Here is a 204,203-nt window from a genome sequence, read left to right as displayed (position 1 = left end):
TGGCTTTTTATCACCAATGCTTTACAGCTGCTATTCTAAGACTTGGTATGAGTGACGGATCACAGATGTTAACTTTACACACCGGGACTCAGTTCATAACTTTAGGATACAAAGGTGTATTTTAAAACCTGGATGGTGCAGTTGGTTAGGTGTCTTAGACTCCTGGTTTTGGCTCAGGTCCTAATCTCAGGGTTGTGAGATTGAGCCTCTGCTATGTCAGGATCTCCCTCTCCAAAATGTCTCATTAGTGGTCTGGAGTGGGATCTAGGGGGGTGATCCTGAAACCATTTGAAGCCCTACTACAATTGTGGATCAAAGGCAGTCATTTGTTTCAAAAGAGGTTCAAGATTACTTTGGCTCCCTGAGGAAACAAATGATCTAAATGAATAATTTGTGATCAATAAAGGGCAGGCTCTCTGGTGCTAATAAGAAATCCAATACTGCTCAAGGATAAGTAATTTATAGGTGGGCAACCAGCTGAAAGGTTAATTGGCTAACTGTGGCAGAAATGAAACCTGAGGGCTTGCGTGATTATTTTACTCAGGCCCAGACCCCGCTACAGTGCCCCGGAAGCATTTGGACAAGCCTAGAGCGTAATACGGAAGGTCTTCAGGCCAAATTCCACACAAACCTTAAAAGTGATCTGCAGGGGGCGCCTGGGTGGCTCAGTGGGTTAAGCCTCTGCCTTCAGCTCCTGTCATGATCTCAGGGTCCTGGGATTGGGCCCTATAGCGGTCTCTGCTCAGCGGGGATCCTGCTTTCCCCCGTCTCTCTCTGCCTGCCTCTCTGTCTACTTGTGACCTCTGTCAAATACATAAATAAATCTTAAAAAAAAAAAGTGATCTGCAGTGCTGGGTGCTGTGGTGTTAGCCGCGGTTGGGAAAGACAAGGACCATTCTTCGTCCCTGTCCGCAGTGGCTCTCAGTACCAAATACCAACAGGCTGCACCTCTTTCTGGAAAGCAGCTCTAAATACTAGAAAGATAGACTTCAACCTGTAAATGTCCATTCCCTGATTTATACAGCCTTATTCTTCAACATCTTTGTGGTCAATTTTCTTTTTAAAGATTTTATTTTTATGTAATCTCTACACAAAACATGGGGCATGAATTTACAACCCTGAGATCAAGCGTCACATGTTCTACTGACTAAGCCAGCCGGGTGCTCCTTTGTGATCAATACTCCAAAGCAATCACATTTACTTAAGCTATATTGCTGGTAAAACCCTTTTAATAGAGGTTTTTGCACTTGGGCTATCCATTTCCTCACCTACTGCGTAGGTGAGAGCAAGAGGGATATAGTGTGCAAAAAATATTTTGGAGGTATAAAACAGCTAAGGTTTCATTTAACTTCTCTGAAAGTCTGTCATTTAATAAAAATGTGGCATGTATTAGTCAACTACAGTCACAATACAGTCATTATAGATTTCCCCTTCTGTGTTCATCCCGCCGAACACAAAACAGAGCAGTATGTCAGTCTGACTTTCCTCATGTGAGTCACCACCTTCGGTCACTCCTTTGTTGGTGGAATCCCCTTTCTCAGTATCATAGTTTAGAGTGACAGAATTTGAATCTTCTTTCTCAGAAGTACACCTCACTGGCCACGGAATGACACACATGGAATGATCCAGTCGTCCAGGGGGTAGAAAAGTATCAAATTTAAGCAAGGTCCAATGCTGCTTTTCTATGTTAGAGAAAAGACAAACATACAAAAGCTCTGTTAAGAAATTTCCAGAAATGCTCAGTGATTTGCTATATCAGCCCTAACAGAAATAGGAAGCAACAGAAAGATCTAGGGCAGGGGGCCTGGGTGGCTCAGTTGGTTGAGCGACTGCCTTTGGCTCAGGTCATGATCCTGGAGTCATAGGATCGAGTCCCACATCAGGCTTCCTGCTCAGCAGGGAGTCTGCTTCTCCCGCTGACCTCTTTCCTCTCATGCTCTCTCTCTCAAATAAATAAATAAAATCTTTAAAAGAAAGAAAGAAAGAAAGAAGTATCTAGGGCTCCTGGATGGTGCAGTTGGTTAGGTGTCTTAGACTCCTGGTTTTGGCTCAGGTCCTAATCTCAGGGTTGTGAGATTGAGCCCCATGTCCGACTCTGCGCTCAGTGTAGAATGGGCTTGCGATAATCCCTCTGCATCTGCCGCTCCCCTTCATGCTGTCTCTCTCTCTCTCTAAACTAAATAAATCTTAAAACAAAAAACAAAAAGCTAATGGCTGCTGCTTTAATGATGTCATTCCCTGAAGTTTGGCCTTTGTTCCTTTGGATTTATGTGGAGAGAAAAAACAAAGCACCTTGATACTTTCAAAGAATGATCACATTTGCTTAAACATTTGTTTAAAGACCCACAGTGAACACCTGCTCACCTATGTGATACTGGTACATTGTATCCAACGCTCCTGTAGGAGTCATCCCTCCAAAGATATACAGGTGTTTCCCCACGGCCACAGCTGAGTGGGCAGCACAGCCTGTGGGAGGTACCCCAGTGGGACTTAGCTTCTGCCACTGCATGTCACCTGCCAAGAGAAAGCAAGTGGGTACAACATGACCTAGAAGATGGATTCCACCTTACCTGTCAGACTCCAGCAGTGTGCAAACTGATCCACTCAGCACTCTGAGAGGTAATACAGCAAGGTTTAATGGGCGCAGAAATTACTTGAGGGAGCTTCAAATTCTGTTTGGGTGTCCAGGGAGGGAGGAGGAGCTCAGTACTCTCCAGTTTTAGCAAGTATCTCAGATGATTCTGACATAAGTGGTCTTTGGAGCATACCGAATAACAGGATATTATCTTTGGTGAGTGTCACTACTTACTAATTTGGAGCCCAGAAGGAGTCAAGTTCTACGTGTGTGCACGTTTCAAATACTAGCACTTCCTTAGAAAGCAAATTTGGGAATGCTGGCTAGGCACTTTAAACATTTTGCTTGCTCACAACAGCCCTCTGAAAATGCCTACTCTCTTTTTACTGGTGAAAAAACAGAATCAAAGATGGAGACACTTGTCCAAGACCTTACAGCTAGCAAGAGGCACAGCTAGAATGTGTGTCTACTCAGGTCTGATGCTAGAACCTGTGTTCTCAACACTGTAGCGTGCTGCCTCAAGCACTTGCTCCCAACCTATTTTGGCAAGGATATTTGCATCTTTTCAAGCAGGCATTGAAATGAGGCACGATATTATTGCATTTTAGGTTTACAGAATTACCATGGTAGGAAAGAAGAGAAATAGCCAGGAAGCAGTTCCTCAGCACAAGGGAGTAGGACTTTCTTTTTTAAAATACACATTAAGGGGCACCTGGGTGGCTCAGTGGATTAAAGCCTCTGTCTTCAGCTCAGGTCATGATCCCAGGGTCCTGGGATTAAGCCCCAAATCGGGCTCTCTGCTGAGCAGGGAGCCTGCTTCCTCTTCTCTCTCTGCCTGTTTCTCTGCCTACTTGTGACCTCTGCCTGTCAAATAAATAAATAAAATCTTTAAAAATAAAATAAAATACACATTAAAACCCCCATTGAGGGGTGCCCGGGTGGCCCAGTCAGTTAAGTATCTGCCTTTGGCTCAGGTCATGATCCCAGGGACCTGGAATCAAGTCCCATGTCTGGTTCCCTACTCAGCAGGGAGCCTGTATCTCCCTCTCTGTCTGCCATCCTCTCCACCCCCCCGACTCGTTCTCTCTCTCTCTGTCAAATAAATAAAGTCTTAAAAAACAAATAATTTAAAAATAAAGCCTCAGTCGACCACTGCAAGGAACACCTCTGTGAAGATATTTTTCCATCTGTCAATTCAAGGCAGGGGCCCAGCATCTCAGAGTTGGAAGAGAGAATCACCCAGCCTAACCAGAACAAGAATCCCAACCAGTGTCACCCAGTCTCGGATGTCACCAACCTAGAGAATCCTTTATTGGGCAAGATAGCCCAAAACACTGCATAGCAGTTCTCCTGCCTTCTGCCCACTGTTCTAATTCTTGTATTCTACAGTAACACAAAAGATGTTCATTTGTTTGTCCATCCAAGGCATGCACTCATCACCCTCAATCTTCCAGACACTGTGTTAAGTGCTGGAAATATACTGGGGAACAAAAGAGACAAAGCCCCTGCCCTAAAGAAGCTCATGGTCTGAAAGAATGACCCAGAATAAGTCCAGGATCTCTAGGACACATCAGCCCTTCAGACCCCTAGAGACAATTCTCATGTTCTCCTTAATTTCTTCTATTTCTCGTGTGTGTGTGTGTCTGTGTGTCTGTTTAAGATTTATTTAAGAAGGAAAGAGAGAGGGAGAGCACAGAGGGAGAAGCAGACTTCCCTCCTTGAGCAGGGAGCCCAATGTGGGACTCGATCCCAGGATCCAGAGATCATGCATGACCTGACCCAAAGGCAGATGCTTAATTGACTGAGCCACCTAGGGGCTCCCTCTTCCTGGTGTTTTTAACTATTTAGCATGGCTACCTCTAGACACATTCGAAGTTGTCCATGCCCCTCATGGGCACAGGGTTAATGGTTAATGCCAGCCAGGGAATCCAGTCAGGGAATACAAAGAATAATGAATTTTAATGAAGGACCAGGGTTGTTGGAAGCATAAGAGATAATTCATGGCTGGGTACATAGCAAGTACTCAGAAAGGGATTGCTTTCCTTGGTTTTATTATTATTATTATTATTATTATTATTAAAGATTTTATTTATTTATTTGACAGAGAGAGAGATCACAAATAGGCAGAGAGACAGACAGAGAGAGAGATGAGGAGAAGCAGGCTCCCTGCCAAGCAGAGAGCCCTATGCGGGACTCGATCCCAGGCCCCTGGGATCATGACCTGAGCCGAAGGTAGAGGCTTAACCCACTGAGCCACCCAGGCGCCCCAGTTTTATTATTTATTATTATTCCAGCCACAATTGACAGAAATCTAGCCAAGATTCTGCTAGCTGGCCGGTTACCCACACTTAAGGGCAGCGCTATATTCTATCAAAGCATATTTTATTTAATTTTAAGAAGACAAACCCCCATGCACTCTACCCTACTTACTTATATCAATGCAATGGAGATCATCATAGAATCTGTCCCCAGCCAAGCCTCCATGGATGAAGAGCTTTGTCCCTGCGGCCACCATCACATGACCATGCCGGGGGGATGGAGGTTTTCCAAGTGTTTCTGGCTGTGACCAGGTCATAGTGTCTAGAAAAGTAAATTCACGGACATCAGATGAAAAAGCTAGGAAGAAGAAGCTTCACTTCCCAGCAAAGAGACCTTGGGGTCATTCACTCCAACATGCCAACCCAAACCAGGCCTCCCTCCTTCCACAGCCCATACAGCCTCTGCCTGAACACTTCCGGGGCTAGAGAATTCACTACCTAACATGCCTGCCCCTTCTACTGGGCATTGGGAAACTATTCTTTGCTTTGGCCTGGAACTGCTCCAGAGTTCAAAAGAATGAGACTGTTTCTTCCACGACAGGCCTTAACAGTGTATCTTTGACTGATTTGCTGGAAGCATGGGGGTAAAAAAAGACTACTTTCAAACGTAGCAGGGCCTGCTAAAGGGTCGGTATAGAGTAGGAGTCAGAACACGAGGTATGGAATTAAGACTGGCTCATTTCATTGAACAACTTCGTGGCCTTTTACCAGCGAATTCCCTAAGCTCTAGTTTTCACGGTTGTAAAATGGGGGTAAGCATACTACAGCTCTCAGGGTTAAAGTATGGATTAAATGAGATGATGTACATAAGGCATAGGCTTAGAGGAATTACTCAGTGCGTGAGAGTTTGTGTTAGAATTGCTATGGGAGGCATGTCTAAAGGTTGTGCATGGAGCCCCACTGTTTGAACGAATACAGTTTGAAATAATCTGAAAAAGGTTTATGCACAAACACATTCATCATAGCATTATTTTTAAGAGGGGAGAACTGAAAATAGCTTCAGTGACTCAACAGGTGAATGACTGTTATTACCACAGTCATGACAGAACAGTATGTATTTATTAAAAATGTTGAAGACTAGGGCACGTGGCTGGCTCAGTCAGTAGAGCAGGAGACTCTTAATCTCAGAATCAGTTCAAGGCCAACCCTGGGTGTGGAGCCTACTTAAAACAAACAAAAAGGGACACCTGGGTGACTTAGTGGGTTAAAGCCTCTGCCTTCAGCTCAGGTCATGATCCCTAGGTCCTGGGATCAAGCCCCAGGATGGCTGCTTCCTCCTCTCTCTCTGCCTGCCTCTCTGCCTACTTGTGATCTCTGTCTGTCAAATAAATAAATAAAATCTTAAAAACAAACAAATAAATAAAAATAGTGAAAACCTCCCAATCACAGGGAAAGTACTTAAATGAAAAATATAGGATATAAATATTACATGTAGAATTATCTCTGCTATTTTTAAATTTTATTTATTTTTATTAAGTAGACTCTACGCCCAACCAGTCCCATGCTCTAGTGACTAAGCCAGCCAGGTGCCCCATATCTGCTGTTTAAAAAAAGAAAAAAAAAGGGGGCACCTGGGTGGCTCAGTGGGTTAAAGCCTCTGCCTTCGGCTCAGGTCTTGATCCCAGAGTCCTGGGATCGAGCCCCACATCGGGCTCTCTGCTTCCTCCTCTCTCTCTGCCTGCCTCTCTGCCTACTTATGATCTCTGTCTGTCAAATAATAAATAAACAAAATCTTTAAAAAAAAAAAAGACTGTAAACACACTGAGAAGTGAATAATTTGGGAGTGACAGTATTTTATATATACAACTACATATAAAGCATACATATATATGTACATTTTTTCCTCAATCCTTAGAGTTTCGTGTATTCAAAACCAACATTAGTTAAAAACTTTAGAAACTTCCTTAAAAGATTTGCAAAGACAAAAGTCATACTGTGAGGTGTCTTCATTATTCCAATTTTACTTTGGAAGTTTGAAATTTTGCTTATTCCATCTTCTCAAAAAAGGCTGCGTCTCTCTTGAAAAACACACATGAAAATTATTTTGGTCATGTTATTTGTAAATTGTTATTCATCAATGCCTACTAGTAAGAGGAAGAAATGTAAATAGATGCTCCTTATGCAAAAATCTGGCAAGAGGTCTCATAATTCCAAATGTTTACATCTTTTTCACCCAGGAACTCCACTCTTAAGCATCTACTAAATGTTGGTAACATACACAAAAGTTAATGTATATGTTCGCTGTCGGACTGTCAGCAAAAAGTCAATCAGTAGGAAAATGAATGCAGAGCCTACCCACAGGATAGGCTCTGCAAGGAAACTGGTATTGACTTAGAAAACATCCATGTGTGTGATTAAATGAAGGGATCACCACAGTTCATCTTCCTGAGGTGCTTCCTGAAGTACGCCAGCCACTGTGCTATGCACCATATCACATTATCTCATTTAATCTTCCCAGCTCTTTTTAGTAGGCCCTATTGCTATCTCTATTTACAGATCAGTAAACTAAGACCTAGAGAGATTGACTGGTCAGAAGTAATATAGGAAGTGTCTGTCAGGTCTGGTCCTGAGTCCAGGTTCAGCAGCCTCAAAAACGCATGCTTTCACCTATGGAGGTTGAGCCTCACCCCTGCAAACGTAAGCCGCAGAAATGTATTTATAATCTGATCCCATGTATGTGTTCCAAGGTTTCTGTATCATTTCAAAATTCGCAGAAGAGTCATAAATGTCCATTTACCCACATATATATGATTTATAAATGCATAGGCAAGTCTAGGAGGACACATCAGGAACTGCTATGAGTGTTTCCCTCTGTTTGGGGAGTAGAAAGGAAAAGGCTAAAGAGGAAACTTTTGGGTTTTTTTGCTTTATAAATTACACTGTTTAAATATTTTAAATTGACCATTTATACCTTTTTAAATGCACATGTTGCTGTGGGAGCAAGATATTAGGTAAGGGACACGTCAAAGACATCTAGAAGTGAAACGTCGGACAAAGTGTCATTTTCTAATCTCTGCCTCCTACATCAGGTAAGCCGTAGGCTGGGGTGGCTCTGACCTGGTAAGTGGCAGCCCTAGGGTGCCCGCCAGTCCATACTTGCGTCAAACACATGCAGCTTCACATCCTGCACGGGCTGGGCGCCTCTCTCTCCGCCCCCAAAGACATACAGCTGGTTTCCAATGGCCGCAGAGGATGTGTGGAATGTTCTTGGGGAGGGCAGAGGACTGGTCACCTCGGGCACGGTCCAAGTCCTCGTTTCTGGTCCAGAGAGAAAAGGTAGGCACCTAAAATATCCAGGCTGATGGACCTCATATCTTGACTCTGAGGCTAGGCACAGTTACCTTCCACACCCCCAACCCCAAGGTGGACAGCAGAAGTCTAGGCAGGGTTCTCGTGCCAAGGAAATCAAGGAGGGGTCATAGGGGATACTGAGAATTTTCTCAGATAGAGTCAAATCCCCCAAGACTGAAAATTAAGAATGAGGTCAATTTGGTTTTGGAGATCTTCCTTCAAACATCCTCTCTGATTGCTCTTCTCCTTTACTGACTACCCTGGGCCCATTCAGAACAGCCCAACACCTGCTAAAATTCTCCCCATTAGTGGCTAGAACTAAATCTGCCAAATTTCCCAGACTATGTGGCCATTAAAAGAAAATAGATAAAGCAATCACAGTGTCAGTAGTAATAATAATAGCTCCTTCTAAATAGTCTGTACCAAGTAAATATTAGTTTCTCCATTTTACAGATAAGGGAATTGAAGCAGAGACAGATGAAGTCATTTGTTTAAAGTGACATGGCTAGGGCGCCTGGCTGCCTCAGTCAGTGGAGTGTGCAACTCTTGATCTTGGGGTTGTAAATATAAGACGCACATTAGATGTGGAGGTTTACTTAAAAAATAAAATCTACAATAAAATAAAATAAAGTGACATAGCTAATAAATGTCTGAGTTAGGATTCAGATTCCATTCAGTACCACCAAGATCAATGTATTTTCCACTCTTCTGACTTGAGAATAAAATTAAACCATCTGTGGGACGCCTGGGTGGCTCAGTTGGTTAGGCAGCTGCCTTCGGCTCAGGTCATGATCCCAGCATCCTGGGATCGAGTCCCACATCGGGCTCCTTGCTGGGCTGGGAGCCAGCTTCTCCCTCTGCCTCTGCCTGCCATTCTGTCTGCCTGTGCTCACTCTCTCCCTCTCTCTCTCTGATTAAAAAAAAAAAAAAATTAAACCATCTGGGGGAGGTCCAAAGAAGCCTCTCTCTTTTTAGAATGCAGCATGAGTTTTATAGAAACAGATGCATTAATTGAGCACCTTCCTTGTGCAGAAACCTTGTCCTTAGCATTTTTTTTTAAATTTTATTTATTTATTTGACACACAGAGAAAGATCACAAGTAGGCAGAGAGGCAGGCAGAGAGAGAGAGGGAAGCAGGCTCCCCACTGAGCAGAGAGCCCGATGCGGGACTCGATCCCAGGACCCTGAGATCATAACCTGAGCCAAAGGCAGAGGCTTAACCCACTGAGCCACCCAGGTGCCCTGTCCTTAGCATTTTGTCTGTCATCACCACTCAATTCTAGAAGGTGGATGGAAAGCAGCCTCATTTTGTAGGCGATGGAACTGAAGCTCAGAAAATTTAAACCCTTCCCCCCAGGTCAGAGCACTTGTGAGTAGCAGAGCAGAGGTTTGAACTCAGATCTGTCAAAAGTCCCACACTCGTGCCACCACAACACCCCAGGAATGATTTCTTGCCTAGGAAATTCTATGCCTTTTGTAAGGGTCTTTTTTGTTGTTTTTTAAAGATTTTTATTTGAGAGAGAACCAGTGGGGAGATGGGGCAGAGAGAGAGGAGAAGCAGGTTCCCCGCTGAGCAGGGAGCCTGACATGCAGCTCGATCCCAGGACCCTGAGATCATGACCTGAGCCAAATACAGATGCTCAACTGACAGAAACACCTAGGTGCCCCTGGAAAGGTCTTCATTCAGCATCCAGAGTGCCACAGGTAGCATCTGTAATATGTATGGAACTCAAACACAAACCTGGAGATGAAACAAGTCTCAGCCTCTATCCAAAGCAAAATGTAATTATCTCGAGAGTTATGGATCTTGGAGAGCTTTTGGATCTTAGGGGGAGTTAGAAGGTACACATCCTCTGGGATCAGAAAATCCTGGGATTGTGTTGCTCCCACATCAAAACACCAGCACAAATAACCACAAAGGACTCCTAAGCCTTTCAACAGACTGGACTTAGTAACAAAATAGCTAATGACTCACATTTTTCATATTTTGGGGGCATCGTGTCAACTTATATTTTCTAGAAGAGGAAAGGGATCGGGTAGAAAATCAACTCCTCTGACAGAAGCTTTCTAAATTCTCCTTATTTTATTCAAATGGATGCCATCATTGAAAATCAAAAGGCCAGGGATCCAGATTCCATCTGCTAAACCATAGCTACATCAATCAAAACAACTACCCAGCATTAATTGTGTGCCAGATACTGAGTGAATTTATATCCTAGCCAAACTTAACAAGGTAAGAACTATGACTATCCCAATGGAACAGAAGACCATCTGTTTGCAAACAAGCATCTTATTGAGAGCACTGGGCAAGAGTGGACTGTCGTGTGAAAAATGTCCAGGTTGCTCATTGTTAACAAAACGCATATTTAAATAATTAGATAAAAGTCTGTTGCCTATTGAATCAGCAGTGTTTAAAAATGATAAATTCAAGAGCGCCTGGGTGGCTCAGTGGGCTGGCCTCTGCCTCCAGCTCGGGTCATGATCTCAGGGTCCTGGAATCGAGCCCCACATTGGACTCTCTGCTCAGCGGGGAATCTGCTTCCCCCCTCCCCCCCTGCCTCTCTGCCTACTTGTGATCTCCATCTGTCAAATAAATAAATAAAATCTTTTTTAAATAAAAAGATAAATTCAGGGGTGCCTGGCTGGCTCACTGGCAGAATGTCCAACTCTTGATCTCAGGATTATGAATTTAAGCCCCACACTAGGCACAGAGATTACTTAAAAACAAAATCCTGGGGCGCCTGGATGGCTCAGTTGGTTAAGCAACCAACTCTTGATTTCAACTCAGATCTTGAGCTCATGGTTGTGAGTTTAAGCCTCAGGGCTATGAGTTCAAGCCCATGTGAGTTTAATCCCCATGTTCAAGGCCCAGGTTGTGAGTTCAAGTCCCACGAAAAATAAATAAATAAAATCTTAAAAATAAAAGATAATTTCAATGCCAGTCAGGAGTGAAAATGCACTATTAATCAGAGCTGGAGAGAGCAGCAGTTAGAAAACTCTGGACATCAAGTCGGTAGCATGGATCAAAAGCCTTTAAGTTCACAGTGTTTTACTTTGGTCTTTTTTATTCTGGGCATGAATTCTTTTTTTTTTTTTTTTTAAGATTTTATTTATTTATTTGACAGACAGAGATCACTAGTAGGCAGAGAAGCAGGCAGAGAGAGAGGAGGAAGCAGGCTCCTCACCAAGCAGAGAGCCCGATGTGGGGTTCGATCCCAGAACCCCGGGATCATGACCTGAGCCGAAGGCAGAGGCTTTAACCCACTGAGCCACCCAGGTGCACCCTGGGCATGAATTCTAAGCAAATAATTGTCAATCACTTCTGAACAAAGATGTTCACACCTTGTTATTTACAATGGTAAAAATCTGAAAACAAACTAAGTTATAGTATTGTCCCAAAATGGAGGATCATGCAGCCATTAAAAGTGATGTTAAAACAAAGTTAATAGGAAATTATTTATACAGTAACTATGAAATGAAAAGGAAAAAGGCACCCTAGTGTAGAATTGAATTAGTATGAACTCAGGCTTACAAAAATGCAGAGAAATAAAAGAAAGGAAGCACACAGAGAGGTTATCAGTACCCTGAATGTCATAGGATCGTGGATGTCTTCTGTCCACTTTACACTTTTTTCAAATATTTTACAATGAATTATGTTTATTAAAACAACCCAAAAATTTTAACTACAATTTTTTTAAAACTACAATTTTTAACAAAAAGACAAGTCCACCTCCCCTGGGAAGTTCAGGAACATTCTCTCAGAAGAGATGTTCCTTAACTGTTTTGTCTGTGATAAAACTGCCAGTGAGGCTGGGCAGGAACTTTGCACTATTTGGCTAAAAGAAACATAAAAGGAGGATCTAGGTCAGGGTTTCTTAACTTTGGCACTATTGGCATTTGAGTCTAGATAACTTGCCATAATGGGATGCTGTCCTGTGGATTACAGGATGGATAGCAGCATCTCTGGCTTCTGCCCACTAGATGCCAGTAGCAACCCCCCACACCGCGAGCTTGATCACCAAAAATGTGTCCAGACTTGGCCAAGTGTTCCCTGGGGGACATAGTCACCCCCATTTGAGACCCCCTGATCTAGGTGACAGGTTCTAGGCTGGCTCAGTCACTGACTCCCTGGTGACTTTAGGAAACTCACTTCCCCTTGACCTGGTTGTCCCCTTGGCTGCGCTGTTCTCGGAAGTTTCTTTCAGTTTTGGCTTTTAAGAAGTTGATGGTTGTACATGGTATGAGGCAGGGGAGGGGGGATGTAATTCTGTTATTTTCAGATTCTGCTAGATGTTAAAATTCCTATTTTCAGGCACCTGGGTGGCTCAGTCAGTTAAGTGTCTACGTTCAGCTCAGGTCATGGTCCCAGGGTCCTGGGATTGAGCTCTGCATCAGGCTCTCTGCTCAGCGGGGAGTCTGTTTCTCCCTCTCTCTCTAGCCCTCACCCCCGCTGATGCTCTCTCACTTTCTCTCTCAAATAAATAAGTAAAATATTTAAGAAAATAAATTAAAAAAATGAAAATTCCTATTTTCTAAGAGGTAAGCAAAGTTAAATGAATTATTCAGGACAATCCAAATGAGTTTTGCTCCAGGAAATGGAATTGGAATTACTTCTTTATTTAGGTAAATAAAAATAACTTTTGGCCACTTACCAGAATTCAGAACTTGCAGGCAATTGCGATTTCCTGACCGGTCAGCACCTCCAAACACCCAGATGGTATGAGGTGCACAAGAGGGAATGAAGCTGGCATGCTCGTAACGGGGCAAGAGGCCCTCCACAGCGGCCAAATCCCACCGGTATGTTCCTAGAAGACATTTCACTCAGCCCCAGCGTTGGAGCTGCCAACTGCTTCTATTAATTGGCAGACTTGAGAGAGGGGGAAATGGTCAAAAGCGTAAGTGAACAATCATCACGTCACTTGCAGGAGAATATGGTCAAATTCTAAAAAGTCCTATAATAGAAACTTCAGGGGTAATCTGCCTAGTCCAGAAACCCTTCTCTAGGGAAACTGTCCCCATTCTACCAACCATCAGGGTGGAGATCCCAGAAGACCTGTTTGTATTACAAAACCTTGACTTTCTGGCTTCAACTGATTGGTTCAAAGGTAGTCACTTGACCCAAAATGGGTCATTCAGAACCTCCCTCCAGAGAAGCTGGAATTCAAACAGATTTCTGAATTTCTTCTATCATGTGTGGAGAAAGAGCTAAAGTCGAAGTCCAGAGAAGAGAAAAGAAACATCAACATAAAGAAGTAGATCCCCGGGGCGCCTGGGTGGCTCAGTGGGTTGGGCTGCTGCCTTCGGCTCAGGTCATGATCTCAGGGTCCTGGGATCGAGTCCCGCATCGGGCTCTCTGCTCAGCAGGAAGCCTGCTTCCCTCTCTCTCTCTCTCTCTCTGCCTGCCTTTCTGCCTACTTGTGATCTCTCTCTGTCAAATAAATAGATAAAATCTTAAAAAAAAAAAAAAAAAAAAAAAGTAGATCCCCCAGAGAGAGTCAGGGAGACAGCAGATGGTTTTTGACGGCTTTCCAATTCCTTTTTCTGCTCTCTCCTGAGGATGGGCTGTATTTCCTATGTTTAGATTCTTCCTTATTTTTCTGCCAGTTTAAGAGAATTTCTGTTACCTTCAACTAAACGATTTCTGGCTAAAACAAGTTCACAACTGCCAAGGGGAGTCCCCATTTTACAGGGCACTGAAGCCCAGATGGTTCAGACAGCTTAGCCAGGGTCACAAAGCTAGTACTAAGTCCCACCAAAAATGTTTGTGATCTAAACAGTGAGTTTTTTGAGGGCAGGAAGAGATTTCACTTGCCTTTGATTTCCTAGTGCCCGGTGTAATTCAGATGGCTATGCAGGAGGGAAGGTGGCACATTGGGGGATGAGAACCCCCCTGAGAGGGGGCATCTCTACTGTTGTCATGTAGACATGCAGGGCTACTGATGTCAGATCTCCCAAAATTATCAGAAGCCAAGCCATTTCCATTTTCATATGTAGACCTTTGCACATTTGGTTGGTGAACAACTGAGATCAAAATAACAGCCATGTGACATGGACCTAACAAACTTGTATGTGGGCCACTGGTTTTCTTCTGCCTATTGCGTGTAGCCCGGAGTGGCTACCATTCATTCCTTGTTCATTCATTCATTCATTCATCCATCCATTCATCCATCCACCCAAATACTTAAAAAGTACCTACTCTGGGGGGCCTGAGTGGCTCAGTCAGTTAAGTGTCTGACTCTTGATTTTGGCTCAGGTCATGATCTCAGGGACAGGAGACCCAGCCTCAAGTGGGGTTCTGCGCTCAGAGCATGGAGCCTGTTTAAAGAATCTCTCCCTGTCCCTCTCTCTCTGTACCCACTGCCATTTGTGCCCTCACTCACTCTCTAACAACAACAACAACAAATTAATTTTTTAAAAAGCACCTACTCTGTGCCAGGCACCAGGACAGTGGCTTGGGATACAATGATGGATAATATAACTATGTTCCTTGTTTTCAAGGAACTTATACTCTTGTGGGGAAGACAGACAAAAAACCAATCACATGGGATAAGAGCTGTGAAGGGGGAGAAGAATGGGAAAGCACAGAATACTATGGACATACAGAAGGTGGACTGACAAACTGTGATTTATATTAAGAAATACAGATGTGATCTTTGTCAGTTCCAGGCACAGGGCTCTTAAGACCCTTGGAATTTCCGAAACTATAAGATTGTAAAGGTGTCTTACATAACAAGTGCCTGGGTTTACGTTTATGAGGTGACTTCTGGAAAGCCCTAACAATAGGGGCTGGTTGTCAAGGGAACTAACCATATGATTAGAAGTTTGGAACTTTCGGGACACCTGGGTGGCTCAGTTGGTTAAGCAGCTGCCTTCAGCTCAGGTCATGATCCCAGCGTCCTGGGATCGAGTCCCACTCACATTGGGCTGCTTGCTTGGCAGGGAGACTGCTTCTCCCTATGCCTCTGCCTGCCACTCTGTCTGCTTGTGCTCACTCTCGCTCCTCTCTCTCTGACAAACAAATAAAATCTTTAAAAAAAAAAAAAAAAAAGAAGAAGTTTGGAACTTTCAGCCCCAGCCTCCCACCCCGACCTCTAGGAACGGTAGAGGGGATAGAGGTTGAATCAATCACCAGTGGCCAGTAATTGAATCAATCATGCCTGTGTAAAGAAGCCTCCAGAAAAACCCGGAAGAAGGGGTTTGGAGAGCATCCAGGTTGGTAAACACAAGGAGTTGCTGGGAGACCATGCACCTGTAGAGCATCTTGAAGCTCCGTGCCCTTCCCCCGTTCCTTGCCCTATGCATCTCTTCCATCTGGCTGTAGCTGAGTTATATCCTTTTATAATAAACCAGTGATCCAGTAAGCAAACGATTTTCCCAAGTTCTGTGAGACACTCTAGCAAACTAATGGAACCCGAGGAGGGGATCATGGGAATCTCTGATTTAAAGTTGGTAGGTCAGAAGCACAGGCAGCAACATGAACTTACAGTTAGTATCTGGAGTGGGGAAGGGGTGAGAGAGTCATATAGGACTGGGCCCTTCACCTGTGGGATCTGAAGTTAAGTCCAGGTGGATCGTGTCAGAACTGAACCGCGTTGTGGGATACTCAGCAGGTGTTGCAGAATTGCTTCATGTGGGGGAGGATCCCCAGATATTTGGGGGCCAGCAATGATACTAGTGTTAAGAGGAGAGATACAAGTAGCAATGCCTAAGCTAGTCCAGAAGCAGCAGGGAAATCTTCCTGATGGAAGTGATAGTTAATCTGAGATCTTAAAGATGAACAGTTGCTACATGATAGGGAAATGGAAGAGCCTTCCAAGCAGAGGAAACAATATGTGCAAAGCCTTGGGGACCAGAGATTTAGACACGTCCAAGGAACTAGAGGATACTCAGTGTAGCAAATGCGGGTTTGGGAGAGCCAAGAAATGAGCTGGGAAAAGCTTGAAACATGGGAGGGACATGGTCAGATTTGTATTTTAGACAGTACTCTCTGGCTACGTAAAGAAAATGCACTGTAAAGGGGTAAACTTGGAAGCAGGGAGACTAGAGAAGAGGCTGTTGGAACGTTTAGTGGAGAAATAATAATGCTCGGACTGCAGTAGTAGTATGGGAAATGGACAGACACGGATGAAGATAGAGACACTTGAGACTTGGTGATTAACTGGATATGTGGACGGAAGACGAGGTAGATCCATCTATGTCTCGCAGAGGACTATTTGTTTGGTGAAGGAATGGTTGAATGTTCAGGGCTCTAAACAGACACTGTGTACCCCCCACCCCCCCCCCATAAAAGAAGCTACTGGTTGGGTGGATGTGTTCCAGAGATCTGCTGAGACCTTAGGGAGTTCTCAGGGATGTTCATTTCCTTACAGGACATCCCTGCTCTCTAGTTGGAACTGGTGTCCTGACAAATGCTCTGGTCATGGCCAGTGTAGCACAAGCTCTGCTCTTTGGCTACAGGACACCCGCTCCACAGGTGCTGGTCTTACCCAGGTCCAAGATGTGCACATCTGAGAAGCTCCTGTGTGGATCTGCTCCCCCAACAATGAAGACCTTCCCACTCTTGGCGTCACCAACTGAAGGTAAATAAGAACAGCTGTGGCCAACCCGAGCACAGGGGCTCTCTCCAGGTGGGGTCAAGGTGTACCTGCCAAAGGGAGGATGTATTCAGGAGACCTGGGCAGCAGCATGTTTTTTCTACTCCAATGAAATAGTCCCCCAGGAAGAGGGCTCTTACACACACACACACACACACACACACACACACACTTTAAGTTGCATCCAGCAAAGTGGTATTTCCCTGATTAATCATAGTACCTTGCATTTGCACATAACATTTGGCTTTTCAGTTTTGTCACTACTTCATCTCACGTTAGCCTAATGGGGGTGCCCTGGACTAGTAACTGTCCCCACTGGGTAGACAGGGAAACTGACAGCCAGAAAAGTTCAGTGGTGTGTCCAGGCATGAAATGGGAGTCGTGAGCATGATGTGTGAATTCAGGCAGACTGGGTTCAAGCCCCAGGTCAGATGCTTTTGAGAAGTGTGACCCTTCGGAAGTCATTTAACCTTTCTAAACCCTCCTTAGTTTCCTCATTTGTAAAATGAGGACGGCAATAGTTCTTTCCTGGGAAGAGGTAAGATGAGGTCTTGTAACCAGTATAGGGAGGATCTCAATGAATGATGGCCAGAGCTTCCGGTGCACTCACATAGGAACCTACAGCCCTAGCTCTTTAGCCACAAGCCCTCGATGCATTGTCAAGTAATATCCTCCAGAATGTGCTGATTTTAAGAGCTTTCCCAGACTATTCATAAAGCTTGGCCTGATAGAAGCCAGAGCTAGGACTCTCAAAAAAACCAAATACAGGACCCATCCATCTCATTCTCAAAAGTTATTCTTAACATGACTGTAAAAACATACTTCAAACTTCCTGGTTGGAAAAGAAAATTCTGCAGCTGTTTCTCGGGCCCTGTCTCATTTGACCTCTCTGGCATCTGATGGTCCTGATTCTTCCCTCCTTCTCGTACCTTCTCCTTACCTGGTTCTCCACATCTCTTCTTTTTGTTCTCTACCCATCTTTCTGACTGCTCTTTTGTTTTTGTGCTCTGAATCCTTCCCCACCAGCTGTTTCCTGAGGCTTAGTACCCCTGGATTCTCTTCACTTCTCAATCTCCATTTGCTGACCTTATCAAGTTCATCAGCACTGATGGTCTCAGTTACCACCAACCTTTATATTCATCAGTGATTTCCAAGTTTCCATTTCTTTTCCAGATCTCTCTTCTGATAACCAGACTCACACCTCCTATTATTACCTGAATGATTCCCAACAATGTATCATGCCCGCGGCTAACTTCCTGACAGCCCTGGTTTCCCTTAATCTGCACAAAACCCCTTGAGGACAGTACTATTTTTTTGGTTAAGATTTTATTTATTTATTTATTTGTCAAAGAGAGAGAGAGAGCACAAGCAGGCAAAGGGGCAGGCAGAGGCAGAGAGAGAAGCAGGCTTCCTGCTGAGCTAAGAACCCGATGTGGGACTCGATCCCAGAACCCTGGGATCATGACCTGAGCAGAAGGCAGCGGCTTAACCGGCTGAGGCAACCATGGTGGAGGACAGTACCATTATCATCATCTGCCTTTTACAGCTGAGGGCCCAAGACATTGAAAGATGAAATAACTTATCCAAGAGTACACAGCCACCTAGATGCCTGGTGAATAAGACAAAAAATTTCTGTCTTCAGAGCCCTTATGGATTAGTTGGGAAGAGAAACATTAAATGGATAAATTCACAAATATCCATTTTATTTTATTTTATTTTTTATTTTTTTAAATATTTTATTTATTTATTTGACAGAGAGAAATCACAAGTAGTCGGAGAGGCAGGCAGAGAGAGAGAGAGGGAAGCAGGCTCCCTGCTGAGCAGAGAGCCCGATGCGGGACTCGATCCCAGGACCCTGAGATCATGACCTGAGCCGAAGGCAGCGGCTTAACCCACTGAGCCACCCAGGTGCCCTATCCATTTTATTTTAATTGTGCTATAAAAGAGTACAAGGGATATATTGTATGACAACACGTCATAAGAGGGCCTTAATCTGTATAAGGAGAGGTGGGAGAAGGAGGTGGTCGGAGAAGGCTTCCTGAAGAAGCGCCATTTGAACTGAGAAATGAGTAGAAGTTAGCTGGACAAAGAGAGGGATGAAAGATGGAGGGAAAGAGTGACCCAGGTAGAGACCAGTATCAGAGTTTGCAGTGCGAGGCGTGTTAAAGAAGAGAAAGAGAACAAAGGATGAGTTAGGGTACTTGAGATTGGAAAGACAGGCAGGGACAGATCATGCAAGGTCCAATGGGCCATTTGAAGGACTCTGGTTTTTATCTTAAGATCAAAGAGGCACAAGGGGGGGACGCCTGGGTGGCTCAGTTGGTTAAGCAGCTGCCTTCGGCTCAGGTCATGATCCCAGTGTCCTGGGATCGAGTCCCACATCGGGCCTTGCTCAGCAGGGAGCCTGCTTCTCCCTCAGCCTCTGCCTGCCATTCTGTCTGCCTGTGCTCGCTCTCTCCCCCACTCTCTCTCTGATAAATAAATAAAATCTTTAAAAAAAAAATTTCCTTAAAAAAAAAAAAAAAGGCACAAGGGGTGCCTGGGTGGCTCAGTGGGTTAAGCATCTGCCTTCGACCTGGGGCATGATCTCAGGATCCCGGGGTTGAGCGCTGCCTTGGGCTGCCCGCTCAGTAGGGAGTGTGCTTCTTCTTCTGCCCCTCCCTGCTGGTGCATTCACACTCTTGTCTCTCTCAAATGAATGAATAAAATTCTTTTTTTTTTTAAACTTTAACTTTTTTTTTTTTTTTAAGATTTTATTCATTTATTGGGGCGCCTGGGTGGCTCAGTGGGTTAAGCCACTGCCTTCGGCTCAGGTCATGATCTCAGGGTCCTGGGATCAAGTCCCGCATCGGGCTCTCTGCTCAGCAGGGAGCCTGCTTCCCTCTCTCTCTCTCTCTCTGCCTGCCTATCCATCTACTTGTGATTTCTCTCTGTCAAATAAATAAATAAAATCTTTAAAAAAAAAAAAAAAAGATTTTATTCATTTATTTGACAGACAGAGACCACTAGTAGGCAGAGAGGCAGGCAGAGACAGGAAGGGAAGCAGGCTTCCTGCTGAGCAGAGAGCCCAATGCAGGACTCGATCCTAGGACGCTAGGATCATAACCTGAGCTGAAGGCAGAGGTTTTAACCCACTGAGCCATCCAGGAGCCCCAGTGAATAAAATTCTTTAAAAAAAAAAAAAAGAGAGAGAGAGAGAGATCAGAGAGAGGCATGAAGGGTTTTAAACCAGGGAATGCCAGGATCAGATGTATGTTGGCTTTGGAGTAAGAGTGGACACTGGTAAGCCAAACCAGAAGCAAAGTCCTACAAAGCACTGCCTCCCCCCTACAGCCTTCTGTGAGCCCTGCTTCAGTGCTGACCACATTTCCTCACCATCACCTGCTCAGGGCAGCCCCCACAATGCGGAGACTATTCCCCTCTGTACCTTCAGCACCTACACGGCAGCTGCCCCTGTCGGGCCAGAGTTAGCTGTATAAAGGGTTGGTTGAACCAGCAGCCGAGAAACAGTAAGGCCGGTTTAATCCAAATCCTCTTCCCTGAAAATCTGAAAAGTGAGTCACAGCTTGAAGCAAGACACGGTGTTGGAGCTGAGGCTGCCAGATGGTCAGTGCCTTACTCTTCCTAGAAAATGGATTTTAATAAAATCAACATCTGCTCTGCAATAATTATTGCCCCACTATCTTTCCTCTGAAGACCTTTCCAGACAGTTTGAGTCTAATTACCAGCAACTACAGACAGTTTCATCTCTCCCCTTTTTCATAGATGATCAAATATGAAAGTAAACAACTTAAAATGAAACAAAAACTCTTGTTTTTCTCTGTCTGAATCCTTCCTTACAGACCATGTTGCTTTCCTGGGCTTGTCTCCAGGCTCCAAGACTGGCAGCAGCTTCATGGTATCCTCTGCATAAGAAAGAAAGGCACTTTTTAGACATTTTAAATTATCTTCCACCTAAAACACAGAACAGGGCGCCTGGGTGGCTCAGTGGGTTAAAGCCTCTGCCTTCGGCTCAGGTCATGATCTCAGGGTCCTGGGATCAAGTCCCGCATCAGGTTCTCTGCTCAGCAGAGAGCCTGCTTCCTCCTCTCACTCTCTCTGCCGGCCTCTCTGCCTACTTGTGATCTCTGTCAAATAAACAAATAAAATCTTTAAAAACAAAAACACAGAACAAATCGGGTCAGTTTCTTCCTTAAAAACTTTCCTTTTGGGCGCCTGGGTGGCTCAGTGGGTTAAGCCGCTGCCTTCGGCTCAGGTCATGATCTCAGGGTCCTGGGATCGAGTCCCACATCGGGCTCTCTGCTCAGCAGGGGCCTGCTTCCTTCCCTTCCCCTCTCTCTGCCTGCCTCTCTGCCTACTGTGATCTCTCTCTGTCAAATAAATAAATAAAATCTTTAAAAAAAAAAAAAAACTTTCCTTTGGGGGCGTCTGGTTTGCTCAGTGGTTTAAGCCTCTGCCTTCAGCTCGGGTCATGATCTCAGCATCCTGGGATGGAGCCCCATATCGGGCTCTCTGCTCAGCAGGGAGCCTGCTTCCTCCTCTTTCTCTGTCTGCCTCTCTGCCTACTTGTGATCTCTCTCTGTCAAATAAATAAATAAATAAATCTTAAAAAAAAAAAAACCCAAAACAAAAAAACTTTCCTTTTGATGTGCCAATTCCTAGGGCCTGATTAATTTGAATAAGCATTACCAACACTTTGATATAAAGTTATATTTGGGAGGCAAATATAATACAACTTTATTAACACAATTATACAAGGTTTTTGGTTAAAGTTTTCTGTGTATCTGTGATTTTCATGGAGAAGGGGCATATACAAAATTTGCAGGGGGACACTTGGGTGGGTCAGTTGGTTTAGTGTCTGCCTTCAGCTCAGGTCATGATCCCAGGATCATGGGATTGAGCCCTGCATTGGGCTCTCTGCTTAGTGGGGAGCCTGCTTCTCCCTCTACCTACTGTTCCCCCTCCTTGTGTGCTTCTCCCTCTTCCTGCTGGTCCCCCTACTGGTGTATTCACTCTCTGTCAAGTAAGTAAAATCTTAGAAAAAATTTTTTTCAGGGCCCATAAAATATTCACACTCATCAAAAGATAAAATATTTTGTTTTATTTATTTTTTTAAGGTTTATTTCTTTTAATAATCTCAACACCATACACAGGACTCGAACTCACAATCCGGAGATCAAGAGTCACGTGTTCTTCCAACTGAGCCAGCGAGGCACTCCAAAAGATAAAATATTTTCTTTTATTTATATTTTAAAGAATTATTTATTTGGGGAGGGGAGCAGAGGAAGAGGGAGAAGTCCCAAGCCAACTCAGCGTGTAACCTGAAGGTGGGGGACTGGATCCCATCACTCCAGAGATCACTACCCCAGCTGGAAACCAAGAGTTGGAGGCTTAATGGACTATACCACCCAGACACCCCCCAAAAAAATATTTTAAAAGGCTGGGAAATACTGAACTCTGGGATAAATCCTGGCCTCAGCATGGATTTCAAAGCCTTCTGGACTCAACCTTCTTCTCAGGAACCCAGCGCCACACTTCTTGCTATAGTGAGCTATTCTTGTTGTATTTGTTGTTTCTAACATGGCAGGCCCTTTCATATCTTGTATCATTTTTTAAAAGATTTTATTTATTTATTTGACAGGGAGAGAGATCACAAGTAGGCAGAGAGGCAGGCAGAGAGAAAGAGGGGGAAGCAGGCTCCCTGCTGAGCAGACAGCCGGATTTTTTTGGGGGGGTGGAATGCAGGGCTCCATCCCAGGACCCTGAGATCATGACCTGAGCAGAAGGAAGAGGCTTAACCCACTTAGCCACCCAGGCGCCCCCATATCTTGTATCTTGTGCTACCTCCCCTACCTGAAATGTCTTGTCAACTAGGAAAATCCCAAGGAACCTCCAAAGCTCAGTTCAAACGTACCCCCCCTTCTCAGTGTAAACTTCCCTGATTTGTTGCTTTCCATTTACATCCTCAAGTTACTTCCTTCTCCCTCTGCAAGGTTATCCAGCCACCATCATTGCAGGGATCACCCTGAAAGTAATTATCTATTTAAAGGTCTCTAGTTTAGATTCTGCACTGAATTCCAACAGAACTGGGCCTCTCAGATTCAACCAGAGAACCTACCAATGGGCTCGGCTTAGAGTAGAACTGAGGGATGAGTGAAGAAGGAAAATAGATGAGATTCCTGGGAGATAAATGGATAAATTCAACCTTTGGCCTAAGCCCCTGGCCACGGTCCGCAAGACCCAGTGGTGAAAACTTCGAATGGGCGGGGACTTCCTACAGCCACCCCTGCCAGTCCCATCCCCCAGTCACCATCCCCGCGTGGCAGCGATAGAGGACAGGACTCTGGATCGAGAGAGCACAGGCTGGTTCCTTTCCGTCATTGTCGCCGGGCCGGAGTCCGATCGCACCCTCCCCAGGGCTCTCCACCCGGCCCGGGCCCACTACTCTAAAGGATGGGACCGCCCCCGCCCAGGATAGCTTGAGACCCACCGCCCGGAGAATCCCAGACCCTGACCGCATTACCTGCGGCAGCTAAGGACGGTCCCGGGTGTGGCTCCGCCCTCAATGTGGGCGGGGACTACAACTTCGCCCCTCCCCCAGACCCGGAAGAGCCCAGCGGCCAACCGCTCTCCTGCTCTCGGCTCCCAGGACCCCGCCTCCAGGGCGCGTCCTTGTGAACCGTACCAGGAGAACTCCTCCTCGCCCTCCCCGAGTGTCGACTTGGCCGAGCGAGTCTCGGGAACTGAACTGGCTGGCCGTCCCTGGGGCGTTCCTCCCCGGCAGTGTAAATAAGCCAGGGCTACTTGGAAACGATTTACAAGCGAACTGCCGGGGGGTGCTGGGCATCCACTTGGACGACCCAAATTCCTTTGACAGCAGGGCTAGGATGTTTTAAGTTACAGCGGCTGCTGGAAACGGTTTTTGAAAGGGAGAGTTAAAAAGATGCTTTTCTAGGTGTGAAATCTCCCTGCGTGGTCCTTAGGCCACTTCAACCTTTGGTGCCTTAAACAGCCGACTCCATAATTAGCGTTAGTGACTAAGGCAGGCACTATGCCGAACCAAATGTGGCCTCTGGACTCCTGGAGTTTACAAACTAACAGAGAGACAGAAAAACAAGTAACTAGGTACATGTGCAAAAAGTGCAAGGAATACAAAGTTCATCAATGAGAGTATTCTTGGGGAAGTTACTTTTCTCTGGGCCTCAGTGCCACCCATCTGGGAAAATGGAGCTATTAAGATTTCTGTCACAAGGTTATGGGGCAGAATACATGAGCTAATGAATACAAAGGGCTCAGTGCCCAGTTCCCCGCCGAAGGCAGCAGCTTAACCCACTGAGCCACCCAGGCGCCCCGCCTTTTTTTTTTTTTTAAGATTTATTTATTTACTTGCCAGAGATCACAAGTAGGCAGAGAGGCAGGCAGAGACAGAGAGAAGGGGAAGCAGGCTCCCCGCTGAGCAGAGAGCCCCAAGCGGGGCTCAATCCTAGGACCCTGGGATCATGACCTGAGCCAAAGGCAGAGGCTTTAACCCACTGAGCCACCCAGGTGTCCTGAGTGTAATGCTATTCTTAGCTATAAATGAAGTTTAGACACCAGTCCTGTCTGCTCATTTGCTTTACCTCCGGTCTCCATAACATAGTTCCCCTGCAGCTTTCCTGAAAAATGGATCCATGGCTCACCTATGTCTATGTTCCAGGAGCCCCACAATCATTTAGGAAGACTGAAACCAGTTGCTGTGTTCTAGGAAATAGAAGAAAAGCTAAGGAAAGAGACCACAGGAGCTCTTCAAGAGTAGAGCTATGGTACCCTAGTGGGAACTAGACTGACATGCTTGGGTTCAAATCCAGGCTCCAGCACTTACCATGTGACCCTGACATTTGGCAAGTCCACTAACTTCTCTGAGCCCCACTTTCCTCATCTCTAAAATGGGGATGGTAATATCTCGAATACCAATTCTTGAAATTATAACAGGAATTTATTGACAAAGTGGAATTTGAGGTCTGCGGCTCTTCTCACAGCTCAAATATCCTGATTCAAACACCTGAAGTCTTCGTGAGTTCCCATATTAATGGAAAAATCTCCACTGCTGTCTGCCACAGAGGATTTTTAGGAATATTCAGTAATTCTGGGGGCAACTGGGTGGCTCAGTCCGTTAAACATCTGCCTTTGGCTCAGGACACGATCCCGGGGTCTTGAAAGGGACCATTGTGTCAGGCTCCCTTCTCAGCAGGGAGCCTGCTTCTCCCTCTTCTCCCCACTTGTGCTCCCTCTTGTTATCTTTGTCCCTCTCTCTCAAATAAATAAAATCTTAAACAAACAAACAAACAAACAAAAGAGTAGTCAGTAATTCAGTAATTTTGCTCTCCTAAAGGAAAGAAAACGAGGACTAGATTGGCTCTGCCACATGTTCATGCACGTCTAGATGGAGATTTTTGCTCAGAGCTGCAGAATGCTCTGATGCATCCTGTGTCTTTTGGCTAGCTCCATTTCAGGGTGCCAAACTGGAGTTGCGCATAAGAAAAACCAGAAAAGGTTTGTGGGCAAAGTAGCGACCACTTTTCTTTGTGAGACCTACGCTTTATACTAGAAATCACATTCAGAAATTGCTGGAAGGAACTTTTGAGATCTGTTTTTAAAATGGAAATGGAGGCCCAGAGAATTTAAACTGATTAGCCTACATAAGTGGCAGAACCAGGAGCCTAGATTTCCTCCTTTGCCAAAGGAAAACTAAGAATACATTCCAGTGAGCAAGTTCTGTACATTTTCCAAAATAAATGACCAATGTGTCTATCTCCTAAGAGATCACCCAACACTCTGAAGGATGCGTCCCTTATTTCTCTCTGCTGTGTGTATCAAGAGTGAGGTTTACTGAATGGGGTGGGGCTACAGGGGGGAGTTTACCACATGATTTGGTAATGTGAGAACTGTCACCTGTGATACTATCCACTTTCATTAGCTACCTGTTCACTGACTTATCAGCAAGGAAAGCAATGTTGCTGATGTCATCTCCCTTTCAACCCATATTATAATTTGTAAAGAATGGTCATGTCCATCTCCTTACTTGCCTTACTTCCCAGTTCTGAGAAGGTATCTTAAGTAGGATTAATTTCCACTTACTTAGGTTCAAAGCTAAAAAGTGAATTGCCAGCTTTCTAAAGAGGATGGTATTAATAATTTTAAAAAGTCAAAAACAATAGCATCTTTTCCTCATTTGGAATTCTTTCTCCAAGAAATTCTGGACATGTCGGGGCGCCTGGGTGGCTCAGTGGGTTAAAGCCTCTGCCTTCAGCTCAGGTCATGATCCCAGGGTCCTGGGATGGAGCCCCGCATCAGACTCTCTGCTCAGCAGGGAGCCTGCTTCCTCCTCTCTCTCTTCCTGCCTCTCTGCCCACTTGTGATCTCTGCCTGTCAAATAAATAAATAAAATCTTTAAAAAAAAAAATTCTGGACATGTCACCTTACACTTTTTCCCTTTTTTTTTTTTTTTTAAAGATTTTATTTATTTATTTGACAGTGAGAAATCACAAGTAGACGGAGAGGCTCCCTGCCAAGCAGAGACCCCGATGCGGGACTTGATCCCAGGACCCTGAGATCATGACCTGAGCCGAAGGCAGCGGCTTAACCACTGAGCCACCCAGGCGCCCCCACTTTTTCCCTCTTAAAATCTTAAATGTTACCTCTTCAGAAAGGCCCTTCCTATCCACATAATACTAAGAGCTAACATTCATGTTGCACTCACTCTGTACGTAGTATCATTAAGCCCTTTCTATATACCACTAACTGTACTAAACCTTAGTACAAGCCTATAAGGTGTTATTCTTATCTTCTGCATACAATATGATGACAGTTATTATCTCCATGTAGAAGCTGAGAAAACTAGAGTACAGAAAGGATAAATAACTTTGCCAAAGTCACACTATGAGTAATAGAGCCTGGAACTGAACTTTGGCCAGCTGGTAATACACTTTATAATCTCTCTCTACTATATTGCCAACCTAAAGTAGGCCTCTTCCACTCCATTTTTCTTACAGCACCCTTCTTTCCCTTTTAGGCATGAATCACACTTTGCAATTAGGATTTGCTCATTTATATTTATTCTGTTTGTCTTTGTCAGACTGTAAGCTCCATGAGGGCAAGGATCATATCTGTCTCATTCATGTTGTAAGTGCTATATAAATATTTGTTGAACAAATGAAGAAATATGTGCTGTGGATGTCATTAATTCTGCGGCAAACTTTTAAAAATTAATTTTAGGCGTGCCTGACTGGCTCAGTCTATAGAGCATTTGACTCTCAATCTTTGGGTTGTGGGTTCAAGCCCAATGGCGGGTGTAGAGATGACTTAAAAATAAAATCTTCAGGGGCACCTGGGTGGCTCAGTCATTAAGCATCTGCCTTTGGTTCAGGTCATGATCCCGGGGTCCTGGGATGGAGCCCTGCATTGGCTCCCTGCTCAGTGGGAAGCCTGTTTCTTCCTCTCTCAGTCCTTCTGCTTGTGTTCCCTCTCTTGCTGCCTCTCTCTTTCTGTCAAATAAATGAATAAAATTTAAAATAAAATAAAATAAAATCTGGGTGGCTCGGTCAATTGGGTGTCTGCCTTCAAGTCAGGTCATGATCTCAGGACCTTGGGATCAAGCTCCGTATCAGGCTCCCTACTCAGTGGGGAGCCTGCTTCTCCCTCTTCCTCTGTAGCTCCCCCTCCTTGGTCTCTCTCTCTCTGTTAAATAAATAAATAAAAATCTTTAAAAAAATGTTAAAAATCTTCAAATAAAATTAAAAAAAATTAATTTTGGAGGTGCTTGGGTGGCTCAGTCAGCTGAGAGTCTGACTCTTGATTTCTGCCACGGTTGTGATCTCAGGGTCGTGAGATTGAAATTTTAAATATTTTATTTATTTAGTTATTCATTTATTATTTGTTCATTATTTATTATTTACTATCATTTATTTCTATATTATTCATTTGTTTATTATTTAGAGATTTTATTTTAAAGTAATCTCCACACCCAATATGGGGCTTGAACTCACAACCCTAAGATCAAGAGTCCCATGTTCCACTGGGACCATGTTCCCAGGGTCCTAGCCAACCCCCCCCAACTCCCCCTACCCCGACAAAATACACTTTAAAGTAAGAGGATGCAGGGGCACCTGGATGGCTCAGTGGGTTGAACCGCTGCCTTCGGCTCAGGTCATGATCTTGGGGTCCTGGGATCAAGCCCCGCATCGGGCTCTCTGCTCAGCAGGGAGCCTGCTTCCTCCTCTCTCTATGCCTGCTTGTGATCTCTCTCTGTCAAATAAATAGATAAATTCTTAAAAAAAAAAAAAAAGACTCATCTAAAAAATAAATAAATAAATAAAGTAAGAGGATGCAGGCCAGGGCCATTTGAACAACAAATATTACTGAGCACTTGCTACTACTGGATTATTCAAGTCTCCTAACTGGTCTCTCATCTGCAGCCGTCCTAATACAGTCAGAGAGATCTAATGAGTTTTAAAATGAGTTTTGCATGTTACTCCTCTGCTCAAAACCCTGCAGTAACTCCCCATTAGATTAAAAGTAAAAACGTTCTTTTCTCTCATCCCTTCTCCTCTTGCTTCAACCGCACTAATCTTGCCATTTTCAATATTCCATCTAGATATGCTTCCCTCTCCAGGCCTCTTGTGTTAGCCTCTTCCTTCTGATTGTCCTCAAGCATCTGAATGGCTAACTCCCGTACCTCTTTATTGGTTCTTAGAAATGCATCACACCATCTCCCTTACACTGTGGTCTTTCTTCCTTCTCTCTAGCACTTATCACTTCCTAATATGCTCTACAGTTATTATTTTATGTTCTGCCTCCTCTTCTAGAATGTAGTTACAGATTGAGGATAGAGATCTTTGGTTATTTTTCTTTCTAAATATCCTAAGTGCCTACAGTGGCATATAATTGGTGTTCAATAAATAGCTGCTAAAAGAACTACTGTTGAAGTTATACTTAGTGCCAAGTCCTGTTTTTCTGTTTTGTTTTTTTCATTTGTTTTTGTTTTTCTTCACTGACGGTAGAACAAGAGACTCCCTGTGCTCATGAGACTCACACCGAAGCATATTTAAACCAGGTAGACCTATGTTCGGGTCTCTGTTCCCCTGCCTAGTCCCTGTGAGTTATGGTTCAAGTTACTTAACCTCTCTGAACTTTGCTTTCCTATTAATTGTTATGAGGATTAAACGGAAAAACAGCATTTATATAGCATTTAGCCCAAGAAACCCGTAATGAGTGTTTCCCTCCCCTCCAGGGCTGCAAGACTGGTATCCCCATGTCTCTGCTACAGGTTTAGGCAAGGTTTTCACAAGGACTTTCAAAAGGTACAAATAGGTTAACTACGCCCAGGCTTACCCAATTTTTAACTGAAGAAGTCTGGTGAGAGGATGCTTAAAAGCGTCTAAGTGAGAAACTAAGGAATGGCTAGGGTCATCTCCTTTTTTTTTTTTTAAATCAGAAAAGCCTCGGTGGACCCATTGAAGTTAAAGTATAAAGGAAGGGAAGGGGAGAAAAAGTGGGGCTAACTGGCCACAACTGCAAACTACAAATCCCAGTACTCCCCGCGGCAGAAAACTACGGGTCCCAGCCAGATTCATCGTCTGGACCCGGGGTGCCTCCAGGGACCCGCAGCCTGGTTCGGCTGGAGAGAGCGTGGGGCGTGCGGAGTCAGCGGGGAGAATCGGCTCAAATTTTACGCCGCTGCGCAGACGCCTCTCACGGGCCGGACGTGACGTAGGAAGAGTTCCGGCTTCGGCCTCCGCCGCTGCCGCCGCCGCCGCTACTAGAGCCGCCGCTGCTGCCGCCGACGCCGTCGGGGCTTGTTATTTCTAAAATGGCGCCCCTAGACTTGGACAAGTATGTGGAGATAGCGCGGCTGTGCAAGTACCTACCGGAGAACGACCTGAAGGTGAGCCCGGCCGGGGCGGGAGCGCTGCTTGCGGGGCTCGCCCCTTCCGGCAGTGGGGCGCCCGCCGGCCCGCCCTTCCTCTCTCCGCGGGACCCCCGCCAGCATCCCGCCCCGTCCGGTCCTGGCGGTGGGCCTAACGCGGGGCGAAGCGACCCGGTTCGACCTGGCGTTACGCGGAGAGCGGGGGGAGCCCGAGTCCCCCGAATGCTGTCCCGGTTCCCTCCGTGAGGATCCCGAGGGATGTCGCGGCCTCTGTCCCAGGGTTGCCCCTCCTGGCCTTCGGGCCACCCCAGGCTCTAAGCCCTGACAGCTTTGCGTGGAGGACTCCTCTCCGCTCACCCCGACCCGGGTCTCCTGGAGGCCGACCGAGGCCCAGCGGACAGTGCCCTCGGAGTGGGGTCATCCCCCAGAGGTGGTGACAGGAGCGCGCGGGGTGGCCGGCGTCTGACAGGAGATGCCGCCAGCTCCCGGAACGCGGCCCGGCTGCGTTTGGGTCCCTGCGGAAAGGGAAGACGGTGGGCCAGAGCGGTCTGGTAGGGATGTCAGAGAACGTCAGGTCGTCCCTCTTTCCGTACCCCTCGTCCCAGCCGCTTGTTGCGAGCGTTGGTTTAGTTCTGTTAATTCAGATAGGAACCCATTTTCCAGTGCGTTGTTGAGCTAACGTCAGTGGATAAAGTCGTAGGCCCTCAATACAAAAACTTTATGCCTCTTAAGTTGTTTCCTCGTAATCCCTTCTTTTATTTTATTTTATTTTTCAAAGATATTATTTATTTTATTTGAGAGAGAATGAAAGAGAAAGCACGAGGGGGAAGGGTCAGAGGGAGTAGCAGGCTACGCGCCAAGCAGGGACTCTAGAACCGTCGCTTAACCAACTGAGCCACCCATGCACCCCTCTTAAGTCCTTCTTAACTGAAGATTTCCTTTCTTGGTTTCCCAAAGGAGATGAGTTGTTCCTTGCTATTACCTAGCATGTGGGGGTAGAGGAATGAACGTTAAGAGAGAAGGAATGTAAGTTTTTGGTATGTTGCTTTTCTGAGAAGTGTTTTCATGCACAACGTTTAGGTGTCTGACAGTGTTCAGCGGTCAGTGCTAGTGCCTGTTTTACTTGTTCAGTTAACTTTGATTTACTGTGTGGTAAGTGGGTAAGCTGTTGATATTTTTTTCCCTCTAGTCTGTGGATGGAAAACAATTTATTTTTGTAAATTCTTTTTCAAGGAAGGGATTACTGTTTGTTTTTTTTTTTCTTTTGCTCTGTTCATACAGGAAGTTGCTATTTAACATCAGTCAACAAGTATGCAAAATGTCTAAGGTCACACCAGCTCTTATGGATGTAACTTAATTGTACTTAGATGTTAATTATATATGCTGTATGGTAGGGGAGTCATTCTTGCACATTTTCCTCTTTTTAATAAGATACTTTGATTAAAATGAGGACAAAGCCAATACTAGCAGTGTAGCTTTTATTTATGCCCATCTGAGTCCTTCTGACATTAGTTTTGTTTATATGCACCGAGGATACAGCGAACATTGGGACCTAATTCATGGAAAACTAATCAGATGTCTTTTGGCGGCATTGTTCAATAGATCAAGTTGATTTTCTCATATCAGTGATTTGATGTGAAACTTTCTGTTTTTTAGCACAAGTAAAGCTGTCTTGAGCTTTGTGTTAATGAATAAAATGTTGCTTATTATTATAGTGTGTCTTGATATTAACTTGAGATTGGTTATATGATTTGGAAGATAATCAGTTGGATTGGATTTTCTTTAGACCTCTTAGTTTGATAAACATTGGATTTTCTTCCCACCTTAAGGAAATAGAGGTATTAAACCATTTCATTTCCCTTTGCAACACTGTTGGGCTGTATGTAGTGTATATCTGTTTCTTTTTTTCCCCCTAAATAAGTATTTATTTATTTTTATTAACATATAATGTATTATTTGGTTCAGGGGTACAGGTCTGTGAATCATCAGTCTTACATAATTCACAGCACTCACCATAGCACATACCCTCCCCAATGTCCATAACCAGCCACCCTGTTCCACCCTCCCAACCCTTAGTTTGTCTCCCTCCCCAGTGCCATCTAGTTTCATTTTTTCCCTTCCTGCCCCCCATGAGCCCCCCATCCTGCCTCTCAAATTCTTCTCATCAGAGAGATCATATGGTAGTTGTCTTTCTCTGATTGACTTATTTTGCTTAGCATAATACCCTCTAGTTCATCCCCATTGTTGCAAATGGCAGTATTTGATTTTTGATGGCTGCATAGTATTCCGTTGTTGGAGATCTGTTTTGTTTTGTTTTTCCAAAGATTTCATTTATTTATTTGACAGAGAGAGACCGTGAGAGAGGGAACGCAAGCAGGGGGAGTGGGAGAGGGAGAAGCAGGCTCCCCGTTAAGCAGGGAACCTGTCGTGGGGCTTGATCCCAGGACTCTGGGATCATGACCCGAGCTGAAGGCAGAGGCTTTAACCCACTGAGCCACCCAGGCGCCCCCTATATCTGTTTGTTTGTTTGTTTCTTTTTTTTTTTTCTTTTTCTTTTTTTTTTTTTTTTAAAGATTTTATTTATTTTATTTGACAGACAGAGATTACAATTAGGCAGAGAGGCAGGCAGAGAGAGAGAGAGGAGGAAGCAGGCTCCCTGCTTAGCAGAGAGCCCGATGCGGGACTCGATCCCAGGACCCCGAGATCACGACCTGAGCCGAAGGCAGCGGCCCAACCCACTGAGCCACCCAGGCACCCCTGTTTGTTTCTTTTTTTTAAAGAGTTTTGTTTATTTATTTGACAGGCAGAGATCACAAGTAGGCAGAGAGGCAGGCAGAGAGAGAGGGAAGCAGGCTCCCTGCTGAGCAGAAAGCCCGATGTGGGACTCGATCCCAGGACCCTGGGATCATGACCTGAGCCGAAGGCAGAGGCTTTAACCCACTGAGCCACCCAGGCGCCCCCCACCTATATCTGTTTCTTAATAAACCTTTTTTTTTTTTTTTCCAGTCTTCTGGACAGGTAGTGGGCAAAAAGCAATTCTGATTTTTCCTCTTTAAGTAGAGGCTTTTCTTTGTCTTGGAAATGGTTTTATCAGATGAATTTAGTTGTGCTCTTCATGTCTGGTGTATTTTTAAAGAAATTTAATTTTGTTTCTACTTCTTGGCATAAAATAGAAACTAAAATTAGACAAGCCAAGAAAGTATTCCAGGAGCACCTTTTCTGAAGATTTTAGAGCCAAAATAAAAGATTAGAGGAAGAAAATTCATTGGAGCCCCTTAATGGTCATTATGGAAAAGATTTGTTCTGGTAGAAAAGATGATAGCAATATACCTGTGTTTTTAATTTGAGTAGAAGTTGGAGGTACTAAGTAATATGAGTGCATAGGGTGTTCTACATCTAATTTTGATTTCTCTATATCTAAATTGGAAGTGGTCAGATCATTAGTACTGGATTGAATCTGCATAAATGTTTGGTAGGAATAAAGATGAAATATATGAAAGTGAGTGGGCCAAAACATAACCTTTCTAAAAATGAGCTCAGTGGTTCTCATCCACAGTAAAGATTTTAGAGAGGATCATAGGAGATAGAAATTCCTTATCATTCCTTCCAAGTGGAAGAATGAATGATAAAAGGCAGGTGTATTGAATACTTAAGAATTTCAGTGGGGGAAGGGTTCTATAACTTGGGGATTGTTCAATCTCTTGGACAGTTCTTTTTTTTTTTTTTCTTGGACAGTTCTTAAAGGTGACATGTAGGTAAAGAAATTGCACAAGGAATTGTGCAGTTCCATAATAACCACTTTTATGAATTAATAGTTTATGTAGTCTTTTTGGAACTCACTTTTATGTTTAGTCTGAGCCATTTCTGGGTTCTTCATATAAGGCTACTTGCACAGCAAAGTTGCATCTTGCTTGAAATGCCTCCATAAAGCTTCAAAAAATTCTCCTTTGCTTTTTTCCTGAGATTTAGTTTTTTTTTTTTTTTTAAAGATTTTATTTATTTATCTGTCAGAGAGAGAGAGTGAGCGAGAGCGAGCATAGGCAGACAGAATGGCAGGCAGAGTCAGAGGGAGAAGCAGGCTCCCTGCGGAGGGCAAGGAGCCCGATGTGGGACTCGATCCCAGGACCCTGGGATCATGACCTGAGCCGAAGGCAGCTGCTTAACCAACTGAGCCACCCAGGCGTCCCTTTCCTGAGATTTAGTAAATAGCTTTTTATACATCCTCATTCCAGACTCTATCTGATTTTATAGATCCTCATCATACATAGTAGTCTTTATCCTTCCAGACTTGGAATCCTTTAGTCTAGTCTAGTCACTCACCTTAGTAGTGCTTGTTGCATTGATCATTCTGTTTACCCAGATTGTTTGTTTTTTGTTGTATCTTTTTCAGGTACCCTAGGGAAAACTGAAGACAATGTGACAGTAAGGGACATACTGTGGCATTGTATAGGCTAGAAGAGTGTTGTCAGTGTTTTCAGGACCCTTTCTGATAAAACCTTGCATTTTGTTTGTCTTTCAGGCAACAGAATCACATTCCTCTATGTCTTACAAAATAGTCTACAACAGTGCTGTCTGGTAGAAATAAAGTGCTCAGAAAAATGAACCTTCAATGGCCACATTTTTAAAAAATAGAATAGAACAGTTGAAATTTAATAATATTTTATTTAACCCAATTGCAACTTGTATCAATATAAAATTATTAATGTAATATTTTCCCCTTTTTTGGGGTACTGTGTGAAATGTGTATATTTTACATTTATGACACATCCCAGTTTGGACTAGCCATATTTCAGGGGCTCAGCAGTTACATGTGGCTGTAGGTGTTTTGTTGGAAGGTGCACATCTCTAACAACTCACTAGTCCCTTTCTAGAATTTCAGAGTTAAGAGAGAATCAGAGTTCTTCTAGTTCCATGCCCTTCTTACTTTATTGAGGGTATACTGAGCTTCTTGGAGTGTATGATCTGCCTGAGGTCGTGCACCTAACCAATGAATTAAGTTGGAAAACTTCTTGTGCAGACTCTGTCTGATAAAGTTATTAGCTGTTTTTTTTTGAAGGATGACAAATAGCTTGCTTTTCTAGGCATATCTTCCACTCATGACTTTTCTTTCTACCTTCCATTCTAAGTACATTGGACGGTTCCCTTCTGACAACACTCCCTGTGCTTTTCTCTGTTTGTTTCTGCTCAGTCTGTTTCTATCACCTAGTTTTTTTTTTTTTTAAATACTTACATAACACAAATTGTAAATCATTTAATACTCTGTGAGTTGGGTACTAATATTTGCCCCATTTTATAGATAAGTTACTGAAGCACAGTCGGATTATAAGTATCTTTCTATAGTTATACAGTTAGTAAGTGAAGAAGCTGGGATTCAAACCTAGGTAGTCTGGATCCAAGATTTATGTCTGTAACTATCATTTCTGTTTTTTCTATACAGTACCCTCAATGTCCCTTTAGACTTATGCCTCAGATGCCACTTTCTCCATGCAGGGCTCCTGGATTCCCCAGTCAGAATTATTAGCAATGATTAGAATGTACTTAGCTGCTTACAGTTTTTAGAGTACCTTCATGTCCATACTGTTATTTACATAATACTTTTGTAAGGCAGAACAAATGCAGTGCAGGTCTTGAGGTTTATGTGGGTTTTGCCACAGTGACTCAATGGGAGTATATACCTGCATTATTTGCTATTAAAAATTTCCACTTTTGGGGCATCTAGGTGGTTCAGTTGGTTACACATCCGACTCTTTTTTTAAAAAATATTTTATTTATTTATTTGACAGACAGAGATCACAAGTAGGCAGAGAGGCAGGCAGAGAGAAAGGAGGAAGCAGACTCCCCATGGAGCAGAGAGCCTGACATGGGGCTCAATCCCAGGACTCTGGGATCATGACCTGAGCCGAAGGCAGAGGCTTTAACCCACTGAGCCACCTAGGCACCCCTAAACATCCAACTCTTGATCTCAGCTCAGGTCTTGATCTCAGCGTGGTGAGTTCAATCCCCAGGTTGGGCTCCATGCTAGGCTTGGAGCCTACTTTAAAAAAAAAAAAAAAATTCCCACTTTTTTTTTCCCCTATACTGACCTTTGTCCCATAACTCCATTTACCTTATTGCTCCATTTTACCCTTCTCTGTTGTATGATAGCAAATATGTCTGTATCCACATTAGATTACAAGCTTCTAGAAGGCCAGGATCATATTTGTTTATTTTTGTGTTCTCCATAGTCTTAGAACACTGTCTTGTAGGTGATAGACAAACAGTTAAGGTTTGTTGAATCTCATTGTATACTGTTCTACAACAGACATTTTTCAGATGTCTCCTTGTGTCAAGTACTGTTCCCTGTGGGTGCTAGAGATAGAATCCGATACTTCCCTATGAGGGGCTCTCAATATAGTAAAGGAGATAGAGAGGTAAACAAATGATTGTTGCGTGGTATGTTAGGTGCTATAATAGAGGGCTCTTCAGGATATTGGGGAACGTATTCAAAGCAGCATCTAACTGGAACTGGGACGATTTCAGCAAGGAGGAGCAGTGAGAGGGTAAGAGTGTGTTCGGGTAGACAAAACAGGAAGGAAAAGGATTTGCTAGCAGAACAAATCCCATATGCGATGGTACAGCTTAATTTGAAAGAATATGGCTGATTCAGGGAACTTGAAGTAGTTTAGTGTGGCTGGAGGTGGTGCTGGGAAGGCCGGGAGAGGCCAAATCGTGGAAGACTAGACAAACTTCGATTTTTATCTTTCAGGTAGTATATAGAGAGATGCTGAAATACTTTTATATTTTAGGGAAAAACAAATCATACTGTGACTTTGGGGTGTTGTTTAAATGTACCTACTTGAGTGCCTGGGTGGCTCAGTGGGTTAAGCATCTGCCTTCAGCTTGGGTCGTGATCTCAGGGTCCTGGGATCAGGACCCATGTTGGGCTCCTGGCTTGGTGGGGAGTCTGCTTCTGTCTCTTCCTTTTCCCCTTCCCCCACTTGTGCACTCTCTCTCTCAAACAAATAAAATAAAATCTTAAAAAAATGTAGCTAACTAAAAAGAAAAGTAGATTCAAAGAAAACTATTACAGGGATACACTGTTGTATGTGGTAGGAATATGACAAAAATCATAAAGATGGTATCTGCGTAAAGTTTTGGAAACACTGCCATAGACAGAGGAGTGCTCTTGAGAAATTTTTAAGGAGGACTGTGATAGTAGATTTTAGAAATATGGTTCTGGCAGCATTTGTGGACCATGGTTTGGAATGGGCAAAAATGTCATAGAAGCAGTAGGGCAGGTGACATGGGAATTTAAAGTAGGGCAGTGACAAATGATTGCAGTGTTTAAAAGGAGATGGGGACTCCTGGCTGGCTCAGTTAGGAAAGCATGCCTCTGGATCTCTGGGTTATGAGTTCAAGTACCACACTGGGTGTACAGTTTTACTAAAACACACACACACCCACACATACCCAAAACTTTACAAGTAGATGGAGAAGGTGTACTAGGACCTGTTGACGTGTTAGGTCTAGGTTATGAGGAAGAGAGAGGAGTTCAGTGTAATCTGTTTCTGGCATAGATTACTTAGTAAATACTGTAGCTAAATTAAAGAATGCAAGGGAGTTTGGTTTGGGCTGTACTGAGTTTGAGATGCTGCCAAGTGAAGATATTGAGGTAGAGATGTCCAGATTATCTGTTGGATTCACAAGCTGGTTAGGTAACAAATACTTTTTTTTTTTTTTAAAGATTTTATTTATTTTATTTGACAGAGAGAGAGATCACAGGTAGGCAGAGAGGCAGGCAGAGACAGAGGGGGAAGCAGGCTCCCTGCTGAGCAGAGGGCCCGATGCGGGGCTCGATCCCAGGACACCGAGATCATGACCTGAGCCAAAGGCAGCGGCTTAATCCACTGAGCCACCCAGGCTCCCCAATACTTTTTGATTGTCAAATGTGCTCTAGACGCCAGTAGCTCTAATAGTAGTAAACTCAGAAGAAAGGTCTATACCATTGATTCTCAGCTGGGGTGATTTTGCCTCTGAGAAGATCCTTGGCAGTGCCTGGAGACAGTTTTGATAGTCACAGCCAGGGAGTTGCTATGGGTGTGTAGTGGGTATAGAGGCCAGGGGTGCTAAACATCCTGTAACAGATTGGACAGCAGCCCCCCACAAGAAAGAATTATTGGTAGTGCCATGGCTGAGAAACTCTGGCTTAGACTAAAGATACGGATGTTTTCTTCTAGATTGCAAGGGTGTGAATATTATTATCATCTTGGATTCCAGCTTCTTATTCCCAGTGATTTGTATTATAGTAGAAATTCTATACAAAGTCTATGTAAAAAATACTTTTAGATAGATTTTTATTTATTAAACCAAGAGATTTTATGAATACTAGTATGTCAAAGTAAATAAAGGAAATGGTATGTTTTAGCTAGCAGGGTCAGCTAAACAAAGAATCACAAAAATTTAAAACTCGGTGAATTTGAGGAGCAGGAGGGGACACAGAGACAGGAGCAGAGAATAGAATGGAACCCTGAGTATCTTGAAGAAAAGGTAGAGAAGGGAAATGGGGTCTTCTAAGACCCTTCTAAGAAGGGTCTTATTTGTTCAAGAATTAGGAACTAATTGGGCATTATGGGGAGAGATGGGTATAGTTTGCCTTAAAGTTGGGTAAGATTGAGAATCTTGCCTCAAGATTGATGATTTTGGAGCAGTAAGAGAAACCACGCTTCTTACCAACTAAGCAGTAGAACAAAGCTGTGAAGGGCTTTGGAATAGAGGACCATGTGTCTTCTCTCATGGCAAGGTTAGGCTCTTTGAGGCCAGTGTGTGTGTAGTTGGCTGACTTATATAGAATTTGCATTTGAGATTTCGTGGACTTATTTTTGTGTGTGCTTGGTTTGGATGTGTAAGCTACTGCTGAACTGGAGAGATGAGAGGCAATATCTTTGGCTTAGAGACTCGACTCTCTAAATCTTCATTTGGGACTGCAGACATGGCAGTGACAGGAGACAGTTGTTACTTAAGGTAGTGTGCGTGGTCTCAGATTGAAGATGCTGCTTAAGTAGTTTACATGTGTTCCCTAGACACTTAACCAGCTTTTGAGATTGGCAAGGTTTCACAGTAACGTTCTTGAGTTTATGGTGTACTGTTACTTTGAGGTCAACACTGGGGGATATGGGCCGGTCAGCAGGGGTGACTTGCAGTTCAAGGGATATTATGGGCTAGGAAAGCCAGACATAAGTGGGTGCAAATTCTAGCACATTCGCATATGGGAATCATGGAGTCCCTTGGGAATCTGTGCTGTGATTAGTTTCAAAAACGTTAATTTGTTCCAGAAAGGATATAGAGTGGTTTACAAAGGTGTATTCAATATAGCAAGATAAATTACATACAGAATAAGTAAGAAAAATGAGACAAAGAGAGTGTAAAGATAGAATACCAAGATGGAGCGGTAAAAGAATTGTATGTAAGATAGAAGCTGTGATGGCCAGATTACTTCTTTGAGATTAAGCCCTGAGCTTTCAGGGAGTCTACTGAAAGATAGAAACTAATCAGCTAAAAAATTCACCAAGTCTAAAAGGTAACAAACACAAGCTGCTCAGGAAATCACATGTATCCATGATAGAGGGAGCAGAGATGTTCCTCCCCTGGGTCCTCCTTGAAGATGACTGTATAACAACAGCACCCTGTGCATCTTATTTATTGTCTACACGATGACAAGCTCTGTTCCCACAATGCCCCTTACCACAGGTGGATGGCACGACATTAAAGTGTAATTTGGGGAAAAAGCAGTTGGGAAAGGAGGGCAGTATAATGCAGGGTGATGACAGGTCTCCCTGAAGGACAGTTTGGCTTATTTCAGGGTGGAGTTTATAGTAGGTTGGCTTCTTTCTTTTCTTTTCTTTCTTTCTTTTTTTTTTTTTTTAAGATTTTATTTATTCATTTGACATAGAGAGGGAGAGAGAGAGAGAGAAAAGAGAGCATGCACAAGCAGGGAGAGGAGTAGGGAGAGGCAGGTTCCCTGCTCTGTGGGAGCTCAATCCCAGGACCCTGGGATCATGACCCAAGCCAAAGTCAGATGCTTAACCTACTGAGCCACCCAGGTGCTCCTAAGATTTTATTTTTAAGTAATCTCTCTGCCCGTTTTGGGTCTTGAATTTAGAACCCTGAGATCAAGAGTCACATGCTCTACCAGCTGAACCAGCCAGGTGCCCCTATTTATTTATTTTTTAATTTTTTAATTAAGAAATTTGGGGGGGACCCTGGTTGGCTTAGTCATAAAGTGTCTGCTTTCAGCTCAAGTCATGATCCCAGGGTCCTGAGATCGAGCTCCGCATTGGGGGTCCCTGCTCAGCGGGAACCCTGCTTGCTGCTCCCTGTCTCACTCCCCCTGTTGTGTTTCCTCTCTCGCTGTGTTTCTCTCTGTCAAATAAATAAATAAAATTAAAAAAAAAATTTTTTTTTTTTAAAGTAAGGTCTTTGCCCAATGTGGGGCTTGAACTCAGGACCCTGAGATTAAGGAGTCACATGCTCTACATACAGAGCCAGCGAGGCACCCCTAAAATCAACTTTTTTTTTTAAGATTTTATTTATTCATTTAACACAGAGAGATCACAAGTAGGCAGAGAGGGAGGCAGAGAGAGAGAGAGGAGGAAGCAGGCTCCCCGCGGAGCAGAGAACCCGATACGGGACTTGATTCCAGGACCCCGAGATCATGACCTGAGCTGAAGGCAGCGGCTTAACCCACTGAGCCACCCAGGTGCCCTAAAATCAACTTTTTTTTTTTTTTTAAGATTTTATTTATTTATTTGACAGAGAGAAATCACAAGTAGTTGGAGAGGCAGGCAGAGAGAGAGAGAGGAGGAAGCAGGCTCCCCGCGGAGCAGAGAGCCCGATGCGGGACTCGATCCCAGGACCCTGAGATCATGACCTGAGCCGAAGGCAGCGGCTTAACCCACAGGCGCCCTAAAATCAACTTTTAAAGAGGTGCGTGAGTGGCTCAGTTTTTTAAGTGTCCGATTCTTGATTTTGGCTCCTGTCATAATCTTGGGGTCATGAGATTAAGCCCTGCATTAGGTTCTGTGCACTCAGCACGGAGTTTGCTTGAGATTTTTTATGTCACTTCCTCTGCCCCTCTGCTCTGCTCTCTTTCTCTAAATTAAAAAAAAAAAAAAAAACTTTTTAAAAATTAAGAAAGATTAACTCTTAAAAGTGTACAGTTCAGTGGGTTTTAGAATATTTAGAGTTGTGCAACTATCATCATAATCAGTGTTTGAACATTTTTTTTTACCCCAAAGAGAAATTCCGTAACTGTTAGCAGGAGCTCCCTTGTTCCCCCTTATCCTAAGCCTGAGGCATAGGCAATCACTAATCTACTTTCTATGTCTATGGATTTGCCCATACTGAGTGTTCTAAGTTGAATTATATAGCATGTGGCCTTTCGTGACTGGTATAACGTTCTCAAGCCTCATCTACTTTGTAGCATGTACCATTACTTCATTTTGTTCTTTGGTTCAGTGATATTCCATTGTATGGATGTACCACATTTTGTTAATCCATTCACCTGTGGATGGACACTTGGGTTGTTTCTACTTTTTGGCTATTGTGAATAATACTGTAATAATATTGGTGTAAAGGTATCTGTTTGAGTCCCTGATTTCAATTTCTTTTGGCTCTATACGTAGGTGTGGTAGTCCTGGGCATGTGCTAATTCTCTTTAGCGTTTTGAAGAACTGCCAGACTGTTCTCCATAGAGGCTATCCCATTTTATATTCCTATCAGCAATGTGTGAGGATTCCTGTTCTTGCTAGCACTTGCTGTATTTCATTTTTATTTTTATTTATTTATTAAGATTTTATTTATTTATTTGACAGGGAGAGAGAGACATAGAGAGGGAACACAAGCAGGGGGAGTGGGAGAGGGAGAAGCTGGCTTCCCACTGAGCAGGGAGCCTGACATGGGACTCCATCCCAGGACCCCAGAATCATGACCTGAGCCAAAGGCAGATGCCCAATGAGTGAGCCACCCAGGTGCCCCTATATTTCATTTTTTAAAACTTGTGGTCACCCCAGTGTGTGTGAAGTGTTATCCCATTGTGGTTTTGATTTACATTTATTTCCCTAATGACTAATGATACTAAACATTTTTTAATGTGTTTATTGGCTATTTGTATATTTTCTTGGGAAATATGCCTGTTAAGTCTTTTGCCCATTTTTTAATTTTTTTAGAGTTATTTATTTGAGAGAGAGAGTGAGTGTGTATGGATGAGGGGAGGGGCAGAGGGATAGGGAGAGAGAAAATCCTAAGGAGACTATTTTCTTCCACAAAGAATAAATGTTTTTCATGCTTTTTTAAAAAGTAAAAGAAACAGGGATGCCTGCGTGGCTGAGTTGGTTAAACGGCTGCCTTTGGCTCGGGTCATGATCTTAGGGACCTGGGATCGAGTCCCACATCAGGGTCCTTGCTCAGTGGGGAGCCTGCTTCTTCCTTTACCTCTGCCTGCCGCTTCCCTGCTTGTGCTCACTCTCTTTGACAAATAAATAAAATCTTGAAAAATAATAATTAAAAAGTAAAAGAAACAAAGATGAAAGTGGAATTCCTTTGGTTTGACATCTCCAGCAGCTGCTATTGTGTGTAGGCTTGGTGTATATCCTTCTTGGTCATTTTTTATAATTCAGTGTACACATATATGTAATAGGCTGAGTATATAACCCTGTGTGTGTATGTATAAAACTCTACCAGAGCACTTTGCATGCACTCTCTTATTTAATCCTTAGAATCTCCAGGTATGTATCTCTATTTTGTGGATGAGGAAACTAAGACAGAGAAAGATCAAGTAACTTGCTCAGGGATATACAGCTGAGGTAACAGTAAACTAAGTAATAGGTAAGAGGTAGAGCTGATATTTGACCTCTTATCTTTTTGGACTTAGAAGGCTGTGCTCTTAACCTCTGAATTATACCATGGTATTAATTGGTATGCTCTGTTTCTTAGCGTATAAAATATTCTGGGAATGGTACTTGTTGATTAGGAATAAAAAAGTATTCCCTCTCAGCTCCACTCTGTTTCTCCAAAATTTGACCTTTTAGGAGCATTGAACATAGTTGATTACTCCTCATTTTCTTTTTTGCCCATGCCTCTTGATCACTCCTCTTTTTTTTTTTTTAAAGATTTTATTTATTTATTTGAGAGAGTGAGAGAGAGCATGAGTGGGGTTAGGGGCAGAGGGAGAAGAGCTTCCCTGCAGAGCAGGGAGCCTGACACAGGGCTCTATCCCAGGACTCTGGGATCAGGACTTGAGCCAAAGGCAGATGCTTAACTGACTGAGCCATCTAGGTGCCCTGATCACATCTCTTTTGAAACATTTTCTTCACTGGACTTCCAGGATACCACATGCTCATGGTTGCTTTTCTGTCTCACCAAGCTATCTCTTTTGCTTGTTCTTCCTCTTTTCCCTAACTTCTAAATATTGATGTATCTTACAGATCATTTCTTGATCTTAATTCGTTCCTTTCTTTGTAGATACCACTATAGTTATCTCTTCTAGTCTCATGTATGTATATATGTATGTATGTGTGTGTGTATGTATATCCTGACAGTCTCTAAATTGGTCTATCTGGCTCAGACCCTTTTCCTTGAATTTGGGACTCATTTGATCACTTATTTACAGCACATACGGGGCTCTTAGAAGTCGGGTAGGCATCTGAGACTTACTGTGTCAAAATCAGATTCTGACAGCCAAACAGTGAAAATCACCCAAATGGGTAGCAACTAGTGAATGGATAAGTAAAATGTGATAGATACATACAGTGGAATATTATTTATTTAGAAAAAAGAACAAAGTAATAAAATGTTTCAATACAGAAAAGCATTTTCATTACATATAACAAAAATCATTATATTAAGTGAAAGAAACCAGTCACAAAAGGCCATATATGCATATGTCCAGAGTGGACAAAGCCATAGAGACTAAGTAAATAAGTGATTGCCTACGGCTGTGGCGTGAGTTATAGGAGGAGACTACCAATGCATACATAGCTTTTTGAGGGATGATCAAAGTGTTCTTTTTTTTTATTATTATTAATTTGTAGCTTTGAGGCATTTTATTATAAAAAACTGACATTCATGTACATAAACAATAAACTTAAAATTCATCACATATTTATTTCATCACATATTTATTTCACTTTTGAGCTTGGCCTTCTAGTAAATCTTTAGCTTTATTGATTTTGGCTGCTACGTAAGGAGATTCTCCCTTGTCTGGGTGATTTAAAAACACAATTCATCAGTGAGCAACTCTTATTTATTCCTTTATTGGCAGTAGTATGCCTAGTATTTTTTTTTAAGTTTTTAAAAAAATTTATTTATTTGACAGGCAGAGATCACAAGTAGGCAGAGAGGCAGGCAGAGAGAGAGGAGGAAGCAGGCTCACTGCCAAGCAGAGAGCCCGATGTGGGTCTCTATCCCAGGACCTGGGATCATGACCTGAGCCAAAGGCAGAGGCTTTAACCCACTGAGCCACTTAGGCACCCCATAGTATGCCTAGTATTAATGCTGCTTCTTGTTTTGTCATTTTGGGTTCCAATCCACTTCTGTAAGCCACCACTGAAGGCAGATTTTGGTAGACATTGAAAAACTTGTTTGACTTGAGGCTCCATGTTTCATGGTTTGCAAAACATAATATCCTGCAAATCCTACAGCAACAATGGTCAGTCCAGCTGCTATCATTGTACTGGCCATGGCTCTGGCTCAGTTCCCTTCCTTCACCAAGAGCAGGGTTCATCCCAGCTCAAAGACCTCAGCCACCAATTCCTACGCCTCTACCAGGCAGTGATACAGCCGCCACCAGCAAGCACTGAAAATTTTCTAATATTAATTATGATGATGGTTTCTGAAAATCAAGCATGTGAAGAAAACAACTGAATCTTGCACTTTATTATTTTTTTAAAAGAACTAAAATCAAAACCATCTGCTTATGCAAGAAATCATTGATAAGCTGGACTTCATTAAAATTAAAAACTTTTGCTCTGTAAACGTAAGAATAAGGAAGAATGTAAGAATAATGTAGGAATAAGAATAAGGAAGAATGTAAGGATAAGGAATGTCAAGAATAAGGAAAATTTTAGAATAAGAATAAGGAGAATAAGAAGACAAGCCACACACTGGAAAAAATGTTTGCAAAAGACGTATGTGATAGGGACTTTTATCCATAATATGCAAAGAACTCTTAAAAATCAGCAATAAGGGGGCGCCTGGGTGGCTCAGTGGGTTAAAGCCTCTGCCTTCGGCTCAGGTCATGATCCCAGGGTTCTGGGATCGAGCCCCACATCAGGCTCTCTGCTCAACAGGGAGCCTGCTTCCTCCCCTCTCTCTGCCTGCTTCTCTGCCTGCTTGTGATCTCCGTCTGTCAAATAAATAAATAAAATCTTTAAAAAAAAAAAAATCAGCAATAAGAAAACAAACTGCTTCTTTAAGAAATGGGCCAAAGACCTGAGCGGACACCTCACTGAAGAAGATCAACACGTGGCGAGCCTATGAAAAGGTGCTCCTCATCATACATCACTAGGGAAATAAATGCAAATTAAAACAATGTTATAAACAGCCAGAATTCGGAACACTCATATCACCAAATGTTCCCAAAGTTGGGGAGCAAAAGGAGCTCTCATTCATGCTTGATGGGAATGCAAAATACAAAGTACAGCCACTTTGGAAGATTGTTTGGCAGTTTCTTGCCAAGCTCTTAGTATACAGTCTAGTAGTCATGCTCCTTGTTGTTTACCAAAATTAATTGAAAACTTGTGTTCATCCAAAAACCTATTCATGGATGTTTACGGGAGCATTATTCATAACTGCTAAAATTGGGAACCAACCAACTTGTCCTTCAGTAGGTGAATGGATAAATAAACTGGTACATCAAGACAATGGACTATTATTTAGCACTAAAAAGAAAAGAGCTATCAAGCCATTAAAAAACATGAAAGGACCTTAAGTGGTTATCTTTAAGTGAAAGAAGTGAATCTGAAGAGTCTACTTGTATATGATTTAAACTATATGACCTTCTGGAAAAGGCAAAACTATGATGACAGTAATAAGATCACTGGTTTCCAGGGTTTGGGGGAGGGAAGGATGCATAGATAAAGCACAGAGGATTTTTAGGGCAGTGAAACTATTCTGTATGGTACTATAATTCTGTATACATGTCATTATACATTTGTCCAAACCCACAGAATGTACAACACCACAGGTGAACCCTAACTGAAACTATAGACTCCACATAATACTGATGGATCAGTGTAGTTCATCAGTAACAAGTGTACCACTCTGATGGGGAATGTTGATAGTGGGAGAGGCTGTATGTATGTATGTATGTGTTCGTGAGCAGCACATAAATGGGAATTCCCTGTATCTTCTCAATTTTACTGTGAACCCAAAACTGCTCTATTTCTTTTTTTTTTTTTTTTAAGATTTTATTTATTTCTTTGACAGAGATCACAAGCAGGCAGAGAGGGCAGGCAGAGAGAGAGAAGGGGGAAGCAGGCTCCCCGCTGAGCAGAGAGCCCGATGTGGGGCTCAGTCCCAGGACCCTGGGATCATGACCTGAGCTGAAGGCAGAGGCTTTAACCCACTGAGCCACCCAGGCGCCCCCCAAAACTGCTCTAAAAAATATAAATTCTAAGAGAAAATTACAGTAAGAAAGTCTTTCCTTAGAGTCTTAACTATCAATAATGACTATTAACACCCTTGCAGATACTTAAGCCAAAATAATTTTTTAAAGGTTATTTATTGGGGCGCTAGGGTGGTTCAGTTGCCTCTGACTTTGGCTCAGGTCATGATCCCAGTGTCCTGGGAATGAGCCCCATGTGGGGCTCTCTGCTCAGCAGGGGGCCTGCTTCTTCCTCTCTTTCTGCCTGCCTCTCTGCTTGCTTATGTGCGTGCTCTCTCTTTCTGTCCCAGGCAAATACATTAAAATCTTTATTTTAGGATTGAGGATTGATTTATTTCTGGTGTGAGAGAGTGCACACCAGTGGGGGGAGGAGCAGAGGGAGAGAATCTTCAAGCAGACTCCCTATTGAGCACAAAGCCCAACGTAGGCTTAATCTCTCTACCCCTGAGATCCTGACCTGAGCCAAAACCAAGAACTGGACGCTTAACTGCCACCCAGGCACCCCTTAAGCCAAAAACATTGAGTCACCCTTGATTCCTTTCTTTCAATGCTTTCTTTCCAATTGTTCTCAAATCTAGTGGATGCTGCATTCAGAAAACATCTGGAATCTGTTCACTTGTGGCCAGTTCCTACTTTTATGATGCTGATCAAAGCCAGTATTAACTTTTACCTAGATTATTTGTAGAAGCTCTCATAAGTGATGTTCCTGCTTCTGCCTTTATCTCTTTCCAATCCCTAAATTCATTACAGCCCATAAAAATAGCGGATGTAAGATCATAATCACTCCTCCGCTTAGGGCCTCCCAATGGCTTCCTGTTAAAAGCCAGGTCCTTATATTTACCCCCAAGGACCTAAAAATGTTTTGTGGTGCTCTCCTGTTTTTTTTTTTTTTCTTTTTTTTAAATTCAATCCACTAAGCACTCCAGCTTTGATGTTTCTCAGACAACAAGCATGCTTTCATCTAAGCAGTTTGTACTTACTGTTCTCACTGGCTGCAGTGCTGTTCCCCCAAAACCTTACCTTTTTCTGATTTTTGCTCAAAAGTCACTTTATCAGTAAGGCTTCTGTGCTCACCTTATTTAAGATACCAGTACCACCTCCCGCCTCTGCCACTATTTACTCTTGTTACAGTGCTTCCTTTTTCTCCATTCCTCTTGCCACTATCTGAAAAAGTAGTATGAACATATATTTTATTTATTTATTTTCTCTACCTCTCCTCATTAGAGCGTAAGCCTCTGGAGAGCAGGTCTTTTAGTCTGTTTGGTCATTACTATTTATTTACTTTGTTTCTAGAATTACTGGTATCATACTAGGCTCTCAATAAAAACTTGTTGTGTTGAACAACTAAATATTCAAGATAGTATAGTGAAAAAAGGTAGGTAACCTGGATTCCAGATCTGTTGTTACTAAGATTAAGTAGTTTAGTGACTGAGTACTTGTGGGTCTCAGTCTTACCATCTGGGTCAAGTGAAAGATTTGACATAGGTGGTTTTTAATGAAGTGAGATAATAGAAATATATGTATTGGTTCTGCCCCCAGTTCCTAGCACAGAAACCCTTATAGTTTCTTGGGTAATAGGAGTGCCTTGTTCTAAAGGGATGGCTCTGGGTCAGCTCCCCGATGGCTCCTGGGTATAGGCTAATCACTGGAAAAACCAAATCATGATTAGAAGCTTGGCATTTTCAGGGGCACCTGGGTGGCTCAGTGGGTTAAAGCCTCTGCCTTTGGCTCAGGTCATGATCCCAGGGTCCTGGGATCGAGCCCCGCATTGGGCTCTCTGCTCAGCGGGGAGCCTGCTTTCTCTTCTCTCTCTCTGCCTGCCTCTCTGCCTACTTGTGATCTCTCTGTCAAATAAGTAAATAAAAAAATCTTAAAAAAAAAAAAAAAGAAACTTGGCATTTTCAGTCCTGTCCCCAATTGTTTTCAAATAGGAGAAGGGCTGAAAATGGGGTTAATAGTGGGAGCTTCCATAAAATCTCTGAAATATGGGGTTCAGAGAGCTTCCGTCTGAATGTTCATTTGTATCCTTTGTCATGTTCTTTTTTTTTTTTTTTAAGATTTTATTTATTTATTTGCCTACTTGTGATCTCTGTCTGTCAGAGAGGCAGACAAGAGAGAGGAAGGGAAGCAGGCTCCCAGCGGAGCAGAGAGCCCGATGCAATGTGGGGCTTGATCCCAGGTCCCTGGGATCATGACCTGAGCCAAAGGCAGAGGCTTTAACCCACTAAGCCACCCAGGTGCCCCCTTTGTCATGTTCTTTAATAAACTGGTAAATACATAGATGTTTTCCTGAGTTCTGTGAGCTGCTCTAGCAAATTAGACCCAAGGAGGAGGCCTTTGTAACCTGCATAACCTTTGATCTATATAGCTGGTTGGTTAGAAGCCTAGGTGATAACTTGAGCTTTTAACTGATACCTGGAGAGAGAGAGAAAATGTGTGTGTGTGTGTGTGTGTGTGTGTGTGTGTGTGTGTGTGTTTGGTGGGGGGAGGTGGCGCAGCCTGCTTGTGGGATATGATGTTATCTCTGTGTGGATAGTGTCAGAATTGAGTTAAATTGTTGGACAACCAGCTGCTGTCACAAAGAATTGCTTGTTGTGGGGAAAAAACCTCTACACATTTGGTGACCAGAAATGTGAGTGTTTTGAGTGACTAGAAGCACACACTAGGGAAGAACTGGGTTTTTCCCTCCATAGGAAAGAAAAACTGAATTTTTTTCTTCTACAAATGTAAACCAGAATTTTTAAACTGAAGCAACCTTGAGAAAGCATCTTTCATTATAAAGTTAAGGCTTTCAGTTCAGAAACATTGTTTCACTCACTGGTATCTGTTCCTATTATGGATTATTGGCAGGACTAAGTCTTGTTTGGTGAAGCGTTTGAGTGTTGTGGGAAATTCAGCACAAGAAGGAGCTAGCTGCTCAGGGGCCCTAAGCTAGAAGTAGACTCCAGGCCAGAAGAAATATCTTGCCTTTGAGGTTCTATTTGAAGATGAGGAACTTATCCTAGGAATAAGAATAAACCATTTTATTTTGAAAAATTCCAAGCAGCTCTATTTCCCCTCATTTTCTTTTGAGGGGCTTCCACTACCCACCCCCTATTCCCCCGGGATCATCTGTCATTGTGAGTTTTCTCTTGTGCTTGGCTCTATGTAAAGTAGCTGTTGCTGTTAAAAGTGTGTCTCTTATATGTTTAGTTAAACTGTAGCATTTATATTTTTATTTTTTTAGATTTTATTTTCTAAAGTAATCTCTACACCCAATGTGAGGCTCAAACTTATAACCCCAGGTTTGAGAGTTGCGTGCTCTACCAACTGAGCCAGCCAGATGTCCCTAGAATTTAGATTTCTTCACTTTTTCTTAAGGCTTTGAGAGAGAGATAGAGAGTGAAAGAGCATGTGTGCATGTGTTGGGAAGGAGCAGAGGGGAGAGGGACAAGCAGACTCCGTACTGAGCATGGAGTATGGAGCCTGACTCGGGGCTTGGGGCTTGATCTCATAACCTTGAGATCACGACCTGAGGTGAAACCAAGAGTTGGAGGCTCAACCAACTTAAATTTCTTAATAATTTCATTATGCTTGTGTAGTTGGTTGGTTGGTTGGTTGTTTTAAGTAAGCTCTCCATCCAATGTAGGGCTTAAACTCATAATGCTGATGAACTAGCAAGGTACCCCTTTTTAATTAATTAATTTTTATTTTTTAATGTTTTTAATGCTTGCATAGTTCAGTTTCTCTTTTCTTAGCAGACCTACCATAAAAGCAAGTAGGGCCTCTGACTATACTATAAATTGGTCTCAGATGGAAGGTAGGTTCTCCCCCAGTTCTCCATGCTTAGCAAGACTATACACTTCCTTCTCCACTGCTCTGTCGTGAGAATCATTTTCCTTCTATGAAATCTTTTTTTTTTAAAGATTTTATTTATTTATTTGACAGAGATCACAAGCAGGCAGAGAGAGAAAGAGAGGAGGAAGCAGGCTCCCCGCCGAGCAGAGAGCCCCATGTGGGGCTTGATCCCAGGATGCTGGGATCATGACTTGAGCCAAAGGCAGAGGCTTTAACCCACTGAGCCACCCAGGCGCCCCATCTATGAAATCTTTTGATATGAGTGTTGTCAGAGAACAAATACTTTTAAATACAAACAGTTCTTTTTAAAAAGTTGGGTGACTCCTCAATTTTAGGTTTACATTTTGTAATTATTTAATTTTAATCTTTTAATTTTAAGATAACTATTTGTAATTGTAAAAAGTAATACTGAGAGATCCCACATACCCTTCACTTAGTTTTCCCTAGTAGTAAGGTCGTATAGAACTATAAGATATTGTTGTTGATACAACCCATGATCTTGTTCAGATTTCTCGTTTTACTTGTACTCTGTGTGTGTGTGTGTGTGTATGTGTATGTGTGTGTGTGTTTATTTCTCTGAGATTTTATTACATATGTAGTTTAAAAAAATTTTTTTTTAATTTTAAGATTTTATTTATTTATTTGACAGGGAGACAGAGAGAGAAAGCACAAGCAGGGGTAGTGGGAGAGGGAGAAGCAGGCTCCCTGCCAAGCAGAGAGGCTGACTTGGGGCTCGATCCTAGAACCCTGTGATCATGACCTGAGCCGAAGGCAGACACTAAATGACTGAGCCACCCAGGCACCCCTATTACATCTGTAGTTTTAAGTATCCAACACCATATTTAATATACTTCCATTACCACAAGGATTCCTCATTTTGTCCTTTCATAACCATACCCACTTCCTTTCTGCTGCTCCTAATTTCTGAACCCCTGATGACCACTAAGCTGATCTCCATTTCTATAAATTTGTTATTTTAAGCGTGTTATATAAATGGAATCATATAGTATGTAATCTTTTGGGATAGGTTTTTTTTCTCACTCAGCATGTATCTCTTGAGATTCATCCAGGTGTCAATAGTTTCTTGTTATTACTGAATAGTATTCCATGGAATAGATACAGCACAACTTGTTTAACTCTTCACTTGTTGAAGGATACTGATTTATTTCCAGTTTCTGGCTATTATAAATTAAGCTTTGAACATAAATTTTCATTGGTGAGTCCAGTTGCTAGGTCGTATGGTAAATACATGGTTTGCAACTTGCTGTATTTACTTATTTTTTTAAAAGATTCATTAGTTCATTTAAGTGGTGGGGGGAAGAGGGCAGAGGGAGAAGGAGAGAGAAATCCAGGCAGACTCCTTGCTGAGTGTGGAGCCTGCTGCAGAGCCTGATCTCCCAACCCTGAGATCATGACAAAACCAAGAGTCCAGGGGTCTCCTGACTGTGCCACCCTGATGCTCCTCCAATTTACTTTAAAAATTAGTAGATAAAAATCTTTTCTTGTTAAAATTATTTACTCTTACATTTGTTTGGTGAAAAGTATCATTTTACAGTTTCTTTAAAGCTGTTTTCTAGAACCTATTGTCTGTAGCCAGGGAATTTGCGTTTGGAGTAGCCATTATATCATCCTTGGGCATTATGAGATGAAGGTAGAAGCTGACAAATCAAAGCACAGAATCCTTAAAGGGTAGTTTTCCTTTCTTATGAATAATATGTGTATTAGTTCTTGTCCTTTTTGCATTTGATCTTTAGTTTTAATGTTGTAGTAAAAGGTTGAATTATATTTTCTCTTCTTACAGCGGCTATGTGACTATGTTTGTGACCTCCTCTTAGAAGAGTCAAATGTCCAGCCAGTATCAACACCAGTAACAGTGTGTGGAGACATACACGGACAGGTAAAATTTCATGAACAGATTTTTAGCTTTTGTACTGTCCATAGTCCACGTGTGTTTCCACTTATGTGCAAAAATGCCACAAGAAAAACAAGAAACAAACACAGTTCATTTGATAGATTGGCCTGTCTGTGTGACACTAATGATTCCTGGTTACTGTTACAGTGAGTAAAAGCAGTGGTCAAATTACTCATGGAGTTTGTTGAAATTATACTTGCAAAGTGGATAGAATGCAACATTATTGCTCTGGGAAGCGTTGTGGACAGCTCACAGTGACTGTGATTAATAGGACGTGCTTTGGTTTTAGGTGCTAATTTTCTATTCTATTCACTCAGGTCAAATTTTATTGAAAATGTATCATTTCCTTAGTGGGAATGAGAATAATATAGGTTCAGAAGGATAAAATTATTGGTGCATGGTTTTATCTTGGGGTCCTGGGATCCACTCTCTGCTCAGCAGGGGGCCTGCTTCCCTCCCCCACCCCCCCTTTCTCTCTGCCTGCCTCTCTGCCTGCTTGTGATCTCTCTCTCTGTGTCAAATAAATAAATAGACCAGTAAATAAGTAAATAAATAAATCTTTAAGTTTTAGAGATTTAATAATTTTATTTTCAAGTGTAAAATACAACTGTATAGGTGTTTTAGTTGTAGTTGGTTAATATGTTATAGTAAATTCCTTTAATTCAAAGTCTTAGAAAAGCTTAAGTTTTCTTTAGGAATTAGGGTTAAGATAATCTAGCTGATTGAGTTTACCACATGTACAGTTTGTCAATTACCAATTTACAGTGAAATAGAATATGATGAAATACACAGTCCTTTTTTTTACTGATTATTGAGAAGACACTCCATAGCTAAAGAGCCTGAGGGTATAAATCTCTAAAATAGAGTGTGGGAAAGTAGGTTGATGTGATGTTGTGAAGTGTCATGTAAATTCATTTGAAAAAAATTCTTATCTACTTGTTTGCTTATTTTTTTTTAAAGATTTTATTTATTTATTTGACAGAGAGATCACAGCGAGAGAGGGAACAGAAGCAGAGGGAGTGGGAGAGGGAGGAGCAGGCTTCCTGCTGAGCGGATGATAGCCCCAGTGTGGGGCTCAATCCCAGGACAGTGGGATCAGGCCCTGAGCGGAAGGCAGACACTTAACGACTGAGCCACCCAGGCGCCCTCTATTTCCTTATTTTTTATTCTCTTAAAATAGATACTGAGTATGGGGTGGGGTGGTTAGGTTAGCTTATTAACAACTGATCAGTTATTTTAAATTCTCAAGTGATGGGGCACCTGGCTGACTCTGTTGGTAGAGTATGTGACTCTTTTTTTTTTTTTTTTTTTTTTAAAGATTTTATTTATTTACTTGAGAGAGAGACAGTGAGAGAGAGCATGAATGAGGAGAAGGTCAGAGAGAGAAGCAGACTCCCCATGGAGCTGGGAGTCCGATGCGGGACTCGATCCCGGGACTCCAGGATCATGACCCGAGCCGAAGGCAGTCGTCCAACCAACTGAGCCACCCAGGCGTCCCGAGTATGTGACTCTTGATCTTGGGGTCATGAGTTCGAGCCCCACGCTGGGTGTAGAGATTATTTTAAAAATTCTAGGTGATAAAATGAAAGAAATTTGAGAGAGAAGGCCTGTAACATTAATGATCTGGGAATGACTTTACTGGTAATTGTGAGATTTATTTTAGTGCTTTTTTTAGACTTGAGATCTGTGTGCTTGGCAGTTTTGCTTACACTTTATTTCTTCTTAAAAGTGTCAGTATTTGAGGTCTTCTTAATTACATACTTCTTTACACATTTTGCTCTCAGTTTTATTATTTAACTCCTTTGCGGGAATTTGTAATCAGCATATATTGCCTTTCTTTTGTAGTTTTATGACCTTTGTGAACTATTCAGAACTGGAGGTCAGGTTCCTGACACAAACTACATATTTATGGTATGTAAACTCCAATGATATCACATACTTACTTAAAATGGAAAGGATCTGACTTATTACAATAAATTACATAACAGTTTCACTTTCATGTGACATTCACTATTTAATTTTATGAAAAGGTGATGCTGTACTTTTTTACATTTTGCCATTTGTCCAGATGAAAGTAATTGCCTTAGTAAATTGGGATATGCATAGGACTGGGTTGTAGCCCGAGTAATGGTTGGCAGAAAAATAGTCCAGAACCACCCAACTTTTTAAGGCACAAATCTTCAATTTACTCTTATTTTATCACACCTTTTTTTGAGAATTTATTTTCATCTGTTACCATTCTGTGGATTGATGAATATGTACACATACACATTTGCTATTTAAGGGAGATATTTGCTTACTTTGCTTTTGGAATGTAATGTTACTGTTGAATTTTTCCTAAATCCTATCATTTTCCTTCCTTTTAAAGGTTTCTGGGTCACTTTCCTGTTCTTTTAGCTGTTTTCCTATTGATCTAACATTGTTCCAACTAAAACATTAATGGGAAGTATAAATAGTATGGCTTTACAAGCAGTTGTTAGATGCACAGCTGAACCTAGAACACTGTTTTAATTACCGTATCTGCTTTTACAAGAACACTATCTCTTCAGATTGGGGTTGTGAGTTTGAGCCCCATGTTGCGTATAGAGATTACTTAAATAAATAAATATTTTAAAATAATAGAGTGGTTTTTGAAATTTATTTTAAAATTTTATTTATTTTAAAATTTTTGATTCACATATGACCTTTTAGCAACATCTGCTAATGTAGGTAATAGAGAATTGGAAAAATGGTGGTTTTGTAGGGAAGATCCTTGAGAGACTTGCACAGCAGATTCCTGTAGGCCTCCTGAATCATAAGACAAGCACATTTAGTAGAGACTGCTCGTTTACTTTGATTTGAGTTTTTTTGTTAAAACCTAGTGTCCAAGTAATTCAACATGTGACTCTTCGTTTTTGTTACTTTTGACTGTGTCTCTCGGTTTGTACATTTAGGTGTAATTTTAAAAAATATTATTGCTATTATATTGTTTCTAACTTTAAGTTTTTACTTTACAGGGTGATTTTGTAGACAGAGGTTACTATAGTTTGGAGACCTTCACTTACCTTCTTGCACTAAAGGCTAAATGGCCTGATCGTATTACACTTTTGCGAGGAAATCATGAGAGTAGACAGATAACACAGGTGTATGGATTTTATGGTAAGACTTTCTGTTTCTCTGATTCTGAATATTGTTTTACTTTCCTCTTTGGGAGAAAAGCCATGCAAGTCATACATGTGTTTTACAGTAAAATTAGAAATACAGATCATCGTTTTCCACTTTCTCAACCGGGCACTCTTCCCTCTTCCCCCAGTCAGTTGAGAACCTTACCATGGAGTGAGAACTATTTTTAACTTTTTAGTGTACATTGTCCTAGATCATTGCCTCCAAGTGTAGTCCTCCGTTTACCTCAAATGAATCATTAGGAGTGCTTGTTTAAAAGGTACATTGCCAGGACCCCACTGAAAACCTTTTGTGGTGGGAATCCTAGAATCTGCTGAATGTGAATGTTCTATGCTTCAAAGTTTGAGAGTGTGTGTGTGTGTGTGTGTGTGTGTGTAAACATATTTGTGTGTTTTTTCCACTTAATGCCACCAGCCTTTCTTCACTTCAGTGATGTTGTTTTTATAGCTGCATTGCGTTACACTGTATGGATGTATTATAATTGATTAAACCTGTATCTTTACCATTGGACATTGATATTGTTTGTTTGTTTTAAAGATTTTATTTATTTGACAGACAGAGATCACAAGTAGGCAGAGAGGCAGGCAGTGGGGGTGGGGGGAGGCAGGCTCCCTGCTTAGCAGAGAGCCCAGTGTGGGGCTTGATCCCAGGACCCTGGGATCATGACCTGAGCCGAAGGCAGAGGCTTTAACCCACTGAGCCACCCAGGCGTCCCTGGAATTGTTTTTAAGGTGCTCTTATACACATCGCTGAATGAATATTCTTTTTACATGTGTTTAATATTGTATGTGTATAATATATATAATTACGTATGTATGTATATGTGTATATTTCTTATCTATCTGCTCCATCCAGAGAATGCTAGAACCTGAGGGGTCAGAAATGGAACTTAACGTTTAAAAGCAAAATATCTGCTTCTTTCAAACTTTTATATGGTTGAAAGTTTTTAAAAATGTGGTAAGAAAAGAAAAATGAGGTCAGAGTGGTGTTGGAAAAATTGGACAGCCACATGCAGAAGAATGAAACTGGACCATTTCCTTACACCACACACAAAAGTAGACTCCAAATGGATGAAAGACCTCACTGTGAGACAGGAGTCCATCAAAATCCTTGAGGACAACACAGGCAGCAACCTCTTCGACCTCAGCTGCAGCAACTTCTTCCTAGAAACATTGCCAAAGGCAAGGGAAGCAAGGGCAAAAATGAACTATTGGGACTTCATCAAGATCAAAAGCTTTTGCGCAGCAAAGGAAACAGTCAACAAAACCAAAATACAACTGACAGAATGGGAGAAGATATTTCAAATGACATATCAGATAAAGGGCTAGTATCCAAAATCTATAAAGAACTTATCAAACTCAACACCCAAAGAACAAATAATCCAGTCAAGAAATGGGCAGAGGACATGAACAGACATTTCTGCAGAGAAGACATCTGGATGGCCAACAGACACATGAAAAGTGCTCAACGTCACTTGGAATCAGGGAAATACAAATCAAAACCACAGTGAGATACCACCTCACACCAGTCAGAATGGCTAAAATTAACAAGTCAGGAAACAACAGATGTTGGCGAGGACACAGAGAAAGGGGAACCCTCCTACACTGTTGGTGGAAATGCAAGCTGGTGCAGCCATTCTGGAAAACAGTATGGAGGTTCCTTAAAAAGTTGAAAATAGAGCTACCTAACGATCCAGCAATCACACTACTGGGTATTTAAAGATACAAATGTAGTGATCTGAAGGGGCACGTGCATCTGAATGTTTATAGCAGCAATGTCCACAGTAGCCAAACTATGGAAAGAACATAGATGTCCATCAACAGATGGACAATTATCATATGATATCTCTGATATGAGGAATTTGAGAGGCAGAGCGGAGGGTTGTGGGACGTAGGGAGGGAAAAAATGAAATAGGATGCGATCAGGAAGGAGAAAAACTGTAAGAGATTCTTAATCTCACAAAACAAACTGAGGGTCTCTGGGGAGTGGGGCGTAGGGATACGGTGGCTGGGTTATGGGCATTGGGGAGGATATATTCTATGGTGAGTGCTGTGAAATGTGTAAGCCTGATGATTCACAGACTTGAACCCTTGGGGCAAATAATACATTATATGTTAATACAAAAAACTTTTTTAAAAAATGAGGTTAGGAAGCTCTTTGAAGGAGATGGCAGAACTGTTGAGATTATTAACATGAATTTTCCTTAAGCCTAATTGAGGCAGATATTGAGATATTTGGAAATATTAATTTCATAACCCTTTATTTTTATTTTTTTAGATTTTATTTATTTGACAGAGAACATAAGTAGGCAGAGAGGCAGGTAGAGGGAAAGAGGGAGAGGAAGGGAAGCAGGCTCCTTGCCAAGGAGAGAGCCCAATGCGGGGCTCAGTCCCAGCACCCTGGGATCATGACCTGAGCTGAAGGCAGAGGCTTTAACCCACTGAGCCATCCAGGTGCCCCAGCCCTTTAGTTTTAGATCTTATATTTTGGATTCTTCTCTGTCATAACAAAGATAAGGTAAGCTCTCTCTCTCTTTCTCTCTCTTTTTTTTTTTTTTTGTAAGCCATTATCAATTACTAAACTGAGAAATTTTTATCATTTATGATTTATTTATATATTTAAAGATTTTATTTATTTGACACAGAGAGAGAGAGAGAGAGAGACAGCGAGAGAAGGAACATAAGTGGGGGCAGTGGGAAAGGAAGAAGCAGGCTTCCTGATAAGCAGAGAGCCCGATGAGAGGCTCTATTCCAGGACCCTGGGATCAGGACCCGAGCCCAAGGCAGCCGCTTAATGACTGACCCACCCAGGCACCCTGATAATTTATGATTTATGTAACTTTGTTTATAGTAATTGAAAAGTTAGATGGCTAATATTTGTTTCTTTTTTACAAGTTACTTCTGATTTTCACTCACAAAATACCAAGTATCATTTAAAATAAATGTTTTTGATTTTTTTTGGTAAGATTTTATTTAGTTATTTGACAGAGAGAAATCACAAGTAGGCAGAGAGGCAGGTGGGGGGGGGGGGAAGCAGGCTCCCTGCCGAGCAGAGAGCCCGATTCAGGACTCGATCCCAGGACCCTGAGATCATGACCTGAGCCGAAGGCAGAGGCCTAACCCATTGAGCCACCCAGGCTCCTGAAGTTTTTTATTCTTTTGCAAAATAGTCAGTAGTTTGGATAGTACAATACTGTGGTGTTAACTTAGTTAAGATTGAGATTAAGGGGCACCTGGATGGCTCAGTGGGTTAAGCCTCTGCCTTCGGCTCAGGTCATGATCCCAGGGTCCTGGTATCGAGTCCCATATCAGGCTCTCTGCTCGGCAGGGAGCCTGCTTCCCACCCCCCACCTCTGTATGTCTCTCTCGTGATTTTTCTCTCTCTCTGTCAGATAAAGAAATAGAATCATCACAAAAAAATTAACAAAAAAAGATTAAGATTAAGATAAAGTTGAGATTAATATTATATTATTAATATTATAATTACATCCCAAAATTTGACCCACATTTATCAATGTAGGACAAAGGGATAAAGGGGGAGAGGAAAGAGGACTTTTTATTTTTAATTTTAATTTTTTAAAGATTTTATTTATTTGTCAGAGACAGAGCACAAGCAGAGGGAGTGGTAGATAGAGGGAAAAGCAGGCTCCCCACTGACAAAGGAACCCTATGCGGGACTTGATCCCAGGACCCTGGGATCATGACCTGAGCCAAAGGCAGATGCTGACCTGAGCCAAAGGCAGATGCTTTCCTGAGTGAGCCACAGAGGCATCCAAAAGAGGACGTTTTAATCAAGATACCTTGACTGAAGAAAATGACAACAGTACAACATCTAGGATTGAATTCTCTTGTTCTCAAGCTGTGCTGGTCTGTTATTTTGTTTAATAAAAGGAAGACCACTAGCTTCTCAGGCGGGAGATAATTTTAGTTATCATGGAAGTTAACATTGATTTTAAAGTAGTAAAAAAGTCCATATATAGCTATTAACTATATTGAGCATTCAGTTCACACTGATAGACACATACTGATCAATTATTGTGAACCAAACGCTTTGCATTTGTATAAAGATGAAGAAGACAAGATTCTTGCCTGCAAGCTCAGCCCAACGTTAGTGCTCTCATGACAGGTTTACTTAAGGATCCTGCTTCACACATAGAGGTAATTTAGAAAATCATGAGGCTTCACCATACCCCATAGTCTTCTGTAGTATTTTCAATTGTACTTACAGCAATAGTGATGTGTCAGGTTTTGTTTTTTTTTTAACTAAGGAAGAAGTCAAACGGAACTTCCATGATATTAATGGAAGAAGAGCCCTATATCCTATTAACTGTTGTAGACAACAGAGAAATTGTTCAGCTGGGAATATTTCAGAACCTGATTGGCGGTCTGTCTCCAGTGATGACTGCAGGTGTGCTTCCTGGAGTTCAAGTATTTCATAGTGCAATTTGCAGAAAATCTTAAAAGAGACAACTTAGGCCTGAGAAATGTTGAGATAGGCATCTCCAATGCTCCTATAATTAAGGGTCCTCTGATTTGTTTGATCATCCTACTAGAGTAAGGTGGTCACATTAAATAAATTACTCTGACAGAATTGTTCAGTATGAATAAATAATAAGCCAAAGCATTTGTTTTGGGTTGTATGAATTTAATAGTTAGCTCTTTCTGATCATAGCATTTTGATCAATAACTTGAGCTGCTTTCTAGGGGCACTTCTGGAATGAAAAGCAGGACCACATGCTTAGATTAGTTGAACACAAGTCTTCTTCATGGCTCTACGTGGAAGACCTACCAGGTTATAGCTTGCCATCCTAGTTTAATTTAAACTTCTTTAGTATTGGGTGCATTCTTCATTTTTATTGGCAGCTTTAGAACTTCACACTAATGAGAAACTCTTCTGTTTATTTCACAGATGAGTGCCAAACCAAATATGGAAATGCTAATGCCTGGAGATACTGTACCAAAGTTTTCGACATGCTCACAGTAGCAGCTGTAAGTTTATGTAAATCTTTGTAAAACCTCAAGTATTTTCCTGTCAGTAACCCTTTGCATACTCTTATCCAATTGCCATCTCAGTTATATTGACATCATTAACACTCATTGATGAATTTAGATATGACTGAGTTTATCATTATGCTTTCAACTCTGTTATCCTTTTTGCTAGTTAATAGATGAGCAGATTTTGTGTGTTCATGGTGGTTTATCTCCTGATATCAAAACACTGGATCAAATTCGAACCATTGAACGGAATCAGGAAATTCCTCATAAAGGAGCATTTTGTGATCTGGTTTGGTCAGATCCTGAAGATGTGGATACTTGGGCCATCAGTCCCCGAGGAGCAGGTTGGCTTTTTGGCGCAAAGGTCACAAATGAGGTAAAGCCAATATTTTTGAAAAATGGCTTGTTGGTTGCTAATGGACTACTTAAAGAACTATGGTGACTATAGATAACAACCTTCTTTTTCTCATCTAATTCATCATCTATGTCTTTCCTTACTGGTTAGATGAGATGACATAATGAAAGCACCTCCTTCAGTATCCGTCTGCTAATACGTATAAAATAGATGTTTCTTTCTTTTTTCTTTTTTTTCAAATATTGCAATTAATTATTATAATAGCAAGGGCAAGATAGGTCATATACATATATGTGTGTGTGTATGTATATATATGTATATATATATAAAAATTTTTTTTTAAAGATTTTATTTATTTATTTGACAGAGAGAGATCATAAGTAGGCAGAGGGGCAGGCAGCGAGAGAGGAGGAAGCAGGCTCCCTGCTGAGCGGAGAGTCTGATGTGGGGCTCGATCCCAGGACCCTGAGATCATGACCTGAGCCGAAGGCAGTGGCTTAACCCACTGAGCCACCCAGGCGCCCCTATAAATTTTTAAAAAGATTTATTTACTTATTTGTCAGAGAGAGCAAGAGCAAGAGAGGGAGCACAAGCAGGGAGAATAGCAGGCAGAGGCAGAAGTAGGCTCCCTGCTGAGCAAGGAGCCCAGTGTAGGTAGGACTTAGTCCCAGGACCCTGGGATCATGACCTGCTGAAGGCAGAGGCTCAGCTGACTGAGCTACCAAGGCATCCCTGTATATAAAAATTTTTAATATATATTTTCAATTTAGATTAATTGATATAAAGCAGTGTATTAGTTTTAGATGCACAACATGATGATTTGATAGATATAGCTATATCTATCTATGTATCTATATATAGCGAAAGTCCAACTTTTGAAGTTCAGCTGTTTTGTTTTGTTTTTTTTTTTAAGATTTTATTTTTCTTTATTTGTCAGAGAGCGAGCGTACAGGCAGGCAGAGTGGCAGGCAGAGGCAGAGGGAGAAGCAAGCTCCCTGCTGAGCAAGGAGCCTGATGTGCCAGGACACCAGGATCACCACCCAAGCTGAAGGCAAATGCTTAACTGACTGAGCCACCCAAGCATCCCTCAGCTGTTTTTAATTTAAAAACAAACACACACAGGGGCGCCTGGGTGGCTCAGTGGGTTAAGCCGCTGTCTTCGGCTCAGGTCATGATCTCAGGGTCCTGGGATCGAGTCCCGCATCGGGCTCTCTGCTTGGCAGGGAGCCTGCTTCCTCCTCTCTCTCTCTGCCTGCCTCTGTGCCTCTATGCCTACTTGTGATCTCTGTCAAATAAATAAATAAAATCTTTAAAAAACACACACACACACACACACACACACACACACACACATTATATATGGACATAGGGATGAGTTTATATTGGGAAGTAATCCAGCACAAAGGAATTAGAGAGTTAGGTTCAACATAATTTAGGTTAATTATTTATGTGCTCTGACCCTCTGTTTCCTTAAGTTACAAAAGAAGAATAAATCTCAGAATTCTTATAAGAACCATACTAAACCCTCAGTAAATGATAAATATGGATAGCAACATATTTTTCCATTATCCTATAAAAACTTTATTTCATATCTAATACTGCTTACAGAACACTTCCAAAAATTTCTTTTTTTTTTTTTTTTAAAATTTCAGATTTTATTTATTTATTTGACAGACAGAGATCACAAGCAGGCAGAGAGGCAGGCAGAGAGAGAGGAGGTAGCAGGCTCCCTGCTGAGCAGAGAGCCTGCTGCGGGGCTCAATCCCAGATCACTGGGATCATGACCTAAGCTGAAGGCAGAGGCCTTAACCCACTGAGCCACCCAGGCACTCCTCTTCCAGAAATTTCTAATAAATTATGTGACTGTGTGATTTCTATAACTTAAGTCAAAGCAGCTCTGTACTTTTGGAAGTAGGGGGATGACCAGTAGAGTAGGTTCTATAATCATGAGAACTTTAGTAGTAAAAGGATTTATCTTTTTTATTTATTTATTTGTTTGTTTATTTTAGAGGGGGAAGGGGTTGGGCAAGGGGAGAGAGAATCTTAAGCAGGCTCCACTGTCCAGTGTGGAGCCATACGAGGGCCTTGATCTCACAACCCTGAAATCATTACCTGAGCCAAAACCAAGAGTTGGGTGCTTAACTGACTGAGCTACCCAGGCACCCCTATACTTTATGTAAATCTTATTTTCGTGTGTGTGTGTGCATAAAATATATAGCATGATTTTTCTTAAGTGTGCTAGATACTTAACAAAACCTTTCTAAATTGCAGTTTGTTCATATCAACAACTTAAAACTCATCTGCAGAGCACACCAACTAGTGCACGAAGGCTATAAATTTATGTTTGATGAGAAGCTTGTAACAGTATGGTCTGCTCCTAATTACTGCTATCGTTGTGGAAATATTGCTTCGATCATGGTCTTCAAAGATGTAAATACAAGAGAACCAAAGTTATTCCGGGCAGTTCCAGATTCAGAACGTGTTATTCCTCCCAGAACAACGACGCCGTATTTCCTTTGAGGCCTTCGCCCATCCTGCTGACCCATTTTTCCTCCCTCTTCTTACCCCAACTTTCGTGTATTACCCTCTACAATATACTTTTTATCGAGCACTTTGCTGCTGAAATGCTGCCTCTTGCCTTTTTTTTTTTTTTTAATTTTAAATTATCTAAATTTATTGTTTGTTCTGGTGTCTATAGCAATGTTTTTCTATCAGTTTTCTCCCCCATCCCATCCCCACCTTGGACTCATTTGAGAAGACTTGAGAAATGTCTTAATACTCTCACACTGCTGCATGTAGCTCTTGCTTATTTACTGGTCTGGGGGAAACAGGATGTGTTTCCTCTTTTTTTAAAAAGCCAATTGACAGAACAGACTACCCCGAAATGCTCCTCCTTTTGTATCATTCAGGCTTTTGTTTTAGTTTGGTAAGTTTTAAGAAATTTCAGCAGCAAAGTTGTTATTCAGTGGGCACGATGGACTGCAAATGCCTCGAGTTATGTATACCTGTCCCAGCTGTAAACTTCATTGTCCTTTGTTGGATGATATTTTAAATGGATATAAAATAAATTGGTCTAAAGGGCTGCCCTCCTTGTTGTGTTTTTAAATTTTAGTTAAAACTGCTATAGCTTATGACTTTGTACAGTAAGATAATTGTATTGATCTTTTTTCAGATTCCTTGTATTTTTTAATAAAGTAATCTTAAATAAAACCCAGATAGGTTAAAGTGTTAGAAATTTTAAACAGCTTACATTGTTAGTTTAAAGTTATTCTCCCCCCCCACCCCCCAAATCAGAGTTTTTGACCCTTTGGTTATTGAGTTTAAAACTTCAACTGAAATTCAGTACTATTTATTTAAAAAAATAAAAATCACTAAACTGTGCCTAAAGAACATAACTGCCATATTAATGTTTTGGTTTATATTCTCTATAGTAATAGAAAAACATTTAATACTTGTAATGCTGATGTGTTCATTTGATACCAGTTAAGTAGAATGTGATCGATCCAGTTTACAATCTATCATGAGTATCATTAAGTAAAATCTGTGTACTTTTCGATAGGAATCATTCTCCTCTTGCTGTAACACTTGACCTTAACTTTTAGAAAGTGTTCATTTTTTAACTGCAACTGGAAAGGTTGAAAAGTCAGGACTCTTGTATTTGTGAACTGTAATTTGAAGCAAATTTTAAAAAGTGTAGAAAGAAACAAATTGTCCTATTTTGTAAAGGTCTGTGATACCGTGTTTCGGCTTTGTGTAAGTAATTTGAATATCCAAAGGGTGTGATGATCAGTTCTTTATATGCAACTGTCCACTTAATAAGGACAAGTGTTCCAGTGTCTATTATGACTGTGGTCATAAATGATGTTGGAATTCACTATTTTGTGAAATAGTTGGTATCCCTTTACTACTATAATTAATTTTTGTCATTCCAGGAAATCTTTGTGAAGCCAGCCAATTAATAAAGCACTTTAGTATCTGTTCAGGTAGTTTTGAAAACCAACTTTTCCCCTTCAGGATAAGAACTTCCAGGTTACCTAAAAATGCAATAAAAATCTTTATAGTCTAAGCTTCTTGGCACATAATTTTTCATCAGGGTTTTTCTTTTATTAAATGAGCACAATAATATTTTGATTTTTATTTTCTGCAACCACCTAGCTCCTTGTTTAGTTTTTAATTGTATAGCTATTATGAAAGAAGTGGCTAAGACATTTGCTGCACACACTTGAACTGTTGGGTCAGTAGCTTTGTGTTACTGCCCTGACCCCAGTGTAATTCAGGGGGAAAGGTATTTTTTATCTTACAGGGATATGTAGCTATGTATTTTACTAATTGTGAAACACTGGAAATTAATGATGCAGACAACTTGGTGTGGTCTTGAACAGCTCTCTGCAGTGTTTTTTTCTGTTACCATAAATTGTATTTAAGTGCTTGCTCTCCTCTGCTTTTAAGTTGTACCAATAAAATCGGTAACCTCAGCCCTCCCTTCCCATTTGACACTCCTTAGCTTAGAACGATGTAGTTGTTTTAGTTATCCCTGTAATGTGACCTTTATTTTTAAGTCATGGTGTACTGCATTTGTTTGTCACTAGTTGGGCATGTGCCAATAATATTCTGTCCATTCCTTAACTGCCATCTCTATTTTGTCTGATTTTTTTTTTTCTCTTCAGCTGAGTAATGGCTTTTTTGCATGAAAAGAATAGTTTTTACTATTAGACATGTAAAGGGAAGAGAGAGTGAATGTATTGGACTTTGTAAGCCTAAAAGGAACATTTGGATCCCTCTACTAAATAAGGGCTATGTACGATATAGAGTAATCATGTAGTGGAAGATACTTGGAAGTCATAGATTTGTAGGCAGGAGGCTCTGTTACTCCCTGTATGTAGGCTGAATGTAAAATCCTTTATGTTGTATTAATGGGGGTAATAACTATTTTTATTTGCTGATGATAATACTTGGTTTCTAATAAAGTGTCCTAGGCTCTAGTGAGAACTGTCTACTTTTAATTGCCAATTACTCCCTTTCCCTTTTCCTGATATGCTCTTGGCTAGCTTTTTATAGGTTAATGCTTTTTCCTGAAATATCTCACTACTTTAAATGTGTTCATTTGGGTGTGATCCTAAAAAGTCTGGATCAAGAGCACATCTGATATGCAACCTGCATCAGCTCCTGTTCCATCTGGATGACCAGAACTGTTGGAAGATTGTGACGTCTTAAACCCTGGGTTTTGCTTTTGAAATAAGGTTTGAAATATTGTTCATTGCATTCAGATTGGTGTGTTTCTGCTTTGTAAGCCCAACACCAGGTTTTGAAAATGCCTGTATTGCGAAAGCAAATCTGAACTCTTTCTGAGCCTCTTTCGTTGTCAGAAATAGAATTGCTTTCCATCAGCCTCCAGAAAATTGTGTATCTGGAGTTGAAGAGATTTAACAGCACGGATCCAGATTTTTAAATGTAATTGTTTTTAAATGCTAATGTTTGTAAAGCACCTTCAGTTCCTTGGATGAAAGGTGCTATATTCTCTCAGTGTAAATTAATAAAAAGATTGTAGGAAGTTTGTCAGAAACTTTTATCTAATGCATAGTCTGTAGCCTGTCCCGACAAGTTAGCATTTTATATAACACAATTTAAATTAAAAAATGCTTATTCCTTCACTTGGTTGCTTGACTAGTAAACAGAAGTGAAACTTTCTCTTGTTCTGCATTTGACTTTGAGCTAAGTGTTCTAGTTCTTTAAAGGCAAGTTTCATTGTTATGTCCTGGACCCAGTGCCCAGAACCATGCATCATGAGATCATCCCAACCCTTTCAATTATATGTGTACAGTGCGCCTTCATGCTGATGAATATACAGTAGTAAAACACCAAAAAGCATTTGGAAATTCCCCTGGTGTGGTGCCAGACACAGTAGCTGCCGGGGGGAATGTTTGTTCCTTATTCTCCTCCTCTTAATTTTCTATTTCCTTATCAGTCAGTTGGTGATTGCCTTTCTTACCCTCATGAGAGATTATGCTGGCTTGGATCACTCAAATATTTCCTTTATTCAAATTGCATGAAATTTATGAGGAATTTTTTGTGTGTATCAACAAGAATACTTGCTACATAAGTATATTCCACTAAATCCCTAGACACCCACTATTGTTCTCAGCACTCTGTTTTTGTGTATAAATGGGAATGAGATCTAAAAGAGTGCATGGAGGCATTATGGAATAGTGTATAGAATATAGGCTCTGGGATCAGATCTTAGGTAAAAAACCCAGCTCTGCCAGGCAGTAATAGCTAACTTAGGTAAGTGCCGTATGTGCCCTATTTTGTCTTTACCTTTGCCATGGTTCTATGACTGTATTACCTGTCCCCACCTCCCACCCCCTGTCCCCCTTCAGATGAAGGAACAGATTTAGGATAGGTAACTTTGCCAAGGTTGCATAGGAGAGCTGGAACTTGAACCTCTTTAGGGCATATGAGAATACATCTTAAACCCTCTTAAGCCATCTTACGCAGTATTGGTTATTGTAGCTGTGTGACACTGTGTGAATTGGGTTCTCTGGATCTTAAAATTCTGTGTCTAAAATAGAGAGTACCATACAGAGTTGATCTCAGGATTAAAAATAGCACATATAAAGTACCCAGTCCCTGGCCCAAAGCTGCCATTTATTGAGGGCTCATTCTAATATATCATTTTAATTAAATGTAGGTGGGAAGTAAGAATAATTTAAGGTAATATATAATTGCTGATACAGTGTAGCTTATGAAAGTACAACAAATTTGGAGAAGAAAGTGATCTAGAATGGAGTAATTGGGAAAGCTTAAAAGAAGTTTGAATTAAATGTGAACAAGAATGGTGGGATGTACATTTCTTATTTAGTAAAAACACAGAAGCAGAGATTATTAGAACTTGCATATGACATGAAGATAGGACTTGAGGGTGCCCCTTGGGAAGGTTTAAGAAATGAATGCACAGCTCTATTGGCAGAACCAGTTATCAGGAGTTGGCCAGTTATGAAAGATCTTGAAAACCACACAGAATTTTAATCCCTGTTTTTAAGAAATGTAATAAGTGATATTTCAAAATTAGTCTTCTAGTGAGTTGATGGCCCTTCCCACCAGGACTCCCATTCCACCTGCCACACTCTTGTCTGACAAATTATTCTGTCCCCCCTTTTCTGATTTGGTTGAGATCAAGGCTGTTCACAGTTTGGTGATTTGGGGATTACATAAAATGTTAATTATGGGAACCAACAGACGTTCAACAACATTTTTTCCCTTGTCAAAGCCATTTAAGAACCCCCGGTACAATTTGTCATCATTATTTCATAGAAGGAATGTCATTTTTAACATGAAAGATGTAAAAAGAGCCATCTCATAATAAAAGTCCTTTCTGTCAAATAAATTCGGTTTTGTGAAAAACTAGTATCCTAATTTCTGCCATTTGTGAGGGCTAGTGAGAGATTTGTCCTCAGTGTGCTGATGTGATCTACTCTAGGTTGTCACATTATTGATGCATAAAAACATTTTCTAATAAAAAGGTAATAGCAAAAGAAAGTTTGGTGCCTCCTCCCAGTTTCAAATAGATGCCAAGGATCTACCAAAAACAAACACCTGTTCATGTGGAATGTGGAGAGGCTGTAGAATACATTAAAGGAAGAATTTTATATGTTAATGAGCTGTGTCTTCAAGGATGGCCCTATTAAAGTATAAGAGGAACAATAACTTACACTGTGCCTATGTGCTGAAAGTATTGCGTATTTAGGTCTGTCAACAATAAAAATGCAGTGAAATTTATTTTTAAATTGATTAACTGGCATTTAATTTACGATCATCTGCAGTATCACAGGATGGTTAGCACACACTCGAGGATCAATTCTACTTAGTCCTTCCAAAATGGAACACACTGCTTTTAGTTATGGCATCAATTCTGTTTGCAGTGATGATTTTTCTTTCATGGCAATTTTTTTCTTGCTTTCTTGGAAAGCTTGCCCACAAGCTTGTGATCTTTTCTTCAGAGAACTGAGCATCTGAAACATGCTTTATTTTGGTAGATTCTTGCAGTTTTCTTGCTGGATCCTCTATCAAGGGTATCTGTGAGCTGTGAGACCGTTTCAGCATGATGTAGAGTCAGGGACCGCATCGAGGTGGTTCAAAATGAAGCTCCTTCTGGAGAGTTACCGCACTGTTGCACCTGCCAGAGTTTGGGAAATTGCAGTGCTTGGCTCTTGGTCTTGGCGTGGTGCAGTGTTGGGGGGCGCCAGCAGGTGTGTGGAATGCAGGACGCAGAGCCAGGAGAACCTGCCGGCAGGTGTCTGGCGCCTGAGATGCAGTTTCTACTTTCCAGCGCACGGTGGCGCTTGGGTCTCCCCTGCCCTACTAGCAATCTCTAAGGCACCTCCGCCGCCACCTGCAGTCTCAACCAAACCTAGGTGGCGGGATGTGACGGCCTGCGCGTCCAATCGACTGCTAGGCTTTCGGCCACACTACAGCTCTAGCCAATGGGAGTCGGGGAGAGGCGCGGTGGAGGCGGGCCCCGCGGCATGCCAGGCAGAGGCGCGAGGCCCTCCTCCCGCCTCTCCGCCTACTCCAGCCTCCGCCGCCTCAGCTTCCCGAGCGAGCCCTGCGGCCGCCGGAGCAGCTCCCGCGGCGGAGCAGGAGCCGGATGGTCAGAGGAGCCCGGCAGCCCCAGCAGCCGCGGAGTCGCCTGGCCCCCAGGTGGGGCGGGAGCTGGGTCGAGGTCGGGGTTGGGGATGGGGTGGGGGCGCGGGAGCGGGCCCAGGGGCCGTGAAGCATTCGGGGCTCCAAGACGGGAGGGGCGGGGGGTTCAGGCTGAGTGGGGGGGGGGGCCTCGGGGGCGTCCAGGGACGCGGGAGTGGGCTGGGCGGCGATCGCATCCTCGAGGCCGGACGTGAGGGGCGTGTGAGGGAAGGGACGCCGAGGGGTGAGGCTGGGGGCGCCGGACCGGGAGGGGCAGGGTGCGCGCGCCCCGTGGACGGGCCGTGGAATGCGGGGGGCGCGGGGCCTGGAGGGGCGGGGCTCGGAGGGGCAGTGCACGCTCGGGAGGGGGTGGGCACGGGAAAGGGGAGGTCGGAGGGGCTTGCGGGGGTGACGAGGCAGACAATGAGTAGGTGGAGGTGGGTGGTTTTGGGGAGTGGGGCTGTGACGAATAGGAGCTGAGGATGGAGTGAGGGACTAGCAGGGAGTGCAGGGTTTGGGCAGAGCAGACATTGGGGGAACCGTGAGTCCCAGGGTTGCATGGTCTTGGTAAATAGGGGAAACAGAGCATCAGGCGTTTGTAAGGTCAGGTATGAGCTTAGCGAGCCTATGGTCCTAGAGGGTGGTACACTGAGTTTTCGACTGGCACAGTAGGACCAGGAGATGTGTTCTTGTATGTTACTTTTAGTTATCATCTTATTTGTTTGGTTTGTAGACTGACTGGCACAGTGGAGAAACCACCTCGAAAACGGAAAAGCAGGTAAGTCAAAATGCCTTTCTGTGTTGCTTCGTGTTTTTCCATTTGCTTAGCTACACCTATGCCGTACTGCATAGTTACATATTGTTAGTAGATGAAGTTTTTTATTTAGCTTCTTTTGTAATGAATATAACTACATGCAAGATTTTTCAGTTGAGGAGTTCAAAGTAATACCTGTACCGTGTGTGTGTGTGTGTGTGTGTGTGTAAGATTATATGGGAAAGAGACGTGGGTAATTGAGAAATCCTAGTTTTTTACGTTAGCTATAATATCAACTTCTCCACCAATTTTGTTTAAAAAGCTAGTATTTGGCGGAGGGGGGTTGGCGGCGCCTGGGTGACTCAGTTGGTGCAACATGAGACTCTTTTGATCTCAGGGTTGTGAGTTCGAGCCCCAGGTGGGGTGCAGAGATTACTTAAAAATAAGATCTTAGAAACAAAACAAAACTAATTTGGGGGCACCTGGTTGGCTTCCTTGGTAGAGTGTGCGACTCTTGATCTCAGGGTGGTGAGTTTGAGCCCCACATTGGGCATAGAGCTTGCTTTCAAAAATAATTAAAATATATTAAAAAACTAATGCTTACTTAATGTCTCCTGTGTGCCCAGTACCATGTGCAAGTGCTTTATATGTATCATCTTCTGCAATCTTGAAACTCCCCAAGGAAGTATGTACTGTTACCACAATTTTGCAGAAGAGGAAACTGAGGCCCAAATCACTCATCTAATAAATAATGGAGCCCACATCTGAATCCAGGCAATCTGACTCCAGAGCTTGGGCTCTTAACCATTATACTGTAATGCCTCTAATAAAAATACAATTGAAAATAGATTTCCTTACTGCTTGTTCTTTTATCATCATACTTAGTACATAGAGTCTAATAAAAAATCAGGGCATAGGGAAATAGAAACAGAGAGTGTACTTAGTCTGCAAACAAGTGAATTACTCCTTGAGTGATGATGAAGAGCATCTGTCTATCCCACAGACATCTTTGGGTGCATTTCACATGTCAGATACTATGTAGCAATTATGAGGAGGTTTCTTTTGCACAGAGGTAGGCAGTGGTCTAGAAAGAAAGTAAGTTACAGTAGTGAGGATGTGACCAGTAGGGCTACTGTCTTAGTTAATACTTGGCAAGTTACTGATGTTAGCATGCAGAATACCTAAACAGTAAGTAGATATGAAATGCTGATGACAGAAATGATACCAGCCAAAGGTCCTTTGTCATTCTGGATCTGTACTGTTCAATATGGTAGCCATATATGGCCATAAAGCACTTGAAATGTGGCTGGCATGGCTGAGGAACTGAATTTTGAATTTTATTAATTGTAATTAATTTAAGTTCAAAGACTGGTATTTGACTGGAAAATGTTCAAGTATGTTTGGAAAAATTTGGGTATGTGAATCTACTTTTTCATCTACAAGTTTTATGAAATTTATATACACATCAAATATTCCCAGTGAAAATTTAATGTCCAAAACAAGTATATTCTAAGTAAAAATACACATCAGATTTCCAATTGGTATAAAAAAAAGAATGTAAAATTTTTTATTACTAGTTTTTTTTTTTAATATTTTATTTATTTATTTGACAGAGATTACAAGTAGGCAGAGAGGCAGGCAGAGAGAGAGAGAGAAGGAAGCAGGCTCCCTGCTGAGCAGAGAGCCTGATGCGGGACTCGATCCCAGGACCCTGAGATCATGACCTGAGCCGAAGGCAGTGGCTTAACCCACTGAGCCGCCCAGGCGCCCCGAAGTTTTTGTATTGATTATATGAAGAAATCGTATTTTAGATATATTAAATTAAAAGTATTACTAAGATTATTTTCACTTTTTTTCTTTTTACTTTTCTAACATGGTTATTCAAAAATTAAAAATAATACATATGGCTTACATTACATGGTTTTTTTGGACCGATTTTAACTCTCATTACCCCACTAACCCTCTCTTGCTGTGGCCTGACTGCATTCTCTACGTCAAATCTGTAATTCACTCATCATGCTGTGCAAGTTGATCTTGTAATTCTTCTGCTTCAATCCTTCTGTGGTTCCCCATTGCTTATTGAACGTAATTCAGACTTTTTAGCCTAATGATACAAAGAGACTACCTTTGGGGTATCTGGGTGGCCCAGTGGTTGAGCATCCAGCTCTTGATTTCAGCTTGTGTCATCATCTCAGGGTCATGGGATGGAGCCCGTACGTCGGGCTCTGTGCTGAGCATGGCACTTGCTTGGAATTCTCACTTTCCTTCTCCCTCTGCCCCCTCCCTTTGTGCCCCCCGCCGAGAGACTGCCTTTATTTCACTTCTGCCTGTCTTCCCAGCGACAGTTTAATACTGCAGCCATGGAAATTCTCAATAATGGACCTCTCAGATGTCTAATATTAAATGACTTAACTTTCTGGTGAATCCTGTATGATGAGTAAATTGCTGCATGTAACTTTGTGTTCTGTTTGCTGTTCTCAGAACTTATGTTCTCTCTTTGCTTCGGGTTTTTGCACATGATTTCTCTCTCTCTCTCAAATACTTTCTCCTTGTTCCTTGGCAAGCTCCCTCCTTTAAGACTCTTAGCTTAAATGTCACATCGTGGGGCGCCTGGGTGGCTCAGTGGGTTAAGCCGCTGCCTTCGGCTCAGGTCATGATCCCAGGGTCCTGGGATCGAGCCCCGCATCGGGCTCTCTGCTCGGCCGGGAGCCTGCTTCCTTCTCTCTCTCTCTGCCTGCCTCTTTGCCTGCTTCTGATCTCTCTCTGTCAAATAAATAAATAAAATCTTAAAAAAAAAAATGTCACATCGTGTGTGTGGACTTCCCCACCCTCTCCTTCACCTTATCTGCTCCTGGGTTAACTTGTATATATGCCTAGGTATAATGGTTGGGCTGCATTGGAATCCTAACGCTGTCACAGACAATTGTGAGATCATATGTGAGTTAATGAACTGAGCCTCAGTTCCCTCAGCTGTATGCAGAAATAATAAGAATTCAACCCTGGGACACCCAGCTGGCTTAGTTGGTAGAGCAGGCAACTCTTGATCTCAGAGGTGTGAGTTCAAGCCCCATGTTGGGTATAGTGCTTACTTAAAAAAAATATATAAAAACAAGCTAGTCTCCCTGCTTGGTGGGAGCCCGCTTCTCCGTTTCCCTCTTCCACTCCCCCTGCTTATGCTCTCTCTCTTTCTCTCTCAAATAAATAAATAAAATCTTTTAAAAGAATTTTAAAAAGAATAATTTAAAAGAAGAAGTCCAACCCTTACAGGGTTGTAAAGTGCTTAGTATATATAGTGCCTGGCACATAGAAAGTACACACTTAATTTTATGTTAAAAAAGCAGCCATCAAATTCTGTTTATTTCTTGCCTCTTTTTTAAGTGTATAAGGCTAAAGGATTAGAAATAAGGTATTAAGGCAAAGAAAAAATGAGAAAAGAATAATAAACCAGGGATGCCTGGGTGACTCAGTCATTAAGCATTTGCCTTCGGCTTGGATCATGATCTCAGGGTCCTAGGATCGAGCCCCACATCAGGCTCCCTGCTCGGCGGGAAGCTTGCTTCTCACTCTCCTACTCCCCCTGCATTTGTTCCCTGTCTCGCTGTGTCTCTCTCTGTCAAATAAATAAATAAAATCTTAAATTAATAATAATAATAATAATAAACAACCTGTGGCAAAGTTAGTATATATACTAGAAAACACAGTATAGTTACTAAAGATGGGTTCCATTTTTGGCTCTGAGTTTTCTCAAACAAAGCAAAGAAGAAAATAAAGCTCAACTTCCAGATTCATGGTGTTTATAAAATCAAACGTGTGTGTGTGTGTTTTAAGATTTTATTTATTTATTTGAGAGAGGGAGGGTGAGAGCAGGAGTTGGGGGGTGGGGGTGGGCAGAGGTAGAAGCAGGCTCCCTGTATACTGAGCAGGGAGTCCCATGTGGGTCTCCATCCCAGGACCCTGAGATTGTGACCTGAGCTGAAGGCAGATGCTTTACTGACTGGGCCACCCAGGTGCCTCCAAACACATGTTGTTTAAGAGAAGTACAACTTTTTTTGATTGTTAGATCTCTCTCTCTCTCTCTCTCTTTTTTTTTTTTTTAAAGATTTTATTTGACAGAGAGAGAGAGAGCGCACACCAAGCAGAGGGAGTGGCAGTCAGGGGGAGAGGGAGAAACAGGCTCTCTGCTCAGCAGGGGCTCGACCCCAAGACCCTGAGATCATGACCTGAGCTAAAGGCAGATGCTTAACTGATGGAGCAGCCTAGGTGCCCCCTTGATCATTAGATCTGTGAAAATTTTTATCACTGGTCTTCATGGTGGGGACCCTGTGGTTTTGTGAGGGGGACAATCCCAGTAATAAACATAGTAGTGAGTTTTTAAAGATTTCTTCTTATAATTCTTCTCAATCCAGGTTCATGTAATGCCAGTGAACATTGTCCGAAGACCCAGATTAGTGTATAAGTATACAGTTCACTGACGGCTTGGCTTGGTTCGGAGCTAACAGGGATGACAAGTTGCAGGGTTGTTTATTCCCAGCATCTAGACTGGTGCCTGACACATAGAAAATAGTTGCTTGAATTATTGAACGAATGTGTCCTTAAATACTCCTCAATGAATATTTATTATTTTAATTAAAAAATTTTGGGGGGGCATCTGGGTGGCTCAGCCGTTAAGCGTCTGCCTTCGGCTCAGGTCATGATCCCAGGGTCCTGGGATCGAGCCCCACATCCGCTCCCTCCTCAGCAGGAAGCCTGCTTCTCCCTCTCCCACTCTCCCTGCTTGTGTTCCCTCTGTTGCTGTATTTCTCTCTATCAAATAAAACTTAAAAAAAAGAAAATAATTTTGTTTTACTTTCTGTTTTTTTTTTTTAAGTTTTTGTTTGTTTGTTTGTTTTTTATTTTTTATTTTTTATTTTTTTTTTTTTTTTTTTTAAATTTTATTTATTTATTTGAGAGACAGAGATCACAAGTAGGCAGAGAGGCAGGCAGAGGGAGAGAGGAGGAAGCAGACTCCCTGAGGAGAAGAGAGCCTGATGTGGGGCTCGATCCCAGGAACCTGGGCTCATGACCTGAGCCGAAGGCAGCGGCGTAATCCACTGAGCCACCCAGGCGCCCCTGTTTTTTATTTTTTAAGTAATCTCTCCACCCAGCCTGGGGCTCGAATTTACAGTCCCAAGATTAAGAGTCACATGCTCTTCTCACTGAGCCAACCAGGTGCCTCTGAAACTATTTTCTTAATAATACTGAGACTTTACTTCCTTTTTTTGCTATTACTCACTTTGATTCACCATGGAGTTGTCTGAGGCTACAGTTAAGAGTGATTTCAGGAGGGGTGCCTGGGTGGCTCAGTGGGTTAAGCCTCTGCCTCTGGCTCAGGTCATGGTCTCAGGGTCCTGGGATCGAGCTGCTCAGTGGGGAGCCTGCTTCACCCTCTCTCTCTGCTTGCCTCTCTGCCTACTAGTGATCTCTCTCTCTCTGTCAAATAAATAAATAAAATCTTAAAAAAAAAACAAAAAGAGTGATTTCAGGAGCACCTGGGTAGCTCAGTGGGTTAAGCCTCTGCCTTCAGCTCAGGTCATGATCCCAGTGTCTTGGGATCGAGCCCCGCATCCGGCGGTCTGCTCCGCAAAGAGCCTGTTTCCTTCGCTCTCTCTCTCTGCCTGCCTCTCTGCCTACTTGTGATCTCTGTCTGTCAAATAAATAAATAAAATCTTTAAAAAAACCAAAAAGAGTGATTTCACTTCTGCTCTGAGGGCTAATGGAATTTGTGCTTCTGTATTACTGTGTTTAAAATTTTTCTTTTACAATCTAATATAAATATTGATGGATATACTCACAAAGATAGTTTTCAAGAGTTGTAAAGGGGCTCCTGCGACTAACAAGTTTGAGAGCTGTATGAGAGAATATATTGTAAGAAAGATTAAATTATCCTTCACTGTCAATTCTCGGGATGCTCCTTTCTTTTTTTAAATAAAGGTTTTATTTATTTGACACAGAGAGAGCTCATAAGTAGGCAGAGAGACAGGCAGAGAAAGAGGGGGAAGCAGGCTCCCAGCTGAGCAGAGAACCTGATGCGGATTCAGTTCCAGGACCCTGAGATCATGACCTGAGCTGAAGGCAAAGGCTTAACCCACTGAGCCACCCAGGTGCTCCTTGGGATGCTCCTTTAACAATAGGTCCTTCATTGAGGCTCCTTTCCTTCCTTTGGGTGTTTTGACACTTTAAAAAGAGTCCAGAATTGCTGCCTCTGGGAGCCCCCAGCTTGGACTTCCTGAATATTATTTCTTTCCTTTTTTTTTTTTTTTAAGATTTATTTATTTATTTATTTGACAGACAAATCGCAAGTAGGCAGCGAGGCAGGCAGAGAGAGAGAGGAGAAAGCAAGCTCCCCAAGGAGCGGAGAGCCCGATATGGGGCTCGATCCCAGGACCCTGGGATCACGACCTGAGCTGAAGGCAGAGACTTTAAACCACTGAGCCACCCAGGTGCCCCTGAATATTATTTCTTGTAACAACATTTTCTTAAGCATCAGGCAGCAGTGATTTTAGGCTTCTATTCTTAGTCAAGAGTCTTGAGAGCATGTATTTTGCCTGTCTGATTAGGTCAGACCCCAATCAAGTCAGGATTTGGACCTGAGCAGACAGGCAACATACATCTCTGGAGAGGTTCTGTGTGCAAGACCATGATTTTCCTCAGAAAACAGTTCTTGAATTGCTCTAAAAATAGAAAACAAAATGACTAGTTAAGGCCCTAAAGATGGATTGTAAAGAAGGGATGTAATGATCATAGCCAGAAATTTTTTTTTTTTTAAAGATTTTATTTGTTTACTTGACAGAGAGAGATCACAAGTAGGCAGAGAGGCAGGCAGAGAGAGAGAGAGAGGAGGAAGCAGGCTCCCCGCCGAGCAGAGAGCCCGATGCGGGACTCGATCCCAGGACCCTGAGACCATGACCCGAGCCGAAGGCAGCGGCCTAACCCACTGAGCCACCCAGGTGCCCCTTAGCCAGAAATTTTTTATAGTTGTTATTATCAGTTGCATACTGTGGCCATAAAAATTCTCAGTATCAAATAGAATGACTTCCTGATGAACACTTCAAGATGAATTAATTGTTGAATTTGGTCTTAAGCATCCCTTTGAGTTGGCCGGCTTTGTAGAGTTGTTGACTGTTGCCCTATATATCCTATTACAGTTGGGAAAACGGTTGCCAAAAGTATCATTTTTATTTTATGGTAGTTGCTGTTAAGTCATTTTTTTTGATAGACATTAGTTAGTGGCTGAATTATTTTTTTCCTTACGTTTTAATTTAAATTCCACTTAGTTAACATATAGTGTAATATTAGTTCCACGGATAGAATTTAGTGATTCAGTACTTACATACAGTACCCGGTGCTCTTCCCAAGGGGACTCCTTAATCCCCATCACCTACTAAACCCAGCATTCCCCAACCCTGCACTCATTCCCTGCTGTGCACTTCCCCTCCTCCTGTTATCTTTTTTTTTTTTTTTAAGATTTTATTTATTTATTTGACAGACGAGATCATAAGTAGGCAGAGAGGCAGGCAGAAGAGAGGAGGAAGCAGGCTCCCTGCTGAGCAGAGAGCACGATGTGGGTGGGGCACGATCCCAGGACCCTGAGATCATAACCTGAGCCGAAAGCAGAGGCTTAACCCACTGAGCCACCCAGGTGCCCCACTCCCATTATCTTTTGAGATAACACACCTAGTACACACCAAACTATAATCATGTTTAAGAAGAACTAAGAGAATTTGAGATTAGCATTTTATACCCTACTCTTATTAATTTCTCCTGTATTTTTTTCCTCACTAAAACTTTTATTCCTTTATCTTAGTCCATCTTTGTACCCCTGGCACTGAGGGGGTTCTCAATAAAACCACAGTGAACCAATAAATGAGTTGGTAGCAAGAGGGAGTTCATGTATGTTGGGGCTTTAGTGCTCCAAAATGCTGTGGCACTATTTAAGGACCCTGATAAAGTGTACTAGACTAAAAGGAGTTTTAAGATTAGGCAATTTGATCTCTGTGTTGTTTTGGAAGTTCTGAAGACTTCAACATGTCTGCTTATAACATTTGGATCCTGAGTTTGAGCATCCTCTCAGATCCTATCAGGAATAAGACCCATTTGCTTGGATAGGATTCACGCTGATTAAAGCTTTACCGTGTGATTTGGGGGCTTTTTTTAGTGATGCGTTTAAAGCCAAGAGATCTAAGCATTTTGATGGTATATGCAATTTGTCTGAATTACATTTGAATTCTAAAACCATTTAAGTGCTCTCTAGTCCTGGATACCAGGCATATAGACACGAGTGAGATTTGGCCCTTGCTTGGGTAAAACTCACGTAGTAGTGGAGAAGGCAGACCCAAACAATGGGCAATGTAATGACTTTGTATGTACACGAAGGATTTATGGTAATTCTGGATACTGGCGGTGAGGGCACTTTGCACAGACATCTCATCCAGGCCCTGGAGGTTTTGGGGAGGTTACTTTGGTGGTAGTGTGGTTATTGAAATGACAGAGTAGACCTTGGATGGACTGACTAATGATGAGGTCTTAAGTGAGCTGAATTCAGGACCCGAACCAGGTATCAGGTATGGAAAGAAAGGTGTTTTTAATAATTTGGGCTGTGATGTCAGTTTTTAGAGATTAAGCAGTGGTTCTCAAAAAAGGGCAAGTGGTTCTCAAAAAGAGGCAGTTTTGCCTCCTGGGGGGCATTTGGCAATGTCTGGAGATATTCTTGGTTGTTACAAGTAGGGGCATCTAGTGGGTGAGGCCAGAAATGCTGCTGGACACCCTACAGTGTTCCCTATAGAGTGGCCTCTAACATCGAAGAATTATTCAGCTCAAATTGTCGATGATGGGAAGTCGAGAAATCCTGGACTACAGTCAAATTCCAGCTCTTCCAAATACTGCCCTTGGGCTCCAGAACAAAGTAGATTCAATCTGTGAACCTGTTTGCCCTTTTGCAAAAAGCAGGTGTTGACAGTACTTCTCTTGGAGGATTATTCCCTCTTCTAATAGCATATAAATTGTGGGAGTACAGGGACTTTTGTCTATTTAAAAAAATAGATTCATTAGGTACTGGGTGGCTCAGTGGGTTAAAGCCTCTGCCTTCGGCTCAGGTCATGATCCCAGGGTCCTGGGATCGAGCCCCGCATCAGGCTCTCTGCTCAGCTGGGAGCCTGCTTCCTCCTCTTTCTCTGCCTGCCTCTCTGCCTACTTGTGATCTCTGTCAAATAAATAAATAAATAAAATCTTAAAAAAAAAAATAAGATTCATTGAAGTGATGAATGTAAAGTACATTATAACAGTGACCTGACATGCATTAAATACTTAATAAATGATACCTGTGACTGTCATTAGTTTAAATATTCTTATTTTGTCCTTCCTTTTAGTCTTTTATTTTATTTATTTATTTATTTATTTATTTATTTTAAAGAGTTATTTATTTATTTATTTGAGAGAGAGACAGTGAGAGAGCATGAGCGAGGAGGTCAGAGAGAGAAGCAGACTCCCCGTGGAGCTGGGAGCCTGATGTGGGACTCGATTCCGGGACTCCAGGATCATGACTTGAGCCAAAGGCAGTCGTCCAACCAACTGAGCCACCCACGCGTCCCTAGTCTTTTATTTTTTAAAATCCTTCTAGTCTTTTTAAAAAACACGTTGACTGAGGTTATTATTAGTGCAAAAAAGTGCACTAATTTTAAGTATGCAATTTGATGAATTTTGACAAATGTATACAGTTGTGTAGCCACCCACTGTAATTATGATCTTGAACATCGGCATTACTATCCTCCCCACCCCCACATTTGCTCATGTTGCCTTGTAGCCATGATTCTGGAAACCACTGGTCTTTTTATCCTATTACTTATAGTTATGTTTTTTCTAGAATCTCATATAAGTAAATCATTCATTAGTTAGTCCTCAGTGTCTTGCTTCTTCCTTGGCATAAAGCTGTTGAGATTCATCCATGTTCTTATTTATAACTGTAGTTAATTTATTCTTATTGCTGAGGACCAGTGTATATATGTTTTTACATTGTATGATTTTTACCATAATTTGTTTATGCATTTGCCAGTTGATAGACATTGGCTTGTTTCTGGTTTTTGGCTAGTATAAACGCATCTATTAATGAACATTTGAGTTAAGTCTTTGGGCAGATAGGTTTTCATTTCTCTTAAGTAGATAGATGCCTATGAGTGGACTTGCTGGGTCTTATGGTAAATGTATGCTTAACTCTTTAAGAAATTGCCAGACTGGGGTCGCCTGGGTGGCTCAGTGGGGTAAGCCTCTGCCTTCAGCTCAGGTCATGATCTCAGGGTCCTGGGATCGAGCCCTGCATTGGGTTGTCTGCTTGGCAGGGAGCCTGCTTCCCCCTCCCCCTCTGCCTGCCTTTCTGCCTACTTGTGATCTCTCTCTGTGTCAAATAAATAAGTAAAATCTTAAAAAAAAAAAGGATATTGCCAGACTGTTCTCCAAAGTGTCTGTACCATTTTGCATGCCTGCCAGCAGTGTTTGGGATTCCACATGCTTCCTGTCCTCGCCAATATTTGGTATTGCCATTCTTTTTCTTTTAAAAAGCTTTATTAAGGTATAATGGCATGCAGTAAGCCACACATACTTGAGGGGCACAATTTGATAAGTTTTGACACATGTGTATACCCTTGAAACCATCACCATTGTTTGCCATTCTGGGGGTGTATAGTGATATATATCCTTCTGTTTCTAATTTCCCTTTCCATACTGATCGATCTTGTTGAGCATCTTTTAATGTATTTATTTGCCATTCATAAAACTTCTTTTGTGGGTTTTCTTTTCATACCTTTTGTCCATTTTTTATCAGTTGTTTGTCTATGTATACAGTTATAAGGTTTCTTTATTCTGGAAACAAATGTTTTGCAAGTATTTTCCTCCAGTCTGTGGCTTGCCTTTTCCTTTTCTTCACAATAGTTTTAGTTTGAATAATAGGTTGGATGGCAACGCTTTTAATCGAGACAGCAGAGACAGGAACAAATTTGGAAGGGTAAGATTATGAGTTTATTTTGACTATATGGAGTGTAAAGTGCTTCAGAGCCCCCCATCTCTCACCAGGCAGGTAGAAACATGGATCTGGAGCTGAGAAGGGAGTAGGGCTTTCGATACAGAGCTGGAAGCCATCAGTAAATAGTTTTCCAAGTTATGCAAATGAAGTAAGTAACTGAGGACCATCTTGAGTAGAAAGTAAAGAAGAACAGAGCATTTTAATAGCTTGGTGGACACTGGGGAGGGTATATGATATGGTGAGTATTGTGAAATGTGTAAACCTGACGATTCACAGACCTGTACCCCTGGGGCAAATAATACATTATATGTTAATAAAAATAATTAATAAAAAAATAAATAATAAAAAAAAAATTTTGGTGTGGAAATAGACCAGACTATGTTCTGTTTTTTGCATGTTCTGTCTTTGCAGTATTATCTGTCCATTGCAGTCTTTCTGTGTGTAGTCATCAAACAAGTAATTATCTCTGGGAGATAGATCTCCATACTCTTTGGTGAGGAACCGATTCTTGAGTTAGTTGTATTGAAAACCAGGTAAACATTTTCCAATTTACGCTGAAACACAGGAACATCCTCTGCTTAGAGAGTTTGTGTAGGACACTGTTTGCCTTACTAACGTCCCTACAGAAATGCAGTGGATTTGGTAAAGATGTTTCTTACAGCATGTGTCGGTGAAAACCTAGGACATATCAAAATTCAGTTCTGCAAAAACAGATTTTACAGGGCCCAGGATAATATGGTCCACGTGGTAAGCATTTTCATGGTAATATTTTGCTCAAGATAAAACCTAGACTGGCTCAAGAAGTGATTTTTTTAAGGGTGTTAAAAAATGAGCCCAAAGATTCATTGGGACTAATTCAAGGGCTTCTGGGAGGTGGGAGTAGGCAGAAGGAGGTGAAACAGGCCAGCTTCCAAGGCTCCACGCTGACTTTTATGTATGTATGTCCGTATGCGTAGATGTCTGTATGTGTATTTTTAATGTGGAAAATTTCGAATACAAAATTAGAATGCTACAGTGAACTTAAATTGTTCATCCAGCTTCAATAATTATCAGTTGAATCCTGTTTCGTTTATATATCCTCCTACTCTACCTGAAGCATATGCCACACATGGTATTCTTCTCTAAATATGGTAGTAATGCGTCGTTGAAAGATAAGGACTCTTTTAAAACACATTACCACAGTACCATCAACAATAACTTAGTGTTCCCCTAGTATCATCAAATATCTGTCTTTTCAGTGTTCAGATTTCCACATCTGGCTAATCATTTTTTTAAAATGTCTGTCTGGGGGCACCTGGGTGGCTCAGTGGGTTAAGCCTCTGCCTTCGGCTCAGGTAGTGATCTCAGGGTCCTGGGATCGAGGCCTGCATCGGGCTCTCTGCTCAGCGGAGAGCCTGCTTCCCCCTACCCCTCTGCCTGCCTCTCTGCCTACTTGTGATCTCTCTGTCTGTCAAAAAAAGAAATAAAATCTTTTAAAAAAGTAAAAATAAGATGTCTGTGTGTCTGGAGTGTGTGGGTGGCTCAGTCATTTAAGCATCCGACTCTTCATTTTGATTTGGGTGGTGATTGCAGGGTGATGAGATTGAGCCCCATGTTAGGCTCTGGCTCAGTGGGGAGTCGGCTTGAGATTCTCTCTCTCCTTTCGCAAAAGATCTTTTTTTTTTTTTTTTTTTTTAAGATTTTATTTATTTACTTGAGAGAGAGACAGTGAGAGAGAGCATGAGCGAGGAGAAGGTCAGAGAGCGAAGCAGACTCCCCATGAGCTGGGAGCCCGATGTGGGACTCGATCCCGGGACTCCGGGATCATGACCTGAGCCGAAGGCAGTCGTCCAACCAACTGAGCCACCCAGGCGTCCCTCGCAAAAGATCTTTTTAAAAAAAAATAAGTAGGGTGCCTGAGTGGCTCAGTGGGTTAAGCCGCTCGCTGCCTTCGGCTCAGGTCATGATCTCAGGGTCCTGGGATTGAGTCCCATATCGGGCTCTCTGCTCAGCGGGGAGCCTGCTTCCCTCTCTCTCTCTCTGTCTGCCTATCTACTTGTGATCTCTCTCTGTCAAATAAATAAATAAAATCTTAAAAAAAAAATAAGTAAAAGTACAGTGTCTGTTCAAATCAGGATCCAGGTCAGGTTCATAGCTTGCAGTATGTTGAATAGATCTCAAGTTCTTTTAAGTCTGTAGTTTCCCCCATACTATTTATTTGTTGAAGGAAGTATGTTTGTTACTAAGAGTGTCCCACGGTCTGTGATGCTTGGGTGGCTCAGTCAGTTAAGCGTCTGCCTTTGGCTCAGGTCATTATCCCATGGTCCTGGGATCAAGTCCTGCATCAGGCTCCTTGCTTGGCGGGGAGCATGCTTCTCCCTCTGCCTCTACCTGCCACTCCCCCTGCATGTGCTGTCTTTCCCTCTCTTTCTCTGACAAATAAATAAATATTTTTTAAAAGAGTTTCCCACAGTCTGAATTTTTAATTTCTGAAAAAGTTGAGGTATGATTTATGTACAATAAAATTTACCTATTTTAGCGTATGGATTTTGACAAATACATAGAGTTGTTTACTTACCACTATAGTCATGGTCTCTAACAGTTCCATCATTTCCCCAAATTCCCTTCTGTCCCCACTGACCTCTTGACAGCCAATGAACAGTCTTTCCACAGTCTGGATTTTGCTGGTTCTCTCCATCCCCATGGTATCATTTAGCATGTTTCTCTATTCCTTGTGTGTCTTATAAAATAGTAGTTACAGCTAGTTCTAGATATTTGATGATTGAAGACCTATTTTTTTATTTTTTTGGAGGGAACACTTCATAGGAATGGTGTGTACTTCCATCAAGTCTTCTCATTTTTTGATGTTAGGAACCCATAGTAATCAGTGTCCATGTTTATAATTTTATTTGGGGTTATAGATGGTGACGTTCTGGTTCTGTCATTTCTTTGTTATTAGCTAGAATATTTATATAAAGAGAAGTTTCCCTGTTGACTCGAACATTTACTTTTTTTTATTTTTGCAATTAACATACAGTTAAATTGTTTTTTTATGTTTGCAGTTCCATGAACTTTGAACACGTGTAGATTCATGTGACCACCACTATATTCAGGGTACAAAACACTGCAGTTACCTCAAAAAACTCTCTTGTGCAATTCTGTTGCAGTCATCTCCTTGCATCCCTGCTCCCTGGCAGCTGATCTGTTCTCCTTCCGTTCATTGACTTCCTTGGTTTTCCTTAAGTGTGGCGTGTAAAAGGAAAAGCAGAATAAATGCTCCTTTGTCCCCCACGTTTTTTTCCTTACCATATTTCAGTATGAGTTGGATTCCTAGTGTACTCCAAAGACAGCTGGCTTTCTTTCTTTTTTGGTTTATGAAAAGTATTATCAAGTCATGGATTTAAACATATTTGATGCATTTCGGTCCATTATGGTTATTTTTCTTATTGATGTTCACATTGACCTAGCTTTGCCCAATGGAAGCCTCTTTAAATTGGCTCCTCGGTCTTTTTGACACAACTCCAGGGAACTTTGCTAGCTTCCTTGCTTCCTACTTAGACAAGGTATTCTAGGCCCATCTTGTAGTTTCCTCCTCTGACCTAGAATTGACCATTCTCCAAACAGACCTGTTTCTTCTGGCATCACTTTGCTTCTAACTATCTTTTCATATCCTGAGACTCTATTTGAAAGAAAGGACTACACAACCTAAAAGTAGTTTGAAAGCAGCAAATCTAGAGGAATGGATTATATATTATGTGTTTCAATAATCCTTCATAAATGTAGTTTTTTAATTTAGGTTTGTGATAAAAGTTGAGTAGCACACAGTTGGGAGTTATATTTTAGGTTAAGATCCTGAAATATGGGTAATCTGTAATGCTGAGTATGGCTGAATCTATTGAGAGATCAAGTGACCAGGCGGTAGAATTGATTTTTTCTTTTTTATGGAAATTGTGTATTTCTAACCTAAATGAATGGCTTTCCCACAAGACCAGGATTTTTCTGAGTTGGGGGGACGGGGATGGGAATCCCAGGCAGAAACACCATCCCCAGCTAAACACCAATTGCTGAATGTTCTATATATTCTTTAGGAGAGCATAGCCTGGAAAAAATTGTGGGTAATACAATTTTTATTTTATTTATTTATTTGACAGAGAGAGAGAGAGAGAGAGAGAGAGAACATAAGTAGGCAGAGCATCAGACAGAGGGAGAGGAAGAAGCAGGCTGGGAGCCCAATGTGGGGCTCGATCCCAGGACCCTGAGATCCTGACCTGAACCAGAGGCAGCTGCTTAACCGACTGAGCCACGCAGGTACCCCCCAAACCTTGATGTTTTGATGGAGCAATCTATTTAGAACTTTCTTTGAAACTACCAAGAGTAGGGACGCTTGGGTGCCTCGGTTGGTTCAGCATTCGCCTTTGGCTCAGGTCATGATCTCAGAGTCCTGGGATCTAGTTCCTCATCAGGCTCCTTGCTCAGTGGGGAGCCTGCCTCTCCCTCTGCCTATTGTTCCTGTTCTTGTGCCCAATTTCTCTCTCTCTCTCTCTGGCAAATAAATAAATAAAATCTTAAAAAAGAAAAGAAACAACCAGGATTAACGAGTTGTAAAAGAGGTCCATAAATTGGTTAATTAGTTGACTGTATAGTAGGGCTATGAATTTTTTTAAAGATTTTATTTATTTATTCAAGGGGGGATGGCACACAAGCAGGGGGAGGAGCAGAGGGGAGGGAAGAGAGACAAGCAGACTTTGCACTGAGCTCAGAGCCCAGTGGGGCTCGATCCCACAACCTTGGGATCATCACCTGAGCCCAAACCAAGAGTTGGATGCTCAACCAACTGAGCCACCAAGGTGCCCCAGTAGGTATGAATTTTATTTCACGAAATCAGGTAACCAGGAAATGTTACAATATTTTAATTCTTTTGTATGAAATTAAATCCAGCCTTGGGACACATGCCCCTCCCACCCCAATCCACCAAACTGATGAAAAATTCGGTCTTAGTGATTAAGAATGGGCATCCACCCCTCTTCCGGGTTGTAGAAGAATCTCAGAGCCAGGCAAAGGGTGAAAGGTAATTTTCAGTCCATAATGGCTGTGACTGGTAGGAATGTTGTCTGAACGAGTATGGTTCCTTGAGGTTTGGTGGCTCTAACAGTTATGGCCAACTTTAGGCACACAAATTTTTGCTAGCTATGGGGATTCCAGGGTAGAAGTTTTGGCTTTCTTAGGTACAACACACATCCATTTCTTTCCAAGGACCTGTCATTTATCTGGAGCACTGCTAGAAGTGGGGTTGCAGGCCCTGTCTTATTGTGGGTCCTGAAGAAGTCCTTCCTCTTACTAGATAATTCACTCATTTTTTAAAAAAGTATTTTTAATGTATTCATTAGAGAGAACACAAGCAGGGGGTGAGGCAGAGAGAGAGAAAGAGAGAGAGAGAGAGAGAGAGAGAGAGAAGCAGGCTCCCTGCCGAGCAGGGAGCCCATCTCTGGGCTCAATCCCAGGACCTGGGGATCATGACCTGAGCCCAAGGCACACGCTTAACCATCTGAGCCATGCAGGCGCCCCAGATCACTCCTTTTTTCTTCTCGTTTCTACCTTGCTGCCCTCAAAGGTACTGTCCTTCCACGCTTCCCTCAGCGCCATCTCCTCAAGGAGCTCACATTTTCAGAAAACAAACACAAACCTCCCTTGAGGCTAGGACTGTCTTGGAGACTGGGGAATACAGTGAGAATAAAACATCACTGATGCCTTAATAGCTATGCAGCTACTTTTTTTTCTTCATTGATTCTTTTAGTCCCTGTCGTGGTTTTAAAGATCTGTCTACAAATTCTTTGGTTCTCCTTTCTTTAAAAGATGGAGCTTAATTCTCCTCCCCTCGACTGTGGGCTGGACTTCTGACTCCCTTCTAGTAGCTGGAAAACAGTGGAAGCAATGAGACCTCACATCCCAGATGAGGTTGTCAGGAGACTTCAGCCTGTCTCGGGCGTACTCTTTCCCTCTCTCTCTCAAATCACTTGCTGTAAGGAAGACTAGCTGCCATGATGCGAGGCAGCCCTGGACAGACGAGAGCCACTTGCTGTGTTGTGAAGACAGGCAGCCGATGGTGAGGGCCACATGGTAAGGAAGAAAGCCTGCCAGCGACCACGTGAGTGAGTTTGGAAGGGGATCCTGCATTAGTTGAGCCTTGAGATGACTCCAGCCCTGGCCAACAGCTTGACTTACTATCCTGGCTTCACAAGGGCTGAGTTATATAAGCCTGTGATTTTGGGGGCTGGGGGACTATCTCCTTTCTTTCAACACTGGCTCTGTTGTACCCAAGGGATGAGTCTCTGGCTAAGCTTTCTCTCCTGGGTAGGTCTCTCAGGGGCACTGGGATGTGTGTGTGTGTGTGTGTGTGTGTGTGTGTGTGTTTTGGAAGCAGCTATCTTTTGATTAACAGCACTGCAGGACAACTGACTTTCAGGCAGTGATGTGTGCCTGTGGTAATAGCCGAATCTTCAACCATTTGCTTTCCTCTTCAGAGTCTTTGCTCTGTCCCTGGTCTTTCGTCCCACAGATTAAGAGTTAGTCCACGCTCATGTTCACTCTTATTAAGGCAAGAGCCAAAAGGTCGTTGCGCAGTGAAATTCAGTTTTCCTTTGCCTGGTATCTGTCACTAGGTTTTGAACTTTTTTTCAACCCCTTTCTTGGGTGATGGATAATTTTATGTATCAACTCCACTGGTGCCTAGACATTTGGTCAAACATTATTCTGTGTGTGTATCAGGATGTTTGTGGATGAGAGTAACATTAGAATTGGTAGACTGAGTAAAGTAGATTAACCTTCCCAATTGGGTGGGCCTCATCTAATCACTTGAAGACCTGAAAAGAAGAAAAAGTCTGAATAAGAGTGAACTAACTCCTCCTGCTAGACTGATTGAATTGGGACATCAGTCTTCTCTTGCTTTGGATTTGAGCTGAAGCCTTGCTCTTCTTGGGTCTCCATCCTGCTGGCTCTTAGCCTGGAACTTAAACCATAAGCTCTCAGCAGGCTTTCGTACTCCCCAAATAGAATCATACCGTTGGCTCTCCTGGGTCTCCAGTTTGTTGACTGCAGATCTTGGGACTTTTTGGCCTCCATAATTGTATAATCCAATTTTTTATTATCTATCTATCTAGACACACACACACACACACACACACACACACCCTGTTGGTTCTGTTTCTCAGAAGAACTGACTAATACATAAGCCTCATCTTTTTTGTAGCCTTATTTTGTTTCATCACTGGCTTGTCCAAGTGCTCCTAAATTTGTCATAGCTTCTGCATAATTAGCTGTGGGTTCTCTTCATGGACACACTCTACCATGAAATGGGCGTCTTCACCATGAGCTAAATAAAAGGAGAAATGCTTGTGTTTTCATAAACTTGGCAGCTCTTTTGGAAACATGTCACACTAAAGCTAGGCATCATTCTTTATATTCTTGTTTTGCAGTGGGTTTCTTTCTCCCAAGCTCTCTCCATATACTCCCATGGGCCTCAGAAGCACATGTGCCTATTGGGCAGGATCCTGGGAATTCTTCCTGGATAGAGGAGCCCATAGTGAAGGTGCTCACATATGGTTTTCCAAAAACCTGCAAAGTGGCAGTCAGAACTTTTAAAGTTTTATTTACTTGTTTATTTATTTATTTTCAAGTAGAATCCACACTCTACATGGGGCTTGAGCTTAGCAATCCTCAGATCAAGAGTTATGTCGTCTTCTGACTATGCTAGCCAGGTGCCCCAGAATTTATAAATTACTGTGATAATTCCAAACTATAGCATTATCTACCTATTTTTAGAGGACAGTTGCCCCCCCCCAAACAAAAAGACTTTAGATTTAGAACAGTTACCATTAGCCTGTCTTTCTAACAGTAGACAAGCAAGTCGTTTATCTATTGTGGTGACTCCCAGCTGGTGGTAATGAAATTGTCATCAGTAAGAGATTTCTTACTTGTTTTAAAAAGTAGGAATATGTATCTATATTGTCTGAAACCAGTTTTACATTATTGAGATGCACGTTTGGAAGAAGGGGAATGTGGGACAGCTGGGTGGCTCAGTCAGTTGGGCATCTGCCTTCAGCTCAGGTTGTGATCTCAGCGTCTTGGGATGGCCCAGCATCAGGCTCATTGCCCAGGAGGGAGTCTGCTTCTCCCTCTCCCTGCCGCTCCACCTGCTTGTTCTCACTCTCTCTCTGACAAATAAATAAATAAAATCTTAAAACAAATGAAAGTAAAAGAAGGGGAATGCTTTTAGTAATTTATAAGAGAATTACAAAATCTGTACTGGGAAAGATTTGTTACTGAATACAGTAGTAAGCAGAGTAGGAGAAATCCTACTGTTAACATACCGGAAAAGGAAGTTCTTTGAAATTCCTCAGTCTCCATCTTTTCAAATATGGTTTACTTACATGTTCATCAGTAGCTGACGTGGAGGCATGCCTGGCTGGCTCAGTCTTTAGGCTTCTGCCTCAGGTCATGATCCTAGGGTCCTGGGATCAAGCCCCGAGTCAGGGTACCTGCTCTGTGGGAGGCCTGCTTCTCCTTTTCCCATTTCCTCTGCTTGTGTTCCCTCCCTGGCTATCTTTCCCTCTGTCAAATAAATAAAATCTTTTAAAAAAAATAGCTGACATGTATTTCAGTGTTTCCTAAGAATTTTATCCAAATCAATGTCTCATGTACCTGCTATTACATATCTTATCTGCCTTTGTGACATATGACATTTAGTAAGAAGAGTTCGTGAGTTCAAGATATTTCTCTCATTATTGATTTTTCTTAATAACCAGTAACTGGGGCCCCTGGGTGGCTCAGCTGGTTAAGCGTCTGCCTTCAGCTCAGGTCATGATCCCAGGGTGCTAGGATAGAGCCCTGTGTCGGGCTCCCTGCTCAGCGGGAGAGTCTCCTTCTCTCTCTCCCTCTTACCCCCCCCCCCCGCCCATGCTCTCTCTCTCTCTCTCACTTGTTCTTTTTGTCTTTCTCAAAAAAAAAAAAAGATAACAAATCTACAATTGTCATATAGATGGCCACAAAATTCTTTTAGTTTTAAAAAGAGGTTCTGAAAATGTTGGAAACCACTGGACTAGATACCTTTGGAGCTATTTCTAGCTCTGATATGTGGAAAAGGAACTGTGGCTTAAGGAGGGAGTGTATGTTAGGATGTGTGTGAAGAGTATCGCAGAGCATGCTGGTGAAATCCACAGGGCTTTGGCTGGTTTCTAGTCATTCCTTTTTTTTTCCCCCCTACATACCCCAGGGGTTTGATTCATCTTTTTTCTAAGAGTCATTTGGTAATCTGTTGTTCTCTCTGCCCATAAAGCCTTCTCTGAAAGAGCATGCAGGTGCCTCAGCTTTCCCTTACTTTGTTAGCTCTGAAAGCATTTGATGATTTTTCAATTTCAAGGGTTTTTACTGCCAGTAACAATAGAGAATGAAATGAATGAATAAAATCATATGCATTTTAGAACTTAGAATTTTATTAAAAATAAGAGGTTCCCCTAAACTTCATTGAAGAATAAATGAGTAGAACTCAATTTTCTAGTAGTTGCTGGAATAAAGGCAATAAACTAAGTGATGTCCGAAGTTTCTTCCAACTCAAACATCTTTAATTTTCAGAGAGAAATTACTCACTTTCCCTCATTTTGTCACGGTCTTATTCTGGGAAGTACATAACCATCTTTTCTTCTCTTCTCTATCGTTAGGCCCTGAAGATAATCACTTATAGGCCATTGAATTCATTTTATCACAGAGGAGGAGAAGCTCCAGGTTATTGTTTTTAGTCTCTCCCTCTTTTTTTTTTTTTTTTTTTTAAGATTTTATTTATTTGACCCAAAGAGGGAGAGTACAAGCAGGGGGAGTGGCAGACAGAGAGGAAGGGAGAAGCAGGCTTCCCACTGAGCAGGCAGCCTGACTCAGGGCTCCATCCCAGGACTCTGAGATCATGACCTGAGCCAAAGGCAGGCGCTTAACCGACTGAGCCACCCAGGCCCCCTGTTGCCTTTTTTTTTTCTTTTTTAAAATTTTTATTTATTTATTTTTAAAAGATTTTATTTATTTTATTTATTTGACAGAGATCACAAGTAGGCAGAGAGGCAGACAGAGAAACAGAGGGAAGCAGGCTCCCCGCTGAGCAGAGAGCCCAATGTGGGGCTTGATCCATGACCTGAGCCGAAGGCAGAGGCTTTAACCCACTGAGCCACCCAGGTGCCATACCTGTTGCTTTTTGCAGGAAAAGTCTACTTAATAAAATCCCCAATAAACACTATTAACAACAACAGAAAAAACCCCAACACTATTAACAAAAAATCAACTTTGATATAAACTGACACATAACCTTCCATTATTGTAATAGCTTGTGTTTCCTAAAGATACCAGCAATGCCAGGTTCATTCTGCATTTCTCCTCACATTGTGACCTTGACACTTGTCCCACACGCTGTTGAAGTTTGTGTCCCTATCCCTTAACCACAGCTGGCCTTTGTAACTGTCTCCATCAAAAGAGCATGGCTCAGGCAAAACTGTGCAACTCATGGGGCTAGGTCATAGAAATGCCATGTGCTTCTACCTTCCTCTCTTGGGTTACTTACTTTCGGAACCAAGTTCCCAAGCTGTGCTATGAGGGCTCAAGTGAGACTCCGTGTGGGAGAAATTAAAGCTCCTGGCCCTCAGCCCCAGCTGAGCTCCCAGCTGACAACTAGCCTCAGCTTGCCAGCTGTGTGAGTGAGCCATCCTAAAAGCGGATCCTAATCCTCCAGATCCCCATCATACAGCCCCAGTGGTGCCCGTGTAGAGAAGAGCTGTCCCTGCCAAGCCCTACCCAGCTGCAGATTCACAAATACAAGTGAAGACGGTTGTTTCAAGCCACCAAGTTATACAGCAGAGGATGACTGAATTGGCCTTCCGTTCTGCCAGAGCTTAGAGAAGAGAACCTTCTATGTATTAAAGTGCTTCATTGTAGAAACAAAACCTATTTCCACCTTCAGGAGTGTTGTTAGCATCATAAAAGAAGAAAAAGAGATTCCGTGTCCTCTTCCCTTAGAGATTTTTTTATCTCCTAGGCTTTCATTTTATGTATTTATTAAATTATGGGTCTTTTTAATTAAAGAATACTGCAGAATTGCAAATGGTGGAAGTACTACCCCCGCCCAGATAACTCCATTCTTAAGTACTTCTAATATGGAATGTCGTGTGCATGTTAATAATGGGCAGTGACTTTGGAATCATTCAGGCGAGGTACGGGACCTTGGATAGCAACATCCTCTCTGTAACTGTTTCTTCTCTGCAATGGTATCTACTTTAGATGGTTGTTGTAAGTCTTCCGTGCTATATACATATGAAGTGTTTACATAGTGCCTGTCACACAATCTTGGCTCTTCAGTACTACTGCTAGTCACTATTACTATTACTGGCATTTTTACTTTTAGACAAGGGAGGGGAAGGATAACCAGCAGGAAGATTGCAGTCTGAAATGATGGAGTGAATATTCCTGAGAAGAAGTTAGGGACAGAGGGATGTTGGGAAGTCTAAAGCGACTAAAGAATGAATAAGCATGTTTGAGATTTTTTTTTTTTTAAAGATTTTATTTATTTATTTGACAGAGAGAGATCACAAGTAGGCAGAGAGGCAGACAGAGAGAGGAGGAAGCAGGCTCCCCACTGAGCAGAGAGCCTGATGCGGGACTCGATCCCAGGACCCTGAGATCATGACCTGAGCTGAAGGCAGCGGCCCAACCCACTGAGCCACCCAGGCGCCCCAGCATGTTTGAGATTTTTATAAGGCTTAAAATTGCAGTTACGAGGTGAAGACCTGAGGGACTCCTTTGGGAAAAAAAGATTAAGGAGAAGGTGATGAAGAAATTTCAGAATCAGGTTGGGCTGGTGCCAGTTTTTGGACTTCTTGGTGATGGTTGGCATTTACTGATCTATTAGCCAGCGATTTCTCATACATATTACCTGTTGTCACCAGTTCATTTTTTAACAAGCCCTTTACATTTATTAATGAATACTTTAATGCAACAAATGTTTGGATCCTAAGTATTCGGTTCAACTATTTGTTTCCATCAGTTCTTAATTGTTTAGTGTTCAGGCTGGTCACAGAGTAGAGTCAATGACCTAAATGGGAGGAGGGGACTGAGGGAAGATAACTTAATTCCCAGGGTGCTCGTTGGTCCTTATTAGCAGGTCAGGTTAATGTTTGTTACTTTGTTAGAAGACAAAGGATGAATACCCAACTTTTGTATCAACATGGACAGGAGTGGAAGAGATTATGCTGTGTGAAATAAGTCAAGCAGAGGAGAGTCAATTATCATATGGTTTCACTTATTTGTGGAGCATAAGGAATAACATGGAGGACATTGGGAGATGGAGAGGAGAAGGGAGTTGGGGAAAATTGAAGAGGGAGATGAACCATGAGAGACTGTGGACTCTGAAAAACAAACTGAGGTTTTTGGATAGGAGAGGAGGGGGGGTTGGGTGAGCCTGGTGGTGGGTATTAAGGCAGGCACATATTGCATGGAGCACTGGGTGTGGTGCATAAGCAATGAATTCTGGAACACTGAAAAGAAATAAAATAAAATAAAAATCTGAGGAAAACTTAAAAGGATATAATGACAACACACACATAATGTGAAAGATGGGGTCTCTTCTATACGCCATCTGAAATCATGTATTTTGTAATTGACCAATTAAATAAGTGAAGGGCTGATAGCCCAAAACTGGAAGTACAGAAGGGCTCTGCTTATAAGTGGTTCATCTGTAGATTGTATGTATATGGACTTGAATGAATAACAACCTCACACTCTTCCTTACCCCTGCAAAAATACATACATAAATAAATAAACAGCAAAAAAAAAAAAAAAAAAAAAAGAAAGAAAAGACAAAAAAAGACAAATGGCAATTGTTCCCATTTACAAATAGAGAAACTGGGGCTCAGGAGAGTAAAGTGATTTACCTAGAGTAACACAGCTAGGAAGTAGCTCAAGCAAGACAAAACTCAGTTTTTCTGTCTCTGTGATATTTTTGCAGTTACAGAGTGAAATAATGACATTGGCATTTTGGAGATAATGTCCTATGAGGGTTTTATTAAAGTCCTATAAGTAAAAGGAAAACAGTTCTTGAAGTGTATGTCTTCTAGTTTCAGATGCTTCAAATTTCCTCAAGCTGTTAAAACTATTATTTTTAATTTTTTCATTTTCTATAATTGACATAGTGTAGTTTATCAGATATTCCTCTCCAATGGCTAAGGTGATTAGGTAAAATTAGTTGTTTGGGAGAACCTAGTGCAATTTTACCTTTAAACATCTAAGAAAATAAAGAGCCTTAAGAATGAAAAGAATCTGTTTCCAGACAGCATATGCTGTTATAAGTCTCTTAGATAAAAGATTTAAAGGTAGAAATGATGTAAGTGATGTTACTTAATTTTCCTGGATAACAAACAACCTTGTGCTCAAGACTAGATGATGGATAAGTAATTTGAAATGTTACAAAGTAGAGAGGTACCTGGGTGGCTCAGTTGGTTAAGCTTCTTTTTTTTAAAAGATTTTATTTATTTATTTATTTATTTATTTGGGAGAGAGAGAGAGAGAATGAGCAGGGTGTAGGGGTAGAGGGAGAGGGACAAGCAGACTCCCTCCTGAGCAGGGATCTGGATGTGGGGCTCCATCCTGGGACCCTGAGATCATTATCTGAGCTTAGAGTAGACGCTTAACCAACTGAGTCCTATTACTATTTTTTTAAAGTAAACTCTACCCCCAAGATGGGGCTCAAACTCAGTACCCTGAGATCAATGGTCACATGTTCTACCTACTGAGGCAGCCAGGTGCCCCAACATTTTTTTAGGTAGAGAGGGAGAGTGGGGAGGGAGCAGGCTCAGTCCCAGGACCCTGAGATCATGACCTGAGCTGAAAGCAGAGGCTTTAACCCACTGAGCCACCCTGGTGCCCCTCTTCATCTCTTTTTTTAAAGATTCAGTTCATAGGACACCTGGGTGGCTCAGTTGGTTGGGCTTCTGCCTTTGGCTCAGGTCATGATCCCGAGGTCTTGGGATCGAGCCCTGCATTGGGCTCCTTGCTTGGCGAGGAGCCTGCTTTTCCCTCTCCCTCTGCTGCTTGTTCTCTCTCTCTCTCTCATCATAAATAAATAAAATCTCTAAAGAAAATAAAGATTTTATTCATTAGAGAGAGAGAGAGTATGTGTACAAGCATGACCGGAGGGGGAGGGCAGAACAGAGGGAGAGGGAGAGGCAGGGAGCGTGATGCGGGCGGGACTGGAATCCAAGCCTGGGAGATCAGGACCTGAGCTGCAGTCAGATGCCCAACTGACTGAGCCACCCAGGTGCCCTGGATTTTTTCTTTTTTAATACTTTGTGTTAGGGGTGCTGGGGTGGCTCTGTGGGTTAAGCCTCTGCCTTTGGCTCGGGTCGTGGTCCCGGGTTCCTGGGATCAGGCCCAACATCGGGCTCTCTGCTCAGCGGGGAGCCTGCTTCCCCCTCTCTCTCTGCCTGCCTCTCTGCCTACTTGTGCTTTCTCTCTGTCAAATAAATAAAAATAAAATCTTAAAAAAAAAAACCAACAACTTTGTGTTATGTCCCAGCATTACCTTTTTTTTTTTTTCCTGCAATTGTTCTAGTTTGGCCTGTGGGTACTCTTCAGTTTGTTGCTGTGTCCCTTTGACGTACTCCTATCATTTTGGGTTAAAAAAATTTTTTTTTTATTTTGATGCTTCCTTGCTCTTTGGCACAAGATGCTCCAGGGTCATGATGTGTATTTCTTGCCTCAGTCATAGAATCAGACATTTCTCCAAGGAACCCTGTTTGCTTCTATTGGAGCATGGTATTAAAAACCAAAATCTGGGGTCACATGACTGGCTCAGTTGGTAGAACATGCGGCTTATGATCTCAGGGTCATGAGTTCAAGCCCCATGTTGGGCATGGAGCCTACTCAAAGGAAAAAAAAAAAGTCAAAATCTAGGTTCTGAGTATGCTTGTTCCTATTAGGGAACAATGTGGTATTAATAAGCATTCTTCTGATGACTAATGAAGTCATGTATCTTTATACATGTTTACTGGGTTTTGTATGTCCTGTTTTTCATGTGACAAGCCTGTTCAAGAATTTTATTCAGTGGCTGAGCTATAGTTATGACAGAGACTGTATGGCCTACAAAGCCTAAAATATTTACTATTTAGCCCTTTACAGAAAAAGGTTGCTTTACACTTATAGTTATGATAGCTGTTTTAATGTCAGTTCTGGGTTGGTTTTGATTGGTTGATTTTTCTCATTATCACTGGTCATATTTTCCTGTTCCTCTGAATACCTAGTAATATTTGTTTGGATGCCAGACATTGTGGAGGGACTGGAGTTTTGTTTGATTTTAGGGTTTTTTTTCCTCCTTATATATTTCTGGAGATTTTTTCTGGTATGCAGTTAAATTATATAGAAATATTTTGATCCTTTTGGGTTTTGGTTTTAAGTTTTGTTGGGTGGGGCCAAAGCAACAGCGCTTTCAGTTCTAGGACTTAACATTCTTTACTTGTGGCAAGACTTTGTGGAATACTCTACCAGGAAATTACAAGGTTTTCTAAGTCTGGCTGATGGGAATAGGTGCTATTGTTGGCTTTGTAAACTCTAGGCACTGTTCCGTCAATTACTCTTGGATGATTTTTTCCTTCTGTGTTTGATAGTTTTCTTGGATGCATGGGCCAGTGTGTACTCAGTGGAACACTTTTTAGAGGGACTCCCCACAAATCTCTAGTATTTTCTCTCTGTTTAGCTTTTTCGTCTAGAGTATTCTACTCTGAACTCTAGCAACCTTCATCCTCCTGGACTCCAGCTCCATCTTCTCAATTTAGGACATTCCTTGGGCTCTGCCTGGGCTCCTCTTCCCTGTGCCACACCCAGGAAATGCTAAGCGGTAAGCCGGGGCAATTGTAGGATTCACTTTTTTGTCCTCAGAGATGACTGGTTTTTTTTGTTGCCTGATGTACAGTTACCTGAAAAACTAGTCTGTTGTCTAAACTATTTTGTCTGCGTTCTTTTGGTTGTTTAATGTAAGGGGGTCAGTCTGGTCCTGGTTACTTTATCTTGACTAGAAGCAGAAGTCTTTGAGATCTTTTTAAAAATCCTGAATGGGTGTTTAATCTCATCAGATGTTACTTCTCTGTCTGTCGAGATGATCATGTGATTTTTTTTTCTTCTCTTTTTTTTCTGGTACTGTGTGTTGAATTACATTGATTTTTTTCCCTAATGTTAAATCAAGCTCTCATTTTTGGGATAAACTATTTTGTCATGATGCATTATCTTTTTTATATATTATTATATATACTTTAGAGGAACTAGTATATTTTTTAGAGTTTTTGCATCTGAATTTACATTCATATACTGCCCTTCTTCAGATTTTGACATCAAGGCTATCCTGGTTCATAAGGTGGGTTGGGAAACATTCCTTCCTTTTCTCTAGAAAATGTTTGTTAATATTGGTGCTTTTTCTCCATAAATGGTTAGAAAAATCCTCTGGTAAAGCCATGTGGTGATTTCATTAGGGAAACTGCTTATTAACAGTTTATTTCTTTAATAGGCTATTTATTTAATAGACACAGGACCATTCAGATTTTTTATTTGTTTGCGTTTGAGTTTTTGTCAGCTGATTTTCTAAGAAGAAAAATGATCTGCTCAAGGTCATAGATCTAATAATGAATAAATCTTCCAAGCCTGTGCTTTTCCAGACTTTGTCATACCAGCATAATCTATACTTTTAAATTTGTATACTTTTATCTTCTACTGTAGATTATAAACTAGCAGGCAAGTTCTATCTCTGATAAAATTTAGTATCACTGGAGGATTAGGGCCAAATAGATATTTAAATTAAATTGAAGCACACTTGGGGTTTGTATTGAGATTTTAAAAGGAGAGACCTTGATTTAAGTAGCCATTTCACTACTTCATTTGAACTCTTTCAGTCTCTAAAAGGTACATTTTACCTCTTTGGTAGTGGATTGTTGTTGGTTAGAACACACATTGAAGGAAAAGGTGGGAGTAGTATAGTTCTTACACTTTAGAAGTAACATTCGTACTGTTGCATTTATTTTTCTAGATTTTGGTTTTATTTTTATTTCCTAAAACCTAGTAGGGTAAGTTATCTGTCTGTAATTCTAGGGCAATTAAAAGAAAAAAAAAAACAAAAAACCTCTAGTTCAGAATATCACTTACCGGGGCGCCTGGGTGGCTCAGTGGGTTAAGCCGCTGCCTTCAGCTCAGGTCATGATCTCAGGGTCCTGGGATCGAGTCCCACATCGGGCTCTCTGCTCAGCAGGGAGCCTGCTTCCTCCTCTCTCTCTCTGCCTGCCTCTCTGCCTACTTGTGATCTCTCTCTTTCAAATAAAAAAAAAAAAGAATATGACTTACCAAAGCCATTTTTAAATATCTGTTCAAGAGAGATTGTAACTAAGATTCTATTATCAGGGAAGATTCAGTGAATATGTAACATTTCAATACCATAAATTGTGTCCATCTTGTTACAGTAGACTTAGTCTAAGATTCACATGTTGGGGAAGAATGTGAGTTTGAGTGGAGAGGGTTCAGTTGAAGGTCTGTTTCTATAAAGTATGTAGTCCATTGCCAAAAGAAATATTACCTAGCAGCAATTTACATGTGCCAAGAAAGGCCAGGAAAGTCTTGTATTAGAAATTGTACAGGGGAGCTGTCAGACTAGATCCCTGAGGATGTCAGGCAGGAAATAAAGCTTACAGTGCTAAAAATTTTTACTGGATAGCTGGGCAATTGGAAATAAATATTCCAATGCTTGTATTTTTTATCATGCTTTTATGTTGACTAGGCAGTTGAGAATTACAATTAGGTAATTTAAACTGTTTAAAAAATTAAAACCAAACAAAGATTTTTCTAAGATTATATTAAGTATTATTTTCTGTCTTTTTCCTGCGTAGTGTTTTATCCTGAGATTAGGTTTGGAAATGTATTGGGAGAGGGCCTTTAAGTTCTTAGGAATAAAATACAGTAAATAAACAATTTCCTTTTCAATGCCCAAAGTGGAAATACAGAAAATGTAAATAAGTAATTGTGCCAAAGTATTTATCTGTGGTTCTTTTTATTTCTAGAATACATTTCCCTTTTCTACTGTACACATTCAGATATATTTATAGAAATTTCAAGCTTAAGGGACTTTTATTTTTTTTTTTTTCGACAGAGAGAGATCACAAGTAGGCAGAGAGACAGGCAGAGAGAGAGAGAGAGAAGCAGGCTCCCTGCTGAGCAGAGAGCCCGATGCGGGACTCGATCCCAGGACCCTGAGATCAAGACCTAAGCCGAAGGCAGCGGCTTAACCCACTGAGCCACCCAGGTGCCCAAGGGACTTTTTTTTTTTTAAGATTTTAATTTATTTGAGAGAGAGAGAGGCAAGGGGAGAAGTAGGCTCTCTGCTCAGCAGGGAGCCCAATGTGAGACTTGATCCCAGAACCCTGGGATCACTACCTGAGTCTCAGGCAGATGCTTAACCAACTGAGCCAACCAGATACCCCTAGCTTTAAGGGACTTTTAAGGTAGGTACAGTTGAAATATGAGTAACTTGCCCAGTGTCATGAAGGAGGGTAAGAACACTTGTTGCACTTGGGGAAATGGAGTCTGGTTTACTAAGTTACTTGAAATTTCAAATATATGGTGATGACCTTGCTTTTCTCGCCACCTCATGGCTTCTAAATGTTGGTGTATCAGCTTTTGGTTCACTACCAGCAAAGGAAAAACTGTCAAAGCGGGGCACCTGGGTGGCTCAGTGGATTAAGCTCAGGTCATGATCTCAGGGTCCTGGGATCCAGCCCTGCATCGGGCTCTCTGCTCAGTGGGGAGCCTGCTTCCCCCTCTCTCTTTGTCTGCCTCTCTGCCTACTTGTGATCTCTCTGTCAAATGAATGTAAAATTAAAAACAAAACAAAACAAAAACTGTCAAAGCTCTTTGAAAACCATTATTATTCAGAAAACAAAAACAGTATTGACAGTTTAAATCAAATAAGAGTAGTTTTAGGTTCTCTAAATTGAGAGAAGGTTATTTAAGAAATTATAAGTTTTCTAGGCTGCTTCTACTTAACATGCTCTCTTCCATTATGAGTGCCCCTTGACATTCACAGATAGGTTTTAAACTAATGTTAGGAAACACTACAAGGGATAGAGATGGTCCTGTGATTTCAGTTTAGGAGGTCTTTGTGTGTGATTTAAAATGTTTTCTAGGGCAGGACTGAAAATCCGTCTGGTTCACTTCTGGGCCATAGAATGTTGATAATAATTATTGTAAAAATGCATACAGTTTATAACAACATTAAAGAACTTTCTGAAGACAAAAAATGTGCCACTTAATGTGAGAAAAATTTCTTCTTACAGTGAAGTTTTTTATTCATTTTTATTTTGTTAAAATTTTTTAAAAAGATTTTATTTATTTATTTGACAGAGAGAGATCACAAGTAGGCAGAGAGGCAGGCAGAGAGAGAGGGGGAAGCAGACTCCCCACTAAGCAGAGAGCCCGATGCAGGACTTGACCCCAGGACCCTGGGACCATAACCTGAGCCGAACTCAGTGGCTTTAACTCACTGAGCCACCCAGGCGCCCCTATTTTGTTAAATTTTTTATTAAGTAGGCTCCACACTGGGCTTGGAACCCAGTATGTGGCTTGAACTCATGACCCAGAGATCAAGACCTGGGCTGAGATCAAGAGGTGGGCGTTTAACCAACTGAACCACCCAGGTGCCCCCAGAGAAGTATTATTTTGGGCTCAGACTGCAGCTGCATTATAGCCCATCCAGCAGAGGCAGCATCAAATCACAGTTAAGAGCTCCAGCTTTGCGCCTTGCTCTGGACTGTCCAGCAGGTTCCCTCACTTGCGTATGTCTCATTTTCTTTGACTGTAAAGTACTGTGTCCTTCATGTACTTTGTTTTGAGGATTACATGAATACTTGTGAATTGCTTAGAATAGTGCTTCCCATGGTAAGTACTCTGCAGATGTTAGCTCTTATTATTACTGTCATAACATGCGAAGCTCTTAGAATCTGGCTTAGTCAGTATTCAGTAAATGTTAGCTCTTACTGTTCTTAGGAGGTTTTAGTCAGTATGTATTAGGCTTTAGGTTCTTGAAGTAAATTCAGCGGTTTAAACTAGCCTTTTCCAAAGTGTAAAGCTGTAATTCAGTATTCTGCAAACCACTCTCACAGTGGTAAGTATTTTCTTCCCTTTCTTAGTCTTTTATAAAATACTTTACCCGTCCCTGATCTCTGGAGACAACCCAGAAGTCCCATCTAGTCAGCACTGGGCTGAAGGTCTTGACTGTTGTGATCGTCTCTGTGTCAGACCTGATGTAGTCTCCGCGTTGCTTTCTGACTGTGGTTCTCTCTGAGCTCATCCCCCACTCGCAGTGCTGAGGGCTGGGGCAGGGACGGGATGACGGCAGGAGACAGTCCCCTTCTCCTCGTCTTCTGTCTTCCTTCCCTCACCTTTTCATCCCTTTGTCTCCCTTGTCCTTTCCTTCCCTTTTGCTTCCGCATTTGCTATTTCCGGCACTGTTTTAAGTTTTGATGGGAAATCTCTCTTCTACTCATTTTCTTTTCTTGGGTCAATCATTTTCCTTTTAAGCTTACCCTTTTGTATTTTATCTTTGAGTTCTTAGTTCATGGAGTTCATTTTTTTCTTCTTTTCTTCTCTTTTTATTTTTATTTTTTTAAAGATTTTATTTTATTTATTTGACAGAGAGAAATCACAAGTAGATGGAGAGGCAGGCAGAGAGAGAGAGAGAGGGAAGCAGGCTCCCTGCCGAGCAGAGAGCCCGATGTGGGGCCTGATCCCAGGACCCCGGGACCACGACCCGAGCCAGAGGCAGAGGCTTAACCCACTGAGCCACCCAGGCGCCCTCTCTCTTTTTTAAAGATTTTATTTTATTCATTTGTCAGAGGGAGACACAGCTAGAGAGGGAACACAAGCAGGGGGAGTGGGAGAGGGAGAAGCAGGCTTCCAGCTGGGCAGGGAGCCCAATGTGGGGCTCGATCCCAGGACCCTGGGATCATGACCTGAATTGAAGGAAGACGCTTAATGACTGAGCCACCAGGCGCCTCAAGTTCATTCTTCTCTTAATTTTCTTGATTTACTCCACGAATGAGAAGAAATGTACGTGGGTTATGTACTTTTCATCTGTATGTTGAATATTACATTTCTTAGCCTATTTTTATATTTTACATAATTTTGTATTGGTCTCAAATGTAACATTCCACTCTTTTAATAGATTAAAATTCTGTTTCTGTCACTTGCTACTTTTTAGACTTTCTGCATTTTATTTTATCATTTGAGACTTAATTTTCTTATTTTTAAAAGGTACTTCATAAGATCTTCTTCCCAATGTTATTATAAATTTAGATTAACTTGCTTAAAAATGATGCAATTCCATATGCATTTACATTTCTTCTGACATTAAAAAAGCAGAAAAGGTTAAGGCTAAAAATAAAAAGAGTGATAGAGAACAGAATAGCTGATCAGAGATTTAATAAAATTTTGATGATAGAAACTTGATAGAGGAAAAAGTAACTGACATAGTAGGACAGAGAAATGTTATTACCCTTTAGGTAATATCTTTAGGACCTGAAGATGTGGTGCCCGTAAGAAGCACACTAATTCTCTCCACAAATTTCTCAAGTGGCACCAGGTACTTCAGAGGTGGGAGTGAGACATTGAACTGAAAATGGGGCATTGGTTCAAAGTCTCTTGACTGAAATGTTGAATCTCCAGGGCCGCTGCCTTATACTGTGCAGCCAGACAACTACCTGCCCTCCACCCCTCTAATATTCAGAAATCAAATGTGACCAGGGGTGGGGGCCTCTGAATTGGAGAGATTTCAGGCTGGAGTGACACATGGGATGGGAAATGGGGACTAGCTGTATAGCGAACAGTGGACCTACAACCTCTCACTTCATCTCCAAATATACTGTGGCTCCTGACCACTGGGACCAGATTTGTGTGGCTAATTCAGGAGATCGAAGGGTTGTTTTTTAGAGAAACTGAAGAAGACTCAAAGAAAATACTTTCTCATACTGACATTTAAGGCTCTCTAATGAAAGAGCTATTTCCTGTAGGGAAGCTCTCTGATTGAAAACACTGTCTATACACCAGGGATGCCATTCGCATCTTTCAGGGCCTCGTTCTTAAATAGTAACAGACAATTACTAAGGATCATGAGACAGGAAAAAACCTTCAACCTGAACAACAGAGTCCAAAGTGAACACATTGCATGGAAGGATCTGGTGGAAATAGAGGTAGGGTAGGGCTCAGAGTAAAGATATGAAATGAAAAAATAATGGGGCACCTAGACAGTTGGTTAAGTGTCCAACTCTTGGTTTTAGGTCAGGTTGTGGTCTTGGGGTCCTGGAGTCAAGCCCCGTTTTGGGGCTTTCTCATAGAGAAAAGGACTTACAAAATGAGAACTGGATTCTTTGAAGAAGGAATGATTTAGAAATGAAAAAACTTTTGGATATACGTAACTGTGGCAGCTCAAATTAAAACAAATCAGAACCAAATATTTTTTAAAAAATGGTTAGAACCAAGTGAAGTTGAAGAAATCTCCCAGAAACTAGAAGGAAAAGACGGTGTAGAAAGTAAGAGAAAAACGGCTTTTTGAAGAAGACATGGTTGTGGCTACAGTGGAGCTTCGTCAGTCCTGCTTCTGCTCCTGACTCCTCAGCTGTTCATTCTTCTTGAGGAACAAGTTGGTCAGGAAACCATGCCATGGCCATGGCTTTTAGATTACTTATTTGTTTATATTTTAGGATTTATTTATTTTAGAGAGAATGTGTGCAAGCAGTGGGGAGGGGCAGAGAGAAAGGGAGAATCCCAAGCAGACTCACCACTGAGGTGGTGCTCAACCCAACGACCCCACGGTCATGACCCCAGCCAAAATCAAGAGCTGGATGCCCAGCCAACTGTGCAACCCAGGCACCCCATGTCCATGGCTTTAAAAAACGCCTGAAGGACACCCATGGAACCACAGGTTGTGACTCACTGAATTAGAATGACTCTAACCAGCCATAGCATAAAACCTTTGAGGCAGTTGTGTGCCGATTTGATCAGAGGTACGAAGGAAAAGAATCTCAGGGTGCAAAGATCAGTTCAGATGCCTGTCAAGACTGAGAAGCACGACCAGGAAAACTCCTTGTGGTGACTATTCTAAGACGTGGGATCATTTTCAGATGAGGACCCAGAAGGAATGCGTTGATTGGCACTATCCTTCTGAGGTGGTTATGTAGATGACTTCCCTTGGTATTGAGCCAGGAGTTCAGGTTGAAGTCGCTGTTGCACTTGTTTGATTCAACCCTTTTAATAAATTGATTATCAGTTGTTAGAAGAAAAGAAAGAAGAGATGAGACACTTACAAAGTTAATTGAGGAGGTCCAATGACAGACTAATGGATACTGAAAAGACAGCCCACAGAATGTTGGGAATTGATTTGCAATCATATATCTGATAAGGGACTTCAACCCAGAATGTAAAAAAACCAAACCAAACCAAACAACCCCTCAACTATACAAAAGCAAATAACTCAATTTATAAATGACCAAAGGATCTGAATAGACATTTCTCTAAGGAAGATACATAAATGGCCAATAAGCTTATGAGAAGTTGCTCAACATCATTATTTATTAGGGAATGCAGATCAAAACAACAATGAGATACTGCATCATGCCCATGGCCGTGATTTGTAATAAAAGAGAAAGACAGTTTCAAGTGTTGATGAGGACATGAAGAACCCTCATTACATTGCAGGTGGGACTGTAAAATGATGTATTCACTTTAGCAAACAGTTTGGTAATTCTGTAAAAAGTTGAGAGCAAAGAGTTACCACATGACCCAGCAATTCCATTTCTATGTATACACTCAACAAAATGAAAACATATGTTCATGCAAAAACTTGTACAGATTTTCAAGGCAGTGTTAGTCATAATAGCCAAAAAAGTGGAAACAACCCAATTGTTTATCGCCTGATATTTGGGCAAATGTGGTGTGGTATATCCATACAGTCAACTACTATGCAGTCATAAAAGAAATTAACTACTGATACATGCTTCACCATTGATCAATCTTCAAAAGAAACATGATGTTGGGATTGAGTCCCCGCATTGGGCTTTCTGCTCAGCAGGGAGCCTGCTTCCCCCTCTCTCTCTGCCTGCCTCTGCCTACTTGTGATCTCTCTGTCAAATAAATAAATAAAATCTTAAAAAAAAAAAAAAAGGAAACATGATGTTAAGTAAAGGAAGCCAGTCACAAAAGTCCACGTACTATATGATTCCATTTAAATGAAATACCCCATAGAGGCAAATCCATGTAGACAAAAGAGATTAATGGTTGCCAGGGTAGGCGGAAATGGGGAGTGACTGGATGGATATGAGATTTCTTTTTGGGGTGATGAAAATGTTCTGGAATTAGATAGTGGTGATTGATGTAGAATTTTTGGGAACATACTAAAAACCCCTGAGTTACACACTTTTTTTTTTTTTTTTTAAGATTATTAAGCTTATTTACTTAGAGCAAGTGAGAGAGAGAGAGCACAAGCTAGTGGGGAGGGGCATAGGAGAAAGAGAAGGAGAAACAGACTCCCAGCTGAGCAGGGAGCCCAGTGATGAGGAGGGAGCCTGAGGGAGCTGACACGGGACTCAGTTCCAGGACTTTGGGATCATGAGCTGAACTGAAGGCAGGTGCTTAACCAACTGAGCCACTCAGGTGCCCCTGAGGTACACACTTGAAAGAGGTTATACACTTTATGGCATGTGAGTTGTATCTCAACTAAGCTGTTATTTAAAAATCCTGTGTGTTATGAATGGCTTACTCTAATGACTAATAAGAGATTATTTTGTGATAAAATATGAATTGGAATCATAAAGTAATTAACCACCTCCAGATTGGGTGATGACTGAGAAACAGTTGAGAAAAAATATTGCATGAGTCTCCAGCAGACACCAAGTAAAACTTGGGACTTATGTGGTAGCTACTGTATAGCCAAACACAGGGTAATATTTTTGTTGTTTAGGCTAAATTTTGGGAGGTATGACATCTTGGTATAAACTTGAAAGTGATTGTTAGTTTGAAATGTGTATTTTATTCTTGTAACAGGTTTATACTTAGGCAGGTTAAAACGATTGTAGGGGTACCTGGGTGGCTCAGTGGATTAAAGCCTCTGCCTTTAGCTCAGGTCATGATCTCAGGGTCCTGGGATCGAGCCCTGCATCGGGCTCTCGGCTCAGAAGGGAGCCTGCTTCCCCCACTCCCCACTCTGTTTGCCTGCCTCTCTGCTCACTTGTGATCTCTCTCTCTCTGTGTCAGATAAATAAATAAAATCTTAAAAAAAAGAAAACAATGATTGTAAAACTAGAAGGTGACAAAGTAGAAACTGTCCCTTTAGTTCCAGTTCATTGTCAAATTCTTCACCAAACCCATAGAACTGTTTTGGCCATAAATGGCCTCCCTTGTTGCCTAGATAGTAGATGCTCTCTTTTGGGAAACAACATGAATTACTTTCAAAAAAGTGTTTGGTGGTTTTGCCAGATTGGTTTAGGTCAGTATTTTCATCTTATACTTGTCATTTGCTGTTTTTGATGAATATCTGTTTTAAAAAATAATTGAGCCATGACCTGGGTTTTTAGAAGTGTACCAACGGTACTATGGTAATTTTATACAAACATTTCCCTGGCTTTATCAGCTTTCATTTATTGCTAGTCTGTGCTAGATTTTAATGTGATAATGGAGGTCAGAAGTTATACTCATGTGATTATCCACTCTGCAATTTCCTTTAATCATTTAAAAACAGATGTAATTTTGCAGTGTGATTTGACCCAAGAGGTTATGTTATTTGAAGTAATACTAAAGCCCTCCTAACTTTGTGAAGATGGATGCTCAGCTGGTTCATTCGGGAAAGCATTTCACAAAGGGCCAATTAAACATTTGTGTCAGCTCTAGTTGGTAGCTTCTTCGAGATAATTATCTTAAAGCAATTTTAGCTTTATGTTGTAACAAATAGTGCAAAGAATTTCTGTAAAGTATACTGCTAGAAACTTCATTTTGCAGCATTTGTGAATTTTTTGTTTGTTTTTCATTTAATGTGTTGAGAGCTGGCAAAGACGATCTGACAGGCAGAATTAGAAATCTTTTGGGGGTGGTGGTGACGTGTTTGGATTCCAAAGCCTAGAGCCTAGAGGAAGTGATGGCAAGAGTAGAACTGTAAACCTCAAAATGCCAGTAACTTCAGATGCATTCAAGACTTTTCTCCCTAAGATTTGGAGTTAACTCTTTGAAAGTAGTTACACCCAGGTGATGCGTGTACCTCATACTAGAGATTCTGTTGTTTTTCCAGTTACTTCCGCCAGATGGATTTTAATACATACGGAAGAATATGATGTCAAGTCTTTTGTACTTTAGATTAGAATGATTTTGTCCTCTTGTCTGCCTGAAGAGCCCATTGGAATCTCTCCTTAGTGACCAGCTTTATTTTTTTCATTGTATTTTCTAAGTGTCCATTTCTACTTACGGTAATAATCCTGGTAGGATGCATATTACCAGCTGTATATGAAGGTGTAGCTATATGGAGCATAAAATTAGACATGCTTCCTGCCTTTGGCTCACAATCTAAATTTAGTAGGCGAGAATCTCCTTTCCTAGATGTCATTAAAAATAGAAGATACCCATCTGTCTGGAATGGTTTAGATACAATTCTGCCTACAGGCTTGGAGATGAACTATATAATGATGACTCTCTTTTAGTCCTAGAATTCTTGGAAAAATATCTTCTTTAATACAGAGGCCAAGAGTGTACACAGCTTACAGTTTTGACCTTAAATGATCCTGTAAGTTTGTGAAAATCAGGAAGATCTAAGAGAATTAAACTTTGAGGAGAAATGTAAAAGATAAGATGAAACAGTAGCACTTGGTTAAGAAAATTGGCTCTGAAGTGAAAACCAGTTATGATCTGATACTTAGGATTTGCTAGCTATAAGAGAACTACCGAACTCCTCTGAGATTGTAACTTCATTTATAATGTTGAAATAGTGAGGCTTACTTCATAGAGTTGTTGAGTACGTTAAATTAGTTTGTAAAGTGCTTTCTTCAGTGTCTGGTGTGCATAAGGTATTTTTTTGGTGGTAGTTATTATTGTTTATTGTAATAAACAAATTCTGATCCCCCCCCCCAAATTCTGCTATCTTGCTCTTAACAGATCTTACTTTGGAACTCAGAATATAATGGGGTCAGAGATAAACAGAGAATTCCTAGGCATTTTTGGAGTGATGGAAATCATTTATAGGAGTACTGAAAGTCACCCCCCAAGGACTGCTTACATTTTGGGGTGACAGAAGACACAGGGAAATAGAGAACACTACCAATGAGGTGAGAAGACAACCGGGAGAGTGTGTCACATAATTCAAGACATAGGCTTCTCCCCAGGGCACAGATTTTCTTCAGAAGTTAATAAAAAATAATAATAATAATAAACAAAACACAAAAACCAAAGTCCACAATAAAACAAACAAAAAGGAAAAAGTTTATTCAAAATATTGTCAACCATAGGTGATGGCAGGTAATGACCAAACCCTGGGGGAACCACCTAACTGGGCAAATGGGAGGTCTTGGTCTTTGAGAGAATAGAGAAATGGCTGTAGACCCAGATTTTATTGGGCGGAAAAATCAATGTGAGGTGAAGAAAAGTAGAGGCCCTAAGTACAAGATGGACTCTTATGAAAATTTAGTTGTATAGAGGAGAGGGATAAACTTAAGAGGGTTGAGAAAGGGTTTGGGTTTGTTTGTTTTGTTTAGGAAAGAAAAAAAATGAGCATGTTTGGAGGCTCAAGGAGAAATTAGACATATTATCCAGTGGGTAATTGCCGGACAGGTTCTGGTATGAGGTGAGTGGGAATGGAATCCAGTGCACAGGAGAGGCTGAGGGGGCAGCTGCTGTTTTGTAGATGAAGAAGAAAGGAGGAAAACAAAGGTTTGAGCTGGGAGGGGACAGCAAGGAAATTTGTTCAATGGCTTCTATTTAAGTGGGGAAGTGGTTAGTGAATTTAGTGAGATAGTAACAGACCAGTAATCTTCAACTGTGGGTGATTTTTGCCTCCTAGGGGATATTTGGCAATGTCTGGAGACATTTTTGATTGTCATAAGTTGGGGAATGTACTTGGAGCATCTAGTGTGTAGAGGACAGGGATGCTGTTGAATGATTTACAGTGCACACAGCAGCTTCCCACCGCAAAGAGCAGTCTGGTCCCCAGTGCTAATAGTGCTGCCCTTGACCTCGATCAGATCATTCCTGCAACGTGATCTTCAACAAAAGCCAAACAGCTTGAATAATGGCTTCACATATCCTTTCTTAGAAAGTCACAGTACATATTTTTGAGGTCTGAAAAATCCTCAGGAGAAAATCTAAACTGTTTAACCAACTGACTTGTTTCTCTTTGTTTTGTGACAACCTTAACACTGAGAAATGCATATAGGAAAAGATGGTACTTTTGATTTCTTGGCTGTATTTTCATCCTTGTATATAAAGCTCATAGCGCAGAAGCTGGCATTTAGTAAACCGTCAATAACTGATAGCTGCTATTATTACACTTGTCTCCCCTCCAGCTGTGAAATCCTGGACCACTTCTGACATTTGTTACAAGTTGCAGTTTTAAGGTTCATGGAGTCAGTGTGCAAGAGACAAGAGATACCTTTCAGACCTATACAATGCACAAATCTTACATTAGAGTGTGGTGGTTCCCCACAGACTTAAACTGAGAACTACTACATTACCCAACACCTAGTTCTGCTTCTGAGTATATACCCAAAGGAATGGAAAGCAGGGACTTGAGCACATATGTGTACGCATACTCATGTTAGTAGCATTACTCACGATAGCCAAAATGGGAAACAATCCAAATGTCCACCCTTGGATGAATGGGTGGACAAAACGTGTTTTATATATATGTATCTATGTATAAATACACACACACACACAATGTAATATTGTTCGACTGTAAAAGGAGTGAAATTCTGGCACGTTACAAGGATGAACTGTGGAGACATTAACTTAAGTGAAATAAGCCAGACACAAAAGGACACATATTGTCTGCTTCCACTTATTTGAGGCAGCTAGAGTAGCCACATTCATAGCGACAGCAAGTAAAACAGTGATTTCCAGGGTCTCAAAAGGGGGAATAGATTGGGTACAGAGTTACAGTTTGGGAAGATGAAAAATCCTGGACATGGGTGGTGATGATTGTACAGCAGTGTGAATGTACTTAATGCCACTGACCTGTAGATATGCTTAAAAATCGTTAAAATGGTGAATTTTATTCCACGAGTATTTTACCTCCCCCTGCCCCCATCTCACATTAGAATACTTAGCAATCACCACAGAGCAGTCAGGATGCTCCCTGGTGGTTTAGTGGTTAGGATTTGGCCTCTTACCAAGCAGTCAGGAACTTTACTTTTGTTTTTTATAGAACTTCACAAGGGTTAGCAGAGACCAGTTTTAAACCATTGATACCATTCTAATGAGATAGTTAGAATAGACATAAACAACAACAAAAAGTTCATTTATTATATCAGTGATTAATATAAATTTAACACTTCTACCTGACAGGCACATAATTTTCTCATGGGTGGTACTACTCCAGACCATTTCAATGTTTAGGTCCAGGGTAACTGAAAATTCTTATGTTTTATTCAAATAAAAGGTACATACTTGTTCAGAGAGGGAAAAAAAAGTGATTCTTTTTATAATTCTGTAGGAATGACATCATGGTTAGTTTAATTTGGGGGAGTATCTGCATATATATTTTCTCCCACGTTTTTATATATATTCTTAAAGGATGTTAAAAATATAGCTAGCAATATCAGAAAGAACCCTCATGGAAATGCAGCCACTTCTCTGCATCTCAAGAAAATCCCCTACAAGTAAATCTGTTATTAAAAATTGTCTAAGGGATGCCTGGGTGGCTCAGTCAGTTAAGGAACTGCCTTCACCTCAGGTCATGATCCCAGGGTCCTGGGATTGAGCCCCACATTGGGCCCCCTGCTCAGCTGGAAGCCTGCTTCTCCTTTTCCCTCTGCCGCTCCCCCTGCTTATACTCTCTGGCGCTCTCTCCCTCTCTGTCAAATAAATAAATAAATAAAATCTTTAAAAATTGTCTAAAAATGTTTACATCAAATGCAAGCAACATGGGGGCACACTTATCTAGGGTAATGTTGTTGATTTCTTTAATCTGTGATTTTGCCAATCAAGCAGAAATGGAAAAAGGAGCGAGAGTTTTGATATCGTGGATGTACTTGCTGATTAAGAGATAAGTGCACATACACACAAACCCAGGAATTATCTTCCTTCTGCTAAAACAACAACAAAACCCTCAGATCTCCAGTGCTAGCCTGTGTAATTGCTTTCGGCATAATAGCTATTACCTCTGACAGACTGAAAGTTTAATAACTAGATTGGAGATTTCCCTTTGCAGTGCACAAATAGGAAAAACACCACCATAGAAGTTCTGTCTCACATCTGACCCTCCTCTGTTTCTTAATTTACCAGCAGTGCAAGTGCATCTCTCTACATGCCTCATTTTAACATTCTTAAATTACGTTACAGATTATTGGCCCACCAGAGTTTTTGATATGTTAACATTGAACAGTTCCAAATGAATATAAAACAATTTTGTCATTCATAGGAGTTTGTCTTTTAAAGGCTTCTGTTTGATTTAATGCACCAGTATCGTCAGTTTGTGGAAAATGAATGTTACATTGCTTTATTAAATCTCTTTTACACTTGTAATCCAGTAAGAGATCGTTTTTAAGATTACATTTTCTTTTTTTTTTTTTTAAGATTTATTTTATTTATTTATTTTAAAAAAGATTTTATTTACTTATTTGACAGAGAAAGACACAGCGAGAGAGGGAACACAAGCAGGGGGAGTGGGAGAGAGAGAAGCAGGCTCCCCACCGAGCAGGGAGTCTGATGCGGGGCTCAACCCTAGGACCCTGGGGCCATGACCTGAGCCGAAGGCAGACGCTTAATGACTGAACCCCCAGGTGCCCCTTATTTATTTATTTTAGAGAGAGACAGCATACGCACACAGGGGAAGGGGCAGAAGGAGAGGATCTCAAGCAGACTCCGTGCTGAGTGTGGAGCCCCATGCAGGCTCGATCTCAGACCCCGAGATGATGACCTGAGCTGAAGTCAAGAGTCAGAGCCTCAGCTGACTGAGCCACCCAAGCGCCCCTACTGTTATGTTTTCAATTATGTTCTAAGTGTGTTGATAATCTTAAATAATGGTGGTATTGAAATACAGAAATTTTCTATTGCTTGTTGACTGTTATTTTAATTCTTGGAGACTCATGAAACATCTGTAAATAAACTCTTCTTCCTTGAAATATAGGCATAATTCGAGCAACATATCCTTTTTAAATATCCAAAATATACACACATATATATTTTTTAAAGATTTTATTTATTCACTTGAGAGAGAGCATGAGAGGAGAGAGGTCTGCGGGAGAAGCAGACTCCTGCCGAGCAGGGAGCCTGATGTGGGACTCGATCCTGCGACTCCAGGGTCCTGACCTGAACCGAAGGCAGTCAGTCAACCAACCGAGCCACCCAGCATCCCCCCCAAATATATTTTGTCATTAACGAAAGGATATTCCTTGGAAACACCAAACTTCAAATAGCATTAGACTAATAATACACAAACACGTCATTTAATTCTCCTTTATCTTCTGCCTGCCTCCTTAAATCACAAGACTCTAAAGAAGAACATCCTAATTTTTTACATGAGTTTTATGTATATCTTAAATATATTTAGAGTTATATGTTTTGGTGTTAATGTACTGAAAGTTATATATACACATAAAATATATTAATTTTCTTTAGACCTTTAACCCCTTCCAGGAGTTTAAAGATGTAGGGTAAAGAAGATATAATTTACCTATTGTTTAAAAAGATTTATTTATTTATTTGAGGGAGAGATTGTATGAGTGGGGGGTGCACAGAGGGAGAGGAAGAGAAATCCCAAGCAGACTTAGTACTGAGCACAGAGCCTGACTCAGGTCTTGATCCCACAACCCTAACCAAAACCAAGATTCAGATGCTCAACCAACTGAGCTGCCTGCCTGTCCCTAATTTATCTATTTTTAGTAAATTCTGCCTTGCTTCTTTTTGGTGTTCCTAGAAGTCGATGTGTATATAATCTTTTTTCTTGTTGATGAACAGAACTCTAGGTATGAGTCAATGAAGTTTCTCGTTTTTATAAATTTCTTCTTCACTGCTCTCCTTTAATAAATAAATAAATAAAATTTCTATACCCAATGTGGGGCTCGAACGCATGATCCCAAGATCAGGAGTCACATGCTTCTCTGACAGAGCCACCCAGGTGCTGGCTCAAAATGTTTTTAATATCAAAATATTTTTGATATCAAAACTGTTTTTGGTGTTTATTTGGACTTTAAGTTATAGGCAGCCATATACCTGAAAAATATTGAAGTGTGTATATATATATATATATATATCCTATAACCATGGAATATGAATCGTTTTGTTTTTTTTAATCAATTAACATACAGTGTATTACTACTTTCAGAGGTAGAGTTTAATGATTCATTAGTCGCATATAACACTTAGTGCTTATTACATCTCATGCCCTCCTTAATGCACGTCACCCAGTTACCCCACCCACCTCCCCTCCAACAACCCTCAGTTTGTTTCCTATAGTTAAGAGTCTCTTATGCTTTGTCTCTCTGATTTCATCTTATTTTGTTTTTCCCTCCCTTCCCCTATGCTCCTCTGTTTTGTTTCTTAAATTCCACAGGTCCATGAACCATTTTAAGTGAAAAAGGTGAGGTGCATGGTTTACCTTATAATTCCATTTTTATTTAAAAGAGTCACAGTATATTTGATTTTGCAGAGGACAAGGTTTGGCAAGGTGTACAGGTGTTAACTGTGATGAACCCTGGGGAATGGCATGATACTCACTGGATATATCCACAATGACTACTGTCTCAGGTTTGGGGCCCCAGAAACAGAACATCAGATGGGATTTCACAGGGAAGTGACTTACTAGGAAGAGTTTCAGGGAAACTTGCTAGGGAGTGAAGAAGTGGGTCTGGGAAGAGAGAAAAAGGCTAGAGGCCGACAAGGATATAGCAAGGATCAAGCAAAACCTCAAGGAGGCTTCGGCTCAGCTCTGCAGGGGAGTTCTGGAGCTTATTCCTAACAGGTGTCACAATCAAGGGCAGAATGAAAAGGTAGAGCCTTTGTCCTCCTAACCCTAACCCTTGAGGACCACCGCTCATGAGGAAGGATGTGTAAATGGCCAGATGTCCTGGCGGTCTGCGGGCGGTCTCCATCGGGAGACCTGCAGATGCTGACCTGGCGAGGGAGAGCACAGGGTTGGGGACAGAGGCAGCCAGAGCACAGACAGCAGTGGGAGCTGTCACCAAGCTGTAGAGGTTTTGGTATTTTCTCAGGTCATAATCAAGTTTGGGAAGTGTGAGGCTGGTGTGGTGTCTCCACGGGGGTCTGGGCTCCTTGTATTTGGTTGCGCTGTTACAGGTTATTGCCCACATGTGCATGGTCCGAGATACTCAGTATTACGTCCACGTTTCCTTGCAAAAAAAGGGGAAGGTCAGAGGGAAAAGGGCACATTAACTCCTCTAAAGACAAGTTCTGGAAATGCACATCACTTCAGCTCAGATCTCACTGGCCATAACTTAGTTATATGGCCACACCTGGAGGCATGGAAGAATGGATTTTACTGGTTAGCCGTAGGCCTAGTTAAAAATAGAGGACTCTCATTATGTAACCATTTCTGCAGGAGAAAAGGCGTATCATAGGATGATCTGTTACAGAGATGTTAGTTTTCCACTTTATAAGGATGAAGTTTATTGGTTTGTTTGTTTCTTAGTTTTAACAAGCATGCTCCAGGTCAGGGTCTTCTGGAAGCAGAATTTGAGGTCGAGTTTAGGGTATAGGATGTTGAGAAGTGCTGTTGTGTTTAGTACCTGTGGGAGGGATGGGAAAGAGACAGAATCTGGCAGAAGTTGAGGTACAGCTCTGTTCTGAACAACCGTCCAAGCTGACTCTCTAGAGAGCCTAGAGCCGAAGTGGCCTTTCAGAGTTGTCCTGGAGTAGTTGGGCTGAAATGGCTGTATCATTATACCCTTCTCTCCATCAGTCACTGGATGGAGGCCGCTTTGGGGGGAGCATGACCTTGGGAAAGGCAGCTCTGCATGATCCCTGAAGGGGTGGCAGCATTCCCAGCAAACAGGACACCATGTCCTTCTTTGAAGGGAGATCTAGGAGACACATACTTCTATCACAACCTGTGTGTGTGTGTGTGTGTGTGTGTGTGTGTGAAAGTAATTAATGCATGTTTATAGATCCATTTATTTTTTTAAAGATTTTATTTATTTATTTATTTGACACAGAGAGAGAGAGAGAGATCACGAGTAGGCAGAGAGGCAGGCAGAGAGAAAGGAGGAAGCAGGCTCCCCGCCGAGCAGAAAGCCTGATGTGGGGCCCCATCCCAGGACGCCGAGATCATGACCTGAGCCGAAGGCAGAAGCTTAACCCACTGAGCCACCCAGGCGCCCCTATTTATTTATTTATTTTGAAAGAGAGTGTGTGCAAGCGAGAGGAGAGGGAGAGGGAGAGAGAGAAACTTAAGCACACTCTGTGCTGAGCATTGAGCCCTCCACAGGGCTTGATTTCACAACCCATGAGATCATGACCTGAGCCAAAACCAAGAGTCAGATGCAGGATGTCTGGGTGGCTCAGTTGGTTAAGGGTCTGCCTTCAGCTCAGGTCATGATCCCGGGGTCTTGGGATCGAGTCCTGACTTGCGCTCCTTGCTTGGCGGGGCATCTGCTTCTTGCTCTGCTTGACACTCTCCCTGCTTCTGCTCTCTCTCTCTCTCTCTGCAAAAGAAAAACAGAAAAGCCTTAAAAAAGAAAAGAGGTATGATGCTTAAATGACTGAGCCACGCGGGCAGCCCAATATCCATTTATTTTTTATTTTTTAAGTTTTTGTTATTGAAGTATAGTTGACATACAGCATTTATTAGTTTCAGGTGTATAGCATGGTGATTGGAGAATTATGTACATTACCCAGTGCTAGCCACAATAAGTGTAGTTTTTAAAATAAACTTTTTAAAAAGATTTTATTTATTTATTTATTTGACAGACAGAGATCACAAGTAGGCAGAGAGGCAGGCAGAGAGAGAGGAGGAAGCAGGCTCCCTGCTGAGCAGAGAGCCTGACACGGGGCTCAATCCCAGAACCCTGGGATCACGACCTGAGCCAAAGGCAGAGGCTTAACCCACTGAGCCACCCAGGCACCCCTAAAATAAATTTTTTTTAAAGATTTTATTTATTTATTTGACAGAGAGAGATCACAAGCAGACGGCAAGGCAGGCAGAGAGAGAGATAGAATGAAGCAGGCTCCCCGCTGAGCAGAGAGCCCGACGCGGGGCTCAATTCCAGGACCCCGAGATCATGACCCGAGCCGAAGGCAGCGGCTCAACCCACTGAGCCACCCAGGCGCCCCTCCTAAAATAAATTTTTATAAAAATAAAAGCTAGGGGAACCTCGGTGGCACAGTCAGCTAAACATACAACTCTTGCTTTCAGCTTAGGTCATGATCTCAATGTTATGAGCTCCATCCCAGCATCAGACTCTGTGCTCAGGGCAGAGTTGGCTTGAGATTCTCTCTCCCTCTTTCCTTCCCGCTCATGCTCTCTCTCTCCCTCAAATAAATAAATTAGTTTAAAAAAAAAAAAGTAAAATTTGCTTAGTAATTTCTTCCACAAGAGTTTGTTGAACAGCTCTTAGGTGCCAGACTCTGTTGCAGGCACTGGAGATAGGGAAGTGGAAAAACAAAAGTCCCTACCCTTGTGGAGTTTATGTTGTGACTGAACATAGAATATATATAAATAAGCAAATGTATGATGTATCAGATGGTGATAATAACTTTGAAGAAAAATAATGTACTATAAGGAAGGGTCTTTCTGTTTTATATAGACTGGTCAGAGAAGTCTTCTCTAATAAGGCAATTTGGCCAGAGACAAGAGTGAGATGGTAGAACTAGACACACTGGTATTTTGAGGATGAGCATTACCAGCTGAGACTACAGTACATGCCAGGGTGACCCTGTGCAGGAGTGTATAGTGTACTGGCATGTTTGGTAATGTAAATGGTATTTAGAATTTTTGCTTTTTAATTATACCCATTTGGGGAAGGCAAAACTCAGTGAGTGGCAGGTCTTTAAAAGGGAATGGGTGTGGGGAGGGGAGACATGGCATTGTTCCAGGGAAGGTTCTTGGTTGAGAATTATAGCCCCTAACTCCAGCCAAGTTAAGCAGAAAAGGAATTTATTGGAAGGTTGTCAAGTACCTCAGAGCACTGATGGAAATATTGGTTTAATGGTTTAAAAAGCAGGCAGGAACCAAGGGAATCAGAAGATCTAGAATTACTGCCAAGGTCATACCCCTGGAAGACCTTGGTTAAGGATGTCTGGTTAAGGAAGCGGTTGCAGTCTGAATGTTTGTGTTCCCCCCAGTTTCATGTATTGAAATCCAAACTTCCAGAGGTAATGGTCTTACTAGGTAGGGCCTTTGGGGCGTGTTTTAAGTTAGGAGGGTGGAACCTCATGGGATTAGTGTCTTATAAAAAGCTCCCGAGAGCTTGTTTTGAACCATTGGGCACCATGTGAGGGCACAAGTCTGTGAGCCAGAAGAGAGCCCCTGCCTGAATGTGCTGCCAGTCTGATCTCAGACTTCTTGCCTCCAGAACTGGGAGAAGTCAGTTTCTGTGTTAATCGCTACCTAGTCTGTGGCTATTTTGTTAGAGCAGCTTGAACAGACCAAGACCTATGCTGTTGCTGCTGTTTTGGAACCCCAGTGTTGTATCTGGAGGAGGTCTGACTTCTGAACTCATTTCTTATTTGACTCACTGGATCTATCTCAAAGACCTTTAAAAACATTACTCTCGGGGCGCCTGGGTGGCTCAGTGGGTTAAGCCGCTGCCTTCTGCTCGGGTCATGATCCCAGGGTCCTGGGATCGAGCCCCGCATGGGGCTCTCTGCTCGGCAGGGAGCCTGGTTCCTCCTCTCTCTCTGCCTGCCTCTCTGCCTGCTTGTCATCTCTCTCTGTCAAATAAATAAATAAAAATAAAAATAAATCTTAAAAAAAAAAAACATTACTCTTGATGCTATGTCAGGAATGAAGTGAGGGGTTCAGGAGCAGATGCGGGAAGAACTAGTCATGAGGCTCGAGCGTAGATGACATTAAGTTAGGGAGATGATGTTAACAGGGAGATGAAAAGAACGGATGGATTCATGGAACAGGCCATTAGGTTGCCACTAAAATACTTGTCTTGGAAAAATTCTTCTTCTATTTTTTCTTCTTCCTCCTCTTCTTTCTCTTCCACTCCCTCCTCTTCTGTTTCTTTTCCTCCTTTTGAAATCTAAACCTTTCTAGAGGCCTTGTTGTAATCTTGCTTGCACAGGGCAGTATAGCTTATCTGGCTTAAATTTCATAGAATCTTACAGCGTTCATCATTTGTTCATTGAAAAAATATTTCTTTTACTTTTTAAAAGATTTTATTTATTTATTTGACAGATCACAAGTAGGCAGAGAGGCAGGCAGAGAGATGGGAGGGAAGCAGGCTTTCTGCTGAGCAGAGCACCCGACACGGGGCTCAGTCCCAGGACCCTGAGATCATGACCCAAACCCAAGGCTGAGGCTTATTAACCCACTGAGCCATCCAGGAGCCCCTGAAAAAATATTTCTGTGCTCCTACTGTGTGGACTGTAGTGCTAAAGAAGGTTGCTAGTTGTGGCCATTCCAAATTGAGTTCAACTTTAGACACTCAGAAATGGCTCGTTTCTTCCAGGGAAGTTCATGATTGGTGACTTAGACCACCATTTTCTAATGTGGATAGATTAGAAAACACACGTGGTGTGGATAATTTGAAAACACATGATCTCCCTTCATCTGAAGCCCCCAGAACTGATTAGTCCCTTATTTTAGTCTTTTACATATCAGTTATTTGAAACAGGCCACATAACATGTCCATTATTTTAAAAAGTAATGAGAAAGTGGTATCTTTTTTTACCCTCTTTAGACAGTGATTTTCAGATAGAACCAATCATCAGAAATGACTAAAATAGTTGGAAAAAAAAAAAAATAGAGAATCCCAGCCCTCCTGAATCGTATCTGGAAGTAGATCTCAGAAATCTTTATTTAAAGAATGAACATTCAAGGATAATCAGCCAGGTTTGGGAACTATAGCTTTATGTTATTGAGACTAGCTTTGGTCTTTACAATGAGACTTAATTAAATTCTTCTTGCTTAAGTGGAAGGATCCATAATAAATAACTGTTTGGTTTTCTCAGCTTGATTTTAAAATATGGCGTTTGTCTCATCTTTGAGATTGGTTTCATAAGATTATAGCTAGTTTTCTTGGGAGGTGATAGAGGTGGATTCCATTAATTTTTCTCTTACCCTTTGGCTGTTTTGTAACTGTACAGTATTTATTTCATCTCTAAAAATAAAAGAAACTTAATCTCTATTTTAAGAATATAGCCCACTAAACTTCAGCTTCAAGCCAGTTTGTGTCAAAAACAGTGTTTTTAAAAAAGATTTTATTTATTTATTTGAGAGAGATAAAGAGATATCACAAGTAGGCAGAGGAGGGGGAAGCAGGCTCCCCGCTGAGCAGAGCGCTGATGTGTGGCTCTATCCCAGGATCCCAGGACCCGGAGATCATGACCTGAGCTAAAGGCAGAGGCTTAACCCACTGAGCCATCCAGGCACCCTCAAAAACAGCTTCTTAAGCTTGATGTGCATACATATTGCCTGGAGAGCTTGTTAAAATGCAGATTCTGATTTAGTAGGTCTGGGGTGATGCTCACGTGGCTGGTCTGCACATCTCATTTGAGTTGTAAGAGGCTAAATGACAATTGTATTATCCTGTGAGCTTTCATCTTTGTATGAGTTACTCTGCTTTGGGGCATGCCTTGGGACTGTTTAGTTTGACCAAAGGTTGAGTAGTATATTTTAAGGAGATTGGATTATATAACGTTTATTGCTTTTTCCCATAATCTTGAAGGTTGTAGTACTATATATAGTCTTAAGATTTTAGTTTCAGGCTTTGAAACTGAATAAAGGAAGTATCAGAAGCAGTATTTTTTTTTTTTTAAATTGAATCATTAAATCGGCAGCAGCAAAATTGGTTTATATACCTGAGGTAGTCTGAACTACAAGTAGAGTATTATTAAGTGAACTAAGAATAAGAAAGAAAATTGTAGAAAAGAAAAAGAAAAGATAGTTAAAAATTAGTAGTAGATATGCAGGATATACCTAAGGATTGGGGAATTTATATTTTGCAGACTTGAGACTGCTTTGGAGAAGATACGCATTAGGGCAGTGGGTTCTTAGAGGGGATTTTTACCTCCAGGGACACAGTTGATAATACCTGGAGATACTTTTAGTTGTTACGATAGTAGGTGGTTGTATTTCTACTAGTATCAGCAGGGAGAGGCCAGGGATGGTGCTAGATACCCAGTAGTGCTCAGGACAAGGAATCACTTGGGCTAAAATGTCAGTAGTTCCAAGACTGAGAAACCTTATGTTGGAAAAGTTTCACAAGTACTTTATTTTTTAATTAAAAATAATACAGAAAATAATCATTCATATTCCCACCGATCAAATTCAACTGTTGTTAACATTTTGTGATATTGGATGTTAGCCTTTCTGTTTAAGAAATTTCACTCCAGGAGCAGCTGGGTGGCTCAGTCGGTTGGGCTTCTGCCTTCAGCTCAGGTCATGATCCTAGGATCTTGGGTGCAGGGCCCACATCGGGCTCCTTGCTCAGTGGGGAGCCTGCTTCTCCCCCTCTCTCTGCCTGCCACTCCCCTTGCTTGTGCTCTCTCTGTCAAATAAATAAATAAAATCTTAAAAAAAAGAAAAAAGAAATATCACTCTAGGGGTGTCTCGGTGGTGCAGTTGGTTAAGCATCTGACTCTTTGTTTCAGCTCAGATCATGATTATCTTGGAGTCATGAGGTGGAGACCCACATTGGGCTCTGTGCTCACTGCAAAGTCTGTGTGAAATTCTCTCTTCCTCCCTCTGCCCCTCCCACTTATGGTCTCTCTCTCTCTCTCTCTCTGTCTCTCAAATAAATAACTCTTTAAAAAAAGAAATATAAGCCCATTATTTTTGGGAAAACAACATTATTATTTTGAATTTAAGTTATGTAAAAAGTTCAAGTATGAAAGTAATGAAGCTATCCCAGATCTCACCACCCAGACATAAGCATCGTAAACAGTAGCTGAACATTATCCCAGATGTCTTTCCATGCATAGGTATAGCTAGAAGAATAGAGAGAAGTGCTTTCATAACCATACTTATGTGAATCAAACCATACTTTACCTGAATCAAAAATAACCTTTTCCTATGAAAAATTTTAAACCCAGAGAAAATTAGGTGAATTATTATTTTTTTTTTTTTTAAGATTTTATTTATTTATTTGTGAGAGAGAGAGAGTGAGAGCGAGCACAGGCAGACAGAGTGGAAAGCAGAGTCAGAGGGAGAAGCAGGCTCCCTGCAGAGCAAGGAGCCCGATATGGGACTCGATCCCAGGACGCTGGGATCATGACCTGAGCCGAAGGCAGCTGCTTAACCAACTGAGCCACCCAGGCGTCCCGAAAATTAGGTGAATTATTAACCCCTGTGTACTCATCACTGAGCTTCAACAATCGTAAATACAGAGCCAATCTGCCTTTATCTGTATCTGTACCTACTCACCTGACACGGAGTATTTTGAAGCAAATCTCAGATATCCCATTGCTTCGTCTGTAAGCATTTCGGTGCCTGTCTGTCAAGCTGAGGTCTCTTTCTTTGAGCTTTTAATCTTACACATGCAAGTAACAGTTTCTCTGATTGATTCATTCTTTCCCTCCTTCTCCCCTCTTTTTCTCTCTTTCTCCCTTGAATTATGTTTTCTTCCCAATGGAAGCGTTTTGGGGTTTTTTTCCGACTGAGAGTGCACAGAATGCAACGGCAAGAACAGTAATTGCACAAAGCACGGGAAATGGGGACTGCAGAGCAAACAAAGCTGTTTGCCGCAAATACTTCCTGCGAGTTTTGTTTTCTTTCTAGAACGTTGGGGCGCCTGGGTGGCTCAGTGGGTTAAAGCCTCTGCCTTCGGCTCATATTATGATCTCAGGGACCTGGGATCAAGCCCCACATCGGGCTCTCTGCTCGGTGGAGAGCCTGCTTCCCCCTCTCTCTGCCTGCCTCTCTGCCTACTTGTGATCTCTGTCTGTCAAATTAAAAAAAAAAAAAATTCTGGGGCGCCTGGGTGGCTCAGTGGGTTAAGCCGCTGCCTTTGGCTCAGGTCATGATCTCAGGGTCCTGGGATCGAGTCTCGCATCGGGCTCTCTGCTCAGCAGGGAGCCTGCTTCCTTCTCTCTCTCTGCCTGTCTCTCTGCCTACTTGTGATTTCTCTCTGTCAAATAAATAAATGGAAAATCTTTAAAAAAAAAAATTCTTAGACTGTCTACATCTATTTGGCAGTACCATGTAACATAGTGTATTTCTCTTTACTGTGTTCATTTTTCCATCTATCCATCTTTTCCAATATTTCTTTGAGATACCTTCCTGCTTTGGTGTATTTGCTTATAGCAGTGGCCTTTGGCAACTATTAGTGGAAAGTACCTGCAGGAACTGGGGCTTAGCTTCTTGAGGGCAAGGAGTCTTACCATCTCTCTGGCTGATATGATAGCTTCACTGTATCTTCAGTGTTTGTGGGATGGTTGTTATTAATCTCGAGAGGATTGTGTCAATATTGGGTTAATATATTAATGAAAACCACTTATTTAGAACAAAACATAGTCTAACATATGTGCAAACAGGAGAATATAATTGGGATGCTAACATTTGGTACCTGTATCTATGGGTGGTCTCCATACAAAGAGATGAAGCAGGGAATTCTGCTCCCTGGTCACATCCTGTGGTTTCTTCTGAGACTTACAGGGTGACCACATGTCCTGGTTTGCCTGATACAGTCTCAGTTTCCAACAGTCTTGATGTAATTATTCATAGTAGCCCTTTTCAGAACTGTCCCAGTTTAGATGGTAAATTAATAGTACTCCTACTTTTAATCCTACCTCTTTAATGTGTGCCACGCTTTTCCCCAAACACTTTACATACATTCTCACTTAATTTTCGTGATAACACTAAGAAGCAGATCCTATTATTATCCCCATCTTACATATGGGTAAGTTGGGGCACAAAGCGGTCAAATAGCTTGGCTGAGACCACAAGGCTCTGTTCAGATTTTAGGTGGCGAAGCCAGGATTTGAGTCCCGGCAGTTTGGTGCGGGCGCTCTCCACTCTGCTGTGTCACACCTCTGCTGGTCCCAAACAGATCTTTGTAGAAGACCTGCTGACCTCCTGGTGACTAATCGGCATATTTGTGGATCAGAAGACTGTGGGAATTTACATGATTTCCTTATCTTCACAAGGTATTTGTAGCCCCCTTACGTCCCACCATGCCGATGCGATTATAGATGTCTTTCTTTGAGGATTGAACGTGAGCCTTTTTTCATCCTCTTAAGGGCAACTACTTGGCATTCCCTTCCAGATGCTCAGGGAGATGCGGAGTCGCAGCTTCCACAGATCATCCGTCACTTTTCCTTCCTGTCGACCATCTTTGGTCTTTTTAGTCCACACACGCAGTGTCTCCAGATCTGCAGCCGTGCCTGCCCTTCGCTGCCTTGATGACCAGTTCATATTTTGGACTTCGTGGCCCTTGCTTGGGGTGCTTGGAGGAAAGATGGAGACAGCGACTGCTTTCAAGGAGCTTACAGTCTAGCAAGGGGATGGGGACCGTGCAGGAATGTCCATGACGTGAGGCAGCTGAGCTGTGTGGGGAACGTAATTTAGAGTTCGGGGCAAAACAAAGCATTTCTGACGGGGTTGATCCAGAAAAGTTTTGTGAGGGTGGATACACTTAAATCAGTTTAATGACCTCCAAATAGGCCACCAAAGGACTACTTTCTTGTGCTAAGGACAGGGCTTGCATTTGCCAAGAGTAGAGGCCTGACAGAAGAATAAGATGGCATTAACCCAGACGAGGGGGGACTCCAGTTGGTCTGACACTGGGTGCCCGCATGAGGAATCCTCAGTCAGCAGGACTGCTCTGTTCTTCTGATCGCATCGTCATTGTCACGGCACATAGTGACCCTCTGGGTGGGTTATAAGCAGCAGAAACAGATGAAACTCCGCAGCAGCAAAACATTTTATTTTTTTTAATTTGGGCTATTGATTTATTTGAATTCTTTTAGCCTTTTTAGTTTAAAGTCTTTTGATAGACACAAGGTCTTTTTCCCTAATAAAAACGTCTACTTCTCATGCAGTTGACCCTTGAAAAATATGCGGTTAGGGGGCACCCACTCCATGCACAGTTGAAAATCCATGTGTACCTTTTGACTCCCCAAAACTTAACTAATAATAACCTATTGTTGACTTGAAGCCTTACCAGTAACATAAACAGTTGATTAAAGTGTATTTCATATGTTATATGTATTATATACAATATTATTACAATAAAGGAAGCTAGAGAAAAGAAAATGTTATTAAGAAAAGTGTAAGGAAAATACATTTACAATACGGTGCTTATTTAGAAAAATATGTTTGTATATGTGGACTCACACAGTTCAAACCCATGTTGTTGAAGGGTCAGATGTCTTTGGATTTACCTTTTTACTTTTCTTTTTGAAATTTTGTTTTTAACTAATATGTACACCCAACATGGGGCTCAAATTTACAACCCAGAGATCTAGAATCACATGGTCTACCAACTGAGCGAGCCAGGCACCCCTTACTTTTTTACTTGATTATCTTAATAAGAAAAACTGAATACATTTAATTAGAGCTTATTTCAGTAGCTGGTGAGATAGGGAAGTGTTCATTATCCTCGCTTAAAAATGAGGAAATTGAAGTTAGGTTACACAGTAAGCTATGTGACTTGGCTGAAAATGTTGGAGTTTGGACTTGTACTTAGGTTGAAGCTTCAGAATGCAGATCCACTATAAATCACATGGTCTTATTTAATTTATTAGGTTAAAAATATTTTTATTCACCATTCAGATAAAAAGCAACAATGAAAGTTGGGATTATCTCACATTTTAACCCCTTTTTTAATGGATGGCATTATAGAATCTAGTTCAGCATAATTAGTCTGTTTCTTTTTCTGAGTCAGCACTGCTTTGGTGATTGTCTATCCCATAAATTCGACTGAAAGGGAAATCCTGTAGAGGCTGCAGGTGGCCTACATGGTACCCCTATGCAAATTAGCAGAAGGCAGTCTCTCTTGCTGGGTAGGCCAGTCAGAAGAAGGCATCCCTCTTTGGGGCACGTTCAGCCCACATCAGGGTGCTGGCCTTGGGAAATAAGTGTCTGGATTTTTTTTTTTTTTAAAGATTTTATTTATTTATTTGACAGAGATCACAAGTAGGCAGAGAGGCAGGCAGAGAGAGAGAGAGAGGAGGAAGCAGGCTCCCTGCCGAGCAGAGAGCCCGACTCGGGGCTCGATCCCAGGACCCTGGGATCATGACCTGAGCCGAAGGCAGAGGCTTTAACCCACTGAGCCACCCAGGTGCCCCGTGTCTGGATTTTCATCTCTCCCGTGGCTCTCAAAACCCAGCAGCCAAGAATCCTGTTTCTATCAGTTGATGAAGAGCTGAGGTTTCTTCAGTGTCGTGCGCATAGACAGCACCCATTGTTCTTACCCTGCATACTGCACGGATACCTCCCTCAGTGGCTGTCCTTGTCCAGTCCGCCTGGAACCCCAGCCTCCCTGCTCCCGGGCTGCTCCCTCCTTCACTTCATCCAGGACTCCGCTTGAAGCTTCCCTTTTCAAATGTCCGTTCACCTGCTCAAACTGAACTATTACAATACCCCACTCACGCTGTCCTTCCTGCTCTGTTTTCTTCATAGTACTTCTCACTTGGAGTATTCAATTCATTTGTTTTTTTTTTTTTTTTTAAAGATTTTATTCATTTATTTGACAGAGAGAAATCACAAGTAGATAGAGAGGCAGGCAGAGAGAGAGAGAGGGAAGCAGGCTCCCCGCTGAGCAGAGAGCCCGATGCAGGACTCTATCCCAGGACCCTGAGATCATGACCTGAGCCGAAGGCAGCGGCTTAACCCACTGAGCCACCCAGGCGCCCTAATTCATTTGTATTTTATTCTGTTTTTGTCTTTCCGCCATACAGTACACTTTGTGAAAGCGGGGGTTTTGCCCATTTTGTTCGCTGCTATATTCTAGCATCTAGAAAAATGCCTGGCATTTAGGGGACTCTCAGTTGATATTTGTTGAATGAATGAACAAACACTGGACTGTTTGTATTGTGACTAATGGTATAAATGTCCAGTTGGGTTTTTTTTCTTTTAGATTTTTATTTATTTATCTATTTATTTGACAGACAGAGATCACAAGTAGGCAGAGAGACAGGCAAAGACAGAGAGAGGAGCAAGCAGGCTTCCTGCGGATCAGAGAGCCCGATGTGGGGCTCTATCGCAGGACCCTGGGATCATGACCCGAGCCGAAGGCAGAGGCTTTAACCCACTGAGCCACCCAGGTGCTCCATAAATGACCAGTTTTAATATTTGCTACCTTCTACTGACTGTATTTGTGTGCTTCCTGGACTATAATGTTATGATTATTGTCCAATTTAACTTATAATAGCTGTATGAGAAGAAAATAGTGCAATCTTCATTTTAGAATTGAAGAACTCCTCAAGCTTAGAAAAATTAAATAACATTCCCAAAGTCAAAAAGCTAACAATTAGAATCATTCCTTGACAGGTAGATTTGATAACCAAAGTTTGTTTAAAAATAAAAACATGGTTTCAGTGATTCTTTGGATCTTGTAGTTTTTTTCAAAGAGGGAGTTCCAGTTACTGGGAGAGGAAAAAAAAAAACTTAAAAATGTGGTCAGCTATGTTTTAAGGGAAAGGAGAGATAAGACCCATGGGATTGGAAGGGTTGGGGTACTGGAGATCAAACAACTCCCGTTTGTAATCTTTGCATTCTTATCTAAGGGTGCTGACCTTGAGGGTCCTTTGGAATGAAGAGTATGACTTTGGAGTCCTTTTCCAGCTGTGTAAGTCTAGCTAAATAGCTTATCTGAACCTTTTCTTCATCTCTAAATTCTAGTAACAGTGTCTACCTTATGGTGATATGAAGATGAAATAATATATATAAATTTCCTAGCATAGTGTCTGCCACTTGGGAGCTTGATTTCTCCTGTCCCCTGCTCTTGTTTCCCTCCCTTTAGCTGCAAGGGACAAGAAATCCATGTTGTTTCAACACCCTTCAGCGTGATTTTTTTTTTTTCTAAGTTTTTAATTATTTATTAGAGAAAGAGCACAAGCAGGGGGAGAGACAGAGAGAAAGGGAGAAGGAGATTCCCCGCTGAGCATGGAGCCCAGTGTGGGGCTTGGTCCCAGATCTGAGCTGAAGGTACGCACTTAACCAACTGAGCCATCCAGGTGCCCCCAAGTGATTTTTTTTCTTAACAACTTCCCCCAGATAAGTAATCTCATACGTAAAGCTGTTTTCTGGTAGTATGTAGGCAATCAAGGTACCTTTTATAATTTGGATGTCATTTTGTTTTATCATTGCAATTCAAAGAGGTACTCATGGGCTTTGTTAGTAAGTGCTGTGTGCACATAGTGCTGTCACAAACCTTTGGTCTGATTCCTGCTTTTGGCAATTGAATGTTCATGAACACTGAGTATCAGTAACTGGGAAGCCCTCTTTACTTGGTCTCCCCATGTTTCATGAAATACCAGATTTTTTTTAAAAGTCAGTGACATGTTTGCTAACACATATACTTTTAGATTCTTACTAGAATTTATTGAAGTACCATGTTACAATTTCTGTAATTGTCACCATGTCTGCAGAGTAGTGTTATCATGCGCAGATTCAGAGAATAGGTTTTCCTTAACCACTGAGTAACTGAGGTAGGAAAAAAAAAACCTGGAATTTTTCAGTTCTTTCTCTGAAATTAAATAGTACAACATTTGGGGCGCCCAGGTGGCTCAGTGGGTTAAAGCCTCTGCCTTCGGCTCAGGTCATGATCCCAGGGTCCTGGGATGGAGCCCCTCATCCGGCTCTCTGCTCCACGGGGAGCCTGCTTCATCCTCTCTCTCTGCCTTCCTCTCTGCCTACTTGTGATCTCTGACTATCAAATAAATAAATAAAATCTTAAAAAGAACATGTTCTGAAGTTGAATGTGGTGATGCTTGTATATCTGTGAATATATTGAAAACCGCTGCCTTACATACCTAAATAAGTGAACTGTGTGGTATGTGAATCATATTTCAATAAAGCTGTTATATTAGTATATATATATATACAGATATATGGGCATATCATCAGTTAGTTACTGCTAAAAGAAAGAGTAACTTTTATTTTTCTTTTAGTGAAAAATTTATTATTTTCTTTCCTTGGCTTTCAATTTATTACAGATAAAACCTGTAATTTAGGAAACCCAAATTGTCATGGTATAGATCATAAGTATCTTTTAATGGGTTATTGGCTGTTTTGTTTTTGTTTTTCATTCTGCTTAACACAAATCAGGTGTGACCTAATATTTGCATGACTAACAGCTTTCTCTCCGAGTATGCTGAGATGGTGGTTTTGGGTGGCCCCAGATGCTTTTCATGTTGTCTGCTTTTAGTGTACTATAGACACAGACTTCTGACTATTGCCACTGTCATCTTTGTTTGTGATTAAGAAGAAAAAGTCTGTGTGGTCTGTACTTCTTCCTATACCGAATAAGAGTAATGTCTTGTTGGTTGGTGATTGAGATTCTTGCCTGAACTTCTTATTGCCTCGTGAGTTTTTATGTGATGAATAAATGGAACTATTTCAATTGCACTAGATTGCATTTGACTGCTACCTCTGTGGGTTCCCCCACTGGAGACAGTTTTTATGAATCATTAGCCTTAGGCTGCTTCAGATGATGTTTTCTCACATTATTCTCAAGGGTACATATTTTTGATGCTTTCATTCTGTATATTTTTGTGTTTCCTGCCCCATTAGCCTCATAAATAGTCCTTGCATGTGTCTTGTTGATAGTCATTGTTTTGAGATGACTGACTGACTAATGCCTACCTTCCCTTTCTTTCACTGTAGTACTTTCTGGTAGGCTGTGCTAGGCCTCCATTCAGTAAGTACTGGATTTGCATATTTGTGTGTGTTAAACACCTCTCTTCTTCCACATTCGGTAGGCAAAATATCTTCCTAGTCTAGTGCACAGCATCTCACAAATGACCTTCTGGCTCTGTGTACAGGACTGAGGCTCCAAGACCTAGCTCCTTTGGCTTTCTTTTCTTAAACTCTCTTTGCCTTCAGTCCATTCAGTTGCTCTCGACACAGAGCGAGGAGAAGGGTGGTGCCTACGCATTCCTCCCGATGTTGTTCTTACAGCATGTAGCTTAAGTTCAGTCGCATGTTGCATTAAGTCTGAAAAATTGTTTTCAGAAAATAATTTGCATGTAATTCAGGATAGTTTTGTGCTGTCTTTGATACGTGAACATGCTTTCCATGCTGGTAAGGACCAGCTTCTGAGCACTGCCGTTTGTTCGTATTATAGGAATACCATCTGGACCAAGCAGTAGCTTCTTGTTCCTTTTACAGTGAATGTGTGAAAACCACATACACACACATTTAAAAAATTTTTGTACTTAGTATTTTTCAATTTGTGCTCTGTTCTGAGCACAAGTATGACAGTTTTACGGCTAATAATTCTAGAGTACATCATAATTTACAGGGCAGTTTTATATCCATTAGTTCATTTTATTGTCCAACAGCCTTATGGGGTCCTTATTATTAATATCTCATTTTTTATAGGTGAGAAAACATATGTGTGATACTTTTTTTTTTTCATTTATTTATTTGTCAGAGAGAGAGAGAGGAGAGAAAGCACAATTGGGAGGAGTAGGAGGCAAAGGGAAGAGCAGACTCTGTGCTGAGCTTGATAGAGGACTTGATCTCAGGACCTGAGCCTGAGCCAAAGGCAGGTGTCCAACCTACTGAGCCACCCAGGCATGCCCACTTCTTCTTCTTATTTTTAATATTATTTAATTATTTGCGAGAAAGGGAAGGGGTTGGGGCAGAAGAGCAGAGGGAGAAGGACAGGCAGACTCCATGTTGAGTTCAGAGCCCAACGGGGGGGCTTGATCTCAGAACTCTGATATCATGACCTGAGCTGAAATCAAGAGCCAGAGGCTCAACTGACTGAGTCACTGAGGCACCCCTGTGTGATAGACTCTTATGCTGATGCTTAATTAGACAGCCATTCCATCTCTATTTGACTTTTTAGAAATCTGAGTACATTAGAAAATGATTTCTTTCCTACCATGTGATTTCTATAAATATATTCTCTGTTCTGTCCGAATAAATTTCTTACTATATTTTGGTTTCACTTCCAACGTATTTCCATTGTTTTCTCGATGGTTCTCTTTTAGGTCTTTCATTCTTTCTCTCTTACCCTTCTTCCTTCCTTCCTTCCTGGGAGAGAGAGTGTGAGAGAGCAGGAGCTGGATGGGAGGTGGGGAAGGGGCAGAAGCCGGCTCCCCTCTGAGCAGGGAGCCCCATCCCAGGACCCTGAGATCATGACCTGAGCTGAAGGTAGATGCTTAACTGACTGAGCCACCCAGGCGCCCTCTCCCCTTAGCTCTTATTACAGGATGATTCTCTCTCTCTCTCTCTTTTTTTCTTTTGAAGCATCACTAAACTGCAGAGTAATAACCATGGGGATATTATACATGACACAGTGTTTTCAGACTTCTTTCACACCTAAAAAACCTTGCTCTATCTTCACAACAGTTATTTGAGATCTACAGAACAAGTGCAAATTGCTTGTTTTTGTGAATTAAAAACTTGCGGCTCAAAGTGTTACCTAAAGTTTTGGTTTGTTTGTTCATAATCACATAACTAAGAAGTGTTAGGAACAGGAATACTCGGGCTTCTGGGCTACGGGAGGGCTCTTTCCACTGTTGTTAGGACCCTGCATTGTTTCCCCCTGTGTCATGTAATACACACTTAACCAGGTTTCTTTCATACTTTCGTGTTGCCAACCACTTACTCAGAATTCAGTCCAGAGTAGCCAGTTTCTCTTGTTGCTTTGTTGAAAGACTTCCTAGAAAAAGAAATTGTCAACAAGGCAGGTCAATAATTTGCCAGATGCTCTGTATTTAGCAGAAGGACTCTTTGAACAGTTGTCCCTACTCGTTGCTCTTTTGCTGTGTGTCTATTTTGTAATCTGTATCAGGATTCTGTCGTATATGGATTGGTTTCCTAGGGCTGCCATAACAAATTACCAGTAAGTGGGTGGCTTAAAACAACAGAAATTTGTGCTCTCACACTTCAGGAGGGCAGAAGTCCAAAATCAAGGTGTTGGCAGGATTGGTCCTTTTTAGAAGAAACTCAGAGGGATCATCTGTTCCATTTCCCTGCCCCTAGTTTCTGGTGGTCGCCAGCAATCCTTGGTGTTCCTTGGCATACAGCTGCATAATTCCCGTCTGTCTCCTTCTTCATACGGCTGTCTTCCCTCTGTGTCTGTGTCTGCACATGGCATTCTCCTCACTCTGGGTGTCTGTCTCTCCTCAGTTCCTAAGGACACCAGTCAAATTGGATTAATACTCTATTGCAGTATGACTGCATGTTAATTTACATCTTAATTACATCTGCAAACACGCTACAGCTGACCCTTGCACAACACGGGTTCTTGAACTGTGCTGGTCCACTTATAGGTGGATTTTTTTTAGGAAATCTATAAACTGACAGTATCAAAGAGACATGTTTTCTATTCCTTATGATTTTAATAACAGTTTCTTTTCTCCAGCTTACTTTATTTATAAGAATACAGTATATCATAGGCACAGTGTACCAAATATATGTTCACTTACAGTTGATAATATTGGTAAGGTTTCTGGTCAACAGTAGGCTATTATAGTTAAGTTTGCAGCGGGCGGGGTGTCAAAAATTATACATGGGTTTTCAGCTGCACAGGGAGTCAACTTGTCTTTCTTTCACTTTTCTGGTAGTGTCTTTTAATGAATACAGTTCTTGGTTTTCAGAATGATCTAATTTTTCCATCCTGAAGTGAACTGTTTAAATAAACTTTTTTTTAAAAAATTAATCCCAGGATCATGAAGATTGCCTCCCATATTCTTATGTAAGAACTGTTTGATTTTACCTTTTATATTTACATCCAGGCTACCTAGAATTGATTTTTGTGTAATGTAGATAGGAATCAAGATTCATGCTCTTTCTTTTAACTTAGCTATCTAGTTGACCCAGTACTGGTTCTTTTTCTTTCTTTCTTTCTTTTTTTTTGGTAAAATGATTTTTTCTCATTGTTTTAGAGTGCCACTGTTCTGTGTTGTGTGTCATAAATCAAGTGAGCATTTACATTTGGGTTGTCCTTCAACTCTATTCCGTTGTATTGTTCAATTTTTCTCTCCTTGTGCCCATTCCACAGTCTTCAGTCCTGGTACTTTTCAAAAGTCTTGAAATTAACAGATGAAATTAATTTTAATAATATATTTTATTTAACTAAAATACCAAAATATTATTTTGGTATCATCCAGTGGCATCAGTTCTTCTATTTTCTTCTTCAGGATTATTTTACCTGCTATTGGCTCTTTACATTTCTGTGTAGGTGATAGAATCAGTATGTCCATTACCACAAACAAATCTATCAATACTTTGATTTTATTGCATTGATCTATAGACGAATTTAGGGAATCTTAATGTCTTTATAATTTTGAGGCTTCTAGTATAAAATACGGCATATTCTTAATTTTCTGTAAGTCTTTAACTTTCAAGCTCTGAGGGTTTTATAGCTTTCTGTGATTCGTCTTGTATATCTGCATTACATTTATTCTGAGGTTTTTTTTAATATTACTTGGTACAGTTGTTAAAGATAGATACTTTTTAAAGTTTTACTTAATAATTATTTGTTCTGGGGCGCCTGGGTGGCTCAGTTGGTTAAGCGGCTGCCTTCAGCTCTGGTCATGATCCCAGGATCCTGGGAGGCAGGGAGCCAGGCAGGGAGCCTCATTCTCCCACTCCCCCTGCTTTGTTCCCTCTCTTGCTGTCTCTGTCAAATAAATAGATAAAATCTTAAAAGAAAAAGAAATATAATTGAGTCATGTATGATTTTAAGTTTTCTCCTAGACACATTAAGAAGTAAGAAGAAACAGATGAAATTAATTTTAATAATATATTTTATTTAACTAAAATACCAAAATATTATTTCAACATGTAGCAATATAAAAATTATTAATGAGATTTTTACATCCTTTTTTCATAATAAGTCTGCTAAATTTGTTGTATTTTACATTTACAACATATCTCAATTTATTTACTTATTTATTATAAAAGATTTTATTTTTTTATTTGACAGAGACAGACACAGTGAGAGAGGGAACACAAGCAGTGGAAGTGGGAGAGGGAGAAGCAGGCTTCCCCCTGAGCAGGGAACCTGATGCGGAACTTGATCCCAGGACGCTGGGATCATGACTTGAGCCACCAAGGCACCCAATACATCTCAATTTAAAGATTTTATTTATTTATTTGACACAGAGAGAGAGATCACAAGTAGGCAGAGACTCAGGCAGAGAGAGAGGAGGAAACAGGCTCCCCGCTGAGCAGAGAGCCCAATGCAGGGCTCGATCCCAGGACCCTGAGATCATGACCCAAGCCCAAGGCAGAGGCTTAACCTTCTGAGCCACCCAGGCACCCCAGCACATCTCAGTGTAGACTGCCAATGTTTCATATGCAAAGTAACCACATGTGGCTAATCACTAGTTTTGGACAGTATAGATCTAAAGGATGAGTCATACTTTTTTAAACAAATAATTGTTTGATTGTATGTATAAAAGTTTGATTATACGTATGTATAATCAATCAATTACACATATAATATGTATAATTGTGTATATGTATACTGTACAATATACATCAAATGTATATTATACATATAATGTGTATAATGTGTGTAATTATATGTATGATTTCTTTAAGATTTTCTTTATTTATTTGGGAGAGAGAATGAGTGGGTGAGGGGCAGTGGGAGAAGCAGGCTCCCTGCTGAGCAGGGAACGCAATGCAGTGCTTGATCCTGGGGCTCCAGATTCATGATGTGAGCTGAAGGCAGACGCCCAACTGACTCAGCCATCCAGGCGTCCCTCTAGATATGATTTCTAATGGAGTCACTGAAGAAGCCTCTACTGTCATTAGATTTTCAAGAAAGGTTTTACTGAAAAGGTGTCATTTGCATGTCTTGAACTATGAATAGAAATTTACCAGGTGAAAATAAATAAATAAATAAATTTACCAGGTGAACAAAATAGGCAAAAGCAATAACATGTAAAATTGTGATGTTATTTATATAAAAGTGGAATTTGTTCAGAGGCCCCTGGTTGGCCCAGTCAGTTGGGTGGCTAACTCTGGATTTCAGCGCAAGTCATGATCTCACCGTCCTGGGTTTGAGCCCCTCACCGTGCTTCCTGCACCGCGCTTCCTGACTGGGGGTGGGGTCATCTTCTCTCTCTTCCTCTGTCCCTCCCCCTCCCCTTCTACTCCCCTGCTCAGGCACCAGAGCAGGCGAACTCTCTCGAACTTACAACCCTGAGATTGACTGAGCCAGCCAAGTGCCTAAGTTTACTTATTTTTAAGCTTTTGTTTTCTGTTTTTCTCCCACGTCCTGGGGATGTGAGTCACCCTGGCTCACAAGGTATTTGAGGTGAGGTGAAGAAGGCTACAGGCAGCTTTGGGCCTAGTTTGTGCCTGTCCTGCTCGATTTAGAGAATGAAGGTGGGCATTGGGTTGGGAGGGAAGACTTACCCAGGGTCATTACACTGTGAAACCCTTCCAAAGCCCAGCCCTTTCAGGTCTGTTTCCCTCTGTTAAAACCTCCTACCCCACCAAGCGCAGAAAGCATTGGTGAGAAGAGGGAGCATGTGCACATGCAGAGTCCACGCAGTACCATGCATGCAAGTCACCCCCACCCCCGGCTCCACGGCACCCACTTGTTCTCTGCAGCCCCTGGACATTTTTAGGCTTCCTGACAATCTTCCTGCCCTGTAGCCACAATTGCCTGTTCAAGAAAATGTTGGAGAGAAAAATATTTACCAAAATAACTACACCACACCCTGACTCTCATCTCTGGTCTCTGGCTCTTGTCTGTTCTGCCTGTATTTTCACCCTGCATTAGGGCCAGATTTCTGTATGTTGTTCTGGGTGTTTCTGTCCATATGTAAACACAAATGAATATTTTTATTTAGTATAGGTTCATACTACCCATACTGTCCAGCAACTTGCTGTTTTCTCAAATGGCTTGATTACCAGGATTGATTACATATGAAGATAGCTTAGATTTAACAAAATGTATCTTTAATGTGTATGTGTGTATGTGTGTGGTTTCTATACCCTTTTTACACTGAGTAGTATGTTACACTGGCATGTTCTCACCTTATCTTAAATATAATTTTAAGTTAGTGACAGGATATAGTGCTGTTGTTAGCATTGTGTGAAGCACTTTTTTTTTTTTTTTTGGAAGATTTTATTTATTTATTTGACAGACAAAGATCACAAGTAGGTGGAGAGGCAGGCAGAGAGAGGGGGAAGCAGGCTCTCTGCTCAGCAGAGAGCCTGATGCGGGGCTCGATCCCAGGACCCTGGATTGAAGGCAGAGGCTTAACCCACTGAGCCACCCATCAAGAGTCCACTAACTTGTGTGAAGCACTTTTAAAAAAATATTTCACTTATTTGAGAGAGAGGGAGCACACAAGCAGGAGAGGGAGAGAACCTCAGGCAGACTGCATGCAGAGCACAGAGGCTGACATGGCGCTCTGTCTCGGCCATGAGACCATGACCTGAACTGAAACCAAGAGCTGGGACACTTAACCGAATGAGCCACCCAGGGGCCCTGTGAAACACTGTGAAACACTTAATAATTGCCCTCTTTGGTTCTTTTAGGTTGTTACCAGTTTTTAAATATTATGATACTGAAAATTATAGATAAAAATTATAGATAAAGTGTTTTACATTTGTCGATCATTTTCTAGGATGGATTTACAGAATGGATCCAAAAGATAAATAGATCGGAAGGATCAACATTTTGTTTCTTAACCATATAGAGGAGGACTTGGAACATAATAGGCATCCAGTTAATGCTTATTGGGTGAACGAATATTAACAAAAATTTACTTTCCAATATGGATGTACCAGTTTTCATTCCTACTATCAATATGAGCTTGTCTGTTTTCCCACACCATCTTGTACTTATGTTATTTGGATGATTTGACTGTGATCAGAAGAATCCTATATGCATCTTGAAAAAAATGCTCAGATAATATAACTAAGATATGTTTCTCTTTTTATTTTTACATACTGGATAAATGGACGGATGTTTTCTTACAGGACTGAATTTGCGCTTAAAGAAATCATGTCCTCTGGAGGTGCTGAAGATGATATCCCACAGGGAGAGAGGAAAACAGTTACAGATTTTTGTTACCTTCTGGATAAGTCTAAGCAACTGTTCAATGGATTAAGGTTAGTGGACTCTTGATGCCTTAAACTTTTCTCTAGTTCTGTATTTTTTCCCATGGCTGGTATGTGGTAAGTTTCTGAAAGTTATGGGTAGACTGTTCTTTTTTTTTTTAAGATTTTATTTATTTATTTGACAGGGATCACAAGTAGGCAGAGGAAGCAGGCTCCCTGCTAAGCAGAGATCCCGATGTGGGGCTCGATCCCAGGACCCTGGGATCATGACCTGAGCCGAAGGCAGAGGCTTTAACCCACTGAGCCACCCAGGCGCCCCTAGACTATTCTATAAATACGTGTATTAGAGGTTATCACACTTTTTTCTGTGACACACTTCATTCTCGGATGAAAAAAAATAGGAGAAAGGAGAATTTCTATTGTTTTATTCAAGTTGAGAATAATTATTTTGTTAAATGGTTTTATGTACATTGTTCCACATCATTCCTGATGTACATCTGATTTTACACACTGGGGTATTGACGTTAATATATCTTTTAAGAAGACATTTACAGTTATAAAGATAATTACAGGATCACCAAATGAATCCTCCCGGACCACTATCTAAAGCTACACTTCTGGGGCATCTGGGTGGCTTACTGGGTTAAGCCTCTGCCTTCAGCTCAGGTCATGATCTGATCAGGTCCTGGGATCGAGCCCCACATCGGGCTCTCTGCTCAGCACGGAGCCTGCTTCCCCCTCTCTCTCTGCCTGCCTCTCTGCCTACTTGTGATCTCTGTCTGTCAAATAAATAAATAAAATCTTTTTAAAAAAACCCTACTCTTTCAATCACTTTATCCCTATATTCATTTAATTTATTTTTAGATTGTATTTTGAGAGAGAGAGAGCAAGAGAGAGAGCATCAGCAGGGGCGCTGTATAGAGGGAGAGGGAGAAGCAGACTCCCCACTGAGCAGGGAGCCCAACCTGGGGCTCAATGCTAGGACTCTGGGGTCGTGACCCGAGTGGAAGGCAGATGCTTAACCAACGAGTCACTTAGGTGCCCCTAATTTTTTTTTTTTTTAATAAACTCATCACTATCTTGAGCAGTCTTATTGATTTGCTTTATAATGTCTTCCTACCTAAAATTAAATGTTCCTGAGAGCAAGACCCTGTCTGTCACAATTTCTCTAGTAAGTAAGCCAGGGTCTGGCCCACAGCAGATGCTTTATAAACATTTGTTAATGAAGGATTCCCAAGACAGTGTTCACTCCTACACTCTGCTGCTTCCTATTTTGTGCTATAAAAGAATCTTTGAGATCCGCTTTTGCTTTTGCTAACAGTCAGATTAATTGCATCTTTTTTTTTTTTAAGATTTTATTTTCTTACTTGACAGACGGAGATCACAAGTAGGCAGAGAGGTAGGCAGAGAGAGAGGAAGGGAAGCAGGCTCCCTGCTGAGCAGAGAGCCCTACTTGGGGCTTGATCCCAGGACCTTGGGATCATGACCTGAGCTGAAAGCAGAGGCTTTAACCCACTGAGACACCCAGGTGCCCCCATTTTTTTTTTTTTTTTTATTTAAGTAATCTCAACATCCACTTTGGGGCTCTAACTCATGACCTCGAGATCAAGTCACAGGCTCTTCCAACTGAGCCAGCCAGGTGCCCCCTTAAGATTTTTTATTTTATTTTATTTTTTATTTTAAGTAGGCTCCACGCCTGACATAGAGCCCAATGCAAGGCTTAAACTCATGACCCTGAGATCAAGATGAGCTGAGATCCGGAGTCGGATGCTTAACCAACTGAGCCATGCAGGCACCCTAAGATTTTATTTTATTTTATATTATTTTTAAAGATTTTATTTATTTATTTGACAGAGATCACAAGTAGGCAGAGAGGCAGGCAGAGAGAGAGGGGGAAGCAGGCTCTCCGCTGAGCAGAGAGCCCAATGTGGGGCTCCATCCCAGAACCCTGAGATCATGACCTGAACTGAAGGCAGAAGCTTAACTCACTGAGCCACCCAGGTGCCCTCAAGAATTTTTTCTTTTTTAAAGATTTTATTTATTTATTTGACAGAGATCACAAGTAGGCAGAGAGGCAGGAAGAGAGAGTGAGAGGGAAGCAGGCTCCCTGCTGAGCAGAGAGCCTGATGTGGGACTCGATCCCAGGACCCTGAGATCATGACCTGAGCCGAAGGCAGTGGCTCAACCGCTGAGCCACCCAGGCACCCCAAGATTTTATTTTTAATTGATCTCTACACCCATCGTGGGGCTTGAACTTAAAACCATGAGACTGAGAGTCATATGTTCCACTGACTGAGCCAGCCAGGCACTCCTATTGTCTGTCCTTTGGATGAAAGTCATTCTTGTGGGTCTTTTGAGGTGGTATCTCATTGTGGTTTTGTTGTATTTCCCAAGTGACTAATGATGTTGGGCATCTTTTCATGTATGTATTAACCAAATGTCTTTTTTTTTTTTTTTCCCCTTATGGGGAAGGAGGGCCAGAGGGAGAGATAGAGAGAATCTCAAGCAGCCCCTACACCCAGCCTGGAGCCTGACGTGGGGCTCCATCTCATAACCCTGAGATCATGACCTGAGCCAAAATCAAGAGTCAAATACTTAACAGATAGATCCGCCCAGGCACCCAGCCAAATGTCTATTCTAATCCTTTGATCATTCTTCCAATTGGGTTATTTATCCTCTTTTTTTTTTTTTTTTTTTAAGATTTTATTTATTTATCAGAGAGAGAGAGGGGGAGAGAGCGAGCACAGGCAAACAGAATGGCAGGCAGAGGCAGAGGGAGAAGCAGGCTCCCTGCTGAGCAAGGAGCCCGATGTGGGACTTGATCCCAGGACGCTGGGACCATGACCCGAGCCAAAGGCAGCTGCCTAACCAACTGCGCCACCCAGGCGTCCCAGGTTATTTATCCTCTTAAGTTATAGTTGTTCTGGATATAAGTCCTTCTTGAGTTGTAATGATTCGCAAATGTGTATTTTTCCATTCAGTGGGCTGTCTCTCCACTTTCTTGATGGTGTCGTTTGAAGCAGAGAAGCTTTTATTTTAGTAAAGTCCCGCTTGTTATTCTTCTTGTTCATTGGTTGTACTTTTAGTGCTTTGTCTAAGAAATCATTGCCTAACCTGAAGTCATCAAGATTTACTCCTGTTTTCTTCTTTTACGCTGCTCGCTCTCCTATTTAGATCTGTGAACCATTTTTAGTTAATTTTTACATATGCTGTGAGGTCTTAGACATTTTTTTAAATCAGAAAACATTTTTTTCAGTTGAATATTGCATTTCTTTCGTATTTTTCTTTCTTGTTCCTTGTTCTCCCTTCTTGTTTATATTCTTGTATTGCTTACATTGAATATTCAGCCCAAATCCTCTGCAACAATCTAGTCACTCGATTTTCATCTCTGTTCTTTTCTTCATCACTTTCAGAAAATGTCTCTGAAATTTGTCCACTAAATATCACATTTTATTTCTTTTATTATTCATTTACTATTTACAAGACATATTTCTTCTTGTAATTTCATATCAGTACTTTTTTGCTATACTGCTTTTCAAAAACTAGGTATTACATATTTGACCCAAAGTTTACTAGTTCTCTGTATATTCTTATTTGAATATAAGAATGAGTATAGTAGGAGTATGAGTATGTTTTCACTCAATATGTCTGAGAAGCATATTGGATTTAGCAATGTCATTTTCCTTCTTCTTTTTTTTTTTTTAATTTATTTATTTGACATAAAAATCACAAGTAGGCAGTAGTAGGCAGAGAGGAGACAGAGAGAGAGGGAGAAACAGGCTCCCTGATGAGCAGAAAGCCCGACTTGGGGCTCGATCCGAGGACCCTGGGACCATGACCCTAGCCGAAGGCAGAGGTCCAACCCACTGAGTCATCCAGGTGCCCTGGCATTTCCCTTCTTATAAAGGAATTATTTTCCTAATCTGATTCTGAGTCATAAATGAATCATAAAGCTCAGGTAATCTCCTGCTAGAGACTTTCTGCCTGGTTAGCATTATTCTGTAACTACTACAACAGTAACAGTAACACATACATTCCACATAGCACCATACAGTTTATAAATCATTTTTAAGTACATCTTTATCTTTAGGCCACATGAGAACAGCATATATTGTATCCAAAACCCCTGCTAACTAGGAGTGCCTGCATGGCTCGATTGAGTGTCCCAACTCTTGCTTTTGGCTCAGGTCATGATTCTGGGGTCATGACATTGAGCCCTGCATCAGGCTTCACACTCAACAAGAGTCTGCTTGAGATTCTGCCCCCCTACTCACTCCTCCCCCTGCTCACATACATGTGCTCTCTCTCAAATAAATAAATAAATATTAAAAAAAAAAAACAGCTGCTAACTAGAATTAAATTGTTTTATTTCACTCTGTTTTTGAAATGTTGTTTCAGTTGTGCAAATATATTTTACCAGCTCAAATGGGTCTCATTTTGGTCTTTTTTTTAAGTGCCATTTTAATGATCACACTGATCTTTTTTTTAAAGGATTTTATTTATTTATTTGACAGACAGAGATCACAAGTAGGCAGAGAGGCAAGCAGAGAGAGAGGGGGAAGCAGGCTCCCGACTGAGCAGAGAGCCCGATAAGGGGCTCGATCCCAGGACCTTGAGATCATGACCTTAGCTGAAGAACCCACTGAGCTACCCAGGCGTCCCTGATCACACTGATTTTATTTTGATTTTTAAAATTTTATTTAGTTTTAAAGTAACTGCAGAGTAAAATTTATCTGTGGGAATGGTAGGAAACCCTAATTCATGGAGAATGTTGTGTGATCTCTAACCTTTAGGACTGTTTATTCACTGTTGGGGAAATTTATTATAATATGCCAGTGATGCCTATTTCAGTTTAGTTCTTGAGCACTTGAAACTATAACAGGTTCAAGATTTAATCCTTTTGACTCTTGTTCTCTAAAATATTCAGTACATGAAGACACAGGTCCCACCAGTTTGAAATCTCCCTTCTTCATTTGTTAAGTGAGAATTTTGTCAGTGTATATTTGTAACTTGCAGCTATCATAAATTGCTACCTAAAAGCAGTATTTTCTATACTGATACGTTGATTGCCTCCCAGATGTGGAATAGTAGTTTCCTTAAGTGCTATTTAAAATTTGACAATACTGGGGTGCCTGGGTGGCTCAGTGGGTTAAGCCACTGCCTTCGGCTCAGGTCATGATCTCAGGGTCCTGGGATCGAGCCCCGCATCGGGCTCTCTGCTCAGCAGGGAGCCTGCTTTTTCCTCTCTCTCTGTCTGCCTCTCTGCCTGCTTGTGATCTCTCTGTCAAATAAATAAAATCTTAAAAAAAAATAAAATAATAAAATAAAATTTGACAATACTAATAAGGCTAGGACTCCTGGGTGGCTCAGTTATTAAGCGTCTGCCTTCGACTCAGGTCATGATCCCAGGGTCCTGGAATCGAGTGCCACATCAGGCTCCCTGCTCAGTGGGAAGCCTGCTTCTCCCTCTCCCACTGCCCCTGCTTGTGTTCTTGCTCTCACTCTCTCTGTCAAATAAATAAAATCTTTAAAAATAAAAAAATTTAAAAAACAACTAATAATGCTAAATTTTGGCCAAGAAGAATGGGTAAGCAAAGTCATCAGGGATTTATTTTCAATGTTTTGCATGCAGGGCTCTTTTTATTTTAAACAGCCTTAATTATTTCTAGTATAAAAATGGTGAGTAAAGAGTACATATTATCTGAATGCTTTTTGGGTTGCTGTTTGAGAGGGATGTAACTAGTGGTGGCACAGGTCTATAGTTCTCTGAGAGATTAGTACTCAGACTGTCTTCCATTTTCTTTTCATTTTTTAAGAAAATCTATTTTATATACATACCCAAATATGGAATAATATAGATCTATTAAAAATATTTTGGTGGATATGTAAATGAGAGTTATATGGTATATGGTTAAATGATATATAGTTAAATGAAAAAGTGCAAATTGTAAAAACTTCATGATCTCAGTTTATAAAAAATTTTATATTTCATCGATGTCCATTTACCATACTAACTCTTAGAGGGGACTCTTTGCTCTTAGTGCTCAGTTCAGTCCCTAAATGACGACCAGATATATTTGGGGGCTGGTTTTCTCAAAGTGTCTGGCACATGTAGGGTGTGTATTTTTTGTGCTTGTTTCTATAAAGGAAAGTGCTTTATTCAGTATTAGATCTTGGTTGAAGACCTCCCTCTGTTTATCAGTTCTGTAGGTCATGTTAGAGTTCCCTAGAGTGTTGGGTTGTGGGTTATATGGCATTCTTGTCCACACCGCTCTCCTGTTCCCTCTCCAAAGAAGTTCTTTGAGTTACATGAATTAAACACCTCTCTACTTTCAAGAGTTAATATAGTTTTTGTGCATTTCTTTTTTTTTTTAAGATTTTATTTATTTCACAGAGAGAGAGATCACAAGTAGGCAGAGAGATAGGCAGAGAGAGAGAGGAGGAAGCAGTCTCCACCCAGGCGCCCCTGTGCATTTCTTTTAAAATAGAGATTTCTGGGCACCTGGGTGGCTCAGTGGGTTAAGCCGCTGCCTTCGGCTCAGGTCATGATCTCAGGGTCCTGGGATCAAGTCCCGCATCGGCTCTCTGCTCAGCAGGGAACCTGCTTCCCTCTCTCTCTCTGCCTGCCTCTCTGTCTACTTGTGATTTCTGTCAAATAAATAAATAAAATCTTTAAAAAAAAATAAAATAAAATAGAGATTTCTTTGGTAAAAATGAAAAGAAAGGTTTTTTGGTGTTTTCCCTTCTTCTGGTTGTGTTGGTCTGAATAGAAAACAGGATCACAATGTTTATAGAGAATAAAAATATATTGGGGTGGTCTGGGCCAGCTCTGGGATTTGGGGACAGTGGGGACTCAGCTGGAGTAGTGTGGCCTTTAACATGGTGCCCTTCATTCCTGACATTCCTTTCACTATTAGTGCTTATCTTCTGGCTAGCTTGCTTTTGTGTTTTCACTCATTTTTCCTTTGGGGGGCCGTTGTGGAGGGGGAGGAGGAAGGGTAGAGGGAGTGAGAGAATCCCAAGTAGGCCTCACTTGTAGCACAGAGCCCAACTTGGGACTTGATCCGATGACCCTGAGATCATGACCTGAGCCGAAATCAAGACTCAGACACTTAACCAACTCAGCGACCCTGGTGCCCCAACTGTTTTTCTTGAGTTCACGAAGTAGTTATTAAACTTACAGTGCAGTGTCATATACTTTCAGACAAGTACACATATTATCATGTGTATAGTGTGTTTTGTACAAACAGGGCACATCTGTGTTGTTTATACTTGGATGAAGAAAGAGAACACGTAGCACCTCAGCAGCCCCCTTGTGCCCCCCTCACTTGGACTTAAACTCCTTATGAGCAGACCAAAAATGTGCATTTCAGTGTGTGAAAGGCTTCAGAGTTTCTATGTAATATCTTCCTTGGGTATAATAAATTCCCTTTTTACTCTTGAAGATGTGTCTTTCCACCTTATATTAAGTCTTTCATCTAACTTGTCAGAGCCTTTTGATTCTCCTAGATGTGAATATCTTAATGAAGTGTTTTTCTTGACTGAAAATATCTCCTTATATTATGTGCATAATAAATAAGTTCTTTCCACTCACTGTGTCAGAAAACATAGTCCAAGACAGTGAGAAATGGATGAAATGAATGGTGTTTTTCTTTTAATAGCTCTTGCATGTAGTTACAGTAGTAATGAAGTGAGAATAATGTTGGAAATATCTTTGAATACTGTCAGAAAATGATCAAAAGCCCAAGTGCTTGCAGGGTTCCAGTTACCATGGTGACTAAGACTGCTAGAGCAGAATGGAGTCCTTGCTGGGATTATATAAGGCAGCATCTTGAGACATGTGTTAGAGATACACAGCTGTGTCTACCAGTGAGATCCATGACTTTTGGGGCTTTGAGACAACAGAGGCCTCCGAATCACTGATTATTTGACTCCAGAGAAGCAGATACACTTGGCCAAAATAAGCATTGGAGGCCATAAATATAAATATATATATTGACAGAGAAGTACACCAAAGAGAAGTGTAATGGTGTTAAATAAAAATAACTGTAGAGATTATTTTGATTAAATATGCTCCCAGTATTTAAGTTAAAGAAGAAATCCCCTACACAGGAAAGGGTTAACTGGGAAAGTAAGGGTTCGCTCCCTTGGCCCCTTCCTACCCCGCCTCCTCCTTCCCCTTTCTTCCCTCTTTTTCTGCTGCTCCCTCTTCCTTCTCTTCTATCCTCAAAAAAACCACTATTTTCCTAGAGGCGAGTTCTGGTAATAGTAAAGCATATGTGATTTCAGAGATAATACTTAAACTACCTGTACAAGCCCGTGATGAATGCTTTTGTCTTCTGTGGCTTACCATTCGAAAGAACTGCACACACATTTGAGGTCCACGGCCACCAGAGCACAGCAGGTATCTTGATCATGTGATCTAGAGAAGCATTGACTAATAAGAATTTAATATGAGCCACAAAGGTGATTTTAAATGTTCTAGTAGCCGGATCTTAAAAATGTAAATAAAAAAGAAGTGAAATGAAGGTTAGTAATGTATTTTGTTTTATCTAGTATATCTGAAACACTTTATTTCTACATGTCATCAATATAGAAAAATTATTGAGATCTTTTATCTCCTTTATTTCTCACACTTAGTCTTTGAAGTACACTGAATATTCTTACACATATTCTTAATTACGTACATTTCAGTTCAGATGGGCCACTTTTCGAGGACTTCGTACCCATATATGGCTATTGGCTCAGACAAAATACCTCCCACTTTCAGCTTTCGTTCTCGGGATGGTCTGCTGTGCTTTCTGGTGAATACATATGATACATACGGGCATTTGTGGGGGTGGGGGACTCTCTTCTTCACAGGTCCATCAGACGTCGCATTTGTTTCTTCTTTCTCTTCCCGTACAGATGCCAGTGGCCTGCAGGTCTCTTGGACCCACCTGTGTTTGGGAATTTGAGAGATACTTTGTTACCCACTGTGTAGTTTGCTAGGACTATCGTAATGAAATACCACTGATGGGGTGGCTTAAACAGCAGAAATTGTTGCACAGTTCTGGAGCTTAGAAGTCCAGGAGCAAGGTGCTGCAGGGCTGGTTCCTTCCCAGGCCTCTCTTTTCAGCTTGCAGATGGCTGTTTTCTTTCTCATATGGCCACCCTTCTGTGCGTGTCTCTCTGTGTGTCCCCATCTCCTCTTGATAAGGATTGTATTAGTGCCCCCCCAAAAGGCCTTGTTTTAGTTTAATTACTATACTTCTTTAAAGGCCCTGCCTCCAAAGGCACATTCTGAGGTACTGGGGGCCAGGACTTCAATATATGAACTAGTGGGTGACATAGTTCGCCTGTAACATAACACTTATTTTTGCTGAAAATATTGTCTGTGGGTTTTTGGTTTTGTTACCTAGTGGTTCTATCTGTTTTTTGAATGGATCTGAGTAAATTAAAGACTGTGCTGCTGCCCTTTCCCCAGAATCCAGAAAATCAGTGATTTAAATGCTATACCAAGATTTTAAAAAATAAAAAGAGATGAGTGTATTTCTAATAGTTCTCTGTGACCGTCACAGTTCAGTATAACCTGATCTGGAACGTTACTGTTTATGAATACCTTAATTGCCTGGCTAGGAATAGAAATAGGGCTTCTTCACCTTTTTATTTAGTTGCTAGTGGGTGAGATCAAGGCTCGGTAAGGGGGAAAGTATTTGTGTTTACTTTTTGAGGTCTTCCAGGAGGAGCATAAAGAGAAAAAGTGAAGATGTTTTAAGAACAAGGGATTTCACGAAATCCTCCAGACACCCTCATTCGCATCTATTTTCTTGGTTTATAAATGAGAAGGCTGAAGCTTTGGCGTATTAAGCAATAGCTTATGTTAATAGGATAGGTTCTGATTTGGGAATTGCTACTTCAGAGAAGTGGTTCCTCCGTATAGGAGTTAAGATCCCAGAATACCAGGGGAGCTCTGGTAGCCTCTTCTCCCAAGGTGATATAGGCGAATGCTTGACGGTAGGACTGGTGCAGTTAACTCCCTGGCTTCTTGTACTCCTCTCCTTGGTTCGCAGAGGAACTCGTGTCTGTAGAGCTTGGGTATTGTCATACCTACAAAATAGTCATGGACACTTGGTGGGACAAGGCAGCAACACCATGGAGGGGACATGGCATCTAAAACTTGACAGTCTTTTTTTTCCTATGAGCAGGGTGCCATTAGAAACAAATTTATGAATAGTTCCGTTTCTAAATGTAAGAATTTTTATACTTCCCCTGGAGCTGGTTCATAGGAGGAAGAGATACCATTCCATAGCTTTATTTGGCTTGGCATGTCTGAATTCAAACTGGGGGTGATTATTTGAAATTGTTCAAATTTGCAAACCATTATTAGGAATGGAACAATTTGCTAAATGCCTCCTTTAAAAAAAAAATATTTCATTTATTTATTTGGCGGAGAGAGAGCACAAGCAGGGGGAGTGGCAGGCCGAGGCAACTGGAGAAGCAGACCCCCCACTGAGCTGAGAGCCCAACATGGGTCTCAATCCTAGAACCCTGGGATCATGACCTGAGCCAAAGGCAGATGTTTAACCAGCTGAACCACCCAGGTGCCCCTGCTAAGTGCCTTCTGTGTGCCCACACCATTCTAGATATGGGGCTAGGGATAGGAACAGGATACCAAGATAGATAGGATGTCCACCTTCGGCCTATTCAAGCACTCTTGGGCACTTTCTTTCAAACCCTCATTCAAAAAAAGCTTTGCTCCCTCCTCAGTAAACAAAAGGCTTGATACTGTGGTATCATTAAGGTACCCTCCCCTAAAGGAAGCACTCAGTGTTAACAGCCTATACCTGTTGGTACCCCTGGCACCTTCAAAGTCACAGATCCGTTCCTAGACCTATATTTGAAAACCAGATATACCAGTTGGCAAAAAAAAAAAAAAAAAAAAAAAAAAAAAAAAAAAAAAAAAAGTGTTAGTGTTAAAACAAGGAATTGCTCAACTGATTTGGCAAGTCCCAAACACAGTTTTGTCCGGTATACAGATAGACACAGAGGCATGGATCAGAACAACGGTGTCCCTGTAGTAAAGGCCTCTCTGTGTACACCAGACTATGTGAAGGGACGCTGTGCTCCTTGACTGAAAACCTTGTTCAGAGAAGTTGAATCAGGCCCTTGACCACAGCTTTGTTGGAGGTCACTTGCATCCCATGACCTGGGGAGCAGAATGAGCTCACAGAGAAGAAATTTACTAGTGTGGAATCAAAATCTAGGTGGTTTTCCCTTATGGTAGAAAGAAGAGAACATTAGATTAGGGGTTAGGAGGTTTGGATCTGAATCACAGCTAAACAATTTACTGGTCATGAGTTCTCAAGCAACTCACTTTAAGCTCCTTGATGCCCACCGTGTCTGTGTGTGTGTGTGTCTGTGTGTGTGTGTGTGTGTGTACATACGCATGCCCTGGAGAAGCCAAGCATTTAAGGACAGGCTTAGGAAAGAGAAGCCAGTAGAAGAGAAGAGAAAGAAGAGAGAATTACAAGATGGTAGAAGTGGTGACCAGCCGCACGCCCCAGGAAGGACTGGCATGCAGAGGATGGAAGGGTGGCTGTTGAACCGGGATGTCAGGTGTGGGTGGGCATCAGCGATCCCAGCTAATTCAGTTTAGTTAAGGCATTTGATTTATAGAAACCCAGAAGACATTTCTAAATTTTGGCATCTCAGCATACTCTGGAAACAGCTCGGGGAACCAAGTTTAATCATTCGCACTGCACTTCTGCCTCCTGTAGTCTCCTAACTTTTGTTGATGGAGTTTAGGATTTAAAAAAAGAGTGAGATAGCTGTCATACTTTCAATTTCCTCTAAAGCTTTGGAAGAAGAGTATGAGCAGCCGATTTATAACATAGTTGCCTTTGCAAAAAGTGAAATATCAGGTCGTTTCGCTTGCAGGATAATTCACAGGGCCCCATTTAATTTAATTCTATGGACCATTAATTTCCCATCTCTAATGTCAGTAATAATGACCAAATGATATATTCAGAGTTTCACACCATAGTCAGGCTGTGAATAGTAGAGGAATTTGTCTAAAACTCTTTATAAAATACTTTAGTTAGTTTTAGACTCTAATCGAATTATAACAGTTTGTTTATTAGCTTCTGTGATGTGTTTCATTAGAGAAAGGGTGATCATAGGACTTACCCTAAGTTAAAAAAAACTTAACTCTGTATTGAAAAAGAAATTCCTGTCTTTAGAGCTAAGTTTTTAGACTGTAGTGGCACATATTCTAAATTCTTTTGTGGGAAATAGTATAGAATTTAGCCAACTTTGTTCAGAGCTATAAATCAGAAAATATTTGGATACTTAGTAATTATTGTCAGGAGCCTGTTCTAGCCTTTCAGATCGACTTCTCGTGTCTAGCCCAGGTGCAGAATTCCCTTCCTTAAAGCTTTTTACGCTGAACACCTGAAACTATATATGTCATCATGAAATAAAACACTGAATTCTAGTTGTTTTCTCAGTTAACAATGTGTATTACTGAGGTTTATTAAATCTGTCAGTTTGGGAAACTCAGAGTAACTTAAGCAGGCACATGCTTCCTTGAAAGTTTGCGTACAGAGTCTGTACAATATCCACAAAGAAGCCCCCAGTTGTTGTCATTTCTTGTGGAGGTAATGTTGCCGCTGCACACTGTTACGTAATAGACAGTCTTCCTAGCAGCAGCCACATGATAAAGAGTCTTAACGATTCTGGAAGTACCTTCAATTTTAAAATGTCTGATTAGCACTTTCTCACTAGAGGTACGTGGAGACATTGAAAAAACAAAAGATGAAAACTTAACAACAAATGTGGAAACTGGTATCTATAGTTAACTTACTTCTGTAATCTGGAATGAATTTCTCCTTCTCATAAGGATAAGGAAACAAATTTAAAAATGTAGTTACTAACTCATTCTTGTTATGGGCACCTGAAAATTTCACATAGTCCTTTTGCTTTTTTTATTCGTTGTCTTAACATCCAGTAGAGAAATGCTTATCTTCTTTCACTTATTAACTCCACTTACAGAAATTTACCTTTTACTCATATTGCGTAAATATTCAAGAATAGTATGAAGATGTTTATTGCAACATTTTTGTAGCAGGGAATAACTGGAAGCAATAAAAATGTCCGTTGGGAAGGGATTGGTTAAATAAATTGGTTATTGTGTGCTACATTACATGCAGTGAATAATGAGATAATTGTATGCATTAAAAAATGCTGATATATTTTTAAATTTAAAGAACATGTAAAAATAAACATACAAATAAAAGGTATATTGTAGAAGATTATATATTTACATTATATATTTACTTAAATGTACATCAAAAATGCATTTTTTTAAAGATTTTATTTATTTATTTGACAGAGATCACAGGTAGGCAGAGAGGCAGGCAGAGAAGCAGGCTCCCTACTGAGCAGAGAGCCCAATGCGGGCTCGATCCCAGGACCCTGAGATCATAACCTGACCCGAAGGCAGAGGCTTTAACCCACTGAGCCACCCAGGTGCCCCTAGAAAATGCATTCTTAATGGTGATTATATGGGGGGGCTAGAATTGAGGGGGGGAAGCAATAGGGTATTTTTTACAATGTGTAGCATTTTATTTTCCAATTGGCTTATATTAATTTCAGAATTGAAAAAGAAAGGAAAAATTACAATATTTCTGTGATAGATTGCTTATAAAAAATCCTTCTCTTCCCTGTGTCCATGCCCACGAGCCATTCCCTCCCATAGTCTGTGCTCAGCCAAGGGGATTGCTTTGGCCAATGGAACAGCTCAGACATGATGCAAAGAATCAAAAAGAATGATGCATATTAGAACTGCCCTCTGTTTTGCTGCTTTTGGGATCCTCAGCTGAGTTAGCCTGTTGGATGAGAAACACATGACCCAGCACCCTAGCTGCCAGTCAGGTAACTGCCAGATGTCTAAGGGAGGCCTTCCACCAATAGCTGTCCACACTTGGGCCTTTGTTTCTCTTGCATATTATCTTCTCTCTCTCTGTCCGATGGTCACTTCTTTCTCTTTTACCTATCCAGCTCTCTTTCTTCAAGCAGCTTTCCCTGACTACTCAAGTCCTCCAGTGTATCTCTTTTCTATACTCTTTTCTACACTCAGTCCTATATAATTTAATACTTGGGTGCTGTTTTTCCTCTTTTTCTGTATATGTGTTCGTCTCTTCTATCTAACTGAATTTAAGCTCCTTGGTTGTGGAGATCATGTTACACATCACTTTCTCTGGCCTTCGTGATACTTATCACTTGATAGAATTATACGCAATAACCAGGTTTTCTACTTCTATCCCATGACTTCAAAAGACACCTTGCGGGGGCGCCTGGGTGGCTCAGTTGGTTAAGCAACTGCCTTTGGCTCAGGTCATGATCCTGGAGTCCTGGGATCAAGTCCTACATCAGGCTCCTCGCTCAGCAGGGAGTCTGCTTCTCCCGCTGACCTCTCTCCTCTCATGCTCTCTCTCTCTCTCTCAAATAAATAAATAAAATCTTCAAAAGACACCTTGCCTAACTGCAAGGCAGGTGTCACCAATAGCAAGATCCCCCACTAGGGCAGGAGAAAAGCTATAGAAACATAAGCTGTATTTGTGTCTGCTCTGTAGCCTTCTTATTTCCATGGAATTAGGTATCCTTTGTTAAGTAAATGACAAAATATATAGCAGCCTTTTGTGTGTGGGGGGAGAGTCTCTTTCTGCTAATCTCAAATATGTATTTGTACTATACACTGTGCTACATATGATTATATTAAACTTGAAAAATGTTAACAATATAGTAAGCGAGAGAAGTTTACATGACAAAACAAGTACTGTGCCTGTATACACAAATACTGTGTGTGTGTGTATATATATATCCCTCCGCTCTCAGCCCCAAACAATTGAACAACAAATACTACCTCAAATTTCATTAGATTAGTATAGTTTACCAAGAATATTCAGCTTACTTAGTGAGATAAACAAAGGATTGCTTTTATACTTGAAGGTTAAACTTAGGTTAAATGAGAGAATTTGAAGTCTCTCGTTTGGGGGCGCCTGGGTGGCTCAGATAGTTAAGTGTCTGCTAAGGTCATGATCCTAGGGTATTGGGATCAAGCTCCGTGTGGGGCTCCCTGTCCAGCAGGGAGTCTGCTTCGCCCTCTCCCTCTACTGTTCCCCCTGCTTGTGCTCTCTCACTCTCTCTGTCAAATAAATAAATAAATCTTAAAAAAAAATAGAAGTCTCTCTTTTGGGGGTGCTTTGGTGGCTCAGTGGGTTAAGCATCCAATTTTGATTTCAGCTCAGGTCATGATCTCAGGGTTGTGAGATTGAACCCTGCATTGAGTTCCATGCTAGGTGTGAAGCCTTCTTAAGATTCTCTCTCTCTGCCTTTCCCCCTGAAACACACCCCCTTTCTCATGTGTGCACATTCTTCTCTCTCTAAAAAAAAAAAAAGAAGTATCTCCTTTTACCATGAAACACGTAAGTATTTTCTCTATTTTAGGTATTTTAGTTGCCATTTGGGTTATAAGGGTCATTCTGAAGTACAGCCTTCACTTCTTTGCTTAGTTGAAAATAATGCTACTGGTGATCAGAGGGTTATTGATTTAACTGAAGTTGTATTAGCATAGACAGGTAGATTAATGAAAAAGAATAGAGTCCCCAAACACAGCCACTTTGTCTGGCAACCCCAAATAGAAATGCTCAGGTATATTGGGATTCATTGTACTGCTTTCTACTTTTGTGTATGTCTGAAAACTTCCAGCATAAAGGAAACTTTAAGACATAACTTTAAAAAGGGGCACTGGGTGGCTCAATGGGTTAAGCCTCTGCCTTTGGCTCAGGTCATGGTCCCAGGGTCCTGGGATCGAGCCCCGCATCGGGCTCTCCTCTTAGCTGGGGGCCTGCTTCCCCCACACCGCCTGCCTCTCTGCCTACTTGTGATCTCTGTCTGTCAAATAAATAAATGGGCTCTTCAAAAAAAAAAGAAAAGACATAACTTAAAAAAATAAAGATACCTTTCACAAAAGCAATAAAAATATGAGACATTGTAATAATGTGAACCAATAATATTAGATCTTCATGCAAAACATTTTAAAATTTATTTAGTGCGTATTTTCAACATAAATGGAAAGAGGTACTATTGACACTAAAAATTATTTTTAAAATGTCAGTTCTCCAAATGGATGTCTAGATTCTTTCAAGTCTCATTAGAACCCATTAGGATTTTTTTTGGTAGAACTTGATAAGCTGATTTTAATGTTCATATGCAAGTATAAGGAACCAAGAATAACCAAGGTATTCCTTTAAAAAAAAGAGGAAACGTCACACTTTTTTTTAAGGTTTTATTTATTTGTTTCTCAGAGAGAGAGAGTGAGAGATCTTGCACAGGCAGGGGGAGCATCAGGCAGAGGGAGAAGCAGGCTCCCTGCTGAGCAAGGAGCCTGCTGTGGGACTCGATTCCAGGATCTTGGGATCACGACCTGAGCCAAAGGCAGACACTTAACCCACTGAGCCAGCCAGGCGTCCTGATGCCACACTTTTTAGTAAAGCTGTAGTAATTAACAGAATGTTAATGAGGAACTAGAAAAACCAGTAGAATAGAACAAAGAGCTGAGACCCAAGCATAAGGGAAAATTGATGACTGCAATTCTAGTCCTGTCAAATTATTCAAATTATTCAGATTTTTAAAAATTTTTTTAAAAGATTTATTTATTAGAGAGAGTGCGAGGGAGAGAGAGCACAAACTGGGGAGCGGCAGAGCGATAGGGGGAGATAAAGAATCTCAAGCAGACTCTGTGTTGAGCGTGGAGCCTGATGCGGGCTCTGTCTTAAGACCCTGAGATCATGGGGCGCCTGGGTGGCTCAGTGGGTTAAAGCCTCTGTCTTCGGCTCAGGTCATGATCCCAGGGTCCTGGGATTGAGCCCCGCATCAGGCTCTCTGCTCAGCTGGGAGCCTGCTTCCTCCTCTCTCTCTGTCTATTTCTCTGCCTACTTGTGATCTCTGTCTGTCAGATAAATAAAATAAAATCTTTAAAAAAAAAAGACTCTGAGATCATGACCTGAGAAGAAACCAAGAGTCAGATGCTTAACAAGTTGTTCCTGTACGGGATTTAAAAAAAAAAAAAAAGAATTCAGAGGGGAGCCTGGGGGGCTCAGTCGTGTTGGGCATCTGCCTTCGGCTCAGGTCATGATCTCTGGGTCCTGAGATAGGGTCCTGAGATCGAGTCCGGCATCGGGCTTTCTGCTCAGCAGGGAGCCTGCTTCCCTGTGCTCTCAGCCTGCTTCTCTGCCTACTGGTGATTTCTCTCTCTCTCTCTCTGTCAAGTAAATAAGATCTTTTTAAAAAATTAATTCAGTTAGGGGATGCCTGGGTGGCTCAGTTGGTTAAGCAGCTGCCTTCAGCTCAGGTCATGATCCCAGCGTCCTGGGATCAAGTCCCACATCAGGCTCCTTGCTCCGCAGGGAGCCTACTTCTCCCTCTGACTCTGCCTGCCACTCTGTCTGCCTGTGCTCGCTCTCGCTCGCTCGCTCTCTCTGACAAATAAATAAATAAATAAAATCTTTTAAAAAATTTTAATTCAGTTAGAATTTGTTAATATATATCTGAAATATTGGTTATATTAAACAGTTGAATTTGGAAGGTGAAACTTTAAATCTTTTAAAAGGCTATATTATTGTATGGATGAATTTCTTTAAAAAGACAGAAAAAGAACTTTCCATAGAGATTGAATTCATACCTTTTGGTAACTATTCATAAAAAACCCGGGATGCCTGGGTGGCTCAGTTGGTTGGACGACTGTCTTCGGCTCAGGTCATGATCCCGGAGTTTCGGGATCGATTCCCACATCGGGCTCCCAGCTCCACGGGGAGTCTGCTTCTCCCTCTGACCTTCTCCTCTCTCATGCTCTCTCTCATGGTCTCTTTCTCAAATAAATAAATAAAATCTTTAAAAAAAAAAAAAACCCAAAAGCCCAATCAGTAAACACTAGAATACCAGCAGTCATAGACTCGGGTAAGAAGAGTACCTCACTGGAATCAGTGGGTGGTTATTGTTCGTTTGTAAAACAACCAGTGTTGGGCAGTATGACCCTCCCAAGATTTGGTTGACTCTTTATTGGATTCACGTAGCTTTCACAAACCAACAGCCATAGCCCTAGTTTTTTGAAACTTGCCTCTTTTTCTCTTCTAGAGGTTTTTACAGACACCTTGAGCTTATGAGGCTTCTGCAAAACAATTGGATCCTTATTTCCTTCTCCCTGATCCAGCTTGTTCCAGTGAAAAAATACCCTTGGGGCCACATTCATAGATTTATTCTTAGGCTCTAAGGAAGGTTTTGCCCTGAGGCTGAGACTCCGTTGTTAGTGGTGTTTGTAGCCATCATTCCCCCTCGTTTCTTTCACCCATACGCATGAGAAACTGTTTTTGCTGTCCTGAAAGTTCTGGAACTGGTGGGTCATCACTTTTCCTTTTCAGCCCAGCTTGCAGCTAGTTCTTTTCTGAGTTCATCTCTTTCTCGTGTTTGTGAAGTGCCCCTAACAGCATCCGGGGCTAGTAGCATACTTTTCCCAGCTTCTTTGTATAAATCCATATGTTCACCAGTCACTTTAACTGCTCTCCAAGTCATTGCAGGCAGATGCTGTTTTGCCTCTGTATTGTATGCGTCATCATTTTTCCAGCCTTCAGTGACAGTGTTGTGTTGCTCAGTTCCAATGCCAGTGTTACATATGTTATGTATTTGTTATGGCAATAGCCTCTTCCTGGTATCCATTTCTGTACTGGCTTTTCCTCAATGAGGCTGCTGTAACAGCTCCAACATTTTAGTGCCTCACTACAATAGAGATTATTTCTAGCTCCCGTGCTAGCTGTAAGTTGTCTGCAGTTCTAAAACTCCATGAAATGGGTCTGACTCTGTGTTCCAGGCCTATCTTGGTCTTAGATTGGAGGGAAGTGAAAGTGCTGAACTGCGTAGTCTCTCTCATGTCATCTTCTAGGACATGGTGTGGGAAACTGCAATTATATTTCATTGGCCAGAGCAAGTCTTAAGGCCAGGCCCAATGTTCATATGACAGGGAAGAATTTGTCTCTAAGGCGTGTGGTTTGAGTTACCAGACCTAAGGGCAGGGATGTATAGTTCACCTACAGAGAGACGATAGAATAATCAAGACCAGTAATACCACTTGCACATCCACTGCTAGATGCGTTCCCTAAAGCAGCACTGGTTTTCAGAGTGCTGAGTTCTTATGTGAAGATAATGAAATTCTAATATGAAGATAACATTTGGAAGCTATCAGTGCGTAAGTGACTACGAATAAGATCACCCCAGGAGAAGAAAAAGAATGCTAGAAACCTCATGGGACAGTGTCTACAAAAGAGACTAAGAATGAACAGAGGTGGGGAATAGAGTAGGAAAGAACAAGTCCTGGACTCTTACAGAACAATTTCTGCTCCAAAAATTACAGCTTTTTAAAAAAGAAAGCCTGAGGGGCGCCTGGGTGGCTCAGTTGAAGGCAGATGCCTTCGGCTCAGGTCATGATCCGCAGGTCGTGGGATCAAGCCCCACATCAGGCTTCCTGCTCGGCGGGGAGCCTGCTTCTCCCTCTTCCTTCCCCACTGCTTATGTTCCCTCTCTCGCTGTGTCTCTCTCTGTCAAATAAATAAAATCTTAAAAAAAAAGAAAGAAAGAAAGAATGGAAGCCTGAATGCAGATGCTTTAAATCTCTCTAGTTTATACCGTCACAAGTCTTAATTTCCAAATAGCTTAGGAGTTTTAAAAATAATACGTGTTTGTTTGTCATTACAGAGATTTGCCACAATATGGGCAGAAGCAGTGGCAGTCCTATTTTGGAAGAACTTTCGATGTTTACACCAAACTCTGGAAGTTCCAGCAGCAGCATCGGTAAAGGAATTTTACAGTTACAGGAGAGTGAAGGGCCAGTTTATGTTAGTTCCAGTTTTGACCTTTACTACCTCAGTACGCTTTATCTCGTGGTGCATTTTAATATAGTTCATCTTCATGATACAAAGGAAAATAGATTTTTTTCCTATTTATGTAAGTTTTTAAAATGTAATGTTCTCATCTGACCTTTAAAGAGTGTTATATCTGAAATGGTTCAGATTAACATAGGTAGGCTTGATGCATGGTTTCATTCTAAAATAGGTGTTGTTTATTTGGTCAAAGCTGTATTGGGGGGAGGTTGTTGCTTTTAATTTTCGTGAGCATAGCTCAAAGAAGTTTCTTTTCATATTTCAGCATACTTTAGGTAGACATTTAATACATGCTTTTTGAATTTAGTTGAATGATGTTGAAATCTCATGAAAAATTCATGAATTTGAATTTATGAATTCAGAATTTCATGCTGAATTGGGTGGTATTTTATCCTATTAAATTTACAGATTTGGTTATTTTTGGAATTTATAGTCTCTTATTTCTATTTTCTTATCTCCTATGTAAAACAGACAAGTCTTGGATAATCGGTATGGCTTGAAGCGGTGGCAAATAGGGGAAATTGCTTCTAAGATTGGGCAGCTATACTACCATTATTAGTAAGTGAATTACATATGGAAAAAATAAAGCATTGTCCTGATTTAAACACAGCATGCAGAAGTATGGATAATATACTTACTTGGCAGGAGGGAAAACTAAGGCATTACAAATGAACCCCAGATCGTAGTGATGAAAACAGTATTATGAAATGATCTTCCATAATTTAAGTAACATTATTTGCTTCAAAGGCTTGCCTTCCTAACAGTTCATTTGGGCAGACTCATTTATAACTTAAATGCTCGTGATCTTGGTTTTAGATAAATCGTAAATATGAAATGAATTTATAATTCTTAATGGCTTCACTTAAATCTTGATCATATCATAACTATATGTTTGAATGAGTGGTTTTGGGGGAATACTTTAAAACTCATATTTGTAGGATGTATCTAAAAGGCTACATGAAGCAGATAAATCTCACTGATGAGATGAGATCCTTAATGATGAGTCAAGGAAAGAAGATAATTCCTTTTCGGAATCTAAATCTCGTTGAGTATCGGGTATACCATAAAAAGCTTGGACCATATGGAATTTCTTCCTCTTCCTGTCTCTTGGCATGCCATCCAACATTCCCCCATTAAAATCACTCTTTCAGGTAGAATATTTTCTTAAGAAGTCTCTTGTAAAACTAGAAATGTTAAACAGAGAACATGATTCATCAGCATCCTCTGAAGATTAATACGGATTAGTCCATTTCTGAGTCCTATGAGAAACTGAAGAAATGAGCCAAAGGACAAGTGACTCTGTATGGATTTGGGGAAGGCCGTGAAAGGTCTGGTGGAAAGATGTAACTGGGTGGAATGCTGTTTGGAGAATCCTTTTAAAGAATGAGAATAATGTGTACTTTGGATTGCCATCAAAAAAGGCTTGGGAGCAGTGGGGAGGTATTTTTTTTTTTTTTTTTTACCTTATCGTTATTTTTACCCATTGTAAGGGTATTAAGATTATTGCGTTGCTGATTGCAAATTTAGGATAGTCCTTCCCGTCCCCTCCTGTAGAGGAATAGAAGAAGAATAAAACAAGTATTCATCATGAAGATTTTGAGACACTGTCAAATTTAAGGATTTTTTTTTCCTCATAGCCTACGCACATCTGAGACCAGCTATCTGAATGAAGCTTTCTCCTTCTATTCTGCAATCAGACAGAGATCATATTATTCTCAAGTCAATAAAGAGGACAGGTATGCACCTACTATGTTTTTAGAGAGGAGATAAAACACTCAGAATTTTTAGCCTGTATGGAAATTATGCAAAGAAGCACACATTTGTTTATAACTTTTATTAATTTAAATGGACTTTACTGAGCACCTTACAATATATTAGGCCTTTTTTTTTTTTAGTTTTTAAATTTTTATGAACATATAATATATTTTAATCCCCAGGGGTGCAGGTCTGTGAATCGCCAGGTTTACACACTTCACAGCACTCACCATAGCACAAACCCTCCCAAATGTCCATAACCCCACCTCCCTTTTCCAACCCCCCTCCCCTAGCAACCCTCAGTTTGTTTTGTGAGATTAAGAGTCACTTATGGTTTGTCTTTCTCCCAATCCCATCTTGTTTCATTTATTCTTCTCCTACCTCCTTAACCCCCCATGTTGCATCTCCACTTCATCATATCAGGGAGATCATATGATAGTTGTCTTTCTCCGATTGACTTATTTTGCTAAGCATGATACCCTTTAGTTCCATCCACATTGTCGCAAATGGCAAGATTTCATTTCTTTTGATGGCTGCATAGTAGTCCATTGTGTATATATACCACATCTTCTTTATCCATTCATCTGTTGATGGACATCTAGGTTCTTTCCATAGTTTGGCTATTGTGGACATTGCTGCTAAACATTCGGGTGCACGTGCCCCTTCGGATCACTACGTTTGTATCTTTAGGGTAAATACCCAGTAGTGCAACTGCTGGGTCATAGGGTAGTTCTATTTTCAACATTTTGAGGAACCTCCATGCTGCTTTCCAGAGTGGTTGCACCAGCTTGCATTCCCACCAGCAGTGTAGGAGGGTTCCCCTTTCTCCGCATCCTCCAGCATCTGTCATTTCCTGACTTGTTAATTTTAGCCATTCTGACTGGTGTGAGGTGATATCTCATTGTGGTTTTGATTTGTATTTCCCTGATGCTGAGTGAGGTGGAGCACTTTTTCATTTGTCTGTTGGCCATCTGGATATCTTCTTTGCAGAAATGTCTCTTCATGTCTTCTGCCCATTTCTTGATTGGATTATTTGTTCTTTGGGTGTTGAGTTTGCTAAGTTCTTTACAAATTTTGGACACTAGCTATATTAGGCTTTCTTAAGCATACAGACCTATGTTACCTAAAAGCAATAAATGTCATAGATGTAACAACAAATGTCCTAGTACCTGGGAGAAATCAGAGCATGAAGGAGGGGTTGATTATTTCTTAATGAGAGATTGGAGAGACCCACAAAGTTTCATAGAAATGAAACAATTCCAAAGTGAGGCTTAGGGATAGCCTTTGTTCTTGTTATCCTGTATAATTTAAATTCATATACATTCAGAAGCCTGCTGACAGCTGTGGGTGGGGCTAAAGAAAAGGCCGCTAAAGCTGTTTACATTGTCTTATATAAACTGGATATGTTACGGTGGTGTAGCTCCACTGTAAGAAAAAAAAAATCATGCAGAATTTATTCATTCCCAACTGTCATCTGTTGAGCCACGTGTCTTGTATTTGGCAGTGGTATAGATGCTTGGGTGGGAGAAGAGAAAAGAAAAGAAGAAGGTTTACAGGTGTTCTCTCTTCCTTTCAGAGGATTATCTTCTTATGAAGTTACAGACATATTTGGGGTACGGGTAGACTGTGATATTATTAATTCCAGGGGAAGACATAATTGCTGAAAGAATCAGGGTTCTGCTGGAGAATCTCTGTTACTAGTATTCCAGGAATTGTTGGGAGGGAAAACTCAAGCATAGAAGATCTGAATGTTCTCTCTACTGCCGACAGCAGAGCTCACAGTTGTTATATAGTGAAAAAATTATATTCTCTTACCAGCAGACAAGAACATAATTTTGACATATTTTTCTAGAGAACCCTTTATGGTTGGCTATCATAAGCTTTCTGGCTAAACAGCAGTATTTTTTGGAAAGCACCACTCCTGTAAATCCCCTTCATTCCCTAGCAGATCTTGTTCAGGCTTGTGCAAAGGAGTTTGCTTGATACAAGGAAGGCAGGCAGATTCTCTGTTTTCCCTGAAGTCATCAGTGTGCTTCATTCTTCCATCAAAAGTTCCATCAGTTACCTACATCTCCTTCAGATTTTCTCATGGCTTACCTCACCTATTCTCACTACAGATATATTTCCTCAGAACACAACCCCCCCCCCCCAATTTTTGTGTTCATATTGTACAATTTGAATTCATGGTGAGATAAATTTTATTTCTAAAAATATGCAAAGGGGCTATGTAATGAATATCTTTTCAGTATGAAAAGACATATAAGGGAAGAACCTTTTTTTAAAAAAAGATTTTTATTTATTCATTTGAGAGAGAGGGACAGCAGGAGCAGGGGGAGGGGCAGAGGGAGAAGGAGGAGCAGGCTCCCTGATGAGCAGGAACCCTGTGCAGGGCTGGATCCCAGGACCTGGAGATCAGGACCTGAGCCAAAGGCAGACATTTAACCAACTGAGCCACCCAGATGCCCCAAGGAAAGAACCATTTTAAGCAATAATGAAATACCTTGTATAATTCACTCTTCTGCATTTTCTAATTCACTCAAAGGGAAATTGGCCTTGGGCCCTTTGGCTTAAAACCAACAGTTTCCTTTATTAAAATCCTTTTCTATCTTAATAGCAAATACCCCATATGAATGATTTTCCTGTGCTGCCTCCTAGAGCAAGGCAGATGAACAGAGGTAGGATTATTTATTTATTTATTTATTTGAGGTAGGATTATTTATAACCAGTATGACAAATCTCTTGCCTGAGGCCACTAAATTAAAATCTTGACCTTGTTCCCTGTACCTTAGAAAGGATGATTGTTGGTAGGTTGTTTCTCAGTTCATACAGGGTAGGAAGACAGCCAAGGTAACTTGCTATTAGGTACTAAAATGAACAGCTGGTTTAGCATAATAACCCTCTAGTTCCATCCATGTCTTTGCAAATGGCAAGATTTCGTTCTTTTTTTGATGACTGGATTATATTCTATTGTATTAATAAAGTAAGATGAAAACTGAGAGGGAGGCAAACCATAAGAGACTCTTAAGTCTAGGAAATAAACTAAGGGTTGCTGGGTATTAGGAAGACACTTGATACAAGGAGCACTGGTGTTGCATGCAACTCATGAATCACTAAATTCTACCCCTGAAGTTAATAATACAGTATATGTTAACTAAATTGAATTTAAATAAAAAAATAAAGCGAACAGCTGGTTGATTAAAACTAAGTAAGAGAGTATTGCACAATTTCGCAGTTCCTTTAAAAGCAAAAATCTCTCCTCAAAGGGGCAAATTCTCTCTGCATTGTCTCAGTACCTAAGGACTGTGTTAGAGCCAGAAGGAATGGTACATTCCAGTGATCACCAAGAGCGACACATACACAACTCTGAAAATGTCTCATTCCATCATTATTGTGTTTAGTAGGGGAGATATTACTGCATAATCATTTGCCCTGGGAGCCACTGACTCTGGCTTTGCAAATGGCTGAGGCTGACCTGGTCAGAGTTCAATATGGAGAGGATGAAGTTTCTGAGTACCCAGAGGTTGGGGCCACGTGGCAGTCAGCCACCTGGGAAGACTGTTTCTCGGGCAGATGTATAGAGTCAGTGGGCTGAGTCAGTTAGAAGCAGTGGGCCTGGCAGTCTGGACAAAGCTACGGCTCTGGAGTACCAGAAGAACTTTGTCAGGAGAATCGTGATGTCAGCTGTGGGGGTGACATAATGGACTTTTTCCATCATGGGAACCGTGAATCGAATCTTGAGGACCGTGGCACCTTCTAGTAGTGGTGTGTGTAGGGAGGACTTGAAGTGGACCTTCCTACCGTGGTTCACGGGATATTTTCCTTCTGCAGTTTGATGTGTTTTCAGACAGTGGGGCTGTGGGTTGTTGAGGTTTTGGGGCCTGACAGGGGTAACCTCTCGTGTGTATGAATGGATAGCCCTGACTTATTTACCTGACCTCTGCTCAGTTCGACACAGTGGTTTCCACAACAGAACACATCCATCTACTGCTATGTGTTCATGTAATACAGGGATGGCACGGCTGTTTGGGAACTGTCTGGTAGCTTAGGATCCTTTTTACATTTTTGATGTGCAGTGAAAAAAAAGAAAGGGTAGATACACTATGAGCACCGTATGTGCCTACGAAGCCTAAAACATTTACTGTCTGGCCATTTGCAAAAATTTGCCAATGCCTACTTCAATAAGTGTTTGTGTAATCAGTGTTACATAATTGTGTGATATGATACAAATCCACAGAACCTGTTTTATTTTTATCAAAAAATTAAAGAAATTTTCTTATTAATAGTTCAGCTATGAAAGAACATCTTCCTCCTACAGATTTTCCTCCTGTTTGAATTCCACTTTGATAATGTGATAGGCTAAGCAATAAAAAACAACTGTATCCAAAATAACCTAGAGATGCTGGATAAACAGATCAACTGTCTTTTTTTTTTTTCTTTTTAAAGGTTTTATTTATTTATTTATTTATTTATTTATTTATGAGAAAGACAGAGATAGTGAGCTAGAGCATGAGCAGGGAGAATAGGGAGAAGCAGGCTTCCCACTGACCAGGGAGCCCCCCCATGGGGCTCGATCCCAGGGCCCCAGGATCATGACCTGAACTGAAGGCAGATGCTTAACCCACTGAGCCACCCAGGCGTCCCTCAGCCATCCTTTTAAATGGACAGTTTAGCTGTCAAGAAAGTAAGGGAAATCCTCAGGTCATTCACCCTGTGACCAGTGCTGGGACACCCTTGTAGGAGGGTGGTTAGTTCTGGTGATGTAAGAGAACGATTCTGGATTTCTTCAGAAAGAGGAAAATTGAAACTCGAAGGAAGAGGGGATTTACAAGGATTGGTAAGAAAAAAGTTAGCCCTTTGTTTCCTAAAACACCACGGACTTCATAAGACAGTGGTCATTGTATTAATGGCTAATTGAGGTTATTGAGATAAAGTGGGGCCAAATTCTGGACAAAACAAGAACATGAAAGAAGAAAGTAAAGAACTAAACCATACCAATAACATCCATTTATCGTCCAGAAGAAGCTTAGAGTCAGTAAAGTTTGCTTATTAAAATATTAACAAAAATAGGGGCACCTGGGAGGCTCAGTGGGTTAAAGCCTCTGCCTTCAGCTCAGGTCATGATCTCAGGGCCCTGGGATCGAGCCCTGCATCGGGCTCTCTGCTCAGCTGGGAGCCTGCTTCCCCCGCTCTCTCTCTCTGCCTAGCTCTCTGCCTACTTGTGATCTCTCTCTCTCTCTGTCAAATAAATAATCTTTTTTAAAAAATTCAAAAGATAAAAAAATTAACAAAAATATTTTAAGAACATAAAGAAAATGTGTAACTTCAAAACAGGTAGAGGGGAGGAAAGTGAAAACTAAAATTATGATGTATGATCTTTACAACAAATGTAGGAAAGGAATACACACTAAAATATAATTAGCACAAAAATCTAAAGTAGAAATAAATACAAGTACATTGGTAATCATAGTAAATGAAAGTGATCTAAACTTCCTAATAAAAGTCAGAGATTATCAGTATGCCTTTTAAAGGAAAATCCAATAATATAGTGTTTATAAGAGATCCTCCAAAGATACAAGGTACAGGAAAAGATAAAATAGATAGCCGAGGGAAGAAATGCCACTATATTTAAGGCAGGGAGCATTATTAAAGATAGAGGTTTACTTCATACTGGTACAAGGAACAACTAAAAAAAAAAAAATTCCAAACTTGTATATGCCCAATAATGTAATATTAGAGTAAAGCAAAAAGTGGCATATTTTATGGAAGAAATTGATAAATGATCCAATCAGTATACATATACTATATTTAATCATCTATCAAGAAAACAAAAAACTGAGGTTTGAATAACATAATTAAAAACTTGTTCTAGGGGCGCCTGGGTGGCTCAGTGGGTTAAAGCCTCTGCCTTCGGCTCAGGCCATGATCCCAGGGTCCTGGGATCGAGCCCCGCATCGGGCTCTCTGCTCCGCAGAGAGCCTGCTTCCTCCCCTCTCTCTCTGCCTGCCTCTCTGCCTGCTTGTGATCTCTGTCTGTCAAATAAATAAATAAAATCTTTAAAAAAAAAAAAAAAAAACTTGTTCTAATGTGCTTAAAACTGCCAACAATGTGCAAATGCACATAATTTTCAAGCTTAAATGAAACTTTTGTGAAATTGACTTAAACCTGACATAAAACACGTTTCAATGATTTTCAAGTGTAGGATGTCTAACCATGGTCCAGTGCCATTAAAAATTAAGAATGACAACATAATTTTAAAAAAATCAATAAATATATCAATTAGTAGACACCTTTCTAAATACCTCATGGGTCAAAGAGGAATTTTTACAAATTTTGTCATGGAAAGTGTCCAGCATATACAAAATATGCTGTTGTAAGATTATTACAATTGTAACGGCGGCTGTGGAAATCGGAAATACCGAGTTTGAATTGATAAGGGATGAGTATAAAGGGTCAAGTGTGAAGAGGTACAATATTGATGGTCAATAGCCTTTGATCATTTACTTGTAGCAACCACTAAAGTAAGGAAAGAGGTGTTTAAGTAGGAAATTGACAGACGACATAAAATAGAGCACTAAAATATATGTGATGAACTGGAAAGAAAGCAAGAAAGGAGCACTAGAAAACAAATACAGGACGGGCAAATAGAAAACAGACAGCCCAGTGGGAGATGCAAACCCAGCCAAAGTAACAGATAAAATGTAAACGGTCCAACTTCCTGAGTCTGTGAGGCAGAGATTGTCTGGATAAAAAAAGCTAACTAAATGTGGTCTACAATATACCAGTTAACATGAAAAGACACAGGTACTTGAAAGGCGAGGATACAAGAAGATATGGCATACAAGCAGTAAGCATAAGAAAACTGGGTTTGATTACATTAATACCAGAAAATAAGATTTCAAAACAAAAAATGTTCTTCCTGGAACTCTTTTCACCTCATATTTTCCTGCGGTTGTCTTCTACCACAACATCACTCTCGCTAGGAACCCTCCTCTATGGGCTCAGATAGTATCCTTTAGTCCTCCTGTTGTTGTATGTATTCTGTCATTGTGTTTATCTGTGTCCACTATGTTATAGGTAACTTCCTGTCTCTGAGATTTGTGAAGAGGGGGCTGGGTCTGTAGTTGTTTGTTTTAATCATTCTTCTAGCAGAGTGCCTGAGGCATCTAAGCCCCCCCCCCCCCCCCCCCCGTGGGTATTTGTTCAATGAATGAATATGTGAATAAACGTAATGAGTCTACGAGTAAGAAACGTGTTTACATACGACTAGAGGGTATGTGCCGAAATAGTTGTAACTGTGCAAAATAATATCTGAAGAGTTTAAAAGCTGCCAGAGAGCTGGAAAAATCAAAGAGCATGTTTTCTTTTTTGAGTCTAATGAGTTAACTTCCTCTTTGCCGTAGACCTGAGTTGGTCGTTAAGAAGCTACGATACTATGCAAGGTTTATTGTAGTTTGTCTTCTGCTCAACAAAATGGATGTTGTGAAGGATTTGGTGAAGGTGAGTGTGCTTTAAAATTGTTAAAATCCTAGGCTGTAATTGTGTATGGATAATTTTGTTTCTCAAAAATAGACTCAGGGTAGGGCGCCTGGGTGGCTCAGTGGGTTAAGCCGCTGCCTTCGGCTCAGGTCATGATCTCAGGGTCCTGGGATCGAGTCCCGCATCGGGCTCTCTGCTCAGCAGGGAGCCTGCTTTCTCCTCTCTCTCTCTCTGCCTGTTTCTCTCTGCCTACTTGTAATCTCTCTCTGTCAAATAAATAAATAAATCTTAAAAAAAAAAATAGACTCAGGGTAAAAAATAATTTTAATATATGTAAAACATTACAGCATTCAAAGTATAGTAGCTTTGGACAAGGGCAGTGCTAAAAGGATTTTCCTGCTCTGTCATATTTCTGATACACACTAGCCTGAGACATTTCTCTTAATTCCTTGCTTTTGTCCCTTAAGCATGTTTCACATTTCACCTCCCATCAATGGATGGTCAAGAAATGCAAACCAAAGGTAAAATACTTGGTTTAAGAGAAAGTAATTGAAAGGTTAGGTCAAGAGTAAGCATATACTGTTTTACAAAGGTATTGTGAATGAGTTTGGGTCTTCCCATCCTTTTGCTCTGTCTGTCTCACTCCCCTTCATTAGCTGAGGTAATTAGGAGGTAACCGTACCTGGAATTCACTCCCTATCTGTAGTTACTGCATACCCCATTCTGGTTGCACTCTGTATTCAGTCAGTCCTTCCAGTGGTGTGCTTCCTAATATTTGGTACTCAACTAGAACATGCTAGTTTTTTGTGGTGTGTGTGTGTGTGTGTGTGTGTATGTGTGTATGTGTTTTATTTGAACGAGAGAGAGAAAGAGTACAAGTAGGGGAAGGGGCGAAGGGATGGGGACCTGAGCAGGAACCCCCGCGTCCCCATGCAGGGCTTGATCCCAGGAACTGAAGGTCATGACCTGAATCAAAGGCAGACGCATAACCCATTGAGCCACCCAGGCGCCCCAGAACATGTTAGTTTTGCCAGGTCCTTCTGTCTTCTTCCATCTCTAGTTGCTAATAAGACTCTTCCCAAAACACACTATGATATAAATCCAATGAAAATCATCTAGACGGTCTTCATTTTTTTCCAAATATTAAAAATTGGGGGTTTTATCTCTAAGAATCTTCTTTTAATAAATTTAAGTGCTGATGTAGCATTGATTAAATATGAGTTATTCTCTATCTCTATGAAGATCTTACTAGTATGTATTATTCTGGAGTCTTAAAGCAAAATAAAGCAGTATTCTTTGTTTTTGGCTATAATTGGGACTATTATATTGGGACTTTTTGGCTATAGATGGGACTATATGTTGATAATAATCAAGCTTCTTAACTATATCAATTTCTGTAAAGAATATGGTATAATATAGCAACCTATTTTTATGTGTATTTTTCCTATAATCATTTTTCTTTGTGATATTTTAAAATTAGGAATTATCAGATGAAATTGAAGACTATACTCACCGCTTTAATACAGAAGATCAAGTGGAGTGGAACCTGGTGCTTCAAGAAGTAGCAGCTTTCATTGAGGTCAGCTTTTGACAAGGATGATTGTGTAATCACGGATAATATGCATTTTTATTGTGTGTATATATCACACAATATGTACTGACATTGTGTCTTGTCCATCAACTACTTACTACTTTTTTTCTCCAGGCGGACCCTGTGATGGTACTGAATGATGACAATACCATTGTTATCACATCTAATCGCCTCGCTGAAACAGGAGCCCCGTTGCTGGAACAGGGCATGATTGTGGGACAGTTGTCTCTGGCTGACGCACTCATTATTGGTAATTGCAATAACCAGGTAAAGAATGGTGAAGGAATTATACTAAAAATTCACTTCGAAAAATAATGCTTTCCTATTATTAAAGAATTATAGATTTTTATTACACAATGACTTTCCTTGTAAATATCCTAAATCCATTTGTGAGAAAATGGTTAATTCAATTATGCCATGTCCGTATGGACTGTATTACAGACATTTGCAGGTTTAGGATTTTTCATTGCAGAGATAGATACACTCATGATATGGTAAGTGAAAATAAAGTTGGAATAGAGCTGTGTAAACAGAATTATTTCATGTATGTTAAAATGTCTGTATGCATGTATGTACAGGCAAAAAGACTAGGAGGAAATTTACCAATATCCTAAAAGGTTTATCTCTGCGTAACAGAATGATAGGTGATTTATTTTCTGCTGTTTTAAAGCTTAAGTTTATTTAAAAATTTTTAAAAGATTTATTCATTTATTTTGAGAGAGAGAGTATAGTATGTGTGAGCAAGCAGGAGGGGCAGAGGGAGAGGAGAGAGAGGATCTCCAGCAGACTCCTCCCCACAGAGTGCAGAGCCCCCACACAGGGCTCAAGCCCACGACCCTGAAATCACAACGTGACCTGAAACCAAGAGTCAGATGTTTAACCAACTGAGCCTCCCAGGCACCCCTATTTTCTTCTTTATAACTTTCTAAATCCCTATATTACTTTTACAGTCAGGCAAAGGGAGGAAGAATTATTTTTAAGTATATTCATCACAGCCAATATAAAATATTTTTTCATGACAGAATAGTTCCATGATGGTAAGGATTTAATGTACTAGAAATGTAAATTTACTGGAAATTATGGGATATCAGAAATGGGTCCCATGAATACCTTTTTCTGTATCATTATTTACACAAGTTTAAATATTGCATCCTTCCTGCACACCTTTCATTTTTGTTATTGGTAACTTTTTCTAGTATTTCTCCAATTTTGGCTTTAAAAGCTATTAATTTGCAGGATGCTTGGGTGGCTCAGTTGGTTAAGCGGCCGCCTTCAGCTCAAGTCATGATCCTGGGGTCCAAGGATCGAGTCCCGTATCAGGTTCCCTGCTCAGCAGGAAGTCTGCTTCTCCCTCTGCCTGCTCTGCCTCCTGTTCCCCCTGCTTGTGCTCTCTGTCTCTGACAAATAAATAAATAAAATCTTTTTTAAAAAAGCAATTAATTTGCAAATTTAATTTAAATTTTAAAATTGCTTGCTTATGGTCAGAAGACATTAACAGTGTCTCCAATAGAGACATACAGATGGCCAACAGACACGTGAAAGGGTGCTCAACATCACTCATCATCCAGGAAATGTAAATCAAAACCAAAATGGGGTATTCCTCCCTTCACATCAGTCAGAATGGCTAAATTAAAAAAATTCAAGAATCAACAAATGTTGGGAAGGATGTGGAGGAAAAGGAACCCTCTTGCACTGTTGGTGGGAATGCAAACTGGTACAGCCACTGTGGAAAACAGTGTGGAGGTTCCTCAAAAAGTTAAAAATACAGAACTACCCTATGATCTAGTAATTGCCCTACTGGGTATTTATCTCAAAAATACAAAAACACATATTCTGAGGGATACATGCACCCCTATGTTTGCTGTAGGATTATTTCTAGCCAAACTGTGGAAGCGGCCCAAGTGTGCATTGATAGATGAATGGATAAAGAAGAGGTTCTCTCTCTCTCTCTGTGTGTCTGTATAATGGAATATTAGTCAGCCTTAAAAACAATGAAATCTTGCCATTTGCAACAACATGGGTAGAGCTAGAGAGTATAATGCTAAGCAAAGTAGGTCAGAGGAGGACAAATACCATAGGATTTCACTTATATGTAGAATTTAAGTAACAAATGAGCAGAGGGAAAAGAGAGACAAACAAACCAAGAAACACACTGTTAACTGTAGAGAAAAACTGATGGTTACCCGAGGAGAGATAGGTGGGCGGACGGGTGATATAGGTGGTAGGGATGAAAGAGTACACTTGGCATGATTTAAAAAAAAATTTTTTTTTTAAACAACACATTGCCTCCCTGAAGTTCTATAGAAGTTTTATTCAAAACGGAGAGGGCTGTACCCTTAAACATCATATAGAGCCAAAATGTATTGACGAGGTTTTGAAATATGGGCCATAGCCATTTTCTAACAGTCTGTTTTGCCAAAAGTTAGCATGTTTTGAAGGACCTAATGTAGGTCTTTTTATTTAGATGACTGCTTTTCATGTTTCTGAAAATACTTGAGGAAGTTGATGGATTGGCAGAAATATAAATAAATGGAGAGATACGTGGTAACGCAAATAAACAAAATGTTAATGGTATAGGATCTAGATGATGCGCTCTGGGTATTACTGTACAATTCTTTTAGTTTTCTGTTTTTGGAAATGTTTTATAGTAATACACTGGGGAATAAAATTACCCGATGTCATCAATTACGCATGAATGTCTGGGGTACTATGTGGTCGGAGGCTTCTGGGTCTATGTTGCATTCATGGTCAGGTTTGTTTTCCTTGCAGGTTAAGTTTAGTGAACTAACTGTGGACATGTTCCGGATGTTACAAGCCCTGGAAAGGGAGCCAATGAACTTAGCCTCCCAGATGAATAAACCAGGAATGCAGGTGATTTTCTCTCTACATTTGCAATCTTGGTAACACTGTTTCTGCCTCTGCTCCTTAGGGAATGCTGTTAACTCAACAAATGCTGTGCATGTAAATAGAGAATTCTCTTGAGATACAGGAGAGATAAGCACAATAATAGTAACGTGGAGTAAAAAAAAATAAAATAAAAGCTATTTGATGAAGAGGATCATAAAAAAAGACATTGATAATTCATCAGTCAAATACAGTTCGTATGTGTCTTGTTTTCTGTGTGTAAATATAGGAATCGGCTGATAAGCCTACCAGACGAGAAAACCCCCACAAGTATCTGCTCTACAAACCAACCTTCAGTCAACTATACACATTCTTAGCAGCATCTTTTAAGGTATATATGATCCAATACTCTTTGCTATATGAGAAAAGTGTGCCCTGAGTAGAATCTGAGAGTCACTCTTTCCTTTGAATCTTTGAGTCAAGAATTTTGATGAAATAAGAAATTAAAAACTGCATTCAGAATATCTGATCACATTTATTTGGAACAGAAATTGCTTATGATGTTTTGACTCTTCCTTAACCGTTAACTAATGAGAATACTGACTAATCATCATTCTCCTTTCTCCAGGTTTTATTACTAAAGTACTTTGGGCATAATGGTCAGATTGCACAGGCATGTTGTGTGTTCAGGGAGCTCTGGGGAGCACTGTGGCCATCTGAAGGTCTGAAAGAACTGTGAGAAGTAGGGGATTCCTGCCAGCGCTTATGCAGAGAAAGCCATGGGCAGGAGTTGGTCTTTTAGACCTATGGCCAGGATCCTTACTTCTCCATTTCAAGGTTTGCAGAGACCATTCTCTAAATGACAAGGTTTTCAAAGCAGAGAATGAATTCAAGACTTTGGGCAATAATAATAGATTATAGATTTGTAATGATTCTTTGTTGCCTGAGCAGTTATGAGTTGGAACCTGCAAGAGTGGTTGAACTCCTGGAGAAGATGGCATTACTTTGAATTAGGTTCTTATTGCCCCTTTAACTTGAAAATGTCGGGATGTTCAATGAAACCGTTTGTTGTTTGGTGTATGTGATTTTCTTTAATTGCAGGAGCTGCCCGCCAATAGTGTGCTTCTGATTTACCTGTCAGCCACTGGCGTCTTCCCCACAGGTCGTGCTGATAGTGAAGGTACAATAAAGGAATGCTCCCTGTTGTGAGCAGGGCTTGAATTCTCTTTATTTTCTACAAGACGATGGCCCATAGCCCACAGACCATCCCAAGCTTTCCAGAGAGGCTTCCATATTTGAAACCTGGTCCCTTTGTTGAATTGGCAGTCTTGTAGATACCCCTGTCTGCTTTATTTAAGTTGCAATATTATACTTTGAAGTCAACAGATCACCAGCAAATTCGTATACTAAATGCATGCCTCATTATCAAGTTTGCCAAAGGCACATATATATTTAAATATATATGGAATAACCAAGCCTCCTGTTCTGCTTCACATCACTGAGTTTTTCTGGGCCTTTAGGGCAAAGGGGAATCTGGTCAGCGGCTTCATTGTGGCTAAAAGTCTTGGTAGAAATTAATGCACTCTTGTAACTGTGAAAGTTCAAGTCCTTGTCATGATTTTGTTTTCTGTCCTTTTTTTGGTTTTTATGGATTCAACCTGAAGAATATTGGGATGCTGTTTCAGAATCAAAACTATCCAGAATATATGAGTACAGAATATAAGAAATTGAGCAGAATAGATGAGTAACATGGATATAAATTAGGAAATTAAGTCTTTGGACAAAAAAAAATTGTTTTTCTTAAAGTTCTTAACATTTTCCTCTTCATCTGTTTGTTGAAATTTGCATTCCTTTATACAATGCATGTCCCTGCCATCTTCCTTGCATGACTTATAGGTCCTCTTAAAGTGTTAAAATGAAAAAGAAGCAAAATGAATCTCAGAGTCTTTTCATTGCAGTGATTCTTAAGGAATAAAACGTAACAGTGTTAAAAGTGACACGATCATAAATTGCTTTAAATTTTTTGGTAATGAAGTTAGTAATTTTATTTTTAAATAATTATTTCCTTGTTTTTAAACATGTACTGTTGAATCTGCGCCCCCATTTTGACATACTGATCTTATTTAACTTTTTCAAAGTATAATAGGTACTAACTAAATGGCCCTTTGAGAGAGATGATTCCTAACATCCCACAGTTAACAGTTCCATTTAGATAAGAGTTCAACTAAGCAATGTGACCAGTAGGAAAGGCTAACTTCAAAACCAAAAGTACAGTGCTGACATAATAGAGACAATAACAGATGTTTTTCACACACTGAAATTTGGCATTTCTTTTCTAAAAATGAAGTTTTTGCAATGAGAATTTTCAAGTCCCCCTCAAAATTTTCCCTAAATTTTATAATTAGTGGCTCACTTAGAATTACATTTAAGAAATTCTTAGGACTTAATTCTGCAACTTTCTTTCTTAGATAATTTGATTGAATTTGAGAGATAATTTTGCTTGAAATATAAAGATCATTTTGAACATCCCAGATCTACATCCCTTTTACTATCCAGAAAAATGGGGTGCAGTAGATTCTTGTCTTGTTTCTCATTTTATTCTGTTTGAAGAACTGAGGAATGATTAAATGATTTTTTAAAATGTTGAAACAGGCAACATGCTGAAATCATTTAAATACTGCATTAAACTAGAATGTTAAATTTTAAAGTGGTTAAAATATTTTGTAATTGTCTTCCATTTGTATCAGTAAGAGAGTCATATGAGCGTCAGATCAGTATCATTCTCCATCTGAAGTCTAGGATTCTTCCCTTTGTTTTTATAGGTCCTTATGATTTTGGAGGGGTACTTACTAATAGTAACCGAGATATTATAAATGGAGATGCCATCCACAAACGAAATCAGTCCCACAAGGAAATGCACTGGTATGTATTCTGGTGTCTCTCCCTGTTATAAAAATTATAGTTCTGTCTTAGAAAATACTAAGTAAATTGGGGAGTTTTTTCTAGTACTGGAAATACTCCCTCAGGCTACTATTAAGAACACTTATTTGGGTTCCAGCAATATTTCAGGCTCTGAGTGTCCTAGGAAATTAGAATTTTTGGCTGATACTCATTTTTAAAATTTTCATTGAGCCAGAGAGAACTTGAGTTGGGGAGGGGTCAAGGAAGAGGGAGATGCAGACTCCCAGCTGAGCAGGGAACCCGTCTCGGGACTGGATCCCAGGATTCCAGGATCATGACCAGAGCTGAAGGCAGACCCTTAACCAACTGAGCCACCGAGGCGCCCCCAATACAAGCTTTTTAAAAAAAATTTTTTTTTCCTTTAATTTATTTAACAGACAGAGATCACAAGTAGGCGGAGAGGCAGGCAGAGAGAGTGGGGGGGGAAGCAGGCTCCCTGCTCAGCAGAGAGCCCGATGTGGGGCTCGATCCCAGGACCCTGGGACCATGACCTGAGCCGAAGGCAGAGGCTTAACCCACTGAGCCACCCAGGCGCCCCCAATACAAGCTTTTTAAAATAAGGTTCTTTTGGTTTGATATAGTATAAATGAACTTAGTTGTATCATTTCAAGTAAATTTCATCCATGAAAGTTTGCTGTTTTTCTAAATACTGCACATTCATTACTTGGGCCAGTATTGGCTCCAGACTCTCTCCAGGTGAGGGATAGCCGTCTGGTTATAAAGGAGACTGGACTTGTAGGAAACTGCATTTCTAATCGCACTTTACAGAAAAATGTTAACTGTTCATATTGAAGAATGAGGGAAGAAGGGCAGAAAGGGAGGTGTTTCAAATTATGTGTATAATAGCTAACAGTCCTCCAAGTCATACATTGGTGCTGTCATTGACCTTGGTCATAAATGATTTATATTTGAAAAACTTATATTTGAAACCCATTGAGGTTCAACAATGATGCTCATTGACACACCATTTTATTTATATTCACATTTATATTAAGATTTTATACATATGTTGTCTGGTAGGCCATGAGAAAGAGGATACACACCAAAATTGTGACCTTGTTTAGTAGCGGTTCTCAAATGTTTGTTATTGGACTTCAGACCTTGGGGACAGTGGGTCTTCTGTGGGCCAGTGAATCTGTATGTTTAACAAGCACCCCAGCTGATCCTGGTGCAAAATATCCAGAGGAATCCTAATGGATAGTGAAAAGGGAGCCTCTACTTAGTATCTGTAATATTAAATTGTAGCATGATGTATTAAGAATCTTTAAAATAAATGAAGATTTTTAAAAGACTCACTGCAGTACAAATCTGATTGTGTTAGCACATCATGATTTCAGAACATTTTCTTAGAAGGAGTTTTTTTTTTTTTTTTTTTAAATTTTATTTATTTATTTTACAGAGAGAGATCACTAGTAGGCAGAGAGGCAGGCAGAGAGAAAGGGGGAAGCAGGCTCCCTGCTGAGCAGAGAGCCCGATGCAGGGCTCGATGCCAGGACTCTGAGATCATGACCTGAGCTGAAGGCAGAGGCTTTAACCCACTGAGCCATCCAGGTGCCCCAGAAGGAACTTTTTTTAAACAAGCACCTACATGCTGACTTGTGAGCTTTTCATGTTTTATGTTTAGTCCATCATTAAATCTGTAGATTTCTCTTTAGCTTGAATGTGCCTGAATAATTGTTCTCTCTGAATATTTTTCCATCTAAACTGCTAACTTGTCTCTTCCAGTCGATATAGACATGTTTCGCCTTTTGCCAAATTAATCTTTGTTTCTTGCTCTAAGCTGTGTTGAAAAAGAGATGGGAGCAGACCAAACTGAGGAGTAAGATTTCTGAGACTTGGCCGGTGCAGCTGCACAGTTAATCGTTGTTACCGTTGCTGTTTCCCTAGCCTTCATCCCGGAGACCTCTACCCTTTCACGAGGAAGCCCCTGTTTATTATAGTGGATTCGTCCAACAGTGTCGCATACAAGGTGAGTTCTACGTGCAGCATTGTGTGTGTTAGACCTTGTGGCACTATCCCAAGGTAAGCAGTCTTAACCCCAGCCTTTTTATTTTGTGTTATTCTTCAAACATTTTACGCAGTTTGTATTTAGTGTTTCTTTTCTTTTGAGGTTGTGCATGCTAGTCAGGATCTGGTGCTATGAATAGAGACAAGAAGAAAACGCATGAATGGACACTCAGTGGAAAATAATAAATTCTCCTGCAGGAAAAAAAAATTCAAGATTTCCAAGATCTCTGGTGGGAGGTTTATTTTTGTTATATAACCCAGAGTAATTTACTTCTGTAGAGGTAGGAGGATACAGGCAAATTTTATTTTCTAGTTTTCAAACTTTTCCCCTTTTATACGCCGAGTTGCTGGAGTTTACATGGAATTTCAATCCCATTTTATACTGTTACAGTCCAAATATCAACATAAATGGTTTTAGATGCACTTAACTTTTTAAAAAAATTTGTGACAGTAAGTAAAAAAAGATGGCCCTGAAGGCTGAAATAAGTAACAGGGATTTAAAGTGAAAAGACTTTGTTTTATATTTTGCTATTGAAGCAGTGGTTTTTCGATGACTGTGTAAAAACCGCCCGTAGTGCAATTAGAATTCAAACTACAATAATTTATGGAAAAATGAAAACAGAATCTTTGTATGTGTTTGGAATATTTCATTAGTTGGCAATATGCTCAAAAATATGCTAGGAACACAGATCTGCCAATTAAAACTATTTCTGTTGTGGGTGTTCATATAATTAGACGGAGAAGCAAATATTAGTAGACTTATTTCAGGAGAACAATGGAAATACATGTCTACTAGCCAAGAGATGATCCCAAGCATATGGTTGCCATCCAATTTTTGTGTTTTAGAGGTAGTATCTGAATTTCCAGGGCATCCAACCCACTCTAAATTTTTCGCACATATCCTGCTACCCGTTCTGTCAAGTTTGACATTACAACTTTTGATTTTAGGAAAATTACCTGTATACTTTTGTAAATCGTGTGTGTGTTGTTGCTTTTAATCTTTTTGAGAGGGTAGGAAGCTGCTGAAGGAAAGAAAAGCTTGATTGGCTAACTTATTTAAACCTGTAAACCCAGAAGAGTCCAGGCATTTTATATCTTCACAGAATTCAGAGGAAGCATTCAGTGTCTTCGTCGATAAGAAGGAATCATTTGCTACAGTTTAGTGGTGTGACAGAATCGCTTGCTATACCAGGTCAAGTGTACTACTGAATAGGATCTAGCATGCATTTTGAGTATTTTAGCCATCTATTAATTTCTCTCAACTTGATTGGATAATATTTGATACCACCTTTTATAGGCTCAAGAATACCATTCATTGTACGTCCCTGCTATTTTCCAAAGTGCTGTTTGGATAGAGAATGAGTACTGAATGCTGATTTTTAAAAACACCATTGTGCATCATTGGAAATGTATTTATCTTAAAAGTATATCATGATTTAATTCAAAATTTCGATATTCTGACACCGAGGATAACAGTGCATTAATAGAAGGTTCTTCTGTTTGCTTTTAATGGCACGTGGAGTATCACTCCTTTCAAAAATTAAATTGTCCAGAACAGACTTGTTTATGTACCAGGCAAATTAGAGCACGGCACAGACAAATTTGGTCTTCTTAAAAATTAGTACTGTTCGGTACCTCTAAATCAAGTAGGCATCCTCTGTGTTGATACATGAAGGTGTCGGATATATACTTCTCCCCCGCAGAGCATGTGTGAAAAGTCTTAAATTACCGTTTTACACATTTCTAATGAGAAAGAACTCTGTGACTGATGTATTATTTCTCGAGTGCCAATTTTGCTGTGTTTCCTGAACACGTTTGCTCATGTTTCTTTATATAAGTACCAACATTTCATGTATATCTCTTCATTTAAATATTCTTTATTTTTATGGAAGTAAGTTATGCATGTAGTTTAAAGCTGTAGTTCTCAAATCTTTCCATGTATCAGAAACATTCGGGTCCTTCTCAAAACTATCTCTCCTTGGGCCCCAGCTCGTGTGATCCTGCATCGCTTGAGCGGAGGTGGATCTTGGGTGTCATTGCAATTCCAGTGTGGGTCAAGGTGGGGACCCTCAGTCAGCAAGTTCCCACACATATTACCAAAAAGGCCTGCCCTCACTTGCCTTCTTCCAGAGGCCACCAGTTACATCTTTGTAGCTGATTATTCGGGTGCTTAGCCATCATTTTTCTAAATAACATGCTCATATTGATATTTCTTGATTGTTCAGTTTTAGGCATTATGTCTTACTATCTCAATCTGGAACAGAAATTCAGCTCTTTCCTCTTGCTATCCCCAGCTCACAGTTATACCTTTTACCTTGACTTCTAACATGATTTTGATTCACTGAATATTTGGTGCTTATATTATAATGACTAGAAAATGTGTTTAAAATCCAAGCTGTATAGTAAACTTTTTCTTTCCTGTGCAACTTCCTGCTTTCCCTAGAGCAAACAATTATGTAACGTTGTTCCTTGTTTTTGTCTGAACGTCGCATTGATTCAGTCCCCAATCTGCACACCAGTCGCCTACTTCTTTCAGAGTCTTCAGATATGTCTTTCTCTTAATTTTTCTCTTGGTGCCGAATTATTCCCCACTCCCAGAGCCTCTGAATGGTGCCCTTCACGGAGACCTCATCCCAAACCTCATTTCATTATTATCTTGCGAAGTCTTCATCTCTTCTCTGTTTCCCAAATCCCCGTCTGTCTTCCTCTTAGACGCCCATTTCATTTGCTTTCATTTTGTTGCAGCATCTCCAGAAGCTACTTCCTAGGACGGGTAAACAGGAGGTAAAATATTTGAGGTCTTGAGTGTCTTCAGTTCTTCTTTAATTTACCCTCATGCTTGAATGATTAGATCAGAAATTATTTCCCTTCAGAATTTGGAAGGGTTTGTTGTATTGCTTTCTAGCTTGCAGGATTTCCTAAGTGGTAGAAAAGCGTTCTCATTCTTGATTCTTTTATGTGACCTGTTTTCAATCTTAGGAAACTCTGGAAACATCTAGGATCATCAGTTTGAGCTCCGGTGAAAACTCCATTAAGAAGTTTTCTACTTCTTAAATAGGATGCCCTGGTCTGGGTTTGCTTATTCATGCAGCTTGGCATGTACATCACGAGTGCTTTCAACATGGAAACTCCATCTATTTTCTTGAGTTGTCCCATTGATTTCCTCTCCCCATTTTCTCTTTTCTATCTTTTGGGACCTTGGAACCATCTGTCACTCCTATATTGGACCTTATAGTCTAGTACTCCGATTGTCTTGCCCTTTATTTTCCATCTCCTGCTCTTTTTGCTCTTTAGGTAATTCCATTGCCTTTATCTTCTAACCTGTTAGACTTCTCATTTGTTTTTTGGATGTTTTTTCATAAAGATACAGATTTGTGTGTGTTTATAAGACGTATGTGCATGTACATATATAATCATCTTGGTTGACATACCTTCTCTAACCTTTGAAAATATCAATGATCATTGTAAAATTCTCCCTGCATGGTATCTTTTCCTCTATGTTGATTTGTTTCTCTTTGGTTTTGTCTATATATTTCATGATAGAGACTTTCCTCAGGGTATCGTAATGTTTGTTTGCTCAGATTTAAGAGAGGAAGCTAGCACAATGATTGTTATCTCTGAGGTTGTACATAGAGCTTGTCACACTGAGATGCTTGGTGCGATGATCTAGTTGGACCACTTAGCTGGGTAATCTCTGATGTCAGTATCTTCAGGTCTTTCTTCATGGTCTTGTCATTTTCACCAGAGCAGGTTCAGTTCTTCAGCTTAGAATGTGAGGATCTGACTATCAGCACTATGCTTTGTTTTTGCTAAAGTCTGTATGTGTGTTTATGTTTATATATTCATGGATCTTTATGTCTCCACTGCCTTACACTTAAAATATTCTTGGTAATATGTGTTGAATGATTAAATGAAGGTATGCACTATTATCTTTATTCTGTAGATGAGGAACCTTTGCCTATGGAGTTTAAGTATTTTGCCTAATTGATTCCAGCAGCCATTCTCATTTCAAAGCCCAAACTCTCTCAACACTTAGCGAAAGAGGAGTTTTGCATGCTAGTCCAAGCGTCATTTCGGAAGACAGTGATTGAAATGCCAAGATGTGTAACATGTATAGTAGGAGTAAGGTAAACCCCTCGGTCATTCTGGGCAGTGAATTTTAGTTCTTTTAGTTCTTTTAGTTCTTGTAGTTCTTTTAGTTCTGCTTTCTTTTCTTTGGGAGAAGAAAACCCTTTGAATATTTAAATATTTGTGACAGAACTGGATCTCTGCCAACAAACATGAATTATGCATTTGTCAAAACAGTGATATTTGGGCACCTATGTGGCTCAGTTCGTTAAGTGACTGTCTTCAGCTCAAGTCATGATCCCAGAGTCTCAGGATAAAGTCCTGCATCAGGCTCCCAACTCCATGGGGAGTTTGGTTCTCCCTCTGACCTTCTCCCCTCTTGTGCTCTCTCTCACTCAAATGGATAAATAAAATTTCTTAACAAACAAACAAACAGTGATATTTATATAAACAGCCCCATCCTAAAGTATTTGACTAATGGCTGCAGATTGCTGCAGTCTGTTAAGACATTCACCTGCCTAACCAGAGCGTGTAAGAGCTCTTCTGCCAGTCAGCCACACTCATTCCATTTCTTTTTTTTTTTTTTTTTTAAGATTTTATTTATTTATTTGTCAGAGACAGAGGGAGAGAGAGCAAGTGAGTACAGGCAGACAGAGAGGCAGGCAGAGGCAGAGGGAGAAGCAGGCTCCCTGCCAAGCAAGGATCCTGATGCGGGACTTGATCCCAGGACCCTGGGATCATGACCTGAGCTGAAGGCAGCTGCTTAACCAACTGAGCCACCCAGGCGTCCCTCATTCCATTTCTTCTTTACTACTTTGAAAGATAGTCTCTCTCTCCTTTTTTTTTTTTTTTTTTTTTTTTTTTTTTTTGGTGATCTACAATTATATTGTGGTATGTCTACATTTTATTTCTTTATACTTAACCTATTGGGATTTGTTGGATTTCTTGAATTATACGTTGGAGTTTTTCATTATTGCTGGAAAATTCTCAGCCATTATTTCTTCAGACATTGGTGGTACCCTGGCATCTCTCTCACCCCCTTCTGGAACTCATCATACATTCATATTCATTAGCACAGCCTTCTTGCTGTGTCTTCCACATCTCTTAACTTCTCTTCTACATTTTTCTGTCTTTTTGTGTAACATGTTGACATTTGGATAATTTCTTTGTTCTGTCTTTCAGTTCAAAAATTCTTTCTTTAGCTGTGATTAACTTTCTTCTAAACCGATTTATTGAGTTTTATATTGGTCATGTCTTATTTCTAAAAGTTCTGTTTGGTTCCTTTAAAATAACCCGTTACCTTTTTATAGTTTCCTCTTTTCTGTTTTTGAGTTTGTTCTTTATTTCTTTAAACTTAATAAGCATACTTATTTATTATTTATTATCTATCTGATAATTCTTATACCTGAAATCTGCTTTTGCTGCCAAAAGACACCCTTTGGTATTTTTGTGTTCTTGAATGCTTGATGACATTTGACCAGTTTCTTCTCATTATCCTTAAAACGATTTGTGGGAAATTCACTGAGCCCTAGAATGAAGATACTTTCATCCAGAGATAGTGTGTATCTGCTTTGGCAAGACACCTGGAGACATGACTGTGTTGGGACCATGTTTTTAGGATTATCTTCATGGTATGAATTTGAGCTGCAAACATGAGAGGGGGAGCTTATAATTACAACCCTCAGGCACTGTGGTGTTTTTGTTTGTCTCTGCTCTGTTCACTACTGAGAAAATTTTCCTTGCAGACACCTTGAGGAGTAGTCATGGGGAAAGGAAGGTACAAAAGTTTGGTTTTGGTTCATCTTTACATGAAAGGTATAACCCTTTAGGATTCCAATTTAACAGGGCCGGGTTCTTACCAGACTCCCATCTTAGGCAGACCCTGCTCTCAGGGATCCTTTTCTTTGGATTAGATCTTTAAAACCTAACTTCAAGTTGTTCGATTGCCTCAGTGCAAAAGAGGTCTGGAGTCAGCTGATTTTCTCAGTTTCTTCTGCTGGTTTTTCCACATCTTTGTAAGCTCCTGTCAGTGGAATGTCCCTGGCCTCTGTCTTAGTGCTCTTCTTTTCCAGCTACAACTCATTCACTTGATGCCCTTATTTAGTTTCATGACTTTAATTATGATCTCTGCTCTGACAGTTTCTAAACCTGTCTCCAGCTCTGACCACTCGCTGTTACTGCAGACTCAAATATAATCTACCTACTCCATATCTCTGATTGGTAATTTTAATAGAGATTGCAAATTTCACATGCCCAAGACAGAATCCCTGGACCTCTTCCATCTCCAGCTTTCCCCAGAGCAGTTAATGATTTTCAACTTCTATAGTTGCACCAGCCAAATCCTTGGTTTCATATTTGCCTCCTTTTCCCCTCATACCCCACTTCCATTTCAGGCAGTCCTCTTGGCTGTAACAGATACACCCAGATTCTTACCATCTCCGCTCCCCTCACCCTGGCTGATGCTGTTGCTGTTTCTGCCCTGAACTATTGCAGCAGCTCCCTGCCTTCTGCCCTTGTTCTCCTGTGGAGTGTGCCTGTACGTCAGATCATGTCCCTTCTCTACTCAAAATCTCCAGAGGCTGCTCATCTCACTCAGAGTAAAGGCTTCATGTTATCTGCCCTCACATGCCCCCTCTTCCCCTCGGAGTCACTTCTGAGCTTTTCTCTTGCCAATCTTCCTAGCAGTTCTCTTCACCCACATTGACCTTGCTGTGCCTCTAACATACATGGCTGTCAGCTGCTTAGGATCTTTGAGTCTCTTCCCTCTGCCTTGAGTCCTCTTCCAAAGACACCCACTTTGTTCTTCAGGTGTTTGACAGGTTGAAGTTTCTCAATAGGGTCTTCCCTAGTTGCCCTATTTAAAATCATATGCCTCTTTTATTTTTTATCCACCTCTCTTTATTTTTTCCTTAACGATCATGACAATTAGCTTCTGTGTAGTGTCATACACTATTTTAGGCACTTTACAAACATTAACACATTTAATCCTCAGAAACCAATGTGTTATTTTTATTATTCCCATTTTACTGATAAGAAAACCAAGGCAGGGGCACCTGGGTGGCTCAGTTGGTTAAGCGTCTGCCTTCAGCTCAGGTCTTGATTCCAGGGTCCTGGAATCTAGCCCCACTTTGGGCTCCCTGATCAGTGGAGAGCCTGCTTCTCTCTCTCTGTTCTCTGCCCCTCCCCACCACTCAAATTCTCTCTCTCAAAAAAATGAATCAAAAATCTTAAAAAAGGGGCACCTGGGTGGCTCAGGGGGTTAAAGCTTCTGCCTTCAGCTCAGGTCATGATCCCAGAGTCCTGGGATCGAGCCCCTCATCGGGCCCTCTGCTTGGCAGGGAGCCTGCTTCCCCCTCTGTCTCTCTGCCTGCATCTCTGCCTACTTGTGATCTCTGTCTGTCAAACAAATAAATCTTTAAAAAAAAAAAAGAGAGAGAGAGAGAGAGAGAGAAAGAAAAAGAAAATCAAGGCACAGAAAGGTTAAGTAATTGCCCCAGGTCACACAACTAGTAAGTGGCTGAGTTGGGATTTAAACAATCTGATTGTAAAGTCTGTGCTGCTAACCATACTCTGTGCTTTTTCCATATGTAATATGCATTAGTCACCTTATATATTACATAACTGCTTTGTTTACTGTGGGTCTCTACCTGCCACCTCCACCCGCATCTAAATGCCAGCTCCAGGAAAACAGATTGCTGGGGTTTTTTTATCTGTTTTGTTTATTGCTATATTCCTACCACCTAGAACAGTGTCTAGTCGGTAGGATCAAGGAGTATTTGTTGAAGAAAAGAGATCTTTAAAAATGGTACTATGTACTATTTTGAAGTTTTAAAGATGTTTTAAAGTACCCATTAAATAGATAATTTCCTGGGAGAAAAAAAATCTAATCACTGTAAGAAGGAAATCAGAAAAACCCAGTCAGGGTATGAAATAGAGGGAAATGATCGAAGTTATCTCATTTTCCCCTACAAGAAAGATTAGCCCTTTGGAGTTCACCTGTAAATGCTTTTAAACTTTTGGAATCAAATATACAGTTCCAGAGCAATGAAAATCAAAACTTTATATTCAATAGCAATTAGGTCACAAGACACTTACATGACCTTGATCATGTCCTTGTTTTTTTCTGTATCTCTTTTCCATTCTCTGTAAAATAGGTTGGCAATACTGATCTTACAGTATTGTTAAGATTACAGGTTATGATTTACGAAGCCTAGGATAATCCCTGAAAAGTAGTATTAGTACTCAGTAAATGATAGAAATTATTATGGTAATGACAATTTTAAGACACAAATAACACACACAAAAGAAAACCCTACCCCAGATTAGTTTATTATTATAGAGTAGAAAAAAATGCAATACTAGTAAATAGACTAGTAAATGGATTAATAGAATAATCTAACAAAAGAGTTTATCTGAATTGTATATCAATTTTGTGAAAATCAATCAATATTGTATACTATACAGATAGGATCAGTAAGAAGAATCACATGCTTAACTCGGGGGTCATTTTGTACCCATTCTTTTTTTTTTTTAACACTTATTCATTTATTTTAGAGAAAGAGAGCAAGTGAGGGGAGGGGCATAGGGAAAGAATCCTCAAGCAGACTCCCTGCTGGGTGTGGAGCTCTACTCTGGGGCTCAGTCCCAGGAACCCGAGATCATGGCCTGAGCCAAAATCAAGGGTTGGACACTTAATCAACTAAGCCACGAAGGTGCCCTGAGTACACATTCTTTTTTTTTTTTTTTTTTTTTTTTAAGAATTATTTATTCATTTTAGAGAGAGAATGTGGTGGTGAGGGGGGTGAAGGGAGGGGAAGACAGACACCCCTGTTGAGCATGGAGCCCCACCTGAGGCTCCATCCCATGACCCTGAGATCACAACCTTGCCAAAACCAAGAGTCAGACACTTAACTGACTGTACCACCCAGACATCCCCCCAGTACTCATTCTTTTTTTTTTTTTTTTTTTAAGATTTTGTTTGACAGAGAGAGACACAGTGAGAGAGGGAACAGAACCAGGGGGAGTGGGAGAGGGAGAAGCAGGCTTCCTGCTGAGCAGGGAGCCCAATGTGGGGCTCGATCCCAGGACCCTTGGATCACAGCCTGAGCCAAAAGCAGATGCCCAGCAACCAAGCCACCCAGGCACCCTCCTCCCCAGTACCCATTCTTAATTTAAAAAAAAAAAAAAAAACTAAACTAAAAAACTCAGCTTATGATGAAAAGGTACTATACTACGTCGCCAATTTTGGACTCTGAGTGAGAAACATTAAAAGTATTCTCAGTTAAAATAAGCAAGAAATAGAGAGTGCCTGCTATCATCCTTGTGATTGATCTTGTTTTAGTCCTGACCAGAATTGTTTAACATTCCCAAAATAATGCAATGAAAAAGATTGTCCAGACTAGCAAGAAGTGTAAATATTGAAAAGAGAGAGGGGTGCCTGGGTGTTTCAGTCATTTAAGCCTGTGCCTTTGGCTCAGGTCATGATCCCAGGGTCCTGGGATTGAGCCCCAAGTTGGGCTCCTTGCTCAGTGGGGAGCCTGCTTCTCCCTTTGCCTGCTGCTCCCCCTGCTTGTGCGCTCTCACTCTTTCTCTGTCAAATAAATTAATAAAATCTTTTAAAAAGCATTGAGGTGCACCTGGGTGGCTCATCCCTTAAGCGTCTGCCTTAATAGCATTAAACCATATAAGCCCTATATGGGGGCAATTATGAGACATTCCCAAAAACAAGAAAATAAGATAATACCATGGGAGTTACACTATAAAATTGAATACCAAATGGGTTAGACCAGAGATGTGTAAGGTATCTTAAAGAAACTGTTTCCCAGACCTAAAATTTAAATATAATCTGATAGGAGGAAGTCAGAGGTCTCCAAGGACAGCCCCCCCCCCCCCGGCTCAGCGATTCATGAGAACTGGTAATTCTCAGCGTATAATCACACTCGCTACTAAGATTTAGCACAGTAAAGGATACAGAGCAAAATCTCAAAAGAAAAAGGCACATGAGATCAAGTCCAGAGAAAAGCAGGCACAAACTTCCAAGAGGCCTCTCCCAGTGAAGTCACAGAGGATGCACTCAGTTCTTCTGGCAGCAAGTGAGATGACATGGGTAACATGTCTACCAGCGAGGCTCCCTAGGGACTCGGTGCCCGGGGTTTTTGCTGGGGACTCATTGTGTAGGCACCCTCTGCCTGGGACATATTAAAGGCCATTCTCCCAGAAGAAAAGCAGGTGCTCAGCATAAACCATGTTGTTCATACAGTCCAGGTAAAGGAAACTGCTCTTACTCGTTCTGCTAATGGTGGGAACCCTCCTCAAATCTAAGTCCCCAGAAGCCAGCCTACTGCCAGTCTTGTAAGCAGGGTTTCAAAGTTTATAAGCAGACTTTCAAAAGATAGCAGTCAGGCTTGTTAAGCAACTGTCTCCACACAGTATTTTAAAAAAAAAAAGGAAGAAGAAGAAGAGAAAGGTTGATCAACAAGAGGAGCAAAGAAAAAGGAGACCTTGGAACATAAATAAGGCCATCTGCATCCCAGCACTACCCAAGAACAAGAACATTAAGAGGCCAAATATCCAGAAGGCCATTTTTCAGTGTAGCTAAATGGCTCAAGGCGCTTAATCTGAAAAATGGTCCTTAATATCATTCTACTTACTCCCTTTGTTTTGATTGCAAGAAATTGCAAATTTACTTGTTTAATTTTTTAATACTGATATGATATTCAGAAAGTCTCAAAATCAAAAATTTCCAAAAGGCTTATTATGATACCCCATAACCTTCCCAGTCTCAGTTCACTCAGTTTCTTTCTCTCCCTCTCTCTCTTTGGATAATGACTTTTGTTTGTTTATTGTTTATCCTTCTAGAATTTTTTAAAACATATATGTAAGCCAAAACAAATATATAGTCTTTAGTCTTCTTAGCTATATAAATGGCAATAACATGCTACATACAGCTGTTCTATAGCTTACTTTGTTTCCACTTAGTGAGAAATGTTGGAGGGGTGCCTGAGTGCCTCAGTCAGTTAAGCGTCCAACTCTTGATTTTGCCTCAGGTCATGGTCTGAGGGTCATGAGATCAAACCCCGCATTGGGCTCCATGCTGGGCATGGAGCCTGCTTAAGATTCTCTCTCTCTCTCCCTTAAAAAACAAACCAAAAAAATGTTGCAGATCTTTCCATATCCCTTCATAAAGAACTTCTCTGTTCTTTTATTTTTTTTTTTAATAACTGCATAGTACTCCATCATATGGTTGTGCCAGAATTTATTTTACCAATCCCTTGTTGCTGGTCGTTTGGTTGTTTCTAATCTTTCCTGTTACTACCAGTGCTGCAAGGAGTAAATTCGGGCTTAATGTTATTCACAGGTTTGAGAATTTATTGGTAGTATAAATTTTTAGTTGTAGAATTCCTGCATTAATGGAATATAGATACTGTCATATTGTCTTCTAAAGAATTTGTTCCAGTTTATACTCCTACCATCTACATATGAGTATTTGTGTCCCCATATTCTTGCCAGTGGTATATATTCTCAAGCTTTTGGAAATTTTGCTAAACTGGTACGTTAAAAAGTGATATTATAACATCTTTTCATGTATTTGAGCCAGTTGTATTCCCTTTTCTGTGAATTCCTTGTTATCTTCCACTCATTTTTCTGTTGGATCAGTGGTCTGTTTCTTGTGGGTTTGGAGAAGCTCTTTCTATATTAAGGCGCTTAATCTTTGTAATGTGCCTTGCAAATATTTCCCCCAGTTAATCATTTTGCTTTTGATTTAGCTTATACTGTATTTTACTATGCATAAGCCTTTGATTTTGTAACTGGGTCTATTAATCATTTTAAAGTTTATTTATATATATTTTTAGTAATCTTTACATCCAACATTGGGCTTGAATTTTTGACCCTAAGGTCTAGTGTTGCTTGCTTTTCCAACTGAGCCAGCCAGGCATCCCATGGTCTATTAATCATAATAGTTAGGAAGATCTTCTAGATTATTTAAAAAAAAAAAAAAAAGCCTTTTTTCATTCAGCACTTTTCTTTCTTAATTTTTTTACATTTAAATCTTTAATATATTTGGAATTATCCATGTGTGCTGCAAAGTATGGAGCCAACTTTTTTCTAGAGGGCTATCCAGTTTTTTCCCCTACTGGATAGCCATCTAACCATCAGATTTTCCCACTTTCTTCAGAATTTTATTTTGTTCATTTATTTTATGTAATCTCTACACCCAACATGTAACTCGAACTCATGACTCTGAGATCAAGAGTTGCACGTATGCCATGCTCTTGCAACTAAGCCAAATTTTTTTATTTCCTAATTTGACCTATCATCTTTATCATATATACTGAAGTCTTATCTGTTTTGGGGTCTAATTTTGGATTCTTTGTTCTCTTCCATCAGTCTTCTGCCTACTCTTAATGCCAGTGCCACGTATTTTTAGTTACTGAGGCTTTAAAGTATGTTTCAGTATCTCACGAGTCTAGTTCCCTCTCTTTGTTCTCTTTTTCAGAGCTTTCCTGGCTAATCTACTTTTCCCATATGAACTTTAGAATTATTTTTTTCAGTTGCAGGAAAAAATAGCTGTGGCCATTTTTATTGAGGTTGGTTCAAATTCCAATAAATTAGTGTAATAGTATCTTTAGAATGGGTTTCTCTCTAAGAGCATATTGTGTCTTTCCATCCTTTAGAGAATGGATATCCTTAGTCAAACAGTGCTCTAGTGTTTTATCAGCTTTAATCCTCACTGTACATTAACCTATTGACATTCTAGTTTTATACGTCATTCTGTTTGAGTAGTTAATTTGGTTCACAATGAGAAATGATTGCAGTCTTCTCTGCTCCCCAGTAAGTCAGGTTCTAGAGCCTTTGAGGCTGAGAGCCAGATTCTAGAGCTTGGAAAATCCACCCTTGTAAATATTGGTGTATATCGCCCTTTGGAGTGGTCGCTTGACAGACAGCCAGATGACCTCTCCCTATAACACTACAACTATTTACATGCCTTTATTTTAGAAGTCAATAGTTTATTTTTAGTAAACTTCACTATTTTAAGAAAGCTCATTACGCATGGTAGTTATACATGGATGGCAGTCTGTTCTGCTGTCACTGATGTTTCTGCATCTGCTTAGTAAAAGGGCCCTATATACACTAATGACATACTTTGGAAAATTACTTGAGTAACTATCTTTAGTCAAATTTTTAATGAAAGTTTTAAATTCTTGTATGTTACAGAATTTCACAAACTTATTTGGACAGCCACTAGTCTGCTTGCTTTCTCCTACAGCATATCCAAAAGCTTTACAAGGTATGTTGTCATTACCTGTTATATCCATAGGTTGCAAATAAACACAGTCTACATTTTGAATAATACGGGTCTTTGCCTCCCCACCTGTAATGATCACATGTGGTTTTATAGTGTTTAATGTGGCAGGTGTCGATCTGAAATAAACCCAGAAGTCTTGCCAACAGCTAGACTTCTTTAATATGCTATTAGGTCTTGAGATAAAGCTAAAAGAAATGGTAAATCGTCCCTAAGAAAAGGTGCTTTTTGCTCCCTTACTGCTAGGGGCCTCATGATCTGTGAATTTTTAGATTTGTTTTGCAGGTGTTTTTTTGTTTGGTTTGGTTTTGGTTTTGGTTTTGATGTGTGTGTCGCCCTTCATAGCAGCATGATTTCCTATATCTCTGGCTACATATTCTAGGCATCTTTTAAGACCATGTGATTTCCGGTCTAGAAAACTTCTCAGCCTATGCCTAAGAGTTAGGATAACCTTACTGGCACAACTTAAAGGGTTTCTTTTATTCACATTTTTACCTTGTTGTATTTTTAAAGTAAAAGACCCTCTTTTCAGTGTGCTAGGGAGACACTGTGTCTGTTATGGCTGAGAAATGAGAAAGACTGTCTTTAATAATTTGTCCTTGATAAACCAACATGTAAAATCTAGTTCGAACTCCCAGTCTTTACGCTAGGTAGAAACTAAACAAACCTTAACCGTGTTTTAGCAGTACTTGTCACTGTTTCACTATCTCCCTGACCGTGAATAGTGCTGATGTCTCTCTGGGAGATGGCATTTTACTGCTACTTCCCAGCCAGAAGTCCTGTCTGCTGACATAGTTTGACACAGGAAGTGATGGTCAGCATTTGAAAGCCTGAGAGAAGCTGGAGACTTTTCACCGTTGTTTTAAGGTAAGTTTTGCTATTTAACAGGGAAAAACACATAGAAATATTAAGTTCTTGTATCCAAAAGTCAAATTACTAAGGGATAGAACTTACCTTCAAACAACGGTAAAATTCTCCTGCTTTGAGGACTTTGTTAACCTGTTTCCTGTCATTTCTGGAGAAGTGTAACCCCTTCCAATTACTTAAAGAGTGCTTTTTGCTGTCACTGTGTCCTGTCAAGATGCAGCTTCATTTAAAATGGCATGATCTAATGGGTTAATACCAAGATTATTTGTTCCAAAAGGCTTTATTGTGTAGAGGGTAAAAACAGAGACTCTGGAGGCAAGCTGATGGAATTTGAATTTCGACTACCACCGACTAGCTATGTGACCTTGGGAAGTTACGTAGCCATTCTGTAGTTTCTGTGCCTCAGTTTCCTATCAAATGGAGATAATAATAGTTCTCTTTGTTAAATAATTTTGGGTATACAGTAAGTATTCAATATGTGCTATCATTTTTTCAAAAGATTTTATTCATTTATTTGACAGAGAGACAGTGAGAGAGGGAACACAAGCAGGGGTAGTAGGAGAGGGAGAAACAGGCTTCCCAGCGAGCGGGGAGCCAGATGCGGGGCTCGATCTCAGGACCCTGGGATCACGACCTGAGCTGAAGGCAGATGCTTAATGACTGAGCCACCCAGGCGCCCCAACTATCATTTTTTAATGGTTATTGTTATTAATGCTTGTTATCACACTTAGTTGTAGTATACGTCCTTAACATTTTTTTAGTCAAGTATCATATCTTTATGCGAGAAAGCTTAGACCTCGAATCCCTTAAATATGGACCGTGTGGGTACAAAGCTAGAAGATAACTAAGTATTTGGGATGTCTAATTAGGTTCTTGCACCTCTGGTATCCAAAGTCTCCAGTTCTCTCAGTCAAAGTGGAGTTGAAGGTTATATAGAATCATATGGCGCTGGGACATGGTTAACAAGACTGTTCTCGTAGAACAATAGCATTCGAGCCCAGACATAAGAGCTCTGTGACGAGAAAGTTTATGGAACTTTTTTTTTTAAGATTTTATTTATTTATTTCACAGACAGAGATCACAAGTAGGCAGAGAGGCAGGCAGAAAGAGAGGGGGAAGCAGGTTCCCCACTGAGCAGAGATCCTGATGCGGGTCTTGATCCCAGGACCCCAGGATCATGACCCAAGCCGAAGGCAGAGGCTTTAATCCACTGATCCACCCAGGCACCCCTGGAACATTTTTTTTTTTAAGATTTTATTTTTAAGTAATCTTTTTTTTTTTTTTAAGATTTTATTTATTTATGTATTTGACAGAGAGATCACAAGTAGGCAGAGAGGCACGCAGAGAGAGAGGCGGAAGCAGGCTCCCTGCTGAGCAGAGAGCCCGATGTGGGGCTCGATCCCAGGACCCTGGGATCATGACCTAAGCCGAAGGCAGAGGCTTTAACCCACTGAGCCACCCAGGCGCCCCTTAAGTAATCTTTATGCCCAACGTGGGGCTCAAACTCACAACCCCAAGATCAAGAGTCATGTGCTCTACCCACTGAGCCAGCCAGATGCCTCAGTTTATGGAACACTTAGAGAAATTAAAGTACATCCTGCTAGTGGAAGGATAGGGTGTGGGACTGTGTGACTGAATCATGAAAACCTTTCAGGATTTGAGAAGAGCTTTAACTGGAAGATAGTGGGGTGCCATCAAAAGATTGTGAACAGAAGAGTAGCATGGAAGAGCCATTCATTCACCCTGTGGAGAATGGATTGTAGAGGAACACTGATGGAAACAGGGAGATAGTGGTGGCTCTGAAAGATACGAGCCCAGAGAGCCAGCAGGATTTGGTGATGGGTTGGATCTGAGAGAATAAGGGAGAAGAAGGAAGCAGAGGTGAACTTCTAGGTTTCTGGCTAAGTTACTGATGAAAATGGTGGTACTGGGTAAGAAGCAGATTTGTAGAGAACACAAGGGGGAAGAATTTCCTTTCCATTTCTGATATCTTGGGTTTGAGGTTACCCTTGAAACTTAGGTTGAATATTATAGTCTAGAGCAACTCTGTTCAATAGAAGATGATGTAAGTCACATGTAATTTTAAATTTTCAGGTAGCCACATTGAAAACCGCTTAACAGGTGAAATTAATGTTAATTTGCCTTTTTGTAGTGAGGCTTTGAAGTCCTACACATAGTTTACATTTTACATTTCACAGTGTACCTGGTCACAGTGGACCACTCATATTTTAAGTGTCTAGTAGCTCTTGTAGGGCAGTGCTGTTCTAGGCCTAATGAGCTCAGTCTAGGCCGTGGATAAGAGAACTGGGAGTCAGTAGGCATATAAGTGATACCTGAAATTATAGGAGTAGGTGAGATCAGCAATATATAGGGTCAAAGAAAGAAAAACTAATGTTTAAGGGATAAGCAAAGAAAGAGCAATGAACAAAAGGGAATGAAAAAGATTGCCAATTCTAATACTCATCTGAGAATTCTGTCGTGAGCTGCCCAGGTATTTGTCATATCTGGGTAAAATTTGTTAGTTGGAGTGAAAAAGGCAAAGGAGTATGTTCCTTTTTCATTTCCCTTAAGTTTACGAGGCTCTGTCTTGAGTTTGTTCAGCAGAAAGCAGCATACCTGGGATGTTTTTGTAGTTGCAGGCAGAATCTACTGTATTGAATTATGATTTAATGATACAGCTTTAATTTTGTATATTATCATCATATTGAAATATTCCTCAAGTGTATTTCTTTTTGCAAAACTGTTGTCTATATATATATAACATGTTTGTTATTACAGATCAATCTCAACGAGGTAGCCTCTTCACTCTCTTTTTGAACAATCCTCTAATGGCCTTCCTATTTGTCTCTGGATTGTCAAGCATGCGCAGAGGCCTATGGGAAAAGTGTCAAGAATATCTTCGAAAAATCAACCGTGATATTGCCCAGCTACTGACCCATTCACGTTCAATAGGTACCCTACTAATATAACTGCACACTTAACATACTATAATGGTTTTATATTGTTGAAATTGTTTGAATTTTTAAAGGTATTTGTTGAAAGCAGGAAAGTCGAGAAGGTTTTCCCAAACTTTCTCAGTTTTTCTTTTAAGCATCTTTTTACTTTCATCTTTCTCCTCTTTGCAGATCAAGCATTTCTCCAGTTTTTTGGAGATGAGTTTCTTCGCTTGCTTCTCACAAGATTTATCTTTTGTTCAGCCACCATGAGGATGCACAAGATTTTTCGGGTAGGCAAAGAATATTATTAAGGACCAGTTTTATAGTTTTATGTATTTTAGGAATCATGTATTATTATATTTTATAAAATACACTATATTAAATAAAATTTGAATAGATCCAAAATAATATTTATAAATTATTATGTAACATATAAAGATAACCCACATAAGGCACATCTGAATACCAGTTTAAGTAGAATATTTTCGGGGCACTTGAGTGGCTCATTCATTCAGCATCTGCCTTCAGCTCAGGTCATGTTCCTAGGGTTCTGGGATTGAATCCTGCATGGGCCTCCCTGCTCGGCGGAGAGCCTGCTTCTCCCTCTCTGACTCCCCCTGCTTCTGTTCCCTCTCTCACTATGTCTCTCTCTGTCAAATAAATAAATAAAATCTTAAAAAAAAAAAAAAAAAGAAGAAGAATATTTTCATTACCTTTTAGGCCTCTCCTGGATCTTCTCTCTCTTTCAAATGAAATTAAAATCCTGAATTTTATAATTATCACTTGTTTTTCTTTATAGTTTTGTTACATGTATTTCTATTCCTATACAACATGTTGATGGATCCATATTACATCTGTTCTTCTACAGCTTGCTTATTTTTACCTACTATTATATTCCTGAGATTGAGCCAAGGTAATGACAACTGTAGCTTTCATCCATTTATTTTCACTGTGCTCTAGGATTCCATTGTTTGACTGTATATTAAAAATTTCTTTTCCATTCTACTGATAATGGACATTTCTGTTGTTCCCATTATTTTATTATTACAAACAATGCCACTGTGAAATCTCCTATCAGTTACCTGGTATACATTTATAAGATTTTCTGTAGTGGAATGCGAAGTCAGATTATATAAGCATCTCTAACTAGTAATGCCAGATGTTTTGCACAGTACTTGTATCAGTTCACACTCACTAGCAGCATGTAAGAGTTACTTTTGCTCTAATCTCACCAGCACTTGTTGCAGTCTTACTTTATATCACGTGAGTCTAATGGGTATAAAATAGTAGCTCATTGTGGTTTTAATTTTTATTTCTGAGTTTGCTTTTAGGTTGAGCAATTTTTCATGTCTTATTCTGTGTTCCTCTTTGTGAAGAGTATATTCAAATCTTTTGTCCATTTTGCTTTTAAGTGATTTTTTTTTCTGTGAATTCACATAACTACATACCACTGTTGTTGAAGTTTTAGCCATACATTTTTCATTTCTATAAGTAAAATTTGGTTCTTTTTCAAATATGCCTGAGCATTTTTTTGTTTTATTTTATTTTATTTTTTTAATCTCTTCTACCTATAGAATAAGCTAGCTCTGCACCTATTCGTAAATTCACTTACCGGAGCATTTTTTAAAGATTTCATTTATTTATTTGAGAGAGGGAGTGTGTGTGAATGGGGAGAGGAGGAGAGGGAAATGGAAGGAGAGAGAATCTCCAGGAGACTCTGCATTGAATGTGGAGCCTGATACAGGGCTCGGTCTCACGGCCCTGAGATCATGACCTGAGCAGAAACCAAGAATTGAATGCTTAACCAACTGAGCCACCCATGCACCCACATGCCTGAATATTTTTAAGTCTCTTGCAACTTTTAGTTTAAAAATATGACTTTTTTCCATTTTATTATGGTAACTTTAAATATGAAAGAATTGTACAGTGGATATCCATATATATGCTAGCTAGATTCTGCAGCTAATATTTTGATATATTTGCTTTGGTATGTTTGTCCATTTACCCATTCCTCTTTCCATTCGACAGTTTATTTCATTTTGTGATGCATTTTGAAATAAATGGTAGATATCAATAGATTTTTACCCCTCAATGCTTCATCATACATAAAAATAACTACACACACAACACACTTTTTTAAATGTAGGTTCATGTATGGTGAATTGCATAAAGCTAACATGTGCCATTAGGTGAGTTTTGATAAATACATACACCTGTGTAACTCAAACCAATCAGGTTATACCACATAGCATCATTCCAAAAAATTCTCTACACTCTTTTCCAGTCAGTCCAGTACCCATTACCCCAGAGGTAATGCTATTTTTATTATTTTCACTATAGCTTAGTTTTACCTATTCATGAACTTGAATTATACAGTATGCACTCCTTGTGTAAAGCTTCTTTGACTATGTTGTTCTGAGATTCATCCATGTTTCCTATAGAAGTAGCTCATTATTCCTCATTATTACTGAGTAATAGTAAGTAGTAGTCCATTGACTGAATATATCACAGTTTATTTAGGTCTTCTCCTTTTGATGAACACCTGGGGAGTTTTAAATTTTTGACTGCTATAAATAAAGTGGCTATGAACATTCTTGTACAAGTCTGCTCAGACATATGTTTTTCTTGGTCATAGGGTAGGTATGTGTTTAGTTTTATTAGAAACTGCCAGAGTGGGGCACCTGGGTGGCTCAGTGGGTTAAAGATTCTGCCTTCAGCTCAGGTCATGATCCCAGTGTCCTGGGATTGAGCCCCACATTGGGCTCTCTGCTCACCGGGAAGCCTGCTTCCCCCTCTCTCTGCCTGCCTCTCTGCCTACTTGTGATCTCTATCAAATAAATAAATTTAAAAAAAAAAAAGGGAAAAATTGCCAGACTTTTCTCAGAGTATTTGTTGTACCATTTTATGTTTCCAGCAACAGTGTATCAAAGTTTCTCTGTATCCTTACCAACATTTGGTGTTGTCAGTCTTTTAAATTTCAACCATCTTCGTGAATATTTTTTTTAAGATTTCATTTATTTATTTAAGAGGGAGAATGAGCATGAGCAGGGAGAGGGGCAGAGGGAGAACCAGAGTCCTTGCTGAGCAGGGAACCCCACATGGAACTCAATCCCAGGACCCCGGGATCACAACCCAAGCCAAAGGCAGATGCCCAACTGGCTGAGCTACCAGGTGCCCCCATCTTTGTGAATTTATAAAGTGGTATCTCATTGTAGTTTCAATTTGCATTTCACTGAATGATGTGATGTTAGACATCTTTTCATGTGCTTCTCAGCTATATTTTTTTTGCATTCTGTGGCTTTTTTCTTTAACAGTGACTTTTCTTAACAATGGCTTTTAAATTTTGGATGAAGTTCCAACTAACCAATTTTTTTGTTTTGTGGTTTGTGTTTTATCCAAGAAATGTATCATTGAAATGGTTATCCTTTTCTCATTGAATTATTTTTGTAACAATTTTGAAAATCTGACAACCATGTATGTATAGAGATATTTCTAGACTCTAAATTCTGTTCCATTGATCAGTGGCATTTTTCTACAATACACTACTGCCTTGATTATTCCAGGTTTTTAAAAACTTAATTATTCCAGTTTTATAGTAAGTCTTAATATCCTGAAGTGTGAGTCCCCCTAAAATTTAAGTGTTTTAGTTATTCTAGGTCCTTTCTGTGTGAAATTTAGCAGCAGCTTCGCATTTTGATTGGGATTGCATTTAATCTATGTAACCAATCTGTGGAGAATTATGTATATATGTTATTGAGTTCACACATACTTAGGGTTGTTATATCTTGTTGAAATTACCCATTCATTTATGAAATGTCTATTATGCATGGCAATATTCCTTGATCTGCAATCTATTTGATTGATGTTAATATAACCATAACTGTTTTCTTCTGGTTTGTGTTTGCATGGCAAATCTGTTTTCATCCTTCCACTTTTAACCTATGGCTCTCCTTACACTCTCCTTACACTTAAAGTAGATTTCTTTTCTTTTTTTAAAGATTTTATATATTTATTTGAGAGAGTGAGCAAGAAAGAGAACACAAACCAGGGGGTTGGGGGTTGGGGTGGGTAAGACGCAAAGAGGCAGAGGGAGAAGCAGACTCCCCACTGAGCAGAGAGCTCAACCCCAGGATCCTGGGATCATGACCTGAGCCCAAGGCAGTTGCTTAACACACTGAGCCACCCAGGCGCCCCTAAAGTGAATTTTTTTTCAATAGCATTAGTTAGGTCCTGCTTTTTTCTTCTATTTAGTTTGCCAGTCTACTTTCATTTGATATTTTTAGTTTTGAATTAATGTTTATATTAAATGTAATTTTTAACATTGTTTGACTTAAATATACTATTATTTGTTATCTGTTTGTCCTGGCTGTGGTTTGTACCTTTTTTCTTTCTCTGTTGCTTTCATCTTCATTTGAATTAATTGAGGTTTTGTTTAAAATTTTAACAACACTACTGATTTACCTCTGTTGTTTTACTTTTTAATACAACTTCAAATTTGATATAATTGTCTTCTAACAGTATACTTCCACATTCTCCCTCCCAACTCTGTGCATTTGACTTTTATGAGTCCATATATACTAAATGATACTTTGTAGTTAGCATAGAATTAAACAATGATTTTTTTTAAATGATTTTATTTATTTGACAGAGAGAGATCACAAGTAGGCAGAGACAGGCAGAGAGAGAGAGAGGAGGAAGCAGGCTCCCCGCTGAGCAGAGAGCCCGATGCGGGACTCCATCCCAGGACCCTGAGATCATGACCTGAGCCGAAGGCAGCGGCTTAACCCACTGAGCCACCCAGGCGCCCTAAACAATGATCTTTTTAAAAACTTTTAAAGTGATGTGGCACCTGGGTGGTTCAGTTGGTTAAGTGTCTGCCTTCAGCTCAGGTCATGATCTCAGGGTCCTGGGATCGAGGTCCCAGCCCCCTTTCCCCCCTATTTGGCTCCCTGCTCATCGGGGAGCCTGCTTCTCCCTCTCCCTCTGTCCCTCCCCCGACTTGTGCTCTCTCTCTCTCCCTATCTCAAATAAATAACTAAAATCTTTTTTTAAAATGTTAAATGAGAGAAAATCAAATATAATTACCATTTTTGGCACTCTTTATTTCTTCCTATATTTAATTTTCCATCTGCTATCATTTTTCTTACTATAAAATTTCTGTTACCATTTCTTATGGTGCAAATCTGATGGTAATTCTTTCATTATTTATTTCTCTGAAACAGTCTTTATTTCACTCTAATTTTTTTTTTGAACCGTAAGTTATTTAAGAATATGTTGTTTTGTAGCTAAATATTTGAATATTGGGGCACCTGGGAGGGCTCAGTTTGTTGAGTATCTGACTCTTGATTTTGGCTTATGTCATAATCTTAGGGTTGTGAGATCAAGCCCCCCACTGGGCTTCATGCTTACGGTGGAATCTGCTTTAGAGTCTCTTCTCCCTCTCCATCTGCCCTTCCCCCTCCTCTCTATCTCTCTCAAATAATAAATACTTTTTAAAATAATAAATAAAAAATAAATATTTGAGTTATCTTTATCTTATTGACTTCTAAGTTAATTCCTTTGTGGCAGATAATATACCTTGTATGACTTAAGTCCTTTTAAGTTATTCAGATTTGTTTTATTGTTCAGATGTCATCTATCCTGGTAAATGTTACACAGACACTTGGAATAAACATACATGCTACTAATGTCATACCATCAGATGAAGAGTTTTATAAATGTCTGTTAGATCACCTTGAATTATAGTGTTGTTCATCATGGTTTTTCTATCTTAACTGATTTTCTGAATACTTGTTCTATCAATTATTGTGATGTGTAATGTGTCTTTTCATTTTTCTCTGGATATTTTTAAGATTTTCTCTTCTTATTAGTTCCTATAATTTGATTATGATGTACCTTGATAGGGTTTTCTTTCTTTCTTTCTTTCTTTCTTTTTTTCTTTCTTTCTTTCAATTAGAGTTCATTGATCATCTTGGATCTGTGGAATATTTTTGGAATATTTTGTAATACTTTTGGTCATTTTTGTTCAGATATTTTTCTTCCTTCCTCAGTTTTCTCTTGGACATAGTTACGTATATATTACACAACCTGTTATTAACTTGTACATCACTTCATGTGCTCTTCATTTTTCCAAAAAAGTCTTTTTCTTTCTTTCCATTTCAGTTTCCGTTGCTGTGTCTTCAAGTTCACTGATGTTTTCTTCCTTAGTGTCTAATATGCTGTCAATCCTATCCAGGTAGTTTTTCATTTCAGGAATTACATTTTTCTCATCTCTAGAAGATCTGTTTGGTTCTTTTAATATTTTTCATTTCCCTCCTAATTATGTTTTCCTTTGTGCTTTTGAATGTATGTGTAACAGCTAAAGTCCTTGTTGCCAATGCTGTATTCTCTATCACTTATAAGTTTGTGTTTATGACTTTTCCTACTGGTTTGGGTTCTCATATTCCTAATTTTTTATATATGTAGTAATTTTCTCTTAGGGTATATACATTGTGAATTTTATGATGTTGAATTCTGTACTTTGTTGTCTTTCTTTAAAGAGTACTGGACTTTATTGTAGCAGGGGTTAAATCAATTTGCAAATTCCTTTGACCTTCTTATAGCTTGTTTTTAAGCTTTTTAGAGGTAGATTTAGAGTAGTGGTAGCATACAGATGTAAGTATATTTTGGCCAAACACTAAGAGGCATAATGTTTCTGGGGTCTCTTTCATATGTCCCCTTTTTAAGAGGTGAATATTCTCCCCTCTAGGAATTGTTTGGTCAAAACTCAAACTCTCTCACCCCTGTGTGAGCAGAGAGAATTGTTCACCTTACAGTTGTCCCCCAGTAGCTCTTGTTTTTTGGAATTTTTCTTTTGTTAGGGGTGTTGTACAGTTCTTTTTTGTCTCTCCTCATAGTATTTAGTGCGTTAAAACAAGAATTTGGTCTTTATAATTTTAATGAATAATGCCTACAGGCTGAAAAAAAGTAGAAGTGATATTTGAGTATATGAACTGTCATGTGAGATGCATAGGAAAGTATTAACTTATTTATCAGTGAAATTTTAAATGAGTGGCAAAATTTAGTCTATTGAAATTACCAAGGGGCACCTGGGTGGCTCAGTCAGTTAAGCGTCTGCCTTTGGCTCAGGTCATGATCCTGGGATCCTGGAATTGAGCCCCGCATCAGATTCCCTGCTCAACAGGAAGTCTGCTTCTCTCTCTCTCTCTCTCCCTCTTCCCCTCCCTCTGCTCGTGCTTTCTCTCCCTCTCAAATAAATAAAATCTTAAAGAAAAAAAAAGGGGGCGCCTGGGTGGCTCAGACGATTAAGTCGCTGTCTTCTGCTCAGGTCATGATCCCAGGGTCCTGGGATCGAGTTCCACCTGGGGCTCCCTGCTCAGCGGGGAGTCTTCTTCTCCCTCTCCCTCTGCCTGCCACTTTGTCTACTTGTGCTTTCTCTGTCTCTGTCTGTTAAATAAATAAAATAAAATCTTTTTTTTTTAAATTATCAAATAAAGAAGAATTTCCAAGTCAGAATACCTGATCTTTGAAATGGTCTCTTCTGCTTCTGTGTAATTAAAGTTTTTTTTTTTCCTTTTTCCTTTACTATTCCTCTTCTGGGTTTGAGTTTGTTTGGGGTTCCCCCCCCCTTTCTGATATTATTTCTTCTTCTTCTTAGGGACTCTTTTTTCATTCTGCTAATATTCTTAGAAATCTTAGCCATTTTCTCAACTTTAATATTTCTCTGCATGGATATTATATCCACCTTTACATATACTGCCTAGACCTTTCTTCTGAGATAGACCTGAATTCTTAAATTCCTTTTGAGGGGGCAGTTCTGTTTGTATTACAGTATTACTTCAGATAAAATATACCTAAAACCTAAAGCTTTATACTCTCTCCAAATATTTTCTTCTTTTACTTGTCTTTTTCTCTCAAATGGCTCCCAGACCTTTTCTTATGTCATTTGTTCCTAAAATCTTACAGTCATCTTTGAAACCTCTCATCCTATAATTAATTGCCAGGGCTCATTAATTTTTAAAAATATTTTGTTTATTAGAGAGAGAGAGAGGATGAGCAGTGGAGAGGGGTAGAGGGAGAGAGAGAGAGAGCAAGAGGGAGGGAGAAGCAGACTCCCCACTGAGCAGGGATCCTGAAGAGGACTCAATCCCAGGACCTGGAAATCATGACCTGAGCCAAAGGTGGATGCTTAACTGACTGAGCCAACCAGGCACCCCAGCCAAGGCTCATTAATTTGACTTTTTCAGTGCTTCTCATGTCTTTCCTCTCATTTTTTTAATAAGATTTTTTTAAAGATTTTATTTATTTGAGAGAGAGAGAGAGTGAGAGCTTGAGTGGGGGAGGGTCAGAGGGAGAAGCAGACTCCCTGCTGAACAGGGAACCTGACTTGGGACTCAGTCCTGGGCCTCCAGGATCATGACCTGAGCTGAAGGCAGTTGCTCAACCAGCTGAGCCACACAGGCACCCCCGTCTTCCCAGCAGAAATTTTAATTTCTGCTGCAACATATATTTATTCATTCATTTAACAAATACTTGTTGAATTTCCACATATGCTAGGACTTTCCCCTAAGAAGTTAGAATTATATGATTTCTACAGTATAGCAGAGTACTCAAAAATGGTAAGACCCAATAAATACTTGTAAAATGACTCACTGAGTGAATATATTAGGTTGAACCATGTGAAACTGTAATTTTTTAAGGTCAAAGTAGTTAAATGTCAGTAATTTCCTATGTTCAACAAGTATACTGCTATTAAGAGTCATACTAATATGCAGAGAAATACATATTAAGTTATTCCTACTATTGTTAATGTTAACAGTAATATTATTAATGTTGTATATAATTTCTTTCATTAAACTATAAAAGTTGACTTTTCTCTCCTTTGCCTACCAGGAAACACGAAACTATCCAGAATCATATCCACAACTGCCAAGGGATGAAACAGTGGAGAACCCTCATCTCCAGAAGCACATTCTGGAATTAGCATCCATTCTGGATGTTCGAAACGTGTTCCTCGAGAGTACCATAGATGACTATTAAAACAAAATCCTCTTGTTGAAACAATTTTTCATTTGCCACAGATTTTACATGGTGCAGTTTTCTAATGTGATGACCAGGACACATAGTGGTGTTACTTAGTTTTAATTTTTTAATTTAAGGCCACCATTTTAAAAACAAACTGAAAAAATTGTTCAAACTTTTAGGGTAACTGTTTTAAAATACAGTCTTTCAAGTCTTTTAAAAAACTCAATTAATCTTGGAATTTTTACTTTTTGGTTTTGAGGTATGGCTACTTACCTCCAACATCTGTCCCTACACACAAATAGTCACTGTTCTCACCCTCAGAAGAGTAAATCATTTATTTTTATATAATGAGAAAAATCCAGCTCTTATACTTGGACCTTAAATGTGTGGATTTAAAAAAAAAAATGTGTGGATTTAGAAAATTTATCATTGTTCACAAAGATGAAACTAGCCAGCATGGACTATTAAAAATCAAGAACAGGCTTTCCATAATATTTCTTTTCATTCCAACATAGTAGGTAGACAAATGTGTGATCCTTTGAAGCATAATCAAGACATTTTTTTTAAATTACTTAACTCATTAAATACTGTCATAATTTCAGAAACTGTATAGGATTGATTTGCATTTGAAAGTTAAATCTTTAATTGAAGTCTTAAGATGATAAATATCACTTGGAATGTGTGAGCCCTGTGTTATCATGAGATACACTTGCATATTTTGCTTTCTTTATAATCTGAATGCTGGAAATGAAAAAAAAAGACTTTTAAGTATTTCGGTCAAAAAATCAGATTGTTGGTTTCATAATACAATGTTTCCACAAGGAATTCTATTTAAACTCTTAATTCATGATATCAAGTTTGAAGACTATCCAGATTGAAGGCTGTGGCATATAGTACAGAGATTGTAATCTTTTTGCCTAGTTCACGTTTATGAGACGTCAAAGTCAGAGATGTTATTAATTTTAGTCAGGGGTAACTGAATTGTTATTTAACCTGAAATGGAAGTAACTTTTGCATTGACAATTTGGAAATAAGATCTTTTTAACTCCTTATATTTAACATTTTATATTCATGCACAAGTTTTTTTTATTATTTTAAATAGGACTCCGTATATAATACAAAGTTTTTTGTGTTTTTCTTCTCTGTCATCCGCTTCATAATTTCATAAGCATTTGTTATGATGCTTTGGGTTTTTCCCTCTTCTTTAGACTCCAAGGCATTCAAGTTCAGAAATCTATGAACCGAAAGCCCTTCTACCTAATACTCTGTACAGGCTCACATTCTACCTCTGGTGGTCCCAGGGGAAATAAGGTGATTGCTTTTGGTGCCTCTTTCCTGTGTCCATAGGGAAGTTTTACTGTAACATTTTTACTTTGATTTTCATTTCGGGCATAGGGTATTATTTGGGTCTAAGTTATTCATATACCTGTTCCAATTTGCTAATTTTTCATCTGAAGTCTTGAAATTACTGTTCTTGGATTTAGGGGACTTCGTGGCATTTCATTCATTCTTTTCTTCATTGTTTTTGTTTGTTCTTTTAACCATTATTTCAGAAAGCTTTAGAAGACTTGTCCTGGAGGGAGATTTTTTTTGCCTGATGGGTTTTTTTTTTTTAAGGTTTTTTATAAACTTAATGGCTTTCCTTTCATAACCATGTTCACCTGGGTTACAGCAATAGGCTGACCTCTTGTTTCAGTCCCCTTGAATTTCTCTGCCAGTAATGTACCTGACCTCATGTATTTTCCTCTCCCCTGATGCTTAAAATAATATTTATCTTCCTGAGCTTTATTCTCACCTATTTAGTGTAAAGAACACTGGTCTGAGAACTAGGAGACCTGAGTTGTAATCCTGCCTTTCTTGGTAACTAGCTTTATGCCCTTTGACAAGTGTCTTCATGTTTCTGTTTTATTATATTCTCATCTGTAGAATGAAGGCATTAGCCCAAGGTCCCGTCCAGTTGTATGGTTCTATAATTGCAATCTTGATTTCCCGCCCCCTGCCACCTGGAAAACCAGTTCCCCTGAGTTTAGCATAGATGTTTTCTTTTCTAAGTCATATTTAATTTGTTTTTGTCCACAAATATATCTGAGTCTCAGTTATTTAGAAGCTAATCGGGTGAAGAAATTTGAGCTTTTGTGGTTAGAAACATGTTTGTCCAAGAACAAGGGGTCTTAGAAATCACAAGGAAGGTTTAGATGATGACATTGTTCCTTGAGCTGATAGTAGTATAATTTCTTTTTGGTAGTTAAAAATCTAAAGTGAGCCAAAGCGATCTTGAATCTTTAAGAAAGGAAAACTGTGCTAGAAAATTCTAAGCCATTGTTTCATTCATGCCTTCAGAATGTGCACTGAACAACTATACTCCAGATTTTGTTCCCAGACATTGAGAAAGCAAATGAATCGGACGTAAAAATCCTTGTCTTCACGAAGCTTATATTTTAGTAGGAGGAGTCAGGCCATAAGCATAATAAGAAAATTTGTTAGAGAGTTGTAAGTTGTATGAAGAAAGTTTAGAACATGGTAAGGGAAATGTTTTCATTGTTTTGGGGTGAAGAACAGTGTGTAAGTGAGTGATCAGGGTAGGCCTTATTGAGAAGACTACATTTGTGCAAATTCTTCATGTTCCTTTCTTTTTTTTTTTTTTTTTTACTTTTTATTATGAACATTTTAAGCATGTGTAGCATTTAGTGAACTATCCTGTATCCATCACCAAGCTTCTTCATT

The 204,203-nt window shown here is 40.6% G+C and overlaps 3 protein-coding genes and 1 pseudogene across 13 annotated transcripts; 3 read left to right on the top strand and 1 right to left on the bottom strand.

The window, feature by feature from the left end:
* Positions 1-1,052: 1,052 nt before the first annotated feature.
* RABEPK (Rab9 effector protein with kelch motifs) lies at positions 1,053-23,376 on the bottom strand. 4 transcript variants are annotated; one of them, XM_004757329.3, is made up of 8 exons: positions 23,302-23,373; positions 20,623-20,683; positions 16,671-16,828; positions 12,837-12,989; positions 7,990-8,151; positions 5,006-5,155; positions 2,365-2,514; positions 1,053-1,682 (listed from the first exon to the last, which is right to left on the bottom strand). In XM_004757329.3, the coding sequence occupies exons 2-8, from the start codon at positions 20,673-20,675 to the stop codon at positions 1,390-1,392; spliced, it is 1,119 nt and encodes a 372-aa protein (XP_004757386.1). In that variant the 5' UTR covers positions 20,676-20,683; positions 23,302-23,373; the 3' UTR covers positions 1,053-1,389. The 4 variants fall into 4 exon arrangements, with proteins under 4 accessions (XP_004757386.1, XP_012914223.1, XP_012914224.1 ...); XM_013058769.2 differs by lacking the exon at positions 2,365-2,514 and having other exon boundaries at positions 23,302-23,376; XM_013058770.2 differs by lacking the exon at positions 7,990-8,151 and having other exon boundaries at positions 23,302-23,376.
* A 6,128-nt stretch (positions 23,377-29,504) lies between these two features.
* PPP6C (protein phosphatase 6 catalytic subunit) lies at positions 29,505-66,132 on the top strand. Its single transcript, XM_004757333.3, has 7 exons — positions 29,505-29,700; positions 51,960-52,055; positions 53,916-53,981; positions 55,067-55,208; positions 60,141-60,220; positions 60,393-60,602; positions 62,853-66,132. The coding sequence occupies exons 1-7, from the start codon at positions 29,626-29,628 to the stop codon at positions 63,099-63,101; spliced, it is 918 nt and encodes a 305-aa protein (XP_004757390.1). The 5' UTR covers positions 29,505-29,625; the 3' UTR covers positions 63,102-66,132.
* Positions 66,133-69,000: 2,868 nt separating this feature from the next.
* Positions 69,001-203,238, top strand: SCAI (suppressor of cancer cell invasion). 8 transcript variants are annotated; one of them, XM_045082382.1, is made up of 18 exons: positions 69,071-69,278; positions 69,994-70,038; positions 136,593-136,724; positions 156,462-156,557; positions 157,118-157,204; positions 158,284-158,382; positions 165,802-165,898; positions 167,358-167,456; positions 167,583-167,735; positions 170,238-170,339; positions 170,602-170,703; positions 171,414-171,492; positions 173,135-173,234; positions 175,161-175,242; positions 188,565-188,637; positions 192,298-192,471; positions 192,645-192,745; positions 201,348-203,238. In XM_045082382.1, the coding sequence occupies exons 1-18, from the start codon at positions 69,226-69,228 to the stop codon at positions 201,492-201,494; spliced, it is 1,821 nt and encodes a 606-aa protein (XP_044938317.1). In that variant the 5' UTR covers positions 69,071-69,225; the 3' UTR covers positions 201,495-203,238. The 8 variants fall into 8 exon arrangements, 6 of the variants coding, with proteins under 6 accessions (XP_044938319.1, XP_044938317.1, XP_044938321.1 ...); XM_045082386.1 differs by lacking the exon at positions 69,071-69,278 and adding an exon at positions 113,895-113,921; XR_006607432.1 differs by lacking the exons at positions 192,645-192,745; positions 201,348-203,238 and adding an exon at positions 189,378-189,519 and having other exon boundaries at positions 69,001-69,278; positions 192,380-192,447.
* On the top strand, positions 102,132-104,607 carry LOC101671849 (annotated as a pseudogene).
* Positions 203,239-204,203: the final 965 nt, after the last annotated feature.

The sequence above is a fragment of the Mustela putorius genome, unplaced genomic scaffold (assembly GCF_011764305.1).
Source record: "Mustela putorius furo isolate JIRA1106 unplaced genomic scaffold, ASM1176430v1.1 tig00000596_pilon_pilon_pilon, whole genome shotgun sequence".
Classification (NCBI taxonomy): Eukaryota; Metazoa; Chordata; class Mammalia; order Carnivora; family Mustelidae; genus Mustela; species Mustela putorius.
Note: the sequence above shows the minus strand (reverse complement) of the source record. Positions and strands in the feature narration are given on the sequence as shown.

Excerpts from the sequence above, each read along its gene's own strand:
- RABEPK (XM_004757329.3), bottom strand. The coding sequence starts at position 20,675 with ATGAAGCTGCTGCCAGTCTTGGAGCCTGGAGACAAGCCCAGGAAAGCA. Across the intron at positions 12,990-16,670 it reads TGTGCACATCTTGGACCTGG|GAACATACCGGTGGGATTTG; the intron begins GTAAGACCAGCA and ends AATGTCTTCTAG. Across the intron at positions 2,515-5,005 it reads TCTCCATTGCATTGATATAA|GTGACATGCAGTGGCAGAAG; the intron begins GTAAGTAGGGTA and ends TTCTCTTGGCAG.
- SCAI (XM_045082382.1), top strand. The coding sequence starts at position 69,226 with ATGGTCAGAGGAGCCCGGCAGCCCCAGCAGCCGCGGAGTCGCCTGGCC. Across the intron at positions 157,205-158,283 it reads CAGCTATACTACCATTATTA|CCTACGCACATCTGAGACCA; the intron begins GTAAGTGAATTA and ends TTTTCCTCATAG. Across the intron at positions 192,472-192,644 it reads GACCCATTCACGTTCAATAG|ATCAAGCATTTCTCCAGTTT; the intron begins GTACCCTACTAA and ends TCCTCTTTGCAG.
- PPP6C (XM_004757333.3), top strand. The coding sequence starts at position 29,626 with ATGGCGCCCCTAGACTTGGACAAGTATGTGGAGATAGCGCGGCTGTGC. Across the intron at positions 29,701-51,959 it reads TACCGGAGAACGACCTGAAG|CGGCTATGTGACTATGTTTG; the intron begins GTGAGCCCGGCC and ends CTCTTCTTACAG. Across the intron at positions 53,982-55,066 it reads ACACAAACTACATATTTATG|GGTGATTTTGTAGACAGAGG; the intron begins GTATGTAAACTC and ends TTTACTTTACAG.